At 35.3% G+C, this 288,358-nt stretch overlaps 22 protein-coding genes and 3 long non-coding RNA genes across 69 annotated transcripts in view; 12 read left to right on the top strand and 13 right to left on the bottom strand.

Annotated features, from left to right (window-relative positions):
• Window positions 1-43,806: 43,806 nt before the first annotated feature.
• LOC127070691 (uncharacterized) lies at window positions 43,807-45,058 on the bottom strand. Its single transcript, XR_007784606.1, has 3 exons — window positions 44,988-45,058; window positions 43,980-44,021; window positions 43,807-43,884 (listed from the first exon to the last, which is right to left on the bottom strand). It is a non-coding gene; the product is annotated as an uncharacterized LOC127070691 (long non-coding RNA).
• An 11,673-nt stretch (window positions 45,059-56,731) lies between these two features.
• LOC127070595 (uncharacterized) lies at window positions 56,732-62,439 on the top strand. Of its 3 annotated transcripts, XM_051008745.1 has the most exons (6): window positions 56,732-57,046; window positions 57,209-57,434; window positions 57,579-61,681; window positions 61,790-61,922; window positions 61,990-62,160; window positions 62,274-62,438. In XM_051008745.1, exons 2-3 carry the CDS (start codon window positions 57,357-57,359, stop codon window positions 59,577-59,579), a joined length of 2,079 nt encoding a protein of 692 aa, XP_050864702.1. In that variant the 5' UTR covers window positions 56,732-57,046; window positions 57,209-57,356; the 3' UTR covers window positions 59,580-61,681; window positions 61,790-61,922; window positions 61,990-62,160; window positions 62,274-62,438. The 3 variants fall into 3 exon arrangements, with proteins under 3 accessions (XP_050864702.1, XP_050864700.1, XP_050864699.1); XM_051008743.1 differs by having other exon boundaries at window positions 56,732-56,873; window positions 61,990-62,439; XM_051008742.1 differs by having other exon boundaries at window positions 61,990-62,439.
• Window positions 62,440-62,452: 13 nt separating this feature from the next.
• Window positions 62,453-64,067, bottom strand: LOC127070596 (uncharacterized). The gene is made up of 3 exons (XR_007784588.1): window positions 63,995-64,067; window positions 63,295-63,442; window positions 62,453-63,028 (listed from the first exon to the last, which is right to left on the bottom strand). It is a non-coding gene; the product is annotated as an uncharacterized LOC127070596 (long non-coding RNA).
• Window positions 64,068-71,052: 6,985 nt separating this feature from the next.
• Window positions 71,053-79,122, top strand: LOC127070931 (major facilitator superfamily domain-containing protein 6). Of its 2 annotated transcripts, none has more exons than XM_051009535.1 (11): window positions 71,053-71,671; window positions 71,803-72,364; window positions 72,449-72,841; window positions 73,038-73,159; window positions 73,224-73,449; window positions 73,542-73,676; window positions 73,758-74,027; window positions 74,104-74,362; window positions 74,437-74,730; window positions 74,978-75,043; window positions 75,352-79,122. In XM_051009535.1, exons 1-11 carry the CDS (start codon window positions 71,250-71,252, stop codon window positions 75,357-75,359), a joined length of 2,757 nt encoding a protein of 918 aa, XP_050865492.1. In that variant the 5' UTR covers window positions 71,053-71,249; the 3' UTR covers window positions 75,360-79,122. The 2 variants fall into 2 exon arrangements, with proteins under 2 accessions (XP_050865492.1, XP_050865491.1); XM_051009534.1 differs by having other exon boundaries at window positions 71,054-71,671; window positions 74,978-75,090.
• Window positions 79,123-80,160: 1,038 nt separating this feature from the next.
• Window positions 80,161-88,389, bottom strand: LOC127070932 (double-stranded RNA-specific editase Adar). 9 transcript variants are annotated; one of them, XM_051009541.1, is made up of 8 exons: window positions 87,829-88,389; window positions 87,667-87,740; window positions 87,488-87,580; window positions 86,540-87,332; window positions 86,084-86,469; window positions 85,696-85,990; window positions 85,413-85,603; window positions 80,161-85,291 (listed from the first exon to the last, which is right to left on the bottom strand). In XM_051009541.1, exons 1-8 carry the CDS (start codon window positions 87,878-87,880, stop codon window positions 85,193-85,195), a joined length of 1,983 nt encoding a protein of 660 aa, XP_050865498.1. In that variant the 5' UTR covers window positions 87,881-88,389; the 3' UTR covers window positions 80,161-85,192. The 9 variants fall into 9 exon arrangements, with proteins under 9 accessions (XP_050865498.1, XP_050865497.1, XP_050865501.1 ...); XM_051009540.1 differs by having other exon boundaries at window positions 86,540-87,370; window positions 87,520-87,580; window positions 87,829-88,388; XM_051009544.1 differs by having other exon boundaries at window positions 86,540-87,370; window positions 87,483-87,580; window positions 87,829-88,386.
• A 3,015-nt stretch (window positions 88,390-91,404) lies between these two features.
• On the top strand, window positions 91,405-93,647 carry LOC127070928 (general odorant-binding protein 56d-like). Its single transcript, XM_051009532.1, has 5 exons — window positions 91,405-91,531; window positions 92,583-92,640; window positions 92,853-93,050; window positions 93,174-93,238; window positions 93,310-93,647. The coding sequence occupies exons 1-5, from the start codon at window positions 91,478-91,480 to the stop codon at window positions 93,334-93,336; spliced, it is 402 nt and encodes a 133-aa protein (XP_050865489.1). The 5' UTR covers window positions 91,405-91,477; the 3' UTR covers window positions 93,337-93,647.
• A 1,487-nt stretch (window positions 93,648-95,134) lies between these two features.
• On the bottom strand, window positions 95,135-96,779 carry LOC127070927 (uncharacterized). 2 transcript variants are annotated; one of them, XM_051009530.1, is made up of 4 exons: window positions 96,605-96,779; window positions 96,473-96,541; window positions 96,030-96,250; window positions 95,135-95,870 (listed from the first exon to the last, which is right to left on the bottom strand). In XM_051009530.1, the coding sequence occupies exons 1-4, from the start codon at window positions 96,619-96,621 to the stop codon at window positions 95,722-95,724; spliced, it is 456 nt and encodes a 151-aa protein (XP_050865487.1). In that variant the 5' UTR covers window positions 96,622-96,779; the 3' UTR covers window positions 95,135-95,721. The 2 variants fall into 2 exon arrangements, with proteins under 2 accessions (XP_050865487.1, XP_050865488.1); XM_051009531.1 differs by lacking the exon at window positions 96,473-96,541.
• A 122-nt stretch (window positions 96,780-96,901) lies between these two features.
• Window positions 96,902-98,334, bottom strand: LOC127070930 (uncharacterized). The gene is made up of 4 exons (XM_051009533.1): window positions 98,127-98,334; window positions 97,984-98,037; window positions 97,832-97,882; window positions 96,902-97,095 (listed from the first exon to the last, which is right to left on the bottom strand). Exons 1-4 carry the CDS (start codon window positions 98,141-98,143, stop codon window positions 96,981-96,983), a joined length of 237 nt encoding a protein of 78 aa, XP_050865490.1. The 5' UTR covers window positions 98,144-98,334; the 3' UTR covers window positions 96,902-96,980.
• A 371-nt stretch (window positions 98,335-98,705) lies between these two features.
• LOC127070924 (dopamine receptor 2-like) lies at window positions 98,706-147,389 on the top strand. Of its 18 annotated transcripts, none has more exons than XM_051009523.1 (5): window positions 98,706-98,815; window positions 100,103-100,885; window positions 113,560-115,308; window positions 138,385-138,469; window positions 144,334-147,389. In XM_051009523.1, the coding sequence occupies exons 3-5, from the start codon at window positions 114,029-114,031 to the stop codon at window positions 144,454-144,456; spliced, it is 1,488 nt and encodes a 495-aa protein (XP_050865480.1). In that variant the 5' UTR covers window positions 98,706-98,815; window positions 100,103-100,885; window positions 113,560-114,028; the 3' UTR covers window positions 144,457-147,389. The 18 variants fall into 18 exon arrangements, 8 of the variants coding, with proteins under 8 accessions (XP_050865480.1, XP_050865483.1, XP_050865481.1 ...); XM_051009526.1 differs by having other exon boundaries at window positions 98,717-98,847; XM_051009524.1 differs by having other exon boundaries at window positions 98,734-98,815; window positions 100,001-100,885.
• Window positions 111,476-113,562, bottom strand: LOC127070926 (hemolymph lipopolysaccharide-binding protein-like). The gene is made up of 2 exons (XM_051009529.1): window positions 112,141-113,562; window positions 111,476-112,008 (listed from the first exon to the last, which is right to left on the bottom strand). The coding sequence occupies exons 1-2, from the start codon at window positions 112,510-112,512 to the stop codon at window positions 111,724-111,726; spliced, it is 657 nt and encodes a 218-aa protein (XP_050865486.1). The 5' UTR covers window positions 112,513-113,562; the 3' UTR covers window positions 111,476-111,723.
• Window positions 135,158-137,661, bottom strand: LOC127070923 (uncharacterized). Its single transcript, XM_051009519.1, has one exon. The coding sequence runs from the start codon at window positions 137,517-137,519 to the stop codon at window positions 135,627-135,629; it is 1,893 nt and encodes a 630-aa protein (XP_050865476.1). The 5' UTR covers window positions 137,520-137,661; the 3' UTR covers window positions 135,158-135,626.
• An 18,239-nt stretch (window positions 147,390-165,628) lies between the features above and the next one.
• Window positions 165,629-206,067, bottom strand: LOC127070946 (visual system homeobox 2-like). Of its 6 annotated transcripts, XM_051009585.1 has the most exons (8): window positions 205,605-206,067; window positions 204,297-205,545; window positions 196,407-196,448; window positions 182,618-182,707; window positions 181,381-181,511; window positions 167,814-167,988; window positions 167,306-167,557; window positions 165,629-166,753 (listed from the first exon to the last, which is right to left on the bottom strand). In XM_051009585.1, exons 2-8 carry the CDS (start codon window positions 204,760-204,762, stop codon window positions 166,590-166,592), a joined length of 1,320 nt encoding a protein of 439 aa, XP_050865542.1. In that variant the 5' UTR covers window positions 204,763-205,545; window positions 205,605-206,067; the 3' UTR covers window positions 165,629-166,589. The 6 variants fall into 6 exon arrangements, with proteins under 6 accessions (XP_050865542.1, XP_050865543.1, XP_050865547.1 ...); XM_051009586.1 differs by having other exon boundaries at window positions 181,381-181,504; window positions 182,617-182,707; window positions 204,297-206,065; XM_051009590.1 differs by having other exon boundaries at window positions 167,306-167,482; window positions 204,297-206,061.
• Window positions 206,068-239,296: 33,229 nt separating this feature from the next.
• LOC127070912 (golgin subfamily A member 4) lies at window positions 239,297-252,715 on the top strand. 3 transcript variants are annotated; one of them, XM_051009497.1, is made up of 11 exons: window positions 239,297-239,616; window positions 241,115-241,360; window positions 243,074-243,802; window positions 243,954-244,786; window positions 244,978-245,397; window positions 246,381-246,691; window positions 247,084-247,544; window positions 248,655-248,821; window positions 248,899-249,130; window positions 249,202-249,396; window positions 249,487-252,715. In XM_051009497.1, exons 1-11 carry the CDS (start codon window positions 239,535-239,537, stop codon window positions 249,738-249,740), a joined length of 3,930 nt encoding a protein of 1,309 aa, XP_050865454.1. In that variant the 5' UTR covers window positions 239,297-239,534; the 3' UTR covers window positions 249,741-252,715. The 3 variants fall into 3 exon arrangements, with proteins under 3 accessions (XP_050865454.1, XP_050865456.1, XP_050865453.1); XM_051009496.1 differs by having other exon boundaries at window positions 239,298-239,616; window positions 248,649-248,821; XM_051009499.1 differs by lacking the exon at window positions 241,115-241,360 and having other exon boundaries at window positions 248,649-248,821.
• A 123-nt stretch (window positions 252,716-252,838) lies between these two features.
• LOC127070915 (uncharacterized) lies at window positions 252,839-253,819 on the bottom strand. Its single transcript, XM_051009503.1, has 4 exons — window positions 253,732-253,819; window positions 253,397-253,656; window positions 253,222-253,335; window positions 252,839-253,153 (listed from the first exon to the last, which is right to left on the bottom strand). Exons 1-4 carry the CDS (start codon window positions 253,808-253,810, stop codon window positions 252,887-252,889), a joined length of 720 nt encoding a protein of 239 aa, XP_050865460.1. The 5' UTR covers window positions 253,811-253,819; the 3' UTR covers window positions 252,839-252,886.
• A 196-nt stretch (window positions 253,820-254,015) lies between these two features.
• Window positions 254,016-255,066, top strand: LOC127070916 (uncharacterized). The gene is made up of 3 exons (XM_051009504.1): window positions 254,016-254,172; window positions 254,532-254,812; window positions 254,910-255,066. The coding sequence occupies exons 1-3, from the start codon at window positions 254,016-254,018 to the stop codon at window positions 255,048-255,050; spliced, it is 579 nt and encodes a 192-aa protein (XP_050865461.1). The 3' UTR covers window positions 255,051-255,066.
• A 207-nt stretch (window positions 255,067-255,273) lies between these two features.
• Window positions 255,274-259,179, top strand: LOC127070914 (H2.0-like homeobox protein). 5 transcript variants are annotated; one of them, XR_007784735.1, is made up of 5 exons: window positions 255,274-255,414; window positions 256,478-256,723; window positions 257,462-257,652; window positions 257,726-258,724; window positions 258,854-259,179. XR_007784735.1 is itself a non-coding variant. In XM_051009502.1 (5 exons), exons 1-4 carry the CDS (start codon window positions 256,080-256,082, stop codon window positions 257,924-257,926), a joined length of 744 nt encoding a protein of 247 aa, XP_050865459.1. In that variant the 5' UTR covers window positions 256,049-256,079; the 3' UTR covers window positions 257,927-257,936; window positions 258,765-259,179. The 5 variants fall into 5 exon arrangements, 2 of the variants coding, with proteins under 2 accessions (XP_050865459.1, XP_050865458.1); XR_007784734.1 differs by lacking the exon at window positions 255,274-255,414 and adding an exon at window positions 256,043-256,185 and having other exon boundaries at window positions 256,481-256,723; XR_007784733.1 differs by lacking the exon at window positions 255,274-255,414 and adding an exon at window positions 256,049-256,185.
• Window positions 258,120-260,222, bottom strand: LOC127070913 (2-oxoglutarate and iron-dependent oxygenase JMJD4). The gene is made up of 5 exons (XM_051009500.1): window positions 259,997-260,222; window positions 259,585-259,916; window positions 259,198-259,495; window positions 258,844-259,114; window positions 258,120-258,777 (listed from the first exon to the last, which is right to left on the bottom strand). The coding sequence occupies exons 2-5, from the start codon at window positions 259,829-259,831 to the stop codon at window positions 258,340-258,342; spliced, it is 1,254 nt and encodes a 417-aa protein (XP_050865457.1). The 5' UTR covers window positions 259,832-259,916; window positions 259,997-260,222; the 3' UTR covers window positions 258,120-258,339.
• On the top strand, window positions 260,222-262,644 carry LOC127070879 (odorant receptor 30a-like). The gene is made up of 5 exons (XM_051009422.1): window positions 260,222-261,176; window positions 261,258-261,661; window positions 261,747-261,846; window positions 261,943-262,044; window positions 262,128-262,644. The coding sequence occupies exons 1-5, from the start codon at window positions 260,874-260,876 to the stop codon at window positions 262,338-262,340; spliced, it is 1,122 nt and encodes a 373-aa protein (XP_050865379.1). The 5' UTR covers window positions 260,222-260,873; the 3' UTR covers window positions 262,341-262,644.
• Window positions 262,645-263,319: 675 nt separating this feature from the next.
• LOC127070846 (uncharacterized) lies at window positions 263,320-265,745 on the top strand. Its single transcript, XM_051009358.1, has 5 exons — window positions 263,320-264,039; window positions 264,342-264,748; window positions 264,808-264,907; window positions 265,246-265,404; window positions 265,516-265,745. Exons 1-5 carry the CDS (start codon window positions 263,749-263,751, stop codon window positions 265,573-265,575), a joined length of 1,017 nt encoding a protein of 338 aa, XP_050865315.1. The 5' UTR covers window positions 263,320-263,748; the 3' UTR covers window positions 265,576-265,745.
• Window positions 265,746-268,858: 3,113 nt separating this feature from the next.
• Window positions 268,859-272,025, top strand: LOC127070843 (uncharacterized). 2 transcript variants are annotated; one of them, XM_051009355.1, is made up of 9 exons: window positions 268,859-269,194; window positions 269,432-269,602; window positions 269,698-269,854; window positions 269,949-270,415; window positions 270,542-270,735; window positions 270,819-270,995; window positions 271,062-271,211; window positions 271,295-271,432; window positions 271,532-272,025. In XM_051009355.1, exons 1-9 carry the CDS (start codon window positions 269,125-269,127, stop codon window positions 271,757-271,759), a joined length of 1,752 nt encoding a protein of 583 aa, XP_050865312.1. In that variant the 5' UTR covers window positions 268,859-269,124; the 3' UTR covers window positions 271,760-272,025. The 2 variants fall into 2 exon arrangements, with proteins under 2 accessions (XP_050865312.1, XP_050865311.1); XM_051009354.1 differs by having other exon boundaries at window positions 269,949-270,735.
• On the bottom strand, window positions 271,954-273,622 carry LOC127070845 (divergent protein kinase domain 2A-like). The gene is made up of 4 exons (XM_051009357.1): window positions 272,932-273,622; window positions 272,578-272,878; window positions 272,358-272,488; window positions 271,954-272,237 (listed from the first exon to the last, which is right to left on the bottom strand). Exons 1-4 carry the CDS (start codon window positions 273,532-273,534, stop codon window positions 272,013-272,015), a joined length of 1,260 nt encoding a protein of 419 aa, XP_050865314.1. The 5' UTR covers window positions 273,535-273,622; the 3' UTR covers window positions 271,954-272,012.
• Window positions 273,623-273,657: 35 nt separating this feature from the next.
• Window positions 273,658-277,171, top strand: LOC127070838 (transport and Golgi organization protein 6 homolog). The gene is made up of 7 exons (XM_051009342.1): window positions 273,658-273,862; window positions 273,951-274,074; window positions 274,155-274,923; window positions 275,005-276,207; window positions 276,287-276,491; window positions 276,556-276,707; window positions 276,804-277,171. The coding sequence occupies exons 1-7, from the start codon at window positions 273,799-273,801 to the stop codon at window positions 277,092-277,094; spliced, it is 2,808 nt and encodes a 935-aa protein (XP_050865299.1). The 5' UTR covers window positions 273,658-273,798; the 3' UTR covers window positions 277,095-277,171.
• Window positions 276,198-288,358, bottom strand: part of LOC127070839 (rab3 GTPase-activating protein catalytic subunit) — a 23,676-nt gene continuing 11,515 nt past the window's right edge. For 2 of the 3 annotated variants that reach the window (XM_051009343.1, XM_051009345.1), the window contains 8 exons: window positions 279,691-279,748; window positions 279,536-279,623; window positions 279,263-279,398; window positions 278,995-279,175; window positions 278,684-278,783; window positions 278,165-278,484; window positions 277,883-278,086; window positions 277,314-277,792 (listed from right to left, as the gene is read on the bottom strand). In XM_051009343.1, the coding sequence (XP_050865300.1) occupies window positions 277,565-277,792; window positions 277,883-278,086; window positions 278,165-278,484; window positions 278,684-278,783; window positions 278,995-279,175; window positions 279,263-279,398; window positions 279,536-279,623; window positions 279,691-279,748 (1,315 nt within the window). In that variant the 3' untranslated portion in view covers window positions 277,314-277,564. Of the gene's footprint in view, window positions 277,075-277,313; window positions 277,793-277,882; window positions 278,087-278,164; window positions 278,485-278,683; window positions 278,784-278,994; window positions 279,176-279,262; window positions 279,399-279,535; window positions 279,624-279,690; window positions 279,749-288,358 lie in introns of those variants that run through there. The other variant, XM_051009344.1, reaches the window with a different exon arrangement.
• The window catches only part of LOC127070840 (uncharacterized), a 14,951-nt gene continuing 7,401 nt past the window's right edge, over window positions 280,809-288,358 (top strand). For both annotated transcript variants that reach the window (XM_051009347.1, XM_051009346.1), the window contains exon 1: window positions 280,809-281,308. In XM_051009347.1, the coding sequence (XP_050865304.1) occupies window positions 281,305-281,308 (4 nt within the window). In that variant the 5' untranslated portion in view covers window positions 280,809-281,304. The remainder of the gene's footprint in view (window positions 281,309-288,358) is intronic.
• LOC127070850 (uncharacterized) overlaps window positions 282,175-288,358 on the bottom strand; it is a 10,893-nt gene continuing 4,709 nt past the window's right edge. The window contains exon 2 of the long non-coding RNA XR_007784713.1: window positions 282,175-288,358. This exon is cut by the window's right edge and continues 4,396 nt beyond it. This is a non-coding gene — a long non-coding RNA (uncharacterized LOC127070850).

Raw genomic sequence — 288,358 nt, 5'->3', positions numbered from 1 at the left:
GACAATTTCGTTATCTTTGCTCTCTGAAAGTTCACTTCAAAGTTACTTCAAAATCCTACCAAGATTATCACTCACCAGCTCCAATTTCATATCCATATTCTCTTAATAACAAATAATCAAACATTGTCTATGAGAATTGATACGTAAAGCGCAGATAATTAAGAGCATGAAAAAAAGTAACGATTTGCGTAGGATCGATATCATGGTTGTGGTTTTAGTGTAACGTCGGCCGTTTAAGCTACGACTGACCTAGCCCAGTGCCAGACAGTCTCGGTTGAAGGGCCGTCCTCCTTATCTTTCGCAGACACCCGGTAGACTCTCGAAAGCTTATGTAGCATATGTGCTGTGTCGCGTACTGAAGGACGTTAAGCGTTTCCGCCCGGAGTTCCTTCGCGATCGATCGAAACGAACGTGTCGAGTGTCGTATGAACGCACTCTCGTGAGAAAGTAAGCGAGAAAGATGGATGGATGAAGAGAGAGGAAAAGAGAGAGAAGCAGACGAAGAGAGACCGATGGAGAGAGGAAGAGAGAGAGAGAGATGGAAAAGACCACCCAGACGCGAGAACGAAGCCAAGACTCTTACCCCAAATACGACTTTCAACCGGAAAGTTCGCCGAACCGATGACGCCGAGCGTGAAAAGAGACTCGTGAAATGATCGATAATATCGAACGACGGGTATATACACTGAAAATGAGTGCAGTCTATATGTGAGAGAAAACAAAGGTCAAATATTAGAATTAAGAAATGATATTGAATAATATTGGATAACTTTAGATTGGATCAAACAGACTTAATCGTAGAAGCTATTACAAAAAAATTAAAAGAGAAAAGTGGAAAGAGAGGCTCTTGAAATGATCGATAATATCGAGTAGATATAAGTAAGAACAAATCTTGGGGTTTGAAAGCGATACTAAATCCTATTAGATTTAATTAAAAAAATCAACCCAGACAGAACCATGTTTAAGTTCCCATAAAAAAGAAAAATGTCTCGAGTCCATCGAGGTAGGCCATCAACGACGCCATCTTCTCTCCCTCTTTCTCTCTCTCTCTCTCTTTCTCTCTTCTTCTTCTTCTTCTTCTTCTTCTTCGAAGGTGCTCCGTTTTCAGTCTGGTGTACTTCTTTCTTTCTTTCTTTCTTCTTCGAGATCTGGCCGCAGCGAACGCGTTACTTTAGGTCAGTGCCATCGTCCCCTCCTCGTTCAACCGACTACATCTCCCCTCTCTCCACTGTCCTCCTCGTCGCACCTGTGCGTACAGCGTTCAGGTGGAAAGAAGACGAGTCTCACAGCTAAAGGGCTCTCTTCTGTTGGAAAGAAGAAAAAGGGGGAGAGGTAACGAGTGGTTTAGGGAGGGGCAAGGAAACCAACGACGGTCCTTGGCCGGTCCTGGACTCTTCTTCTTCTTCTTCTTCTTCTTCTTCTTTCTCTTCTTTTTCTCGACTCTTGCACGACTTTTTGGGCCAAGCTGTCCCTCCTTCCTCCTCTTTCTCTTCTTCTTCTTCTTCTTTTTCATCTCTCCAAAGAGAAAACTGCGTATCAGCTTCTCTCGCTGTATCCTTACAAACGTTATCCATCTGGCGCCCTCTTGTGCTACCTTTAGGACCAAAAGAAAAATCTTCTTCGCATGGCTGAACATGATTTGTCAGGAATTACCTATGGTTATTTGTGATTTCTTTTAGCTTTCTTCTTTGAAATTCTTTACAATTCGTTACTAAGTGCTATGGTACTCTTCGAGCTAGAATGAATAAATTATAATTCCGACTTATAACGTTAAGATTAATTCATAAATTTATATTTATATATAAACCAACGTAAAATCCATTGAAAATATTTCTAATATTTTGCTCATATCAAAGTGACAAACTAAAACAAAGATTAGAGTATAACTGAAAAATTTACTTAGAACGAATTAAGAGACATATCGACCACGTCGATTACCGATACCAAACTAATACCTGTATACTTAAACTACACTGAACATGTGTGCGAATAAAACCTTCACAAAGGAACTACCGACGATCGAAACTTTTTCGTTAACGAAAGCAACGACGTTATTATTGTTAGTAAAGCGATAAATGTTATTAGCGGTAGTAGTGGTAACGGTTGCAGTCGTAGAAGACGGTGGTGCATGGCGGTAGCAGCTGTCGTTACCCAGAAGCGAGCTTACTCGTGACTAATCCTGCATGCCGATTCACCGTAACCTGGCCTACGAAGCTGCCCCTATATAGGTGCGATTAACGCGTGTTGGGTTACCCTACCTTGTCATCCAGCTGCAAGGAAACCAAATCGATAGCACGCGTGCCGAGCAAAGCCGACCCACTAACGATCGCGATTTTATAAATTTTACGAGTATGTACAAGTAGTCGGAGATACTTATGATGATTGAAATTGAAAAGATCCTAATATTTATCTATTATACTGATCAAATTCTCAAACGTCTTTAATATAACACGTGTTACGTTCATTGAACGATTTTGCGAAACGTAAGCGCCTTGGAGCTGTCAAATCTTCAAATGTTTGTTATTGCCATCCGTTTCCTTGCCATTCGATCGAAAGATCTTGTAAACTTTGAAATCTAAACTGTCTCTAATCTTACTTGATCACAAAGTCGATCTAAACATTGTATTTCAAGGGGAATAGTTAATGTTTGAAACGAAACATTGAAACCTTGGCGATGGTTTATGAGTCTTTAGACTTTCACATGATATTATTATTTAGCAGGTGACAACGACAGCTGCTCTTCGTATGAAAATTCTTCTGCCTAGTGTACAATTCGATGCACGGATAAATTGCACGAGTCTCTTTAATTCCAATTATATCTAACTATTTCTAAGCCTTTTATCAGTCTTATTACAATTAACTATTACATACAATAAAATTAATTGGATATGATAGATAATAAATATAATAAATAAATGTACGTATATACATAAATTCGTATAAAAATGAACTCTTAGATCGTAAAAAATAGGTTCAAGATGAAAGAAAAAAAAGAAGGAAAAAAGAAACGAAAAAGAAAAAAGAACAACCTACTCGAATAATAATGAATGAATTCTTTGGTGGTAGATTATTAGTCGAGTAGGAGTAAATTCAACGAGGCACGAAGAGAACCGGAGTAGTAGTCGAGCGAAATTAAATAAGTCTTTCTTCTCCGTTACGAGCACGCGTCGGCTTTGCGTGATCCAGAAATTAGCGTACCGTACAATACACTACGACTTCATAAGCGTTTAGCGTATCCCGCACACGTTTCTGGAACCCACGCATTTTCCTCATTTTCCACCTTCCGTCCAGCGATGCGCAAATATTTTCTCCATTTCCTGACTTCTTTTGCTATCTTTTCAAATGATCTATGGATCCTCGATTCGTAATACGAGAATCTTTTCAACTTTTACTCCCTTCCAAGCGTTTTCTTTTATATTTTTCTTTCCAACCCCTAAATAAAATTGTCAATCCCAAGTCACTCATATTCTCTCTCTTTTTTTTTTTATCTTTTCTCTACTTATATATAACTTTAATATCGTCATATACATAGATACTAACGTAACGAAATACTTTCATTGTATTCTTTTGGTACCCACGGGTACTCAGCAACGAGCATCGCGTCTCGATATTAAAGTCATATCAGCAGGGAAACGTCAGGCTAATATATCCATCCCCCGATGGAGCCGTTATACGACCAAGAGTTCAAGTGAGAGAAAGAAAGAGAAAGAGATAGAAAAGATATCTACAGAAAAAAAAGGAGAAAAAAGTAACCTTTTTCGAAGCGATTCGAAGCTGAGGGAAGAAATTAAACGCGACGAAAAGGCGAAACTCTGCGCCAACTTTTTTTTACTCCCTCTTTTCTCTCCCAACTCTCTCTCTCTCTCTCTCTCTCTCTCTTCCTCTCTTACTCTTTCGCTACTTTTTATCCCTTGAAAGGGCACCAACCGTGCTGCGGGCGGGCGCTCGTAATTGTGTACTTTGTGCTCTTCGATCAACGTTCCGCAACGAGTTATCATACGCTGGAAAAACGTGGATCGATAACGGCCGCGTTTTATGTGTGAGAGAAACCTCTCTCCTACGCCTCTCTCTCTCTCTCTTTCTCGCTCGCTTTTTCTCTCTCTTTCTCTCTTATGTTAAACGTGTCCAGTTGCGTCTCACGCGTTGTCGATGATCGGTAAACGAGAGAATGTCTTGCGATTTTTTCTAACCTACTCAACGCATGCTTCCAACGATTAATCGATGTTGTTATAATATATCGCGTGCAACGACGACGTTAGCAACAACGAAGTGAAAAAAGAATATCTACGTCGATACAAAAAAATGAGGACTTTCCAGTCAGTTTCGTCGTTAAAATGTGGACGACCTATATATAAGATATATATAATATGAATATATATGTATATAAAATGGATATGTGGAGAGGATGGAAAAACGAATAAATATGTCAATGCACGAATTTATACTAATTTTGTTTAAATATTCTTTCTTTTTCGTGTTTCAAAAGAACGATTTTATTTGAAGTTAATATTATAATTATATTATACTATACGTCACTTTTATCGTTCGAACGAGTCAAAGATATACATATCTTAATATGACTACCATAACTAAAGAATATTTCAATGAAGCTAAGGAAATAGAAAAATGAAATGTAATTCACAAAAGAAATTAGTATCATACATATTTAACTAATAGATATTAATAATTTACGAAGAAAAAGAAAAAGAAACACAGTATAAGTACAAACAAGTGAAAAAGGAGATGTAAAACATAGCAATGGCGAGTTCGATTAGGATACTACTCGAAAATGTCACGAGTAAAAATTCCGTTAGATTTCTGAAGAGTGTTTGAGTTTCCCTCTCTGAAGATTATATAGTATATACTCTTTTTTCCCTATGTTTTATCGATCCACGTTAAAAAAGACTTTTCCTTCCGCATACGTCGTTTCGTCCCAATGGCAGACAAAACCGCCGTGGCATTGTTCGATTCTCTCTCTTTCTCTCTCTCTCTCTCTCTCTCTCTTTCTCTCTTTCTCTTTACTGCAAGAGAGCCCCTCTCTTTAATTTTCATGTCGGATTTCGAGGGCGAATGACCGAGTCGGCCATGCGGCCATTCACGCACGCACCCTCGCGAGTTCTGTGTATCGCTACTTGAAAAAATCTCCCACTCTCTCTCTCTTTTTTTAACTCCCCTCGATCGTTTTTTCAATCGAAAGGAAACAACCGTTGTAAACGATGCACGAGCTCGATCGATCTCGATCGGCCGAAATACCGAATATCACTGCTTCGAAAATACCACTCATTCTACATATCGTTTTGGAAAGTCCTCGATGAAAAAATAGCTTATGTTCTGTTTAGAGGAAATTTTGAAAGACTTTCTTCAAAGTGTTGACCAATGTTGCAATTTTCTTGAGAAAAAATGAGATGAAGGGATTCAAAAATTATTGTATCGATTCATAAATGTCCTTTTATATCTTTTATCTTTTTAATATATTCTAATCAAAAAAATTTCTTTTTTGACCATTTTGTATAATTATTGGATTAATTTATAAATAGGTATCGTTAGATTTTCATTTTTTGTAAAAATTTCTAACCAGAATTTCCATAGTTTTACCATTTTGTATAATTATTAATGAAACGACATTTATGTATGACAAACCATTAAGAATATAAATACCTAAATAAAAATTCCCGCATAATTTGACCAATTTACATAGTCATTAAATAAAGCAAGACTTATTTCTAAACGAAGTAAATATTTTGTAATTTTTCTAAAGTCGAGACAGAGACTTCTCCCTTTCTCGAACCTTTCTCGAAGGGCTGTGCGTTTCGACGAGCCGAGAGTTTCCAGGACCTACCCCAAAAAACTCCGTTAGGCCTCTCGACAGAGGCGGACAAAGTCGCGTCGCATGGACAAAATATTTTCAGGCGCATGCTCGATCCTAACCTTCCTCACTAAGCACGCGGTTGCGTTCGGATTGCGTGCCACCACGGCGAAGCTATTGTCCCAAAGCTCCATGTACAGTCCGCGACAAAATTACACGCTTCTCTGCCCTCAACCCTTTTCCTACGAAACCTTCCACTTATTTTTTCTTTTTTCTTCTTTTTTTTAAGGGTGTAAGCTTTCCTGCTATTCCAATTTTACTTAGGCGACTCGTCCACATCTATACGTGTTTCTCTCTAAGTAATTCATTATTTGTAGGTTCGTTCTTATTTATTTTTCTTGCTTCCCATTGATTAAACAAGCGACCATCTTTTTGAACAACAATAATAAGATTGTCTTCATTCAAAAATTTATTTACACTTCCAAAATTATTATCAATTAATAACCGATGATAGATACGATAATTGTGCAAGCAGACAAATTTTATATTTCTTTAATGATTCACTAATTAATTAAAATTGTCTTAAAAATCACTTTTACTTATTATTTTACTTGTTAACTTCCAATGAAAACTAAAAATACTTTTCAAATAAAATAACTACACAAGGAACAATTTTATGCTTCATTATTCATGATACGTTTATAAATCGATAATCGTTTGAAAAGTTACTTTTAATGTACTTATCTTTCAACGATTTGTATATTCCGTTCGAAGCGAATTAAAAGATACATAAAAGTACCCACATGAGTGACTCTCGAAATCCATGAGAGTACTTTTTTCATACACGAAACACCAAACATAAAAGAAGATCCCTATTTCAATATGCAATGATTTCAAATTTTAAATGAAAACAAAAAATGAGAGAATATATAAAATCTATCTTATTACGATGAGCATGCTATAATAAAAACAAAAGAAAATAAAAAAAGAGAAAAAATGGAATGGCAAGAATGCAAGCTCTTCATTTTCAATGAAAAATCGAGTGTTGGTTCATGGAATACATATAATTAATATTAAATGAGACATCTTTTTGCAACGACCAAAGGAACCATCGCTAGCTATGTGTTTCGCATTTGACTTTTTTCTTCCGCAAAGTTTCGTCACTAAGCCTCGCCGAATCCGATTAACTTTGCTCGCCATGGAAGAAGCCAAGAGCTTATTAACACCCGAGACGAGGTCGAGCCTGAAACGCCGATTTAAAAGTAACGAGTAAGACGACTGAATTCATTTCGAAGTAGCCAAAGGTTTGCGATATTTAAAGTTCATGTAGTATTTTTTATTTTATATTTCATTAGATTTACCAAAAAGTTCTATTCACTCTCAATGCATCTTCAATTCTGTAACATATAGAACTTTCATTTACGAAAATAAATCTAATTAAATATAATTAAATCATATAATAAAATGATATCTCTAAAAAACTGAAAGCATGTAATAATCTTCGGACATGATTGACGAGGAGATATTAAAATTATTTCTGAGAAATATCAAATACAAAGATTTCATATACATTTACGTGAAATTTTTTATGAATTTAAATGTAATTTTAAAATTAAACTATTTCCTATCGATATGTATTTTATTAACTGAAAATGAAATGTTATATGTTAGAGATGCAAAGAATTCAATAAATAAAATCTTTTAAATAAAACATATAAAACTTTACAATGAACTTAATTAAATTCTAATTTCATTATTAATCATAAATAAATCCATGGGTTTAAAACAGACCATAAAATAAATTCACACATATTCCGTAAATATAAGAAGCTCGTTCCTTTAGTACTTTTCTTTAACCCAAACAATTTCCATGGCCATTGTAAAATTGAATGCTTTTGATATAGTCGAGGGCATTTTATTCGCCGCCTGCACTTTTAGCCCGTACGCATGTACGCAAGGTCATTGACGCGGTACACTTTTATCGTTAAGTATGGTCGGCGATGAGTGGTTTGCACGCGGTTGAATCTCATTCCTTCTTTAGTTTTTTTTTATTTTTTGTTATTTTTTTATTTTTTTCATTCCTCCAATTCACCGTATAACTCGTGTCGGAATTGAAATGCTTCGTACGCGAGAATGCTATAATAACATTAGAAAAAAAGAAAAAAAATGGTCTTCCTATACTACTGAATTTTTTTTTCGATGGAAATTCTCATTGATAATAACGAAACTTCCTCTCCTAATGTCTCATTTAAAATATTGCAAACATAGAATATATGTATTCATATATACATATATAAAATATATATACGTATATATGGAAAGTGAATAAAAATACTTTTTACATAGATACTTTGAGGAAAATTTGAAAAAAAAAAAACAACGAAAATCAGGTCGCTATTTAGACATTTGTGTTTAAAGAACGGACGTGTTCTAGATTCGCTAGAGTACCTATCCGTTCGTGCCGTTACACTGACTTTTACATTACGAAAATACGATTAAAGCCAGAACGTACATTTTAATAATTTAACGGAAGCGGCATCGACCTCTTACTTTTCGAGCGAGTCGAATAAACCTTGATATATAACACGAACGCATCCGTGTGTAACTGCCAAATAGAGCAAGTGTGTATATACATACATACATACATACATACATATATATATACACACATACATACACATATATATATATAGTAATACGAATCATTAATGGCAACGCCACCGACTTTACACTGCTTTATCTCGAAAGTAATATTACGTGCCTTGAACTACTTGTATTTTCAGTACATCCATTCAGACATTTTAACCCACTTTCCGCTTATTCAAGCAACGTCTCCGATCTTCCACGTGTGCGTTGTGTCATCGTACTCGTCTGTGTTCGTTCGATCGAAGGAAAAGATTCTTCTTCTTCTCCTTTTCCTTCTTCTTCTTCTTCTTCTTCTTCATTCGATAAAGAAAAAAAAATTTGCAATGAAATAAAGTAAATAAACATTAATTTCCTCTGGGAACTTCGTTAATGTCGAGATAAATAAGAAATTATTACGTTGATTTTTAGTGATATTTCAAGTATACATAATTTCTAATACGTCTAATCTCTTCTTTTTTTATCTCTCTATCTTTCAATGAGACAAAATTTTATTAGACTATTAGAATAAAATGAGAAAAGTATAAATTGTTTTCTTTCGTAGTTTGAAAGAACAGACTATACCAAATGAAAAGCGAGTGACTCTGACCAATCGGGAAGCCAACTGAGTTCGGAAGAAGACGAGGTTGGTGGTTCACTCATATTCGGTGAGTGACCTGTAACCACGTTTCAACGACTAGCAACGCCAAACATTTATATGCCTACTGCACGACCTGAAAATATCGTTTGCGATGTGGGCGCGGGCCCTGACCCTCCTCAACGACCGCATTCATCCTCCTTTTAGCATTCGTCGTCGTACTTGTCATCTTCACAATATTTCGTATCATACAAATATTTTTTGTCGCTATTCTAATACTTCCTTTCTGTGCTATTTCAATATCGTCTATTACATTATGTATGTACCTAACTATTTGGTCGCTCGATAAATAAATGACTTTTTATTAAAAATGTCTTTTTCATTTTCCCAAAACAATACTATACTATATTGTTATCTTATTTAAGTATAAAATATTAATAAATTTAAACTTAATTATTGTTCATTTCAAAAATTCATTTCAAAATATTCGTAGATATTCACTTATCGTTGATCTTTTATTTTTCTTTATTCTGACCGTAACAATCGTCAACGAAATTAACTTTTGGTATCTTAGAGAAAATGATGTAGTAGGAGGAGAAACAATATGATGACAGTGGTAAAGAAAAGAGAGAGAGAGAGAGAGGGAAACGAAGGAGGAACAGATGACCTCGATCAGTAAAGTCAGTGATTTGACAAGATCACTGTAATGTCGTTCACGTTAAAATAAGATATTTGCCTTATTTCAAAGACGGCTGTACATACACATGCACATGTGTATACATATGTATATATGTATGTATATGACTAAGAAGAAAGAGAAAGAAAATGTACTGGCGTATACTCTTGAATATATATTCGTACACATGTGCTCGCCTACGTCGAGTTATGCAGCCTACAAATTTTCCGGTCTGTTTGATGAATCTCAAAGATTTAACCGGTGGCAGCACTTGCTGCAAAAAGTTCGCTGCGCAATACGTGAAATTTGTTTGATCTTACCGTGCTATCTACAATTTTCGTAAAGAAAAAAAAAATAATTTGATAAATTCGAACGAGTCATTTAGCTTAAAAGAAGAATTCTCTTATCGATTATTTTATTACAATTTATTTTAGCTTAATATATACCCTGAATGCTGTGAAGATTGCCTAACTTTTTCTAAACATTCTTAAAAGTTTCTTTTGTAACATTTAAAAGACCAAAAATATCTTCATATTAATTATACATATAAAATCTAATATAAATTCTTATAAATCGATATATCTGTTCACGATCATAAATGTTCATGTTTTTTATCTAATTGTATAATTTACCTTAATTTATTATCTCTCTTTTATCTCTAATTTATTTTTATGTGAATTTTGTATCTACAAAAAGTTGTGAAAAGATTAGATCTTAGTAAAATGATCTTAGATTAGTTAAAACTTATGGTTAGATCAGGTATTAAATGTTAGAAAGATATAAAAGGATATGAATAGATCGATTTATGAAAAATCAGTCCAATACTGAACGAGAAAAAGAGAGAAAAAGAGACATACCTCAGTGCTATTTTCCACGTATTTTAATCGTCTACCGAAACGTGTAGACTTCTGGTTGCCGACAAGTTGTTGCCTGTTACACTGATTGAGAGATACTATTGAGATAAAGGTCCATCGTGTATCGATTGAGTAGTGAGCATTGTTTTGGTTTCTCGTATGACTTTGTCCTTTTACATTGTTCCTTAGTCACGTATTAAGGTCATAGTAGATTGAAGGTTAAATCAGATCGAAATTTAACAATATGTTTTGACCTTGTTGTTGTGTTTTTTCTCTTTTCTTTTTCTCGATATCCTCTTTCAATAGAATATTTCAAGAGTAGCTTTTTCTACACGAAGATTCGATCTTCGGAAGTTTTTGAATAAAGATTGTTTACGTAATTTGCACGAGCATGACTCACATTGCGTCTTATTAATGAATATAAGTAATATATATATACATACATATATATATGTATGTATGTATGTATACGTATGTAAAAAAATAAGGAACAGAATATAGACTGCATGAGATCTATTGTCAATTTCGGTCCGATAAATCTTATAGAGGTTTAGTTTTAATTTCTTTTATGTTTCTATATATTGATTATCTTATTTTAATTTTATAGAGAACACGTTGAGAATTAAAGTAATTTTGCATAAATCGATATGTTCACGTAACTTTTTGTAGATAAAAAAATACAAGATAATTCACTGTCATACTTTTAACATTAAATCCTTATTCTTATTTAACGTATTAATTATATTTATTATAAATATATATGAATATAAATTCTACAGAAATATAATAAAAATCAATCTCAAAGTTACTACGTTTCACTTACTACATTTTAACAGTATAACGAAATCCTTTTAAATCTAATTCGTAATCGCACAAGTCAATCGAAACGCTTACCAAAATTCGCTTACTCTCAAACTATACTCTCTCTCACCCCCATCTATCTCCCTCCCTCTCTCTCTCTTTCTATCCCCGAATTTAATCCAATTAGAACACATGAATTGCAGTAGTACTTGGGGAAACAGAGATGACAATTCTCGATGATACCCGGTATTAACTGTCGAGAGAACGTCAAATTTACAATCCGCCCGAGCAGTTCGTTACGCGACGATTAGAATCATGAAATCCGCTTAGAAGATCTCTACCGATCGAGAACGTAACTAATGGTTCCATTTACATAGCTCATTCAAATAGTCCAAATATCTAGTATGAAAAAGTATACCAAATTTAATCATCTAAAATGTCATATAACTTTTAAATTAAACACACACATGTTCGAGCCATTTTTTTAAATAGTATTATTTAAACGATATTTTATGAGTCCATCTTTCTTTACTTCGAGATATTTAATCTTGTTGCATCGAGCATATTTAAAAAACATTTATAATCGTTAATAAGTCTATTCATTATTTTCTTTATTGTTATTTGTTGAGTTTAGTATTTCGCGTTTATTGTTAATGTTTTTCACGTACTTTTCTTGTAGATAAAAATACAAAAAGGAAATTAGATTACGGAGGATTAATCTTAGAAAGGAAAGAAGGAAGAAAAGAGAAGGAGAGGGTGGAAAAGAAACGAAATTTCACACTTTTGGCAAGCGATATAAAAAACGATGAAGAATGTGAAATGTAGTTGGAATGGAATACGTTTAGTAGCCACGTCTCTTGAAAATGAGGATCCTGGAGGATTTAAGAGGGGCTGAGAACGTTCCTCAAAGGATCTCTTTTCTACGATGGCGTCGATCCAATCGGAGTAGGTACTTCTCTCGAAGACGCAAAAACCGCATCGTTGGAAGCAGCAATTAGCTGCTCGCCTGGGCAATATACGACGTGCTTACCTTTCAGAAGAGCAATAATGAAAACGTCGTCGACTGCCGGCGGTGCTCGACGAGTGGTACAGCCTCGATTTCGTCGACCATTTTCGAACAATACAAGATATCGCAGGAAGGTGTCGAAGTATGTACGATTCCGTTAACGTTCCTACTTGTCGTCGTCCTCGCCTCGTCGACGTAGTTTAAAAACTGAAAGACAAGAAGAGAGAGAGAGAGGAGAGAGGAGAGAGTATACGTAGGCGGAATAAATACGTTGATCAGAAGGATCGAACGACCTCCCTCCGAGAACCGTTTTGTTTTGCGACTCGAGTAACCGCGTTTCGCATTTCCTGAGTTTCCGGGGAGTCCTTCTGGATCTGCTTCCTCTCCAGGGTGCTGCTCCCCTATTTACCGTTTTCTCTTATAAGGCTAGAAAAACTCGATTGTCGGACTCGACGAACAGCAACCGATAAAAGGATATATCGTATTATCGATTCCACGAACTAGGTATCGAAATAGTCCTCTTCGAAAAGGTCACTGAGAAATTCGATACTATTTTATAATTCCAAATGTCCAAATACTAAGTCCGTGGAAAAGTTCCATTCATTTTTTAAATGCATCTTTATTAAAGTAACATTGTTGAGATATTTTATTGACAATATCATCTCGTTTTGATTGAAAATATATGTTTGATAAAATGGCTCGTCCTTGAAAATTACAAACTCATTCAGTAAAGAGAACTTATCGATAAAGCTAATATTTCTAATTCCTCGCTTTTACTCGACATTTTTAGAAATTCAGGTTACGCTAAATTATCGCTCGTCAACGTGCGGTTCCGTGTTTCGGTCTGATTCGACGGTTAGTCGCGTGTACCACGCACGAGATCCTAGAACACGCACCGTAGAAAAAACTCTTCTATGATCGCGATACAGGATACTACGCTGTTTAATTTTAGACCGTTAAAACGTATTTCACGCGATCGATACGTCATCCGCAAAAGAGGTAGCTACTAACAGAACGCACGCGTATCGTTCATTGTCTGTTATTAACATGTTCAGCGCCATGGTGGGGAGTTCACCGATGACCAGTATTCAATTTTACAGAATTCTTTACAAATATTTTTTTAGTATATTCAGAAACAGAGAGTATCTTATGCAATCGTTATAGTCAGAAAACACTGCAACTCGCCGCAACTTTTAACGAAATAGCAGGATCTAGTTTCTATTAAAATTTCCCAAAACAGTTTTACCAAACGAAACGTTTCTGACAAGGATAAAGTCTAATTAAAATAAAAGTATTAATTTAAAAGTAATAAAGAATAAGTTCTCCTATGAATAAAATTATCTCAGGAGTCAACGTGTGTTTAAACTCGCCAGGATCGACCAATGTAAAAAGTATCCATTAGAAATTTTTCAGTCCGAATGAAAAAGAATTGTCCACTAGCAAGGAAAACTCTTTCTTGCTTTCCCCTCGCCTCTCAACCTAACGACGATGTCTTCGAAAAAGGGGCGCGATCGATCGCCCGTTTAAATTTTCATTTTCACCCCCTCCAACAAGCAAACAGCCCTTCTTTCCTATTTTACCCTCATCCCCGACGGACACGAGTATCGACCCCTACCGTAATTAGTATATTTACAGCAGGGCGAGGCGCCGCGGTTCGAATACGACTGTGTACGTGAGGTTTCCTCTTTATATGCTCCTTTTCTTCGTGTCTTTCGATTGTCTTTCAATATCCTAGACATACCGTAGACGTTCAATTATTAGCTATAAACTCGATAAAGTGGCTAAAGACCTCCCTTTTTCGCTAATTTTTCCCTACTTACTATCTTCTAACTATTTCTATAAATATAATTTGTTTCTTTAAGAATCCCATTTGAATTTCATTGACATAAGCATACCTTTCGATCTTAGCCTTCGAAGGACATTTCCTAATGCTAATCTAACTAGTATGGCAGAAACGAAAGATCGACAATGTCATCGCATCGAAGTTTCCTTCGAAGTGGATTCGCGTTATAAATTGCGGAAACGCGTGTGTCCGCGAGAAAGAGAGCGGCCTCGCGAAAGGAGAATTTCGCACGTTCGAAGCATCAGAATTTAATTACGGAAATGGAAGCAGCTTGTAACTGTCGCTTATATCGTGCTAGCTCTGTCAGAAAAGAGAGCCTCGCATTCTCTCCCTCTTCTTTTTTTTTATCTTCCAAACACGACACGCTTATATTCTCTCTGTCTTTTTCCATTTTAAACTAATCATCGAGGTTTCGATATCGCTGTCAAATTCAATGAGTTATTCCATGGAGAGTGGTTTGATGAAGTCTATAAAAAAGAAAAGATTAAAATGAAGAAAGTAAACATTTGTGTAAAAAACAAATTTTTTATCTCTCTCTAGCGCCCTAACCGAAAAGCTCCAAGAAGCATATTCTAATCATCACTAATTGTTCTAATTCTTAAATTTTTATTAATAATTGATACAATTTCCTTGAAATAAAATTCAAACTTAATCGATCATATGGTCGATATATTATAAATCTTCATCAAAATAATACTAAATAATCGACTCTTTTTTAAATAAAAATATATACATCCAGCATACAAGTATAACACGAAACATCGATCAATAAGATCAAATTACTTTAGTCGATCTCGATCTCGATTTCAGGATAGCCACCAAATATGAAACACGAGGACGTAAACTCTATGTTCTTTCGGCCTCACGCATAGCACAAGCTCATAATCGGATTTAAAGTTGGCGCGACACGTGCGTTCATAAAACAATAGAGGACGAGAGGGAAGAGAGAAAGAGAGGATATAGTAAATCAACAAACCCGTTGCATCGAACGGTTTCACTCAATTTGCTTTGCTATCGCTTAGAAACGATGACGTAGATTTCAATTAGAATTATTTAATCTCCGAAAGCTATGTGTAAATCTAATAAGATCGAAAAAAACAATGTTACAAAACTTCAACAATTCGAAAAAAAATCATAGGAATAATTGGTCGAATTAATAAGAACGTACTTTTCAAGTACTACTCAAATCCAATCTATACTTACGAGATAATAACATTATGATAGACAATACTTTTCCTGTCAAGGGTAGAAAACACTTTGGGAACAAAAAACGAAAAGAAAAGTAGGTTCGTTCTCTAAGAGAAAAGTACAAAAAGTAACCGATCGAAAATCCGTAACACTTGTACCGATCAGAACTCGAGAGTCTTATTGCATGGGCAGAAAAGCATAAAGTTCGTAGAGCGATCGTAACGAAACCGAATTGGAATTTTCCGATGAGTTATGCCGCGCTTTTTCATCGAGTTGGGGTTACCATGAATGCACCCTCTTCTCATGCTCCGATGTATTCATAGGATCATAGAGGTATGGACGTGATTCTCTCTCTCTCTCTCTCTCTCTCTCTCTCTCTCTCTCTCTCTCTCTCTCTCTCTCTCTCTCTCTCTCTCTCTCTCTCTCTCTCTCTCTCTCTCTCTCTCAACGTTTAACCATCGCACTCGCGGGTCCTTCGCTCTCACGCTGTATTCGTCTCTGTAACAGAGACAAGCAGAGAGAACGTACGCGAGCGATCAAATAAAAGCCCGTGTTTTTTCCCCGATATTGAACCCTAAGCTAAGCCTAACCTGCCCCAACCTCCACCTACCGCAACGTGGCCTGCCGTACGACTAAGGGGAGTGATGGAAGAGGGTGTAGGGGTGGCAGGTAGGGGGAAGCCACCCCAACTGCGGTCGTTGACCCCACGCATCCCCCCCTACCAGTTCTACCCACCAGTCCAGCCCGAACCCACCCCTGAGGGCCGACGACACTGGTGCCGTCTCACGGAAAAGTATTGCACTCGCATCGCAACCCCTTTTCAGAACTCTCTCTCTCTCTCTCTCTCCCTGCCTGCCTGCCTCCCTCCCTCCCTCCCTCCCTCCCCCCCCCCTCTCTCTCTCTCTCTCTCTCTCTCTCTCTTGAGCTTACTCGCTCACACATATACATATATATACATGCATATACTTGTGTCGAGGCCGTTCGTCTTTTTGCCGAGGTACCGAGGGGTACCTTCGCGATAACGACTGCTGCTCCGAAAGCATTGGGGGTGGAGAAAGAATTTCAGGTGCTCCCGAATACCGTTGCGATTTGTCGTTCGTCGATCAACCGAGTCCGATTACTCCTACCTCCTCCTTTTTCCTTTTGAATCCCGAACGCTTTTCGAACGTAACGTACCACCATCTAGTAAGGTATTTCTTTGATACATCGAGAAAAGCAAAGAGATCGATATTCTCTACGATTTTTACGTGCTTGACAATTTTTTGCAAAAAATCGGCCAGTGCTCTAGGAATAACGATCTTTCCAAGGAAACAACAATGTCGTTTCATAAGTGCGCTGGTCTCAGTTCGATGCAAGTTTTTAAAAGAACTCCAAATGTCTGCCCTTTTCAAAGCTCTATACGCAAATCCTTACAACTCGCACACCGGTAGACGAGCGTCGGAGTCTCTCACGGAAAAGTATTGCACACTCCTGGCAACCCTTTTCAGGGTTCCCTTTAGCATTCTCTCTCCCCACCGTCCAGGCCCTCTCTGCCTTTCTCTTTTCCCTCTCATTGTCTTTCTCTTATGTTTGTCTCTCTCTCTTCCCTCTCTCTCTCTCCCTCTTTTCCTTTCTCTTTTTAACTCAGTGCAGCTATTTTTGAAGACAATTTTAGGTATTATAAATGAACGATTAAAATTTAATGCAGATCTATAGATCGATCTTAGTATTATCTTAAGCGAATGCAGGTATTTTTTCTAGTTACGATAAAAATGTGATACTGCAGATCCAAAGATAAATCTCTCTTCCTTTTAAATGAGTACCTCTCTCTCTCGTCTTACCTCAAACCCAATGCAAAAGATTAATTCTTTCTAACCCATTTTAGATTCTCTGCAGAAATGATAAAAATTTCTTATTATAGTTTCTATCTTTGCCTGAATTTGTGTAAGATCTCTTTAAACGAGTGATAAAAAAAAATAATACTAGAAATCGAATATAAATATTTTATCCATATAGAAAGGTCACGCTAGGAGGTCATAGCGTAATCCCATTTTCTCAAGTCGAGCGAGAATAAAAGAGTGTCTTTGACGATACACAAGGGATCGGCAATATCGCGCGAGAAAAAATCTTAGAAAAGGTTTTATTACCTAGAGCAATGGTCGATTTGTTATCCAGCCGCGCGGATGCGTGTGTGCACCTTTACTTCCGGGTTAGGGTTCTACAGGGTGTTGCTCAACGACCTGTATCGGCACACCTTTTTTTCTCTTCGGCATTGAGCGACGGAACACGCTCGTTCTTTTTCTTCTTCGACAATCAAGAACTCGTTGCTAGTGTCCACGTTGGGACCGCACAGTTCTATATAACAACAAACTTATACGTTTCAAGAGAAACTATGAAAAAATAAAAATAAGAAAAGATCCAAGCATTTATTTCAGTGATATCGTAAATAATAATGAGTAAAATAAGTTTAAATATATAATAGGGCTATAAGTATTTATTTAAAATATTAAGTATTATTAAAAAATATATATTATTATAGTATTATATATTACTAGCATTATTATAATAAGTATTGAATATTATTTACTAGTATTGATAAATCAAACTTAACTTCTATATCAAGCAGTACTTTTTAAAAATATCAATAACATCTTTTCTAATTTCATTCTCATTGTAGAAACATTATATAGTTAATTCGTAAACAAATGTGGTATAATTACTATGAAATTGTGGTTATCATCGAACACGAATGTCGCGAAAATTTCTCTAGGATTCGCGTTAAGTTAATTGGTGTTAAACTCGTAGCACCATTTGTAACTGGAACCACATTTCGCTATAGTTTCGACGCCAACATCAGCAGTTGTCTCTCGCACATACTCCTGACTTTAACGGTATACACACTGTAAATGTTACCAAAGTACACGTTGCGTATCGGGTAGACGTCGTTATAATTTCGAGACAAGGGTATTTTGCTAATGCTTATTCGCATATCGAAGTATTTTCACATGCATACATACGTAGCAATCAAATATATATATAAATATATATATAATACACACACACTTCTTTTAAACTTAATTAGTATCTTTGTAATATCTTTCTTTTTCTCTTTTAGAAATCACTTGTGCATTCTTACTATACTTATTACATATGTATTTATATGTATATACAAAATGAACGCGAGAGAACGATCGTTTCCATGATATATTTTATCTCTCTGTTTCCTGACGCTTTTCAAACCATGAACAAAATAACGTTTTGTGCTTCACATAAAATCGTATAACCGAGTGGATACTGCTTTTTCCCGTTACGTAATATCGCAATTCGCGTTACGTTGAATTCCGCACAAAGCGGCCAAATTAATTATCGAAACTTTTATTATGGACTACGCGTCTGGTCTCGTAAATAAATTCCACGCGGTACGACTAAATTCGTTTCATTGAAACTTTTATCATACGATAATGCGAGCATCGATCATTTCAGGGGATAATAAAATGTTCAATTCGAAAGATCGAAGAAAACGAATGTAATTTTTTTTCGTAATTAAATCATTTTTTTATTTCTTTTATCTGCTTTTAATTTCTTTTAAAATCGTGCAAATTCACGTGCAAGTTCGTGTAACAATTAGATATCACGAAAGGAAAAGAAACAATGTAAGCGTCATTTTTAAAATATTAAAGTAACCTTTTTTTTACTTTTCTATCTCTTTTCATTTCGTGTCGTCGAACACGTGCAAGTTCGTGTAAAAGTTAGGTAGTATGATGGAAAGAGTAAGAGGAAACGAGAGAGAACGAGAAAGAGAGAGAGGGAAAGAGAGAGACGACCCACCCTAAATTTGCGTGTCTCGACCGGTGCATGCCGCTCCCCTGAAAGTTTTAACCCTCCGAGGATAGCCCGTACTGACCTACCCCTACTACGTGATTTATGTACGAACGCCACGTAGACGTAGGGGCGACGAGACCCCTCTTCTCTTCTTAGCCCTTTCGAGACACCGAGCACACGAACACTTATCCCGAAGAGAGGGCTTCAAAATTTCTCCCACGATTATACGTCGTCGCCATCGTCGTCGTCGTCGTCGTTCTCCTCCTCCTCCTCCTCCTCCTCCTCCTCCTCCTCCTCCTTCCTTCACCTCCTCTTCGTCATCGCGTGCTAACCCGAAAATTCTTATTTTCAAAAATATTACTTTCCCTTGGATATATCATTTACTTAGGAAATATTTATTAACGTCCTAGTATGACAACCTTAATTACTTCCATCTGCTGTTCGTCTTTTGAAAAATTCATTAGAATTTCTAAACTTTTTCTTTGTTATTGGCTACCTTCAACCCCTACTATTTCCTATCTAAATTTAATTGTTGGTTATATATATATATATATATATATATATATATATATATATATCGCATTCGATTTAGTGTAATACAATAAATTTTTAAATTATCGATTTCAAGAGAAAAACAGAGAAGGAAAGGGAAAGAACATGAAATAGTTTACCATCAGAGTAAAATTCGGAATATTTTGGATCAGAGAATTGCAAAAACTACAGAAGGAAAAAAAGGGATAAAGTTGAATCGAAAATTGTCGACGAGCTCATTACTCGCGAACCGTTTAAGATCGCATCTTTGAAGTCGTGCGCGCTCTCATAACGAAACTCGGCCGGTGAGGCAGAAAGGGCAGGACGCATTTTCCAAGCGTTTTACGTTAGGCCGCAATTAAATTTTCATCTGCTGAGTACCACGAGTACCTGTTTATCGTGCTATAAGAAAGACAAAAAAATGTTAAAAAATCTGAAAAATCTGCCAAGTGTATTAACTTATCAATTAAATATCAATGATTAGTCTATTGGGTTATTAAAATATCTTTGAATTATTAAATAATTATAAATTAAGGACGATTTTGCATCTGAACTCTTCCTTCATGAATTAACCTAATAATAGAAGGCAAAATAAAGTGATAGATGCGTGTGTGTATAGGTGAGATTATAGAAAAACCCAAGAAGAAAATGTAGTTTCCACGAAGTTCGGTCGTTGGTAGGACTAATTTATATCCAATTTCTTTTCGTGGAAGGCACATTTGTGGTGGATGAACGATAACACTAAGGCAGTAGTAGTACCGCACACTAGTTTAAAAGGAATCTGTGAAAACACGATAACTTTCTTGGAAGAGGATCGATGCAACTTCTTTGTGTCATTTCAGGATACAAGAAGAGATTGTCATTGTCGAACAGTATATATTCTTTTTTCTTTTTCTTAACAGAAAAAAGAAACGTATTTTTCGATTATTACAAGAAACGTTTGAAAAATCTCAAGATAAACATATCGATCTTTTGTATTCGATTTCCAAGTAAAATCCAGACTCGCATAGTAGCTTAAGAAGGACTTGTTGCTTTCTAAACACGAGGAATCGTTGCAGAGTTCAATGGACGTACTTGCAACTATCGAAGTCTACTATCTTATAACTCGATTGTATCTTTTCTTTATCGATCATAAATTTTGTGAAATGAAAAAAAAAATAACAAAATGTCGATATAAAATCATCATACTTTTCCAAAGAATTCCACTGGTTTCTTTTAGAATATATACTTAGAAGAAGAGATCTATAGGACTTTATAGAATAAGACGCAAAGATAAATGAAGCAGAAACTGACCGTACACCCTCTGCCCTCTCACCCTCCCTCCCACCGTTGCTAGGACCACGAACTCGCTAAGTATAATAGCGAGTAAGTATATTGATGTAAGTGTGCGGTTATAATAGTATTGGTATCGGCCTCTCCTCGAGAAGAATTCATCCCTTAAGAAAATACAAGCAATAACCTCCGGATCCTCATTGGAAGCAGGAAGGTGTAAGAGAGAGAGAGAAAGAGGAGATGAAGAAGGGGAGGGGGTGAGAGAAAGAGTAAGAGAGAGAGAGAGAGAGAGAAAGAGAGAAAGAGAGAGGAAGGAGAGGGATGGCTCGAAAGACGTTGCGTAGAGAAGGAGGCGTCCGAGGGGCGGCGTAGGAGAACTACGCCGTTAGAGGTGGAGGAAAAGGTGAAGGTGGAGAACTCGGAGGGGGTAGTGTGGGTTAAAGGTAGCGGGCCAGAGCCTCACTTTATTTTTATGCAGTTATTGATCTCCGTAGAAGCCGACACCCGGCGTACCCACTCACCTCTCCCTCCCCCTTGGCCACCCCCTTACCTCCTTCTCATCGCTGCTTACTCTCCCTCTCTCTCTCTCTCTCTTATTCCTCCTTCGTCTCACCTCCCACGCAGCCTTGCGCCTCCGAACACCCCCTCGTGCGGTGGTGCGGCGACGGCGGCGACGGGTAACTAGCTTATCAAAAAATGGGCGTTGCCGCGTCTCACTGTCTCCTTCTCTCTCTCTCTCTACCTCCCTCCCTCTCTCTCTCTCTCTCCCCCTCTATTTTCCTCTCTCTTCAACCTATATCCCTTTCTCTTTCTTTCTCCCTCCCTCTCCCTCCCTCTCCCTCTCCCTCTCTCTCTCTCTCTCTCTCTCTCTCTCTCTCTCTCTCTTGCGCACATATACACACAGAGAGCCAGTGCGCTACATCTCTCCGTCTGATGCATCTGTCTCTCTACACAGCGTCTTCCATTGTGGCCCGCACACCTGCCTCGTCGCGGGGTGGCCCTCATTGGCGAATCGACGCCGGTGGATAGACGAGGCTCGTCGAAGGGGCTGCTGGGCCGAGGCTGCGCTCCCGTCGTGTTACCTACGCGAGAGATGCTTCGGGGGTAGCTCGTCCGATGGTAGAGAGAAAGAGGGTGAGACAACGAAATAAGATATCGGAGAGTGAGAGAGTGAGAGAGAGATAAAGGTGGGGACGAGACGATGGTACTATCCCATCCTGCCCAGCCGAACCACCACCATCACCATCACCACCACCCCGCATCCCCATTTTCTTCCAGGGTGTGTCCCATGCTTCTTCGATTTAGGGTAGGTTCGGGGCCAACCGAACGTCCATATTTCTCCCTCTTCCTCTTTCCTTCTTTTTCCTTCATATATTTACTTTCTTTCTTTCGCTTTCTCTCTCTCTCTCTCCCTCTCTCTCCCTTACTTTCGGAAAGCTCTTAAGCCTTCTTTCCTTTTCTTTCTTTCTCGACTATATATCTCCATCTCTTTTCTTCCTTCTTCGTCTCCCTTGGCACGAACAACCTCGACAACCAACCCCTCACTCTCTTCACCCCTTTACCACCCTTATATTCCTCACCCTCTCCTGGCCACGCGGGACTACGCAACTGTATGCGTGCGTAGCTGCGTATACATGTGTGTATATCTATATGTGAGAGAACCGATCGATGCTATATACCCTTCTCCTCTCTCTCATCCTTCTCTACCTCTATCTCCAATCCACCCCCTCTTGGTCCTTAATTACGCGCGATAGGGACGCTATGTTCTTTTCTTTTCTTTCTTATCGTTTCAACGCGACGCCCTCTACTAAATAACAATAAAAAATAACTTTTCAAATATCCAAATTTAAAACTTTTCTCTTAACCCTTCCATGATCCATAAATCAGATCGAAATTTAAATTCCCGAATGGGTTATTATAAAATTGTAACAAGAATCAGCAATAGCCCGATCAAAAAGTTTCCGATTAAATTAATTGCATTTGCTTTTTCCAATAATTTTCAATAATCGCGAGGTATTATTATATATTTTTTTCCCTGTTTTCTTTTTTTCTCTCTCATTCCACGTCGCAATAGATTTCGGAATTTGTATGATGAGAAATATGGATAATCCATTTCGCTAATTATAACAATTAAACGCATTATTACAGATAATAAAGCCGATATTGTTATATTCGATCGATAGCACACGTATTATCCCATTCGATAGTTTAGATTTTCTTTTGATCATTTTTTGCAAGAAAAATAGAATTTAACATTAGATTCCAGATTTATAGATCTTTTTTCGCACTCGTAATTATATTGTATATTTTGGGTATATCGATTAAACGTTAATAATGAAATTTGATTCTATGAGAAGATAGAAGAAGTTGCTCGCTGTCTCGAGAGAAAAAGAGGGTTGAGAGGGAGCGGGAGGAATCGTAGATGGTCGAAAATGGGTCGGTGTCGTACTGGCTGCATAGCAACAGGCATCTGTTGCAATAGAAGACGCGATAGATGCGGTAACATCGACGACTTATATATCCAGGCTCACCACTACATAAACTTCGTATATGTGTGTACTTACATTTACTTACGTCTATTTACGTATATGTATAAATATATGTGTGTGTGTGTGTATATGTTATGTTTCTAGCAGACATTCACTAGCTGGACAATGAAGTAAAAAGACCAAACTTAAACCTTTCTATTATTTCTTTGCTTATAAACTTTTTTTCAAAATCATTTATAAATTAATTATTTAAATATATTTATAACATTATATATATATTAGTTATAATAAATAAAAATGGAAAAATGTAGATATTTAGTTCCATCATAAAGTTGATAGTTTTCACTAAAATTTTAGTACTATATATTTACCTTTATATATTGTTACAATGAGAGACATTTTTTGTAATATATAAAGAGATTATATATAAAGGAAATTAGGATGATAAATTCTATAGATAGATAAAGAATTAATATTTGATAAAAAAAAATTAATGTATTGCTTGACAGAACATATGTACATTAGCATTATGCACACGTACACACGCGTATGTATGTACTAGCGCGATATACCGCAGCGTTATCATAACCTAGTGACGCCAAATATTGATTTTGACACGTGCACGTGACGAGAGACTGAACGCTCGTTTATATATACATATGCGTGCGTGTGTGTATGTGTGTATATATGTATATATTACACACACACACACACACACACACCAATAATATATAGTTGGCGAATTCCTCCGATGTATATTGGATTCACTCACACGCGCAAAAGCTTATTGCTCAGCCCGTCGAATTTGAATTAGGAAATACGAATCGAAAGTTCAAACTTTTTCGAATTAAATTTCGCGCCAGGCAGAGTGTCACGTGTGTAGACAATTTAAAAAAACGCGCTAATGTTAATGGCTTATCTGTATAAACTGAAATAAAATGATTTTACTTATTACGAAAAAAAAATTGATAAAAATAATTGTTATGAATTTATATTTGATATGAATTAAATAAATTCATAATGATACTAATCTCGTGATAATAAATCAAACGAATATGTCGATTTTATGAGATATTAAAAATTAATATATAGATTTATTTAGGTATAGATATATAGATTTATATATAGATTTATATATATAGAAAATTTGATTAGAAAATGATTAAGATTTACTTATCGACGTATTTTCACGATCGGTTTAGTACGAGTGCATGAAGCATTGTGTAAAAGGAGGTCATGGTACAACCAAATAATAATAATAATATCGAACCTATAAGACCATCGTCCCCATCGCAAGAAACAGCTTGAAATTCCGCCATGACATGTTATTACATACTAGAGACATCTCATGTGAGATACATGTACTACCATGTTTATATCATCCTGCATTCAATACAATCAATATTACATATTGTTTAGATAGATTTAATCTGCATTATTTATATTAGAGATTATGTTACCTAACTATTTCTTAATAAAATATAGATGAAAGATGTTCTTAATAATTTCTTTACGAAATAATTTGAATTTATCACATGGTAAAACATGGAATCTAAAAATTAAATATATTATTAGCAAGAATTTTAGACGACAAAATGCATTTTGACAAAAAGTAATTTGGCAAACTGCAGTTTTACAATATAATGCAGATTTGAAATATAATTGTTACAAATAAAATTTTATTATATTACTACATTAATTTGAATAAATTATGATAAAAACTCACATAAGTAAGAAAATATTTCTAAACGATCATATAACTTATACTAACTTATGCTTTTAAAATTCAAACAAATCGTTCCAAAGATTTCGATAATATTTCACAGATGTCCGATTTTGCACAGATGGCATTGCAGTATACTATGTCCAATCGTAGTCATATTAAGGTTATTCACCAACCTTGCCATAATAATGGTTTACGCCAACAATAAGAATAGGCATAATTCTTAACCGATTTTGATGAACAAGGTCTCATTTTAAAGATAAAGGTATAATGTAGGACATCGCTTTTTTGAATTTTCGAAAAATAAATACTTTCTTTGAAAAAAATCGTGTTAAAATATCATAATATTTCGAAAACAGTTTATGCATAATAATAAAGCTTCTTCAAAAATACCAGAAAGCTATATCCTCGCTCAAACCATCACCTTTAAAACTAAATGCTGTTCATTAAAATCGGTCAACAATTATGCTCATACTCGCTGTTGGCACAAAAACAGTTTTTGCCGTTATTCGTGAAAAAAGTTTCCTATAGTAGCGCCTCTTCAACTTCGCGGCAAAACGGAAGAAGCTTATACTACATCTACTGACTTTTATCTAAAAGTTAGAATGACGTGTCTTTCGTTTTCGAGAAGTAAACGATGGTTTCCTTGCATGCATGAACAAACCAATGATTAGATTGTCTAATCCATTAAAAATGCAAAGAAACGCATTTCGCAATGTTCACAAAGAGAACAAAAAGTAACTCATTCAGACATTTTAATAAGCTCTTCTACGATGACTTCATGATACTAATGACCGTCGATCACGCAAAGTGGACCAAAATATTAAATATTTGACTGATTTTCAAATTACTGCAATAATCTTCCTTTGTACTTAGACGAGTAAACAACCAAACTTCCTGGGGCTTCCTTTAAGTATCAAGGAAGAATTAAAGCAAGTACAATTCAATGTAATATAATTTTATACAATTTCTACAACTTACTTTATTCTAGGCATAAAGTTGCAAATAACGATCGTCCACCACAAATGACGAATAAAACAAAAACACTTCATTGACAATAAAAATTACTGCATTAGTCTTTCTTTGTACTCTGTCGACAGAAGCTCTTACAGGACACACTCTGTACCAATAACGACGACATCATGCAAGTACTATATTCTATCAAACTTTATTTCAATACTCGAAACAATTTATTTTAATTTAAACACAAATTAAGAAGAGGGAATACTCTTCCACTCGTGACGACAATAAAATCAGACTTTGACAGTTACTGGTTCAGTCTTGCTTTGAATTCCTACAACTACACATCGCAGTCCCCGCAGTACGCGTTCTCCGCAAGTAATAACAAAGAATCAATGCAAGTACATAATTACATCACTCATTCTATCAATATTTTAAACTTTTTATTTTATTTTAGAATGAAATGGTATGGTAGAGATACTTTTCCATTCGTGACGACAATAAAATCGGACTATAACAGTTACTGGTTCCGTCTTGTTTTGAATTATTACGAGTGCATCATAGTTCTTGTAGTACACATTTTACACAAGTAATACAGAAGAGTTAATGTAAGAACATAATTATATCACTCATTCTTTCAATATTCCATGCGAATTATTTTATTTTAGAAGTACATCGAAAAGTGGGGATGCTTTCGCAGTCGTGACGACAACAAAGGGGGGGTCATTGACTGACTTTGACAGTTACTGGTCCACTCTTGCTTTGAATTTCGACGAGTGGACATCGCAGTTCCCGTAGTACGCATTCTCCGCAAGTAATAATGAAGAGGTAATGGAAAAACATAATTATTTCACTCATTCTTTCAATATTCTATGCGAAGTGTTTTGTTCTAGAATTCCATCGAGAAGTGGGGATACTTCCCCACCCGCGGCGGCAATAAAGTGGGGTTATTGACTGACTTTGACAGTTACTGCTGCACTCTTGCTTTGAATTTCGATGGGTGCACATCGCAGTTCCCGTAGTACGCATTCTCCGCAAGTAATAATGAAGAGTTAATGGAACAACATAATTATTTCACTCATTCTTTCAATATTCTATGCGAAGTGTTTTGTTCTAGAATTCCATCGAGAAGTGGGGATACTTCCCCACCCGCGGCGGCAATAAAGTGGGGTTATTGACTGACTTTGACAGTTACTGCTGCACTCTTGCTTTGAATTTCGATGCGTGCACATCATAGTTCTCGTAGTAAGCATTCTACAAAACTAATAAAGAAAAGCTAATGTAAGAACTTAATTATATCACTCATTCTTTCAATATTCTATGCGCATTATTTTATTTTAGAAGTACATCGAAAAGTGGGGATACTTTCGCAGTCGTGGCGACAACAACTTTCCCACCCGTGGCGGAAACAAAGTGGGGTCAATGACTGACTTTGACAGTTACTGGTTCAGTCTTGCTTTGAATCTCGACAAGTGGACATCGCAGTTCCCGTAGTACGCATTCTCCGCAAGTAATAATGAAGAGTTAATGGAAAAACATAATTATTTCACTCATTCTTTCAATATTCTATGCGAAGTATTTTGTTCTAGAATTCCATCGAGAAGTGGGGATACTTTCCCACCCGTAGCGGCAACAAAGTGGGGTTATTGACTGACTTTGACAGTTACTGGTCCACTCTTGCTTTGAATTTCGACGCGTGCACATCATAGTTCTCGTAGTACGCATTCTACACAACTAATAAAGAAGAGTTAATGTAAGAACATAATCATATCACTCATTCTTTCAATATTCTATGCGAAGTATTTTGTTCTAGAATTCCATCGAGAAGTGGGGATACTTTCCCACCCGTGACGGCAACAAAGTGGGGTTATTGACTGACTTTGACAGTTACTGGTCCACTCTTGCTTTGAATTACGGCGAGTGCACATCATAGTTCTTGTACTACACATTCTACCCAAGTAATAAAGAAGAGTAAATGTAAGAACATAATTATATCACTCATTCTTTCAATATTCCATGCGAATTATTTTGTTCTAGAATTCCATCGAGAAGTGGGGATACTTTCCCACCCGTGGCGGCAACAAAGTGGGGTTATTGACTGACTTTGACAGTTACTGGTCCACTCTTGCTTTGAATTTCGACGCGTGCACATCATAGTTCTCGTAGTACGCATTCTACACAACTAATAAAGAAGAGTTAATGTAAGAACATAATCATATCACTCATTCTTTCAATATTCTATGCGAAGTATTTTGTTCTAGAATTCCATCGAGAAGTGGGGATACTTTCCCACCCGTGACGGCAACAAAGTGGGGTTATTGACTGACTTTGACAGTTACTGGTCCACTCTTGCTTTGAATTTCGGCGAGTGCACATCATAGTTCTTGTAGTACACATTCTACCCAAGTAATAAAGAAGAGTAAATGTAAGAACATAATTATATCACTCATTCTTTCAATATTCCATGCCAATTATTTTATTTTAGAAGTACATCGAAAAGTGGGGATGCTTTCGCAGTCGTGACGACAACAAAGTCTGATATTTGACCGACTTTGACAGTTACTCGTTCAGTCTTGCTTTGAATCTCGACGAGTGCACCTTCGCGGGATCTTGACGATCTATCTCCACCAGTGGACTTAGAAATTTTACATCTTCGAGGGACTTTGAAGTATCTCCATTAGGGGACTTAGAAATTTCCGCAGGATGCCAAATTCGAGGAAATAGTAACGAAAACATAACGTAAGTATATTTTTCTACCACATATTTGTTGAATGATTTACACAGTATTCATTATAACAATAATACTAATTATATCCTTGTATTTTTGTTTCAGATTCTCGTTGCAATCGCGTGCGTTACAATGATGTAACTGAGCTAGTATAAATTTATCGCGAAGTAGAAGCAGTGTTTGTTCGCTCGCGTATCGCGATTTAAACCATAAGTGTTTTTGCATAGACTGCGTGCAATGCAGTCCTTAGAGTCAGTGTTTGTTCGCGTAGTTTTTTGATTTTTTAACAGTCGCACAGACTGTACTTGTAAAATATAGTAGAGTTGCGTTAAGTAAATTCAGTGACCGTTCGTTAATAAGTAACTACCGCGAATTAGAGTCAGTGCATCACTGAAGAGGATCTCAACCAACTTCGATGTCGACCTACCTCATGTTCAACCAACTACAAATCGTCCACCCTCAATTTCGACCTAAATCGCGGTCCAGTGTTTTGGAGCCATCGCAGAACTTCTTAAGTGGTGAGTTAATTTTTAAGTTCCTCCGATCACTCAATCATGTCGAGGACGAAAGGTCCGAATCGACACGGGTGATTGGTTGTAATTTATTAGTAGATGAGCATTGAGTGACCACGAGTAAATTTCTTCGGAAATTTACTCGTGAATGGTTCGTTATTTTTTGAATTATTTATTAGATCAGGATAGAGTCTTCTTGTTGAAACGCATTATTATAATTATTTGAAATTTAACCTATTTGAATGCATTTTTAAATAATTTTGTCCCGCGAAGATAGTACAAAAATCGCGATATTCGCGAATTTTAATAATAAATAAGCAAGAAGACATTCGCGATGGATAGTTTCTGGATTACAAGCGAGACTGTATAATTTATTTTCTAATAATTAGAATAATCGCTTGTAAGACGGAGCGTCCAATGATTTTTCATTGCATTTTTAAATAAAGATTAATCTATTTTATTAATAAAAAGAAGTCTCAATAGAGTCATTGCTTTTGATAGAATAAAGTAGAGTCATTGTTTTTGAAAGAATAATGTAAAGTAGAGTCGTTGATAAAAGACAAAGAGACTCGTAGAATCATAACGCGTAGAACATAGAATAACTTAATCAACTTTTAGCTTAGGATTTTCAGCAATTAATATATTACTTCTCGTTTCTCTTCCGATGCTTTCTCGATTTTTCGTTTCAGATTTGGTTTAGACTTGCGTTAGATTTGTTAGTTTTCTTCGACGTTTTACAAGAAGAGATAGTTCTAGTTTCTTGGCGATAGTTGACGATAGTTCAAATGTTCTATAATAGTTGTTAGGGCACGAAGCAAAGAAGAGGCTATGTGCCGAAGAGGCCCCCACAATCTGTGGCTCAAGAGGGCAACTATTAGACTATTGAGTTATTTTCGAAAGTTCAATAGAACTCTTCCAAAATGGCTCTTAGTCATATTATAATTATACCATGTTGTCACTCAAAATGCTCTTATATAATAATAATATAATTTTCAGAAACTAAGATCTATTCACTCCGTGTCCCATCTCACACTGCCACGTGTTCGCGAATAGAATTTTTACGTATTTTATACATTATTTGTTTCCTACCGGGGACTTCGTTTTATAGAACGCCGATTACTTGATCACGCCGGTCACGCGAATTTTAGAGTAGAGTTCCCGCTAGCCCGTGGGTCCCCAGATGCAGTTACCTCCACGCGGTGGGACCTGGGTCGGTAATACTTGCGAAATATTGAAATCTATGTCTTAATTATATTTAAAATCTGTAACTAAATTATGCATATAATTATAAAACGCAAGTATTACCGAGCGAATGGCTGCATATTTCAATACCTTTACAATATCTCTCGTCTGTCTAAGCTCAATTAAACCTTGAATTGATTACATTTTATATTGTTAATTATATTTCCACAGATAAATAAACTTGAGTATAACATAATTTTAAATTAATTTTCTAAGAGAACGTAAAGAAAACTTTTACGTCGCACTTATGTTAGCTATCATTCGTATTTATTCTTATTTACTTTTATCACTTATAAAATTTTATTAGTTGTATAATTTTTATAATTACACTAATTATATACTTTTATTTACTATATGAATCACTTTTATTAACTTTTATTAATTGTTAGCCTCGGGTGGGACCCTTGGGAGGGGCCCTCGGGTGTGGGCCTTAGGCGGGTTTCGTTCTTCCATCAAAGAAAAATCGAATTCAACTATGGTATTCTGATAATCGTCGATTGAACCGATCTTCGAGATCCACACACATCATTCGGAATTCGATATTTCTCACGCAACTTACGCAAATTTTCTCATCTTTTTTCATTTTTCTGTTTTTCTTCTCTTTTCCTATTTTCTTTATATCTGTTTCTCATTCTGTTTCATACTTTTTCTATTTCAGGTTAGATCATCGAGGGACCGATCATCGAGGGACCGATCATCGTAAAATTAAAGTTTTACAGGGAAGCTATCGCATATAATTTTACTTATAATTTTTGTTCTTATATTTAATTTGTATTATACTTTTAATTTTTGCTTTTGTATTTAACTTTTATTAACTTTTTAATTTTTGTTTTTATATTTAAGTTTTATTAACTTGTTAATTTTTGCTCTTACATTTAATTTTTATGTTTTAATTTTCGATCTTATATTTAGCACTACTATTATTTTTTTTCTGTTTCAGATTAGGTGACGGATCATCGTGGGACCTTTACACGGAAGTTAATGGAACCTCTCTGCATATAATTCTTATTATATGCATTGAGGGTATGTCTCCTTGCTTCCGTACGCGAACGATAGGGAAAACACTCACGCGCGTGACGGCCGGCACGCGCGTGGGTGTTCGCGAACGCGAGATAAAGTCCTACCGAGGACTACGCTTTGATTTTTGAAATCGAAATATAGACACGACCGGTCGTGTCTCGAGATGTCTGAAGCCGACGGTGTGGACGGTGGAGCGATCTGTAAGCGGGGTTTTATACATCTCCAGTTTGCTGAGAAGCCCGAAGCTCCCGAAGCGGAAAGGCATCTCGGATCGTGGATTTTAGAGTAGAGTCCCGTTAGCTCGTGGGTCTCTACATGCAGCAACCTCCACGCGGTGGGACCTGGGTCGGTAATACTTCCGTTTTGTCGAAATCTTATGAGATACAAGTATTACCGAGCGAATGGCTGCACGCTTCAAAGACTTTTCCAAATCTGTTCTATGTAATTCCTAATTGTATTTCACATTGTTTCTTATATCTTTCGTATATTCAGCATTAAGTTCACAGTCATTTTTATTCATTGATTCGTATGGCTATGTAATAAGTGAAGTAATCATTCGAGACTAATTATTATAGATTCTCTCGGGTGGGTCCCATGAGTGGGGCTCATGGGCGTGGGCTTCTGTGCGGGTCTCCTTCTTCTAGTACCGAAAAATCCAGCACGATTTTCGTATTCTGACTTTGGTCAAATTCATTTTCTCTTTTCTTTTTTCTTCCAAGTCCATCTTTTCTCTTCAATCTCATCTCTTTCATATCTGCACGTGTTTCATTGCACCTTCCGGATATTCTTTCTGTCTTTTCTTTTAAGTCCTATGGTTTTCACGTGCGCGCATGTTCCGGCTTTCTTTTCCTCTGTCTCTTCTTCTTCTCCGCTTCTCCACGGATTTCGATATATCAGCGCAGGTCCGATTTATCGCCAAATGGTTCGGTTCATGATTGATCGTTAGACGCGAATACGGGTAGAATAGAAAGAACACTATCGCGTGTGTCGGTGGGCACAGGCGTGGTGTTCTCGGGCGCGAATAAAAGTCCTACGGTAATGGACTTCGTTTGATTGCTAAACCGAATAATGACCGGTCGTGTGTCGGTTCGTGTGCTGCCGAGTGGTATGGATGTGCTATCCGTAAGCGTGGACTGACCCTCCTCCTGTTAGCCGTCTGAATTCTCGGTTGGTGCATGGACGCCGCGAACGCGAATTTAGAGTAGAGTCACCGTTACTATAACACTCCCGGGAGTGTTCGGGCGCGATTAAAAGTCCTACCGGGGACTTCGTTTTATAGAACGCCGATTACTTGATCACGCCGGTCACGCGAATTTTAGAGTAGAGTCCCCGTTAGCTCGTGGGTCCCCAGATGCAGCTACCTCCACGCGGTGGGACCTGGGTCGGTAGTACTTGCGAAATATTGAAATCTATGTCTTAATTATATTTAAAATCTGTAACTAAATTATGCATATAATTATAAAACGCAAGTATTACCGAGCGAATGGCTGCATATTTCAATACCTTTACAATATCTCTCGTCTGTCTAAGTTCAATTAAACCTTGAATTGATTACATTTTATATTCTTAATTATATTTCCAGAGATAAATAAACTTGAGTATAACATAATTTTAAATTAATTTTCTAAGAGAACGTACAGAAAACTTTTCCGTCGCACTTATGTTAGCTATCATTCGTATTTATCCTTATTTACTTTTATCACTTATAAAATTTTATTAGTTGTATAATTTTTGTAATTACACTAATTATATACTTTTATTTACTATATGAATCACTTTTATTAACTTTTATTAATTGTTAGCCTCGGGTGGGACCCTTGGGAGGGGCCCTCGGGTGTGGGCCTTAGGCGGGTTTCGTTTTTCCATCAAAGAAAAATCGAATTCAACTATGGTATTCCACACACATCATTCGGAATTCGATATTTCTCATGCGACTTACGCAAATTTTCTCTTCTTTTTTCATTTTTCTGTTTTTCTTCTCTTTTCCTATTTTCTTTATATCTGTTTCTCATTCTGTTTCATACTTTTTCTGTTTCAGGTTAGATCATCGAGGGACCGATCATCGAGGGACCGATCATCGTAAAATTAAAATTTTACAGGAAAGCTATTGCATATAATTTTACTTATAATTTTTGTTTTTATATTTAATTTCTATTATACTTTTAATTTTTGCTTTTATATTTAATTTTGCTTTTGTATTTAACTGTTATTAACTTTTTAATTTTCGCTTTTATATTTAAGTTTTATTAACTTTTTAATTTTTGTTCTTATATTTAATTTTTATTAACTTTTTAGTTTTTGCTGCTATATTTAATTTTTACTGTCTTTTTAATTTGTACTCTTACATTTATCTCTTCTTTTATTCTTTTTCTGTTTCAGGCTAGGTGATCGCGGGAAGGATCATCGTGGGATTCTTACACGGGAGTTAAAGGAACCTCTCTGCATATAATCTTTATTATATGCAGGGAGGGTATGTCTCCTTGCTTCCGTACGCGAATGATAGGGAAAACACTCACGCGCGTGACGGCCGGCACGCGCGTGGGTGTTCGCGAACGCGAGATAAAGTCCTACCGAGGACTACGCTTTGATTTTTGAAATCGAAATATAGACACGACCGGTCGTGTCTCGAGATGTCTGAAGCCGACGGTGTGGACGGTGGAGCGATCTGTAAGCGGGGTTTTATACATCTCCAGTTTGCTGAGAAGCCCGAAGCTCCCGAAGCGGAAAGGCATCTCGGATCGTGGATTTTAGAGTAGAATCCCCGCTAGCCCGTGTACTTCCGCCAGCCTCATCCGTTTCATCGCCCAAGGACCATGGAGGGACTTAGATTTTCACGCGGGTGTTTAAAGGATCTTTCTACCTCAGGCGTAGAAAGATTTCTTTGCTCCCGTTCGGGCAAGATAGAAGGACACTCGCTTATGTCGGCTGGCATAGGCGTTGGTGTTCTCGGGCGCGATTAAGTCCAAAATTGGCTCTAACGCATTCAACATATTCACGTGAGTGTTTCCGGAATGCTACCGTTAGTCCGTGGGTCTCCACATGCAGCAACCTCCACGCGGTGGGACCTGGATCGGCAGTACATGTTATGTATCGAAATCATGGAAGCTGCAAGTATTTCCGAGCGAATGGCTGCACATTTCAACATTTTTCCAAGATCTTTTCCATCGAATTCAAACTAAATTTCAGAGTACGATCAAATTTACATTCTTTCTTACATCTTCCGTATATTCAGCAATAAATTCACAGTCATTTCCATTTATTGAGATGCATAGCTATGTAATAATTATTCGAAATTAATTCTAATAATTTCTCTCGGGTGGGACCCATGGGTGGGGCTCATGGGGGTGGGCTTCTGTGCGGGTCTCCTTCTTTCTGTACAGAAAAATCGAGCTGGATTTTGGTACTCTGGTTTCCGTCGGGTGTACCGATCTTCTATGTTCATCTTTTCACTTCAATTTCTCGTTTTCACACATGCATGTGTTTCATTGCATCTTACGGATATTCTTTTCTTTCTTTTCTTTTCTACTCCATCCTTTTCACGTGTGCGCACGTTTTGGCCTTCTTCTCTTCTCATTTTCTTCTCCTTTTCTTTTCTTTCTCTTCTTCTTTTCCTCTTCCTCGCGAATCTCGATATATCCGCGCGGGATACGGGTAGGATAGGAAGAATACTTGCGCGTGTGTCGGCGGGCACAGGCGTGGTTTTCTCGGGCGCGATTAAAAGTCCTACGATAACGGACTTCGTTTGATTGCTAAAATGAAATGACCGGTTGTGTGTCGGTTTATGTGCTGCCGAGTAGAATGGTTTGCTATCCGTAAGCGTGGACTGACTCTCCTCCAGTTAGCGGCCTTAATTCTTGGTTAGTGCATTGAACGTCGCGAACGCGATTTGGAATCATCGTTATGCTAACACTCACGGGAGTGTTCGGGCGCGATTAATAGTCCTACCGGGGACTTCGTTTTATTGAACGTCGATCGTTTGATCACACCGGTCACGCGAAATTTAGAGTAGAGACCCCGTCAGTCCGTGGGTCTCCAACTGCAGCAACCTTCACGCGGTGGGACCTGGGTCGGCAGTACTTGTCGTGTATCGAAAGCTTAGAAGCTGCAAGTATTTCCGAGCGAATGGCTGCACATTTCAACATTTTTCCAAGATCTTCTCCATCGAATTCAAACTAAATTTCGGAGTACGTTGAAATTTACGTTCTTTCTTACGTTTTCCGTATATTCAGCAATAAATTCACAGTCATTTCCATTTATTGAGATGCATAGCTATGTAATAATTATTCGAGATTAATTGTAATAGTTTCTCTCGGGTGGGACCCATGGGTGGGGCTCATGGGGGGCTTCTGTGCGGGTCTTCTTCTTTCAGTACCGAAAAACCCAGCTCGATTTTTGTACTCTGATTTTGATCGAATTCGTCTTTTCTCTTCTTTTCTTTTTTACGTCCATCTTTTCTCTTCAATCTCATCTTTTTCACATACGCAAGGTGTTTCCTTGCATCTTCACGATATCCTTCCTTTCTTTTCTTTTGAGTTCTTTCGTTTTCACATGCGCGCACGTTCCGGCTTTCTTTTTACTTCTCTTTCTCTTCTTCTTCTCCTCTTCTTCGCGGTTTTCGATACATCGGCGCAGGTCCGATGTGTCGTCCAATGGTTTGGTTCATATTCGATTGTTAGACGCGAATACGGTTAGGATAGAAAGAACATTCGTGCGTGTGTCGGCGGGCACAAGCGTGGTGTTCTCGGGCGCGATAAAAAGTCCTACGGTAATGGACTTCGTTTGATTGCTAAAAACGAACAAATGACCGGTCGTGATACGGTCATCGGATGACTGTAGAGTGAGACGGTCTATGTGCTACTGAGGAGGATGGTATATGGCTATTTGTAAGGATGTTCAGTCCGTTGACTGACCCACCTTATATCTATAGTCACCTGAGTCCATGGTGAGGTGTATGCAACCCCGCGGGATCGCGAATTAGAGTAGAGTCATCGTTATTCTAACACTCGCGTGAGTGTTCGGGCGCGATTAAAAGTCCTACCGTGGACTTCGTTTTATTGTTCGAAACACGAAAGGCACGAACGGTCGTGCTGAAAGGTGGGATATGGACATCCGAGGCTGACGGCCTCAACGTTATCCCTAGTAGGATACCGTTGCGGACTCGATGTCCCTGTTCGTTCATGTTACCTCGCGAACGCCGAGAACGCGGATTTTAGAGTAGAGATACCGTTATTTTAACACCACGTGAGTGTTCGGGCGCGATTAAATGTGTCCTACCGTGGACTTGGTTTTATGTGCTTAAATAATAGATTATATTACGCCGGTAATGCGTATTTTTGAGTAGAGTCATTCGGACACTCACGTGAGTGTCCGAGCGCGATTAAAAGTCCTGCCGGGGACTTCGTTTTATTTGTTCGGCGATTATTTGTTCACGCCGGTCTCGCGAATCTTAGAGAGTAGAGTCCCCGATAGCTCGTGGGTCCCCAGATGCAGCTACCTCCACGCGGTGGGACCTGGGTCGGTAGTACTTGCGAAATATCGAAATCTATGTCTAAATTATATCTAAAATCTGCAACTAAATTACAGATATAATTATAAAACGCAAGTATTACCGGGCGAATGGCTGCATATTTCTATAGTTTTACAATATCTTTCGTCAGTCTAAGTTGAATTAAATGTTAAATTGATTGCATTATTAATTGTTAGTTATATTTCCACAGATAAATAAGTTTGAATATAACAAAATTTTAAATTAACTTTCTAGGAGAACGCACAGAAAACTTTCCTGTCTCACTTAAGTTCTCAGTTATTCCTATTTATCCTTTTTTAAAAAGTATACTATTCATTTTAAAAAAAAATACTATTCAAAAGATGCAAAACTAGAAAGCTGTATTAAAATAAATAAATATGTAAAAACAAACGATCAAAATCGCGTTTTATCTATCGTTTAAAAATAGATATAATCACGATAGGGATATGTTCATAGAAGTATATTAATTGCGTGGATACCAATAAATCAGAATAAATATAGCATTAAAGTAAAACTAGACAAGGAGCAGTAAAATTGAAATTATAATATTTATAATATTAATTAAACGATTAACGCATCTTGAAATTTTATTCTATTTTAATTTAACTTTTATTATACTTTAATTACATTTTCATTATTCTCGGTGCTTCTTAATATTCTTTAAATTCAATGTAAAATACGTTTCAACAAATTTTTAATAAATTAATATTTAATCAAAATTATTTCCTAATGCACCGAACGTCAGCCTTTGGCCCGGTAGTGCGTACGTTGTATAATATAAAATATACGAACGTTCGCAATACCGATTTCCGGATCCCACCACAAGGAGGTAGCTGCGTATGGGGATCCATATATAAATTTCTTTAAAAAAATATAAAATATTATATAATAAAAAATAAAATTAAAAATTATATTATAAAATAAAAATAATATCTGGATATAATAGAGCATAGAAACTTACGATAAGACTACGATAGAACACATGAAGTCGTATAACGCGATAGATAGTTCGTAAGAATTAAGATCTAATTTTTTATAGTAATTGAAATTAAATAAAAATTTCTTCACGATGAACTTATTTGTATATACCTATATACGAAGAGCAGCAGGAAGTATATGATAACTGCTATCAAATGTGCAGGCGTCCAAACGAATTGATGAATATTATGTTGGCCAATATGACGAATAATAACCTGAAAATATTCAAACTTTGTATAATTCATATTTTATAAATCAAAATTTATATAAAATACGCACATGTATAAGATTACACACGTGTAAATGTGATTTGCGTACTCAACATATAAATGCTATATCGTATATCGAAATCTGATATGATATAAAATAGGATTAATAAGTTATAAATGATTAAATCAAGTTTGTAAAATATTATATGTAATACAAATGAAAAATTAGACTTACTGAAATTGAAGAAGCAGGAACAGGTTCGAACACGTCTGGAAGGTTGCTTATACGAACGAAAACTGTAGAGATGAGTCAGGAAGATCGTCCTCTAGATCGTCCCTTGATTGTTTACATATTGTTGATACGTCCTAGAGAGTACAGTATAGTGTATACATAGCGTACACAAATACACACATATATAGATATATCTATAATAGAATATTATTACATATGATTGCTTTTTCTTTTGTTGCTTGCCGGAGACTCATTTCCAAGAATTATATAGCAACTGGTGGGGAAACTTTAAAACTATTATTTATATCCTAATGTTATCTTTCCGTCTTTATTAAAAGACTTATTATATGTATTTAAAAACAGATCTTTAATTTTTCAGTGAACGTAAATAAAATAGAAAATATAATATTTAACGTGAAATGCGTAAATAAAAATAAATAAAAATAAATGGAAATAAATAAGCACAAATAAAAATAATAAAGAAATTAGAATTTTTCGATGCGTTTCTTTAAGAAACTATTTTAGAATTCTATCATATATAATCTACTTATCTACCAAAATACAATGTGAAATTTAAGATACTTCAATGTATAGTTACAATTAGATAGAAAAGATTTTGGAAACGCACTGAAATGCAGCCATTCGCCCGGTAGTACTTACATAGTATTAGTAAAAATAATACTATCAGAATAATGGTAATTGCATAATTCACAATTACATTTTGATATATCGCAAGTAATACCGACCCAGATCCCACCGCGTGGAGGTTGCTGCATATGGAGATCCACGGGCTAAAATAACATACTAATTAATCGCGTTTAATGAAAATCTATCGACCCGATCGTAGTCGATCGAAGATTCGTCAACCGCGATTTTGCCCTATCCTACCCGGGAGGAAAAGCTTGGATTCTTTACTAATAATCTTAAAAATATCTTTACATAATCTTGATATAATTAATTCACGTAATATGATATACATATAATTTGTATATCCCAGAAATATAAGTATCCCAGAAATATAGTAATAAAGTACATGTATTTTATAATCACTACTATGTTACATTTATAATTAATATATTATGTTATTGATAAATTTAAAGTTGGAGATTTAAAAGTTAAATAAGATTATTGAGAAAATTATGAAACAAAAATATGTTAATTCATAAATAATTGCCATTTTGTAAATAATGGCATTCATTCATGAATCAACTGTATATATATCCAAGCTTTTTTAAACTGTCTTAATTACTAAGTGGCAGATAATTAACTGATCTTTTTTTTCAGATTTTAACTGATTTTTGTCTTAAATTAGCCTTAAAAATAAGTTAACTTTAAAACTTTAATAGTACTATTAAGAAAGTGCTAAAGCGTAAAAAATCAAGCATGCAAGCCCAACATACACCATTTACCATGCCTTATGAATTAACATGCAATAGAATTATATTTTGAAAAAATAATTTCTTACTAATATATCTTACCAGTTCGTAAAATAATGCATAATATAAATTATTCTGAGTTAATTATATATAATTTTAGTATTTAGCATACATTATATTATTCTTTTGCTATACCAACTTATTCATTATCAAATACCTGAAAAATTAAAAATAGTATATATATAATAAGTAAAAATGAACAAAATAAAACTGCGAAAGTATGCAATTTTATTCTACATGCTGTTGATATTATTAATATAAAAAAAGAAAACAAACCACACGTAAGATCTATGCAACGAGACCCGAAACACATATTCCATTAATTAAACATTTCATTAATAAACATCTTCAAAATCTTTGGAAGATCCTATAAATATTTGAATATAATTCCTGCAATTATATTGATTATGATTAATATTGAAATTATATAAAGAACTTTTAAAGAAGATATCTTTTATATAGCAGCCAGTTTAGGCGCTCTAATACCCGAAAATCGAAAAAAACTAATGTCAACAAATCCAACGATGTTCACCTGTAACAAAAAGAAAATATATTAATCATACAATCAATATGCAAAAGCATAAAATATAACAGTATGTCCATTCGACGTGCCAATATGTAGAAGCACTTTTTTTTCCTATATATTTTTATGAATCCCTATATCACGTTGTAAAAAAATTAAACACGTGAATCTACTTAAGCAACATTAAATGAAATGATCCATCATCTCCATCTGTAAAAATTAGTACTGACGAGCAAAATGACAACGTGGTAAAAAAATGTGATAAGACTACGAGCCATTATCAGAGGAATATTATGATCATCTGAAAAAATGACTCGTCGTCGATAGTTGTCCTCTTGAGCCACAATATTGTGGGGACCTCTTCGGCATATAGCCTCTTCTTTGCTTCATGCCCTAATCACTGCTTTTTAAGGGCATTCCCTACTCGCGACGCAAGAAAAGTTTATGCACCAAAAAGCATCCGTCGTTCTAACTGTGTAAGTAAAGAAATCAATATAGTACTCCGGGCTATGACATAGAATAAAAACGTCCCTGTTCTTGAAAACCTAACACCGAGGCCCTAATCTTATTTACGTAATTAATTCTTCCTCTTTGTCAACGACAGAAAGTAGAAATTTTTACGTAAATCTTCGTTTCTAATCCAATGACATAGCCGTAGTAATATATCAAAATCAGTAAGTACAACAGTTCGAACGATGATTCGATGTTATTTGACACATATCCTTGACTACGTGTTATTTCATATTTTATAAATATTTAAAAAATAAAAAAATTAAAAATAAAAGTATTATATATCCCGCGAGATATCCTAGCCTGTGGACAATCAATGGACTCAAAGAATCCATTAACCGTGCACATTAACACAGGCACATTTACTCGAATGCCCCAGCAGATATTTATTCTAATCGATGAACCTAAAATATTAACTCTTCGCATTTCGGTGTATAAAAAAATAATAAAAATTATAAAACTATGAAATCTATGATATATCTTTATAGATATATATATCTGTATAATAAATTAAATATTATAGAAATAATTATGGGAAATCACGAAAGTGCGAAGAGTTAATATACTTAATACTAATTATCGAACAAATTCAAAAGCCTTTAGCAATCCGAAAGAAATGAATTTCCAAAAAAATGCAAAGACTTTCAAATTGTTTGATAATAATATATCATGCAATACAAAGTGTCAGCAAAATATGGAAGAAAACTAAAATTGAAAAATATTAAAAATATTAAAATTGGCTGAAACTTTGCATTATATTCGAAGACGGTACTTTCCACTTCTGAGTGGAAATATACCATCCGGTCCTACCTGCTTAAAATTAAAAATACAATCACACAGAAAATGGTATGCTACCTGCCTGCCTATGACCTATATTTAAAAAATAGCAAAACATTCACACCAACACACACACTCCACGATTCTCTCACATACCGCCAGGGTGCAAAAGCCTAAACTAGAGAGTATGCCCCGGGGCACCTCCGACACCCTAGCTCAAACGCGTATGATTTATAAATTAGGGAGTACGTACCAATTGCTGTAATCGACTGTCATGGCTAATGATTATTGCGTAAATGACTAAAACAAAAAATATTAGTACATACCAGTATACCAACATACTAGTAATATACGAATATTTCCATATTTCCACAAAACATGTACTCTACTATGCAAAACGATATTAATGATAATATATTAGATATGTAAGATATATAATTATTTAAAAATTATCGCGAAACGATGTACTATTTCACTACCTAACACGAACACACAAGCGAAAAGTACATCGTGCGCAATCACTAACCAATGACAGCCGCCAATAAGGGGAATTTAAAACTAAACCCACACTAACTGTTTCTCACCCATACGTGTAACACCTAGGCACACGCATAGATGAAAACGCAGAAAGCATGGGGGGGAGAAACGGGAATTAGTTTGTTAAAAGCTGAAAATCCTGATCTAAAAATTGATTAACTTATTCTAGGTCCTACGGGCTATGACTCTACAAGTCTCTTTGCTTCTTTGGCAAATTACTCTACTCGACTTTTTTTTTTTTTTTTTTCAAAAACAATGACTATTGAGACTTTTCTTTTATCAAAAAAATTAATTGAATATTTATTTAATTTTGTATGAAAGAATAATCAAAAAACCTCGGACGATTCCTTTTAACAAGTGGCTGTTCTAATTAAAAAGTTAAATCATGATCTACCACTCGTTTTCCAGAATCTATCCGTCGCGCTTGTCTTCTTGTTTGTTTTTTAATACATCTACATCGATACATCGAGGTAAATCGCGATTAAATAGACTAAATACGAAACAATGCATATAACGTAGATCGTATTACATGCTTTTTTGACGAAATCGGATAAATTAATATCCGATTTCATTACTAATATCGCGGGCAAACACGCATAAAAAAAGTGCTTATTAATTGCACTATTAATTAATCCAATCTATGAAACAAGAAGACCCTATCCTAAACTAATAAAATAGATATAAACAATGAAAACACATAGGCGATTCAAAATATACCACTCGCGAGTAAATCCAAAAGAGGAGTTACTCACGGTCATGCTCGTCAATAATTTATTTAAAAAATTACAACCAGTAACCCGTGCCGATTCGGACCTTTCGTCCTCGACATGATTGAGCACTGGAGGGACTTCAAATTTGTTCACTTACTACTTAAGAAGTTCTACGGTGGCTCCAAAACACTCGTCCGCGATTTAGGTCGACATTGAGGTTGGATGGTATGTAGCTGGTTGAAAATGAGGTAGGTAGACACCGAAGTTGGTCGAGATCCTCTTCAGTGATGCACTGACTCTAATTCGCGATAGATAATTATTAACGAACGGTCACTGAATTTACTTCGCGAAACTCTACTATCTTTTATAAGTACAGTCTACACGACTGTTAAAATCATTTTGTACGAGCAAACACTGACTCTATAACTGACTGCATTGCGCGCAGTCGACACAAAAACACTTGAAATTAATTTAAATCGCGAAACGCGGCATAATTTAAACAAACGAGCAAGCACTGCTTCTATTTCGCGATTTTTTGGTTTTTAGTTTAACGATGCAACACTCGATTTATTCATTGCTTCGCACATAGTTGCAATGATGTTCTGAAAATAACAAAAACAAAATTATTAGTATCATTGTTAAATAAAAAATCATTCAAATTATTGAAGAAATGTTTAATAAAAAACTTTACTTACTTAAAATCTTCGTTGATGCTTGCAGGATGGGCATCCTGCCCCAGGATGACAAAGAGGATGATTCTTTTTTCATTTGAACTGAAAAAGAAACAAAAATCAAATTATTAGTATCATTGTCACAATAAAAACTTATTATATTTATTGAGGAAATATGTAAAGTAACATTTACTTACCGGAACGTTTGCTGGTTCTTTGCATGATGAGCAACATCCTGCCTATAATGATGAAAAGGATGATTATTCTTTTATTTGAACTTAAAAAGAAACAAAAACCCAATTTATTAGTATCATTGTCATATTAAAAATTTATTAAATTTGAGGAAATTTATTAATATGGTTATATTAAAAAATTTGGAAATTTATAGAGAAAACATTGAACATTCTGCTCGAGGAAAATAAAGAATGATGCAAGTATAACTCTAATTCACAAATTTCTATTTAATCTAATTATCTTTAATTAGCTTATTTAGCTATAAAAAGTAAATTAGAATAGTACAAGCAAACACTGATTCTAAGATCGCTTTGCACACGGTCACAAATAATTTCTAAAATCTGTAAAGTTGAAATATACTGTGATAGATTTTTCTTTTTTCATATATAAAAAAGTACATTTATAAAACACATGTCCTGTGAATAATTGATGGAAAGATGGCATATTAAAAAATATATTATTGAAAAATATTAATAAGTAATTAATGTTTGAAATTTAATTCAATGTTAATTTAATTAATATTAAATAAAGCTTTTAGAGATAATTTTACTCACGTGAGAATTACTACGTATGACGACAGTCACGAAAATGTTATAAATTTTCTAAATAAAACAATAACTATACCAATCGACTGAATTATAAACTATACAAATTTGTATACTTTCTTGTGCAATGAACTTTCTTTCTATGATATCAAATAAATGCAAACAAAATTAGAATTAAAATATTCTAAAATAAAATAAATGCAAGGAAGAAATTAATCCACGTTTCCTTGGTTGCGTACATGCCGAAAGATTCTGTAAGACTGGAGCGTACTATATCACATTGGACGAGCTCGAACGTTCCATTGTTTTCGTCACGCACTCAATTAAAAGATTTCTTCGAAATACGCCGATCTCTGATTGTTTACCGAGTGCTACCTATCTCTCTCTAATAAACTCGCTTTGTATCTTTAAAGGAGAAAGACTTACCTTATACACAGGACGAAGACAAAGACATGTAGAAAAGAAAGCCGGAATGTTGTCGGTACGTAGAATTCTTGGAAACCTGAAAAACGAAAGATGAATTAGTAGAGAAAATATTTATTGTGTGTATTTTATATATATATATATATATATATATATAAAATACACATATATACATATATATATATGTATGTATGTATATATGAGTACGGGAAGATCCCAAGCGTCGTGTGTGTGTGTGTATGTGTGAAAATCAAATATAATAGGAAATACGATTAATGATGACCAATTAATGATAAATTATTATTAAAAGCATCATTGAAAAGTAAGAGAAATATCAATATCGTGGAAAGAAAGCCAGAAAATTAAAAAATAAAAGTATGACGCAATAGCTTCCAAGACAGATTTTATTTTCGCGAATATCTCTTAAACGCGAAAATACCCCGACTTGCGAACATTCACGCGTGGAAATCACGTTTTTGGCAATTGTTTGATACATAGAAAGACAGTGTACAGTAGAAAATATATTAATTACCTGAAATTAACGAGGACGATACGGCTTCCGTGTGTAGCTGTCAACCACCGAACACAAAATGGCGTTATACCCACCGACAAGACGATTGCGCAAACGCGCCGCGCATGCGCAGATACGTCACTAGTCAATTAATGAACAATTTCTCGATATAATAAACGAAAATATAAAATTTTTATAAATATGATATAAAATTATACGAACCATCGAAGTACATCACAAATATTCTATAATCACATAATTAGGAGAGAAAAGTAAAATCTATAGAGAAATAATGCCAAAAAATACGAAAAAAAGAAGACGTAATATGCAGTCACCATTATTATTTTCATTAATATTTCTTTTTCGATACTATTGTCACGATTTATGAACAATACACCATAAAAAACACATTTTTAGGAATCGAGTGATATACTGGAAGATAATGTATCTTAAAAAATAAATACTAATTACTCGTAATTAAGAGAAGAATGACGCAGCTTCTATCACGACTTGACAACATCGATTTCGACGGTAAAATGATTCTCATCCTGCACGTACTTAACGCCACCTTGATTAATGTCGTCTGAAATAAACGCAATTTCTCGAACTAATAATCGAAAATATTACATTTTTATAAATACGATATTCCAGTACAGAAATCATCGAAATGCGTCGCAAATATTCTATAATCACATAATTAGGACAGAAAAGGGAGATCTGTAGAGAAATAATGCCAAAAAATCACTTTTGTTTTCACTAATATTTCTTTTTCAGTATCGTTTCAGTTTATCAAATCTACATTACTACTATGTAAGAGCATTTTGAGTAACAACATGGTAAAATTAAAAAATGACTAAGAGCCATTTTCGAATAACTCAATGGTCCAATAGTTGCCTTCTTGAGCAACAATTTTTGATACCTCGCGTCTTCAGCATATATAGCCTCTTCTTTGCTTCGTGTCCTAACCACAACTACGAAACACATTCGATAATTATGGTCACTATCAAAGAACTAAAACCGTTTCTCATTTTAAAGCATGAAAGAAAATCGATAAAACAACTCTAAAACCATCCTAGAACAAAAAATTGAGAAAACACAGGAAGAAAAACGAGAATTAATATATTAATTGTTGAAAATCCTAATCTAAAAATTGAGTAACTTATTCTATGTTCTACTCTTGTAATGCTACAATTCTTTTTGTCCTTTTTCAAAGACTTTATTTTATTTTTTTCAAAAGCAGTAACTCTACTTTATTCTTTCAAAAACAATGACAGGATTGTAATGATGATCTGAAATAAGGGAAAAAAAAACAATGTTATTAGTACCATTAATATAATAAAAGATTTTTAGCGTTATTAATGAAATGTTTAAAAAAGAAATTTACTAACTAGAGTTTTCGTTGATTTTTTGCATGATAAGCATCCTGTCCTAAGATGATGAAGAATATCTACCAACACTGACTCTAATACTTGATAAGAACTAAAAAGCTAAAACATACAATAAATTATACAATAAAAAAGAATAAAAAATTTGCTGTAAATCATTTCTGAAGGTAACACATTAGAAAATATATTATCTAAAAATCATAACGAATATTTTATAAATAGAATGTAATATATTATGAAAATTTAAATTATTAAAAGCTAAGTATTTTTGAAATGTAACAAAGTATTTACTAGATATTGTTAGATACTAGTATTTACTAGATACAGCCATTTACTAGATATTGCTTGTTTTGTATAATTTAAAATAAAATAATAGCTGCAGGAGTAAATTCAATGATGAATAATCTAAAAAGTATACGAATTCCTATACCATCCTATGAAATAATAAAATTTCTGTAATATTAAAATAATCGTCATAAAGTTAGAATAAAAAAGTTGTGTAATAAAATGCATTATTAAAATGAAATTAATCAGTACTATTGTCTGTACTCGTCCAAATTTTATATATAGTAATAAAGATCTCTCTTCTGGTCTTGAGAAAGTTCGATGCTCGATTGTTTTTGTTTCAATATCGGTTGAAAAATTTTGTGAAAATATACAATCTAATATCTATGTTACCTATCTCCATTAAGCCTCACTATACGAATTAAAATAATGTAAACTTACTTGTATGCATCAAAGAGATATACAAACTGGTATATACTGGTAAATACTGGACGTTCTATATTATAGCTTGTGAAATTCTTAGGAATCTGAGAAATGTAAGATCATATTAGCATAGCACAAGATTAAAAGTATATATATAATACGTGTAGGGAATATCCAGAGATGATGTGTGTGTGTATACTTATATATATAGTGTACCTATATATGTATATATATAATATACATAATGATTGTATACTATATGTGTATATATTTATATAATCTTATTCTATTTGTACATATGACTGTCAAGTATATGTGTGTGTGTGTGTGTATATATATATATACCTGTGTTGTGTGAGTATATACGATCGTACATGAAAATAAAACTTAATACAAAATATGAATCGATCAAAACTATTAATGTAAAATTATTAATCAGGGAATCGTTAAAAAGCGAGAGAAGTATCAATATTGTGAAAATAAAACAGATAAATTGAAGAAAATGTGCGATGTAAAAGCTCCTTGGGGGATCTACGAGAGGCTGAATTTATTTTCACGAATATCTTTCAAACGCGATGATGTCCAGACTTGCGAACGCGGCCTCATGAAAATCGTGTGTTTGGCTAACGATTGATATATAAGAAGAAGATATACGTTAGAAAAAATTTATCAATTACCTGTAATTATACGGAGCAACGAAACACCGTGTGCACTTGTCACTGCGTCTAAGGTGGCGACGAGACTTCTGGAAAAGAAAGTAGACCTTATGACGTCATCACAGATACAATGTAGGTTAAATCAAATATTAGATGTTTCAATTCAAAATAATAAAAAATATAATATTAGTCGTAAATAATACGATATGGATGACAAATGTAATTAATTCGAATTTTAAACATGAACAATAATTTTCTAATGAAATAATCATATTTTTTAACGATATAGAAACATTAAATAGATACGCACTTGTATCATAAATACCTATATTATCTCTATGTTTGTATATTACGCGCGAAATAATGGACAGTTAAATCGAAATAATTCGATGATTTTATGTATTTATGCTTATATATATCTAATATATGCGAGTGATATGTACTTGTAGGTATATGAAAAAGATAATACCTCTTCGAATTTTTATTTATATATATCGAATAAATACGATCGAAGTAGTGTATCATGTATCGATAATAATCGTATATAATCGAGAAAGCGCGACTATCGTGAAAAATGACAAAGAAATGATACATAAGTAAATAAATACATAGAGAACTCATCATTGAAATGCCTAACTCATTTTTTAGAAAGTAATTGTATTCGAAGCAAAAGTAGAGGACAAAGAATAGAGAGAAAAAACACAGATATTTTTACACAGGCAGTCCAATCCATACATGTAACGAACGATGAGCTCAGCGTAACGTACCGACCCATTCGTAAAAATCTCACACATGACATATATACGTATATTATATACGCCTACATTCTTCAAAAAGACGAGCATTCGATCGCATTATATACAATCACGGACTATGTTTCTCTCATCCTTTACAACTCAGGAAATACATAAAGAAAGAAGCGACTTACCGATAGTACTCATTGTTTCTTCAAACGCCGAATATCCTCTTTATTCCGGACCACAAAGAATTACTATTTCGTTAGTTTCCTTTTGTAGGCCGACGAATGCACATCACATATCTCGCAGTACGCTCCACAAGTAAAACAGAAGAGTTAATATAAGTACATTAGTCGATCATTCATTCATTCATTGAGAGTGTGTCCAGTCATGCCACGAATTTCCACCACTCTCATCTCAATGCTCGCGGTACACATGCTCCGCAAGTAAACGCAAGAGTTAATATAAGTACAATAGTCTACCATTCATTCATTCAATAATATATACGATTTCTATCATTTTAGAATGAAACGGTGTGGTGGGGATGCTCTGCACTCGTGAAGGGATATAAGGCGGCCGCCTTTGACAGTGTGTCCAGTCATGTCACGAATTTCCACCACTCTCATCTCAATGCTCGCGGTACGCATGCTCTGCAAGTAAACGCAAGAGTTAATATAAGTACAATAGTCGATCATTCATTCATTCAATAATATATACGATTTCTATCATTTTAGAATGAAACGGTGTGGTGGGGATGCTCTGCACTCGTGAAGGGATATAAGGCGGCCGCCTTTGACAGTGTGTCTAGTCATGTCACGAATTTCCACCACTCTCATCTCAATGCTCGTGGTACGCATGCTCCGCAAGTAAACGCAAGAGTTAATATAAGTACAATAGTCGATCATTCATTCATTCAATAATATATACGATTTCTATCATTTTAGAATGAAACGGTGTGGTGGGGATGCTCTGCACTCGTGAAGGGATATAAGGCGGCCGCCTTTGACAGTGTGTCCAGTCATGTCACGAATTTCCACCACTCTCATCTCAATGCTCGTGGTACGCATGCTCCGCAAGTAAACGCAAGAGTTAATATAAGTACAATAGTCGATCATTCATTCATTCAATAATATATACGATTTCTATCATTTTAGAATGAAACGGTGTGGTGGGGATGCTCTGCACTCGTGAAGGGATATAAGGCGGCCGCCTTTGACAGTGTGTCCAGTCATGTCACGAATTTCCACCACTCTCATCTCAATGCTCGCGGTACGCATGCTCTGCAAGTAAACGCAAGAGTTAATATAAGTACAATAGTCGATCATTCATTCATTCAATAATATATACGATTTCTATCATTTTAGAATGAAACGGTGTGGTGGGGATGCTCTGCACTCGTGAAGGGATATAAGGCGGCCGCCTTTGACGGTGTGTCCAGTCATGTCACGAATTTCCACCACTCTCATCTCAATGCTCGTGGTACGCATGCTCCGCAAGTAAACGCAAGAGTTAATATAAGTACAATAGTCGATCATTCATTCATTCAATAATATATACGATTTCTATCATTTTAGAATAAAACGGTATGGTGGGGATGCTCTGCCACGCGTGAAGTGATATAAGGAGAGGGTCTTGGACAGTGGGTCCAGTCTTGCCACAAAATTCAATAAGTTCACATCTCAAAACTCACGTTACGGATGCCCCGCAAGTGATAAATAATTTAAGTACAGAATACGATCACGCATTCATTTAATATTCTGTACGATTTGTTTTGTTTTAGAATTACATCTTGAAATATTAACGTCAGAATACCAGCATAATACAACGTTGTATCTTACGTTTCGGGTGGGACCCTTGGGAGGGGCCCAAGGGTGTGGGCCTTCGGGCGGGTTTCTGTCTCCATAACATTTTCCTTTTCGTTTCCCCTCCTATTCCTTTTATGCTTCAGGTTTTATCATTCTGGAGTCTATCGCCAAGAGAGGGCATGGAAACTCCCACTGGATGCCACTGGAGCGAGTAATAACGAAGATTTCACGCAAGTACAATCTGGTATAACTAATATTTTCGAAATTCTATACTTTTTCTTTTGTTACAGATCTCCACTTTGCACCTTCGGGGACTTTGGCAATCAATCTGGGCGCGTGGACTTAGAAATTTTTGCACCTTTGTGGGACTTGGAAAATCTATCTCCACGAGTGGACTTAGAAATTTTCGCATCTTTGGGGGACTTTGAAAATCTATCTCCAGGAGTGGACTTAGAAATTTTCGCAGGAAGCCATTCGAGGAAGTAGTAACGATTACTTAAAGTAAGTATATTTTTCTACCATACATTTGTTGAATGATTTATACAGTTTTCATTATAACAATGACACTAATTATTTCGTTTGTATTTTTGTTTCAGAACATCGTTGCAATCGCGCGCGTTGCAATGGTACCATCGAGTGTTAGTAAATAAAATTGTCGCTAAAATAAATTTGTCGCGAAGTAGAAGCAGTGTTTGTTCGTTCGCGTATCGCAATTTAAACCATAAGTGTTTTTGCATAGACTGCGTGCAATGCAGTCCTTAGAGTCAGTGTTTGTTCGCGTAGTTTTTTGATTTTTTAACAGTCGCACAGACTGTACTTGTAAAATATAGTAGAGTTGCGTTAAGTAAATTCAGTGACCGTTCGTTAATAAGTAACTACCGCGAATTAGAGTCAGTGCATCACTGAAGAGGATCTCAACCAACTTCGATGTCGACCTACCTCATGTTCAACCAACTACAAATCGTCCACCCTCAATTTCGACCTAAATCGCGGTCCAGTGTTTTGGAGCCATCGCAGAACTTCTTAAGTGGTGAGTTAATTTTTAAGTTCCTCCGATCACTCAATCATGTCGAGGACGAAAGGTCCGAATCGACACGGGTGATTGGTTGTAATTTATTAGTAGATGAGCATTGAGTGACCACGAGTAAATTTCTTCGGAAATTTACTCGTGAATGGTTCGTTATTTTTTGAATTATTTATTAGATCAGGATAGAGTCTTCTTGTTGAAACGCATTATTATAATTATTTGAAATTTAACCTATTTGAATGCATTTTTAAATAATTTTGTCCCGCGAAGATAGTACAAAAATCGCGATATTCGCGAATTTTAATAATAAATAAGCAAGAAGACATTCGCGATGGATAGTTTCTGGATTACAAGCGAGACTGTATAATTTATTTTCTAATAATTAGAATAATCGCTTGTAAGACGGAGCGTCCAATGATTTTTCATTGCATTTTTAAATAAAGATTAATCTATTTTATTAATAAAAAGAAGTCTCAATAGAGTCATTGCTTTTGATAGAATAAAGTAGAGTCATTGTTTTTGAAAGAATAATGTAAAGTAGAGTCGTTGATAAAAGACAAAGAGACTCGTAGAATCATAACGCGTAGAACATAGAATAACTTAATCAACTTTTAGCTTAGGATTTTCAGCAATTAATATATTACTTCTCGTTTCTCTTCCGATGCTTTCTCGATTTTTCGTTTCAGATTTGATTTAGACTTGCGTTAGATTTGTTAGTTTTCTTCGACGTTTTACAAGAAGAGATAGTTCTAGTTTCTTGGCGATAGTTGACGATAGTTCAAATGTTCTATAATAGTTGTTAGGGCACGAAGCAAAGAAGAGGCTATGTGCCGAAGAGGCCCCCACAATCTGTGGCTCAAGAGGGCAACTATTAGACTATTGAGTTATTTTCGAAAGTTCAATAGAACTCTTCCAAAATGGCTCTTAGTCATATTATAATTATACCATGTTGTCACTCAAAATGCTCTTATATAATAATAATATAATTTTCAGAAACTAAGATCTATTCACTCCGTGTCCCATCTCACACTGCCACGTGTTCGCGAATAGAATTTTTACGTATTTTATACATTATTTGTTTCCTACCGGGGACTTCGTTTTATAGAACGCCGATTACTTGATCACGCCGGTCACGCGAATTTTAGAGTAGAGTTCCCGCTAGCCCGTGGGTCCCCAGATGCAGTTACCTCCACGCGGTGGGACCTGGGTCGGTAATACTTGCGAAATATTGAAATCTATGTCTTAATTATATTTAAAATCTGTAACTAAATTATGCATATAATTATAAAACGCAAGTATTACCGAGCGAATGGCTGCATATTTCAATACCTTTACAATATCTCTCGTCTGTCTAAGCTCAATTAAACCTTGAATTGATTACATTTTATATTGTTAATTATATTTCCACAGATAAATAAACTTGAGTATAACATAATTTTAAATTAATTTTCTAAGAGAACGTAAAGAAAACTTTTACGTCGCACTTATGTTAGCTATCATTCGTATTTATCCTTATTTACTTTTATCACTTATAAAATTTTATTAGTTGTATAATTTTTATAATTACACTAATTATATACTTTTATTTACTATATGAATCACTTTTATTAACTTTTATTAATTGTTAGCCTCGGGTGGGACCCTTGGGAGGGGCCCTCGGGTGTGGGCCTTAGGCGGGTTTCGTTCTTCCATCAAAGAAAAATCGAATTCAACTATGGTATTCTGATAATCGTCGATTGAACCGATCTTCGAGATCCACACACATCATTCGGAATTCGATATTTCTCACGCAACTTACGCAAATTTTCTCATCTTTTTTCATTTTTCTGTTTTTCTTCTCTTTTCCTATTTTCTTTATATCTGTTTCTCATTCTGTTTAATACTTTTTCTGTTTCAGGTTAGATCATCGAGGGACCGATCATCGAGGGACCGATCATCGAGAGACCGATCATCGTAAAATTAAAGTTTTACAGGGAAGCTATCGCATATAATTTTACTTATAATTTTTGTTCTTATATTTAATTTGTATTATACTTTTAATTTTTGCTTTTGTATTTAACTTTTATTAACTTTTTAATTTTTGTTTTTATATTTAAGTTTTATTAACTTGTTAATTTTTGCTCTTACATTTAATTTTTATGTTTTAATTTTCGATCTTATATTTAGCACTACTATTATTTTTTTTCTGTTTCAGATTAGGTGACGGATCATCGTGGGACCTTTACACGGAAGTTAATGGAACCTCTCTGCATATAATTCTTATTATATGCATTGAGGGTATGTCTCCTTGCTTCCGTACGCGAACGATAGGGAAAACACTCACGCGCGTGACGGCCGGCACGCGCGTGGGTGTTCGCGAACGCGAGATAAAGTCCTACCGAGGACTACGCTTTGATTTTTGAAATCGAAATATAGACACGACCGGTCGTGTCTCGAGATGTCTGAAGCCGACGGTGTGGACGGTGGAGCGATCTGTAAGCGGGGTTTTATACATCTCCAGTTTGCTGAGAAGCCCGAAGCTCCCGAAGCGGAAAGGCATCTCGGATCGTGGATTTTAGAGTAGAGTCCCGTTAGCTCGTGGGTCTCTACATGCAGCAACCTCCACGCGGTGGGACCTGGGTCGGTAATACTTCCGTTTTGTCGAAATCTTATGAGATACAAGTATTACCGAGCGAATGGCTGCACGCTTCAAAGACTTTTCCAAATCTGTTCTATGTAATTCCTAATTGTATTTCACATTGTTTCTTATATCTTTCGTATATTCAGCATTAAGTTCACAGTCATTTTTATTCATTGATTCGTATGGCTATGTAATAAGTGAAGTAATCATTCGAGACTAATTATTATAGATTCTCTCGGGTGGGTCCCATGAGTGGGGCTCATGGGCGTGGGCTTCTGTGCGGGTCTCCTTCTTCTAGTACCGAAAAATCCAGCACGATTTTCGTATTCTGACTTTGGTCAAATTCATTTTCTCTTTTCTTTTTTCTTCCAAGTCCATCTTTTCTCTTCAATCTCATCTCTTTCATATCTGCACGTGTTTCATTGCACCTTCCGGATATTCTTTCTGTCTTTTCTTTTAAGTCCTATGGTTTTCACGTGCGCGCATGTTCCGGCTTTCTTTTCCTCTGTCTCTTCTTCTTCTCCGCTTCTCCACGGATTTCGATATATCAGCGCAGGTCCGATTTATCGCCAAATGGTTCGGTTCATGATTGATCGTTAGACGCGAATACGGGTAGAATAGAAAGAACACTATCGCGTGTGTCGGTGGGCACAGGCGTGGTGTTCTCGGGCGCGAATAAAAGTCCTACGGTAATGGACTTCGTTTGATTGCTAAACCGAATAATGACCGGTCGTGTGTCGGTTCGTGTGCTGCCGAGTGGTATGGATGTGCTATCCGTAAGCGTGGACTGACCCTCCTCCTGTTAGCCGTCTGAATTCTCGGTTGGTGCATGGACGCCGCGAACGCGAATTTAGAGTAGAGTCACCGTTACTATAACACTCCCGGGAGTGTTCGGGCGCGATTAAAAGTCCTACCGGGGACTTCGTTTTATAGAACGCCGATTACTTGATCACGCCGGTCACGCGAATTTTAGAGTAGAGTCCCCGTTAGCTCGTGGGTCCCCAGATGCAGCTACCTCCACGCGGTGGGACCTGGGTCGGTAGTACTTGCGAAATATCAAAATCTATGTCTAAATTATATTTAAAATCTGTAACTAAATATATATATATATATATATATATATATAAAATTATATAACGCAAGTACTACCGGGCGAATGGCTGCGTATTTCAATCTTTTTCCAAAATCTCTTTTCTGTCTAATTCGAATTAGACATTAAATTAATTATATTTTACATTGTTTATCATACTATAACAGATAAATAGATTGAATATAGCATAATTCTAAAATTTTTTTTTACAGAAACGCACAAAAAGCTTTTCTGTCGCATTTATGTTCGTTGTCATTCGTATTCGTTATATTCTTATTTACTTTTATTAACTTTTATTAATTATTATTCTCGGTTAAGACCCTTGGGAGAGGCCCTCGGTTGTAGGCCTTTAGGCGGGCTGCCGCCTCGGCATCTTCTAGTACTCTTTTTCTCTTTTTCTTTTCTTCTCCTCTCTTCTTATTTCTTTTTCTTCTTTTTTTCTTCTTTAACTCTTTTTCTGTTTCAGATTAAATGATCGAAAGATGAATCATCGAGTGACCTGTCATCGAGGGACTGATCATCGTAAAATTTATTTATTGAATTATTATATTATATATTTCTATTAATTATATACATTTAGATTTACTATAAATTTTTATTAATCCTATATATTTCTGTTAATTATGTGCATTCTTATTTATTCTATGTATTTCTATTAATTATATATATTTGTATTTATTCTGTTATTCTTTTCTCCTTTATCTGTTTCTGCAGTACTTATAATATATTGAAATTCTGTATGATACAAGTACTATCGAGCGAATGATTGCTTATTTCGGTTAAATTCAAGAATGTCTTCGTTCTAATTATAACTAAATATTAAAGTATTTCCATTTTTCATATCTGGTAATACTACAATCATCTTTTTTCATTTATATCGTAGAATAAATGCGGTGCTATGTCATCATGAATTACTGCAATAGATACACCACCATTAAAGAAGGATATAAATGTGGGTGAAAACGTGAAAATGAAAAGTTTGAATTTGAATCTCACTAACACTTTCCGTTCTAACTCAGACTAATCCGATCGTTATGTTATGTGCAAGTGGGCTATAATCTAACGAACTTATAGACTGATACGATAGATTCATGGCAACGACAGTGTTTCCCGCTTGCGCTTGTAGTTCATATTTTATCCATATCTGTCGCTAAAGTCACATATGCTTCAAGCAAGAGGTGATGAACAACCTTAACAGCTACTTTCAGTTATGTCGTGAACTGTCACATTGATGATCGTGTGTAAATATGAAAACTTCGTTAATAAAATGGCTATTGGGAATTTACGATTACCGGCAATTACGGTGAAGTGTAGATATACAGTACGATTATTCATTACATTTTTTGTAAGGTATAATGATTTGTCTTATTTAATCAATGTGTACAGAAAATATACAAATTATGATTCTTGAAAAAATGCTAAACAAAAAAAAGACAAATCGATCAGAATATGTTTGGGAGTTTAAAAATTGTATACTTATTTTTGTTATAAATTATTATACATTGATTTTACATTGATCACAGGTAATAGAAAGTAAATCTAACGTTTGTAAATGCAATGTTTATTAAATATCTTTTTCCAATTTTTGATTATGTTAATTTGTATATCCAATAAGGAAGATTGTAATCAACTAACCTATCTTTCCTAAAAGAATAAAATATTTTTAATTCCTATCTATTTTTCAGAAAGAACTCAAGAAACAACAGTCCGAATTATTGCTTTAATATTTGTTAAAATTGTTCTTCTGATATCATTTATAAAGTATCACAATAGATACTTTAAACATTTAACAACAATTGCAAAAATATAAATCTGTGTTAATTTGTATTTAAAATGGCTTATACTTCACTGCCAAAACTTGTCAACTTAAATAAATTACAGTCGAATAGTGTTGAGAAGACTTTAACGGAAGTAAGTGTAAAATTAAATATATAAAAATAATAATATATCGCATAAGAATAACAATTTACTAATTGATGAATAAATTAACTGCAATTTATATATGATCTATTTCATCTGCTCAAATATTTTTATAATAATATTTATAATTTACAGATATTACAGTCAGATCCAGTAAAACGTCTTCTGAATCAGCCTAATATCATTATTAAGACTATTCCATTAAATACTCAACCAAAATCAAATTTGACATCAAATATTACAAACACAAATATTGTAAATATTTCCACAAGTACTTTTGGAAATAAAAATAATGGTATCAATACAGATTTAAATAGAATAAAACAGCCAGATGTTACTGTATTTTCTACTAAATCAAGTAAAGAAGAAAATGTGGATGATGAAAATCTTTTACCTTCAAAAACTGAAGGGAAGTCTGAAATTGCATTGCTTCCTATTCAAAGAAAAAAGAAGAATTGTGGACATTATGGACCTTGCGAAAACATTACTTGTGATGTCACTGTTGAACAATGCATAGACCATGATGGAATATCTCTTATGTTAGCTGTTAATATAGAAGAACATGAAATAAATGCACCTGTATGGAAACATTGTAAAAACAGTTCCTGTGATGCATTGAGTATCGATCATGATCGTTGCCGTAGAGCAATTATAAAGCTAAACAGATTCGATAAGTCTAAAATTTGTGACATTTGCGGTATCACACTCAAAACACGAAAATCTCGAATACACCATAAAAACTGCAAAAGGCAGAATGAATATAGACATAATAAGGCAGACAGTTCGCAACTTTTAAAAGAGCGAATGCGTGAAAGAGAATTACAAATGTTAGAAGATGCAAAAACAAAAAAGCAAGATTACATGGATCCAATAACAGGATATAATCGTGCTATGGATGTTTTAAGAAAAAACGAAGAATTAATTATCATTCCAAAAGCACAATCTTCTCATCAATCTGGCATTACCATAACTTCCTCATTTAATCAAATTAATCAGCAAACAAATACCATTAGTAACATCTCTACAAAATATATGCCAAATATACCTCTTGTATTTCCACAACAAAGTGTAGTACTAAGTAAAAATTCGAGTTCTAGTGAAAATAATATTACACAAACTAAGTTAACTACTACACTGAACAGCAAACTTGTAACTACTACTTCAACTACTACAATCCCAAGCCAGTTTATCAAATTTACTAATTCATCTCAAACCAATTTACAGTCTATATCATTGAATGATTGGTTATTATCACAATCTCATGTTGTTACAACTTCATCGTTTCATTCTAAACCATTTTTAACACCCATTCGTGTCGTACCAATAACTAACTTAATAACACAGCCTTCATTATTACATCAAACACAAGGCATTCCAAAATTTTGTATTATGGCAGATAATTCAGTGCCAGCTTTAACTGTACCAGATATAAAGCCACTTATATCTCCAAAAACTATAGATAAGTCAAATATCAATCCTGAAGAAAGCCCTAAACAAGAATCACACAAGCGTAAAAAATCAGGAATAAAGAAAAACTTACGAAAAAAAAGTAGAAAAAAAGACTTGAAATGTAATTATTGCAACAAACACTTTAGTACAGATTGGTATTTTAAAATTCATGTTGCTATGCATAGTGGTGAAAAACCTTTTATGTGTAGATTATGCCAAGAGTCTTTTGGTAATAGGTATGATTTAAAAAAGCATTTAACAAATGATCATAAAAATGAGAACATTAGTTGCAATGATTGTGATTTCATCTGTTCTTCATATTCGTCATTTGATAAACATATGAAAACCCATTCTACAATGGTACAATCACATAAATGTCCTGATTGTAATAGCATGTTTACAACCATTGATGATTTTAATTCTCATAAACAGAAATGTGATGGCCAAATAAATACAGATATTAAAACTACAGAAACAGAATCAGAGAGTAAAGAAATTAAAAAAGTAGAAAAAAAAGATCATGATAATTCGAATGATGTTTATAGCAAAACTGAAGAAAAAGGTGTTAATAATACAGGAAAAAAAATTCTTGACTCTGATAAAGGAAGTATAAAACAAGAAAAACAAAACAAAGTTTCATTAGAAACTAATGGTATTAAAGTAAATGGTGTTTGTCTTCATTCATAATATGAAATTCATGATTTATAAATGAAAATTAAAACGAATTTGATGAGAGCTAAGTTCTTAATGTCATAATGTTTGAATATTGATCATTACATTGATAAATTTACACATGCACAGACATAATGAACAGATATAGTTAAATTTCCAAATCATTCCACACCAAAACTTTTATAAAGGCTACATTAAACTTTATGCTTTTTCTGCAATGATAGAGAAATAAATGACTAATATAAATGTATGTTATTACTATAGTTATTTATTTTAAGTAGGATTCTGCTGCAAAGAAAATAAAACATATTAAAAATTAGTATTTCTTCTAAATAAATCACATATTTTTTCAGCATGAAGCACATTTACTAATGGAAGAAATTCTAATTATCTTCATTATTGTTATAGTTAATCAGCTTTGCAGCAGTGGCTTGTGCGATATTTTTATTATGAAATTAGAAAAGTGCAAGTTTTTAAATTTCCCTAAAGAGACATATAATCGAAAACGTATTTTTTGTAACTTTAAGTAGCCTTTAATAAATTACAGATTAGCTGAGTATTATTTATGAAATAAGAACTATAATTAGATATAGATCGTATAAATTGTGTGAACTGTGATAGATTGCCGCCTTTGCTGACATTATTTACCATATCTTTCATTTGTATAAATCGTAATTTAAAGATAGTATATTAATTATTATTTTGATTTATAAATTTATTACTACGCAAGTTTGTCTTATTTCAAAATGTTATGAGAACAGTATAAGATAACATTTTATGACAAATTTGAGCACATCTCATTGACCAATGTATAAATATTACTGTCATCATATGTCTGAGCATAAGACGTAATTAGATATACATATCACTTAACGCACAGATAAATAGATTAATTTGAAAGATGTTTTTTTAGTTTCTTTTTTGTTATTCTCTTTTGCAATATTGTACGTGATGTTTAAATAGCTCTAGTAATGTTAACATGATTTAAAAAATGTAAATATTTTGGTGCTACAATTTTACTATTATAAATTATAATTTTAATTTAATATTAAATTCAATATCTTACAAGTGTTAAGTGTTTCAAATAAGTATATATTGTTATACAGATCTCTCTCTATGCAATTTACGTTACTTCTTGCCAATCTCTGTAGATGTATTTTGTTGTATTATAAGAATAATATATGTATACCTACTATGTGAACAAAGCGTAAATACATACATACATACATACATACATACATACATACATATATATATATATATATATATATATATATATATATATATAAATTGTAAAAGATGGCACATATAATATTTTTTTATGGCAAATGTGTAATATATATACATGGATACAGAAGTGTGCTCATCTTTCATATATGCACTTAATAATGACTTATTCTTGAAAAAATCTAAACATGACAAAAGTAGTACATCATAACAAATATAAGCATGTTAACTTATGATGTAAAAAAAAAATGTACAGTAAGAATGAATCTATAATTTATGATATATAGAAGAATATACATGCAATTTTGGCTTATATCATTTCTATACATAATATAATTTTTTAATATCTCGATACATATAAACATATGATGTAACAAAAGACTAGAAAATTGTGTTAGTAAATATCTTAAAAATATGTTATTGTCAAACCTAGCAAAGATTTATGAACAAAATTCTTATTCTATTGTAATCACTAAAATAATCACTAAAAATGCATAGAATTTTATGCATTTAATATGTTTTATCAGACTTGAAACACAAAATATTTTTAAATTTAAAGATCTGATAAACTATTATGTGCCTTTTAAATCATAAATGTTCCTAACAAATATAATCCGTTTTAAATGAATACAAGAAGTACATAATATTTTCTATATAATTATGACTACAATATGCCCATTATTTTTACTTCTTTGAAAAAGTATTATCCTAATTATATTATAATAAAATTATTTGCATTCTTAATAATTTATTCTAAATGGACGAATCAATATAATTGAGTATCGCATACAAATGAATTTCATTTCATGTAATAGATTGTCTACAATAATATAAAAAAATTTTTCTACAATAATATATTGTTGGGGCATCTGTCAAAATCCCTTTTAAAGGTAAAGAAATTTAAATCCATGGATAAAAGTATTACATCTTACTATCTATACTCTGATATTTTTTAAACGTCGAATCTTGTTCTTCTAAATAATATTTTTATTTCGTAGGTCTTCTGTATTATCTCAAAGATGAGAAAAAATTAAAAAAATATTCTTATCGTAGACAGAGTCTTCTTTTATTGTGCATTCAAAATAGATTGTACAAAGTCTTACATATTACTTGGATACATTATAAAAACAGGTACTGTATAACCAATATTTTATTATTATGTATTGATTCCCATTAAAGAACACACTTCATTTTACAGTCAAAAATGTTCTTATAACATGAAGCAATATCAGAAAATATAAGAATAAATTCAGAAAGCACCACAAAAATTAATAGAAGATTGAACTGCCTACCATAAAAGTTAACTACATGTTTGTCTGTTGTTTTGAACTTTTAACAAAATACTAATAGAAATTGCATTATATTCAGGGTACGTTAATACTTATTACGATAAAACAAATACAATATTGTTTAAATAGTATATACCAGTACTATAGATTTTTAAAATGAAAGTAAAATAATCGACGAGAGAAATGATTCTAGCGAACGAGTATGTAAGGAGAAAGGTGCGACGTTCACTCACCGAAATACAACAAAAGACTGATCACAAGGCCACTCAAAGTTACTTACGGATTGCGCATTTGTTTTTGTTTTTTTCAGTGTCCTTCGACCGCGAGTTTAAAGTTTCCTTCTAACGAAATTTTCTATTAATATTACTTTACACTCAAGGTACATTAATCGTGATATAATGTTTAAATAAATCCAAAATTGTATTTAAATATTAGAAAATCAAATATATACTATAGATTATTTAATACTTGTGCAACAAGAATATTTAATATAACAAATTTTATTATTATTGTTTCATTGTTATTATACAATAACTGTACAATGTTATATAAATATTACTGCACAATGTTATTTTTTGCAATGTAATTGTAGACAATGTCATTCTATATTAATTTAATTTCAAAACTGATATAAAAGCAGGTACTATATATTTAATAATGTTATTGTAAATTCACATTGAAGAACATATAGTTAATTTTATTAGATGTAATAGATCGTCAAAAAGCATCCATAAAAAGGCAATCTTCAAATTTTTAAAATTGAAATGCCTACGAAATGGTATTACACTTTACTATCAATACTTCAAATTGTTATGAATTATAGATCTTGTTCTTGTGTATAATATTTTGATATTGTAGATCTCCTGTGTGACTTTATAGACGAGACAATTCAAATATAGTGTTACTACTAAGTGTAAATTGTTGACCAGTTCTTATAATTTATTATATCTGAAAAAAATCAGTATTATGCAAAATTAAAGTTGTATCTGCTGTAATGGAGATGGTAATTGATATTTTTCATTATAAATATCTATAATTAGAAATCACAAGACAGTAAAAATGAATAATTGTGCATGCAAATTCTATTATTGATATGTAATACATTTTTTATGTTTATTATTAAAATTTCAATTATTGTAATTTTTAGAGAAAATGTTAATTTTTGTAAATTATTATATCAAGTAATAATAATATTTAATGTTTCAGGTACTTACGCTATGTTCTTTGCAGTTTCTTTTTTAAATGTTGTGTAAATATTCTATCGCAAAATTAAAACAGTTGTTTGACATAGAAGGGATTTGACATCTCATCTTTAGTAATTTTCTCATCATCGCATCAAGTATAAGGAGCTGTTATTAAATGCTTTAAATAGTAGATTTAATTATTTCAATTGAAATGCTTCACAAAATTTTTTGATTTTGTAATTAATAATTGTGAAACCTTCTTGTAAATTAGAAGCACTTATTAAGAGTACTATTTATTTAATTTTTACAAGCAAATTGTTAACATTTTAAATGTTCGTGGGAAGCTGTTTATAATTGAAAATTTTATAATTATTGTCAAAGTCTCATTAACATTAATAAGTTTTAACGATTAATAATAATTATTTATGAAAATTTCAGAAAAAAATCGTATAAATAATAGTATGTAGAACATTCTGAGGACTCTCTTTATTGATACCATGTCATAAAAATTCATGAAATAATCTTAATAATTAATTATTTTATAAATAATACCCATACGTATTAACCTAAATATATTTCATTAATAATAAATGTAATTTATTTAATATCTAGGAATAAATTATAAACATTTAGATGTTCAAAATGTTCTACAGACTTTTAAGAATAATATAAGACCCCAAAAGTTAATAAAGATTATTTAATAACTGAAAAATGAATTATTAAAATTTACCAAATATAGCGATGTATTCAGTATATCTATATATATATATATATATGAGTGGCTGTAATTGACTACCAAGTTGTCGCAAAAATGCTCGATTTGTAACAGGAGCACATAATAGAAGAGGAGGTTGTTCCATAAAAGGCGCGAAAATATAGTTCAGAGTGCGACGCTAGATGGTACTAGGGGTATTAAAAAAATCTATTATGAAGGTTTTCACTACTGATTCCCACGCTAGATGGCGGCAGGGGTATTGAAAATTCCATTATGAAGACTTTAGTACTTCTTCCCCATGCTAGATGGCGGTAGGTGTATCTAAAACTCCGTTATTAATACATTCAGTACTTGTTCCCACGCTAGATGGCGGCAGGAGTATTAAAAATCTATTATTAAGACTTTTAGTACTCCTTCCAACGCTAGATGGCATAAAAAATAATGAAGAATCTATCTCTTACTGGTAGTATAATGATTTCATTAAAAAATATATTAAAATTAAAAGAAATTGTTAATTATGTTACTAAATATTTATAATTATAATTATCTTTCATGTATTTCTATGTATTTTATATTATATTATATTATATTAAAGCTCAATTTATATGATAAAGCGAGTTTCTGTACAATTATCTTATACAATGTATTTTCTATGTATTAATGAATGAAAATGAAAATAAAAAAGTTTAATGTAAATAGAAATCCTCTCATTCTTTAATTATTAAAATTTTTAATAGGTGTTTAATATCTTTGGCGTCATCTATCGTAGGAATAAGCACTAAAGATCATAATGTGGTTTTAAATACCCCTGCTGCCATCTAGCGTGGGAACAAGTATTAAAGTCTTAATAATGGAATTTTAAATACCCCTGCTGCCATCTAGCGTGGGAACAAGTATTAAAGTCTTAATAATGGAATTTTAAATACCCCTGCCGCCATCTAGCGTGACTAAAGGTCTTAATAATAGATTTTTAAATACCCCTGCTGCCATCTAGCGTGGAAACAAGTACTAAAGTCTTAATAATGGAATTTTCAATACCCCTGTCGCCATCTAGCGTGGGAATCAGTAGTGAAAACCTTCATAATAGATTTTTTTAATACCCCTAGTACCATCTAGCGTCGCACTCTGAACTATATTTTCGCGCCTTTTATGGAACAACCTCCTTTTCTATTATGTGCTCCTGTTACAAATCGAGCATTTTTGCGACAACATGATAGTCAATTACAGCCACTTATATATATAGATATACTAAAACATCTCAATATATACGATAAACTTTAATGATTTATTTCTCAATTATTGAGTATTTGTTATTAACTTTTATGGTTTTTTATTATTGCTTGGAGTCTATAAAATATTTTAAATATTTAAATGTTTATAATTTATTTTTGCAAGTTATATAAATTATATTTTTAATCAGACATACGTATTTCAGTTAATACACCATATTATTGGCAAAAATAAATTAGTATTATGAATATTTTCCTGAATTTTCATTATTTCGATCAAGAAAACTTTTAAAGTGTTCTACAATTGTAAACATTTATTCTTGAAAGCCTGAAAGATAATTATTATCAATCGTTAAAACTTATCAAGGTTAATGAGACTTAGACAACAATTATAAAATCTTGCATTGTAAAAAACTTTTCATGAATTTTTAATTTTGAATATCTAAATGTTAGCAATTTGTTTTTATCAATAATGGAATAATATTCTCAATAAATGCTTCTTATCCGTAAAGAAGAAACAAATATAAAATACAAGGTATCTGTTTTTACAATAAATACAATCAATATATGAAAAAATGGATGATGACTAAAAGTTTTTATTTTTAGATATAAGTATATCTTTTCAATATCTTATCATTTATCTTGTCTTGAATACGATATGGTCGTGTAAATGATAAAAGAAGAAAAATAGAGAAAGAAATGATGAAGCCGAATGGAAAGTGGATAAAGTACTTTATGATAAGAAAGAAGCGTGCTCTTTAAAGATAACGAAACGAGTTGTTACCGCTCCAGACTCATTGGCACCGGTAATCGTTTCATTTATGCAAGTAAATTGTTTCACCATATCGTATGAATTTTTTATTTTATAGCTCTCGATGATTGTTCAACAATTTCATAATTGAAAAACTATATATAAAAAAAAATGTAAAAATTTCGCTATGTCATCTTGCTTACTCGACACACTCCGCAAACTCATCTTACGCTTATTCATGAATGCTTTAGCGAAATTGTTACGCTTATATATATGTATTACTTTAATTGTCGTGCGACCCGAGTGAACCTCTTGTAATCGTCATAAACTTTCCATCGATGCGTAAACGGAACTTTCTCAAGCATTATCTCTGAAGGTGGACTACGTTTTTTATCGACGGGCACAAGATACTCACGAGATAGAAGAGGGTAGAAAAGAAAGATGGATAGATAATGTATTTATAATAAGTACTTACTTTCTACAAACTCGATAGGAAAGAGAGAGGGGGGGGAGGAAGAGGAATAGGGAGAGAGAGAGAGAGATAATTGTTTTACGTGCGATGTAACAGAACAAATAGACATCACAATCGAAAATAAATAAACGCAAAATATAAAAGTCACTATAATTGTAGGTCGTATAAAAATAAATAAAATTTCTCGAAAAATGACGATGGTTTCGAGTTTGATCCGGCTTTTGTTCGAGAGAATTTCTAATGATTTATCTATATCTTTCTCGTGACGAAGGATGACGAGACGCGAGGGAATGAAGAAAAAAAATTAAAACGTCTTTATCCCAGCACCAATCGCTGAGAGATTTTCCAAGTAGTACGAACGAATCGTACGCCGTGAATGACGCTATCTCGATGACGCGTGACACTCGATTTATCGTATAAATTATCCGGAGTGAGCGCTCTTTCATCAGTCTACCACACTCCAAAGCGAAGAATCACGAATGAGGTAAAGAGACAAGGAAACAAAAGATCGAAGCCTTGTTCTGGCATTTCGAAACTTGGAAATATAACTGGAAGCACAGTTATATTCGTACTATCTAGTCATTGAAACCAGTATAAGCCAAATACTATAAAGGTACGTTTCTTCTTTGCTTCTTTTCTAAATATGTATATTTAATCGTTTAGATTTGGAATTATTGTTACAGTACTGAGTAACACGCTATTTACTATTTGCATATGTGCGAATTTTAAGATATATTTCTCCAGAATTACCTGCAGATTTAAAAAAAAAAAAGAAGACTAACAAAACGTTACGTTTTTCGTTATAGATGCTGATTGGTGGTGCAGTTAGTTATGTAGCCGGAAAGCAGGCAGTCCGTACAGTTTATTGGCGAACCGCAAATAACGGCCGTCTTTTAAAAACAGCCAAAACCTGTATGTTCCAAGGACCACCGAAGCCAGCACCATCATCGACTTCTGCGACTACTCCTGACCGTTCTCGTATGGATTTGATCCCACGAGTTATCTTAAACTCGCAAAACTAAATTAATCGACTCGCATCAAGCATGCACGTTTATTCAAGCATCATCGACGCGATGCAACTTGTACATAATTTATACTTAATTAAATCTAAATGTTATTAAATCTACATATTTTATGAATATTGTAGCATGACAATCGAATAAACACATTATTTATTTATATTAACGATTCAAGTTTTGATTTATTTATAGCAAATCTTTTAAAGATCCATTTTTCTTCGTTACTCCGATGTTTCATCGTTCTTAAAATTACGAAAGATGATTGAAATAAATTTACAGAAGAAGCGTCATACGAATAGGGCCATTTCTTTAATGCAGTCCATTTAATCGTCATGTCAAGGACGAACATGGAACGTTTTGTTTCTCTCTGACGCATCGAGACGTCATGCACACGCTGTTCATACGTCGTTCATGCATCGTTCATGCATAGACCAGGCGATAATCAACAGACTTTAGATTAGATTACTTTACGAAATTTTTCAAAAGTCCTATGATTGTTATTATTATTTCGTCATATCACTTTGAAATTAATTTTTATTTAATATACAAAAGTAATGTATATGAATAACTTTTAAATGAAAAAATTTCACACGGCAATATTATTCCTTTTTTATAAGTACTCTACAAAAATGGTAACGAATGATCTAGCTTTAGATATTAGAAATAATTTGATCATTTCAAGATCTCTATGTTTTGAGATCGATCGATCGAAAGATGAACGAAAGGTTCATTGAACAACAGAAGCTCTTTTCAACGAGTCATTATCGCGGTGATTAGAGAAAGAGATTCGCACGCGACTGACGCGTGCTAAACTCGAGTAGCGATAGATATAGTATATGCGTCTTTGGATTCCGTTCTTTCTAGACACGTGCCGTTATCGCATACGGTTCGTCAGTCGTCTCATCGATCGATCCTTCTCGTCACTTTTTTAATCAGAGCGAAGGGCTCACGGCTCGATTCCTTCTTATAAATTCGAATTATTCCAGTGAACCTGATACAAAAGGTCGCTCGAAAGGCCACTCGAAAAAAAGTCGATAGGTATTATTGGAAACCTTATGAATTATGACAGAGATGCAGAGAAAAGTTGCCAATTACGATGAGATATTCTAATTTAGGGACACATTTCCTATTGGTTTAGTAATACTTTATATCATGAGAACTTAATTTTGTGTCGATCGCAACAACCTTGCCACATATGAAATATCTCTGATTTACCCATTAATTTCATGCCATTTAATTGTTCATAAGTTTCCTGTGCATTAAGACTGTGTTATAAAACAAAATCAAAACCAATCGGTATAATTCATAAAGTATTTATATTTTCTACTATCCAAGTTTTCTATGTTTATTTTATATTATATGTGATAAAATTATTTATCTCTCTTCCTCTTGCTTCCTTTTTCTTTATTGCATCTATGTTGCAACTCTACATTGCACTTCCATCGACATCAATTCACATTCGTACGTACGTACTTGCGTAGCTCGATCCCTTTATCGACGAAGGGGCGGAAAAGGAAATATAAAGACGAATTATGTCATCGTTGAAAAAGGAGGTCAGAGACGTCCAAGCTTCCGCGCGTTGTAAAGGAGAATGTGACGTCTCGCGTTGCGAGTTCCCTTCGGCGCATGTCTCTTCGCAATTATTAAAGATTATCATGGGTGAAATTTTGACCCCAAAATGATTAATGAAAATGAAACGTAAAATGAAATATGTGTAATAAATTCGTATGCGTGTGTGTGTGCATATATGTGTACACTTTCAATACGTATAATAGTTTTGTCGCGAAAGAAAATGAGCAACGTCAATCCCGAGCAATATTTTGTTATTGCAAAAGATAAATTAATTGCTGAACTTGCAGTTCTAATGCAACCTTTATGAGTCGTTTTACGATTATCATATTATCATTTTTTAGATACATAATACGTACATACGAATACAAACGTATGATTCAGTTTATCTCGTCGAGACATGAACTTTGATATACAAATGAGTACGATTTTTGTATTTTTTTTTGCTACTCTTACGTAGATCGACGTCAAATCAAAAGAAACAAAACAAATTTATGTTTACAATGTTTTAAATTAAAATTAAAAATGAGAATTCCCTTCTACAATTTAAAAACAAATAATTAAATCTTTCTCCCCCTCTTTCCTTGATTAACTAATCCGTTAAAATTATTAAATGTACTCGAAAATATGAATTGTTGTCGTTGCTTGCTATATATTCTCTGATTAACTAAGTCCGACGCATAAATTTATATTTATGAATTAATGCAATTTTATAAATTAGTTGCAATCTGAATTTTTTTTATTAATAATATAAGATAGTCCTAGTTCGTAAGAATTTGTTTATGAAAATTGTTTATAACAAATTATTAATTATTAATAATAGTTGAAAAAATAGAAAAAATTCCACACGTGAAAATAGAATTTGTTTCATGTCTTTGTGACTTTTAGTTCAAGAGTTATACCTATATATTATAAATATTATAATATAAAAAAAAATTGTTTCTCCGAGAAAAAAAATAATTTGTTTATTAATTATTTGTTAATTATTGTAAGTTTATAAATCAGTCGCAATCAGAATTCTGTTTTTGGCAAAATAAGGTGAATTTAGTTTGTAAAAATTTGTTTCCAATAAATTGTTTATAACAAATTGTTAATTAATTATTAACAGTAAGCTGAAAAATAGAAAAAATTCTGTCCTTTAAAATGATACTTGTTTCAAGTCTCTACGACTTTTAATTCCGTAGATATTCCCATGTGAATGGAAAACGTTTACGTTGATTCACTAACCTATATAATTTCATTCAAATTGGCTCGGTGACACACTAACCTATATAAATTCCGAGAATTTACGCCGCCCAGCTGGACATTACTACTACTACTACTACTATTACTACGAACAGCTGTACTATAAGAATTATGAATGGAAATCTTTCAAAGGCAATATCTTGGGAACGAAAAGTCGTAGAGACTTGAAAAAAATGCCATTTTCAAGTGTAATTTATTCTTTATTTATTTAAATAATATAGGTATAATAATATAGGTATAATAAAATTGATTTCGTTAATAATTTTTTAAATTGAATTTTTGTTTCGTAATAAGAACGTAACTGTCATGAAATCGTTTAAATTTGTATTATAATTATGCAAATTATATAATTATTAAAATTTCTTTATCTTTATTTAAAATAAAGGATAAATTTATAAATAATCATCAATGTAGGAAACTGAAAGATCGAAAATTCGAAAGAAAACTTTCGTAATAAGAATTCTGCACTTATCTTACACTATACATTTTCGCCGTATTGTTAATAATTACTTAACAATTTGTTATAAACAATCTATAAACAAATTCTTGCGAATCTTACGCTCTCTTATTACTACCTTTTACTACATTTTATTCGCACATATAAAAAAACTGGCATGTATCGTATTTAGAGATATCGTATCTAGAGAGTCGAGACGAGACAAGACGTAGAGCTTTTGGCGGGTGAGATTTCGCGGCTGTCTAAAGGAAGTCGAAGGGGTGAGTCGCGCTGGCGCACTAACTGAACTATCGATTTCGCGAATGGAGTAGGTGGCGCACGCTCGGGACATCGATTCGACTGGGTACTCTAAAGGGATTGGGACGTGGTTATACGAGAGGAAAGAGGCACCGAGGATACGAGAGAATAAACTCCGAAAAACTTTCGAACGAGAGCAAAGAGATTATCAGCTCTCTTCTAAAAGAGAAGAGAACGAGAAAAAGAGAGAGAGAGAGAGGGGGAGAGAAAGTTAGCCGGTGAATTAAAGCCATGCAGAACTATGGCCACGAGGATTACGACTATGGCGTACAGGAAGGAACAATTGGACAGGATGAGCAACATACGGCATCCGGAAGGAATCTTCCTCAGGTTCCAGGAGTTAGGCCCATGGTAGATCCTCAAGCCCAGGGTGAGGTCGACCCTACTCTATATCCCGAACCTAAGGAAGCCACGCACAAGATTAGGGGTAAGAGTGACTTCTTAGAATACCTCTTTGGTTCCGTCGATCAAGAACTTCTCACGGTCAAGACCTTTTATTTCTTCTTCTACTCGGCCTTCGGCTCTCTCTTTCCTCTTATGGGAGTTTATTTCAAGCAAATGGGTATGAATGCAGCTCAGTGTGGTTTACTTATTGGGATCAGACCTCTCATTGAATTTCTTAGTGCACCTTTCTGGGGTTCTTTGGCTGACAGGTGAGTCTTCTTCGGATATTCTGTTGTATGATATTTTTTTCTTACTTTCTGCAAAATCTTTAAAATCGCATTTCGTTAAAATAAAGCTTTTCATATACTTCAGATAGTTTATATCGATTCGAAATTCATAGGTGGCAAAAAGGTAAGCTGATTCTGCTAGGTTCTCTTTCTTGTTGGATCATCTTTACGCTACCCTTGGGCTTCATTCAACCTCCTGCCACGAGTTGTATGGTCAACGAGAATTATACTAGTTTCTTGAAGGCATCTAGCCCGGGACAGAGGATCGTTAAGAGATCGATCGATCTGGACGAATGTTATAATGCTGCAACCGAAGACGAATATTTGGAGGTCGCAGCAAACGTCGTCTTCGAAAGATTGAGACGAAATACCGACGACAACGAGATCTTCGATCGTACGAAATCATTCGATGGCCAAGTTAAGGCCGATGAAGTTAAGAAGATCGATGATTATAACAACGGGAAAGCTCGTAGAATTTATGATATTGAAAATAATCGAGTAAGAAAACGACGAGCTGCTTCGAACGAAGAGAATACTTCTTCCGGAGATCTGAGGTATGAGCAATTGGTTTTCGAGGACGATACTAGCGATCCTAATGCGAAGATCATCGATTTCGAGGCTCTACAACGAAAAAATCGTCCTGCTGATGTGCTCGAATATAAACGTTTTCTCAAAGTAAGTAATGTCGCATCCTTCATGAATTCCCTGATTAATTTGAATAAATTTAATGGTAGGTATTTTTTTATTTCGATTTTCTAGAACGAGCCCCTCGAAGAAGGCAGAGTACCTAAAAAGGCGTATCAAGGTAGAACGAAGGAAAAAATGAAGCCAGCAAAAGAGAAGACGATGGTTCGTCGTGAAATTCGTCAGGATCAGAAAATATTTCGTGCCAATTTTGGTAACAACGAAGCTACATGGTCGAGTATGAAGAGTCTACGGAAACTCTTGTCTTTGGAGGAAGAAGAGCTCGAAGAGAGAGAAGAGGGGAAAGACGAGGCGTTCCCGGACAAAATGTTAGTCAGAAACAAACGAAATGTGCGAAGTTCAGCCGGACAAAGTCCTCTGGCCGTTACCTATGCCGCTAATTATAACGAAAAGGAGAACAAGGGTTGGGTCAAGCCGCTTTTCAGTTCCATCGTATACAGATTACCAGTATGTTTTTTATTTCATTGGCATACGAAAAAATAGAATGGTTTAACAAACTTGGCTATTTAAGTCCTCATATTTTTATTACTTTTTAATAATACTCTAACTCTTCTTTCCACCCATCCATTTCAGATTTTTATCTCTTTCTCTTTTTTTCAATTTTTGCTTTCATTCTATCGAACAATGGATCTTTCTTTTGCAGGATATACACAAAACGTTCTTCCTCTTATTACTGTTAGTCGTAGTCGGCGAGTTTTTCTCAGCTCCTGCTATAACACTCGCGGACTCTGCTGTGATTACTCTACTCGGTGAAGATGCCGATAGGTAAAACGATTGATATAATAAAAACATAATAAATCATTATTCTTCGTGTTTTAACTTTTTGTAGATATGGACATCAACGAATGTTCGGAAGTTTGGGATGGGGATTGGCCATGTTTTTTGTTGGTATTGCTCTCGATCATAGTACGGCTTTCCCAGATCATCCTTGCGATCCGGATGCTAGAGAAAAGAATTACACGATTTGCTTCGCCATCTTTTGCGTTCTTATGGGTGCTGCGCTTATAACGGCGTTGCAGATAAATTTCAAGTACGACGTTGTAGCTTCCGAACCGGTGAGCTTTGGTTTCGTGAACAGATAAGAAAAATCTAAATGAACAAATAAATAAAGAGCATCAAATGTAAGAAGAGAACATTCTTGTAATAGGAAGTGGCAAAAGTACCAGCTGAACCAACCAGGGAAGAACAGCTTCAGAGTCAGCTATCGCAACAGTTGAATCTTCCTGGTCTGCAGGATTCCTCGGCTGCGGTCAATCCAAAGCCGTTGCCTCCGGAAGGCCAAGTTTGTACTCTTTTTATTTAATTAGATAAAAGTAGAAAGACTGGGGAAAAAAGTCATTTCTTTTTGTTTTTTTCTTCTCAGACAAAAATGTTTGCTCAAACGATGCGAGAGATTCCAGAATGGGTGACAGTTCTGAAGCAATTTAAAGATCTCAAATGCAGTTCCTTTCTTTTCGTCGCCTGGTGGATGGGCTTCGGTATCGGACTCATCTTCACTTTTCTCTTCTGGCATCTTCAAGATTACGGTGGTTCACCTACTCTCTTCGGCGTTGCCTCCGTAATAAATCACATTTCCGAGATCTTTGCCTATTTCTTCAGTTTCAAATTGATTACACAGATTGGTCACGTTAAGGTAGATATATCGAGCGAAAAGATATAAACGATATTATTGCGATATGATTCGCAATAAAAAATTATACTTTTTGCAGGTTCTGTGCCTTGGTTTAGCCGGAAACGTAATACGTTTCCTTTATATATCTTGGCTCGTTAAGCCGTGGTGGGTTCTACCTTTCGAATTTATTCAAGGGATCACTCATGCCGCGGTCTGGGCAGCTTGTTGCAGTTACATCGCTCATAACACGCCGCAACATTTGCGTTCAAGTGCCCAAGGAGTTCTTCAAGGATTACATCATGGTCTCGGAAGAGGATGTGGTGCGGTGATTGGTGGCATGTTTGTCACTGCTTATGGCAAGTGAAAATAATATATAACTCGAAATATACAATTCGATAAGAAAAAATTTATTATGACTTTTATCCTCCAGGTACCACGACGACCTTCCGAGTTTACGGCCTCACCTGCCTTGTTGTTTTAGCGGCCTTCATTTTCATCAACTTTTACAGGAAAGATACAGGCTTTGTTTCCGATTTACCGCAAACTGAGGATCCTCATCAAGTGGCCGAGGTTACGCATCTAGCGCCTCATGGTGTACCAAGCAACGCTATCCCGAGAGCACTCAGTTCCACTCGGCTTCACGAACTGGCTAATCAAGAATCTGGATATGGTGCGACCTACCAAACCACTGGCGGTAACTTGGACGTGCCTGGAGCTAACGGAGGTAAAAGTCTACGAAACAATGGAATTCACTAAATATAATTCCAAAAATGGGATAGATACGTTTGCACCCTTACTTTCTATTTATATCGTTAAGAACTCTGCCTGATGATTACGTATTTCCTATTGTTTTAGATAGGAAATATTTGCGTTTGTTAATACATCGGCTAGAATTACTATATAATAATAATTTGCATAGAATAGTTTGCTGTATTATAATAAATCTGTGACCTATAATATCTATCTTGTAGGTGCGGTCAACCCAACGAATCCGTTCCTGAATGGCGGTGGCGGCGGTGGCGGCGGATATAATTACGGTATGACCGGCAAAGGAGAGGACGAGTATATCCGTAGGAGCTTCAAGGTTTAGTAAAATCATACCAATTAAAAAGAAAAGAAAAAGACGAAACGAAACCAAACTTTGGAATGGTAATTCCAAAGAAAAGAAATAGAACTAATAAGACGTTTTTATGACGCTCGGAAAACGAAAAAAAGAGCGACTTCTACAGAAGGCTATACTCTCTGAACGCTATAAAATAGTCCCGATCTCGTATCCCTTAATCGATCTTCCACGATGCGTCGGCCTTGATCACAAAAAACTAACGATAATCTATCTTTGTTTTAGGTTTATAATGAGGTGGTCGGTAAAGAGTTTGACTTGGCGAAGCCACCTCCGATAGAGACCCACTTGCACGCCCAACAACCATGCACCAATCCGTTTCATCAGCACGATTACGACTGGTAACGAGCTAAGTGCAATCGATCCTCGAACAACGTCTCATTGGAATCCACCAGCTGGATTCATTCAAGGTCTCGCGCATCTTTTACACGAACCGATTAGCATCGTTGCGGATAGCTGAATATCGAAGAAGAGTTGCTCTTATCGCAAGAACGGACAAGTTTCTTCTCCGAGAGACCAAAAAAAAAATCCGAAAGAGGTACGTGCGAGGGATCTACGCGCCTTTAACGACGAAAATCTTTCTTCGACGATTCACAATCTGGAGAAAGTCGACGATTTCTAAGGATTTGACGCTCCTTTCTTCTTCTTACTTGATAATTTTGAATTTAAACACGATTATTCTCCAAGTGTCGTCGAACGCGTTCGATCTTACATTAAACGCTTCCACGAGATATCGTCGAGAGATTCGTTTAAAACGAATTGTCTTCTTTTCGAGATAAATATTTAAACGTCCATTTTCGTTCAACGAAAAACTAAATACATATGCTAAAAAGCAACGACTTCCTTTTCGATTATTAGAAAAGAACTAGAAAGGAACGTTGGAGGAGAGACGATGCTCTGTTATACCTTGTAAATATTGTTCTCTTAATGCCGAGCTATTTCTCTCTTTCTCTCTCTCTCTCTCTCTTTCTCTCTCTCTCTCTCATTTGACAGTCCTCTTCTGTTCCTATTGCCGAATGCAGTTCGTTGATTTGCCGAAAGGATACACTCGCAAAAATAATCCTTACATTATATCGAGTAGTTCCGGTGGTACGATATCATTATTACATAATACCAATATATTTCGTCGTTATACGTGTATAACACTGTTGAAAAAAGAGAACGTGATTAAAGCGAACGTCGAATACATGTTATTGCAAGTACAGCTATGCAGAAGAATATGTTACTCGCCGATCCTTCGAGGCACAAGAAAAAAAAGAAAAAGGAAAAGAAAGAAAAAAAAGAAGCTAGAGTTAACGTTGTACCTATTCGACTTGTCGAAATTAATCTTAAAATTAAGATAGCAGTATACATATAGATATATCCATGCAAGTTATATATATATATATACATACACACACATATAAGGTATGAGAAAGGAAAGAACGAGAGCAGTTGCCGTGTTCGAAAGAACGAACGCGTTACGACAATGATGCATCTATTTCTCGATCAAATATTTAATTAAGAGTAAAACTGGTGGAATTTTGAATAAAATCCCAACGACTGGTAAACTCTATCTCTTTCGATATAAAAGCTATTTTTGTAGAAAGTATGAAACCGATGGCTTCTCTAATCGAATCGACTCGTATTGCGTCCGTTCTTTAAATCGATCGTCCTTCGATAGGAAGTATCAACGAGTTCGCATCGCGGTCATTGCCTTATCGATATCACTTCTCATTGGAATCTTACGTTTTAATCATTTGAAAATCATTGCAATCAAGATCTTCGTTGTGATTAAATTTTACGTGGGAATAATTTTAAATATATTTTTCATCATCCTGAATTTTAGAATATCAAAATTTCATTCTACTGATTCTTCAGTATCAGCTATCGAATTGATTAATAAATAAATGCTATTTTATTGTAATAAACTCCTTAGTTATGTAATAGCACTTATATATTTATGAATCAACCTGATATTTTGCATCTTAAGTTTTAATCGCAACGAGATACGTAAAGCAATACTTAAAATACATAATGCAATCTTCTTTTTGCGTATAGGTATGTCATGTATATACATCTGCGGCGGCTAAAAATCACATCTGTATAATGATGGATGCATCTCCATTTGGCCAAATTTCTCTTACTATATGTTATATGTTATCCCTCTAAATATATTAAAGATACGATCAATCGATAATGTCAGTTTTTTTATCGCTATAATTAAATATTTATAAATAATGAAAACTGAAGATAATCTGTTGTAATAATACAGAGTGATTATTTTAGATGAAGATTAAATATATCTATTGGGTTGAATTATTATAGTGTAATAAACAATTAATTTTCTGTGTGTAAATCTTGGATAATTTACAGACTTCGATATTTATAAATAATTATATCGACAAGAAAACTGATGTCATGGATCTCTAGTTTGTTTCTAGATAATTAAGTAAAGTTTGTATATAGGAAAGATGAAAGTTCTTCCAACAAAATCAAGCGAGAAACATATGCAGATATTAATGACAGAAGTATCAACTGATACTTCAGATTACCCAGAATAGTACGATTCTCTGAGATTTATAGTTCGTTTATTACTTTATAATAATTATATATAATGAATATATTTATCAAAAGTGAGAATCGTTTTTTTATTTTAAGTAATTTTGTCAACTACTCGTATGAAAATGTAATCAATCAAATCATAAAAAAATAGTAGTCGAACGAAATAGACTTTGAATATTTCATTGTTTCTTATCTGCACTATATACAACTTCTACTGTTAGATAATGACACGTTTCACTATAAAATAACCATTGAGGGATAATATATGATATATAGAAAGAAAATCTCTTAGGATACCATGTCCCACTTATATGAAATTATCGTAGAATTGATTTGTAACAATATTAATAACGCATTAAATCGGCAATGTTCACGTATCATATACACAACATCTCGGCACAACATATCGACTATCGGATGATCCATAGCGATCTACTCTCGATCAGCTTATAGGTATTATATTATAATTTTTGCGTAAAAATTAGCGAACGTATGAACTTTACTTATTCGACTACATATTTTATATTGACATATTTTTTTTTTCGTCACCTAGTTCGTATAAGATTCTTCTAGGTAAGATGATAAAAAAGAAAATCATCATCGTCGTCCCTCGATTTCGATCATTATGGATCCTCTTCGAAGAAACGAATTTTATTATATCTCATAGCGTCATATAGATAGAGATTAATAGAACATATCGATCGTTGTAAAACTCGTTTGGTTCAATGATATATAGTTTATGTTAATCATTTTCTTACCAACAAAGATTATGTAGATTTCGCATTGTTTCGATTGAACAAGAAACCAATAATTTACCAGACTCGACAAAATTTTAAATGTGATACTGTGTTAACGATAAAGTATACGTTCGGTCCGCGAAGAAATATCAGAATGCGATCTATGACAATTATGTTTAAAGCGCTTAAGAAAGCTAACGACGATTCATGTTGCGTAGTATAATTCTAGTTTGAAACGTTATTGTAAGCTTTCATAGGCTTACGAAAAAATGGACTCTGGCTGGGCCGGAATTTGAAACCTGAGTCTCTTGGGTGCATTTCGTGCGTACGGATAGTCTCACTATTAAACTATCCAAGAATCCAGAGTTTTCATTATTTCATACTCTGTTTAAGACGAACATAACTGACACTTTTAGTTTTATTATTCGAGATTGAAAATGTGTTGTACATGATCATTCTAAAATTTAAAATGTTAAGTAAAAAACGCTATCATATCATAGGCTACGTAAAAAATTTCAATTTCAAAAGCTTCTCGATCGTGCCTCGATTATTATCGCTGCTTACGCAATCATCCATTTCCTAATCGAACGACATCTACTTCGAAAGAAAAATGATGTCTTTCTTGAATGAAATATCGTGACGACGTAACGAATTCGAGTGTTCTGCCTCTTGGTGAAAGGTGTGTTTGAAAATAAAATTGTCTTTGAAAAGTTTACTCAACAGTTATTATCGTTTTATTCTCGTTAAACCCGAATCGTGTTGAGGAATATACGAAGAGAAATATGCCAACTTGATAAACGATTTCTAATCTTGAAACTTAGGGTTGTCCATCACTGATCTTTGCGAGTTTAAAGGTAGGTTTATATTTTATATCGCGCTGAAAAACACAATATAACAAAAGTGTCTGTTAATTTAAAGATTTTGGATTAACAAAGAAAAAATAAGAGACAAATTCACTCACTGAAACGTCTTTTTGCTAATTTTAGAAGAACGATCATAAATGTCATTTTATATTGATTGTTTAAAATTCTACGACCGTTTAATTGTCCGTCTTTATATATACTTGACCTCTTTTGCGCAATATGGAAATTCGAAGATACGAGAAAAACTATATATATATACATATACATATATATATATATATATATATATATATATATATATATATACATATTCAATAATTAGAAGAAAGAAAAGGGATACATATCACGTAAATATTAAGCTGTAATATGTATAAGATAATAACGCGTTGAAGATCGATCGTACTTCGTACCTGATCATTCACATTAATCGAGATTTTTTCTTACAAATTTCTTTTTCTTTTTAACTTGTTATTTTTTTTACAAATATAAATTCTGAGCAACAGTTACTATTGTCTTATTTAAATATAGCAACGATATACTAATTGTCATAGATCGTTATCGGAAGATGGTTAATGTCCATGTACACGCGATGCAAATGTAATATCTATAAAGTTTGAAAAAAAACTGCATCTGTTATATATTCTTTTCTACTCCAAAACTATTAAAACTGTTTTAAAATTGTTAATTTAAAGAAAAAAAAATCGTATAAAAATAATCCTATAAATATATAAAATCATATAAACATAATCCTATAAAGTCAAAAAAAAGACTGCTCTTACATATCTTTTTTCTCTACTCTAAAATATTTTTCAACTAGATTTTTTGTTTTCTTTTGTTTTATAACAAGATCTTGTTAAGTATCGGTGTGAGGTAAATAATCGCTAACATCATTTTCTGCTTGCAATATATTTTCTTTTTATTTAAAAAACTTGAATTCCCGCTCATTACCTTACTCATTTTCTTTCGAAAAAAAACGAAGTAAATTACAAAACACAATAACAATATATATTGTTGAGCGTGTAAAAAGCTAGCGGCTGCAATTTCTCGCGCACGCTTATGATATGCAAAAACAAATATTTTTCTTCCATTTCCTTGTCTAAAACTACGATTAAACAGATCGTAGAGTCCGTGAGTAGAGATTTAATCTTTCTTATTTTTTTTTTAAACCACGCACGAGTTTACAAATTTCTTTTTCAAAGCGCACAAAAAAGTATCAAATCATTAGTACATTAATAAAGAGTTATGTGAAATAAAAAGAAGACAAAGAAAAATGTCGGTCGCGTTTCGTTCGCTCATTCATTGATTCGCATTCTTTCTCTTTCTCTCTTTCTCTTTCCCTGCTTTGTCTTTGTTCGCTAATTTTTCTTATTTTTTCGTTTTTTAGTTGTTGATAAATAAAGATATTCGTTTGTAATTTCAACTAGATCGATTTTCTTACTTATCGGAGAAATTACATCTAGAGGCACTAGTCAAGCTTAAAGTCTAGCCGACTACAAGAAAGTTCTTCCTGCTTGACACTCGATGTTCTTTCGATAACTCGAAAACGAGCTCGAGATATATGTATGTGTGTGTGCCTATACATACATATATACACATATATATATATATATGTATGTATTGGGAGAGTCATTTAAAAGGATGAAGTATGAATATCTTTATTATTTGTGATGCGAATAAAAGATTTTTGAAGAAGATTTTTTATTCGAAGAAACTCGCATAGTGGAGATCCAAAAATTAATCTATTGTGGTCTCTAAACAAAAATACTACAAATTTATTTACGATATTCAATAGTTCTTCATTTTATGAACTAACAACAATATTAATTAGTATTTAATGTGTACTACAGCTTTAATAGACTTTTAACAAAAACTATACAATAATATTGTCTTAAGAAAATTTGAGTATACGTTATCCTATTTCAACTTTCATAAAACATTTTATAAGATTAAAAAATATGAAGATTTTAAGAAAAATATTTCGGTTTACAGGTATTACAACAAAAGTTTCGAATATACCTTGAATTGATCTGTTTTACATCTTGTTCATAATCAAAAAATTGAATTCCATTTATATCCTTACATTGTAAAAAATATAATCTTCAAATAAAAGTTTTCACTCCTATATCAACTCTTTCGAATTAAACATATTCTTCTTCAGAAATTTTATTTTTATCATCAAGAATAACCGAGGTATATTTATATTTTTAATGTTAGGTGACTCACCCGCGGTACTGTTTTTACTTGTAAATAGATAATGACTTCGTATAACGGGAGAGAAATTGGAAATCGAAGTTCTTTTTAAATTCTACTAAAACTACTGAGTAATAATTAATAACTAAATTCTCACTCTTGAAATTTATATTGATCACTTTTCGACCACTAAGTAATATATGATCTTTTTCTAAAAATGTATTATATTTATAAATACATATGTATACGTACTACATGTATGCGTATGTTCTTTACGCGACTCTTTTTTACGAATAATATGTGCATATATATATATATATAAATATATACACACATATGCATACGGACACTCTCGTACTGCTACTACTGCATAACTACAATGATGAAAGAGAGAAGAAGGAGAATAGAGGCATATATGTCCTTGAGCTTTCGTGTTACGGATGAACTCGTTGTTCTTGTCGTATTTAACATCGTAGCCTCCTTTTCTTTCCTTTTCACTTAGCCGGAGGGCAATAGAACTAACAAACGGGTCTCGACTACGAGAAGAAGCGTCAACTAACAATAAGAAAAAAGCTCCTACGTCTTCTTTACTCTTTCATCGTGCTTTTTAATCCTCTATAACACAATTTTTTATGACACAATTTTCTTATAATTCAATAATATTCAAATAACCCAAATATATCAGCGGTTAAAAATAAATTATATATTTTACAATTTATATTATATCACATCAAGTATAATTTATATTTAATAAACAACTTTTGGTTATGAATTTTTTTTTTACACGAGAATATGAAGTAAGATGCATATATAAGAATACTATTTGTAAGTTATAGAGGACTAATGTTTATATTAATGTACGATGCAACGTAACGATTGCGTTTCTTGGCACGATCGTTGCTACGTACGTCTGTATACGCGTTACAATAGAAGAAATGCATCGTTCTTTTTTGCGAAGAAAAATATAAATAGAATTAGAAATAGAAAGAGAGAGAGAGAGAGAGGAGAGGAAGAAGGGAAGAAAGGGAAAAAACATCGGAGACTAGATTGGAGAAAAAAAATAATGAAATAAATACAAAAAGATGTCGTTGAAAATGTTTAACCTGTTGGAATCTATTGGATTTTATAGTTTTTTCACAAACAAAAAAGAATAATATAAAGATAAAAAAACCTTATCATAATAATTAAAACAAAATGAAAGAAGTAAAAAACTTAATAAATTTCTAGCTACTGCTACCTAAAATCTGTGCTTTCTTTTGTAACGCAAAAGAAGATAGATAATATTTATTATGCATAATAAAATAAAAAAAAAAAAAAAAGAAAGCTGTACTAAATTTGATTTTAGGATTGTCGTTATTAGCGATGATATGAAAAAATATTATGATGAGTTAAAAATAAATTAAAAAAGCAAATATAAAAAACAATTGTGCAGCAAGCAAAAAATTACGTAGAGCTAATATTTGACCTGGTACGTAAATGACTTTAGCTTGATCGATATAAATATGTGTATATATATATATATATATATATAGCTCTATTTTATTCCGGTATCCTTTCTCTCTCTCTCTCTCTTTTTCTCTCTTCTTCTCTTTCTTCTGGAATATCTTATCGATAAACTAAATGCAACTGTAAACGCAGATTCGAACTTAACGTACGAACGTAGATACGAACACAAATATTATATTTTGGTTCTGATAATCGAGGAGGATAAATCGAAAGAAGCAACACGGCCGGAGTCCTCGAGTTCTTTGACGCAAAACTAGATCGACTTCGGGCAGTGTGTCACTACGGCAGAATTGCATTATAATTGTAATACTGGCACAGTGAGGCAACGATCTTAGGACTTTCTAAATAATCATCCACTAAGTACTTATTAATATTTATAACTTACTCTTCTACTAATACTTTACTTGTTAATTAGCATTGCTCTCACATTTCTCTCACGTTTCATTTTCTCTTTGGCAAACGCAAACATTCGCGCTAATATATCTAATTTTTCCCATACATACATACACGCATACGCATTCTCACATATGTGCTATCAAAAGTAATGGTAACGACATCGAACTGTTGAAGGACGCTCTTCTCTCATCGAAGGATTGGCGAAGACGATAAACGAAACATCGAAGAAAAGAAACGTTCTATTTTTTCACAAAATTTTTTTTTGATTTTTTTTTTTTCGATCGAGTTTTTGTCATCGAAAACGTCTTTTATTTCTTCTTCTTTACTTGTCTTTTTCGTTTATCAAATTCCATGATACAATGAATGATTAGATGTCTTTAAAAAATCCTTCGTGAAAATCTGGATCTGGTCACAGCCTTTCACAGGGATGCAATAAACAGCAGATCAAGATCAAGCCGCTATGGTAAATACTAGAGCCCTATGAAAACAATACCGCAGCTACGTGGGTAAATCCCTCGCTACACGGTACTGGACATTGATTTTTCCCGCGAGGGACCTTAGGAAAACAACCGTGGAGTCTGAGTTCGTTCTAACAACGGCTTGGATTTCTAGACGTAGGGAGGAAGCGAGGGAGAGGGAAAGGCAAAGAGAGGGAGAGGGGGAGGACGAGGCGCCCGTTTTGCCAGTGACGTAGCTGTTGCGAATACCCGAGATATTTCTTTTGTTTAAATCAAAAAACTTATTTCACGTTAAATAACTTACGTACAAGTTCTATTTGAGGAAAACGATGACATTACTAAAAGTCATATTTAAAATCGTTTGATTATTATCCAGGAGCAGGATTTAAAGTCTCAAATAAATGTAACAGAGAAAAAGAGAACGCTTTCAAGAGGGTCTTTCTTTTTCTCTTTGTCTATAGGTATATAGAATATATATGAACGCAGATACAACGGCTCCTAGAAACAAGTGACCCGGATACACACTGTCGACACAATAGGCTCGTTGAATTAGCGTTTGCGGTATCACGTACATTACTCGAGCTATTGAAATTAAAAATTACACGTTGATTCGTTCAGAATAATCGTGCTGGCACGATAACTTTCATCTTAAGCAAAACGTTCAAATAACAAATGAAAGTTGAATAAAATCTATGTGAAAAGTTTTTGATCGAAGCTTAATGAAGAAGCATTGATTCTTCGAGAAAAATTGGTAGGTAGCAAAGTCGATTAAAAGGGAGAAAGAGAAGGAGGATGTAAAGGGTCTTTCGTCGAATTTCTCTTTCGTCCAATAAAACTTAAGTAGCTGTACGAGATCAATGACAGTTTAACAATAAGACTCCGAAGAATGGATATGTGCTGACTCGTTTCATTCTGAAATATCCACAGATTTCTCGACACACCGACAGAACATAAAATCTAAAACATTCTAATACTCTTGCACCCTTCCGTTGATTAATTATTAATGTTTACGAAAGGAAACTTTTTGCCTTATCTATCTACCAGTCTATAGAAACTGTCAAAAATTGACGTGTGACTAGCATTTAAGATCAAAAAATTCGAAGAGTACCGACTTGATTTTGCTCTTGGTTAAAACCGAAAGCAATCGATTCATTGTACACTTTGAACGTGACATGTTTACTAGTCGTTGGATCGTGCGGTGACAAAGTCAAAGTATTTGCTCTTAACATCCTACGATTTATGCTTTACTGATGCCAAATTCTGCCATAGCATGACACGCCGAACGAGCGATCTATTTTACACTAGGAACTACATACTCCGCTAACTCAGAGTTTATCCTATTCGTTGGGTTCGCATCGATACTCTGATTTAGTCAGATATCCACTTCAAACATGTCTTGCTCAATCGGTTTTTTTACCCAACTACCGAGCTGAGCGCGTACAAACGCATCCTTCAATTGACGTTTGGCAAGCTGTCATAAAAGAAAACAGAATAAAGCAACAATTCTTTTTCTTCTGCGCGCGCGTATGTATATCAATATCTTGTATGTATATGAATATTGTTCTAAGGAGCGTTATACATCGATAACTTACAGAGTAATCTTGAACCGATGATTTAGCATCGAGGTAATGACGGCATTGATTTCGATCGGCATCGTCGATCGTTTCCAATTTACCTAACAGACTGAAGAACTTCCTGAAGAGTCTCTGCTTCGAAATTCTGGAGGGTTTACCCAATTCGTCCTTTCCGGTTGTACAATTTATAACTTCTGCTTCGGTTTGACCTGCGTACATTATTAAAAAGAAACGCACTCGTTAGAATTGGAAAAAGATTCATTGTACACACATTGACATACAGAGAGGTAAGCATACGCACCAATAGTCCAATTTACGCTATAATTCGGTGCCTTGCCTGGTTGCCTGACTTCAGACGAAGTTATGAGGCTCATCAATGGTTTATTGAGCCTATACGGCGGTGGTAGACCTTGAATAGTATTTTCGATACGGCCGCAAACGGCTCGATACATGTGACTAGGGTTCAACAGACTGCCGAGAACGATGCTGTGGAAGTAAATTGGCTCGATGAAGTGGCTTAGAAGTGCACCTTGCACACCAAGTACGTTCCATCGAGCTATTTTGTCTGAACACGACATCGTCAGCAGTCTTTGTCCCTGCGAATTCAAATAAATGAATAAATGTTAAATAAAATTATAAAGGGGATAAAATAAATCATTCGCGTTAGTTAACCGTAGAACCCTACATACCATAAGAACACCATCCCAAGTCTGAATTCCTTCGCTGCTCTTCACAGGTATCGTACCTTCTCCTGATTCTATCTTGGTTCTTAATTGACCTCTGGCCCGTCTGTTAGGATGTTTATCCACGGATTCGTTTTCTTCGTGAGGAGAAAATATTCTGGCATCCCCACAGGGAGCTGTATTTATGTATAAATGAAACTGAATTCCCTGCTTCAATCTGAAGCCCTTCTTTAAATGTTCCAAGACAGACTCGGCAGAACGATTTTCGGTATGCAACTCCAATTGCTTGTACAAATATTCGCAGAGACATCGTCGTGCTACAACTTCCGCATGGCAGTCGTTTAGAGCTCTACCGCTTACGCTTAAATAATCCCCGGATACGCATTTCGTACCTTAAACGAATAAAAAATGATCAAAATCCTATTACGTCCAAGACAGTCTTTACAGAGATCTACGGTTTACCAGTAGTGACGCATATTAATTCGGCGTCCGACCCATTCGTTTGCACTATGCCGGCTAATACTTTACGTCGAGCATGATGTGGCTTGCTCTGTATAAGTTCAGTGAATTTTTGATTTACCATTTTTCCTATTTTGTCTGCCAAAATTTGTGGCAAGGTCATCTGTTCCTGCCAATGACCGGAATTCGAGAAGTTAGGTAATACACGAACAGGGAGCTGAATGCAAAAAGAGGAGCTGTGGACGTTCCTTAATTTTGCCAAAGCTGCTTTACTGGCCGCAGCTTTAGCCAGTTTTTTACTCGGACCAGTTCCCTCGAAAGTTTCTCCATCGATTGTTACAGATATTGTAAACTTGGCATAGCTTTCTCCACTATCAGATATACATTTGTATACAACTCCAGGATATAATTCATTGATGAGAGCAACGGGGCCTTTGTCCAAAAATTTGTTAGTATTTTTTGGTTCATGAGTCAACGTTTTGAATGCATTTACAAGATGATTATCTCCCTCGGTGACATCACTGGTGAAATCAGGTTCCAGGGGAATGACAGGCTGGCACGTGTTGATGGCTTGATGTACTTCCGGTGTATTACGGAACTGCACTATATTTCTTAAAGCAAGTTCCGCAGCCGCATGTTTGGCCATCTTTTTGGTACGTCCTCTGCCCTCGTAAGTCTGTCCATCTATCTGCACGGCGATGGTAAATATAGGAGCATGAGTAGGTCCAGTTTGGCCAACTACCTTGTAGACTGCTCCAGTCTTCAATTCGTTTAAAGCACATACTGCATTCTTTGGCTGTGGATGTTTGTGACGCTTTTTTGGTATTGTTATACCTGATAAAGGTATGAAACAGAAACTAATTCGTTCAAAAATATTGTATAATATCATATAGCAGATAAAAGAAAAATTTTATAGGACTAAAGAAAATAAGAAAAAGAATCATACTCTACATTATTAAGTGCAGGAACAACCTGTAACTGACCTTCCAGATCAGATTCAGCGGTTCTCTTCAATATAGGCCTGGTAACGTTCTGCTGGTCCATCTGCAAAGGAGATAATGAGAGAGGAATACGTGCTGAGGTAGAGAAAAAGTTCTCTCTAAAAATAACTCTAATTAGCTGGAACTCACCCCAGTAGATTGTTCTCCCTGCAACCCTTCCATGGATGCAGCGGCATCAACGGCGACCGTCGGGGTGGTGCTAGCTGCGTAGGATCGCATCATGAGAAAAGAGGGACAGAAATATCGTAGACGGATACGATAGACGAGGAACGTTATTCTGTGTGTCCTTACTCGTCTGGCACATATCGTGATTGTCATTCGGCAGCATCAATCCGTTCGACATCTCTCTCTCTCTCTATGTCGGTCGTACAAATGTAGTGCTCTTTAAAAAACCGACGCACGCAGAACGTGACTTGAAGAACACCGCACCACCGTCGTTACATTGATTTTAATTATTCTTGTGCGCGAAGCTCCGCAGCGCCACAGACGACCTTTTCCTTTCTCTTCTTCTTCTTCTTCTCTCTCTCTCTCTCTCTCCCTCTCTCACTCACTCACTCGCTCGCTCGCTCGCTCGCATACACTCTTTCGTTCTCCCTATCTCTACCTCGTACAACGATAATCTAGCACTAACCACCTAACCTCAATGATTCAAACACGACTTGCTAGTTAGACACGTAAAAGGAGAAACAAAATGAGACAAATCGCGACTTTTTACTCGTCGTAAAAAGTAATCAATTACAGTATTCGCGAGGTAATCGAACGGGCGACGAGGTACTCCTCGTAGGAACGATCGAATCGTTTCGCGATGCGAGCGTCGCGCACATCAAGTTTATCCACTCTTACCCGCGCTCTCTACAATTTATTCGAGCAAGGCGCATGCGCGCTCCTCACATAGCGCAATGCGCATCCCGCACAAGGGAAACGAGTCGAGTCGATTTGAACGTAATCCCCCTCCCTCCACGATCGCGCTAGACTGCCTCCTAGTCGCAACCCTATCTATGTAGACTCACGTCTACATAATCCTCCTTCCTTCCTACTTATCTATCTACTGACCTACCTACATATCTTTTTTTTCTTACGTAGGATCGAGGACGTATATGTATTATTAACTCTACCGAATAGTTTTCTTCGTTTTATTTAAACAATTTTTCATTATCTAAAAATAATCGTGCTCTAGATGGATAGGATTCTTCGATAAATTTTTAAAATAAACTTTTCTATCTAAAATTTATTAATAGACCGACTTTTTTATACCTACATCTAAAGATTTTTAATTGATTCTTTTTATTAAACTCACTTGACATATTACGTAAAATTATTGGAATGTCAAAGTGCTACATCCTTCGTCTGATTTAAATCTTATTTAAAATTTATAAGATTCAAAGAACGGCTACAGAAAATGAAACGGCACAAACTGCAAATATTTCAACAGCATGGTTTATAATATGCTTAAATACTTTAGCAGTTTAATTATACGAACAAGGATAATCTTATAAAATTTACATGAAAGGCTTACATATAATATATGTTATATGATAAATTTTCTTTTTTCTAAGATATCCAGGAATATTTATTTAATACGAAAAATAAATATTTCTTATTATCTAAAATGTAGTAAGACGAATTAATGTAACAAGTGATTGATTTATTGTTATTATCTAAATATCGTCATTCTCTAAAAACGATGATCGTTAGATCGCAATGAAATAATTTATTTGTAAATTCATTTTACAACTGTTCAAAGTATAAGATCGTAATGTCGAAAATAAACTTCTATCCCCGAATATTTAAATTATTGACATAAGTGACATAATTGATGTAATATTTTTAAGACATTCGTGTCTAATAAATTAATAAGTGCCTATCGCAAATCGTATTTTTGTATAAATTTATGCTTCAATCTCGTTGCTCTTTTATGCGCTATTTTGTCGAGTAAATCTCAATAAAATGCCGATAAATTGACAAATTCATCGAGATTGATGAGTCTATTCGTTTGAAACGTTTGATCGGTGATTGCCAGCTTCGTTTTCGAGGATCTTTTTAAAGTTAATAATACGTGAAAGAGAATTTTAGAAAATCACCGTTTAACTGCGTCAATAATTCACTGGCGACTGCAATCGTTTTCACTCAATCGATCCTGAGAGCAATTACTGCTCGCACGTTATTTTGTTGCTCGTTAATTGAAATTGATTAAAATTCAGTTTAATCTTTGTAATAGCCCTACTAGTTTACTAAAATATACCTATAGCTAACGTTTCCAAAGATTTGATGAGATACAAAATATTGATAACTTACATGAATGATCTTATTGCACGTAGTATCAAAGATGCTCTTTAAAAATTTAATTATACATTTAAAATACTGAAGATCTATAACACGCTTTTCTAAAGTTCCAGACAACTGTCTAACAATATTTTATTGACAAATAATTCTATTCTAAGTGGACCAAATATTTTACTAGATCTAATAATATCATTAGATTATCAGTTGCCAGCACCATTTACGGAACAGACCCTTAATATTTCTTTGATATTTTCACATCCGATTACCAACCAGCCTTTTCTTCTTTTATCGAACGGTCGACCACCTGCGCTTCCGGCTATTTACAAGGGTAAACGGACTTTGAAAGGAAATTAATCTTTTTCTTCGTTTTCCCAAAAGAAGAGACCGGATTTATTCTTTTTCGTTTCTATATTTGCCAGCTCGGAGAAATACGAATCGAATTTATGATGGCAATCTACAGTTCGTTCGAACTCGGAAAAGGAAATTGTGACACATCGATTGGTTCTGTCTCTCATCGAATGATTTATATTCAAATAACGATAAACATATCTATTCATTAAGAATTCGTCAAAATGCGTCTTAATTTTATTCGTTCAAATGATCGTCTTCAACGTTTCTCTTATCTTTTATGTATATTTTACGACATCGTTTAATCATTTTTAGATAATACATGTAAATCCATGAAATGACATATTCGGAAAAAATTCAATTCTGACATATATTCTATTACATTATTCATGACTACATTATTTTATAATCGATTAAATCGATGATGAAAAAAAACGAGTGTTTAGAAGCACTCCAATTTAAGACGAATCTCAGAAAATCTTTCTAACCGCGATTCGGTCAGATTAAACATCTCAACAACTCGATTATCGTTGATATACGTACGTTGGTTCGTGACAGCTACGCGATTAATGTCACGCTCGAGCAATTTGCCGAACGAATCGTACGATTCCGATCGATCGTCACATGATTAGATCGTCACAGAAATCACTGCTTGTATGCTGTATTGCTCATGTTAATTTCTCTCTCTTTCTCTCTTATACGCTCTTTGGGTTTTAGAGAATGACGGAAGCAATGATCTTTATAGATCATTGAGAGAAAAATGTGCTCAGAAATTTAGATAAAGAACTAAAGCATGACAGAAAGGCCTCGAAAAGTACATCATGCACCTAATCTTGTGAAAAAAGAAAGAAAGAAAAAAAAGCACTGCGCAGAATATAAAAATTATTAATTGAAATAAAAGGAAATAAATTTGCAATATATGTTTGTGTACCATGATTATTCTTAAATGAAAATAAATCATTTTAACCGATTGACCCGACTGACATACTTCTCTGTCAATCGATTAACATTTACGAGTATATACCTACGCCGAGCGATAATATGTATGTAAAGTTTTATAAACTTTCTGTATGCATGCATTTTTTATGAGCTATATACTTACGGACGGTGCAATTAAAGCGTTGCAATAAATTTCGAAGTATTCGATTGAATTGTTTCGTACAAGTTCGAAGGAAAATATACCAGTTGGTAAAACGAGAAGAAAAGAAAGAAAAAAGAGAAAGAGGAATACGGTTTGTGTGGGATAAGGGATAATTCTGGGATAAATTCGAAGGATAATTCGAAGAAAGGTCGGTTCTCTGGTTCAAAAATGAAGATAAATGGTCGATTGCTCGTCGTTTGCACGATTCTCTTGGCTCTTCTGGTACGTCTTTGATCGATAATCGATGGTCTAGTAAATTTTCTACCAATCCAATTTTTTCAATGTGATTGCGAGTCGTTGATCGTAAAAGCACACGTTTGAGTGAAAGTTGTAAACGTACGATACAATAAACACAAAAACAATAAAAACGATAACGTCAAATTTAATGGCGATGATTATAATTCGGAAATATCCTTATTTTAATTCTTCGATAAATCTATATCTTTTTCGAACACTAATTTGCGTTTTGATCCAATCGAATTTGTGTCAAACCCGTGCATTTCATTCCAGACTTTTTTATCGATACTTTTTGCAATAAATAAAAGACAATTACTCTTTCTAATTTTTTCTATCGGACGATACTCGTGACGTCAGTTGTTTTTCTATTCTTTTTTCTATATCTATGTTTTTAAAGGTCTCTCGAGATTCGACGCATCGTTGACCTCCAATGTTCATTCTCCGTGTCGATGCTCTGAAAAAACGATTGATACTTGTACCACTACACGCCAGCTCGCTTGTAATTGATTTATACTCCAAATTTTTCTTATAGCCGTTAAAATCTTATAATTAATGGAAAGCGAATTTACACGTCATACGCACACACACACACAAAATTAGTCAAGAAAAGCTATTCCAAAAGTTACTTATTGTATATGTGTACAAGAGATTTAATTTCATCGATACGTTCTCTTTCTCGAAATTCGTTACGTCCGACGAATGTTACGACCGTCACGTTGCACCGCGTACACGCACAATACCTTGCATCGCTCTCGTTTTGGAGTACACGATAGTTCTATTGTCCTAGAGAACCATGAGTTTGTTCGTTCGCCGTATCATGTCCTCCGAAAATAGAAAGTCCTGTAAATGAGATTTTACGTGATACTCTGTGTACGTTTATGTATCTACCTATGTACTCGATATACATAGTGTAGGTGATCTCGTGATCGAAACAACACGTTTTCTCGCTTTCGTGGCTTCTCATCGTGACTCGTATAGGGACGAGCCTATGCAACGTAGAGATAAAGGAGTTTACCAATCGTAATACATTTTGCAGGTTCCGATGAAAGCGGATATCAAGAGAGAATGCCGCAAGCAGTCAATGGTTTCATGGGGTAAGGGTACTTAAAAGACAAATGGAATAATGATTGATGCAACGTCAAATTGATCGATTACCCTTTAAAGGGGAACTCGGTGTTAGTTTGAAAATCATCTTGGACAACCTTTTTATCATTGTCGTGCAGTAACATCATAAATTTAAATGATACGATATTAAATGACGATTATGACAAATAAATGAAATCAACTCGATATCTATCTTTTGTAGAATCATTGAAAAAATTAAAAACCGGCGATTTCGAGCAAGATGATCCACGAGTGAAGTGTTATGTAAGATGCTTTATGATAAAAAATGGTATCCTCAATGACAAGGGTCAGTGGACGGATTTGGAAAAGGCGCTTCAACATTTACCGAAATTTATGCAGGAATCCTCGTGGGAGATATTCCAGCGATGCAAGTCTGTTTGTAAGTATTTTCTTTCTTGATTCCATTCGATTCTACTTTTCGATTTTTGCCTTCGCAAACTGCTTCTTTAAGATCAATAAAAATCCTTCGAATCACAAAGGTAACGAGAAGTTTTTCTTTCAGCCGGAGATGATCCCTGCGACAAAGCTTTTCAAGTAGCCAAATGTTACGTCAAATTGCAACCGCTGGTAATTATTATCTTCGCATAGATTTCTATTTAAATCTTCCTCCAAATAATACTCCTTCTTCTTATTTACAGATTTTGGATTTCGTTTCCTTCGTCTAATGGTTCTATTAAACTCGCATATGCGCGGGGATAACTCTGGCATAACTCTTTTCACGTATTACATCTTTTATTATATCTGAAACGTACGTTGAAATTGTTCATGATACTTGAAAATATTTTTAGACTTGTAGCATTTTGTAAAAAAAAAAAGAAAAAAAATAAAAGAAAATAAAAAAAATAAAAGAAAAACAACATTTCAAAAAAATCGATACGTGCAATTGAAACAACGCTTATACATATATAATAGTTTAGGATGACATAGGAATTTTTGATTTAACAGATTCCGCGTTCGACTGGAATTTAGCTGTCCGAGCAGAGATTGATGGCAGAACTTACTACAGCTCGCTAAAGCAATATTTTTTTATGATATTTCTTTTCAATATGTTTAATACATCGACTTTGAAATATCATTCTAATTTGTTCAAACAAAAATTGGCCAAAGTAGACGTATTTTTTCCCGTAAATATAGCAGTGCTAGTACTATATACGGCCAACTATTTATCTTTTCTTTACTTCTAAATATTATTCCAGAAATCAGCTACGATCATATGTATATATACCGATATTCCGACAACTAGCCATGTTTCATGTCTCGTTCTATCGATATTTTGTCTATGATATCGAATCGACCTATAAACAAGTAGCGAATAAATTACATTCGCAAGCGCTGCAACGAATACGATTTATTGCGTATTCCGTTTCCTTATGGAAAACGATTCTTAAACTTTGGAATGAGAACGAATCGATTTGTACGATTCGATGATAATATGTGAGACACAGAAAACTTATAATTGCTCTTGATCGACGGATCAATTTATTTTTTATTTCTATTTAATGAACTATATAATTTCAATTAATATTAAAACTACTTAGCATTTCTATGAAAGATTTATAATTTTTCTTCGATATAATCTATCTTCTTAGAAAACTCAAAACACATCCAGTCCTAAAAAAAACTTCTTTATTACAACGTATATTATACTTACGAGTCAAGTGTATATATTCGACTTATTATTATTTGTAAAATACTTCATTTAATGGATAAATGTGATTGCAAGCCCGACGTTACAAACGACGAACTACTGTGACTTTATTTTTTGCAATAGCTTCGCGAACAAAAAAGCTTTGCCCCGTGAATATTTGAATATTCGATAAAGAACCGTTCCGCATAAATCTCTATCGCGAATCGTACGTTGGAGCGCGATTCAATTACTGATCGATTTGCATTCGACGAAACATCCGAACGATTCGACATACCCAACCCAACGTACTCGAAACTAATTGCGATTTTCATCGGCACGCGACCAAAGCCGTGTCTTTTCCAATTCCCTCTGATTCTTTATCGCTACTGTTAACGATTATCTTTGTAAAAGGAGATAAAAACGATAGCAAAGGAGACGATAAGAGATAGCAAAGAGAAAGGATACGATATTTATCAAAGAATCGATGTTAATTTCTCGATCAAGATGCATTTTTCTTTCTTCCTTCTTGTTTTTGTAAGTATCTTTTTCTCGGGTTAATGAATATTGCATTCGCTGAACTTTAAGTTCTTCTTAATACTCCATGTATATAGATAAAATGTAGAAACTATTGGCAATGTTGGTCTCGTTCCGTTTCGTATCGCACAGAGTGATTCTCCAATTTCCGGGTGAATATAGCTGTCGATAGTGATTGCTTTAGCCTTTTGTAATCCAGTCGATTCCATTAATTTTCATGAAAACAGATACGAGACAATCATGCGAATAGGAAACCAAGCAATCTTTGTCGTTATAAACGTGAAATAGAATAACAGGTATCAAACGTTATTAGATCAAAATTTATTATTATTGTGGCGAAAATATTACGATTGGTTTTTCGTTTCTTGGATGAAAAATTTATCGAATATCTTTCGACCCATGTGAGATCGTAAAATACAAGCATTAATTCACATCGTATTTGTAACGTTGAATCGTGTCGAAAAGTTCAATTGAATATTTTCTGGAGAGAAAGAGAAACTTATCCTTGCCCTTTTCTTTCGATAATCCTAGTTAATAATAGATAGAAGAGAAAGGGATTACTCGGAGCGCTCCAGATTTCCAACTCTAATTTCGTAGAGAACGTTAAGGTTCAAGGTTTGTATCTTTTACCTAGGATTCTTGGAATAAAAGGATAACGTGGCTAAAGATTCTATTATTCGACATGGATCGGGAAATAATAGTCCCGTTCTGTTTAAACAAAAGATTTTAAGTCAAAAAGATTTTCTTCTCAAATTTCTGTCTTTTATCGAAGATCAAACGATCAGTTCGATACTTTAAACACACGGGCGCGCACGTTGCATTACTTTTGTATTTTTCTATAGGAATTATCACTATATGTACATATGTATACCAAATAAGTTTCTTATTTTTATCGATCGGAGTCTCGTATAGTGGTAAGATTCGAATCGGTTTCTGTTTCCTCCGTGTTCCTTGTACTTCTATTTTGGCTCGGAGTTTTACCACATTCTCCGCCGTAGCATGTCGTTGTTCTCGGCAGATTCGAACACAACACTTCCTCTGTTGATCAAAGATTTTTCTGCGATATATTTCGATATTATTCGTGATTACGTATCATCCGCCTTTTTCGATCTTTCGTCTCTCGTACGATAATATCGATTCGAAAAAAGCTTCAAAGAAAAGATCATCAAAATTATTCGATATTGGATGAAATATTACCCGTTTCATTATTCCCCAGGATCGATGTTAGAGTCGTTCCATTCATCATTTCCCAAGGACTGTAAGCAGGTGCAACCATTGCTTTTTGGAGAGGCCTAGCGCTTTTTTGCTCGCTATTACAGCAGTTCGGCAAAATCGGTTCGCAACAACCGCCGCCGCAGCAAGTTTGCTTCCAGGAGCAACATCCCATTTGAGGAGGACCCTCACAGCTGTTGATTTCCCTGTAAAAATCAATTCTCTAAGATATGGAAAAGATTATCGTGATTACGAGACCACTTTCTCTCTTCTATATTGTTTATATTTCTAGCCTATAATAATACTCTTTATCGTTCTTTAATCAGAGATCATTCGCGAGTTTTCATCAATTTTCTTTTTTACTTGAATGTGCAATTTCGCTACATTAGGATCAAACTGGCGAAACGTATGTGTTCATTATTTTTTACCTCGCATCACCGATTCGTCTTGACGAGAAACTTTCTAGAGACAATTTTTTCGTACATTCGTTGGAATTTCTAGATATAAGAAGACAAATTGAATAAGTAACGAAAAGATCGCGTACTGCTTTCGAAACTTACTTGTAATTATTAAACATTATGCCAAACAGAAAATTTTCCAATTAATTTTGGCCGAAATAAAAATTTATAAAACTCAACGCTAAAAGGTTATGCTTGTCCTCTCTAATACATATCGATTCGATACTTCGAAAGGATGATGAAATAAAAGTAGATAGAAAAAAGAGAAGATCGCGTTCTTAGCTACTCGATTGACGAATTTCATAACAGTTGTTATCAGTTTGATTCATTCACGTTCCTAACTGATAGATGATAAAATACACATATAACTTTTCCGGATAAACAATGAACAGATGAAAATTTACCGAAGCATCGCTTATATTTATTTCGAAAACAGCATTACAGAATTATCGCATATGGTTTAAGATTGACATAGTCTTCATGATTTATTATTATTTTTCCCGCAGCAACCTTCTTTTCGAACTTCTTTGGCCTTATTGTTTTTGTCCTTGCAACAGCCTGACATACAGCAACCACCGGCAACTTCTCTCGCTCTAAAGAAGATAAATCAACGATGCCAAAAATGTATGATTTTCAATTTAACAAGTATGTACTTAACAAACTTGAAACGTAAAGTAGTTCACCTCTAGTTAATTAACATATATAATAATAATAACAGAATAGACGAAGTACGTATGTACACAGAGAACAAATTCCAAGAAGAAAAGAATATATAAAAAGAAAAATAAACCCATATGGCCGCACACCCATGCATTACCGTTGTACTCTCGATGCTTCTCTTCGTACAGTCCTCGAAAATCGGAAGAATTATATTGGAATTTCTGGCCCTTCCGAACAAGAAATGTCAGCAGCAACCACTACGTTCCTTCGTGGGATTGGTGCAACATTTGGCACCACAGCATCCACTTTCCACCTTTCGTTCTCTGCGCATACATTCGATCGATTTACCCATTGCATTTCCTCTCGTTGAATCGTCGCGTTCAAAACACAAAAGTCATCTTCGAATCAAATATCAAGAATCAAAGCGTATTACGAGTCGACATGTTGAAAATGGCGGCGGCCATATTAGGATAACGAAAATTAGCCAAAAAAAAATAAAAAGAAAAAAGAAAGAAAGAAAAGTATTAAAAAGCTGAGAAAGAAGAATGTTTCTAATGGTCATCATTCGTTGAATTTAGTACGAAGAGCAAACTTTCTTTCTCTCTCTTTCTCGATTTATCTTCCTAAGTCGCTTCTCGAACCGTAAAAGGAAATTGATGGAGTTCGTACTTTCTGCTGCAGCAGCCACCTTCTTCCTTCTTCTCTTCCTTCTTCTCGCCACTGCGAAACAAATTTTGTGCTTGTTTAGCTCAAATTTTTCGCGATAGATTTGCAATTTTACATTTAAGTTAACCGCGAGGAAAAGCAAATTGTATACTTACTGCTCGCACTTGCACGTTACTTGGCCAGCATATCCTTTTTGGCTGGTGACTTTTCTATACGATGTAAAGGAAAAATGTGATTAAATACATCCGTTCGTAAGCGAAGGTTTATGACCTACATCAAGAATCCAAATCATACTCACGCGCAATGGTCGCACATATTAACGAAATATCTTCACTGTTAAACGGACGTATTATTTGTGATCTGAGAATGTTAAGAAAAGTTTGTTCGTTATCGAGAAATGTTTCGATGCTTCGGTGTTAAAAATTGACGAATAATTTGGATGAGTCAGCCGAAAGAAATGTGACGAGCAAACCTTTCTCGACGAAGTCGTCGTTAAAAACAAAGGAATCATGTTGTTTCTCAACTTTTTGTGACTTCAGCGACAGGTATGGACGAAATATGAACTGCGAGCGTACCGCAAAGAACTACGAGATTCTGAAGGGCGAAACAATCGACGGAAACGGATATGTATCTCGCGAGTATTTTTTTATTTATGCATAACTTAGAAAATTCATTGAGAAATGGATGAAGATTTTGATAAAAAAAACGTTGTCGTTTCCCTCTTCAAAATCCTTTTCGAGTAGTATCGATATGAGAGTAAGAAAGAAAGAATAAGAAGGACGGAAGGGAAGAAGCTTGCAAGAGGACAAAGGGATCGCGCTGGCGCGTGGGTGCGCGCGGGCGCGTTTACAGAGATAGGAAGGTGGAAAGAGGACGCAAGCGCAAATCGGAGGCAAACACGAAGCTTTGGAGTCACGCGGCGGCCGCAGTCGGTCCTCTCAAACCGCGAAATACATTCCGGCTCCCTCGAGGAAGAACATCCTGGGGGTGGGTTAACTCGCGTTTTCGCGTTGTCTCGTGTATGTGTCTCGTGCTCGGTTCTCTTTCATTTTTTCACAAATTTCTAAACCAATCCTTGTTTTTTCCCCTCCTGCTGATCGCATACCATGGCGTCTTTGATAAAAATTTGACGAATGAAACACGTACGAAAGTACGAATAGAACACGAAAGAGAAGAGTTACTGATAAGAAGATCTTTTCAAGTGTTTCTTGATTTAAACGGATTGGAAAGACCGTGTTTACGCGCGACGTTACGTTCAACGTGTCTCGCTCGAAACATTCCTGTCAAAAAAAAAAAAAAAAATACTTGTCACGGTTTTTCATAAAATTTAATACGATGCATCTTGCAGTTAAAGTTGACGTTTAATATGATTCGTACGACGTTGAGAGTTAGGTATAGTTATAAGTTGAAACACGTGAAATAGTCAATCAGTGGAATAGTAGCAAGTAATCAAAAGTGGTTTTGAGAAAGAAGAGCAATTTGTCTAATAATAAAAGTGCAAAGTCTCTTTGAAGATTTCGTATCTTTGATAATGCGCGCGCGCGTGCACGTCCGCGATCTTCAGTAATAATTTGATCGTCGAGAAAAAAAGAAGAAATTAGATCTAGTGGTGACAATTCGTGGAGAAAGTTGCTTGATATTTTCGCGGAAGGCTAAACGTCCGGACGTCCTCTTTACAAGTTGGAAAGGGGGCTTGTCAGTTCTCGTAAAGAGCAGTTAAGAAATCTTTTTATAACGTGTTCATAACGTGAACGTGCATCCGATGATCTAAGCTACGATGTGAACTTTGAATTTTTTATTTTTATTCCTTGACGATACAACTACCATCCGTTTCCTCGAATGGTTTTCGTTTCCGTCGCTCTTTCATTAATTCCAGCAAAATGGCCGAAAGGCACCGCGATTCAAATCTCGAATTCACTCGTATATTCTCCTCGTTCTTTGCTTGCGTATGGTTTTCTGTTCGTATTTAGCAAATATATATATATATGGGTGTATATATATATATATGCATGCATGTATGTATGCGTGTGCGTGCGTGTGTGCGTGTGCGTGCGTATTATATTTACATAATATCGATCGAAAGAATATTTTAATAATTCAATATAAAAATGTTAATCCATTTAACTTGAAAAGAAACTGAACTCATTTAAATTTCCAAGTATTCCTTTAAAGATCCAGCATTTGCAAATTTCTTGAAGAAATTATAGAACGAAACGACGAAAGTATTTTTTGTGTCCGATTTGACGGTGTACCGTGCTTCTCTGTGTTGTTCAGGGAGAGGATGCGACTTTAGATCGGGCAAGTGTGAGAAGAAAGAAAAACGGCGAAAAGAAACGAGAAAGGAAAGGAAGAAGAAAAAGTGGAAGAGGAGGAGGAGGAGGAAGAAATTAGAAAACGCGAACGAGCTAGGAATTCGATCGATTATCGTTCGGTTCGCTTCGCGATTTTTGAAGAAAAAATTTTTAAAGTGCTCGAGACTCGACTCGCGTATTTTTATGAGTCACGAGTATATATGTATACGTATATATACGGATATATTATGTTCGCCGTCTGTCTATATATATATATGTATATATACATATATATTATATATATACCTATATAGAAGTTATATAGTTTTTATCGAGATTTCTCGCATACAGGGAGAATCAAAGATTTAATTTTACATTTTCCTTTTCTTTTGCCTTAAGTACGGACATATTCTTTTGAATATTATCGTTACCATGGGGGAAAATACGCTCACATAGATGTAGATCTACGTGTTAATTAAGATAATCAAAAATAAGAAAATGCACTCGCGTCCATTCCTACGGAGAAAAAATCTTCGCTTCTTAGTCCGACATTTATTCGGCGCGGAGCAATTAAATTGGACGGTATTATCTTCTCGTTTAATCGTGCATCTCTAATTAAGCCTTTGGGCGCACGCGCATATATGTACACTCGTTGATAAAGAGACCCTCTCTACTAGAAATTACGAAAACCCAACGAAAAATTTTCTAACATCGTCATCGTCGACAACACTTTCGGCCTTCGACGCAACGATTCCGACAAATTTCGGTGAGTTTCTACTACTAATTTTTTTTTCCTTTTTTTTTTCTCAATACTTTTTCATACTACATTTTTTTTTTACTCGCGATCTCTCCTTTCTTTTAGCTACTTACGATTACGATTCGTGTTAATTGAAGCAAATTAATGTCAACAATAATGAGCTGATACTTATCGAGAGATATCGAAAAGATGTATTATATAAATAATTATTATATCTACACGCGGTAACAATAAATATGCGAAGGATTTGCGTGAGACACGATCGGATCGCACTTCGCTCCCCTTGGTATTCAGAAATGAAAAAATACTTCGCATTCGATTCGTTCTAACGTCAAAGTGGAAGCCGTTCGACTAGGTTCTTATGTGCAAATAATTTTTTAATAAAATCTTTACTTTAAAATCGCTCCCATCCCGTTACACGTCTCTCTCGATATAGCGTTCGCAATATATACATATATAGGTATATATTACATACAGAGATAGATAGATAGATAGATAGATAGGAAGGTGTATAAGCTACTTCATCGATGACTTTGACCCAGTAACGCTGCGACTTCCGATTCGTTTGAAATTTATTTATAAAATTCGAAATATTGTCTATCGATTCTCAAGGAAAAAGAATTCTTTTCGACATTCTTCGAAGTCGATCGAAACCCTTGAAATCATTTAATTCATTTGCAAAAAAAAAAGAAAATGGAAAAAAAAGAAAACAAAATAGAAAAAAAAACACGTTTCCCAGAGCTGTACGTAATGTTATAAGTAGTATCGAAATTTTTTATCGAATTTTTGAACATTTTTCATGATTAAAATGCTGCAAATTCCGATATTACTTATCGGCTTAGTTTGAAAGCCAATGGTTTGAAAGTAATTTTTCGATAATTGATTACTTTGATTAGCCAAATAAAGTGTCACGTCAGAGATGAGTCAGAATTATAAGGGAAAGATAGTATTGTCATGCCAGCGATGACTTCATAGTGCAAAGGTTTAAAATATTCTAAAAAGATAGATATTTTTCGAGTATCCTTGAAAAGCAGAATGTTCTAGATTTCTCGCTGCAGGATCGTTCGAGCAAGTAGAAATAATGGAGGATAGAACCAAGTATATTTTCGTGGCTCCATTAGAGAGAAGATCAGTAAGATATCGTGGGACTCGCGCCAATCAGGATAAAAGAGCTTTAAGCGTAGTAGGTGTACGTTTCTCTTCCTTTTTCCTTCCTCTTCTTATCTTTTCCCTTCTTTTCGGATTTCGACCGAATGTCTCTGCTAACGTAGATACTCGCTCTGCTATTCTCACCGGATAACTTTACTTAGTAGTTTTCCCAGAAGAGATTCCCAATGATTTAGTAATTTGCATTCGACTTTGATTCTTCCAATTTTCGTCCACCTCGGTACATACCTATTACATAGATATACGTATATATGTATGTCGGAGCTAGAAAGTCTGTTTATGACGATGAAAAGGGAAGGTAGAATCGATGAGCCTGGGTAAGCGAGACCACCGGTGACCGGGGATTATCGAGACTCGGATTATATGGATGATCGAAAGGACTCCAACGAACAAGGGGCGGGCGGGCTGCTTTCGTCCAACGGTACGATAAGCTCTCTCGGTCATATTCTATTGAATCGAAGCAAGTTAATTCGTCTTTTCTCAAGTAACTCTCGTTTTCTCTAAGATCTAACGAAGGAAGAGAATCGACGAGATCGATCCGATAATGCCGCGACGGAATTAAAAAAAGAAAAGAAAAAGCTGTCAAATTCTATTCTTTAGCAAAAAGTTCGACCTTATGAATATTTTATTGCGATTTAACTTTCATTTCTTCCGATCTTTTACTCTCCGCGAGATCATTATAATATCTATCTCATTATCAATTAACATTTTGCAAAAGGGTCGAAGAAAGCACGAAAAATAAAGCACGTTTCAGATTTACGAGTACATTTTTAGAGAGAGAGAGAGAGAGAGAGAGAGAGAGAGAGAGAGAGAGAGAGAGAGAGAGAGAGAGAGAGAGAGAGAAAGGGGGGAGGGAGGGAGAGTCTTTGCCATTTAAAAATCAATAAAATCTCCGTAGTAGACCCGGCGAGTCAGAGCGTTATTAAAACTCACGAACTCTTTACGTTCGTTCGAATCGATTTCTTCACAAGGTAAATTTTTATACGAAGCAAGAGGATATTTCCGTATCCGATTTCAAAAGTTTCAAATAGAAACGATGGAAGTTTTAAATATTTCATAGTCGAGAAAGAGAGGGTTAGAAATACGGAGAGAATTGCTAAAATTATACCAATGAAAATATTTTATATCACATTTCATATTTGATATTCTCACTTTTATGCGAGTTCATTTTGTAAATTGCTACTTAAGACGTCTATATTTACTGTTACATGCTTTGTATTTTGATGCTGATTAATTATGCCAATCGCATAAATATCTTAACAATTTTTTATTCCGTCAGGAATGATTTCTTTGTTTTTTGTAAAGCATTCAAATTTGCGAAAGAGAGAAATTTTTGTTTATCTTCGATTATCCGGGAAAAACAGAACGTGAATCATAGAATGTATTTGGGCTGAACAATCATTCGGCTAAATCGTATCTTTCCGCTCAAAGTAGTAAATAAGTGAAAGTGAATCAATGAAGATAAAATAAAACACCGAATAACGTGTTTTACACTCTCGTTATCAATTGTACGGGACTATTTACCCTGTAAGGGATTATTCATAGAAAAGGATTTTAATTCTATAATAATACCTTGCGTATAAACAGAAACAGCGTACATCGAATAGGAATCTTTTTGTTACTAAATATTTCTGTAAAGGATCGTAATTATACCAGACCTATATGCCAGACCTATAACACGCCATGCATTCCTTATTACATATTCATACATCAAGAAAAAAAATTTACGTTCGATTCTGCAGACACGTTTGGCAACTCTCCTCTAAATTCTTCGCGCCTTAAAAATGTATCAGCAAATCGAAACGAAGAGCGTTCATGACGATCTACCGAAATATCAATCTAAATGAACGAAGAAAGCGATTTCCCGCTTTGCGAACAGAATTTGAACGCAATGAAGATCGATTTTCGAGGGAGTCGTGGAAGGAACGGGAAACGAAGGGCTGGAACGAAGAAGGAAAAAGTCGAGTGTCAGGGACGATTTACATCCTTATTCGTGGCACAAGGAACGTCTCTTCGAGATTACCGCCCAATCCCATTTACCTTGCTTGATTTGTTCGGATATCGACGTTTCCTCGTATTTGAAATGTCGCGTCATTCCGCGCTTACTTACGCTCGAACTGCATCGATCTTTGAATTTTTTTCTTTTTCTTTTTATTAACATTTTTACGACCGCTCGTTGTGCTCGTATAGGAATACGCACGATACATATGAATTTTTAAGAAATTCCTATCGAAGGATCCATCAGTGATCGACCATCAGTACTTCGTGTCTTGTTGCTTGTACCTGAATCTTGATCTACGATTCATCCGAAGTCGGAACAATGATCGTTTGACGATCCCTTCTTCTATGGACGAAGTTTTACTATTTTGAACTTTTTTTTTTTTTTCGTTTCTATTGTAAATCGTAAGTTATCGCTTTCCTTTCTAGCTCATTGGTCGTAAAAAGAGAAGGAGTGGAACGACACAAGGGTAACTTTCTTATTGGAGGTTCGTAGAAGGGAAGGGCAATTATACGCTTACGTTTTTCTCCTTCTACACTTCTTCAAGTTTCATCTTCCGAAATAAATACTCGGACGTGCATGGTGAGGGTGATTTTTACCACAAAAATTTGTAAACCTCTGCGTAACGTTTAGAGAGTAACTCGCAGCATTAAAATTTAATAAACGTACGGTCGTGGTGTAAAAGCGATAAATCAGCTATACCTAGAAGAATGGCCAAGTCGATGAAGAGTAAACCAGTGCGAATCCCATCGTTTAGGCCACTCGACGTCCCACTGTGGTTCGAGGAAGTTGAAAGAGAATTTCTTTCGAAGGGTATCGCGAGCGACTCCAATAAATTTGGTTACGTCGTTACTTATCTTTATCCGATATGCCTTCCGCTTTTTCAAAATATCATGATAAATCCACCGATCATTGGGAAATACGAAAAAGTGAAAAACAATTTAATCATGTATTACCGCTTGTTGAACGACGAATATGTGCTGAGACAAATCTATAGGCGATATCATAAAACTATACGTGAGAACGAAGATTATATTTCACAGAACGTTCTTGGCCATAAGTCTGGAAGATTCAGATCCTGTTTCCTCAATGACGAATAACAAGAAATTCTATGAGATTGGATTATGCAGAATGTTGAGCCAGATGACAGCATCATCGAGCCAATCGTATCAAAGATGTATACAGCGTCGTTCGTGGAAAACACTTTATCGTAAAAATCTCTTTGTTATTACTCGTTGCTTATCATTATTATTACTTTGCTATTCATCAACAATGGCAAGTATCTCGATAATAAATAATTTATATAACATGTCTCTGGTTACGAAGATAATTAGCAACTTATCCTGTACTTTCTTCCTTCCTTCCTTTATTTTTTTTTGTCTCCTCTTACGAGTCACGCGTTGAAGTTATGGGGAATTGGCATCACGTCCACCGTAAAGCTTCTTTACAACACGCCCGATCGTTCTAATATAGCGGAAACGATAAAGTTTCGATGAAGACAAATAACATGCGGCATGGTGCACCGACAGTTATTAAAAATGCAGGCAACTGATAGCGAGTAGAACAAAGAAAAGAGACTTTTCTCCTGTCGATTGAAAGTACGTCACTAAAAATATTGCAAATAATTCTTTCAGTATATGACACCGTAATTGACGCTCCCTCCGGTACGTCGATCGACGCGCAATGATAGTTTAAAGAAAAAAGTTGAAAATGTGTCGAACCAAAACGGTATAAATGGATTATGGAAAAGGAATAACGTGTCTCAAGCTAGTATTTTTTTCTGTTCAAAAATTGAACGTCGATTTTTGACGTTTCTCGGAGTCGTAGTCGTAGCAAAAAAATTTGGGAACGGATCGTATCGACTTCTTCCCTGTTATCTATGAAATAATTGTATCGATAAAATCCAACGGCTCGGAAAATCCCTTTGACTGTCAAATCGACTCGACTCTCTCTCTCTCTCTCTCTGTCTTTCCCCTTTGGCATGATTCCTCCGTACCTCTCTCCACTCGATACTTTATTTCAGAGCCAAGTACCGGGCTACTTCAAGTAAAAATTCAAGTTTGATCAAATTACTCGAGTGTACCGATGGTTATAAAAAAAGCAATTTCGCAAGAAATGTATCTGAAATCGGCTCGAGCTACGGAAGGTCAACGTTCGAACAATTAGTTTGCGTGTGCGGGAGTTGAAAGCAATCTCTTATAGATTCGTGAATATAGAGTGCCAGTTGGTTGAGCGGTAACCCCGTTTAATATCCATCACGCCTAATCAGTTCGCAGTCGTTACCTACTATTTTATTTTTCTTGCGCTTCTACTTCTTCGTAGATAAAATCATAGTTGGAGGCACGAACAGAGTTTCGTTCGAAGAATACAAACGACGGTTTTATAACTTTGCCAATTCTTTCATGTACGGTATATACCTAGCTATATGCGTTATATAGATACGTATATTAAATATATATGTATATATATAAAAGGTGTTCCCTCTTTCGTTTCTTTCACGCGTCAAAACGACTCGTCGATCGATATAATCAACGATGAGAAGAAAAGACGAGCGAGAAGCGTTCGTAAGAGAAAAGCCATTTTTACGGGAGTCTCGAACGACTACAAAACGGGTGGACGTTAACGCGAGACGACTTCCGCCGTTTGCGCGATACCCGACACCAATCAGGCTCAATCTTTCAATTTGTCCATTCGGTAATCGACCTCCTCGATACGTCGGTCAACCGTCGCTTCGGGCTACGAACAGTTTCGCGATCGATACATGACGGATATGTTCTCGTGTAATTGACTATTTTTTGTTTGCTTGCTTGTTTGTTTGTTTTTTTCTTTTTCTTTTAATATTCATATACATAGCAGACGGGAAGAGAATAGTGAAATCAAGTTCGACGATTCAATGAAATCATCGATGACTTGTTCCTTCGGTAGATTCGATTAGATGTGCCATTCGTCGAGATTCGACCAAAATAAGTGAATCAATCGACTCGTTTGTCGTCTCGAAAGAAAATTAATTGCTCGACCTTGAACAAGAACGATCGGGTTGGACAATCAGGTATCGAATATTACTCTACGTATCGATCTATATTCTCATCTAAGGGGATAGGGTGAATACAATCAAAATATATTGCTTCGGATCACGCCTTTCGGTTGTAAAATAATTCGAAATAATTGTCTTTTGAGCAATTACACGAGATTTGAAGGTGGTTGGAAAATATTAAAACGTTTCTTCTCTACGAAATCTTCGAGACACGTACCTATTCGTTTCTGATCTTTCGTGCATCCGAACGGAAAGCGTATCGAGCGAAATTCGTTTCGTTGAAAAGAAGAAACGAAAGCTCGGAAAGCGACATTCCGTAGCATCCGTCAGAAAAGTCATTATACGCTCCAGCGAATAAGAACTTTGACCCCTCGGTTTGTTTCACTTTTCCATGGTTTCAGGCTCTTTTGGTAATGCTTTTCTACCATTCCTTTCTCGTCCTAGTTAGTTCCGTCCCTCAGTCTCGGCATAATCCAAACGTTGCGATCCACTGTCACATCCGAAAAGGGTGGCCGCCGAGGGACGCGATAAGCGGATTACGCGATCTTCAAGGGGATTTGTCCTTCACGGGAATACTTTTCTACGAACCGATAACGCATCCCTCTCGCATTTGTTTATTCCTCAAAAAGTCATGAGAAGGGGGAGAGAGAGAGAGAGAGAGAGAAGAGGAAGCTCTAGATCGGTATTATATCGCGTTTTATTCGCAAAGTACATTGCCTCTTTGCATGGAAATCTTTTTCTTTCTATTATAAGCAAGTGTACTTGGATGTACGTCGTCGAACTTGTAGCTGGATAAGTTTGACGGAACTAACAAACAAGAAATAAACGATAAGAATTAGTAACGAATGTAGGGAAAACTAGTTTATTGTGGGTTACACGTTCCGTGCTATACGAATAATATAGATCATAAAGGTATAGATATATGCACTTAATTAGTATATATGTACCTATTATTGCATCTATGCTAGATCATATGCATTTGGAAAGACGTAAAGGTTCGTTATAAAAAATATCAAATAAATATTGATTACGAGGCTGTAAAATATTGATATAATTTTTTATTCGTATTACACAGAGACGCATATCAAACACTTTACCATTTTATTCATTAAAGTATCTTTTATAAACCGTAGCTTTTAATTCAGTTTCATTTATTTTCATTTTGTCCAATTTTTGCTTCGTTAAAATTTACATCCTTGTTATACGAACGAGTATTACACGAACATCGCCACAATTTTTATGTATTCAGGTTACACTGGAAAGTTTATCGTATTCTTAATTACTTCATATGCTGTGAAAATCAAAATTATGTGCACTGTATGTCGAGAAAGTGACTTCAAAAACGTAACATTCATCCAAATTGGGTTACCAGAAAGATCATTCGTTCGGGATCAAGATTCATTGAATTTCTTATTCCGAGCAAATCATGCAATTGATGTATTAAACTTAACACAAATTCCAACAAATCGTTTCTTTTAGTTTTATATTTAAAGAAGAACGTACGAACGTATGATGTGTCCACGAGATTGGCAAATATCGACGGTGTTTTATAGAGTGACTCGCGGAAAACTTTTATAGCATGAATTCGTTGCTGATCGTAGACAGCACTATTTTTATATGTAAATAGGCGTATCCTCAAACTGAAATACTTGCCCATAATTGGCAACTTTCCTCTAGGTATTCCTTTGGGTGGCTGTTGCCTCCTTTTTACGTTCATGGCTTTCGCGAGAGGATCTTTCTTTTATTTTTAGTGAGACGGCGATCGAGCGAAAACAAAAGCACCGTCGTCCGCTGGAAACGTAAAAATTATTCTAGAAAGAGAAAATATCCGATAACGTGTAGTCGTCTCTCGGTCCGATGCAGGACGCTGCTATCCAAAAAGTAGAAGACGATAGTTTGCACGAACAATTTCACAAAAGCTTTTCCATTTTTGTTCGAAAGAAAGAGGAAGAGAATGGGAGAGATAGAGGACGAATATATATCGGTGCTAACGTCAAAACGACACGAGTGGATGGAACGATTCCAAGTACGAAATTCGAAAGCTAGAATGCTCGTAAATAGAAATAATAATTTATGCGAATACTGCAGGATTAAGGCTACATACGTACGTGTCACGCGAATTTCACGGAGATCGAAATATGAGTTGTTCATGAAAACGCTTTGAATTTATCATCGAGTATTCGCGATAGTGCTGTACATTTTTGTCCGATTCGTTCGTGTCACGTATGCATGACTGAAATGAAAGAAAAAGAAAAAGAGAAAGAAGAAAATAAATCGACAGGCCTCCTTGCGTGCCCTTGACGTGTCCGAAACTCTTTGAAATCTCAAGGGTTCGATTTCTGATTCGGAGGATATTTTGCGGGGTTGGCTCCTTCTCTTCAAAGTTTCAAGGATAGTCTCCAGAGAAATGGGGACGAAAGTTCAAAGACTGGATTCGTCGTTTTATTCCCACTTATTTATTGGCATTTTTTTGTCCTGTTGGCTTTTGAAATCTAGTCGAGTTAATACGAATACAGGCAGTTTAAAAAAAAAAAAAAAATTGAACGAACGCGGCCATTTTGAGAATTCGAAAATTATCGAGAATCGAGTCGAAAAATTACTGGCATGGATGAAAGGAAACGAAAAGAAAAAGAGAAAAGAAGAAAACGAAACGAAAGGAAAAAGAGAATTCTACCACTCGTCCTTCCCAATTAACAAATCGAAAGATCAACTTAGGTCTTTTCTCTTCATCTTCGCTATCGATCGCGAGTCGCAGGGATGCAAGTTCAATGATGAGCATATTGGTCAAACGGATGTGCGCGCGAAGAAGGAGATAACAAGAGGGGTCGAAGGGTCGCCGACGATGACGATTATGACGATGCCGTTAATGAAGATCGGTCTCGCAAATAACTGTTGTCGTCCTTGCTTCCAAAGCCACGCTAACGACTATAAATAAAACTCGGTGTTCGCGCGTTCGAGGTCATCCTTTTGCAGTCAAAGGGTTAAACGGTGTTCGCGTTTTCACGCGATATTCCTAACAAAACACGAAACGGGATAAAATCGTGTCGTCGAGAATAAAATAGAGAAGTTGCCATTATAACGAAATTACAGCTCGAGTAATAACTTTTGAAATAGAGCGTGATGCAATACCGTTTCTCTATTTCCCTCTCTATTTTAAGGTAGTCGCTCGATTACCATTGCTTCTACACGTCCAACAATTATTCTCGTTTTTCTTTTCCGACCAAATTTACACCTGTTATTTCGCCTAACCCAGCGAATTTTCTTTCGCATTCGACCAAGTGCCTAACGACTAGAACGAGAAAAGTGGCACACAAAGTAGATATCGATTACAGCGTTAACTCGACAACTATTTTTATCCCGAGTGTTTTTCGCCATAGCTATACGATAAAACTCGACGTTGTTCTTTCTGTCGTTTCGTTGCGAGCTCGATTCGAGATCATTGGCCATTTACAATGCACACTTGTTTAACAATCGAGAGTACAACGAGGCTCGGATGTTCCATCTTCCAATTCTAAGATATAGCCAATATACAGAGGTTACGAAAGGTGCCGAGGGTGGATGAAGGGAAGTTGCGGAAGGTGGTAAGGAAAAGTCCAATGAAATATAAGAGAAAAATTACGAATGAAAGAGTACGAAAGAAGAATAATTCAGGAAACGGTGTAGAAGTACGACGGCCAAGTCGTCCTTCCGCGAATTCCACAGAAACGGTGTGAAATAATTGCTAGAGAGGAGAATTGGCTGACTTCCAAACGATTTCCGACCGGCTACTATCTCCTTCAACCGCAATTCGTAAAGGTTTTGGAACTCGTTTGTATTCGCCGGTAGTTATTATAAATTATTCTTTAACCCTCGTGAGAAAAATAAAAAAAAAAAAAACGGGGAAACCATTTTGGAAAATCTATCGACGACAAAAAAGAAGATTTAAGGAAAAACAGATTTAAGGACTACGTGTAGGATTATATGATCGTGTTATATCGATACGCGAAACAAAAAGTTTCGTAATATTCCTTAGCTACATGTAACAGTTCGTTCTTTTGTAACAATATTACCGATATAACTCGTTTCAATCGCTTTTCCCTATAAGGAAGATAAGAAATCCTCCTTTTCAAATACAGTGTTTAAGGTGCACTATTCCTTACAACGTGCTACAATCCAAGAAACGTTTCGACAATGGAATCGAATAATCGGAGAGTCGAGGGAAATTGATACGAATTTCAATACGTTTCGTGATCGAAGCTCGCGAAAGCTCGCGATACTATAGACAAAGCTTTTCAAATGCTTTTCAAATTCATGCGAAATTCAAAGGAGATAAAGAAATATATAGCTATTTCTCGAATAATTTTCTAAAGTACCAACCGTCCCCGGATTCAGGAAATAAAATTTGTAGGTATTGCCAAAGTATCCTGGTAGTTGACAGAGAAATTCAATCGATATCGCATCGCAAGTTGAAATTTTTTCTTCAATTCGACGTACGGAATTAAGTCGCCTTTCGGGTAGAAATAGAAATGAAATTCTCATTCATCAGATGATCAGATATATATATGTATATATATTAACTTTTCACAAATGTAAACATAATATTCAAGGAGAGAACAAGATCAGCGGGCGGATTAATTTATCTAATTCTTGATTAATACAAGATATCGATCATACGTCAGGAATTTCGCAGAAAAAAGCAACGGGAATGTCGCAGGCCACGTCATCGAGTGTACCATCCTCTAACATGGTTCCGCAATTTTGTATGGAACCTGCATTGTCAGGTTGACCTCCCCATTTGTCGGTCCAGGCACTGTAGCCACTTTTTATCAAGGATTCATCGTGTATGGTCACCCAGTCACCTTCGACGAAGATATCGTGAATTCCCAAATACATTTGATTGCTATAAGTTGCATCCGTGAGAGAACCGCTTTGGTTAAATAAATTCGAAAGTACCTGCAATCGAGACACGAATGAACGAAGGAAGGATAACCAAAGATCTTTCTTCCCTCACATTTTCCAATTTTACACGACCTTCGACTCGTGTAAAAACGATAATAAAAAAGTTAATTAATCTTGCATACTAACATTAGCTTCAGCAATGGAATTGATAACAGCCAAGTGACCGCCCTCCTCGATGCAGATTTTTCTCGCCTCGTTCCAAGTCTTCCCTCTCGTGTGTAATTTGTGCGAGCCAATTCCAGGAGAATGATGATAATCGTCTCGCCTATGTTTATTCCCAACAAAATTACATTTCCAAGTCGTACCGTGAGATAGCGGAAAATAGATCGGGTTGTCCTTCATTTCTGTCGAGGATGTTTTGTTTCTCAAGAATGGACAACACAATTCGTTTAACGACGATAAAGCCGCGCTTTCCGAAACGTCCCTTTTCAATGGACTCGACCGTACTACGAAAATGATAAAGAAACTGATGTACGTGAAAAGTAATAATCCCGACATTGTCCTTGAACGCTTTTCTAGATCTAGTGCTAATTTCTAAATTTTCGAGAATGCAACTTTCTTCGATCGTCTCCGTTTTAAATCCAAAGTAGCATGCTCATCGGTCCGAGGCAACGGAGCAACTAAAGTTCTCTATATTTTTCTCGACCTTATGAGAAGAGGCCAAATGATTTTGTGTTGGTTTAACGAGTTCTTCGATAAGACTTTAACGAGCCTTCTTTGACCTTGTGAAAGGAATCCAACACATTGATGGGAATGGCCTACCGATGTTGAAAAGATGCGGATCGACCGATACGTTTCCCACAGCTGTCTCTCTCTCTCCCCCCCTCCCCTATTTCTTTCTTTAATTAATTTCGATTTTATTATAAATATAAAAGAGTGTAAAATAACGAAAAATTAAGTAAATAAAAAATATATTTATCGAAAACGACGATAACTGTTTTTCTATTTTTTTTTTCGGATGTGAAGTAGTTTTGTCAGTGGTGCTCAAAATGATTTTCTAGACTCGTTGCGTTTATAATCGTTTAGGAAAAGGGTGTTTGTAGGGACATGTGAGGGAATATAGATAACACTCGATGCTTGGGAAGCACCTAACCATCGGCATCGTCAGGTTGCGCGAGGATACATGGCTTCGGGGTCGAATCTGCTTTGATCAAGTACCGGTAAACATTCGCCTGGGTCACGGATGAGAGCCCGTTCGGTCAGCCCAGTGTTCGATCCTCGAGGCTGGACTCGGAATGGATCGGCTTGTTTCGTCTCTTCTCTTCATGAAATCCCTTACGCCCTCGGAACTTTGTCGAAACGCCTTCTACTATCGAATATATGCAAGCTGTCCCTATCCTTGACCAATTGATATATTTTACCCAAATGTGTGTGTGTGTGTGCGTGTCTGTATACACGTATATATCACGATTTGGTCGAACAATTTATTTAAATATTCGAATTAAGTAATATAATTTTCAAATATAAGGAGAGTTCGTCGAGACATAAATGTAGTCGATTGTTGTCGGATATCAAGACTAACAGCGGTGTTATCGCTTGTTGCAGACCGAGAGAGAGAGAGAGAGAGAAATAGAGAGAGAAATAGAGAGAGAGAAATAGAGAGAGAGAGAGAGAGAGAGAGAGAAAGAGAGAGAGAGAGGGAGACGGAAAGAGAGAGAGAGAGAGAGAGAGAGAGAGAGAGAGAGGGAAAAAGGGAAAGAGAGAGAAAGAGAGAGAGGCATCGATGGAACACACTCTCGTAGAGCAAATAACGATTGCTTTGATCCTTAGTCCAAAAGTTAATCGGCAGGTTATCGTCGAGCGTTCGTTCTCGATCTTACTAGGAAGATAAAGGAAGTGGAAAGGATTCTAAGCATATCTCGTCAAAGATGAGAAAGCGGACGACGAGATCGACAAGAAGAGGGAAGAAAGTAAGGACGGCGATCCCGACGACCTGACGCTCGTAGCCGAGACGCTCGACGAAGGCTGACGGATCTGGAGGAGAATCAGGAGGAAGCCGTGGAGGAACCGAAAGATGAACGAGAGCGAGATTTATCTGCTCGAGTGGGAAGAAGAGGCAGAAGCTAGGGAACCTAGCGGCGAACTCAATAGAAGTTTTTACAACGCTAGTCGTGGCAATCGCAGCTACGAAGATTTCTGGGAATTAGCAAGCGATCGTGCTGGACTCGCGGTGGTTCTCTTTCTCTTCTCCGTGGCGACAGTTTTCGGTAACAGCCTCGTAATCCTTGCTGTCATCAGAGAAAGATACCTTCACACGGCGACCAATTATTTCGTTACGTCGTTGGCCTTTGCCGATTGCCTCGTAGGCCTGGTCGTCATGCCGTTCAGCGCGATTTACGAAGTTCTCGAGAATCGATGGCTTTTCACGACCGACTGGTGCGACGTTTGGCGTTCTCTCGACGTACTCTTCTCGACGGCCTCGATCTTGAACCTCTGCGTGATCAGTTTGGATCGTTACTGGGCCATCACCGATCCGTTTACCTATCCAATGAGGATGAGTAGAAAACGCGCGGCGATATTGATCGCGATCGTTTGGATTTGTTCAAGCGCGATATCTTTCCCAGCTATAGCTTGGTGGAGAGCAGTCAGAACGGAGGAAGTACCGGAGGACAAGTGTCCCTTCACCGAACATCTCGGTTACTTGATATTCTCCTCGACGATTAGCTTTTATTTACCGCTCTTCGTTATGGTCTTCACCTATTATAGGATCTATCGAGCCGCGGTGATACAAACGAGGAGTCTCAAGTTGGGGACGAAACAAGTGATGATGGCCTCCGGCGAGCTGGAACTTACTCTTAGGATACATCGTGGTGGTGGTGGTGGTGGTGGTGGTGGTAGTGGTGGCGGCGGTGGCAGCGGCGGCGGCGGTGGTGGTGTTAGCACTGGCGGAGCAAGTACGAACGTGGATCCGAGGCATCTCTTTCGTACGGCTTCGAGCACGCCGGAAGATCTACAAGATCTCGAGGAACCTCTTACGGCTCTTCACAATAATGGATTAACCAGAGTACCTTCCACGAGGATCAACAACAAGCAACATCTCGGCAAAAACTTTTCCTTGTCACGCAAACTCGCTAAATTTGCGAAGGAAAAGAAAGCCGCGAAGACTCTTGGCATCGTCATGGGAGTCTTTATCGTTTGCTGGTTACCCTTCTTCGTGGTGAATCTATGGTCGGGTTTCTGCGCCAGGTGTATCTGGCAAGAGGAGATTGTTTCTGCTGCCGTCACGTGGCTCGGTTGGATCAACAGCGGCATGAACCCAGTTATATACGCTTGCTGGAGCAGGGATTTTCGGAGGTAAGTCGTTCGATGCTCGCGGCGAATCCCTTCCCTTTCTTCGAATCATCGTTCTTTCTAAACTCGCCTTGCCAAGACCTTATTACGCTCCCGGCGTTGTCCTTTTCAAGATTATTTCTTTGAAAGCTGCGCGACCCTCGCATAATCGTTTTTTCCTTCTCCTTATTCGCATAGACTTCGGGAGCCCCGTAGCAGCGAGTTACGTTTTACGACTTAATTTTATCTTTTAAGAGATTACCCTTGAATGATTCAGATACGACTTTGGAAACTCTATCAATTATACGTGTTATCCCTACGACTCCTTTTGTCACTAACTTTGATACCTGCCGTTATTCCGACACCTCGAACAATAACAAACTTCTTGACTATTCGTTGCAATTCCATGCGTACAATTTCGAGGACCAGGCGAGTTAATGAAGCTGAAAATTGTCCAAAAGAAAATTATCTACCTAAAGATTCATAGACCTGAAATACTTCTTGATAAACTTCCTCTCGAATTTTCGCGAAAGAACCGAACTAACTTTCGACGAACATTTCGACGACACACGTTTCCTTCCAAATTCGTCTTTGCATTCCAACTTAATTTTCAGTTTCTCATTATTAATGTTATATGTATAATGTAACACGCGACAATGCTTTCAAGTGGATAAAGTGTACGCGATTAGAATGTAGATACTTATTAATTACGAGGGTGTCGTGATACGCAAGTCCCTCAAGGGTTCTATTAAACCTTCACTCTCTAAGAGAAACGTTGTAATTTTAGCCTGTGCTTGTACGTACAATCTGCCGATTAATTTTCTTCCAGTAAATAAAGCGACAAGCTTTGAACTACAGCTACTGAAATCGATAGCACTTTCCTTTCCACGAATTTTAAAAATTTGAAATTTACCATCATAATGGTTAAAGCGTTGGTTTAATTAATTATTAATTAATCATTCGCGACGATAAAATCGTTAAAAGACAGAAGCTAACGACGTTTCGTTAAAATTTTCTGATTTATTTGTCGAGCATGAGAGAGAAAGAGAAAGGAAAAATGGAGCAACAATCTCGTCTCGTCGAACGCCGACAGCTTTTCTCGCGACAAGAGAAGAAAAGAAATGTCGACTATCTAATACGGCTTTGTGAAAAATGACGGTGTGTCCAACGATAAATAATAGCGATCCTGGTCCTGTTAACGATAAAAAGTAAAAAAGGCCTGTGAAGAAGAGTGACGAGGCGGCCACTGTAGCGGACGCTATTCAACTGCAGACGTATAAATCTACGATTAAAAGAGAATTTTTGTTATTCATCGAGTACTATTTTTAATAGCAAACGAATTAAAGAAGACACATTATTTCCTTTTTCTCGTTTCTCGCATAGATTCTTTTTCATTCCGAACAAACTTCTTTTTTTTCAAACTTTGACTTATGCGTATTGGTCGATCGATATATCTCAAGATATAAGGCGAAACCTTGTAAAAAATGTAAATTTTCCCTCTGCATTGACTTAAAGTACACGTCAGTTGGAAAAGCGAGGAACGCATTTGCCACGATAAAGAAAGAAAATCGATTTTAAGGCGAAACCCATGCATCGTAAGCGAGACCCGTGAAAGGGCTCCTTGCTCGGCCACCTTGGTAGGTAGCACTTTATTTTTAGAAGCTCGTGAAAGCAACGGGAAAAGTTTTTATTTGTCGACTTTAGATACTCCGCTACTTTGCAAGACTTCCGTCTCGAGATTTGAGTATCAGTCACGAAAAAAAAGGGAATAGGATAAAACGCTCACGATCAAAAGAAAATTCAATATTATCAGATCGACGTCTATTTCAAGCTACTCGAATATATTCGAAAGGGAAAATAACGTGAGACGAATATAGAAGGTGATTGCCACCCTCGCATCCCCTCTATTTACATCGAGGAAGGAACATGTATATATAGAGAAAAAGTCATTTGAGATAAGCCACACTGTAGCTTTTTACAAGCTTAACAAAAATTCTCTTATAATGAAGGATGTGTGTTTGTTTGTCTATATACGTTTATGTAGATACACACACACGCGCGTTATCTACAGCAGTTTGGATTATCCTTAGAGTACATGTACGTACTTACATGACTATTTTTCAAACAAGCAAAACAACGTCCTTATGTTAAAATTATATCTCATTTATTTTTTATGATATACTCACATTCTCGCGAAATAAAGGTCCAAACTTTTTCTCTTTCTCGATTTATAAAACTGAGTCTCTTTCGAGCGTTTACGTGGGAAAAAATAAACAGCCGAGGGTGAATTTTTTTTATTTAATCCTGCGGGGAAAGTTCTGTCGGAACAGGTACCATTAAGATGATAGAGAACGAAATAAGATGACTGGCATTGAATAATACCATATATACTAACGGCTTGACTTTATGCAGTGAGGCGAATATGTCAGATGGCTCGTGTATATTCTATAAATTTTATCTAAAGCAAGACTCTTCCGGAAAAGGAAAAAGAAGATTAAGCAGCGGAAGACGACGAAGAAAATAAAAAGATAAGATAAGATAAGAAGGAGAAAAACGTTTAACGTTTACGTTTCCACGTCGGTGGAAAATATAATACCTGGGTTAATCGATCTTTCAAGCCGTAAGAACTCCCGTAGGTTTAACTTAAGCAACAAATTTTTAAAAACTCGATTCTTCCCGACTATTGCATCTATCAACAAATTCGTGAAAATATATTTTTTTTAATTATTCGTAAACAGGCTTTTGAAATACAAAATGGACGGAGATAATTTGATATCTTTTTAAATCGGAATGACGGAAAGCGAAAACTTTTGTCAAATTACACCGTACAAGCAGCACGGTCATATAATTCACTTTATATGAAAGAGACGGTAAAGAGATTCACGCTTCTCTTTGAATACGCACGTCGAGAAACATCCAAGTTTCCTGCGTCATATTTGCAAAAGGCAGGCAACCGCTGAAAACGCGAGTATACTATATACAACCGAATATGGCTTAATGATCCCTTTTGACGCGGTACATATACGAGCCATAAAAGAGAGAATAACATTTTAGTCTAGCTTTCTACATATTTTCTGTTAACATACTGTAGCCTATGTAAAACTACAATATTTGCGTGTCGTACGTTCCTCCCAAATAACACACACTCAACGTTTCTATAATAATTAAAAATTATTCTATATAATATATAATAATTCTCCCTCCATATATTATATATAATAATACTATTCTCCCTCTCTCTCCCTCCCACTTTTTCTCTCTCTTGGATCAAGTAACTCCAATTATGAGATACTAACAATGTGTAATAATGTGTAATAGAATCCATTTTCTCTATGATTTATATAAAAGTTTTCTTTGAGATGAAAGAGTGTAAGATCCTATCGTATTTATGTACTCACGGTTGCTACAAACACTCCTCGCACTTCGACCGACAGAAATATATCAAACGCAGGCAACCGAGTGAAATTTTTAAACACGATTTTCTCGAAAATAAGGCCTGCAAACGAAACAATGTTACTATTTGTTTTTTAGCTTATTGTTATATGTAGAATCTAACATCTCGCCCGGCTGTACCAATCCATACGGATATATACGTATATACATTGAAGCATTTTATTCGATTCTAGTGTGAACTCCAGGTTTCAAGGATTTAGCTAAGCTTAAGAGTTTATACATTTTTGGGATATATATCTAACCTACATATGTATCTAAAATATTCGAGCCAATGAAATGTGTATTTTCAATTTTGAGGACAGAATCGTATGAAGCATGGAATATCTTTAAGCACGACCGCACTAAGTCCTTTGACAAGGACTAAGCTCTTGACACAAGGAACCAGATCTATCTCTTTCAACATTTGACCAGAGGACTAAGCAGTTTGCTTGCAATTCGATACAAAACAATTTCATATTTCGCAAAAGTATTCTCCTAAATTTCAGTAGGATTGGTTTAGCCATTTTTGGCCAAATTTTGTAACATTTTATTATCTGAGAGATAAGAGGATTACCTCTTATCTATTAAAAATACATCATTGCGATTCGAGCATTGTATACTAATTCTTTAAAAGCCACGCCCTTTAAGATGCAATAACCAAGCTTTAATATTATATCGTAATAAAATTTAAAGGAAACTTGTCCTAACTTTCGGAAATCCGTATACCTGTTCTTAACATTCACCTCGAAGAGGATTTTACTTCACGAACAGCGAATTCTACAATCCATCATCGTAAACATCTCGATGTCATTCTTCCCTACGCAAACCAAATATAATGCAAGTAGCTCAAAGCATATACACGTATACGTAACGTTGCTGTGCATGTATCTGCATCGAATCTCTAAAGCTTAACCCTTTGCACTTTAGATTTACCTCTGACGTGTGACTATACTTATAATCAATAAAACAAGCAAAAGGAAATAGGTCTGTTAAAAATTACATTCAAATATATATCAATACATACACAGATACGCATCACGTTTACAGATGATAGATATACATAAATATAATTAGAAACTTTTATATTCGTCGGAAACTTTATTTTACTTCTTTATGCAGTCTCTTGTTACCGTTTCAATTTATTGGCACGTATAAACTTCGATACGCATTATTTATATATTAAAGTTACTCGAATAAAGAGTTCCAAGCACTTTTAATTAATTAAATATGGAGAAATTAGTGTGCCGTACGAAGCAAAATTGTTTTTTCTTGTAGATAAAGAATCCTTCGGAATAATAAATAATCCTCTTTCAAATTTTGAATCGAAAAAACTATTGTGAAGAACGAATATATATATACTTTGTAGATCCGCTTCTTTTTTATTTATTATGACAACATTAAAATTGATCGATCCTATATATAGATCGAGTTATATTTGTTTAAAAGTTTATAAAATTTCTATAACATCAGTATCTTTTTGCATTGTTCGAGGTTACTATTCTTGGAAAGCTAATCGATTTTTCTCTTTCTAAAAAAAAACAAAATAACAGGATCGTACTTAAGAAGTTAACAGAACACGTAATCGATAATCGAGTTTTATGCTTTAAGCGTCTAACTTTATCTAATGTATTTTCTCTTACCGTAGTTAGAAAAGAGCTAGGAAACTTGTGTGTGCCGCTCTAAATAAAGAAAAGATTTCTCAAAAGTAAAAGACATCGTGAGTTTGTACACGTTGACGCGTAAGGAAATATAGAAATAATTCAGGAAATCGTTGGAAATACCGTCGAAACATCATTTCCATAACATCTGCCATGAGAGTGTAATAAAGGTCCGGCGTTGTTTATCGGGTTTAGTGGTTATTGTGAAGCAACCAAGTTGGAAATGTTTGCATAGAGGCCAACAATGGTGGCCATCCACACTGCTTTGTTCGATACGACGATGATATTTTGTCAAACAAATTTGGTACCGTCAAAAAGATTACATTCGATGTAAAATGCATGTATTCATATTGTATATTATTCCCTCGATAGATAAATATTAAGAAAGGCCAAATATTAAGATAGGTTGAAAAATGAAAGATGTAGAAAAGCTAGAAACGGCACGTTTTGAGGTAACGTTTCGTATAGATACATACTTCGTACAACACATTAATTTTTTTATTGCTACTTAAAATTTCAGAGCTCTCGCTCTCTCTCTTTCTCTCTTCACTTCCAAGGGACTAAAATGGCTAAAATGAAAAAGAAAGTATGGTGTCGAAGTGCGATCATTTAAAATGCGAAAGGATCCATTTCTCACAAAAGGTTTCCTCCCTACGATGACTTTCGAAGATGGAGTTAGCCGGCCGTTTTATTTCGCTTTAGCTACACGCACCGTGGAACTTTGAAAATTGATGGTTCGATGGCTTGGGCGATCGTAAAGTCGGTTAACAAGTTGAAAAGAGAGTAATGGACTAGCTGACTCGGCCGACTCCATTTTCAAGTCTCCGTTAAGTATGTGCGTGTCCAATAAATCGTCTGCGGACTATCCATCACTGTTCAAATTCATAATACTCGTGTCCTTTAACGCTGCACGAACAATTATTATCTCCGTACTCCGTTCTTGACACAATTTTTTAATTTTTGGATTACTTCAGGAGAGTAGGTGAGCGAGGCGACAAGTAGGTACTATAGTTGGGCCGAGTAATTCATACGAGTTAGCGGCGTCGATATCAACGCTCAAGGGATTCTAAGTGTACGTACTCGGTGGTATCGGATATTCCTGCAAATTGAATCGAGAATAGTTTCGAACTAATTTCGTTGCAGGCCCGACCGAGGTTGCTCGCTGAAGAAGCTACGAAACGAACCAACCTGTACATCATTCGAAACAACCACAATCGCTGTTATAATATTTTACTTCGGACAGCTCGATCCATTGACTTAAATGCAAAATATTTAACTCCCTATGAAAATCTCTATTTTATATCTAAATAAAAAACACTAGTATTTTCCACTTGCTTGCCTTTTGAGGCGAGCTTATATCGAATCGGAGATTTGAAATTTTATGAGACTTCGATAGGTAAAGAATACCTACTTACAAGTTTTTCTTGTTAAAAGGAATGTGTGTAAAGTGTTTTGTACGAATAATGTTGGCAAGAAAATAACAAACAATAACAGTAGGAAAATACATAAATTGAATACGACCAAACAATAGTTTGAAAATTTCCGTATAAAGACGACAATTTGTATTCTCCAAGATGTAAGCTATTTCGTTCTCCTTCCGGCATTCAATCTCGACAGCACAAAATACGTCGAAACTTCGAGGAAGCGTTTAATCGTTGCGTAAATATCGCCATCTCCTCCGACTTCTCCTAATTTGATTTGTCTTGGTACTCGACACAAGGAAAGCTTTAGCTAAGTGAAGAGACCAAAAGAAATAGAAAGCTGTGATGAACATCGGAAAACGAGTGCAGTGTTGTTAGACTTTAAATGCGGCAACACGAATAAATTTCTAATTAAAACTCCCTCAAAGTACCTTCCTTAGTTGTCCTTGTCGTTCGCGAGTCTACCGCCGAACGAAATTAAAACGTGCTAGTGTATAGACGGCGGCATTTTAAAACTCGGTCAGTCGCTTGGCTGTACTTCGTCGAATCGTTAATTCGAACCGAAACGAAAAAAAAAATAATCGGGTAATCGTCCAGAAATTATGCGATTAAGTAAATTTGATTGATGATTAAGCGAAAATTCCAATTATAATCGCGATCGAGTCGAGTCCTTTCGCGAGCCATCTCGTTAATGAATAATGAAAAACGCGAATAAAGATAAAACGAATTTACAGGTACAATTAATTTGGGAATATGCTTACAGAGCACGTTCCAAGCTTATCTCAGGTCAATTTTAACATTCAATATAATATACTTATACTAAAGAGACAAAGAGGGAGATAGAGAGAGAGAGAGAGTAAAAGAGAACTATGCCACTTTTTTTAATTATGGAGAAATTAATATATTATATTAACATGCTGCGTGAGGAATAAAATCGGCTTGCAAGAAATTTAATAAAAATAGAATATACGCCTCGTTGTTCGTCCGACTGTCATTTTGCAAACATGATGAAAATCGATCAGAGGAAATTATGTCCTGCGACGATTAGCCAGTTGACGAAAAGGAGAGGTCTATTAAAGGGATTTTAGAGGGCTACGAAAGTAAACGCTGTTGCATCGCTTATCGAGCGATAGGCTATCATCCGTTCTAACGACGAAACACACGCGTATAAAGGGAAAGTCTCTATGCGCGACACGGCCGAACCACCCGCATGTACGCGCTGCTTTTTATTTTCCAACGACAACCTCTTCGTCCGACATCGTGTGCAATTTGTAATGGAATTACTTCGGAGCTCCAAGAAAGTATATCAAATATAGATATTATTACGCATTAAATATAATATACAAAATCATAAATAATCGTATGGATGAAGAATGGTAGAAAGAAGCACAAAAATTCTTAAAATCTATCCGTAATTACCATCTCTGTAGAATCGAATTGAACCGAAATGAATTCATTAAATTGATTATATTAAACCCTACCGACCAAGAAGACGTAACCCATCCGTCCTAGTTTTCACAATATAGTCCGATAAATGAGGAAAAAAGAACCGATATAAATAACGATAGCTACATAAAGGCCATAGATGTAAAGAAGGCGATAGCTCCCTCGGACAGGAATGCCTGCCTTTCAGCCTTTCAATTCGCCAATGGAATTGCTTTCTCTTTGCGGACGAATAGGATGCCGTTATTTTTGGTCTCTTAGAATTGCTCCATTTCGTTCTAATACCTTGATATTACCATAGAATAGAACAATTAACCTAATTACTTTCACTCACAAATAAAATCCCTATTAATTTCTCGTTTAATTTCAACTTATCAATTCGAAGCAGCGTTTATTGGTCGCATTTTTATTACCTACTCATACATGTAAATTATAAGGCATCTACACTTAATATGAAAATCAGCAATATCCACGCAACGAAATATTCAATCAGATTGCTGATTGGAAATGTGCGGTATATTTTGTTTATGTTTATGTGCGAAGAAACCTAGCCTCAATGCAGCTTTCCGTTCATTTCCAATGACCGAAATTAACCAATCGTTTCTCGTTTCCTATCGATCGATCGGAAGAAAGCGTCGTTAATTTGCAAGTCCGAAAATCGGTATTGCTCATTGTTCGCGTTTCATGCTGCCACGATAATCGTGTTTGTTGCCGAATTTCAGAATGTGTCCGCATAAAACGAGGCTTATCGATGCTTATTTCAATGCTTGTCGCGTCAATGTAACAATGAATTTAAAAACGAAATAAACAGTTATATTTCGGTGAATAGCGGAAAGCGATAATTTTAACGAATATCAAATTTGGATACACACGTGCGCACGCAAGCACGAAACGGATTTTATTACGTTTCGATATTTATTATTAATCATTGTCGATGGAACGACAATATCGACAATTCCTTTTCGCGGCATAGTTTCGAAATCATGTTCGCGCAAATGGAACGAAGAAACGTATGAATAGATAAAAGTAGGAAAAAACGTTGTCGTGTTGCTAATGGATTCGTAAAGATGTATTTTCATCGAGGTAAAGCGAGGGAAAACGGTATACCGCGTTCGATGAAATCGATTGAAATGCGAGAAATATTATGAAATTTATCGGCGTTGCGTCGTGCCTTCTTGATTCTCTATCAGCCTCGTCTCTTCATCCATTTTAATCGAATCTCGTCGCGATCGCGTTGAAGTTAAGCGTTATTTATGGTTAACTAAGTTTTGCGTTATTTATGATTAACTATCACAAGGCTGATGATTACCGACGCGAACAAGTTAATTTTTTAATAGTTCTTTCTACACAGGTACATGCAATATATTATCTCCAGCGTTGCGAATTGCGATACATATTATACAACTTGTTTCTTTCTTCTTCAAAGATACCAGCGATTATAGTTCCGAACCGATAAAGTCGAGGTCTGCCTTTGAAACATTTCCATGTTGGTTACACTCTCGTCAAATGATTGAAATGAGTAGATAAGCTTGTATACGGTCACGGTAACGTGCAACATTGATAAGAGAAAGATCTGAAAGATTAGTGTGACGTTTATGGATCGAAAGAAACATTCGAGTTAGCTAACAGATTATTCTAATGCAATTTTTTCCTTTGTATGAAAAATTTAGTTAGTCGAGGTACAAGAATTTATTAAAATCTCCACATTTTTCGATAATTTCGTAGCTTCTTTCGCTTGTTCGAATAATCTTTTTCATGCAAAAATGGAGCGCGCATACATGTAGAACTTTTGTTAATAACATATTCCCTTTCTACATGGAATATAGAAATATTTCTATAACTTGCTATATCGATTCATTCTAACTAGTAAAATGTTTAGCTTGTTACAACGAATGCCTCCTTTAACAAGTATGTGAGATCAAAGTTATAGATATCACTTTGATGTGACTCCGCCCGCTTGACATGAAATTTCTACTTGTAAAACTTAGGAACAAAATACCTGTTTCCGTAAGCGTGAGTATAGGCAAGGAAAAACCATGTCCTTGATAGATATGCCAAAGGAAACAAAAAAGGAAGAGACAGAATCGTAACACTTCGTGTTGGCAGGGTTCACGAGATATATACAGTAGGTACATACCTATTTTTTGCTTAGCTTCCATAATTTCTCATACATAATGCATCGTTATGCAAGTGCAACACCAAAGTGGATTTCAATGTATTTTGCATACAAACCCTTGCGAATCGAATTTTTTTACAAAAAATCTTACTTCCTTACCAGTAGACGAGCAAAACATGCGATGATGTCGTTCGTCAACGACTATTTATAATTTTACATTAATCGACGTATATGACTTATGTTTCTTAAATTTAGGATGATAGTGTCAATCTTCTTATGGTATTCTAGCCAAGTCTGTCCTCGTCTCTTTTTTCTTCTCTCTTAAAAAATGCTATGTTTCATGAAGACCATTAAATATGTAACGTCTATGTATATTTAAACTTGTCATCTAGGAACACTATCCTGTTTTCTAAGATCCAGGCTCTTCAGTTTGCATTAACACGTAGGAATACGTCTCGAATCAATAATCTAACGATACATATCTACGTCTAGTGGCATTCCATCCTCGTGTTTGAGATCAAGTTTGCAAATCCCCTACTATTTCGATTATAAGACGATCGGTATTCTGATACGAATTAAAAATTATATCGTACGCGTTTCTATTCCGCTCTGTTATACTTATTGCTTAAAATTTTTCTACTTCGTCGTGGCTCGTAGCTATTATTTCCGTTATTAGTATCGTTAATTTATTATTATTATGACTAATGTTATAATTTATCATTCCTTTCTATTTTGCACTTATGAAGGTTAGTCCGTTTCTCTCTCTCTCTCTCTCTCTGGTCTTACGTTTATAAGCACGTACGTAAATACACGTAATGCATGGGTATGCACGTGTACGTGTACATATGTACGTGGGAAGGAACGCGTGTCACGCAAAGTACTTTGGAAGCAAGCTCTGCGAGACATTCAACACGTTCGTAACATATGCTTTTGCGATCTCACGTACTTGAGAGGAAAATGTTGAACATCGCCCCGAGAAAATATTCCTACTGCAAGAGATAAGGGTATGGGATAGGTCGCCGAACTTGAGATGAGAAAGAGCAACGATACGTTTCTTTTTTCATATATAAGGAAGAGTTTTCAAATCCGTATCCCATCCGCATCCCATTTTATTTCTCGATACAAACGACATCTAATCATTTATAGATTGTATCTTATTTTATGCATCTATGTTAGAAACACTTTAAAGGGTCGGGTACGATTGATGAAATTTTTTGATCTAATCGCTCGTAAAACTAACGCTTTCATACGCCGATCATCGTGAAAAAAAGTTACAAAAAATAAATAAATAAATAAATAAATAAAAAAATAAAGAACGACGCAAGACTGAAGAGTAAGAGAAAGAGAGAGATGCAACCAATGATCGTTTTGCTAGTAATACGTGTAAGAGAATGAAGGGAAAAGAGAGAGAGTCACTGTGCTGCAATCCTACGTGTAACTATCACGCTTCACGGATATTTACCCGGGGTAAATGCAAAATCGATATACCCAGGGTCGTTCGATGATGTGCAGAAGGTGAGAAGAGTGAGAAAGAGAGGGATACCTCTCGATCCTCGAGGTCGAAAACTGAGTGGCCTCTCACGGTAAATAGTTATTAATAAAGATTTAATCGTCCATCTTTTCGTTTAGCAAACCAAATTTTTGGATAAGATTTTTTTTTAATATTCCTATAAAAGGAATCTCCTTTAAAAATCTTCGCTGAAGTTTCGCAAAAGGACGATAGATCAAACGTAAGTACGATCCTCTAAGTAAAAGCTTTTTTTACAGGCTACATTGTTATTTCTTTGTTTGTTTCTTTCTTTCTCTTTTTTCGTTCTTTACTCGATGACATTACGCGTTAAAGCTTTCACGAGAGAGAGCACGTCATTTTCCGTTAGTAAATTAATAGGTGTATAGATACCAATAAATCGTTTAGCGATGCTTCGTTCGACCGATCACAGCGATATTTTTAATCCGATACGAAGTATTTGTTTTCGATAACCCACAGGTATTGAGTATTAACACAGTAGCTGTCATAGATGGAACCCTTTTTGTTCCCTTTTTGTTCGACGAAAATTTATCCTGCCATTCTTCTTCCACTTTATCTGACAATGAGAAATCATTTTATTACCGAACTCGAGATAAGAAACAATACCTATATCAAAAATGGACCAGTCGGTTCATCTCTCGATTGGCCATCTCGAACTTCGAATATTTGAGGCTCCCTATCGAGAGTTAAGAAGAAGGTCTTTTAAAAGTTTATTAACGAGCTTGAATGAAAAAAAGATCAGCTGTTGTTCTTTTTATCGAGCATTTGAAAAGAAAAGTAAATAAAAAATGAGAAGGAAAAAGGTTTTCTTCCTTCGACAGTCTTATCGAAAAGGAGACGCTCCAAGGATCGACTACTCTTGGAGGATCCTTCAGGAAAGTTGAAGATCGAAGTTGTAATCGAGGGAATCTCGCTTGGGAGCAAACTCTAGGAAGCTAAGAAGATGAGAAGAAGAAGAAGAAGAAGAAGAAGAAGAAGAAGAAGAAGAAGCAGGAAGAGGAGGAGGAGGATGAGGAAGGGAAAGAAAAGTTGCAAACCTCGCTCGTGATATGAGAAGTAAGAAGAGAAGCCACAAAGACGATAAATCCTTGTCGTCCTGACTCTCAAAGGTGATCGCGAGGATAACGTTACTCTGACACGCCTCGATAACCTTAATTGCCGCCACAAGAGAATGTAGGCGCGTCCATTGTTGGATATATATATATACACACGACTAATGCGCCCAACTAACACCGAGTTGCCATTAAAGCGTCGCATCTTTTTGGCTTTTCTCACGTTTACTTTTCTTGCAAATTAAACTTTACCATACCGGATATCACAACGTCGAATGATATTTAATTCTATCCCATGTTTTTTCTACCGTGAACAATCAAATGGACGCTGATTAATTTTCTCGTAGAAATAAATTTTACTTTCCATTTTCCAACTCAAACATTTAAAATATTTTCTATCGAGACTTGGATTATGAAAAAAAAAGAATATATAGAGATATCGAGGAAAAGATTTGATCGATCGTTCAACGGAAAGATTTCGTCGAAAATTACAAAGCGTCTTCGAGCGTGATCCAATTAAAAGTTTGTACGAATCGTCGCTACGTATTCCCAAGGAAGAATATAAGTGCTTCCTCTTCGGACGGCCACTCCTCGCTTGGTTTCCTCGTCATCGGTTGTTCCTTCGATCTTCTTCGAGAAAACTCAACTCTTTGTATCGTTCGATCGACTACAAGTACATCAGCCACGCTCGAATAGTCATTAAATCTTCTTAACTACGCTTTCGAAGGATGAACGGTGAGAAAACTTGAACGATTCGAAGTGCAGATTCGACGAACTTTTCATTACTTGCTGCTTGCTATAGTCTTTACGCCATATAAAATGAAAAGAGTAAGAAGGAAAAAGAAAGAAGAAGAAAGGGAAAGAGATAATGTAGAAAAGAGAGCAGTGAACGGGATATATTAAAAAAAAAAGAAAGAAAAAGAAAAAAATCAACACCAAGGATAGAAATCTCAAGGTAGGATTTTCCCGATCGAAGTGGTAGGCGAGCTGAAAGGAAGCGTAATTTTCAAGATAACAAGCTATATTTCGTGTCTGGACCGTAGAACTGGAGTCTGGAGCTGTACTGGGCTCTAGACTGGATGTCTGGGAAGGAGTCTTTTTATCGGGGAAGACGGTAGACGAGAAAACGGGCTTCCTTTACCGTACGTAGATACCAGATAAAAACCTACACCGTGTATCCTTGGTAACCGTAAATACGATCTCGAGAAAATCTTGAAACGACTAAATATTACGACGGTCGATCGGCTTTAAGTCGTGATAATGTCAAATTCGTCGGGACGATTTAAATCGATATATTAGCCATCGATCGATGTAGAAACTAAAGCTCGATACACGTTCGATCGTTAGAATATTAAATAAATCAGCGACTTTTCGATTCTAGTTAATTCATTCGCGATGCTATCACGAACGTGAAAGTTTGACAAAAAAGAAGACAAAGCGACGAGTACGAAAGAAAAGTATAAAGAGAAAGAGAAAAACATTCATGGTGGAGCATTATTAAAAAGCAAGGTGTACGAGAAGAGTAGAAAAATAAAAGGAAAGAAAAATGGATAGGTCCAAAGGAATCCAATAAAATTTGATTAGCTGGTCGAGAGCGCAAGAAAATCCGGGTCACAGCCGTTCGGCAAGAAACTAAGTCGGCAACACTTTTCCTTTCTTTATCAGTGATTTCGATTTTCGATTTGTCTCCATGTTTCTTTTGCAACGATAGAGTGCCTCTTACTTTCCCGTTGGCATCATATTTCTTCTATTATTTTCGTTTAATCGTTTTCAACTATTCTTCCGCATCATATTCCTTATCAAATTAATTTTGCTAATTTCTTTTTATCTGCTGTCAGAGACGATGCTAAACATTGAATTTCTGCTCGTTGACTTCTAGCAATGATGACAGTCGAACTCTTGTAGAATTTGTCTTTTGAAGTCAACTTGATAGTACGTAAGTTTCATCGTACGACCTCATCATTAGGATCGTACCACTTATATCTTCCAAAATTCTATTTCAGGATATCCAACGGCGAATCGAATTAAACTTGTTCCACGGTCGATGGGGGGTAGTAGTACGTCTATTAGAGCTTCCTTAAACCTAACGGGTAGTCGTAAATCGTCAGTACCGCGTTAACGTTGATCTTCTTCTCCATTCTATTTCAAGTGGATTATGCGATTTGCATGTAGATACATACGCATTAAAGTGTCGATGAAAATCTTTTCTATTTTACTCGACTCAAGACCATCGTTCTTTCCACGTTAGAAAAACTTTAACTCTTGTTTCGAAAATCGATAAGAATCGCAGCATAAATTTAAACGACAAAATGTCTCATAATTTTTAACATTCTAACGTATTAATATCCTAGCTCGAGAGGAAAATGGGAAAATTCAGGGATTGTTCTCTTGATTTTTCTTTAATAGAACCAATCGAAGTTTTCAAATGCAGATATAGAAGAACCTAACGATTAGAGAAACTTTGGCGAAACGAAAGAAATATCGTTCGCATTTAAAAGTCTCCTGGAACAAGGTACAGGTGTAATTGCACCTAGTCGAAAGTATCATCCATGCAATCAGCCATGACGAGGCCATTTTCATTTCGCTAGGAAGGGTCATTTTAATCCGAGGACGCAAAAACGTGAATTCGTAACTTCAGCGGAATGAAACGAGATGAAAAAAGTGCTTTAGGTACGATCGCTAAATATCGCAGTAATACGTAGGTACGACGGAAGTCGAAAACTCGTGAAAATTTCATCTTTCAATTTATGATCTATGTTAGCGTAGAAGGAAGTCTTCCGAAGTCATATTATTTTGTATAGACCAATAAGCAGTTTTCTTTCGCAGTGCAGATAAGATCGCGAACTATCGAGTCGAAATTCCAAAGAAACGAAGTACGAACGTATGAAAACTTTTTTTTTTCGATAAATCCGAGGTTATTTCTTGAAAATAAGAATGAAAGAGAAGGAGAGGGAGAGAGAGAGAGAGAGAGAGAGAGAGGGATGGCAAGAAGCTATGAAAGGAAGGGAGTAAGAGTGCCGACGCAGGAATGACGCAGTCAATAGTCGTCGAGGTCTTTGTAGAGTCGACGTCATCGACGAGACGTCGGCATTGGGCGCCGAAACGTCTGAGGATTCCGGCGTTATACCTTATAGAACCCTACCGAGGCCGACTCTCGCTTACTTCTTCCTATTTGCTTGGCACCCATCTCTCTCCCTCTCTCCTTCCTCCCACAATTTTCCTTTCTTCTTTTATTCTTCTACGTTCTCCCCTCTTTCTCTTACTTACTTACATCTCGCTCCTTGTCATAGTCGTCGATATTCTTAGAAACATCGTATCCTGACATCGTAGGCCGAAACCATAAATCGAACGACTTAGTCCCTACCATTCTCTTTTCCTTCCCAGCCATTTATTCGCCGTCCCTCGAAACTACACCGACTTTTGTGCTTTCCTTACCCTCTTACTCGACGCTTTTTCGTTTACGTTATTTTTGATTAAAGAAGAAGTCTGTCACGAGGAATATCGAACTCTTATTCTCGCGCATTTTCATCTTCGAATTCTTATTCTCTCGATCGAACACTCGATGACTATTTAAGCTCTCTAAGCGGAATAATGGACGAGGAGAGAGAAAGGAAGAAAAACAATTACAAGAATTAAAAGATTCGATAGATCAAGAAGCGAGTACGACGAGGATGTAACGCACCTGAAAGATAACTAACTCAATTTAGAATAATTTCGCTGGTAAGTCTCTCACATCCGATTAGTTCCGCCTTTGCTTGAATTAATCGCGCGGATAGAGCGAGCTCGATCAAGAAAGCATACTCTTAAGTCGAGATTAATCCTACTTCGATCGAGTAACAAACTATATAGAAAATGTTTGCTTTATAAATATAAACTTCGTTGGATGCCATGTTGACGCAGGAAGGCTACGAAACAATGAGTATTATACGATTTTGGATAATTTATAAATGAAACGTTTCAATTTTTATCTTTCCATTTATAGATTTTCTTTTAGAAAAGTTTTTAAAAAGCCGTACGTCAACAAAACGCTCTTGTTTTCGACTTATTTCGTTATCCTGTATCGCGTGGTCTTTAATTAATAAAGAGTCCCAGCGATCGTGTCTTCGATTTTGCCGCTTTGTGAAAGCTTTCTCGAAAATTCCCTCCGGCATGGCATGCCCTCTCTTCTCTCTCTCTCTCTCTCTCTTTCTCCCTCTCTCTTTCGACAAAAGAGCTTTATCAAGCAAGCGCTTTCGTGGTAGTCAGGATCGATGACATTCTAGAGCGAAACGAGCTAAAAGGAGAGAGAGAGAGGGAGAGCGGTACCAAGGTTGAAAATAAAAGCCACCCTTTCTCGATCTCTATCGATCTCCTGTAACACCGTTAAAGAATAATATTGTCGATGAATATACCCTGTTGTAACGGCACACAATGACGCTGAATTACGATGCAACGTTTACGACACAATGTAAATACACATGACGGCCTTGCTCGAACGGAAGTTCGGATCACATTGATATTTAGCTCTTGAAATTCTTCACCGAGTTATTTCATGACATTATCCCAACCCTTTTTTCTTCATTTTAGAATTAGATGGCTCGTGAAATATATATATAAGTATATAAAAAACATATACACATAATTTTCTATCGATTATGCAATACTAGACACGATAACCTTTCAAAGCTTACCTCTGCGAAATTCTATGATGCTTCTATTGCTCGTCTCTTTTTGGTTTATTTGTATTTATTTTATATCTATCTACCTTTATAAAAGCTTATGAAAATAGAATCTGCGATATTGTACGTGCGTATGTATTTTACAACAAACATAAATAAAAAAAAAATCCAATAAATTGAATTTAACGTAATTTCATTCGGAAAATTTAATTTAATTAATCGAAATCTTTTATGTTTTGATTCAATTACATTTTCTTGCTTTGGATAAATTTCATATTTTCTCTACACGACTTTAAAAAAGACTATACGAACGAACAAGATCGCATGAATACGTACGAACGTGCTTTGAAATTGAAAATCGTTCGAATTTTCAGGTCATTCCTGTCGCTTTCCTTCTCTCTCTTCTTTCAACCTGAAACAACGCTATATTAGACTTTCAAAGCAAAAATAAATGGGAAAATATTTGAGAGAGTTCGAACAGGTGTTTCTCGTTCGTTTCAATTCGAAATTCTTAAGGACCTACAACGAAATTCCTACAATTTCGAGTTTGTTGAGAGAAATTCGTGGAGTAGAAGGGCCTTCATCGGCATTGATTTAGCGTTCGGTATGTCGCAAATTTCGACGCGCTTCGACGATTGCCCCTCTGGTTAATGCGTTCGATGCACGTTTCCCTCTCATTAGAACGTAAACTCTGAACAAGATAGGATAGCTCGTTTAGCGAGGTACGCATACATCGATATACCTAGCAATCTACCTACCCGTAATAATATATCTATGTACATCTGCAGCCATTAATTTATCGCGGTATAAATTCCCCCTCCATGCTGCTGATTTGCACTTTTCTGTATTTCTATGCATCGATAACATTTCTTTTCGTGGTAAAACTATGAAAGACGAGAATAATAAAATTCTGTGGAAATTCGAGCTTAATTTAATGTCACAGGAAATTATAAAGATCGACGAAGAAATATTTCAAGCGCCTTTCAAACGAGCCATCGACGTAAGAAAAATATGCATGTGTTTTTTCATGACTTAGGTAAACGTATATGTATATAGAATATTATGGGCGAGTGCAATGAATGCGTGCAATTAAAAAATAAGGCACTCGAGAACGTAACCATTACCATTACTGACAGCTAAGCTAACAGAATTCATTTAGGTTCCCCGCTTTTAACGACTCCTTTCAATATTATTTTCGATTATTTTTATAAGTTGGATAAGTATCCACAAGAGGTATAGTCGAATAATTTCCGTATTGCTTATTGCAAAAACGCTTTGCTCCTCGACCACTTCGTCTTAGTTTCGTTCAACCCCTCTCCTCCTGTCTCTCATCCCCCATACCTTCCGAAACTCTCCTGCTCCTCGAAGCTCAGTCTTTTAGTACGTACGCATACAGTGTTACGCTTTTCCAAGTTCTTGTAACTTCGTTAACCTTAATAAAACTCGTTAGTTCGTTGTAATATTAACCTTATCCACGTAGACTATTTCTATTTCTTTTTCTTATTGCATTCAACCGCACGATATATTGTATTAACGAGAATATCCTTCGTAACTTTTCTATTTTTATTCAAATGTTTCCACTAAGAGAAAAAAAAACTCATTCAAATTGACTTCAACGAGAAAGATAGAGAACGCCGTCGCGATTCCAAGTAAACTTTGACTCTTGGATTACTCAATTTCATAACGATCAAAGGGGAATATATTAAACGACCTCGGGAGTGTAGAGTTCCAAATCTTTTGTCGACGTTCATGAATGTGATTTTATAGGAAATAGAGAATATGAAATTAAACTGAAATATCTTACGTACTCGAGAGAAATAAAACGAAATAAAAATTGCTTTAAATATAATATTTCGTAGATATTATTAAAACATCTTACCGAGCGTTTATAATATCCCGCGATCCCTTTTTCTCTCGGTCTCAAGATTCGATAAAATCGATAGATCAAACGATAAGAAAATTCATCTATAATGGCTATCTAATGGCTAGGTATGTATATCCGCGTAATCCGTAAATGGCATCTCGTCCGAGTCCATCCACGTACTCGTTATGCGATCAAGAATTAAGACAGTGACTGATGATGGCAGGATCGTTAATTAATCTCACGGCTTTACCAAGGTAGAAGCAGGATGCCGTTAATTTCGACGATATTGTACGTGATAATGGTGAGATGTGCTCAAAGCGAATTCAACAATGGACATAACTATTTCCATGTTATAGTAAAATGTTATTATAGTAATACGTACGTACATATACATGGTGCTTCCTTGAACGAAAGATCATTAAAAGAAAAGAAAAAACTAAGACTAAAGGAGATTATTAATGTAAATGCAAAAATACACGTTTGGATGTTAATCAGAATAGGTAACAGTAAAGGTATAACGCGTCAAAATATTCCAATATTATTTTTAGTGATCAGACACCACTTTCGAAAGAAAAAAATTGAAAGCACAAAAGGATTATGAATGAAAATGACATATATAATAATGTATATTTAATACACTTTTAATGAATAATTAGTAGACGTTGCATATTCTTTCAACGATCCACCGTAAGTATGCGAATCTTAAGTATACGTAATAATAATTCTCTCTATCTTTCTTTTCAAAGAAGAGTTTTAATGGAATTACATGAAAGTTTTCTAATAAACTCTTCAAAAAGGCATCCTGCTTTCGCGATCGTGATATTTAAAAAGCCTAGATGACTTTATTATAACCTCAGTAAAATTACACTCATAACGATCCCAGAGAGAAGTCCTTTTCTTCTTTCGATATTCTTTTGAGAAGATCTTTTGTCTTTAGTTCTGAACAAAAAAAAAAAAAAATATATAATAATTGTTAAAGTTATTACAAAACCGTTGAAAGAGCACTATTTTTTCACAAAATTATATTCACGAAAGCTTACATTTATACGTATGTTATACTAACGATAAGTTATCGTAATATTGAAGCGTTGCTTGTTACACGACTACCATAGAAAATATTCTTTACATATAATAATATATTCCAAATGTGTAATGAATACCCGTTTCACATTATTCTAAAAATTTGCTTGGAAAAGCTATTAGCTCGATAATAAAAACGCAAATTCCAATGAGATAACCGATAATTAATAATAAAAAACTAGGAGCTACGCTTTCGAGGTCGATAACGTTATCGGATTCAGTCTCGTCGTCCAAATGAAAATAATTCCCATTCATTGTGATTAACTGAGCCCAATGTTTTGTAATGCCATTCTCTATTAGCTCTTGCATCTTTATATTGATCCTTTTCAAGCATGGAAATCCTTTCCAGGTAGCGATGGCTAACGGATGAGTGCCCATATTCTCTTTCAATACGCTGACGTGTTGTTTTGGTAAATTTAATAATTGATGATCGGAAACATTCAGTTTAACGACGAGTGCTATACTTGTATTTTTCCCTTTGAAAAGATCCGAAAGCTGGCGGACATAATCATCGTAGGAAAATATCAGAAATTTTTCACGAATATCCCGAATAAGAACTTTCTCTTCGTAATCGTCGTCTTCATCTTCGTCTTTATTATCAAACAAATTCGCGTATCTCGAGGTTCCACCCAATTCCAATCCAGACGACAGCAATTCCTTCATCGTCTCTATTTGAAGATTCGACGCGTTAATGAGTTGTTCCGACAACGACGCGAGATAGTATTGAGTTATGAAGAAACTAAAGAGGGCCCAAGAAATGAACAATAGGCGACTTGAGGTTTCTACTGGTTGACGAAACACCGAAACACCAAGGACTAAGGCTGAAATGTCTAGGAAAGATATGTTTTTGATCAAGAACAATTTCACGATGATTCCTAATAAGAGAACACCTAAAATGCCTAGCCACACGGTTTTTCCGAATGGTGCGACCAAACCACGTAGCGATACGTTAGATTTAGTCGGCAATATCCAGACCAATGGTACCATGTCGTAAGCGATCGTAAAGTCTGTATCTTTATCAGGGTTCCATAGACGACCACCTATCAGCAAGTCGATTTTTAGAGCGTCTTGATACGTTATCATCTTAAAATCGTTGTCAATGCTTTCGTTGCCCGTCAATGTTATCAATTCTCTTATCGCTCGGCCCTTCATACCGGACAATATCTCCTCGATCATGAATCCTTCCAATCCTAATATTTTCCCACCGCCTGTCTCGTTACTCACGAAAGAGTAAGGCGGATAATCGTGGTAACCAACAACAAGTTTACAACCGTTCAATCGAAGGTTTTCGATCTCACTTTCGCCTTCCCAAACGTTTCCCTCACATTTGCTTAAAAGAATCGGTTCAGACGGAGTACACAATTCGTCGGGCTTAAAGGATCGACTACTTGCTAATAAGACGGTACCTCCAATATTTCCCAAAATGATGATTTTACTAATCCGTTCCAACCACATCCACTGTTGTATGTTATTGGCTTCTTGGAGAAAATTATCTTCGTCCTCGAAAATTCTTGATCCTATTATTACAACAAATTTGCATGACTCGTAAGTGCACAATTTGAGATAGTGGGTACAGTTTCTTCTTTTTAGATCCTCCAAGTTTTCGATGACGATAATTATGGACGATATCTTCTCGTATCCGTTAAGATCTTCGGCGTTGTTCAACGTATACGTTGCGATATCGGCTTGAAAAATACGTACGAGTAAATCTAAATCGGCTAATCTATCTTCGGAAGAGTTTGCCATAAGAACGGTCATAGAAGATTTCGAATGATCTCGCAGGAAACTCATGACGCAAGGTGTCCAATCTGAATCTAGATTACTCTTGTTATATCGTTCCATCGTATCGGCAATGATTAAGGAACGATCACCTTCCTGTATTCCTTGAGATTTCTCCAACTCCTGTAATTCGTACCAAAACTCTGGCACCATAATGGCAGAAACTATTTGAAACAGTATTTCTATGATCGCAATTGAAAGCATCGTCGTACTCAATAGCGAACTACAGCGAGACTGAACTAGTTCGTTTCTGTTTTTTTTTTTCCTCAGAATGCAGAATATATCCAAAGTTCTAATCGAGCCTGCACGTAATAATCATTGATATCACGCTCATTTCCTAACTAAATAAATATTATTTTAACAGCCATACTCGAATGTGAGAGGAAGATCACGCGACTTGAATGTATCGAGAATCATAATTATAATTATACAGGTATATCATAAAATTGAATCTCTTATTTAGATCATTGCGTACAACAGTTTTGTCTCATTTAACGATATAGTATTTGTATCAAATTCCGTCGAAAAAAGAAACAGATTTTTCTATTTTTTCCCTTTTTTTCTACGAAGAATCCAACTTCTAATTAGACTTTTTAAAAATAATTAAACAAAAAAGATAAAAAAAAGAGAGTTGTTAATGTCTATTAAAACGATGAAATAAGTGATATCTATCGCGTGTCACTTTTACGCTAACCGTAATGGTCTCTATGCAAATATCGTACAAACGAGCGTGGCACTTGAAAAAAGTATGCGCTTTGGTCATGCGATCTTAGCATTAAAATAACAGCATGCAGCAAAGTGCTGAAGAATTCGTGCAACGCGTCTTTGCGAAAGTAGTACGACCAAGTTTGCATTTATTCGGAAACAAAAAAAATAAAGTTAACTTCGATCGACCCGATCGTGACGACTCAGAAAACTAGAAACGTTTCATTTTCTTTAAAGTTATCCGATTAATGTTCGTACAATTGTTTCTTACAGACGATATATTAAATACGGTAAAAACCATTCACACACGCTCATAATTTTCTAATTTATTGCGATCGAGAAACATGATTTTTTTTTGTTTCAGAGCTTTCGTACGGATATTGTGCGTATGTTGTCCAAGACGAATGAGGAGGAGATATCAGCCAGCGTTCCGGTGTAAACCTAGTCAGGTGAGTTTAAGATTTCTACAAAAAAATATTCAAATACGACAAGTTTTTTCTTATATTATTTTTCTTCTTTCCAGCATTTAAAAACTGATCTCTATGTTCCTCTTTTTTTTTTTCATCGACAATTGCAACGTTAAAACAAAAATGAGTACCTATTTATCGTTGAATGTTATCCGCTTGTAAATGGTAAATTATACAGGTAGACAAAATCGATAGTTGGATGAAAGTTTTCTCATTCAGAGAATATCATCGAGCTCTGCTTACGAGTTCGTCAGTTCGCTTTCAAAGTTATTCGAGTTGTTCGCCCGAGTTATTTATCGTGTTCTTCTTCTATTAGCTTAATTAATTTACATCAACAGGTGAAGTTGATATTTACGGCAAAAGCACCGTCTACGTTACCGCTCATAATCTTCTATCGAATACGCGAAGAGGCTTACGAGATCCTCTGAAAAATTGAATTTCTCGTTTCGATCGTTTTTTCTTTTTTATACGAGTCGTACAATATTTTCCAACTTTTTCATATTTTTTATTTAGAATAAAAGAAAAATTCTTGTCGAAGAATACAGATTTGATGAAAAGAAACTCTTGAAACGTAAACCATCAATGAAAAGGATATCGAAAAAATTCAAAAAGCTTTATAGTCGTATTGTATAGTTAATAGTGAATGTCCTCACTCTCATCTACCTCAGTCTCGTAGAGGCTTTTGTCGAAGTAAAGTGGGTTGTCGTTTTTGTCGGCTGTTCTAATCCGATGAATTTTGTTACTATAAATTTAAAAAGATGACACTAGATTTTGTAATCATTCCTCTAACAATCTGCTTTTGGCTGTATGTAACTATAACGAATTATAATTTAAATTACTACAATTAAATATAACAAATATAATCGCTATAAGAAATATTGTTCCAAGAAAATCGATTTCAAAAGTTCATAGAATACGTGGATACTTAAACATATATCCCTACGAAATATCAACGAAATTGTTTTTATTATATCGATAATATTAAAGTAATTTGATAAAAAGAGGACAATTTTCTGATTAAAATGGTATTTGTTTCATGTCTCTACGACTTTCCGTTCCGAAGATATCGTCGTTGAAATATTGCCATTCATAAAGCTTAATCATATGTTTGTAGTAATAGTAAAAATACTACGACGCGTCATCGTAGTAAGTGCGTAAATTCTTGGAATTTATATAGGTCAGTGTGTCAATACTTTATGAATGAAATAATACAGGTCAATGACCCTCGTAAACGTTCAATATTTAAATGGGAATATCTCTGGAACTATACATCATAGAGACCTCAAAGAAAGGCCATTTTAAAGGGCAGATTTTTCTTTACTTTTTTGCAATATTTATAACAATTATTTAACAATTGTTTATAAATAATTTGTTATAAACAATTTTCAGGAGCATATATAAAGATCAATTTTAAAGAGAAAATGTTTCTCTACCCTTTCGCGGTATCTTTAAACACAATTATTTAACAATTTGTTATAAACAATTTGTTATAAACAATTTGTTATAAACAATTTTTAAGAGAACATGTAAAGAGCAATTTTAAAGAGAAAATGTTTCTCTACCTTTTCGCGATATCTTTGAACGCAATTATTCAACAATTTGTTATGAACAATTTGTTATAAACAATTTGTTATAAACAATTTGTTATAAACAATTTTTAAGAGAACATGTAAAGAGCAATTTTAAAGAGCAAATATTTCTCTACTTTTTCGCGATATCTTTAAACGCAATTATTTAACAATTGATTATGAAAAATTTGTTATAAACAATTTGTTATAAACAATTTGTTATAAACCATTTTCAAGAACATATGCAAAGGGCAATTTTAAAGATAAAATGTTTCTCTACTTTTTCGCGATATTTTTAAACGCAATTATTTAACAATTTGTTATAAACAATTTGTTATAAAGCATTTTCAAGAACATATGTAAAGGGCATCTGGAATGGACTCGCAAATTTATCGAATAAAGTGTGACGTTCGAAAGAAAATATTAAAAGTTTTATCGAGACGACGTAACTCTGAGCTTGGATATCCGTAGAAAACCTGATCACTGGAGAAGAAAGGAAGAAACTATCCAACAAAGTGTCTAGAACACCTAGAAGAAACACCTAGCAAGTGTAGCTTCCCTTTTTTTCAGAGATTCTCATCCGGAAGGTACTATTCTGCTTACTCGCTCCACCACATGCGAAGAAGCCGAGAGAATTCGGGTGAACAAACCTACATTTAACGACGGGATATCGACGCGACACGATCGTCGAAAGTCGTCGAATTCCTCGAGTACCTACGCCTGCATTATATCAAGCCCTCTCCGTTCCAACCAATACGGAATAGTACGGCGTCGTCGGTACGCGAACGTTTAAATAATAATTCGAATAAGAAACGTCTCGTCGAACATGAAAGACGGAATCGGGCGCTTTTCGTATTCATATCTACGAAAAATCGAATTCATTTAGAAACAATAAAGATGCGCGCGGTAATATCATTTCACAGTAGTGTCTCACTTCTCTTGGTGTTACGTTTTTTTCACCGATCGGTGAAAAAATCTTGTATCGTTGCAAACGCTCTTTTGGACGCTTAAGTGGTCGGAACGTCAACGTGTGTGTCTTTAAAGTTTTGCTATCGATTAGATCGAAGATTATTTAGTAAAAGTAAGAAGAAGAAAGCACACTAAAACGTATGTGTATATATGTATGTATTGTCGCGAATGTCAGAGTATTTCGAGAACGTTTGCTTTTAATTAATCGATAATATTAATGGCACTACGATCACAAAACGATGCGTTTTCCACATATCCGATGAAAATCCTGCCCAAGTAAATCGTTTCTTAACTGACCCCTGACCCCTACTACCCACGCCTTTTGACCAGTTAACCGAATCGCTCAATGGAGGAGACTTGTCGCCAACCCCGTAGAAACAAAAAACCTCGGTACGTTGATTTGTGAATGTATAACAACCGTCCACACACGCACATGCACACGTACACGCATACACGCGTGGTAATGCGCGCGAGCGCGTATATATGTATATATATATATATATATGTAGGTATACGTATACATATTTTCTCTCCTTCTTTCTCTCACTTTCCCAACTTTCTTTCTGCCCGAGTTAAATGAAACACCCCGTATATATTTTTTGTTGCACTCGCACATCGATAAAACGAACTTGGAAAAAAAAAACGTGCACACGCAAATTAATCTAACATCGTACACGAGCCTGCGTAGGTAGTTTCAAATCTTTCCGAACACTCGCTAAGCTAGCACGAAAGCATATCCCATTTTTTCCTTCCTTCGTTCGATAAATCCGATCGTTTGCATGACGTCGTCAGAGATAATTTAACGGTATATCTATGTATTTCAAGCAGATTGGAGAAATGATTAAAAATCAAAGAAAAATCCTTATATTTGGAAAATCAACCGCAGCCCTTTTACCAGATGCTTCCAATGTTTTCGTAACGCTGACAATAAAGGCAAATATACGCCGGGAATCGAGTGTCAAAATCATGCAGGATTTCGTAGCTTCCAATAGGAATAATACGTGCTTATATACAACAGATATCGGTGATTCGAATGTAATGGGATATTGTAGCCTTTTACCGGGCACGAGCTTCGCTAATTCATCGACATCGTTTATTCCGATGAACGATTTGCATTTACCAAAAAGGGAAAGAAAGAAGAGATTCGTTTTAAATTCTGTTGAATTTTTGACGAAATTTTAACAGTAAAAGTGCCGATTCTTTGGTTAATATAGTTAACTACAGTCGAAGGTGAAAATTTTATGTTCCTTTTTCCTGCTGTTCCTATGTTCTTCCTGGCGAAATTCAAAACGAGAGGACGACTGAATGTATCGAAATGATATTTCCTAAATGAGAACCTTGGTTAATTCTACTGATGGTTTTAGCGTAATTTTATCTCCTTTTTCAAGTTATTCGTCCGTCTCGAAACATCTCGCATCATGATTCATCAACGATGTACACCGATTCTAGTTAATCTTCGGATTACCGAAAATGAGTCTCGAATGCGTTGAGCTCATTAACGAATGAAAGAAATATTAGCGGAATATCGCGAGACTACTATACGGAAGGATTGAATTCAATCGCATCAAATGATATTCAGTGAATTAAAGAATACGCAAACGAGCGAGATAGAGATAGATAGACAGAGAGAGAGAGAGAGAGAGAAAGAGAGCGAGAGAGAGACATTTATCGTCTAACATTTATCAATGATTCCGACAGATGTTCGAAGTTTCAATATTCAACTACAATTTTTTCTTTCCTATTGCATTTGGATTCATTAATGATTAGATATTGCAATTTTGGCAACGATTTTTCTTTCTATAAATAACTGAATTTTGAAACGAGCTAATTTAATTAACTTTTTAGAAATAAATAATTCGTTTAATAGACAAAAAATTTGTCGAATAAAAAGGATCTCTCTCTCTCTCTCTCTCTCTCTCTCTACACTCTACTCTCTGCGATGCCATTGAAAATATTTTTTTATTAGCTCGATTCCGATGTTCTTTCTCCGTTGCTAGTCGGCTCTTTCTCACTTTCTTTCATCAATCGGTGCAAAAGAAGTCAGTGCCACGAAGTACGAGCTATAAAGTGTAAAGCTCATGCCAATGATCCGTAGTGACCTTTAAAGGGAACACCGAGGACCGAAAGTGGTTAAGTTAACCAGTAGCATGGGTCGATCGATCGTCTCTGCCTTGTAGGAGGTGTAATAAAACAAACGACCCTAATGCGCACGCGTGCGCTCCCTTAGTTGCGCGCAACTCAAACTATTGCGCGTAGGTATATTTGCGTACTTACTCTCTCTTTCTCTCTCTTTGATATCTTGATATAAGTCTTTCAAAGACAATGAAAGCGAGAGAGAGAGAGAGAGAGAGAGAGGGAGATTTAGTTGAGGAAGTTTAGTTAGAAAGCCGTTAATGCGATTTTCTCTTTCTACTGAAAACCCTAGCTATGTAAATATATAGATATAAATTTATAATTAGATTTTCTATATACTAATCAAAAGTAATTATAATTCAGTAACACAAACGGCAATAGTTAAAAGTTCTTTCGTATTATTTCGCTACGAACGCGTCATTATATCTTTCTTCAATTTTAATTGCTTTCTCATCTTTCCAAAAATCTCTCTCTCTCTCCCTCTCCCTCCCTCTGTCTCATTCTCTTCGCACCAAACGTCGTATCGTCGTATTTTTTATTACAGCAAATAAAAGAAATGAAAGAAGCTCAACTAGAATGTCGAAGGCACGTTTCTAACTATGTATATACGCATGAAAAGGCGTACACGAATACGAAGCACACTCACCCACTACAGAATCGACACTCGTTATTCAAATAAACGGACATATAACTGTTGTAGATCATTAAAATGATGGGAGAGAATTGCTCGGCATTGTCCATAACATTAATTCGGTCTTCGATGAAGCGAGAAACAATTTTTAATGGCCCACCGCGTAAACCGAATTCACCCAATATTCTGGTTTATTCGAATCAGGAAATTATTTCTGAAAATTGTTATACTTCCATCTAATTTTCAACAAATCCATGTTAATATAATAACGATATTTTCACTCCTACGTTTCTTTTTCTATCGACGATGATAAGCACGATCGTTCATCGATCCGATGAAAAAATTCCTGCAATGTTTTATCACACATATACACACGTTTATTCCTTTACATCACGATCGGTGCACTCTAATATGTACGTAATTATCGATAAATTTGTCAAAAAAAAAAAAAAAAGAAAAGAAAAAAAAAAGAAAAAAAAACGAAAAAAAAAGCGAAAAGGAAAGAAAGAAAGTATACTGACGAACGATATTCATTCTGATTTCAGTGCGTTTCCGGAATGGGAACGAGCGGACAGACAAGTAGCGTTAGTTATAGCAGCGTTAGTCAAAGCAGCGATGGTGGTGTCTGCATGTCTGGAAGTGGTCTACCTAATACTGGCGGAATGTGACGTCACCCAGGGGCCCGTTCGGGGCCACGACGAGAAAGAGCGATACGTTTCCGTGATGCGTGATACTTCTGGTCACTCGTATAGACAGATCTAAACATATACATATGTATAACGTGCGTTAAGGATCTTACAAAAAACAAAAAAAAAATGATCAGCTAGGTGGGACGTACGACGAGGAAAGGGAACAAGATCTCACTATGCTGCGTCCGAAAGATGTACAGCAAATTGCGTTCATATATAACTATAGGTATACACATACATAAATTAGTATATTAACGATTTATGCAAAGTTCACATTATCTTTTTGATTAATACTTTTTCTCCATTTCACTTTCTCTCGCCTGCTTTAGTTTCTACATTTTCTTGCATCTACTCAACGTAATAAGTTCATGCAAAGCTGACAACAGACCCGTTTTAAATGTCGCGATATAAAAAGCAATGAAAATAAAAGAACGTGAGTTAAGGAGACACTCCAAAGGAAAGAACTTTTCGTTTGCTTCTTGCTTTCTTACGTATTTCTCACTTTTCTCTCTCTATCTCTCTTTATCTCCCTTTTTCCTCAAGTATCGTTAAATATTTACGCAGTAGATAATTGTTACGCTACGTTTAAAAATCTTAAGATCAGTATTAAAAGCCCAAAGTCGGTAGCATCAGGAAGAATCATTCATTTACAAATTACGATCTCTTCGCCGTTCACGAGCGGTTGAAAAATTCACGATTAAGTATATATTATACATTTCTCTAAATCTATAATGAACATAATAATCATCATTGCATACGCATTGACACGCATCTGTATATACAAGCAGATATATTCGGAGCGAATCTAATACATATAATCAATATAATATGTATTATCATGTGCTACGTAATGCACAATTAGAAAGCAATTTTTGATATCCAAAAAAAATGAACGGTTCTCTAGAGCTTTGGATACTTTTTACGTAAAAAATTTTTGAGACACGCGATACAAAAGGAAAAAAAAATAAAAAAGAAACAAATATCTCGACTATTTTAGTCCAAAGACTCGTAAATTTTTGTCTCTTTCATATCCCTTACAATTAAACATGTAAAAAATGAAATTTCACGTCAGCGATTTCCGAGACGAGAAATAAAAGAAATATAGAAAATAAAGTGAGACTTCTTAATCGATGAAATGCAAGACCTACAAAAATAATTAGTTTAGAAATTTATAAATAACCATTTGCTCTACTTGCATATCTGAAGTAGAATAGAAATATTCGGATGCAAAGGTATGTGTGAAAGTGAGGATGAATTCAGGTGATACCTTAGTATCCGAATATTTTTCTCCGAGTCACTGTAAACGTGTCAGGTCTTTGGAGTGTGTCCTTCGTCGAATCATTCCTCTCTAACTCCTGATTTTACGACTAATCTTCGTACATGGTACAACGTCCGGCAAAATCTATGAACGAAAATCAAAGACGTCAGACGAAATTAACCGTTTAACTGTTACGAGATATAAAGGTATAAAACAGGAGAAATAATTACTTTGAATGACGTTATTTATCTATTCTAATTAAAAAAGAAAGATATTATGTATATCATCAAATGAAGTCCACGAGATTAAGTTTTGTCGTAAATTGATTTCAGGATTGCGACAAGAAGCAGCTCATAGATTTCTCATAACGTGTTAGGGGAAAAAAAAAAAAAAAATATTCGATCAAGAAAAAACTCTAAGAGATTCACGTATCTCGGATAATATTACACGAAATATTTCTAGTCACATGAAAAAAGAATAAATTATAAAAGACTGCAACGTGTACCTTTATAAATTATACAATCATAATGCTATTACAATTAGTTTTCTTGAATGTTACAATCTATAATCTCCATGCAAGTCTGTAAATACTCCACTATTTATTTAAGGTAAATTGTAATAGATCATTTGGAATGTATGTAATAAATTATACATAAATTAACGCGAAAATGATAAGTGGAAGAACTTAACGTGACTGAAAATTAATAAATGAAATAAAAAGCCAAAAACCACCAAAAAGCACAACCTTCCATTACACTTGCTTTAAAACAGACGATAAAAACAATTACGAGACAAAACCCATTCAAAGTCTTCCTCGATTTGGCAAACTACGGGCGATTATATGTACGTAATTATATAATTTTATTGCAGATTGTTCCATCGGTATTATCTCAAAGTTCCTTTTTGTTTTAATCAATTAGAAACAAAATTTAATTTAATTTTTTCATTTAAAATAGAATTAATATATATATAGATATAGATATATAAAATCACCCGTATGAATGTAATTGCCGATGTCGTAATCTTGGATCAGTATTGTCGTGCATTTCAGTTATTTCGTGTTCATCGTTAAACAAAAACAACTATAAACAGTGTTTATCTATTTTTCATATATCACCAAAAATGTGATCTGATAACCGGTATCCAAGTTATGAAATCTGACAAAAGCACAATTATTATAATTACGACTCTTTTACTACTAAATTAAGAGAAAAAAAAAAATCTGTATTGCCATCGACACAAGTAATAACGTGTCATTATTTTCAACTTAAAAATGTTAACAATAAAAAACTAAACTAAACTAAACGTTATACTGTCGTGGTCAACAGAACTGGAATAAAAGATCAATTGCTGACAGTTCTGACAATGTAAAATTGTAAACAGTCATAAATTATGTACAATAGAATACTTTTTACCTTGGAAACCACGGCGTTTCCTTGGCTGTAAATATCCTATAGATAGTGGGAGGAACGAAAAATATTATAACTTAAATTTCTAAGCGACTGGCACATAATCGAAAAAAAAAAAAAAAATAGAATCGCTATGACTCACGAGCAAGAACCGTGTTGGTAAGACCACTTAAGTACCTCTAAAAGAAAATGTCTCTAATATGCTGTCCTTTATAATAAATACATATATGCAGTTATTAACCAAACGTTTTTCATTTCTACATTTTAGTCTCTAGTATCTATATCTCTAAAACATTCACTTTGTTACCTATATCTACGATTATATATAATTTGCAATAACATAAAGTTGTCATTATATTAAATTATTATTTAAAACAACCAAAAAATATAATTTTCAAAAAATATTTAAAACCATAGATACGAATAGAAAGAATACTAGATTTCAATGTATTATATCTCATTGTAGTTATTAATAATTAAAATTTAAAATTATCTTTATCTCGACTAGACAAATCTTAATTATATATAAATAATATTCAAAATATTTTGTTTAATAAAATTAGTGTTTAATAAAAATTAGAGATGGTAATGCAGTTCTCAACACACCTATGTGAAATATACTCTTCAAATCAGTTTTATCGACAACATAAAAAAAGTATGCATATACTGTAATATCAACGTAAGAATGGTAAATGCATTTGCATTGAAAGTCGGTAATGCAGTGATTACAGTTTCTCTGATCATACGGTACAGTTTCCCAGGAAGAATATTGACATGGTTCTATTTATCCTTATATTGTAGACTTCAATTAAAAAATACTAGGTTTAATACTAGGTATATAATACTAGATAAAAAATACTAAAAACAGTGATGCCAACGTAAAGAAGATAAATGCATTTGCATCGAAAGTCGGTAAGGTAGTAATTGCGGTTTTTTATCATTTGATACAATTTCAGAGGACAAAGATTGATGTGGCTAAAAATAAAAAATCTTATCTAAAAATAAAAAATTTCACATTAAAATTACTATATATTGAAAATATGTTAATTTATGTATATGTAATCTTTAATCACTTTATATTTTTTACATGTAGTAGATAAAAGTATTACTTATTCAATGACATAATATTGTTATTGCGTCTAGTCATTATTTAGAACAATCAAAAATTAAAATTTTAGAAAGTTATTTAAAAGCACAATTATAAATAGATAAAAAAACATAATCTACTACATATCAATGTGATTTCACATTACAATTATTAATAATTTATACCATTTAATTATTCCCTTTATCTCAGCTATAATTTTTATTTAACATATTACAGCAGTTGATTGTCGTTGATATTAAGAAGCATAAGAATCGACTAGCTACTTCTGCATTTGCTGATAGAAAGAAAAAAATTTAATACTGTCTCATCAATAAAATCATGCAGAAGAACTACACCATAAAATAATCACATTTTTTTAATCTATCTGCATAAACTGTGAATCTATCTATCTATCGCAAAGGTTATCCTCTTGTTCATTTTCTTCAATCGTTATATCAAAGTAGATCATGATTAAATAGACTAAATATGAAGCAATGCTTTATATGCATGTTACATAAACAATATTATATACTTTTTTCTATTGCCGAAACCAAGCAAACGAATCCATGATTTCAATACTATTGTCTTGTACAAAAATGAAGAGAAAAAGATACTAATTAATTGTACTATAAATGAAATAACTTAACCAGATAAAACAAGAAGACCCTAGCCTTTATAATAATAAAAAATATACAACAATTCACATTAAAAAAAAAAAAAACTACAAATATAAGAAATAACTAGTAAGTAATGTTCTATTTACGGTCACTTATGCTTCTTTCGGATAAAAGACATCAACATATACAACCAGTAACCATGCCGATATGAACTTTTCATCTTCGGCATGATGGATACTAAAGGAATTTTAGATTTGTTCACTTACTACTTAAGAAGTTCTGCGATGGCTCCGAAACACTCGTCCCCCTCAACGGTACAAATGAAGAAGATGCACTTTTGAATTCACACTATCGACCATTACAATATTTTTCGAAATTCCTCTTCCACCGAATTGGCCAATAATGTGTTATGATTCTAACAACGCGACGAACAAATAGTTTTAACAAGAATATAACACAAATTCTTGTTTTCTGATCTATTAACGCGACCGAGAAATTCTAATCGGCGAACAACACTGACTCGAATTCGCGATTTTAATTAAGTTTTTTTTTAAAGCAACCCATTCGGTTGCAAAAATCAAAATTTTTCGCACAAACACTGATTCTAAGATCACATTGCGCGCGATCAACTAAAACCTTATTAAATAAAAAAAAGAAAAAGAACATAAAAAATGTGGCATTCAAAATTTGTCTAAAGAGAGAGAAACGAGAGTACCTCTTGTTTTATTTAGATCTCTTTTCTATCCAAAATTATCAATTTGCTACAAGGAATAAACTAAAAATCAAATTAGATTTCCTCAATTATTAAAATGTCTAATAAAATATGTTATAACTATGTAATAATTTTGTCTTTCGTGCTACGCGAACAGGTTCTAACTTGTTCGTCGTCCTATTATTCCCTTCCCTTCGCTCGGTCAAACGATTTTTGTTTATGAACTTATTGAAGGACAAATTTCTTGGAAATACATTGTGTTCGTTTCATTCTTCACGGAGTGTTATTTATCTCTCTTTCTCTCTCTTTCTCTTTCTCCTTCTATATCAAATAACGCATGAAAGAATAAACTTACTTGTAATGAAGCGACGATAAACAGCTACATGTATTAGAAGCATTCTGCCGGCTATGACACGTACATGTAGAAAAACTGAAAAATATACAATTGTATTAGTACAGTATAATGTTTACATGATACGTGTGTTTGTATGTGTGTGTATATTTAATATAAAATAAAATAAAAATGCGTATATATAATGTATTATTAATTGGTTGTTATAGTATACAAATAATTATGTATACACATAATTATATTATTAATACACACACACATGCGCGCACCTCATTATATATATATATATAACGTGCGTGTGTGGGTGTTTATGAAAACCGAATACAAAATAAGGTAGTTCAAAGCCAATTAACAAACAATTATTAATTATAACATCGTTAATAAGCACGACAAGCAGATGTATCGCGAGAATAATACTGAAAAACCTTAAAAAGTTATTGCGTAATGTCGTAACAGGGGACGCCGATTAGGCGATTTTTTTTTCGCAAATATTTCTTGAACGCGTCGAGATTTCGATTTGAAAATAACACATGTAAGAAAACTTGTTTTAAGGAATCGATTGATATATTGGAGAAGGGTGTACATTAAAAAAAATATATGCTACTTACTTTTAATGAAGAGGAGAACGAGACGCCGTGCTGCTACCGAAACAGTCGAACACAAAATGAAGTTCCCACCAATGAGAGTCCTACTTGAACCCCTCCCCTTCCTATTTTACGCGCCAAAAATTAATTCACTTCTTTTAACTATTATATAAAATAAAATATAGAAATATATATCAGAGCACATTTCTTATGATAAAAGCTATTAATTGGGATCGTAAAAATTAATAACTACCTTCCAATTAAATAACTCATTAAAATAATTTCCCGCTAAGCATATATAGCATCCTTTTTATAGCTATGACGTAATCAAAAAAAATTATTGATACATCGAATAATAAAAAAAAGAATCATTATATACTTTAATTTTGTAAACGTTTCGCAAATTTAATAGAGCGCAAGATTTTTTATCTATAGACGATTAATAATAATAATAATAATTAATATATCAATAATAAATAATTTATCATTGGCACAATATATTCACCATTTACACTCACGGTCAAGCACAAAATCGTTTCTTCATCTTTCTAGACGTTTTATTTTTTTAAAGTTTCTATTATGGTATTTCTTCGAAATAAGAATAAAATTTCATTTTATTATGTTTCTCAACTTTTAATTGAATATAATACGATCTTAAATCAATTGCGTGGCTTCTGATTGGACGCTATATTAATTGGATTTAATCAAGCTTTCTGATTGGTTCACATTTTTTTAATGCATTTATTTTTCTATTATAATTGTTTTATATATTGTTATTATTATTTTCTATCATAAGAAATCATTAAAAAATGATCTAATATATCTTTTTATATTTTGTTTTATATAATAATAGCAAAAAGAAGTGAATTAATTTTTGGCGCGCAAATCGGAAGGGAGGGGGAAGTAGGACCCTTGCCGCTAGTGAGGACTCCATTTTGTGTTTGACTGCTCTCGGTGGCTGCACGGCGTTTCGTCCTCCTCTTAATTACAAGTAAGTAATATATATTTTTTAATGTACACTCTTCTCCAATATATCAATCGATTCCTTAAAACACGTTTTCTTACATGTATCGTTTTCAGATCAAGGCATCATCGCGTTTAAGAAATATCTGCGAAAAAGGAAATCGAGGATTTGGCGTCTCCTGTAACGACTACTACACAACAGCTTTTTTTGATTGTCCAGCTTTATTTTCACGATACAGGTAATTATTTTCTTTATTGACGATATTCTAATTAATAATTGTTCGTTGATTTGTCTTGAACTATCGAATTTTGCGTTATATTCGATTTTCGTATGAATACATATCACATACATACACATACACAACACACACAACATATACGAATGTATATGATGTGTGGTGTGTATATATGATACGAATATGACACGCGTATATGAGAATCGAATATAATAAAAAATTGGATACTTCAAGGTTAATTAGCAAACAAATAATTTATCGTATATAAGATCTCATTTCACATTATATATAAATAACTAATTTTTATATGTATCTATATACATATACTCTACTACTACATATGTATATACGTTATACATAATTCTCATTTATATATATGTACATACATATCATTAGTACGTCTTTTAAATATCCATAGCATATATATATTCATCTGAAACATTATACGCGTATATATATTCACTTCGTACGCTTGATGTACACTTTTTTTTTAAGAATACAACGCATGACGTAATACAGAGAGATAGGTAACACTCGGAAAAGAATACAACACATAGCATATGAAGTTGCAGGAATTTTCACGGATGAGTAATCCCAAAGTAAACAATCACTATTATATTGATCTTACATTTGGCTGCCGGAATTCTAGGAAATTGGTCCTTTGTTATATGTAAACAAATATACAGCGTTGTAAGATCGTGTGTGAAGTGGGGATATACTCAGAGGTGAAAAGGACGCTTACAGATTAGTACGATTTGTGTTCTGGACGAGTGAAGACTTCTCAGCGAAACAAGTAAGGACAGGTTTCTTAAAGATTTATCTAAAATATAAAATATTTTATCACGCATTTTAATTATAAAATCTATGTAATTTGATTTCAGATGTATTCGCTATAGCAGATCGACAACTTGGAATAGAAAAGAAGATTTCTAACTGGAACATCGAGGCATATCATCAGTCGTTACGTGATTTGAAGAAAACGATAGCCACCATCCCATTAAAGAATATACTATGCGGTAATACATGCAGCTCTTTGGTAATGTAGTAACATATACAACATTTATTCGTTTTTTTCATTAATTATTCAGATTTTTTTCAATTTAAATGTGGATCTCCATACGCAGCTACCTCCTTGCGGTGAGATCCGGTAACCGATATTGCTTATGGTGTCCATATACTTTTATGGTACAACGTAAGCACTGTCGGGCGAAAGGCTGACGTTCGGTGTATTAGAAAAATTTTGTCTTTCAATATTATTCACAATTTTGCATAAGTTTGAATAAGAATATAGTACGCGCTGTGATTTATATTAAAGTAATAGATATAATTCAAGATACGTTTAATCGTTAAATATTATATATACATATACTTCATTATTAATACAATATTGCTTCTTGTATTATTGTATTATATAATGCTATATCTATTTAATTATAGGTATCAACATAATAAATATATTTCTGCAAGCATAACCCTATTGCGATCAAATCTATTTTTAAGAAATAGATACATCGCGATATTTATACGTTTGTTTAACCTAATTTATTTAGGTATAGTTTCCAAGTTTTGTAGTTACATCTTGTGAATGATATTCTTTTTAGATTACATTTATTAAATATATATTTTATTAAAGTACAAGTTCACAATAATGAATCAATTAATAATAGTATTAAATATCATAAATTAAATTAAATATTATAATATTCATATAGTATTAATATTATAAAATGTAAAATTCATTTTTTTTAAGTATATTACATTTTGCTTTAACAGACATGGCACATTTCCTATGTGCCTCTTTTTTTTTTTTAGTTCATAAGGCATCAGTTGTTGATCGCGCGCAATGCGATCATAGAGTCAGTGCTTGTGCGAAAAAGTTTCTGATTTTTGCAACCGAATGGGTTGCTTTAATAATAATTAAAATCGCGAATTAGAGTCAGTGTTGTTCGCCGATTAGAATTTCTCGGTCGCGTTAATAGATCAGAAAACAAGAATTTATGTTATATTCTTGTTAAAACTATTTGTTCGCCGCGTTGTTAGAATCATAACACTATCGGCCAATTCGGTGGAAGAGGATTGCGTTGCGACAAATATTGTACTGGTCGATAGTGTAGAATTTAAAAATGCATCCTCTTCATCTTTACCGACGAATGTAAGGCTTCATCTGGATACAATCACATGTAAGTATATTTCTTTATTGTAATCATTACTTCTCATTCATTGTACAAATCATATTTTTTAATCATTTTTCATTCATTGAAATATTCCTTTGATATAGAACATATAATTAATATTTTTTTGTACTTTTTTGTATTACAGATTCATCGATTCATCGATTCAACGAGTCATCGAGTCATCCATTCAACGATTCAACGATGCAATAATAATTTCAACCAACTTCACGACATCATTCAACCTCCTACGAGGGGGACGAGTGTTTTGGAGCCATCGCAGAACTTCTTAAGTAGTAAGTGAAAAAATTTAAAGTTCCTCTGGTGCCCATCATGCCGAGGATGAAAGGTCCTTATCGGCACGGGTTACTGGTTGTATTCGTAGACGTCCCATGTCCGAAACGAGCAAAAGTGTCCGTGATTAAAATCTTTGATTTTATTCACGAGTGGTCCCTATACATTTAGTTAGATATTTTCTTGTGCATATTTTATTATTATTATATATATATATATAGCTCAGGCCAGGGTCTTCTTGTTTCAAAGTCGTTTCATTTACAGTGCTGTTTATTAGCACTTTTTTCTCTTCGTTTTTGCTCGCGATATTAGTAATGAAATCGGGCATTAATTTACCCGATTTCGTATAAAGCATATAACGTGGTTTACGTTACATGCATTGCTTCGTACTTAGTCCATTTAATCGCGATTTACTTCGATATTTTAAAATATCGATTTACCCATAAATGAGCAAGAAGACAAACCCCTTCCGCGACGGATAGATTCTGGTAGTTAAGTGGTGGATTATAATCCCGTTCTTTCACTAGAACAGCCATTTAATGAAAGGAGTCGTCCGAGGTTTTTTTATTAAAATTATATATTTCTTAATAATGAAATTTCATAACTGCATAATGCGTATGCATATATATGAGCTATGTGCATACTTCATCCCTCCATGTCAACGACTGCCTACCGCGGGTCGCTCAAAGGCCCTTAAGCGGTGCATACAGGTGGGGTTGCAAAACTATTTTTGCCACTTATTATTTTTTTACCACTTTTAGTGGTAAAACCCATATGTGGTGGTCACACTCATATGTGGTGACCGCCTACCATCATCCATCCTTGTTTGAGCTCTTGCTAATAAGACGTGCAAAGAGACTCTAGAGTCACAGTCCGCTTAAATTTTATATATATATATTTTTATATATTTTTTATATATTTTTTTATATATATTATAAATTAATCATTTTTTAGCTCAGGATTTTCAGCACTAATATACTAATACCCCTTTCTCCCCCATGCTTTCTGCGTTCTCATCCATGCGTTTAACCCAGGTGTTACTCGTGTGGGTGAGAAACAGTCAGTGTGGATTTAGTTTTAAGTTTCCTTTTCAGCGACTGTCATTGTGCTGGTGATTGCACGGTGTACTTTGTACTTGTATGTGCGTTTTAGGAAGTGCATTGTACATCGTTTCGCGATAACTTTTAAATAGATATCTGATATATCTAATATATAACTATATTAGTATCGGTTTGCATAATAGTTACCACATTTTTGTGGAAAATTCTAAATACTCGTATATATTACTAGTATCTATATATATACTAGTATGTACTAGTATTTTTGCTTTAGTCATATATGCAATAATCATTAGCCTTGGCAGTCGATTTCAGCAACTGGTACGTACTCCCAAAATATATTAGAAAAACTACGCGGTTGAACTAGGGTGTCGGAGGTGCCCCGGGGCATGCTCTCTAGTGTAGGCTTTTGCACCCTGGTGGAGTGTGAGAGAACCGTGGAGTGTATGTGTTGGTGTGAATGTTTGCACTTTTTAAATATAGGTCATAGGCAGGCAGGTAGCATACTTTTCTGAGTGAATGTGTCAATTAATTTTAAGTAGGTAGGGACCGGGTAAGGATGCGATTCCCACTCAGAAGTGGGAAGTCCTTTCTCCGGGGATTTGTGAAGTTTCAGCAAATTTTACGATCTTTCAGCAAGGCTGAATTTTTTTGTCTTTTTATCTTTTTTTTATTTTTTTTTTCTTACATTTTTTGCTGACACTTTGCATCGCGCGATATATCAGTATCAAACAGTTCGAAAAACTTTGCACCCAATGAGAACATCAGATACATCCCATATCTTTTGAACTTAGCAAAGGATTTTGAATTTGTTCGGTACTTAGTTTTAAATTAACTCTTGCACTTCGCGATTCTTAAAATATTTACTATCTATATATTTCTTATTTAGAAGTAGAATATACCTGCATAAGTAAAGTGGAAGTATTACATTTCTTGTGATCTTGACATTTTACCGCAACTATATCCATCTTCTAAGTGCAACGAGTTAATGTTAGTACGTAATAGGTTCATCGAATAGAATGAATATTATGTCTGCTGGAGCATTCGATTAAATGTGCCTGTGTTATTGCGTACGGTTGGTGGATTCTTTGAGTCCATTGATTGTCCACAGGCTAGGATAGCTTTACGGTTTAGTTGAAATATTTTTATACGAATCTTTTATTTTTATTTTTTTTTAATTAAATGAATAGATAAATAATTAAATAAAGATCATTAGAAAATCGAGACGCACCTAGGCAGAGTAGAAAACGCAGTTGAGAATACGCGTTGGGACTCGTCAGTGCCGTTTGGGGTGATTCATTCGCGAATTTTGCCATACTGCAGTGGTTATACTATTTAGAAGAAATCGATACTTTACGTCGCAAGCGCTTACCGCTCGTTAGGTTAAGGAAAAAAAAAAAAAGAAAAAACCAGAACAAACCTGCGTGCGAAAATGTGTTTTCACTTCCCAACCCCTTAGCTTGCGATCATTGCGTCTCGTTCGATGCGTGCGTTTACACGAGTGGTTTGAGTCTTGTTGCATAAAGTGAGATCAGGTCGGGATCAGGTCGGTTTAGCTTAGGGACGATTTCATTCTTGTAGTAGCAATCACTGCAGTATGTCAATCTTTGTGGGTGCGTTGCTTCGAACGGTAGGGCGTTTTTTGATGCGTAAACTTATCTTGCGTCGCACGTAAGGAATGCTCCAATGCAGTGGTTAGGGCACGAAGCAAGAAGTGGCTGTATGCTGAAGAGGCCCCCACATTATGTGGCTCAAGAGGGCAACTATCGACTACAAGTCATTTTTCAAAGGTGGTCGGTATGTCGAACCCTTCGTTAATGGCTTGTGGTCATATCAAAATCCCTTTTACCCTTTACCACGTTGACACTTATGCTCGTAGTAGTTTGTTCCTGGATGGAGATGATGGACCATTCCATCTCCTTGCTATGGCGTTCCGCACCATTCCGCGTTCGTGAAAAATTAAGATTTTTGCGATTAGAGTCAAGCAAGTTAGTTATTAATTATTAGAGTCATTGCAATTTTTTCTTAAAGTAAAGTAGAATCATTGTAATTTTTAAAAGTAGAGTCAGTTTTTCATTTAAGCGTAGAATCAAGCCCTTTGCATTTTCTACTTTTATTTTTATTTTTTTTTCTGATTAAAGTCAAGCCCTCCCTCTTTTCATTTTAAATTAAAGTCGAGTCATTACATTTGCTTCTTTAAATTAAAGTCGAGTCCTTGTATTTTTTCCTTTTAAATTAAAGTCGAGTCCTTGTATTTTTTCCTTTTAAATTAAAGTCGAGTCCTTGCATTTTAAAGTTTTAAAGTAGAGTCTTTTCTTGAAGTAGATTTTTAGTTACAAAGATAGAGTCACGCTCGTTAAATATTGTGTGGACGTCCGTGGCCTGCAGCAGCATTGCACTCAGGAGTGCATTTGGATACCCAAGCATGTTGATTTTTAATTCAGAATAATCATATTTTAATCATATTTTTCATGTTCATAATTTCATAATGTGTATGTATATATACGAGATATATGCATATTTCAATGTCAACACAGCTTTACCACGAGTTGTAAAATGACTCTTATGTGGTAATCATTATCGTTATCATTCATATCTTCACCCTCATTACCTTTTTGCAATCTGATTCTGATTATTCTGATTAATCTGATTAATCTGATTATTCTGATTATTCTGTTTACTTTGGTTATTCTGATTAAAAATCTACAAGACTTGATGATGAATTAGAATGCCTGCATTCAGGAATGCAGATGAATATATAAAATGGCAGCCAGCACTCAGGAGTGCATATTAAAATATGTCAAGGGTATACATTTTTATTCCAAAATTATCAACAAGTGAGGACGAAATGACAGAATTAATAAGTATATATATATATATATATATATATATATATATATATATATATATGAGAGAGAGAGAGAAAGAGAGAGAGAGAGGGATAGAGAGAATAGTAAGAAGATATAATAAATGATACAAAGATTATTAATAAATGTTTATACATATTTGAGAGAAATATGATTATATTTTGGAATAAAAATGCATTAGTCTTGGTATATAAGTGAAATGATTGAAATGGCTTGCCTGCACTCAGGAGTGCATATGAAAGGTTCAAAGTAAGTACATGATTGCATTCAGGAATGCAAATGAATAAATTATAGTAAGGATGTACATTTCACATTCGCAATGATCAAAGATGAATGAATAAATGCACTAATAAGATAACTAAATGAAGAAATATATAAGTACGTCGATCTCCGGTGATATTTTTTTTAATATATTAAACTTGTCTAATAATAAATGAAATTCACTTTATTCGATATATAATAATTAAATGATATTTAAATGGTGCAAATGAATTAGAAGAAAATTTGAATCATGCGGATAAGAAATGTATAAGTCTTACTAGATGAATGAAGTGACATAATGGCAGCCAGCACTCAGGAGTGCATATTAAAATATGTCAAGGGTATACATTTTTATTCCAAAATTATATACAAATGAATATGAAATGAGAGAGAGAGAGAGAGAGAAAGAGAGAGGTGTGAAAGAGAAGAGGGAGTATTTTTATCATCTATACAAAAATTTCATAAGAAATATTGAAAAGATATGTTTATATGTTTCTGAAAGAAATATAATTATTTTTTGGAATAAAAATGCATTAGTCTTGGTATATAAATGAAACGATAGAAATGGCTTGCCTGCACTCAGGAGTGCATATGAAAGAGTCACAGTAAGTACACGATTGCATTCAGAAATGCAAATGAACAAATTATAGTAAGGATATACATTTCACATTCGGAATGATCAAAGATGAATGAATGAATGCACTAATAAGATTACTTAATGAAGAAATATATAAATACATTGATCTCTGGTGATATTTTTTTTTTAATATATTAAACTTGTTTAATAATAAATGAAATTCATTTTATTCCATGTATAATAATTAAATGATGTTTAAATGGTGCAAATGAATTAAAAGAAAATTTGAATCATGCGGATAAGAAATGTATAAGTCTTACTAGATGAATGAAGCGACATAATGGCAGCCAGCACTCAGGAGTGCATATTAAAATATGTCAAGGGTATACATTTTTATTCCAAAATTATGTAGAAATGAATATGAAATGAGAGAATTAATAAGGATATACATATATGAGAGAGTGAGAGAGGAGTACGAAAGAAGAGGGAGTATTTTTATTATATATACGAAAGTTTCATAAGAAATATTAAAAAGATATGTTCATTTATCTCTGAGAGAAATATGATTATTTTTTGGAATAAAAATGTATTAGTCTTGGTATATAAATGAAGCGATTGAAATGGCTTGCCTGCACTCAGGAGTGCATATAGAATAAGTTCGCAGTAAGTACATACCTGCATTCAGGAATGCAGATGAACATATTATAGTAAGGATATGTATTTCTCAATCAGAATGATCAAAAATACATGAATGAAAATGCACATATAATAGTATTATATAATAAGTATTTAAAGTATTCCTACCTCAAAGTATTTCTTTAAAGTTCCTTAATAATAAATTAAGAATATTTTATACTCCTCCTAATATAATCATTTATTTATATTTAAGTAGTGTGCAAATGAACGAAAATAAATTTTGAATCATTCTGATTAGAAATGTATAAATCTTGCTAAGCGAGCGTTATGATACAAAAGTAACAGCCTAGCACTCAGGAGTGCATAAAATATGGCAAGGGTATACATTCTTATTCCAAAATTATCAACAAGTGAATATGAAATGACAGAATTAATAAATATGAGAGAGATAATTATATTTATAAATATGAGTGAGATAGAGAGAGAGAGAGAGAAAGAGGGAGTAATATATATATATATATATGAGAGTTTCATAAGAAATATTAAGAGATAATGAATTATATAAAGATTATTAACAAATGTTTATATATCTGTGAGAGAAATATAATAATTTTTTGGAATAAAAATGCATAAGTCTTGGTATATGAATGAAACGAATGAAAAGGCTGTCCTACACTCAGGAGTGTGGATGAAAACAGAATAGTTACAGGTTTGCATTCAGGAATGCACCTGCACACTGAAGTATATAGATTTTTATTTCAGGATAATTATATATTTTTTATATATTATATATTTATATATTATATATAGCTAATTCTTTTTGACACCACGAGTCGTTAAATGACTCATATATGATGTGATGATAAACCATCATCATAATCATATTATATAGATTCTAATTATTCTGATTAAAAAAATCTATAAGGCTTGGTGAGATTAGGGCGCATCTGTTAAAGCAATCAGTAATAAGAGTAGTAATAAAATAGATTTGTAAGAATAAGATATAAGAATATATTTAAATTATTTTATATCTTATATATTTAATATTTCTATATTTAATCTTATTTCTCTTTAATATTTCATATCGTATTATTTTTTCATGTGGATATTCCAAATACTTGATTCTGAAATTGTGAAAATGTACAACTATTCTTTTTATAATTTAATAAATAAGAAAGTGTAATGATAAATGATGTAAAATATACATCAGAGACTCTTGATGTAACTACATACTTCGTGTTAGTATAAACGAAATGATATAAGATATATGTAATCTATTGATTAAATATAAATCTGATCTCATTATGGATATGGTTATAGGGATATATAAAATTGTGTATGCATTTTGTAATACGATACAAGGTGCAGTATATTTCTGTTTCCCTTTTAAACGCGATTTAAAATAATTCTTAAATACAGTGAAATATTCACTATTCTTCTTTTTCCATAACGTGTCTTGAATAATTTGCAATATTTATATTTTTAATTGTTGTTCAAATGCAATATTCACTTTGATTTAATAGCAATATTTAACTTCTAATTGTTTTATAAAAAAATTGTCAATTTAATAAACAGTTTTTCTTCTTTCTATACATTTGTACATAAAAGTCACCTATTATAAATTCCGTATTTTTGTTTAAAAGTAGAATACATTTTCTAATGCATCGAGAATTCAATGTGTTGAGTACTTTTGCTATTTAATATTTCATATTAATTTCTTTTGCTATTTTAATATTTCATATTTTTATATTTTTCATGTTTTTAATATTTTTCATTGTAATATTTTTTTCTTATATTTCAGCATTACAATCTGTGGCTACAAATGTATACTATATTTATTTAATACTTATATAATATTAATCATAATTAAAATTTTTTTTTAATAATAATTAAGATTATATAATAATTAAGATATTTGGCCATGGATTGTACATACAGTATCATTTTTCCACACATGCCCTTTTATATAGTTTTTTGTTACAGACAGTTCTATTTCAAAGTTTCAAGGTTGAATATAAGGAAAAATATCCCTTTTTCACTGGACATTCAGTCAGTCTCAAAAATAATATTTCAAGGTTTGTAGTACTATCATATATGACCTAAAAATAAATTAATAAAGAGTATAAATTCATTATATAAAATTGATTTTTGTTCCAGGTTTTCCAGATGATCTAGTCAAAGCATATATAAAATATAATACAAATATAAAGAAAATATGATGCAATGTTAAGATAACGAAGAAATTATTAATTAATCCATACACAGTGCTTTCTGTTTCAGGAAATTATCATCTAAGTTGGCAAGATTCTACTTCAGTCTTCATTTTTCGTTGATTATTATTTTCTTCATTAGTTATTATTTTCTTCATTGATTATTATTTTCTTCATTGGTTATTATTTTCTTCATTGGTTATTATTTTCCTCGCTGATTATTGTTTTCCTTCATTGGTTATTATTTTCTTCATTGGTTATTATTTTCTTCATTAGTTATTATTTTCTTCATTGGTTATTATTTTCCTCGCTGATTATTGTTTTCCTTCATTGGTTATTTTTTGAGTGAGTGTGTGAGTGCGAATTTAAATTAATAATTACTTTTAATATATGTATACTCTTTTCAGAAAGTATCAACATTATAAATTTCTTATATCTACAGGTTGTTACTTTATTATATAAAATGTCTATATTAATTTTGATTGATTTAATTATAAAATGGTTTTTTGTTTACAGATGACTAAAGATATATTATATAGAAGTTGTCATATTACTTTAATTATTGCATATTTTGTATTTACAGGTGACTGATGATGCATTATATAGAAGACGTCATATTATTTTCATTGCTTATTGTTTAATTATAAAATGGCTTAGATTTTTTATGTTTACAGGTGACTGATGATGTGCTATATAGAAGACATCATATTATTTTCATTCCTTATTGTTTAATTATAAAACGATTTGGATGTTTTATATTCACAGGGGACTGATGATGCATTATATAGAAGACATCATATTATTTTCATTCCTTATTGTTTAATTATAAAACGATTTGGATGTTTTATGTTCACAGGGGACTGATGATGCATTATATAGAAGACATCATATTATTTTCATTCCTTATTGTTTAATTATAAAACGATTTGGATGTTTTATGTTCACAGGGGACTGATGATGCATTATATAGAAGACATCATATTATTTTCATTGCTTATTGTTTAATTATAAAATAATTTGGATGTTTTATGTTCACAGGGGACTGCTGATTTAATGTTCATCATAATTTGGGAATGGAGTTACATATAAGAACTCTATTCCTTCGCGTGTCGGGTAGGTAGGTCGATATTAAACGAATTCATAAAATCTTAGTCTAATCTTGATTGATTAGAAAAAAATTTTTGATTCGTTTCGCGATTGATTTTGCATTTTTTTCCAAATTATTATCATTATTGTTGCATATGCAATAATTATGTGATTTTATATAATTGGCTTTAAAGTATTAGAAGTAGAGTCATAGCTCGTGGGTCTCCGTAGCAGCAACCTCCAAGTGGTGAGACCCGGGCAATCGATATTATTTGCGATCGAATAATTATTCTAAAACAATGTAACGCAAATACTGTCGAGCTAATGGCTGCCTAAATTCAATCAAAATTTTCATGTTCAATTGTTGATTTCTTTTAGTGCTTTTGGCTTTACTTTCTAATGATTAAATAATGAATTAAATTTATTCAAGTATCCAATATTTTTTTAAAATGATATTTTCAAATATGGAATTCATAAAAATCATTTACAACATACGTCGATGTTATCATTACTTCTAAGTTATTTCAAGTTCTCAAGACATCAATGTCTTTCGAAAAAAACTGCATCTAATAACAATAGTTACCGACATGTCTTACCAACTTTCGATGTAAAGGCATTTACCATCTTCACATTGACACCACAGTTTTTACCTTGTATTTTTTAATTGAAGTCGACGGTATGACGATAGATGGAACCACTTCATTGTCTTTCTGGGAAATTGCATCGAATGATCGGAAAAACTGTAATACCTCCTTACCGACTTTCAATGCAAGTTCATTTACCATCTGCACGTTGGTATTACAGTTTTTTCGAATTGAAAGTAGTACATTTATTCCTGTAGATGTCGCCACCATGTCATAAAAAGCTTTGGAACCATTAACAACCACTTTCCATTGAAGCAAGTGGTGCCATCTGGAAAGAAAACCATATAAAAAAACATATCAAATAATCAGAAAAGTGGTTCCTTTAATTTTGTTTTGAGATATCAGAAAGTTATTTTTATAATTAAGCTCGTTATTGAACTTCCTTAGGAGTAGTGAAACAACGTCAATTCATTATTTTCCACTTAAATAATATAACAATAGTCTAAACAATAGAGAAATGAAAATAATGGTAAATTAACTCTGTATTCATATTGTGTTATTTTATTCATTTCTAAGATTTTGAATATTTTAAAAATATCTCGGCAATAAAATATTATTAATTAAAATAAAATTTCTTAATTTATCGTACGATATAATAATCATTATAAAAAGTTTATTTACTCACATTATTATGAAATTTGGCTTGTGAAGTTTAGAAAAATCATAGAAATGAAATAATAATAGAAGCAAACTTTTACTTATGTTTAAAGAAAAAACAAAAAAACATTAGAAAAATTTTTTACATGCAGCTTAAATCAGATTATTTTTAGAACATATTTTATTCTCAAAAATCTCATAAAAATGAAACATTATCAATCAATTAGATTTCAAATGAAACTATCGAAGAAGAAAACAAGAACGAGATAAAAAGATTGACATTGTCACTGTCGTAATGACGAAAAAAAAAAAAATGAAGGGATTTGGAAGAAATTTATTTAAGGTCCCGTAAGAAGGATTGGTAAACCATATAAAATTTCCTTTTTTTTTTCTTTTTTTGTTCAGAAACTTTATTTATTACGTACACTAGCCGACTACTATGCATGCGTTGGGGCATTCGGATACAGTGTAAGATCTCGCTTTAGATCCGACCTGCGTTTTGTCTCGGAGTTTCCTTTTACGATTTGAACATTTGCTGTCGTATTTTATTTTATTTTATTTTATTTCATTTTATTTTATTTTATTTTATTTGTTTCGTTCGTTTGTGTTTTCGTTAACAAGTTCATCGACGTACTTATCGTAATCGATTCTCAGCCATTTCGTTCCATTTTTAAAATCGAATACGCGACAAAGCGTATTACAGAATGCGTCTATATAAGTTGGGAGATGTTAAATAATCGATCCTTTGGCTCTTCGAAGACGGACGAAATGATGGATCCAATGAAATTAAGGATCATCATCTCAATATTTCATGATTAATCTTATATAGATCTCAAGGAACTTATGGCATCGAGAATGAAAAGTTATTATCAAGCGAGAGCATCGAAAATCGAAAAAAAAGCTTCGTCCGACTTGCCTTGCCTCTCAACCACATATATTTATTTTTGTGTATTTATATTTATATATATACTTTTATATAATATGTATATATATATATACTTTTTGTATTTATATATTTATATACAGTAGTGGATACAGGAGAAAGGTAATGACGTTCAGTAATGATGCTTTTCTTTCTTTCTTCTTTTATAAGAGATCCGATTAGAAAGAAAATTTAGATCATTGAAAATGATCTCTCTCTCTCTCTTTATATATATATGTGTATATATATATACATATATATATATATATACATATACATATATATATAGCACATATACATATTGTTAATCGTCGTTACTCCCATGACCACCACGCGCGTAGGTGTATCCATTAATAAAGTATAATACCTTATAGAACTAAAACTTATATCGATATATTGCACATTTGACAACAGTTATGTCTTCTTTAAGTACTTGGGTATAGGAAGTGTTCGCTAATAAACGTTTTTCTTACGTGCATCTCTCTCTCTCTCTCTCTCTCTCTATTTCTCCCCCTCTCTCTCTTTCTCTCTCTCTCTCTCTCTCACTCTCTCACTCTCTCTCACTCTCTCACTCTCTCTCACTCACTCATTCTTTCTCTTACTCTCACTCTCACATATATGTCATGCATTCACTCGTTTCGATGTACCTAATGTCGTTCCTATTTAACATTCGTTGCGAATCATTTTGTGTCTTTTTCTTTTTCTATTTTTTTCTTTTTCTTTTTTCTTTTTTTTGTTAAAAGGCGAAAAGTCTTTGTTTCTCGTTTATTGGTTTATTCATTTATTTATTTGTTCTTTTCTTTTCGTTTTTTTTCTTATCCCGATTAACTTCTTTCTCTCTCTTTTTCTTCTTTCCCTTTCTCTCTCTCTCTCTCTCTTTCGTTTTATTTCACTCACACTATTTAAAAGCGACTATTATTTCTTAATTAGGTATTTTTTCTTCGTATCGATGTCGTTTTGTAAGTATTGATTTAAGACGGCCATTGATAGGCCACTGATTTTCGTTGATGAGGTTCTGTTATCTCTTCTCTTCTTCGTTGCATATATATAGAGACCATCGATTTTTTTTTCTTTTTTTTTTTTTTCTTTCTTTATTAAATTTCGTTGATCGGTTTACATACAAAGCTCATATTTCATCGTGTTGGATATCGAAATATGCATTTGTTCGATTTATTCGTTGCTCTTGTAAGTCATTTTTTCTTGTACGTATTAACCTGTTTCTTGTATTTTTGATTCTTTTTATGTCAGTTCGTTTACCCTGATCGTCCCTGCGAGTCAGCAGCTAAAAATTTCAATTCATTGTGTTCACCGTTGCATTTATTCGTCTCATTAATATCCCCTTCATTGAGAAGATACTTTAAGGGATGATCTATAACGATCTCGATCTTCATCCTCGAACGTAATGTATTTTTTGTGTTGGTTTTGTTTCGTTTACGTTCTTATAAAATATGAGGAGCTCTCTTAGATTTTTTTCTGGCCCTCCTCGATCGAGATTAGGTGAATCGTCCAGACGAAATCATTGTCGAAATGTTGTTCGCTTCGAGATCGAGATGAAAAGTCGACGAGAAGGATTAAACCGAGGCATGAAGCGTGCTCGATTGCGGTCCCGTCTGATAAGAGCTGCCTGTTGGAGCTGCCGTTGGTTGCAAGCTCAGTTGCAACTGATGTTGCTGAGCTTTCGCCCTCAAGCAGGCGATGCTCTCGTTCCTCAGTTGCTCTGTGTCCTGTACGACTCCTAAAGAAAACGACAGAATAACGACATTTTATGGCTTTTTCTCTTATCGTTTTTCTAGATTTTGTAATAATCGAGACAATGGCCACGGAATTTACTACGACATCATCGTGTTTGCGCGTGTTCATTATCTATAATATATAAATAAATGAGTTAAAGTGCAAGTCGAACTATGCATAAGAATAACAAGATTATCCGTACTTTGTTTGTTTTGTTGATTTTGTAAACTTTGAGACAATGGATGGAATATTTACTATACGGTATCATTGTAATTGGCGAGTTACGTCTCTTTCATTACTCGTAACAAAGAGATAAATGGACGAGTGCAAGTTATAAGAATCAGTATTAATTTGATCGAATCATTTGCAGAGATTTTGCGACAGTAGTCGGAGACAATGAACGAAATCGCAGTAATCAACTAATGGTCAGTTCTGTCCTTTTTATTACTTCCGATTAACACGTAATTAATCATGCAGGTTGTCGTGTAAGACAATTGTTAGTAAAATTTCCAAAGGAACGATCGATCGTTGTTAAAAGAAGGACAGAAAAACTTGCCTGTCGACGAAGACGGTCCCATACCGTCTTGGCTCTCTTGTCCGCTCTCGGAACTGGTAGGTCCACCCTGGTGATGATTATGATGAGGGCTACTTCCGCTCCCGTTATGGTCGTTTCCACTGTCCTCGCCACCAGACTTGAGATGTTCCGCCGCTTCGATCGACTTTCGGTGCATCCCTACGGGCCCACAGTCAATCAGTTCTTGATTATTTTCGAAATCTTGACTAAAGCCGCTTGTCTTAGACGATTGCGCTGATAGAGACGGACAGAAAAAAAGATTGGACATTTTTCGAGATTGCTTCAATTGCTTATAAGCGTTCTGCCTTCTCGCCGTTCGAGCCATCAAAATTATTTTTATTTCTTTTCTATTCGTTTGTTCTTATCGCTGTCATCGTCGTCGTCGTTGTTGTTGTTGTTGCAAGTCAAGCGATTTAATATTTATAACGACTTTACTCCTTTTGTTATTCTTATATTTGTTTGAGAAAATCAAAATCGCATCGGTACTTACCAAGCAACCATGGAGCTACTGATTCGTTCTCCTTAGCACTCTTCAAAATAGTCTCTGGTAGTGGCAAAGAATGTCGAACCATCGCACCGTATAGACCATACTCCGCCATTATGGTACTTCTACCCCAGCATTTTTCGGTTTTGCGCCATTTAGCTCTCCGATTTTGAAACCACACCTGAAAAACACGGATTGAAACATTTCGAACATTAATACGACCATTTCGGAAATCTTTCAAAGTATCGTAATTGATCATTATCGGTAGAACTCAATCGCAACGGAAGTATCTAATCGTACAGGGGCGCACACGTACTAACAACTTTTATCCGATTAATAACTATTGAATCGAAACTCCGATGCCTTTCCGCAGTTTTAATTATTATATTTGAAAGGCCTCTAGCCACGATCCTATTTTTCATGCTTTTGATCCAGTTAAGCTACTTGCTAACGATCCGGATGATCCGACCACCTACCGCGAAGACACGTGGCATATTCTGCTGGTCGATTTTAACGAGCTCGATTTCCACGCGTTGACACGTATGTGCGGATGTACGTATTATCTATCTATGCGAGTCTAATCATAAAAGAAAAATTGTAATATGTCTTAACGAGATCATCCTTCGTCTTTTTAAAGTTGTCGTCTGGCGAGCTCGATTAAATACGACTGATCGTTAAAAGCTCTCTTTCTCTCTCTTCATCTTCATTTCTCCAATTTTTAAGAGTTATTTGCTTAATTGCGCGTAAATATTCCACGTAGATAATAATCGTGAAACGAGACTAGAGAGAAAGATAGAGATAGTGACTCGTTTTCATGAGAGAAACGCAAGACTGTTTTCCTCCGAATTCTCACTCGTTAAATCCACATAAAGTGCGATTATCGTACGAGTCGTCGGCTTCTCGAGGATCTACGAGTATCTCGGAGTAAAACTCTCTTTCTTTCGATGTCACGAATCTTTTCTTCTTTTAGGATGCTTTTCCGTGCCATTTTTTCCGAGTAACGAAGCAGATCGTCTTATTACGAACGATGCCAAGTTTATTACGAGAGAATAATTTTTGTAATTGTCGTTGGCAAAAAATAATCTATCGATTTAATCGTGATCGAAGAAAGGTAGCCAGCTGGATAGACGAATAGATAGATAGATAGATAGATAGATAGATAGATAGATAGATAGATAGATAGATAGATAGATAGATAGATAGATATATTGGAATCGATTAAAAGTGAGATTAGAAAAGGAACGTTTACGTCAGTCGCATTCGTCTCACGGTATAGTATGTATCGAGGATGTTATTTAAAAAGCTCGAGGTATACGAATCGTGCGTGTAGAGGGATAGAGAAAAAAGAGGGAGAGAGAGAGAGAGAGAGAAAGTAGTGGGAAGCCATTGCCAGGGGGGGGTCAGGGCGTGTACCAATTTGTAGCAACAATGCTAAAGTCACCGCCAGAATCGGAACGTAATTCGAATGAATGGAAACGCGTTGCCCTGTCAATTTGCCCTGCCACCCCGAAATTATCTTCCGCTTAGATTCGAACAAGCCGTCGCTTTTTTGCCGATTTATCAACGTTAACGTTAACGTCATCGAACGTTTGCTTTCACATCCCCTCTTTTCACAATTTTAACATTTATATAACTAAACGATAATGAAAATAATTCGTGCGTCGGGAGAGATAGAAAATACTATCTACTAAAAGAAATTGACGCTGGATTTATAAATTAATAACTTTGTATAAATCGAGCGAGACTTTGTCTTATAAATCGATCGATCGATTCTCAAGTTAATTAGTTAGGAATCCTTTTTGATCGGAGACTGTGTATCTTCCTGACATCCTGGAATATTTTAGACGAGTTAAGGGATGAGAACGAGAGAGAGAGAGAGAGATGGAGAGAAGGCAACGATAGTTGCAACGTCAACGAGTAAGAGCTTCCTTTATGACGGCAAGTTCGTCGACTCGAAGGAGAACGAGAGAGGGCTTTACCTTTTCCGCACCTTCTCCTTCGTTTCCTAGACCTCCCTTCTCTCTCCCCCTCCCTCTCCCTCACTCTCACCCTCTCTCTCTCTCTCTCTCTCTCTCTCTCTTTCACCACCCCCTTTATTGGCACACCCTGTGTATAATAAGGAGCGAGTTTGTATTTAGTCGGCCATGCGCAGTACTGCCTGTTGGCGTATCATCGATCAGACCGAGGACTGACTATTGGACCAAAACAAGAAGATGAGAATGGAAATGGGAATAAAGAGAGAGAGCGAGAGAGAGTAAAAGGGGAAAGCAGACGCGAGACGGCCTGCCGTCGGCTTGCGAGGGGTGATAGAGAGAGAGAGAGAGAGAGAGGCTTTTGCATAGAGGGGGCAAACGGTGCTAACAGGAAATCCTAGTGTGAGTTCCTATGGATCACCGATACGTCGATGAACACCAAGATGACTCCCACCTGCCTCAAGTACTCTACGATATATTACCCAACCCAACGCCAACTTTGTGTATGTGCTGTATTACGCACCAACGATGATGCCTTCGAGTGAATCGCATACTCAGGTATATCAACTGGACTCCTAAGGACCCTTGAAAATTCACCTAACCGAACCAATGAGTTTTTCTTCAACCACAGAGGTATCTATATACCTTTCCCTTCTCTCACACTTTATCATTGTTTTTCGTTATTTGAGCGTTTTCTTCAAAACTCGCGTCCGACTTCTTCATTCTTCTCTCTCTCTCTCTCTCTCTCTCGTTTTCTCTCTCTTTTCCTTTTTTTATAATGTTTCTAAATAAGTACGATCGAGACACTGTCCCTGAAGATAATTGGAGATCTCGTTACTCTCGAACGGTGAGTTTAGTTTGCGATCGCTCGATAATGAGATATCGAGTCTCTCTTCTTTTTCTTCTCTTTTTTTTACTCTTTGTAGGTCTCTTCTTCTTCTTACTGTTGACTTGTATAAGGAAAAGGGACGTCTTTCGAATCGTTCCGGGGAAAAGGTAAAGATCGTCAGACGTAACCTATGGAAAATCATATTTTCGGGTTTTCATCAACGACGGAAATAACGATGGATGCCCTGTGAAATCCGATTATCGTCGGTAATCCGATATTACACGTCGAAACGTTCTCGCTCAAACGTATTTGATTTATAAATACATGGATTATAGATATACACATCGAACGTGTACATTATTGTGTTTTATTGCGTTATCATTCATTCCGGAAGCAATCGGCCGTGAATTTATGTTGAACTTTTGCGTCTCAAATAAAATAGCGAATATCGAAAATTCTCCTTACAACTGCACATGGTCGAATGATTAGCATAAATTGTAATTTTTATTTATTTGTTTTTAATGAACATCAAGAAATCGTCATCAAATTATCCCTGAGAGTCTCTAGATTCTCTGGAATCTCCAAATTCATGCGAAGGGAAACGATTCCCTTCTCAGTTTTCCTCAATCCCATGATAGGGATGATGCCTAGCCAATTAATTTCGTGGTAGAGGGTAGAAGCAAACGGTAGACTTATTTGACGCATAATAAGTGCACGAGGCGTTTCCCTTCTTCGTCTCCTTCGTGTTCCTTCGGTCATCGAGTGGTAAATGGTCGAGTTGGACGGACAAGACTTTGGGGTCTAACCATGGGCTATATGTACCCCATGCTGAGGCTGTGGCACGCGTCGGGCACATCATTACGAGGGACACTTGCTTACCGAATGGCAAAAAGGGTCTCTTCTACCCTTGGAAAGTAGTTGCTTCTAACTCGTCGAATTATTAGTAAGCTTGTTGGAGAATCGTTCGCACGAATGAGTAACTAGTAAAATTGGTCGCTCATTAATGAGTAACTGCTAAAATTGGTCACTTTGTATCGAAGTGAATCGTATCATTTGTGTCGTTTGATTGTAAATTATTGACGTATTTGTCCTTTGATGTTTGATTTATTTTGGTTGAAAGTGGTAGAAAAATTACGATAGTATTAGCGTTAATTTTCTCTACAAAATTTGTATGATTCCTTATTGTAGAAATTAAAAAGAAAAATAGGAAATCTTTTTCCATATGCAAGTTCTCGATACGAAGTGAGATCATTGCAAATATGTTGCATAGGATTTAACAGTAAAAAGTATATTGCAACAATTAGATGAACGGCAATGTCATTAGATGGTAGATTTTATGTATCCACATTTGTGAATTATCTGTAACAAGAGCGATCATTTGTTCGTCGAGTTTCCATGCTAGTCTTTTTGCTAAATTCATGGCTGGCATTGCATGGTCTATGAATCTCGAGCTTTTCACAACACGCAGACTCGGTGGTTTCGATAGCGTTTCATCGGCGGCAAAGGGCGTGGCGAAAGTTCGGTCCATACTTCCAACTTAATTCGGTTAGAGTCGAGATTTATATCCCCTTTCTCAGGTTTCTCGGTAGTTCGGCTAAACACAACCAGGCCACCCTCTTGCGATGAGCTTTAGGAGAATTTATAAGCGGTACCGTTGACAATCGCGTAACGCCCAAATTGCTCGGATATACTCGTACTTCTCCGATTTTCGTCGACGCCCTTATTTATTTGCCAGTCCTCGCTGCTAAGTCGATTCGTTTCCCAGACCGAGTAGACTTCGTTCTGATGTGCATTATCGGTCAATTTCTAGGGGTGCCATTCGTCCATCCGGAATTCATCGCTTTGTTTGTCAGCGGCAGGCTCAACGCGCGCGGGACTCGTTGGAGAAAAAAAGAACAGGGGAGGACAAACTTCTGATGATTACTCCCGTGAAATTTTCTCGCCAAAAGTAGGATATTCTTTATGTCTATCTTTTGTGAGAGAAGATCTCAAGTAGTCGGTTAGAATTTAAAGTCAAGAGAGGATGATAATGAGAGAGAGAGAGAGAGAGAGAGGTTAGAATGATTAGCTCGCTCGATTAGGTAATAAACGAAGGCTTTTAACCCTTATGCCATTAATATTCAAGGACGTAAGCACTTGCTCGCATCATCTTCTCCCACCACTGATTCTCAACTCCGCTGGTGCCTATTAATATAAATAATAGATGATCACACTAGGGGAGAATTTCGAATGGCACTTGGCAGTGTCACGTTAGACACGTAAAAGGGCGAGTCTATACTACTCTACCCCTCGTTTCAACGAAGATCATTTAATCATTTCGACGAGCGATAGAAAATTCATGAGCACGACGACACTACCAGCAACAGCAGCCAGTAGCAGATAGCTAGCCAGTCAGCCAGCCGCAACCCCGTAACATTCTACGGACTAGGACAGTTCGTAAGAACAGTTCATAGAGGGTGAGACGACGATGTACGATCGACATTCAGCCCTTATGACCGGACGTGGGAATAGTTGTACGCTGAATCACACGTAAAAATTCTTCTAATTCGATTTTAATTCGATTTTCATCTGGGGGTAGGATCATCGATTCGTGGACGAACAAAAGCTACTTGGCCTGTGTAGTAGGCACATATAGTAGACTATTAATCGTAGTAGTAGTAGGAGTAGTATTAGTAGTAGTAGTAATATCTTCGGCTCGCGTCAAACGAGTTCGCTTGCCAAAGGAAAGAGAGTCGACGACGATGAGTAGGGTGATACGTTTGAGGAAAAAAAAGAGGGGATGATAAAAAAGAAAGAGAGAACCGAAAAGCTCTCACAGTCTCTCACATATTTTCCCAGCACGGAAGATTCATCGACGACGTCGATGGTGACGTCGTAAGAGAGAGGATGCGAAAAGGCGAGAAAGCTCGTTAGGTTTTAGACGCAATCAATTTAGGCTCCGTCCTTTGTCCCAGAGCCGCTGTTTCAAGCTGCAACGCTCGATATACATGTACGTACGTACGTATGTACATATATATATATATATATAATATGTATGTATATATACATAGATATTTATATGTATATGTATTACAATATGTATACAACCACGAGGAGGACTCGTCCGAGGACATCGCACATCTCGAGTATTTAATGCGTTTCTCGTAGCTTTGTAACCCCTCGTAATCGTCGTCGTAGTCGTCATCGTCGTCGTCGTCGTCGTCGACGTCGTCGTCGTCGTCGTCGTCGTCGTCGTCGTCGTCGTCGTCGTCGTCGTAGTAGTCGTCGTCGTAATGTCGTTGCTCGCCCAGCTCACTCTCTTCTCTCTCTCTCACACACACACACATACACATCTCACGCGCATCTCTCTGACTCCTATCTCTGTCTCTTTCGCTCGAACGAGCGTTCCTGCCTGCCTGCCTGCGTGCCGCGGCCATCCGAAAGACAAAATCAATAATCGGCCAGTGACTAACGCCAAAATATCCCTAGTGCTTCTTCTCGTTTATGCGAAATTTTAATGGAAATATTTGTTTGTCCCCTTTTTTCTTTTTCCTTTTTTTCTTTTTTTTTTTATTAATTTTTTATTGCGCTAATCAGATCTTTCGGTACATTTGGAATATCTCTTAGTTCTGCAGAATATCTCTTCTCGTTTATGCAATTTCTTTCTCCTCTTTGTTTTTTTTTTCAATAGAAATATTGTCTCTCTTTTCGTTGTTAATTTTATATTTTATAGATTAGGTGTTTTGGTAAATACAAAAAATCTTATATGCCTGGAGTGCCTCTTCTCGTTTATGTGAAATTTTAACGGAAATATTTGTTATATCTTGTTATTAATTTTTTATTTCTCATAAATTAGACGTTCTACTAAATTTGGAAAATGTTCAATTTCATCGAAAATTTCCATAATCTCTTTTAACGATCATCTATAGTGAAAATATTTATTTTACTCCTTCGAGAATGGCTAATTTTCCTTCTCCGGCGTGTTTACACAGCGTTAGTCCGGTCTTACGGACGTGTTAACGTCTTCCCTAGAGACCTTCTTGGATACTCATTCAGGATACATCCACCTGTCAGCCTTTGCTTCGAAGAGAATTTAATTTTCTTTTTATCTTCCTTTTTTTTTTCGAAAATGCCGATCATTTCCTTGTAGAAATAACCCCTAAGCTGTTTTCTCGTTGAAATAACACAAACGAATTTATCGAGCTAAATACGATAAATAGTGTTTCGTTTTTCTTAGAAAAATATAATTTATTTTTTTCGTAAATACATTTTAAAAGCTTCATAATAGTAATTAAAAATGAGAATAAAAAATATTAGAATTATAGTAAATAACGGTACACGCAGTATTTAAGAGAAACAAATGTAGTATTAAAATAAGTTCGAAGAACAGAAATCAACATGAGAATTAAATTGTATTCATGGTTTTTAAAAAACCATCATAAAAGTAATTAGCAATAATATTAAAACATTAGAGAAGCGTATTAAATAGTAATACTGTCAAAGATAACGGATATAATATTACTTTGAATATAAGAGAGATCAACAGGAAATCAGAGTTTACGAGGGAGAATGATAGCGGGACGTTGGATTCTTGTCTTCGAATGATAGAGAGACGAAGTGAGGAATATCACAAATTACCATAAATTCAGCGTGCAAATGGTAATATCCTGGTATAATTCTTGAGGACTTACGACTTACGGCTGCCTACTAAACATAAACACGAAGAGGAAGTCTCGTCTGCAGGCTGAAAATTCGCGGGTCATTTGAGCCGTTTCCGCGCCATTACCTTTTCTTAGCTCGATTCCTTCGCAAAGAAGGAGAAGGAGGGTTAGGAGGGAGAGGGTGATGGGGACGAGGTGGATGTTGAAGATCGAAGGGAAAAGGGGGTTGGGTGAGATCGTAGAAAAGGAAAAGACGAGAGGAAGCAAAGGATAGAACGAACGTGACTCGATTCCTCGTTATCTTCTTCTTCTTCTTCTTCTGCTTCTTCTTCTTTTACTTCTTCTTTCAAGATTATATCCTTGAGAACGATTTCTTTCTCTTTTTTCCTCTCGATCTAGTCGAACGATCACACGAGCATAGAATCTTCTATTGGTATATTTCCTATTGGTAGTACGTTAAAATATATCAACGCATACAATGTTCTCATGTTCGTCTTCTTCACGTTTCGAATCTATCGATTCGTTTAACCGAATGGAATCGAATCGAATCGTCTTGGGTGTGTAAAATAAAAGCTAGAGACGAACGAGCAAACGTGACTGGAGTTCTCTTTCTTTTTTCTTTTCTTTTTTCTCTTCTTCTTCTTCTTCTTCATTCTTTCTTCTCTGCATTCTAACTTCGTCATACATACTTTATTATAATACTATTTCGAATTCCTATGAAACGTCGTAACACGTAAGCCTTTAACGATTCTTTTCCTTGAAAATAAGAAAACGTAAGAGAAAGAGAGAGAATCGTCTTACTTTCTTCCTAACTTATATCCTGGCACGATAAACGTTTTCCACTTTCTTACACTCCATCGATTTCGAAACTGGGAACTTGGAAACTCACTCGACTCGATAGCTTTAACTTCATTTCGATTGGATGACAAAATAATCTTGAGAGAGAAGACTACCTCGTTTCTTTCTGCCTTTCCTTTTTTATTTCTCATCCACACATTTTCGATTTAAAATAATTTCTAAAAGAGCTTGAAACAAGAAATGGAAGATCGAGAGATCGACTCTTCTCGATTTTATCAAACAGCAGATACGTCGGTGATGTCGCGGAAAAGAAAATCGAACTATCTCGTCGTTGGTATTCGTAAATAATGCAGCGAGAGCTCGGTGTTACTATCTAAAAGACTAGAAAAGTAAGAGATAGAAAAAGGTAGAAAGAAAATTGTAAAAAGACTGTGGGATCGGTGATCTCTATCCGTCGGCATCGAATCCCGCACTCGTATCTCGCATGATTTTACGAGCGATGCTTTTGTGGGAAGTGGTAGTGCGCTGCTTCGAAAGCGTGGCCCGACCACAAGCGCCATTTTGTACGATACGACGAGTCGGTACTCAACAACGCTTCCATCTTTCTCCTTCTCTCTTTCTCTTTTATATACACACACGTATGTATACATATATATTTCCAAGCCTCGACATAAAAAAGTTTCAATAATCGTCATAAAAGATTTCTTTTCCTTTTTTTCTTTTCTTCCTTCTTCTTTCTTTTTCTTTTTTTCCTTTTATTTTTATAGAAAATGATCAGAATGAATAGAAAGTTTAGTCTGTATCTTCTCCGATCATCTCGTAATCCTTTAAATCGATGTTTCGAAATATACGATGTGGGAGAGGGAAATAGAAATTGGAAGCTTATCCTCATTATCCCTCTCGAACGTTAATAGCGCTACGTAACTAAACTAACCTATCGATATCTAAAAAGAAAACGAAAAAAAGGAAAAAGAATCGAATGGTTTGAGGTATAATCAATGGGAGAAGTCAGTTATTAAAAAAGGGGCATCCGTTTAGAAACGTGTTTAGGCTCGTTAGAATCGTCGTGTATGTATGCGTGTGTCGAGGAAAAGGGGGGAAGCGATACTCGAGGACGATTTCGAACGAACGAAAAGAAAATGTCGAAGGCCTCTCTCCTCCTACTCGAGGTAGGTTGCGTTTCTCTACCTGGCAGACCGTTCTAACGAATCCTGAATGGCGCCTGAAGTTAAACGGGCTTTAGGAGGGGGCCAACAATGGGTCCCTGTTGTCAGGAAGGGACCTTCCTTCTGGAGGAACCTTTGTCATGGAACTCTTGCGTGGAACCTGAGAAGAACTCCTCTCTCTTTCTCTCCTTTTCTCTCTTTTTCTCTCTTCAGATTTTAGAAAGAGAGAGAGAGAGAGCTTTGTCGATGACTTGCTCCTCGTAAGGCATTCGCCGCTACTTCAACTCAATTTTTTCCCCTACCCAAAGCGAAAGGGCTTTCCATCTTCTTACCACACGTACCACAAACCTAAGCGCCACGTCAAAATTCTTCGCTAATGGGCGGCTCTCGTTCATGGTAGCGCCACAAGTAGGTATCCTTTGTATTTTCTTTTTCCCTCTACCTTCTTTTTAATTTTCTTTTTTTATTTTATTTTTTTTCGACTTTAAGGCGATTAAAAGGTTATGCTTGTTTAACGTTTTATTAATGATATTTATCATCGGTTTTTATAGATCTTCGTTTTTCAATTTAAAAAATTATACCTATGGGATAAACTAATTCTCTCTCTCTCTCTCTCTCTCTTCCTCTCTCTTTTTCTTTTTTTAGCGGAAAGAATTGATAATTAGAGGAAATATCAGCTTCCTCGATGCAATTAGAATTTCAAAGTAGTATTTAGTTTTACCTCGATTCGATCCGAAAGAACTCGAATGATTTTATGCATCCGTAAATTAGAACGATTCGCACGTGGGTGCCTTCGAATGCGTTTAGAGATCAAAGACTCCTAGTTAGATTCTGTTTGGCAAAACTGCTTTAAGTTGAGTGCAATTTTATGTCTTTGTGCTTGTTAGGTAGGCTCTAAGCAAAACTCTACTCGATCAAGCTTCTATTGATTTAAAGAACCTGGCCTTTCAATTTCTCTCTCCTCTCTCTCTCTCTCTCTCTCTCTCTACGCGTTAAACTCGACAAACTTTACGTATGTATGTATGTATGTTCGCGGATATTACCCTCATCCCTTCGAAATCGATAACTCTAACGACGCAGCCGTGACATTTTAACAAGCCCAAGCGGCGGCGCATTATCTAATGACCGCTAAAACCATCGATTCGAGCGAGGCGCAAGCTCTCATTAATATCACTTTCGTTGCACCACAGCTCGCACGTGACTCTGTGACAAAGTACTACGTTTATAATGTTGTATAAAAAAAATTATAAAAAGTATATATATACCTATTCTAAGGAAGAGTTAAACCATGATCACTTGTGTTACGTGAATAGAAATAATAGAAAACTTATTGGCTATTATATATTTTATCGATAACAACAAGAAATTATTTGTAAATATACCTATATGCATTTAAATACATATGAAAGCAAATATAGAAAAATTAATCAAGAAATTGCATAGATGGTATCTAATTGATTGTCAATGTTTTATAATATTTTAGTAACTCTCCTCTATTATCAAGAATCATTTAAAATTAGAAAAAATGGATTCACTCGAGTATCTTATTATCTATTATAATAATAATATATCGCGCAAGTTGCTTCCACATAGGTGTAATTCTTTTTGGATATCAATATAAAGAGATAAAAGTTGAATAGTAGTATGAAGTAGAAACCCCACCTGCACATATCGATCCTCCGAAAAGGACGCGTGGCAAGCAAGTCAGGGTGTAATTTTCGCACCCCCATAAGAAGTAGCAGAGCCCTTCGAAGCACCGAAATTACGTCCGTTTGTGCTCGATTCCCGTAGCAATCTGAATTGTACGATGCTGGTACTACAAGGGCCAGTCAAAACGATCCAAACGATTTATTAAAGTCGAATTAGAGTGTGTCCGTTGATCGAGGCACTTTTAACGAAAAGTACATTATATCAAAAAAAAAAAAAAAAAAAAAAGAGAGAAAGAAAAAATCTTTATGCTTTCTAATTCGATTGTAATGAATCAATTCACGCAGAGGAGGAAAGTCTGTCGAAGACATTTCGATTAATTTCACAGCAGGAGACTCCGCGATTGTATTTCTTTGTTGAAAATAATAGTAGAGAATTCTAACAGGGGAAAGCCACATAGGACTGTTAATAAATTCATCAGGAAGCGAATGTACTCCGTTTATTTTCTCTTTCTCTCTCTCTCGCTCTCTCGCTCTTTTTTCCTTCCTTCAGTTTCGCTCTCTCTAAAAAGAGAGTACCAATCTCTTCGAACGAACGTCCTCCCGGAATACGTCGGTCCTTTTATAATAATTATCTCCCTCCGAGACGGAGCACCGCTACTCAGACTGATAGAACTTGGCTTGGATCGGAAGCAGAGATGAGAAAAGGAAGAAGAAGGAGAAGAAGAAGAAGAAAAGAGAAGGAGATTCTAGGAGATTAGGAAAAACACGAGAGATGCAAAGTAATCGTAGAGAAAGAGAAGGAAAAGAGTGGGAGGAAGGGAAAACAACAAGAAATAAAAAAGAAAGAAGGAGGAATTTATCCTCTCGCGAAAGGAAGAGCATGCTGGACGTGTGGGTGGATAGAAGGAGCGAAGGGTGGTTGAAGGGGGGAGAGCTCGCGCAGAAAAATATCTCCGTTAACGATTACCAGGCAAACCCTCTTCCCCTCTCTCGTCCTCGTTATGTCGCGCGCGCGAATTTAGAAACAAAAGACGGGTAGAAGGCGCGGCCTGATTGGCCGAACGGTCCGCGGCTCGCGTCTCTGATTGGCCCGCGGGACCGCACCCATCCTGCAATGGCCGCTTTGTCGTTCCTGCACCGTGCTGCTACTCACTCTCTCTCTCTCTCTCTTTCTCTGCTTCTCCTATCTCTCTCTCTCTCTCTCTCTCTCTTGCTTGCTTGCTCACTCACTCACTCTCTCACTCGCGTACGCGAGTCTACACGAACACCGAGTTTCGACGAACCCCACCCTTGGAACCCTCCCCTCCTCCTTTACCTACTCTCCTTTCTCTCTCTCTCTCTCTCTTTTTCTCTCTTTTACCCTCCGCGTTTGACGGCCACCCTCCTCAAGTTATATCAAAATATAATAACCATGCGTTGTGTCTCTATTCGTATTCTATCTGTCTCTCTTCCCTCTCTATATTTTATTCTCTTCTTTTATCTAAAAGTTCGTTTGAATCTAATCGAAAAATCGATATACCCCGTTAGAGATCGACGCGATAAGAGAATAGAAAAAAAGAAAAAGGAAGATGAAGAGAACTTTTTCCTCCCTTTAGCTTTGCCTTCTCCCAATTTGCCCGAGGCATAAGAGAGAAAAAGAAAGACAGAGAAGGACTATTCTCGTACGCATCGTTGAAAAGGGAAACGGACGAGTCCGAGGAAGGACGACGAAAGGGTCGTTGAGGGTGGCAACGACGACGATGACGACGTCGAAGAAGAAGAGGTAGTGGAGGTGGAGGAGGTGAAGGAGGAGGAGGAGGAGGTTCGCCGAGGGCGGCGAAGGAGAGGACCTTGTTCGTAAGCCGCCATGCGGAAAGCGATCTCAGCCTACTGTTTCTCGTGGATCCGCGGTAACTAACCGTCAAACTCACACACGACTGTTCTCCCTTTTTTCCTCTCTCTCTCTCTTCTTTCTTTCATTTTCTCTCTCTCTCTCTCTCTCTTTTCTTTCTCTTCCTTTTTTTTCTTCTATGCTCTCTTCTCCCGCGCCTTTTGCTCGTGCCTTTTCGTCCTCCAACCACGGCCGTCGAATCAAGCTTCCTCCCTATTGCATGACAACGGACGGCCCTTCTTTACACTGACGCCCATCTAACTTTCTCCACCCAGCAACCCTTTATATCTTAAACGATAAACTCGATCGAGATCGACACGAAATTCTTAAGAAAAGATATTCGAGATCTTCGATTTATGGTACTCGATGATTTTATTACATAATACTACTATTAGCTCGAAACTATATCTAATAACGTAAAAGAATGAGTTAGAAATTTATGATATTGATAATGTCATGGATAAAAGGTGATGGTATTACATCGTTACAAATTAGTTTAGAGAAAAGACCCGTGGAAATTTGATAAGACTGTAAGATCGAGGAAGGAAATTCGCAGTCAGTTCCTTCTCAAATTTCATGGATCTTCTCTCGCTCTCCTCTCTCTCTTTCTCTCTCTCTCTCTCTCTCTATTTTCGAATTTCTCCTCACCTGTATCCTGTCTTCGGGCAGATCCGTCCTCAGGCTGAGCATCTCGCGAGCATAGACGTCGGGATAATGGGCTTCTTTGAACGCTGCCTCCAGCTCCTCCAGCTGCTGGGACGTGAAGATCGTCCTGGAGCAACAACCACATGAACCTAGTTATATGCCATTACAGCTTTTTCTCTTACAACTATCCTACGTTTGTGTTGAAATGATTCTTGATTACTTGGGAAAATAGGAAATCACGTCTGTTTTAAATAGATTGTTACGTAGGGAATCCATTTGTCAATTCGATTTCTTATTCTGTATTTTTTTCCATTTAATTTTTTGATTAGTTTCAATGTTTATAATCTCCATTTATCGAGAGTATCGATCTCAAAAATATCGACGTGAGAGTAACGAAACGAGTTTAACGACAAGACAGTCCAATTAGTCTCGCGATTCGACAAATTGTAGGTTGTATACATGGAACGAGCTGGCATCTGCCATCGTTGCTGTTGCTCGAACGAAAGCCTCGAAATTGAAAGTCATTTCCCGGACGATCATCGGTTCTCGTTAAGGTGGACGCGCGAAAATCGTTCGAACGTTTGCTCTCTCTCTCTCTCTCTCTCTCTCTCTCTCTCTCTCTCTCTCTCTCTCTCTCTCGCTGTCGCTCTCGTTCTCGCTCTCGCATGCTCTTGGTTTAAACGAGGGATCAAACATCACGTATCTTTTTTGAAATAAAACTTTGGAATTTACGAAAAACCATAAAAAAAGAGGAAGAAGAAAAAAGAGGAGAATTTCCAAGTGAATCAATTTTTTTTTTGATTTATCAAATCATTAACAATTGCAAAGTCTAACGAGCAATTTTGTCCTTGATTCGTAATATATAACACGAAGCAATAATTATCAATAGTCGTTGATTACGTTTCCGAATCGAGCATGCTTTCCAAAACGATCGTAGGACTTTAAAATGGATTTACCTGCGGCGCGAACAGAGATGAAATTTTATAAAAGCCCTCGTTTCAGTTTGCACCCCTTAACGATTTTACACGAAAAGGGGTAGACAGGCTGGAATATTCGAATTGTTACGACGGAAAAAAAAGGAGAAAAAAATCGTTTGAAAAAATCGATATAACGATAATAAAAGTAGTAATCTCTTTTTTAATTTCTGTTATTTTTTATTTTTTTATTTTTTTATTTTTTTTTTTTTTTTGAGATATTCGATGATGATTACCTTCGAGGAAGTTTATGCAAGAGACTCACCTATGACGACGTTTCTTCTTCTTCTTTTTACTAAAACCAGAGAGACCATCGACTGTGAAGTCCTTGCCCGACTCGATGTTATGTCCAACACCTGTAAGAAGATAATTAAAGATATAAAAAGAAAGATCGATCGATCGAAGTTGATGAACGGTTATTAACGATTAACGTTATAATAATTTACATGGACAAGCTCGTGTATCGATTCTCTCATCTTATTACTGGTTACTCATCGTCAGACACTTTTTTCTAAAGTACACTCGAGATTGAAATCCTGTTGAAATTACCAGGGTCGTGATATATTCTGGTACTATGAAAGATCCACAGAATGAGTTGGCAGTAATATTTCATTGAATTCAGAGCTCATTATTCCCTGTGGCACCGGCTGTAATTGATAATTACATGGGCTCTTGTATGTTAGAGCGAACCGCTCACCTACGTCGCGTATCAAATTACCCATTATATCTGACTTGCCAATGAATCAGAGAATATGGGTACCTACCTATCTCTTCTACGAAAACTTATACGTGCACGAGTTAACAAGCTCTGCGATGTTACAGGCCTAGACTATTTGGAAAGTAATTTAACGCTATCGTCTTTAGCCGATATAGATAGATGTATCAGCTATTCGTTCTCCACTTTCAAATATACCTCGTTCGTTAATAAAACTTTTCACAACAAATCCCGGCGCAATTTTAATCGGATTAACAGTGGGATATTCTGCTAACACGTATCGTATTACACCTTGGCGAATAGAATAAAATTCAAGAGAGAGAATTCGATCGAGTAGTTGGAAGAAGGAATATATCCAACGTGAGGGTTTATCTTTTAGATATTTCTGTGTTTTTTCAACCATGAAGGCATGAAATTTGGAATTCGCCAATTAAGAGAGATCGCACTGGTAGAGATAGATGAGAAACACGTATGTGTCTTGCAAACGCGATAATTTTTCTATGTACAAAGAAGTTTGCGGTAGGCGTACAGCAGCAGCAGAGCAAACGACGGCCTGGATCCGCGAGCCGAAAATAATTATCAATTATACATTAATTTCGAATTAACGAGCGAAAAGCGGCTCACCGTGTACAATGAACTGCGAGCCCTTTTCCCCGAGGCTAACTCTCGTTACCTACCACCAGCAGCTAACTCGGCTATTGCTTGCTTGTTTGCTGCTACTGCTGCTACTGCTACTGCTGTTAGTGCCACGGCGGCTGTTGCGCTTCTCTTGCTACAGCCTGTGATGAAGCGTTGTTGCTGCCGTTCCTACTGCCCGCCCACGCTACTCTAGGCTAATTAACTATTAATTACGGCCTTGATACAGGTTATACGTGTTCCTCGACTAATTGGACTCCGAAAGCGTAGACTGGCGTCGCTGACGTCAGTCTAACATGTCGACAAGCATAAGTATGATGCTCGTATAGGATTGAGACCTTCCAGTGATCAGTAATTTTCTACTTTCTTTTATTAATTTCACTCGTAAGGAAGATAGTCGTTCGCGATCAGGACTTAGGATAAAAAATATACATATATAAAAAAGGAACAGTCTGAAGAGTGACAAAAAGAAGAGGAGAGAAGAAAAAAGTAAATATGTATGTACTTGGAATACACTGAATTCCGTCGAGCTCCAACTTGGTGCGATCTATTGTTTTCACGGGCTCTAAAGAGGCCTCTCTACGCCCTCCCATCCCACCCCCGCTTTTCTCCACGTAAACCTTTTTTTTCTTTTTTTGTTTCTCGTACCTCCAAAGTACGCTTATTTGTGGCGGGCAATCGAATCAATCGTTTTACTAGTCAATCCGACGTTGTTGTCTCGAAAGTTTATAAGTTTTTTTAAGTTTATCCTCAAATAAATCATCTATTATCGATTCACTTAATATTCATTCATAAATCCAGGTCCATCGAAAATATGTTCAGTTAATAAGTTATAAATGACTACTAAACGTAAGCTGCGTTCTTTCTTTCTCTTTCTGATAAGAAAGATGAAAAATAAGTGTCAACTCGACGAGCATCGTCGAAGAAGAGGGGTTTCGAAAATAAAGAGAAAGGAGTAAAAGGTGGCGAGTCGACCAGTTGGAAAAGAGTCGACGAGAAAAGGAAGGATTTACTGAATTTTAGCGAAACGTCGGTCTCTCGACGAGGAGCAGACTTTATAGAACTCGGGGAGAGAGCAAGGCTCTCGAAAGACCCTATCTCTCTCTCTCTCTCTCTCTCTCGCTCCAACAGGAAAACACTGGTAGTTTCACCACTAAATATATTCTCGCGACGTGTACGAATACGCGTAGGTTATACGTCGTTGTGTGAAAAAAGACAGAACAAGAAAAGAGAGAGAGAAAGAGAGGGTAGGAGAGAGAGAGAGCGAGAGAGCACATTGGTACATCCCGTAGTGGTGGAGAAGGGTGGAAAGATGGGTGGTGCGGAGGGGGTTGCAGTGCTTAAGCGAGGGTGTGCGTCGTGCTGTCACGCTACACACGGGGTAGTTGCCATCGGTGCGCCGGTGGCGGGCCGGTTACCAAGCAACCGACTATGAAGGAGCCTGGATAGCCAATGGCGGCCCTCAAAATACCCCCTTCGTCTAACACGGCTTGTTTTCCGTGCTTAAGAGCGAGACAGAAGGAGCTTTTGCTTTAGTAGCTGTTAAGGCCTTAAGTCCGTGCCTTTGCGACGGACTGCGACCGAGAAGCAAAACTCTTGCTGTGTGTACGTGTGTCTATGTGTACGCGCGTATGCGTGCATGCGTATATGCGTGTATGTGTTGTAGGAGATCTATCTTCATTCCTATTTTCCTTATTTCTATTCGATAATTCGTAATTATTCTATTATCCTATTTCGTTGGATTATTCACGTTTGGAGAAATTAAACGGAGAAGCTTTGTTCTATTTTCGGAAATTGTCATTTAAAAGGGGAAGAAAGGATAAAGTTTGTACGAAGCAAATGAAAGGAGATGAAAAGTGTTAGTCATGTTAAGAGGGTAGTTCTGGGAATGGTTGTAACAGTAGTAGTAGTAATAGTAGTGGCAGTGGTGGTGGTGGTGGTGCTGCTGGTCTTGGTGGTGGTGGTCGCAACATCGTTGCGTTTCATATCCCATGGGGTGGACCAAAGGTAGCACGTAGCACACCCCTGGGACATCTTCCGCCGTCACTTGTCCGTATTAAGGCCGGGTACTAATCTCGAAATTTAATTTGAAAATCTTTTCACGACACAGTCCGATTCCGTCTGTGTTACCTCCACCATCACTACCACCCTCTCGCTATTTCAACGCTTAGAAAAAGAAGGAGAGAATTAAAGAGAAGTGTACGCGAACAAGACGTTTTAAATCGGGAATTAACCCCCGAACAGCCCCTTTGTATCGTGGTAATTGAAAATTCGTATTGGATTAGACTCTTGCCGTTCTTATTTTACTTTCTATCATTCGTCGTTATTTTTCTATGTTTGCGATTTATCTTTCTTTCTCGATTAATCATGTTTTCTTTCCTATAATAATACAGATTTATTTGTTGTTAATATTTTGTTCATTTCTCTCTCGTTCTCTCTCTCTCTTTCTCTCCCTCTATTTTTCATTTCATCTCGTATTTCATATTCTTGTTATTTTCTCATTGTACTCTTTCATTGTCTTTTTTTTCATACAGCTTTTTTCTTTACTTTTCTCTTACTTTTATTTTATTTTTCTCTCTCCCTCTCTACTTTTCAAATCCTTCAAATTTATTTGTTTGGAAAAATATTCGAAAAGACCCTCGAAATTCATTTGGTATCGTTACTACTTCGTCGATCTACCCTTCTTTCTCTCTCTCTCTCTCTCTCTCTCTCTCTCTCTCCTTTTCTCTCTCATTCGAATTTACGCGATTTCGCGAATTTTCCAGCATCGCGACAATTTTACGTACGATTTCGCTCGTTATTCGCTTGGCAGCTTACTCTCGTCCGTAGATCGCGTTCGAAAATAAGCCACTTTGAGTGAATCGATTCGATGTACCAATGAGAATCGCATAATAATTCGAACCGAATGATATAATCGGTTTTCCATTTTTTCGGTGATGCTTTTTGATATAAAGGGTTAAGAAAGAGAGAAAAAGAGAGAATGAAAAAGAACCCTTGCTTCGAACGAAATAACATTATTCGTTGATTCGACGCGCTAGTCTCGAATTTAGTCACGCCTCCCTGTCACCCCTTTCATCGATCGTACACAAGCTTTTCCTTCCTAAATGGAAATTATACTCAGTTTTAACCCCCTAAAGTGTACGATATAATTTTTGAAAAATAATTTACTGTTAAATATAACTATTTTACTTGGTAATAAGTAAATATTAAAGCAGAAATATAATTAAAATATTTCGTGTATCTATATATAAAATAGTATTAATTATTAACGTTATAATTCTGCAAACGTATAGACACACATTTTTTGTAAAAAAAAAGAAAAAAAAGAGGAAAAGAAAATTATCCATCGATAATGGTATTCATTTTTTCAACTCGATCGATTTCAGAGAAGCAAAAAAACATGCTGAAGAGGTAATCATTTATCGAGCATGAGTAGATGAGAGTAACACGAACGTTTACATAGTCGGTAGGGGCGAATGAAGCGTGTCCGAGCGAAGTGGAGGCCTCGAACGTGTCCCTTGGGATGTTTCGCTAGATTAAAGACCCCTCCGTTTTCGATAGTTTCGCTTGAGCATGCAACATCGTGTAAAACACTTGTAACATGGACCAACCAACCGACCGACAGACCGACAGACCGACAGACCGACCGACCGATCGACCGACCGACCGTTAGAGGCTTAGGGTGCTAAGCTGCCAATGCTTTCACGGTGTTTTTGGGATCGAATTAATTTCACCGATCGGATCTTCGATTCTCTCGAGAATTCGACTTACGTGCGAACTCGAACGAGCCCCGGAGTATACGCATCGATTCTAATTCCGACGCGTTCGAGACTTGGAGAGCTTTGAAATGGTGAGACGATCGATGATGAAAATACATATGTATGTATGTATATACATATGTACGTACGTACGTAGTTACGTATGTATGATGTATGTATATATGTATATATGTATGTATGTGGAAGAAGAAGAAGGATAATAGAGAAGAGAGAGAGAGAGAGAGAGATGTCGTTGGTAGTTTCGCTTCTTGGAAGCTCGTAAGCCCTTTTCTCTTCTCGTTTCTATTTTTTGCTTTCGTTTCTTTCTCTCTCTCTCCACCTTCACCTCCTTCTCCTCCTCTTCTTCTTTTTCTTTTGCAAACTTCACACCTCGCGAGCTCGTGAACGTGTTTTCACGCGCGAGCCTTGGTCCATTCTCCATACTAGAAATCTGAGACCCAAGAACGGTGTGAATATTATGATGGTCAGGCATTGAGGTGCCACTGAAGAACAAAGACGAAAGTGTTGATTGCCCGAAAACAAGACTCTTCTCTTCTTTCTATTTAAGACTTTGTTCCATCGAGTCTTCCTCAAGTAGAATATTCAAGGACGACGTTTAGGTTTTGGCCATCCATCGTCAGGGTTCCGAGGGCTTGATACTATTTATCGACAAGCTATAATTTGATCGATCGATGCTTGTAAAAGCGTTTAGAGCCGAGCAAAATGCTATTATCGCTTGTGAAGATAGATGAGAGATAGGAAAGTTTAATCTCTCTCTCTCTCTCTATCTATCTCTTTTGCTTTGTCCTCGTTTGTCGATACTTATTTCGTAAATTCGAACGAAACAATCCGTTGTAAATTCCGATGAATTTAATGAGAATCGAAACTGTAATTCTTTTTTCTTGTAATTTTTTACCGAACTTTCTCGTTAACAAGATACTGATATCGTTGCTAAAAAAAATCATTAAAAAAGCGTTGAAAGGATATAGAATTAAAAAATTCGATATATATATACATACATACATATATATATATATATATATATATATATATATATATATATATAAAATTATTTTCGTGATAATGGAACAATCGAAAACATTTTTAGAAAAGATTGAGAAGAATAAATTTCGTCCACACATTGTGATAATTATGAGCTTAACCGAGAAAATTCGAGGGTAGAAAGGTAGTCGGTTTTTAGCGAATCGTCTGTCGGAAAACGAGAGAGATGAGTTTCGTTCTACTCTTTCTCTCTCTCTCTCTCTCTCTCTCTCTCTTTCATCTCTGTCTGCCGCCTTACGGGAGCCTCCGACATACATAAATTCGTTTCCAGTGTGCCAGAGCCACGATGCGTACTCCAGCGGCAACCCTTATGTAATATGCTGCCGTTGGAAATACAGGCAGTAGGAGTAGGAGGAGATGGTGGAAAGGGGGAGGGGATGTTGGAAAGAGGGACGACTGAGAGAAGAGAAGAGAAGAGAAGAGAAGAGAAGAGAAGAGAAGAGAAGAGAGTACGCAACTACCCCTTTCGACTGGGCAGTACCGGCATAAGTCAGGAATTCCTGGCACGCGGTATATTGCGCGGGGGTGGAAGCGTGGCGGTTATAAGCTATAGTCCCTGGCATGGCATGGCATGCACAGCCATTTACTTCATTATGTCATTAAGCTTAATGGCCTGGCCCTAACACGACTCTAGGCTATAGCCACTTCTAGAGTCCGTCCCCATTAACCGCTGTCTCTCTCTCTCTCTCACTCACTCACTCACTCACTCACTCACTCACTCACGTATTCACACACGTGTATATGATCGTTCCTTTTACTGGCCACCTCCAAAGTAGGAGGTGAATGTGATGTAGTAAACTCGAAGATATAAGATTTAGAACATGATTGATATATCTTGATAATTCTTTTAGAATCAATCCTTTTCACGTAGATATATCTATATACGACAAACGTGGAGATAAGATTTAGATAATGTTGGGTGTATCTTGAAAGAAATTCGATCTATTTAAATTCAATCTTTGTATCAATGAAAAAAGCGAGATAGATAGATGGATAGATAGAGAAATAAGTAAAAAATCGGTGGTGGAGTGTATATCCACTCGTAATTATTGGCAAATATTGGAGAACTAACTGTAAGAGAGTAATATACGTTGGGAATATCGGCTTCCCTTAGCGACGATCGACGTAATTTTCGATAATTCTACGGGCGGCTTTTCCGGGTAGAAAGGCAAGCCGATAGCACTTTTAATGAAGTTACCGTCGCGTTGGTAAGCGTAGTTACCGCTACATTCCGTTCCTATTAATTCCTCTCTCGCACCTTTTATCTCTTCCTACCACCCTCGCTTCTCCTCGGAGGTTGTTGGAGGATGAGAGAGATGGAAGGGAGCAATAGAGAGAGGGATAGAGAGAAAGAGAGAGAGATGTACGTTGCGACCTATCCTTAACGCCGAGTTACAACGAGCATCGACTTTACGCCGATGGTCGCTAAAATTGCTCGCACTGTCGTCGAAAATTTACGATGTTCATAAAGGCCGCTGTACGATCGCTTACACCACCACTGGCTAAAGCTTTTACACCCCCTCTAAACCCCCTTCATCCCCCATCCCTACCCCATATCCACCCTTTTCTATCCTCTCTTTTTCTCTTCCTCTCTAGCTATCTTCATCTCCTCTTCGCAAATCTCCGCTTGATGGAGACGCAAGGGCTGCAAGCTCTCTCTCTCTCTCTGTCTCTCTCTCTCTCGCTCTTTCCACTGGCCGAGGATGTAATAATTGAATTGGACGAAGCTATTGTGTTCTACGACTTCTGGAAAAGCGCGAAAATTTGCGGCGTCTGCGGTTGTGCCGCAGTAATAAGCCGAGCACGCTGGATCGCACGCGCTAATTGCTGTTAAAATATGAAACGTGCCAAGCGACTAATTAGCGTCACTCTGAGGATAGAACGTGTCGCTCTTTCTACACTGAGTGGACTCTCTCTCTCTCTCATTCTCATTTTTCTTTTTTCCGATCGATGTGCTACATGATTTCCGATCCTCTTTATACGGATTCACGTTTACGTGAAAAACTTGACGTCTACGTATTAACGATCGGGTCGATAATGTTAGGTATATACTTATAATTTAGTGAGAGAGAGAGAGAGAGAAAGAGACAAATGACGAAGTAGAGATATAAATTAGTCTTTGGCCGTTTGAAATAGACCAGTTAAATATCGAGAATTAAATGAAAATCGAATTGCGATTGTCCACGAATGGTTGCTCTCGTAATTCGTCGTCGTTGGCAAATGTGTGTTAGTTCGGACGATTCGATTTAATTCGATTATATACATATATACATACGTATACATGTACACATAGTCAATGGAATTTATTCGATGATAATCGTATAACATCGGACGTCATTTTGATACGATTTATGAAAGAGAGTGTGCGTGTATGAGAGACGGAGAAAGAGAGAGAGAGAGAGAGAAGGACGCGGCGTGTGGATCGAAAATTTCGATGTCTCTTTCATTCGGAAGAAAACGGATGTCGAAGAAGCACGTGGAACGTTTCAGGAAGGTGCTGACTGTCGACTGTTTTCGAAGTAACTTTATATTTCTAGTATGCCGAGACGTATGTACTTTGCTCTTTGGCGCCAGACAAAGTTACGTTCACACGTGTCGTTCTAAATATAAACGTCGACTCCACCCGCGTATTTTCTCTCTTTCTCTTTCTCTCTTTTTTTTATCGACATACTTTTCGAGAAAAAAATCTAGAACGAGTCTCGCGAATTTCTCTTCTCAAAGAACATTCGATCTCCAGTAGGATTAACTCGTCCTTATTTCGGGCCTTCCTGACATTCTCTCTCTCTCTCTCTCTCTCTCTTTCTCTTTCTCTTTCTCTTTAACCGACTAGAAGTCCCTTTTTCCTCCCGCTCGGCTTCTTCCGCTCAATGGAACGCGCCCATCGTGGAAAATCGCAGCGTTGAAAAGGTGTGAATCTCCGGCACTCAAGAAAGGTTGACAATGGGCATGGTAGCGTGTCTCACAATGAGCCTCGAACCCACAATGTAAGCACTGTATCCGTACGAAGGGCACACTGATCTCTCTTTCTCTCTTTCTCTTTCTCTTTTTCATTCTGGCTCGTCTTTTTCACTCCTTCTTCGATCTTCTCGCGACGAAGTGAAGTCGAGAATGGTTGGATCCGTTGGTTGGAGCATTCTCAGCCGCTGTAACGTTTATCCTTGTATCGCTTTAAAGCTTGGAGACCGGTGAAATCTAAAACTACTGCTAGAATAAGAAGGCCCTCTTGAAAGAAATCATCATCGTTGTCGTTGTCGTCGTCGCACCTTCGCCGACATTCACCATCACCACTACTACACTAACACACCACGCCCATCCGTGTCAAAATATTTCCACGAGAATACGTGTATAGGCCGGCCCCCTTTTTTTTATACTTCTCCTCTCGTTTCGTCGAGAGCCCATCTTCCCTCTTACTCGTACGTTACTCGCGCAAACTACCGGACTATTGCTTATGAAAGGGGTTAAAGTTGTGAGTGAGTACGCTCGCGCACAACTCTCTCTCTCTCTCTCTCTCTCTCGCTCGTTTATGCAAACGTCAGAGTATGCGTAGGACTCCGTAAGCGAATCATTGTCCATTGTATTAACGACCGTCGCAGGATATGGCGTCCTACCATTCGAGTCTTTTGTCAAGACCAGCTGAGCCAAAATGGCCTCCAGTTCGTGACGTCATGATTTCACGTGCTCCACGCAAGCCAACGCTACGTATGTATGTACTTAAGTACCACATAGGTACAGTGTACATACGTATACGTATAGGTATAGTACATTGATCCTGTTTCCTGCGAAACGTTGAAATGTTGAGGAATCAATACGAGAGAATATGTATACGCGTGACTATCGATTAGTTTTCTCTTTTATCTCCCTCTTCAAACTTGGTTACTATCGATTCGAGTTGCTAAGTACTTACTACTTAGGAATTCGAAGATTATGAGAATTCACTCGGGAAGTATGGAAGTCTAAGCATGCACGAAAACAAAGCTTCCTAGGCTTCCGTAAAGCTCTCTTGACATCTTAAGACGAAAGGAAACTTTCTTTCTTTCTTTCTTCGTTTCTTCGTGTAAGGCAAACGAAAAGAAATATTTTTTCTCCGGTCGTATCTTAAAAAGCAGTATTTTTTCTTTTTATTTTTTCTTTCTTCCTCCTTCTCCCTCTCTTTCTTTTTCTTTTTCTTTTTCTTTTTCTTTTTCTTTTTCTTTTTAAGCCTAAACGAAGCACGAATACGGTCGCAACGAAACGCGTCGTTCGTTACCAGCCAACGAAGTACGCGGTCGACCCTTTTTAAATATTATAACCATTATTTAATTCTTAATATTCTTCTTAGCCTCCAGGGCAAACGTCTTAAGAATAAAATCTGCGCTCGGTGAGAAACGCTCGGCCTATTATTTCTTCGGCATTACGCTAAAGGAATTCGCGTAGGTGGTGCCGGGACTAAAGAATTGAAATAATGTAATAATCCTTGATAATTAGAAATAATTTCTATGTAGGTAACGTGAAAGAAACGAGAAACAATTTTCGAGATATGAAATTAAATAAGAGAGAGAAAAAGGGACAGAGAGAGAGAGAAAGAAAGAAAGAAAGTAGCACAACGAGTTTAACGATCGACACGGTATACGTATATCGATTGTTCTTTAAATTTCTTCAAAAATATTATTAGACAAGTGTTTATCGCGTAGGATTGTCCAGAATTTAACTATGCTCAGTCTCAGTGGGGTAAACGCGTCTGAGTGAAATCGATTAAAAAATTTTACTTCTCTTCAATTTTCTTTTTCCATCGAGTAACACGTAGTCGTATTTATTTTTTCATTTTCTATGTATCAATCGATAGGAATAATAATTAATCGAAGTACTCGCGTGATTCTCAATTAGAGATAATTGACCTAATAATGTATTTCTTCTTATAATAACGAGCATTAGAAAATAATTGAATGACGTTAAGCGTAAAAAGAACCTACGTGACTACTGATAATAAAATTAGTAATAAAGAGTCGAGTCTCCTTAATGGCGTTAATTAAGATAAAAATCGAATAGAGCCTAGGCAAGATCGAGATTCGCATAGATAAAAAAATAAGGAGGAGAGAAGAAGAAGAAAAAATAACGGTCTCATAGAAATGACTTGGGTGTCCCGCGGTATGTTTTTTGATCGCGACTCGTTCCCCGCGTTTACCCTCCATCTCGAGTGAATCGCCCTGGCGACAGCCAGTAGTACAGGTCCGTGCAAACAAACTGCTGCTCCAGGCGCTGACTGTTACTAATTAAGGGTGGTTTCAGTACGCGTGTTAATTCTTAATTAATATCTTTGTCGCCTCCTCCGGCGTAGCAGCTCTTGGCTCCCCTTGCCCACCCCCTTTAACCTTCTCTTTCTCTCTCTCTCTCTCTCTATCTATCTATCTCTCTCTCGTACGAGCGAACTCGCTCGCACGCTCTCTCTATTTATATCTCTCCTTTCACCTCTCGAACGACACCCTCGTCTCGTCCATCCACTTCTCCTCTTCTGGAGTCTCTCGAATGAAAGGAGCTGTATGGGAACACACGCGCATCTCGAGTCACCGCCGGTTACAATCGCTCGCTAGAGAAGGAAGGAAGGAAGGCAAGAGAAGTGGGAAGGAAGGAGATCGAAGAATATAAGAAGAGGAGAGTAGCGAGGAGCAGAGGACAGAAGAGGAGAGGAGAGGAAAAGAGAGGAGGATGAGAGAGAAAGAGAAGAGGCATTTACGAGAATCGCCTTTCCCAAATCCCTCGTAAATCGGCAACACCTCTTTCAATTTTCTTTCACTTCCTTAAAAGAAAGTTTCAATCCTTTCGTGAACTAAAAAAAAAAGGAGATAGAGAGATTCCCGTACGTACATATTCATACTTATATTTTTAGGTATAGTTCGAGTTTGATTAGGAGTGCGCATGGTCTCTTTGATTTTGAGCCCTTACGATCAAATTTTCTCCAATGGTACAACCATCAAACGAATCTAGCAATCAAGCTATGGGGTCTTCTTCATTTTTTATCGCAAAGTAATGCTTTCTCTCTCTCTCTCTCTTTTCTTCGAGACCATGATTTTAGTCAGCCTGGACTACGATTTTAAACCTTTTATAGAAAGCGGCTTTTCTACTCTTTTCTTCGTTCTTTCCTTCGTAACTCTCCCCTCTTCTTTCTTCTCAGGCTACCGTCTTACGCGTTTCTTTTCAACCAAGAGAGCAAGTTTCCAACGAGCGAGGAAATCGATACCGAAAGCAACGAAGATGATTGGATCGGACGTCGCACTTTTTCTTTTTCTTCTTCTTCTTTATTCGAGACTTCTCCTTCCTTGGACGCGTGGCGAACGTAATATCTGTCGATTCTCGATATTACCAAAGTAGGTAGCTTGATAGATAGAAAAAGATCCGAAGAGGGAGAGCTTGCAAGTTTTCTTCTTAGCGATGTTTCCCTCGTTTCCAATTTTCCCAGACGTCTTTACAGAGTACCGCTATCGTCCTAGCCTCAGGCAAAAGGGGTAGGTTGGCTGCTAGGTTGAAGAAGAAGAAGACGAAGAAGAAGAAGAAGGAGAAGGAGTAGAAGAAGGAGCTTTTCCTTTACTCTGAAAATCCTTCGGTATTTTTCTTTGCCAACAAATTGGACTATTACGTTCGCAAAGGCGCTGTTACCTTGCGAAAACCGTCAGCCGTATTTTCTCTCTTTCTGTCTCTCTCTCCTAACCCCCCCTCTTTCTCTCTCTTTCTCTCTCTCTCTTACCCGTCGCTACATTTCGTGCAGTTCGTACCTGAGCTCTCAAAGTACCGCACAGTTGTTAAAACAAGCAATTCTGACGGAAAGCTCGTTACCGTTCCATCGCTTTCCCTTCACCCTACCTCCCTCCATTCCAAGTCCTTCGATCCTACCAGAGGAAGAGCTTTGTGTTCGTCGATAGAAATATATCTGCTACTTTTCTCTCTCTCTCTCTCTCCCCCCCTCTATTTTCCCTCGAACTTGATTAAGGTTCGTTACTTCGAGAAAGCAGTCAAGACAAAAGTAAAGAAACTAAAAAGGAATTATTTTCATTTTGGTCTTATGCAACAACAACAACAACAACAACAGTAAAAAGAAAAAATACAACAATCTTAGTTATAGCTAAAAAATGTCTTCTTACTTTCTTTCTCCTTTCTCTCTTTTTTTCTTCCTTTCTTTCTTTCTTTCTTTCTAATCCTAGAACGATTTCCTAGTCCGGACTCGAATTTCTTAAGAGGAAAGTCTCTCCTTACCGATTAGCGTTTCAATGTGTTTGGGCGTATCTGGGTAGTAGAAAATTTTCTAAATGTTTTGACAGGACACTCGATACGACTTTAGGAAGCAGTGAATTTTCCCTGTTATTGGAACTCTCCTATCTTTTCTTTTCTTTTTTTACGTCTTCCTTTTCTCTTTTTACTACGTTTTTCATCAAGTTTCCGCAAATTTTCTTGCTTCGTTCTCGTGCATAGAGAAAATGATGATGAAAAGAGAGGAGAAGATATTCATATTTTTTTTCCTTCGCAAAGAACTTTATAAATACGAATTGAAAAATCGATCCATATTATCGAGCTTTTATACTTGGAAGGAAGGTCATCATGGTGGTGATCATTTTCAACCTGTCGTTTCTCGTTACGAGTAGCATCGCTTTGCGGAGCAAGCAAGCTCCTGTTTAATGGCTTGGAAAAATCGGAATCATCGTGCACCCGAATACGAAATGAGAGAGTATCTTTTTCCTGACTCGTCTTTCGTGAGCATGACGTCATCCTTGGAATAAACGGAGCCATCTGTATGACAATAACGAGCAAGAGAGAATATTCGTTTTCTTTCCTTTTTACTCTTTTTTTTTTGAACTAAAAATGAATGAAAGAAAGAAAAGAAGTATAGTCTTTTTCTCACGACGATGATGATCTCACCTGGACTTGCATTCGAGAAGGTGCCTTTCGTCTGAGAGAATCCTGTAACAAAGAGAAAAAAAAAGGAAATTTTTTATCTTCTTCATTATCTTCTTCTTCTTCGTCTTCTTGCTTATTGTGTCGTATTACTCGAAAATAGAAAATATGTGTTAAAGCATTTGGGGGTTAGACTTGATTACTTCGTTACACCTCGTTAATATATTTTTAATTCGAGTAATCTCCGTGGATTTTCGCGGAGGTCGGTCTCTCTCGCTCTCTCTCTCTCTTAACGACATGGGTAGGAGGAGTTAGTCGGCTGCGATTCGATTAATTAAAACTCCGTGAAACTCCACGACACGAGGTCGCATTTCTTCGTCGAATAGTCCCCGCGAAAAGCCAAGAGTCCTGACCTTTTTTGCTTCGTCTAAATTCAATTAAAATAGGTACCGATAATGTAATGAGAGAACAGAACGTAATTTCGAGATACGTAAGGAAAAAAACGTAGGTAAACGAAAGGTAATTCCGATGAGGTTTCAAAACGTTCGTTAATTTTTTTCTCTCTTATTTCCGTGTCGTTAATTACCTAGTCCGAGAAAAGAAAAAGTTAGCCTTTTAACATCGCATCATGTTTTCGAGAAAGATTGAAAGAGAGAGGTGACCATTACGAAGTAGCACGAGCTTTCAATTCCAAAAGACGACAGAGAGAGAGAGAGAGAGAGAGAGAGAGAGAGAAGAGCTAGATACATCTACCTGTCCTTTCATTCATCTCGTCAGAGCAAAAAGAAAAAGAAAAATGACGACGAAGAAAGAGAAGAAAAGGAAGCATTCCTGCTTGAGTTAGCGAGGAGGTTAAGTCTTGCTAGTGGTATTAAGACGTTTCAGTACGGCCATTTTCTAATAAAGTCGTCTTCTTCGCGAAGTAACATCGAGGCGTGGGCTTGAAAAACAGGGGTTGAAAAAGATTCCCCCGTTTCTAAGAAAGTTAGGCCTCGTAGTCTCGGGGCAATGTTGGTGTCGGTGGTGAAACTCGTGTCGTTTCAAAACGGGGGTTTGCTGTGGTCGTATATAAGTTCGCGGGGGTGAGGAGAGAAATGGGTAGACTGCCTTGGAGAGTCGAGCTCCACCCTAAAACGACTTTAACGAGCCGTCGTCTTAAAATAGGGATGCTGAGCTTGAACCGAGTTTGCGCCGTTTGTTTGATAAATTAACCTAAAAAAGAGTATCATTATATCGGATCTGAAAAAAAAAAACAGGTCTGATGCGATACTAAACATTAATGTTTTCTTCCTTGCGTCACCAACCCTCTTCTTATCGCCCTTAACCTACGGCAAGTATCGATTACTTGAAAATTGTCGAATAGTATATCTCTCAAAACGCGTGCGTGTCGCAAAATTCTCTATAGCATTCTTTTTCCTAATATTTTTTCTTCTTCCTTTTTCTTCTCCCTCCCCTCGTGACGATCGTCGGAACCGCTCAAAATCGAGACGAAGAGAAATTTAAACCTCGATCATCGTGTCAGCTTTACTACCGGCTGGGTTGCAAGGCCCATGAGGTTTCAAATTTTTTGAAAACCACATAATACCAACGACGCTAGAAAGAGAGAGAGAGGACAGGGGCAAGTCCATTGAGAAAAATCCACTTCCTAAGTCTCGTGTTACAGGCGTGTATTTTGACAGGATCTTATTGTCGTCGCACGGCTAAGCCCTATTGACCCTATTATGGCCCTATTAGTATTATACTAGGATTTGCGGTTACTCCTTGAAAAGCTTATTCTCTCTCTTTCTCTTTTTACTTTTCTTCTTCATTCCTATTCAATACAAGAAACATACGCGTGTGCCTGATTTCCACATATATGTATATGTGTATGTATATACACACACACACACATATAATCCGAACCTTATTTTTCGTTTATTTATATAAGAAAATTGGATAGGAAAAGGAAGAAGAAAGAAGTAAAAAGTAGAGAGTAATCGTGTAGTCGTTTGTCGCGATTCGACGGAAAATTGCGAGTTCTCTTTCACCCTACAAATTAGCGACAAGGGGATGGATAGAGAAAGAAGAGCAAACGCGAACGCGGAGAAGGGAGAAGAAAATCGTTTGAGCGCGCGCGCGCGCGCGCACACATGTTGGCCCTTCCAAGAGGCTACTACCTACCTACCTTCGCTTTCCAACTTGCAAGCAGGCAAGCTCGGAATGAGCTGCTACTTAGAGAACGGCTGGAAACGTATTCAGAGGCACGCAATCAAGGTTCCTCATCGTTTTCCGTGCTTCACGCACACGCAAGAACGCGTTAGCTTCTCGCGCCTGCGTCTGAATTACATACACACATATACGCATACATATACCTATGTATGTACGTACATATATCCGTGCGTGTGTTTGTGAGGTAAGCTCGCGCACAGATGAGGTCGGCGCGTGTGTGTTCGAGGCGTGAATTCATGTATGCTCGCGAAGTACTCTTCACTGGGGACAATCGAGGTGTTGGACTGGAAATCCATACCAATTTGAGCGACTTACGCTCGTTCGCTTGAAAGCCCGCAACGACAGCATACACGGCACGTTGCATTCGCGACACGCACTCACATACTCTAGCAAAAACTCGCGCGAGGACACGAAGAATTGCCTGCGGATCCGACTATACTTGTTTGACGACCGAGATTGGATGACGAAGAAATTTTATTCCATGAGAATCATCGATCTAAGATCGGCGAGAGATTACGTTCGGATTCGTCAGGTCGTTGCTCTTGATTTATTAAGTGGTTTTAATCAATTTCGTGGGATCAACGATTATGGGAAAATAGTTGGATTTTGATCGCAACGCGTGAGAACGTTCAAATTCGATCAATGTGGTATAATTAGGTTCTAGTATCAAGCTTCGTTACGATTCAGGAGGATCTACGGTCACGCCTTGAAACGACTGACACGAACTTTTTCCAATCGACGCGATGTTAATCCATATCTCTTGGTAATTTTGAATGATCGCACGTCATTAATTCCATCGGACGCGAGATAACATTGAAATGGATAAAAATTTTGGTACGAAAGTTAGGAAATCGTCCCTGTGGAAATCGTCGGAGTTCTCGAAGTACCAGGGGATCGAGCGAAAGGGCTGCTCGAGGGATCAAGGGAGAGGTAGAGGGTGAAACTCGGCGAGTTCGCCGAGGCACGCTAATGGACATAGTTTGCTGCTAATGTCCGAGACTAATTCCCGTGTTATTTCATTAACGTCCCGCAGCTCCCCGAGGGGTTTAGCTCTCTGGCACCTACTACGTCGCTTTAACACCATCGCCATAACGCGTTCCCACTAGCACTACTACCCACGGTAGAACACTATGGCCTACCTCGTGGCCCGGACTCGACCTCGACGAACGACCTCGACGAACCTCCTCTAGGCCCTACGTCAACCCCCTTTGGACTTTGTCCTTTTACTTCACCGATGTCAAAGGGTCAAAATTTACGAGACGATTCATGAGAGTTCTTATCTATTATTTTCCTACCTATGTGAGATATGTACGTGCGCGTTCCATAAATTTTATCACGATACGCAGTTCACGTAACGTATTATTATATCCACATCTAACCCTTTATTAATTATACGTAGCAACGTCATATAAAAAATAGAGTGTATCTAAGAGACAATCGAACTGATTATTCTCCTGCGAATTCGTGTAAGTTAATTATCGACGACTTTGACATTTTTACGTCACTCGGGCGTTTCGAAAGTAGTTGATTAATGAAATATTTGATATATGAAAGTAATCCATCAATTTTTCAAAATCAGAGACAAGTTTGAGAGATAAACTTGGAGTTATCCGCAGGCAGGGTATATAATTACCAGAGAAGCTTCGATTGGAGCTTTCGCTCGTATACTCTCGGATTGATTTGTTGGAGCGCGTTACGCGATTAGGCGATTAGGCGAGAGGCTGCTTCGAACGAGGGTCAAATGATTGACACCGCGACGATAGAGCGTAATGAGAGAAAATCATTTCTGACCGAGCAGGGAAAATTTGTGGCGAATCAATCGGTGGGAAAATGGCTCTTTCCGCGTTTCGCAGTTCGATGATAAACAAGACGATATATGGATTTGATATTAGGGGAGAAACATAATTCCAGGATTTAACGGATTCAGGGATCGCTCGTTTCCTCTGTTTATCTACGATCTTTATGAAATTGTTCACTCTTCCCTTCGCAAATGTGTCTTTGATTAGAATGAATTTAATGTTGAAAGGCTTTTTCGGAAAAACGTGTTCGCGTTGCTGAAAACTGAATTTTCTCTCGTTTCTCTGTCACCTAAAAAGCCAAAGCACGCATACGAGAAAAAGAGAGAGATGGAGAGAGAGAGAGAGAGAGAAGCGCCCTCGGTAGTGTTATCCAATTATTCTAAGTTGTTAAGGCGAGTTAGGACGCTTAAGGGACTAAATTAAGACATTCCGCGCGACAAATCTCCCAAGAATCTCAATTAACTTCTCCGAGGGCGGCGGTGCTTTAATTAACTGTTTAATTTCGTTTAATTTGCATTCGCGATTGCATAAGCCTCCTACCGGAATATCGATTCCGATAGTTATCTCTTTCTTTCTCTTATCGTAATCGATATATCTCTACTTTGATTTCATCAGTTGTTAGGAGATACATTTAAAAGATTACGTTCTCCTTCGTGCAAAAAGAAATAAAATTTTTAATTATCGATTAGTAATATAGAGATAAAGAGAGTATACGTACATCTCTCTCCCTCTTTTATCTCAAAATCGATATGTCTTCTGTCTGGTTCAACGTAAGATAAGGAAATAAAAAGTTTCAATTTTAATTAAAAATTAATACCAGCGAGTGGGAGAAAGAGAGAGGATATAATCAGAGAGAAGAGAGGATAATAATCATCACTCGGTCTCTCTTATCAAAATCTTCGATTGCAAGTGCTACTCCAGATGAAAAAATTGAATTAGCTCGGAAAACGAAATAAGATTTCTCCGGTTTAACTATAAATTAGCAATAAAGAACGAGAGTGTAAAAGTAAGAGAGAAAGAGAGAGGGTATCGAAGAAAAGAAGGAGCGAACGATGGTCTCGCGACGGGGGTGACGCGAGCGATATCGGATTTAAGCGTAGAAGGCTAATTTGAATTGCAAGGCACTTACGCACACGCGTGATCGCGCAATATCGTGTGCGGGCACGTAGAGTAATACCGGCGTGGAGGCGTGTGTTCCTAGAGTGCGCGTAGTTCGCACGTAACAGAGAGAAAAAGAGAGAGAGAGAGAGAGAGAGAGTGAGAGAGAATTGTGAACGTAGAAACGGGGAGAGTGAGAGCGAGAGAGAGAGAGGATTGTATTACGAGTCTCTTACCACCGACTCCAGGCACTTTCCAGAAAACAAAGCCCGAGCGAATTCATAATTCGCTAATTTGTTCAAGATTTTTTGCTCGAGTGCCGACGCTCGGTATGCTTTGTCGCAAATGTCGGCGTCGAACACGAGCTCGGGGATGGTTACGCGTTTCGAGTCGCTTTGAAGTACTAATCAGTATCGACCTGCGCCTATAGGCCGCACCCTCCGTCTCCACCCTCCTCTTCCTCCTCTTCCTTCTCCTCCATCACCACCACCACTACCACCACCTCCACCACTACCACTATCATCATCAGCTAGCTAACCACCCCCAGTGCGCAGAATTTAATCCCCTCTCCACGAAATCCCTCTTTCCTTCTCTCTTTCTCTTTTATTTCCTTCTTTTCTCTTCCTTCTTTATTTCCTTCTTTATTTCCTTCATTCCGTTTTCTTCCACTATGAGCTTTCCCATTGTAAAAATTGTATTCCGTACTTGCAACGGTTACGTTACTAGTTAAGACCCATTACGTAGTCACAGAGAATTTTGGGGATTGAATAAATCGAAGTAAAAGTGATCAGGAGAATCTCGTATCTTGGAACAAAACGATGAAGTAGGCGTAAATTTACCACTCGAAGTTCGGATACTTTTTCTTTTTGTTTTTCTTCTTTTTTTCTTCTTCTTCTTCTTTTTCTTGCAAAACAGAGGACGGTGGTGGCAAGGGTTGCGCGATTATACGACGATGTGTTGAATGGTTCGTCGAGAAGCGTTGGCAGAAACAAGTCTGCGGAGAGAAAAGAGATGTGTAAGATCGTTTGAGAGAGGCAGAGGGGGAGGGAGGGAGGGAGTAGGCGAGAAAGGAAAGAGAGACAGAGAGAGAGGGAGAGGGAGAACAGTAGATAGGGAATGAGTATGTGTCCTCCTCTGCTAAGCGTTGATAGGCAATCTAGTTGATTGCCAACTTCAAACGAACCGAAAAGCAGTGTGCGAAAGTCGATATGGCGAAGCAAAGAAAGTGGAGAATCAAGTGCGAGAACGAATCTCAGAATTTGGAACAATACCTCTCCGGCCTCACCTTTTTCCCTCCTCGATCACAGGCAAATACGATTTTCTCTCTACGTCTCTGGACGAAGTTTTATCGATTTCATCAACCCTCATCAAACTCTTTTTTTCTTTTTTTCTTGTTGCCTTTCTTCATTTTCTAATTTGAATCTATAATCATCGTAGCGTTTAAGTGATCAATTCGATTCAAACGATCTCAATGATTTTTCTTTATCGGTTTTTTCTTTTTCTTTTTTTTCGAGTATTATTATTATTATCGATCGTAAAAAGGAGAAAGAGAAAAATCCTTGTTCAAGTCCTGCCCTGTACTTTCTTCTTTAAGTCTGCCCAAGATTTAAGACAAAAAATAAAGGTACGAGAAGCGCGCGCGCGCGCGCGGCAAATAAATGCTCTACTGTAAGACGAGGTGCCAGAGTGACGTTTGAATGGAAGGTCTGATCCTTTGTCCTGACCCCCGAACGGGAACCCGATACTCGAAAAACGTTCTCAAAATTCACTCCGAAACGAACTAGTCGCTCTCCTCCGCGCTCGTGCGTTCGTTTCCTTCAAAGATTAGCGCCCCACTGTAATCGAGTCATCGTTCTTATAAGTGACTTTCTAATAGACCCTGACTCAGAGCCTTTCGTCGATCGAGAAAATTCGTCGGATCGATCGATCGCTCCAACCGAGGGGTAACGCGTTTCGATTTTTCAAATTTCATTTCGTTTAATCTTTCTTCTTTCTTTTGCTCTTCGGTTTTGTTTCGAATCGACTCCTTCCATATTCGAAGAAGAAATTAATCTCGTTTTGGTAACAGAACGAAACCAATCGATGACGATGTGGAACAGAGGTTGGTTGTTCCGATTAGATTTGTATTCGTTCTCAAGATCGATGGAAATCCGAACGACTCTATTCGGTATGAGTTGAGAACAGTTTGCGCGCACGCAGCCATTTTTACGATTCATCGAGGTTCTTTGTGTTTTGGTGAGACATTGCAGGTCTACCCAACACTCAACTCATTATACCACTAATTATTCATAACGTTGGGGATTATTCCAACGAAAATATTCGATTCCCACAATGTGCAAGGCACGTAGCTACCGTTACATGATATTCTAACGCGTTCGTGACGTTATGAACGTTGTTAAAAAAGAAAAAGAAGAAGTAGATATTCGCACTAGGGTATATAGCAATTAGTTTGAATTTTGTTAGTCGGAAAGTAGTCCGAGAGAAAATCGTCAGCTGTGTTTGGAAGCAAGAATTTTCCGAAAAATCCCTCGATTCTTGTAGGAAGAAATCGTAGACACAATGGGGCACGTTCTGAACGAGCAACAAAGGTGCGATTTTCGGTAATACGATCTCGAGTAGGCTCAGGGTGTTAAACGATAGCCATAAGTGGCACGTTAAGTGCTCGTTTCACGGGAGAACGATGATACCGTGCTATCGATTGAAGTCGTGTTACCCGACGGAAGATGAACGAGCTTCGAAGTAGCCGAGTTCGAATACGTCGGTTCTGCAAAGACCAAGAAAGATAATCGACGTTGTTTCTATAACTTACCATGAGGCGGTGTATGCTGAGTCGGACTATGTTGATGATGATTAGCAGTAACGGCAGTCCCAGGAAGTACATGTTGCGCGTGTGCGGCTGGATGAACGTTGACACCAGCAGGTGAGGCAGGAAGTTGACCTGGTTGATGTACCTGATGATGAGGTACATGATGAGCGGGATGTGGATGAGGCGGCGGTAGAAAAGCAGCCGCGACGGCAGCCTGAGCATTCAGGTAGGCCATACGCGAGGCCGTCAAATTTCCAAGATTCCCAAGATTCCCAAGATTACCGAGATGATTCGTCAAGCTAGGCATGTAATCCCAGAGTTTGTGATGAGGTGCAGTTGGCGCATAAGAAACCGCCGAGACGCCGGCGGGTGGCGATCCCTGAGGCGAGCCTCGATCGGTACCACTCGCATTTCCGGTACCATTGAGACCCAATAACTCCTGAATCGCGAACGGCGAGCGTTGCGGCATCTTGCTGTCCTTCGCCCAAATTTCTTTTCTTTTTAGAATTTTCAAAATGTCATCTTGCGAGATGACTATCTTCTTCTTCTTCTTCCTCTTTCTCCTCTTTTTCTTCTTCCTCTTCCTCTTCCTCTTCCTCTTCCTCTTCCTCTTTCTTTACGACTTAGGAACTTTCTGTTTATACGTATCGTATATCGATTTGTCTCGTTCTATCCCTCTCGATTTTTAGATAAACTTGATTTTTAACACGATCGTTTCACGATAGGCCCCTAGCTCACGTCCATCCGGCGTCCGACGCTCCGTTACGGCCACGTTCAAGTAAATTTCTTCTTTCTTAACTTCCCCTAAACGACGATTATTCGATTCTAGATTAAGTCTCTAGGCTAACTTTCGTTGCTTCTTCGTTGAGATTCACAGTGTTGTACTTAGATTGCTGTCTAAGTGTTCTCATAGATCTCCATAATTGAATAACTCCCTAGGTAGACTATCCCTAGGGAAAATCTAGCCTCTTTCGAAGCTAGATAAATACGATTATATCTTCGACTAATCTTCGTTGTATCTTGCCACGGAGATGGATAAATAGATAAATACGGATAGACGGAGAAAGAAAGAAAGAAAGTAGTCTGCCGGCGGGCAAACTTTCAGTAAGCGACGGCAACGCGACAGGGAGAAGGTCTACTCCTCTCTAAAAGAAAACTTCACCTCTTTTACCTCGGTGTTTCTTTCTCACGTTTCGATCTCACACTTTATAAACCATTTCTCGTCGAAGATGTTATACAAGTAAAAGAGTCACTAAAAAGACGAGAGACAGGTAGAATAATAGACGATCCTTTCCACGAAGATCAACTTACTTTTTCCAACCGATCTTTCATCCAATGAAGAATGTAACAAAGTCGACGATTTTCAAACTGAGAGAAACTGGGGGAGAAAGAGAGAGAGACAGACTGATCTGATACCGTCCAGAAACAAAGATTTTTCTGAGGATTCGCACTGCTTAATGTCCTCGTTCTCGATATATAAGAAATAAAAAAGAGCCAAATGATATATATATATATGTATGTGTCTATGTATATATATATACGTGTGTGTACGTGTGTGCGTGCGTGCGTGTGTGTGTGTCTCTCTTTCTCAGTGAGAAACGTGAGCGTCGTTGAATGTTGAAGAAGCTCACTCGCGAGATCTTTGTCGGAGCGCAACCGTGTCGTCGTCGCGGCGATGGGCAACTGAGCTCGCTCGCTGCCGGCTGCACGGGGTTGGGAGCCCCCGGGGGCGGCCACCACCGTCTCGTTTCTCTCTTCTCTCTTCTCTTCTCTCCTCTTCTCTCCTCTCCTCTCCTCTCCTCTCCTCTCCTCTCGTCTCCTCTCCTCTTCTCTTCTCTCCTCTCCTCTTCACTTCTCTCCTCGCCCCTACAGCCAAGCTTCGTTTCGTTTCGTTTCGTTTCGTGTGTGCGATACGCGCGGGCGCGCAATTCTACCCTAAGAGAGGGGTGGTCGTCGCTGTCGACAGTGGCCCTCTCGCTTCGCCGATTGGTCCGTTTTTTCACACTCCCAACCGGGCAGACATAGCCCTAGTTACCGAACAGAAGGTGGGCTTTGCCAACGTTGACGCCTCAACATCGAGGCCTAGGATACGCCTACGAACGACCGCTTCGCCAAGCCGAAAACTTCTCTACCATCCCTTTTACTTTTATTTTCTTTTTATTCTCCACCTCATCCTCCTCCTCCCCCTCCTTCTCCTGCTCCTGCTTCCTCTCCTTCTTCTTATTCCTCTTCTTCTTCCTTCACGATTCATAGATACTGTTCTTTTAGTTACTTCTTTTCTTCTATCTTTCTCATTTCTTTTTCCTACAGGTACGCGATACTCGAATCTTTGAAAAATTTCTTTTTCGTACATTATCATATAACTTACTAATTTTTCATTCTGAATTTGTCTTAAATTTAAATTACTTATAGTTAGGGATATTCAAGCAATGTGTAATCGTATAAACGTCGTTTGAATCATTTTGATTATCTCTCCTGTCAAAATCAGCTGTTCCTGTTTTTTTTTTCTTTTTATTGGTTTTTTCACATATCTCTTTTTTTCATCGCCACAAGAATTTGAATAAAAATATCGTCATAGGTCGTTAGTACGAAGTGTTAAGAGAATTTAGAAAGATTTATGATTTCGAATCCGTTCCAAAAGCAAAGTTTGAAAACCAAGGAAGAGAATCGCGGCGTTGTGAAACGGCCTTCTCACTCGGATGTTCTATTAACGATGTGGGAGTGGTCTGGGCAGCAGCCAATCAGAAAGCGCCACTTTCAACCCTCATTGGCCGTGACGTAAATCGATTTATAACTCACCCTCTTGGCGGTCGTGAGTCGAAACACGCCCTTACGGCGGATAGCCTTAAGGTCGTGTCTCCTGATCCTTTTGGAACTTACTTGGAGTGAGGAAGAGAGAAAGAAGACAAGGGAAAGGAAGAAAAGGTGAAAGTTTCGAAAAAAAAGATGTAGAGTTTTTCAAAACTTTACTTTCACTTATATTTCGATTTTTTTTTTTTTTTTTTTTCATTTTTTTTTAAATATTATTTTTAGTTGTACTCTATTGTTTTTTTGCTTACTATCTTGTGTTGCTTATTCATACAAATTTTTAATAATTTATGAATGAAAAGTTTCATTGAAATAAGTAACTTATGTGTGATATATCTATATATGTCTCTATCTCCCTTACTCTCTCTCTCTCTCTTTCTCTGTCTCACGCATACAAATTAGTAGTGATTTATGAATGAAAAATTTCATTGAAACAATTGACTTTCGTACTTAAGCGTAAACTATCTACCTATATATTTATCTCTTTCTTATATAAATTCGTAGTAATTTATGAATAAAAAGTTTCAATGAAATAGTAACATATGTGTAACATTTGTGTATGTCTATTTCTTACTCCTACAAATTTTTAGCGATTTATGAATGAAAAGTTTCATTGAACAGCAACGTATGTGTAAAATATCTATGTGTCCATCTCTGTCTTGTACAAATTTATAGTATCTAATTTATGAATGAAAAATTTCATTGAAACTTTTAGTAATCTATGAATAAAAAATTTCATTCAAATAAATGCCTTAGGTATAAAATCTCTCTCTCTCTCTCTCTGTTACTCGTACAAATTTTTTATAATTCCTCAATGAAAAATTTTGTTTAAGCGAAAGTTGAAACTTTTGTCTCTAAATATCATGGGATATTTTGATTAAATTATATTTTTCTCATGGAGATATCACGAAAAGCACAGTAATTATCGATAAAGAAAGGCTCCGGGATCGAATGTCCTCGTGATAATTACGAGAGCCGTTTGGGAAGGAAGTAAGGACCGAGTGAAAAGGATAACGCTCGAGTTATTTCAATGGGAAGAAAAGAGAAAGGGAGAGAGACAGAGATATGTCTTATGGGTCTTCTTTGTGAGAAAAGGCTTCGAGCTCACCGAAGGTATTGTTTCGTCGAAAAATCTCGCGAGCTTCTTCGTTCGTTCAACGTCGTGGCTAAAGAAAAGCGTAGAAACAGCCCCCGTTCTTTCTTTTCCTTCAAACCCACCCCTTTCTCGTTTGCTACTTGTGTCGAGAGATTATTATACTCCTTGCGAAAATCTACGGTGTTGTTTGAAAGAAGTTTTTCTAATGATCATAGCTAGATTTTACGTAATTAATTTTTTTATTCCCAAGATAAATTTTTATGCTTGGAAATTATCATGAAAACTAATTCGTCATTATTTAAAATTTCATCGAAATTATGTAAGTTAATAATCGGAATATCAGTATTTCGAACAAAGCGTAAAAATTTTTTAATGTAGAATGAGAAGATAAAAGAGAGAGAGAAAGAGAGAAGAAAGATCGTGTGTCTAATAGCGTGCATGTAAATAACCTTGAATAAACGTAAACAATGTTTACATGAACACGTGCAAATTTGGATCGAGCAACAGAGAAATAGAGAGAACGAAAGAAAAGAAAGAAGAACCTTGGACGACCTTTCGATAGTAACCTTGAATAACGTAAACCATATTTACACGGGTATATGTGTAAGCTTCGTACGTGACTCATGCCGATGATAACAAAAAAAAAACGTTTCAAACATTTGGTAGGACACGTAGGCCCTGGCAGTCCTTCAACGGCGGTCAAAGACTTAACATCGAGAACAAAGAAGGTCGAGCTTAGCTTTCTTATTCCTACGTGTTCTTTCACGCTCAACGATACTTGGGAAGATTTTAATAGGATTTTAACAAGATTTTAACAGGTTTGTTAATTCATATTTGTAATACCTTTTATCGTATATCGTATATACGGTTTTATATTTCTACGTTTAGTTTTAATACACGATTAGGGTTAGATTAAGCGTGAAGATTGAAGTAACTAATGATCGATCTTCGACAGGGGAATATTTTAGAAAAATGTTTATTTTCCTTAGCAACGAAATATTAGATGCGAACTTCTAACGATATATTATATCCTATAATATATATATCGCGTATGGTTTTTTATTTTTATATCTACTTTTAACACGTAATCAGACGGAGAGTGAAAAATTAAATGCGAATTTCTAACAATTTTATTGTTCACATATAGCGCACGATTTTTTAGTTTTTATGTTTAGTTTTAAGACAGGATTAGAATAAAAACAAAGGCGAAGAACGAGGGAACGAGTGATCTATCTTCGACAGAAGCATATTTTCGTCAAAAATTCTCAACTTTGTTAGCAACGATATATTAGATACTTATTTCTAACGATACGTTTTATCGCATCGTTATCGTACGTATTTTAAGACAAATAATTAGATTACGAATTAACGTATATAGACAGCAAACGAATCGTTTATTGATAACAAAATGTTTTCGTCAAATTTTGAACTTCGTTAGCGAGAAAACGTCGAACAGTTAATTTCTAACGATTCGTATCGTAGTTTGAAGAAATAATTAGGCTTTAGAATGAACTTTAGCGAAGATCGAAATGACAAACGATTAATTTTCGATAGAAAAATATTCTCGTTAAACTTTTGGTTAACTTCTGATTCTCGAATAAACGTTTGTTAGATAGTTAGAAAAGCTTCAATGGAAATCGAGAAAACGTCTAACTCGATCGAAGCGATCTGTGGGCGACAGTAGTGCTAGTTAGACGGAGTTGAAGCACTACCGTTTCCGGAAACGCCTAGGAGATGAGGCTCGGTGCGAACACGATGCCCCGACTCACGGTCTGTTAATTTATCTAATTACGATAGCAGTCGGGATAATTTAGCCCCACACCGCCGGAAATTCGAGACTAACGGTGTGCCGGGAAACACCGAATTAGTCGGGATGCTTTGGAAACGTTGAAATTTCACGTTCAGCCCGAGAATCCGTAACACAGGCACTTAACGATCATTACTTAATCCCTTATTTTTTGCGAATTAATCGATCGTTTGGAATTATTTTAAAAATTATTTTGATACAGATACTTATCGTTTCTTTAATAACGATTTTATTCGTCCGAGAATTAATCAAATAATTTTTTCTTTAGAAAAGCTTAACGATTTTTAATTATAATAACAATATCTCGAAGGCGAATTACTTTCTATACAAAGTCAAGTTTGGTATCTTATACGCATATATACTCGATCTTGTAGCTTTCCTCGCGAAATCGATAGTTGCTTCATTATATCATTTTTACCTACTGTAAAGTCAGGACAAGTTTATCGTCAGAAAATTAATTATTAATTCATTGCGTAATTTTTTGTCGAGATACGATATCGCTTTATATAGAAGGGTAATAAAAAATCACAAGTAGGTAGAGCAATGATATCTCATGAGAGTAAATCGCGCAAAGTAAGTCGACGATATAATCTCAAATCGAATTTAGAGAGTAGAATTCGATCGATGAAAGGAGCCGTACTAGCTTTGACGTGGGTAGATGTATAAACGAAATTCTTCAATCAGATTTGACGAAGGGTCGAGATAACTCTCTCGTCCTTCGTATTTTCTATATCCTGTTACTTACTCCTTATTCCTTACTTGCGTGTAACTTAGCAAAAAGGACATACCCTCTCTTTCTCTCCCACTCATTCATAAAGAACGTTTTCGCGTAGTCTCGCAGAATCGTTAATCCGCAAGTTTTCCAATTAAGCTACGCAAGAGCCAGAAGCCCTTCTCGTTCCTCTTCGTTCGACGGCCTTGGACGAGTTCGTTCTCGACTGGCCCTTTTCGCCTTTACGACGAGACGAGCCTTCTCTCTCGCCCTCTCTTTTCGCTCTTTGTAAGCGAAAATACTCAATTCGGACGTTAAATTCGATTACAGTATTCCTGATTAATCCCAAGTATCCTTTGCCAAAGGAAGAACCGACATCGTCTCTCTTTCTCTCTTTCTCTCTCTTTCTCTATCTATCTATCTATATCTCTTTTTAACTCGCTCAAAGCTTATCCATCCCTCCTCTAGACCAACTAGATAAAAAGAAAGATATTAAAATCTGCTGAGACGAGTGATCGACGTTTGTATCGCATCTTACGTTATATAAAGAAGTGCCCTCGTTATTCTCGACACTCACTTTTGTCCTAGGATTAAGAATTAATCCTTGCACGCTAACGAGGGTAAAATCGCATATTGAGGAAAGCTTCTTCCTCCCGTCTAGTCGCTCGGAATCGTGTAATTTAACTAAAAAATAGGTTGGTCTTATTTCCCTCTCCCCTACCTCTCACTCACTCTTTCACGTTATGAAATAGAAATTTGTAGTAGGGTTGAGATATGAATTTCACAAGTATAAAAGGTAAGCCTTGTGGATGTGGAGAGAGAGAGAGAAAGCCTGAGAGTAGGTAGCGTTGATAACTCTGCATCCTACTCGTACGTTTTAAAGGAAGTTCGTTAACTTTGTTCTTATTTCGATGATTCCTCCTTCGGAGGATGAGGTTGAAGCAAGAGAGAAGAGAATCACGGAGACCACCCAAGGCTCGTCGAAAAGACGACAAGATAATTCCCGGCTCTCAAAAAAGTCAGCCAGTCATCGCCTTTAACTAGTAGTCTTTCTCTTAATCTTCGCTCCATGAAACCTTAAGTATCTGCAGCCACTCGAAATTTTCACAATGCTTCTCTTCCTCTTCTCCTCCTCCTCCTCCTCCTCCTCCTCCTCCTCCTCCTCCTCCTCCTCCTCCTCCTTCTCCTTCTTCCTCTTCTTCTTTTTCTTATTCGAACGTATCCATTCTATTTTTCTTTTCCTTTACACACTCTAAACGCATCCCGGTGATCGTGAGAATCTTGTGAAAAAGCTCTATCATCATCTTTCTCGTCTGAAATTATCTAGAAATTTATTTATTTTGTTTTCATTTTATTTGAAAAATTACCCATCTAATTTTTTTCTTCAATTATATAAGATCTTTTTTCGTAGGAAGAAGGCATCTCGGATTAGAGTATATTGCGATTAGAAAATATAGCGATAAAAAGTATCTTTGTTTTTCAATTTTGTTTAGGAAAGATCTGTTATAAAATTTCTTGCAGATTTTATTTACTTCTTTCATTGTTTACATACATTATTATTTTAGGAAAAAGATACTTTTGAGATTAGGTATTTTGTTTTAAAAATGACCATATCCATTATACGATAAAAGTGTTTCGCATTTTTTGATTTACTGTAATAGCATCATCGAATACACTTATAAAATGAATATCAATGCACATTTTTATCTAATATAAATTAAAACAGATATATAAAATACAATATATTTATATACACATACACAACGAATTAAACAATTTTCTTGCAGGCTTTTCACCACGTTTACGTCATTAATTTCAAGTTGAATGATCTAACAATAGATGGCAGCAGAAGTATCGTCGGTAATACTGGACGTGCTGCCTCCTACGTAGGAAGAATCGAACCAACCCTTCGGTCGATTTTTTCCACCCTTTTCAACCCTCGTCACATGGAACTTCAACGGGAGAGACCACAGTCAATATCTCGAAGAAGGTTGAGATGGGAGCCAAACGATATCAAAGTTCCCCTAAAAAAAAAATTACCTACTTTACATAACATTTTCAATCTTAACGAAATAACAGCTCTACAACTAATATTTTACATTTACATTATTTTACATTTCTAAAAGTATCTTCGAGAGAAGAATCGAATGGATTCTGTACTGAGATCTAATAATCCAAAGCCAAGAAAAAGAAAAAGAAACCATATCAATTCTAAGGTCAAGAAAAGAGAAGCAAATAAATCTTGAATAAGACATGAAGATAAAAAGATGAAAGAAAAAAAGGAAAGAAAGAAGTTAGTTTGTCGAGAGAGAAGTCATCTCGTTAACTCCTAGCTCTCTACCGTTTATAAAGCGATTATCGGCTTGATCTCCTTTCAAGACACTCGACGTCTTCTTCTTCCTCCTCCTCCTCCTCCTCCTCTTCTTCTTCTTCTTCTTCTTCTTCTTCTTCATCCTCCTCTTCGAAGCGCAAGAAGTAAGAAGATCCATCCGAGGCGGTTCGAATAATTTGAAATTTATCGGGGCTTCTCAATGAGCGACACGGTGGCTAGCGTTAATGGTATACTGGATACGTCTTCAAAAGGAATCAAGTAATGCGACTTCTTCGTATCGGCCGATCGAACGAAGACGAGGAGGGAACGAGAGAAGGAAACGATGATAGAGTTGAGTAGGTGAGAAAGAGGAGAGTGACGAGAGGGGATGTTTCGGGTGGGAGAAGCTCGTTAAATATTAAACTTTGAGGCTCCTTTCTACAAAGGTCTTGTCTTCCGTGGTCTCTTCGTATTCCTCAACTTGCTATGGCGCATCTTCTTTCTCTCCCTACTTATTAGAAAACGACGTGTAACGATCGACGAAGAACGAATTTCACGAAACGAGACATCCTAGAGATTATGCCAATATTCTCTAGGCAAGATCATCGCGAGTCCCTGAATAAAATCTTTTCAAGTTCTTACGCAAAACGCGATACATTTCTTTTCTTTTCTTTGTTACTTTTTTCTTGTCTTTCCTCTTATCTTTTCGATTTGAACTCTGAACTTTCGCCTTTTCTTTCTTGGGTCTTAGTATTGAGAATGATCGCAGTTATTTAAATTGATTTAAATGGTTATTAATAAAGAAACTATTAAATTAATAGTTCGTTAGCGAGTATAGACGTAGCCATGTGTATGACCATGGTGTTTATATGGACGCATGTAAATGTATATATCTGTAGCAAAAAAAAATTCATTAATTATTCTCTACAAACTTAATGATTGGTCAACGAATATACATATAAGTCGGTGTATTTTAGATACTTTAATGTGTTTCGAATTTAGATACTTTAATAGAAATGGTAGTGTAGCGTTGAATGCTTTTGGAAAGTTTCGAACGGATGCGTTCGATGGGGAGTAAAATTAGGCTGATTTGTCGTTCGCGTCAAATCTCGGTCTAAGCACGTCCGGTATTGGCCAAGGGTCGTCGTGTCATTCGCTCATTATACGATCCAATCAAGGCACGAGACTACGATACGGCAACAGTCAGAGTCCCATGATTAGCCCTATTCGGAGACAACGCGTACCTACGAACGCCTCCGGCGAGATAGCTTCGTCCAGAAAGAGATAGATATATAGATAGATAGATAGATTATATATATATATATATATATATATATATATAGAGAGAGAGAGAGAGAGAGAGAGAGAGAGAGGAAGAAAAGGAGCAAGGTTCGTCAACGAAGCTCGATTTCGCGACGGTCACGTCCCTTTGACCCTACAAACGATCGTCCAAGTTTCCTGCTTGCAAGCAACGAAAAGAAATAAAAGGTATATGGGTATCTATTTTATCGTTAAAATATTATAAACATTGAAAAAATATTTCTAATTGACCATTTGATACGTTCTACTTAGAGTACTAGCGCTTTTTTCTTTCCATTTTCCTCGTATTATAATTGATTAGAGAATCTTTTTTATAATTGATAGATAGAATCTTTCTACTAAGCAATGAATAATGTTAGAATTTATCTTATCGTTGGAATACTAGAAATATCGTGGGAATTCTAAAATTGATCGTTTCATTCGTTCCATTCAGCATATCGGCGTTTACTTGTATCTATTTTTCTTTCAAATCATTTTAGTCGATAGACAGATTCTTACCATAAAATAAGAGAATAATTTTAAAATCTGTTTTATTTTGATGACATTAGAAACAGAAGATATTCTGTTTCTGGAATGAAGATATTCGTCTCTTTTATTTCTCTCGAAACATTTTCTCGTCACATTTTTTATTGTTGTAATTTAAATCATTGTTATTGTTAGCTAGATTCTTTCTATGAAATATGGAAAGAAATAAAGAATGTCTTCGAACCTATTTTATTGTTAGAATATTAGGAACATTGACGGTATCCTAAATTTGATTCAATTGTCACGTGAAACATTTGTATTTTGTCGTTTCTATATTTCTTCCAGATAATAAAGAATTCTTTTTTTAAGATTTCTAAGATACATCGATCATCTCGTTAACTCTTTCTTATTTTGTTTCTAATACATCGTTTTTTCATATCATCAAAAAAAAAAAAGACATGCCAATGTTTACAAATCGATTTCATTCTTTCATCTGTAAAACTTCTATCAAATGATTTCAAGCAAGTAAAAAAAAAAAAGAAACAGAAAAGGAGATATAAAAATAAATCTCTTCAATATCATGTCCCAAATTTAGTATATACAACCTCTATAAAAAAAGAAGCAGAAGAAAGGGTAAAAACGTTTAGAAGATACTTATAAAAGACACAGAGCGTAAAGCAAGTTAGAGGGTACGTTTAAAGATGCAGTAGAAGAGAAGGGAAGAAGAAGAAGAAGAAGAAGAAGAAGGGGCTGAACGAGTCACCACGCGAAAGGACAAACGGCAAGGAGGCGGTAGAATATAATTCGGCTGCGAAATAAGTCAGGCGAGGATTCACCACGCGACGATATCTAATGAGACGGTGTACCCTGAGGCGTTCGTCCCAGTCACCACCACCACCACCACCACCACCATCACCACCACCACCACCACCACCATCACCAGCAGCACCATCACCACCCCCGTTCATCCCCACCTCCAACCCCACTTCTCTCTTCTCATTATCGCATCCAACGTCTCTTTCTTCGAGCTTTTTAATTGCTCGCGTCGCGAGCCCGCTAAGAAATAATTATGTCCGCTCTCGCGGCGAGACTCTCTCTCTCTTTTCCTCCTCTTTCTCTCTCTCTCTCTCTCTCTCTCTCTCTGTCTCTATCTATCTTTCTCTTTCTTTCTTTCTCTTTTGCGCGAGCTAGCAAAAACCTAACCGACGCAAGGGCTCACCGTGAACTCGCTTACCGCCAAAGACCCCCTTCGTCGCCCTTCTGGACACGCGTGCCACGCCCCCTCAAATGCCACAAATTACTGCGGCCATATTTGATCAAGATCGGAGTCCAGGTGTTAACTACATACTCTGTTTAGAGAGCTCTCTCTCTCTCTCTTTCTCTCTCTTTCTCGCTCTCTCGTTATTCTCTTCTAGGATTTGATGAACTATTTGTGTGTTGATTTTTTGGTTTTTGAACGGATTTGTAATTATGTGAAAGACGTCGTTTTTCAGCGTTATCATTATTGTAATTTTTTCTATAATTTTTTGCACAATTAATATGTGATATTTTTGGATTTAGGAGATAGGTTTCTATATATGTGAAAATGTAGTTTTCAAGTGCTAGAAATTCTAGAATTTTCTTTTAATTTTCGCTAGGATTTTTTTAACAATTGATAACTAGATATCGTGATAAATTTTTGTACCCTTTTTCGTTACAAATTCGAAATCATTAACTTCGTAGTATCTTTCAAAAGTAATCTTTTTCTTCTCAACATCCTGTTCCTTATCGTACTTTTATCATAGATCCTGAAGCTGCTTTTTAAACGTTCGACTTTCTTTCTCTTTTTTTATCCGACGAGCAGTAGATAATCGATTTCCTGTTGGTATTAAGAAACGATCGCAGCTGTTCGAATGACAAAGCAAAAATCTTAGTATACTTCACCAAAGAATACTTAGTATAACCATTTCGTAAACTTGGGAATATGGCTGTTTAGGGAATTCCTGGAGTACGAAAATTCATATTTCCTCAAGATTTTCTTTCCCTCGTTCGGTGAATTCGTCTCACCTTTCGAAGGATTTTTCAACGTGGCCCGAGGCTAGCGAAGATGCAACAGGCCTCTACTAACAAACCCGAAGAGAAGAATCTTCTGGCACTTCTAGTCTAGTGGACTCGACACGTGTAGTGTCATACATGAAAGAATGCTAGTTAGGCTGGCGACGCTGTTTTCGCCCTTGCTATGCTCGCCGTGTTAGAAGTGTCTGACGACGACAACGACGACGACAATAACGAAGAAATGGACGAGAACTCTTACTAAGAACGATTATAATATCTCTTTACAAGAAAAGACTTTTTTGAACCATCAAATTCGTACCTAGATACGTTCTGCGTAAATCATTTCCGATCATTCCACGTCGTTTCTTATCAATATTTGCGTGCATAGATCTTTGATCAGATACGAATTCAAATCGTTGATTAAATTTATCTTCGTCTTAAAATAATAATGGAATTAAAATTTAAGGTCTTTGTCTGTGAAAAGTTTAGATCAATTTTTGGATGTGATTTCCTCCTTTTATTGCAATATTCATCTAATTCAAACGATCCTCGATTGCGAAGTTTAAATTAATTTATAAATAAATTCAAGTATTTTGATGACGCGATAAAATCGAAATGGTTACAACAATAAACGTTGAAAATTTGTGATCGAGGATGTACGTACGTACACATATCGACGAAGAGATGAGAAATATTATAATGACATCGTTATGATTGAAACTATCCATACTTGGATATATCCCTGAATAAAGAAAATCGTCTTTTATCGAAGAAAAGAGAAGAAATCCTGACAAGTTTAAGGACTCGGTAGACGACGTTAACCCTCTCAACGTCCATTCCGATCGTTTTCTTCTTGCTCGGATCGAGGATCGAAGATCCCTCGGTGGAGGGATCCACTTCTTCGAGAAGGTTTATCGAGGACGAGGATGCTAGGTAGAAGATACGAACCTCGGTTCTCTCGGTTCGTTCCTCGAAGTTCGATCTTGCGAATCTTCGAAAGGTCCTCGAAGCATTATATCCGCTTGTTCCTCTCCCCCTTTTGACAGGCCAGCAATTTTACGAGCTAGGCCTTGTAGAAAAGCAGAAGAAGAAGAAGAAGAAGAGTGTGTTTGTATACGATGCTCGAGAAAATTTCGAAAATGCAGTTTCTTGATCATAGTTTACGATGATGTGAGGGAAGAGAAGGAGAAGGACAAGTTGGAAGGAGGAGGAGGAGGAGGAGAAGGTGGAGGAGGAGGAGGACGACGACGTGGAGGAGAAGTTAGGAGAATGTTGGGAGGAAGACATTGGGAGGACGAACGAGCCGGCTCAGGCCCTTATGAATATTAATCCTGCTGAGCCTGCTAAAAACACGAGAACTGAGAGAACCCTTCTTCAATGCCTGCTATCTATTAATCCTCGATCTGCATCCTGAAAGAATGCTTTCCACGATCCCTTCATAACTAACAAAAAAAAGAAAAGAAAGAAATAAAAAATTGACATAATCGATAATCAATATTAATAATAATAATAATAATAATAATAATAATAATAATAATAATAAACAGTAATCATTTCAAATATACATTATCATCGAGTTAGAACGTTCCATAGATAGGAATTTGCGTAGATAGAGAGTTCCTTAGGGAAATGCCGAGAGCGACTCGTCGTTCGAAGATAGCAAGCAAAGAAAGAAAGAAAGAAAGAGAGAGTGGAGAAGAGAAGAAAAGAGAAGAGGAGAGGAGAGAAGAGAAGAAAAGAGAAGAGAAGAGAAGAGAAGAGAAGAGAAGAGAAGAGAAGAGAACAGAAGAGGGTGAGAAGAGCTTGTCTATCGAGAGACGGGTGGAAAAATATTTTTCCGTTGGCAGCAAGTTAGTGTTGGTAGTATAGGTAGATAGGTAGATAAGTATACGTATACGAGCTATGGAAGATGTGGAACGCGGAAGAGACTCCGTCGACTTGGCTCCCCCTAGCCTAAGCCCCTTTCACCCCCGTTCGCTCCCTCTCGGTGCTCTATTATGCGCTTTACTCGTGGCTGCAGTAGAGGGAGAAAGAGAGAGAGAGAGAGAAGGCGACTCGCACTTAGGTGTATTTTATGCATTCGAACGAATGCAAGCTGGTACATCGAAGGGTGAGTCGTCGTCGTCGTCGTCGACGTCGTCGTCGTCGTCGTCGTCGTCGTCGTCGTCATCGTCGTCGTCGTCGTCGTCGTCGTCGTCGTCGTCGTCGTCGTCGTCGTCGAAAGGTAGGGTGGTAGGGTGGACTGCTATCAAGAGGCTACATATAAAATCATAAAGCACGGCCGACACCACGGACCACGCCTACCACCCTAGTGCTCCGCCAATCAGAGACGAGTGCATGTCAAACGCACCCTCCCTCCTTCTCTACTCTACCTTACCCACCCCTCGAACCTTACCTCACCTCTCTGCCCCTCCTATACCACCCCGAACAACCCGCTGCATTGTCGACTTTTTTCTTCTTCTTTTTTCCCCTGTTTTTTTTTTTATTTTCTTATTTTTTTTATTTTTTCATTTTTTATTTTTTCTTTTATTTGCAGGCGGGGTAACTCGTCCCCAAATTTCTATGGAATATTCATATTCCTCGACGCGTCCAACCTTATCTATCTATCTATCTATCTATCTATCTTTCTCATTGCTTTATGTCTTCTCTTTGGTTTTTTTTCTTTTGTACGCACTTATCCACCTGTCTATCCGTCATGTACGTTATGTCGATCGAATCTTTCTATTCTTAGGGTATTCTAGTAACTTGATTCTCGTATTTGTGGGTTGCGAAAAGGATAGGAGGGTTACCCTCGGTTTCTTGCAGCTTTTGTTGGTTGTTTGAAGATGTTCCGTCTGGTATTATCACCATGAAAATTTTGAAGAATTTTTCTTTTCTTTCTAGACAATTTTGATATAATTTTTATCTTAATTATCCATTATACTGATTCTTAATTAATTTATTTAGAATATAAAGATTTATTTTTGCAAGTATTAATAATTTCTAAGTGAATTTAAATTAGGACTTAGCAATACTCGTGTTACAACTGATAGGTACTAAACTAATTAATTTAGATTAGGATATTTCTAGACAAACTGTTGTCAGTAACATCATTAATTTGTACTTGTTTTGTTTCTAAACGAATTAGACGAAACACGCGTAAAGTTTCTAATGCATTCTATTGATGAGTGTGCAAAGTATCTTATAATTTATTTAAAATAGAAGTTGGAATCTACAAAGCAAATATTAATTCATAGAAATATTAATATCTCATAATTATTTTTTTCCTAAATAAAATTAAACTAGAATTCAGTTGATAGTTAATTTTTAAGATTAGCAATTCGAATCGAAACGAATATTAATTGATAAAAATATTAATAACTTCTAATTATTAGATTTCAAAGCGAATACCTACCAAGAGAAATAAAATTCAAGGTCATTTTAATATCCGATAAATAATCGTAATATTAGAAGGCAAAGGGAGAAAAGACTCTTTGTGCCTTGGAGCACATTTTCGAAAGGTTAGCGATCCGTGAGAGAAGGATAGAGAAAGAAAAAGAACATGAAGAAGAAGGAAGGAAGGGAGGAAAAAGAAAGATAGAAAAAGAGAGGTGTCCTATCGAAAATCGTCGGAAGGGAGTCGGGAAATCGCCGAAGGGTGCCCTTATCCCTTCCTTCACGGAAGAGCCTATCTTTCGAAGCATCACCCTCGCCCTTTACAGATTTCATCCTTCCTTCATTTGACTTCTTCTTCTTCTTCTTCTTACGGAAATGGCTGAGCAGCCATTCGCACGAGACTTCCGGCGGACTGGAAATAGAAATGGAGTTCCCCGTTGAAAAAGGGTGGGCCTCCTTCTCTCTTTCTTTCTCTCTTTCTCTCTCATCTCTCATCTCTCATCTCTGATCTCTTCCCTGAGTTACGGTGGCTGCCAAGGGGAAATTGCCGTTCACCGAAAATTGATAATAAATTCGATAACGTCGCGTACCAGGGCGTGCCGATAATCGCATAAGATAAAATACCTTGATATCTTATATCGATATAAGTACGTTCCTTTTTTTTCTATTTCTTTTTAGTTCTCTCTCTCTCTCTCTCTCTCTTTCTCTTGTATCCTTTCTTATATACGATTTTTTTATCTTCATCTATATTTTTATTTATAATGTTTCATCTCGTGGGAATGGACAGAAATTTTTTTTAATATTAAATCAACAATAAGTTTTTTCCTCTTAACAATTCCGAACATGAAATTCATATTCATGCGACGGTGAGCGATCAGAAATCAAGATTCTTTGATCCTTTTACCAGAAAGATTTAAGAAAATAAAATAAAATAAAATAAAGTAAAAGAGAAAGAGAAAGAAAAGAAGATAGTGAAATTAATCGAGACAAGTATCGCGATATCGAATTTTCTTAACGCGATAAACATCGACCTTCAGGCAGGAGTATCGAATAAATGCGATTTATACGATATTATAGTTAATATCAAAAAGGTATATAGGTAAATATGTATAGATATACATATATATATATATATATATATCGATATTCGTGGGAAATGAGGATGACGTAATTCCGTCGATGAGAATTAATGGGAGAGGGATTATCGAGAAGAGGAGAACGTAATTACAGAGATCGGAACGGTGTACCCGATATTTCGGTTCTCTCCCCGTCTCCTCACCCCCCCTTCGACCTCTCGTTCAAATCCCCCTTTCTCTTTCTCTCCCTCTCTCTCTCTCTCTCTCTCTTTCCCTCGAGCCCTTCTCTCGAAAGGCATTTTCGTGCGGCCGCCATTTTGCCAGTCTTAATTTCTCGATCCAATCGAAATGACTCACGCGACTTTGCGAGCCCAGCCAGCTCGATCCCCCCTCAGGGCACAGCAGTTACGAGTGATGCAATTACGTTAAAACGCTAACGAGCTAACTCTCCATAGAAAATGGCTGTATGCTCCGTTGACTGCAAACAGTAAAGCCATTACGTTTTCTTTCCCTCTTTCTTCTATTTCACAACTCTCTCTCTTTCTCTAGTTCTCTCTCCCACTCTCTGTATCAATCTCTATCTTTCTCCTTCAAATTATCCCGTGAAGAATTTAGCAATATTTCATTCAAACGAAAAAGTTTGAATCCTAACTACAACACAGCGTCCATTCGATCGAATCCAGTGGATAATAAATATCCATTCGAATATCCTGCGAATCGTCTTCTTAACGAGGTCCTTAATAAAAGTAGCATTCTCGCTATATTTTCTAACTTACTTTTATTTAATTCCTTTTCTTTCTTTTTTTCTTTCCTCTTTTGATAGAACGAATTGCGTATCGAAGCTTTCTCCACGTTGTATCTTATAATCGATGCGGCTCGATTTCTTGATAAGAAAGGATCCATTTAGGAAATTGCTCGAATTTCTATCGGTGAATTTAGGAAAGAAAAGGGATCGAGATTCTAACGTTAGACGAGAGTTCGGATGTCCTGTCAAAGGTCCAACTTGGAAAAGTCGTTTCGTTCCTCCTATTGTCGCAAGCCTGAGAAAGCTAAGAGCGTGTGTATGTGAGAAAGAGAAAGAAAGTAAGAGAGAAAGAGAGAGAAAGTCTCGTGCCCTGTACGTAGTCCTTCTTATACCATCAGCAAGGAACTACATTCTTCCCGCAGGAGGGTTTTCGTTGAATGCTTGTCAGCGGCAGAAGACGTCTTTTGTAGCGGGTTAGTGGTCCGAGGAAAATTGTGTGTTGTACTCTTCGATATCCGACGGACGAGAAGAAGACCCGGACACCTCCCCCATCCTCCCGATTCCTCCCTCTCTCCTCCTCCTCCTTCTTCTCCTAAGGAAGACGTTTTTCCGATTTAACGCCGATGTGATTCTATCCTCTTTTCCTCCTCGTTTCCTCTGTAAAAATGTGTTGTATCTACCATGGATAAAATTTTGGAGTCTCGTCGTATCGAAAAAAAGAAAAAAGAAACAAGAAAAAGAGAAAAGAAAAATAATATAAAAGGGTGAAAGTTTTGTCTCTCTGTCTATGAATCTCCCGAGAGAGCAATGGCGGATTCTAGTCTTTCCTTCTTTTGTCGCTTGGAATGTTTTGCATTAACGTTAGACTTCGAAGAGGAGGAAGAGAGAGAGAGAGAATAGAGAATGTCAGAAAAAAAGAAAAGGGATATAAAGAGAAAGAGAGAGAGAGAAAGGGGGTTGCAAAATATAACCGTCGTCCTGAGAGTGACGATAATAGCTGTGATTAGAACTTCGATGGCATATGGATGGCACGATTTTAATGCGCTCCTTCCTCCACGGATTCCTCGGAGGCTCCATATGCACGGAAGAGGCCGAATAGGGTCCGAGATAAAAATGTCGACCGATTCTATCGTTGACAAAGAACGCGTATTTTAATAATGGATTTATGCGCATATGTTAAGAGAGAGAAAGAGAGAGAGAGACCACGGCATTATTATTTCCAGGCTCCTGCCTTCATACGGAAGTGACACCCTCCATGGATAATTCTATCTTTCGCGCGTTGATTTTTTACTCAGAGAGAGAGAGAGAGAGAGAGAGAGAGATAAATAAATAAAAAAGGAAGAGATGAAAGGTGTTTTTATCAAGAATATTTTTATAAATTTTCACAAAAAAAAATATTACGTCGATACTCTTTATCGAATAGCTTCGTCAAGTTGTTGATAAAAAGAAGAACGAAAATATATCGAAGATTGTTGTCGAAGAGAAGTCGCGTAGATGGCCATAACGCGGGAGATCGCTCTCGCGAGTCGCCATTTTGCGATTTTGCAGGAACGCGCTGCCACGTTCTTAACTCTTTGATATATTTTTCGAGAGATACGACGTACGTGGCACGCTGATTAAAATGATCATAACAAAGAGAAAGGTACAAATAGGATCTATTGTTTCCTTTTTTTTTCATGACGAACAAAATGGTATCTTTATGTTTTTTTTTTTTTTCATGTCGTGAGATCAAGGAACGTGAAATATCTTAGGTAGGAACTCTCGATCTTTGTTAATGATACGAATGAAATGATGATGAAAAAAGAGAGAGAGAGAGAGAGAGAGGAAGGGAGAAAGAAAAGATCGTGAAAAGAAAAGGAAACGACAGTTTTGCTTAGACGATGCAAAAATTCTTTTCGCGTTTAGAGAGAAGACATTCGTTAAGAAAGAGAGAGAGAAAGAGACACTCTTATCCTATATGAGTTTTACCTCGAGCGTCTTCCTGCCGTCGCCATTTTGTCATTAACGTTTCAATCGAGATTCCTAAGTCTTTTATGACTGCCGATGCGAGCTAGAGCCCTAAAGGGTTTATACCGGTAGCACTCGAAAAGGGCCCCTTGGAAAACATTTTTCTACTAATGGCTTCGGTCCACCAACCCTCGTTGATGTTCTTACTTGTAGATATGCGTGTCTTTTTCCTTTCCCCTCTTCTTGGTTCCTCTCTTTCTCTAAACCCTGTAAGTAATTGAACATAGTCGCGCGAAGCAACCCCTAGCAAAGGGAGTAAATGCAAAGACGAGGGTCGTAATTCGGGGAACACGTTCCTCTCCGGAAGGAAAGAAGATGGTGGATGATGGAACGCCTCCGATGGAGTCGCGATTTCATTTCGAATCAGTTCTTCTTCTTCTTCATCTTATTTTTTTTTTTGAAGATCTTTTATTTCTTTATCTTTTTATTTTTTTTTTTTTATGTTACGATCCAACGAGTCCAGCGATTTTTTTCAAGTTCAATCATGGCATATTTTTACACGCCTAGGTATGTCGTAAATAAGTCTTTCTCATTTTGGAGAAGCGATAAATTAGTTGGAATCATTTCGAGTTTAACAAATAATAAATCGACAGATTATGCATACTTGCTTATTGTTACGATATGAAATAATTTCTTCGCTTCGCTTTAAAATAAATATTTCAATTGCAAAGAAAGATAGAGATCACTTAGAGACACAAACATGATCGAAGCATTCTCTTGCTTAAACGTAACCACGTAAAACTCGAGGGGTAGAATCATCGGATTAGTGATGCAAACGAGAGATCCATTTAGGGGGTGAGTTCGTAGGAATAAAGAAATGCCTGAAGGTAGAAAAGAGGACGAGCAAGGAAACAGAGAATAACACGATGTTGAAGAATTCCCTCGCAATTTGACTCGTTAGCCGGTTATTTAGAACAAATTTACGAGTCACCAGCACACGAATTTGACATTTAAATCTCCGTAATCACGTTTATCCTGTGGCATTACGAACGGCCAAAGATGAAGAAGAGATCGAAGTTACAGAAAGAGACCTCGACGAACGACAAGAAAGAAATAAAAAGGGAATGAAAGAAAGAAAGATAACTAAAGAGAGAGAGAAAGAGAAAAAGAGAGAGAGAGAGAGAATGAAGCAAGCTGAGCCGCCATCTCTTTGCGCCCTCTCAGCCATGTTGATTTTCGCGGCCGGCGCCCGGCGCCCGGCTGACGGCCCGCCACAAGATCCTTTATAGTCGCTTCATACTAAGAGAATTTACTATAAAATTCGTTCCAAGAACCCGTCAAACTTCGCTAATCATTTCTCTATCGACCTCATCAAATTTCCTAATCGATCTAATCCTCCCCATTTCAAGATGGTGACCGACTAATGAAAAGAAACATTTCAGTCTCTAACGTTGCAGGGTCTCTATCGTAAACTTATCGCTCATGTACCCCTTCCCAACGGGCTCTACCGTTTCGTTTAGATATCCCCACCCCTATGCTTGCGAAGGGTGGAACGCACAAAGGACGCATCTACCCCATTGCGGGTACAGTCTTGTCGAGAAGTCGCGAGATCTCGCGAGTTTGTAGTTTAGCGATCGGTGGCCGATCGGTGGCTTTCATGAGAGAGAGAGAGAGAGAGGTAAAGAGAGAAATAAAAAGAAAGAGTGAAGAAGCGAAGAAAAAAGGAGTGGGTGGGTAGGGGATGAAGAGGACCACCTCGTCGATCCACGTTTATTCCCTCTCTCTCTTTCTCATATCTTGGTATCTTTTTCCCTTATATCTCGATATCTCTTTCTCTCCTTCTCTCTCTCTCTCTCTCTCTCTCTCTCTCTCTCTCTCTCTCTCGTTCACTCGCACGTACACCCCCACACCAAGTTTTTTGCATTAATTAAAAGCTCCTGCCTCCGGGCTGCCACTAGTACGGCCATCTTGGCTAGAGGCACGCCTCTTTCCTTTGTTTTCGAATTTTTTTAATGATTTCTCCTTTGCCAACGTCTCCCCTTCCTCTCTCTCTTTCTCTCTCGCTCTCTCAGTCTTTCCACACCCCCTCTCTCTATATTCGCGTTCTACCTCCAACTCCGGTACATTCAGCACGCATTAGCGACCGCCACTCGAGAGTATGCATGCTTGTGTTTCTTTCGTTTGTGTGTGTTTACGTATATTATATATATATATATATATATATATATATATATATATATACTCTCGCGAATGCGGCGTTATATTCCTCGAGCACCGAACACCATAATACCAATTCCTAAGAGGAGAGAAGGAAATAGATCGATAGCCGCAGGGTGTAAGAGAGATGGAGAGAGTGTTAGAAGAGGTGGAGGAAGCTTGAAACAACGGGCCGTGCTTTTCGAAATACTGGACGAACCTAGCGACATGAGCTCAGGCCCTTTTCTGCGTTTAGTTTTTTGCCACCGGTACGTGGCGTCAGATTACTCTACGCGTCTCTCTTACACCGATTTTTATCCACCTCCTCCTCCTCCTCTTTTTTTTTCTTCCTCTCTCTCTCTCTCTCTCTCTCTCTCTCTCTCTCTCTTTCTTTCTCTTCCTCCTGATTTTTTTTAATCCCATCTTCTCACACCTTTTCCTATGTTCTTAACATCATCGTTTCTAAGTTTTCTACCTGCTACGATCGATCATCGATTGTTTGGATCCTTCGATCGGTATGTTTTGTTTTTTTTATTGCGATTTGAATCATTATTATTACTATTTTATTTTTATTATCATCCTTGTAGATTTCTTTTTGAAAAGTATCGTTTTAGCTCTCTGTGACATAATGGAAATTTATACTTCGTATCTAAAGATTAATGTTTCTTGATAAGTACGATAGAATTTATTTGGTAGAAAATATAGAAGAAACAAGAACTCGGTTTATAGAGGGTCGAGAATCTCTCGTTACGATGTAACTCGAACTGATGAGGGAGAAAAAATGGTGTGTCGTTTAAAAAGCTAGTCCAAAACCATCAGAGAAAAGGTGAAATATTTTTCGTTCGGGTTTCATAAAGTTTTCGCATAACTCCGTAGCATTGTGAGACGGACAGTCTTCGTGTGTTAAAAGGGAGTCGGAAACATCTGCGCTCGACAATGTTTGGACATCTCCGAGGACGACGACACGAAACTTTTGTCCATCGGGATTTCAATGTGCTCTCGCGTGCTTTTCAATCGTTACAAACTTATAATAGAATACATCATGTTCACGTGTAAAAATGTCAAATTTTTGAATTCTTCCAAAAGGATATGATCATTCAACTTTGAAAATGATCGAAATATATCAAACTTTACGTTGTTATTTTTTCTTCGAGAGAAATATTTTATACGCAAAATATAATATCTTTTATGATTCGTATAAAAAATTTACAAAATTATTTTACCAAACATTAACTAATCGATTTTCAATTTGATAATCATTTTTTGTAGAGAAAGTTAACAAATCGAACGAACGTTTCTGATACGAATACAAGAGAGAGTATTTGATTTGAAATCTCCGATAAATTTAAAGATTCTTTTGTTAGAAAAATCATTGATAACATTGAATCAAATCGAACGAAGAAATGAGAAGATTCGTTCGGCTGGCGACGGATCTCGCACGACACGATCCGTCGGCACGTAAGCCTACTCTTGCAACGCTTTTATTTCTATGATAAATGTCGAGTATAAGGATATACGAAAATATATAAAAAAATAATCAATGACATCTTATCGCCAAAGTAACGAGTGTAGCGCGATTATGAGATCATAATCATTATTTTCTCTATATAATTTCATTAGACATTACGGGACAATATTTAAGATGTATCGGATCTTTACATTTTTACACCAACTTTTTATTCGGTTAGACGATTATACAAAAAGTTATTTAATTCGCGCATTTCTGAAAGAATTTTAACGATAAATTTTTATTGAATAAACTTTCTATATGAAATCAAAGAAAAATCTTTCAAAAATGATCCTAAATTTGTGTAAGAACGTCGATGAGATATCGGACAAAAAACCGCATGGTAATTTAGAAAAAAAAGGAAAAATAAAAAATAGAGATTAATTTAGATGACATGGAAAATTATAAATCAAAAATATATACCATAGCTTGATAGTTTTAGCGAAGTATTAATGAGGAGTTCGTTAGCAGCACTTGTATTTCTTTATCGCAATTACTGGTGTGCTCGTACATTTGTTAAGAATACGTCTGTAAGCTCAAGGGAAGAACTTCGCCGAGCGTCGTAATTAAATCGTTGTGCCTCGACGCTTTCATTATTTACGAAGTCGCGATTTGCTAAAGCACAGGGTTTCCTTCGAAAATTATTAATATTCAAAGAGAGACCGTATATTGTTTATAACTCAACATCACAAATCGTCGTACCGATTTCGAACATGATTCCTACGAACATAAAAATTTCCACACGAATCGTAGAAAATTGATTAAAATATTTTTAAGAGGAAGGAAGAATAACGAAAGGAAGGAAAAAGAGATATAGATTGAATTTTATTATATTTTTATTCGTATAGAGAATCATAAAAAAGAAAATAAAAGATGAAAACGTTTTCAGAATCGTCGTCTTCCGGTGTTTTACCTGAACACACACACACGCGCGCTCTTTTTCTTCCTCTTTCTTTTTTTCTTTCTTTTTCCATGACATCGAGATCGCAAAACCGAAGACGAAAATACTTGGCACGTCCCACGGGCAGGAATAATCGAGCGAAAACGGGTCCGTCCGGTGGTTTCGTCACCTCCCCCAATGTCCGAGCTAATTTGTCGAAGAATCGAGTTTTGAAATTTGAGATGAGAGTCTGCGGCCACGAGACAGCGGTCCTAGAACTTGTCAAGACGCCTTTTCATCTTAGCCCTCTCTCTCTCTCTCTCTTCCTTTTTCTTACCCTCTCCTTTCATCCTTTTATTTTGCCTTTCACGCAGACCCTGTCGTCTAGGGATATTTTCGAATCCGAAATCGACGGCACTTAAAATGTTTTTTCATTCTCTAGGTACGCGCATACATACGTGCATACGTAGAAAAATACATAGAGAGAACGTACCTACGCAACTGCTTTTCTGTTCCACGATTTATAAGATTTTTTCACTATTGAAACGTCCATCTTTTGTGTCGTCCTTTTGGCTATCGTTAGTTTACATCGTTTACCTCGAGTCTACATCACTTTGTGTGATAGATGAAAATCCGAAAGATCCGATTCGATCGAGCCCTTTCTTCTCTACAAAACGTTTCATTCCGTTTGAATATTTTGTTCGGTTAGTCCATTCGCTACGAGAGATCCTCAACATCCTCATATTTATCTAAAGATTAATGTCTGCGTTGATCGGTGATAATCTTAATTTAACGATCCTATTTTTCTTATCTGTTACATCTTTATTATCCAGGTAGTGTTGGAATTAAATTGGTGATTTCGAAGCTGCATTAGTTTATAAAAGAACTAATGAAAAATAAGGAAAAATTCGTCAATCTCTGTTGAATGATACACATCGAGATTTATTCTCGATATCGATATCAATTTTTTTCTTTTCTTGCCTTAGAAAAAAAATGTCGATTTAATGGCATTACTTTCTTACAAGTAGAGTAATTTTATTATTATCATCAAATAACGTGGTTAATAATAATCTTTTCTTATCTCGAAGAAAAAACTCAAAAGAGATACAACATCTCGAGGTTGATTCACTCTCATCTAGTAATTTATTACCGTCGAAGTAACCTGGAATAAAATACTCACGTTTCGTTCTGTCTCATCTTAAAAAAAGATTCATTATTCACTTTTGTTGAACGATACAATATTTAGAGATTTATTTCTCAATAAATATCGTCGTTAATTAATTCTTTCGACAAGAACGAAAATCATTTCAAGAGATGATCAATTGTAATCCTTTAACTTTTTCACCTCTAACGATTTATTATTATTACTGATGAAATATGACGATTTAAGAAATTATCGATTTTAGTTTGTTCTCGTGTTAAAAACGAAGAATGAAAAGAGTGTGGAAGACCCGTTTGTTAGTCGTCCGATGTTTCGAAAAAAAGAAAAAAGAAAAAAGAAGGAAAAAAGGAAAAGGGGAACGATGGCATTTGAGAATAGAATCGCGAGAAACCAAGAAAAAAAAGGCAGGAGCAGAAGCAAGCTGAGAGAATTTTCGCGGTAGGCTGAGCTCATTCGCGAGAGGAAGAAGCATGGTAGTGTATCATCCCCGAGTAAGATTACACAATGAGCTTGTACTTTGGTCGTTAGCGTCGACGAAAATGGCTATTATCACGGGCGGTAGGTATTGTCCACTTACCCTGCTCGTTTCTCGCTAAAGTTTCTTCTTCCTCTTCTATCTTTCTTTCTTTCTTCCTTTCTTTCTTTCTTTCTTTCTTTCTTTCTTTCTTCCTTTCTTTTTTTCCTCATGTCACTCGAGAGTCTACCTTTTAACTTGATTTTTCCTTGCGAACTCTTTTCTCTTTTTTTCTTTCTTTCTTTCTTTTTTTTTAACCCTCAAACTAAGAAGAACGTTTTACGACTCCGACGGCATGTGACTGACTTCAACCTAGTAGCAAGGAATCGACTACTTTGAAATAGACGTTTGATTGAAAAAAGGAAAGAAAGGGAGAGGGAAAGAGAGAAAGAAAGAAAGAAAGAAAGAAAGAAAGAAAGAAAAGCGAATACCGAAGGTCCATTCGAAGTGCCAACGAAATGGCAAAAATGGTGAATGTGAAAAGAAGCTCTCGTTGGCCAGAAGCTGCGGTGATTCGTATCGATATCGAGTGCGCGAGAAGTCTCGACGCCATTAGTCTCTTCCGGATCTTCGTCCTCCTCCCTCCTCCTCCTCCTCCTCCTCCTCCTATTCCTCTCTCTCTCTCTCTCTTCCTTCACCCTTGTCCTCCTCCTCCACCTCCAGTTTCTTCGTCAGTGATCGTTTTCCCTACGGCGTGCCTTACGCTTCTTCCAACTCGTTTCAACCTACCCATAATGTGTAGTCTCTTTTCTCTCGGCATCGACGATCGAGTCCCGTGGGAGATGGCGGGAGTGAAGAAGAAGAAGGAGGAAGAAGAAGAGGAGGAGAAGGTGGAGGTGAAGGAGGAGTACCGAGGATAGAAGAGAAAGAGAAAGAGAAAAGGAGAGAGAGAGATACGGAAAAATGTGTTCGCGTGTCTGTGCGGGGCCGTGTGTCGAGCTATTCGGCGAGCTGGGAGAGCTCGTTCGATTCTCAGTGTCTGGAAATAATTAGAGGCCGAGGTGGCCCGGGTGTTGCCACGGCAACCGCCAATCAGAGCCCAAAGAAAAGTTTTTCCTTTTATATCGTGCATTTTTCTACGCCGCTCGCCTCTCTTCCCTTCGTATATATGGGCGTCCCGCGAAAAAAGGGGCTTTGGCGGGGGTGGGGGCTCATTCTCGCCCACCCCTCCGACTTTACACCCTCTTTACTTCCCTCTCGTATCCTCCACCTCGCCAGCATCGTCTCTCTCTCTCTCTCTCTCTCTCTCTCTCTCTCTCTCTCTCTCTCTCTTTCTCTTCAACTCACAGTCGAGATAATATATGCAAAGTCACGAACATGTTATCGCCAGTATCCAACACTTTGATTTTATCGAAACGGGCCCATAGATCCATTCCATCCTCCTCAAATCCTTTTCTAATATCTTCTCTCTTATAAAAATATCAGTCTTTTCGATTTGAGATTTTGTTTAGGATCGATGAAATATTTTTTCTTTCTTCTTTTTCATCGGATCAACCAATAGAAATGTGTTTCAACTTGTATCCTTCCTTTTCCTTTCCTTTTGTTTTTGTTTTATTATTATTCGTTCTACATATTTTCGTTATTATAGCCTTGATTCTCTCTTTCTCTCTCTCTCTCTTTCTGTCTTTATTTCCTTCTTGCTTTCTTTCTTTCTTTCTTTCTCTTTCTGTAGTTGGTAACGAGGTTTCCGTAAAAAATATTTTTCACGCGTATTTTAGCTCGGTTCTCTCTCTCTCCCTCTCTGTCTTTCTCTCTTTCTCTCATTAACACGCTGCAACGTAAAGATTGTTGCTTCGACGATTCCTTCGGTCATTACATCTCACCTCGGTAAAGCTTATGGAAATTTTGCAACAGAGATTACTTTACAGTTGCACGATTCTAATCGTGGAACGCAACATTAATTCCCGTGTATGGAACATTCACTATCGGAAAAAAAATCGTAAAAGAGAAAAAATTGGATCGTCGAAAAAATTTTTTTTTATTTCAGGCAGATAAGAAATTTTCGTATCTTTCCTTTTTTTTCTTGGTCGTCATAAATTCGAAAAAAAAGATAAAAAAAAAACACAAATGAAAATAATCGTCATGGGACTTAAGGAGAAGGGGTACACTCGTTGCACTTTTAACCGTAAGAAAGAAACAAAAAAAAACAAGTAAGAGAAAAAAAATATGATAATACGATGAGTTCTCGAGGCATTGCTTAGCGACTTCCCCGAGGCGACCATCCATCCCATTAGGAAGCGTAGCGTTCTTTATTATTTCGTTTTCGCGATGACATCGTATGAGTCGAAAGGAATTCTCTTTGATGTCCCATCGCGCGTCTCGTCGCGCATCGGCTTTTTTAATTAATGCGAAAAGGAGTGTCTTCGTCGCATTCGAAAATGGCGTGCGTGCGCGTATGTAACCTATGTGTGTATATATGCAACAAGCTAGAAAGATAAAGATAAAGAGAGAGAGAGAGAGAAAGACAGAGAGAAGTTCTTTTCTTTCCTTCGGAGTGCACTCAAAGTTCTCACTCGCGATGGGGAACTGAACAGAAAGGGAAAAACTAGAATCGTCCGTCGCCTAATTTTCATACCATATCATCCATATCGTTCGTCTCCTTCTGCTTCTTCTTCTTCTCCTTCGATAAAGAAAAATTTGGGATATTCTTTCTACAGGCATCCAATGTCAGATTCGATGGGATCTATGCTATAAGAAAATAGTAATAATAATAGTAATAATAAAAAGGTTCCTCGCTCTCTCGCTCTCTCTTTTTGGTTTGTACGTAAAGAAGCGTGGGTGTCACGCAGAAGCAGGAGAAACTCTACAGGGTTGTTCTTCGCTTCTTCAATGCTTCTTATTTTCGTTAGGTTTGACAGTGAGAGCCCTTTGTTTCGAGACAAACTGAAAGCCCTACCTGTTCTAATTAACTTATTCAAACGATACCTGGCAGGATATGTAATGTCACGTGTATATAATGTCGACGTGATTTCTCCAGGAGATTTTAAAAAATCGATCCTTCTTCTTCGTATTCGGGATATCTTCCTCGATCATTGAAATGTAAATAAAATCTTAGAACTATCGAATTTTTTATGTTCGTGATCGTTCGTCATGTTCGATTATTTCGATATCGAATAAAAGGAGTAGAAAGAAATAGCGATAAAGGATCGAATGAGATCGATAGAGATCTATTCGATCTATAAATAGACAATAAAGTTGTCGACAGTTGACGAGAGAGAAACAAAGAGAGAGAGAAAAAGAGAGAGAAAATCGAGAATCGTTCGATTCATTCGTGTAGTTCCGATTCGTTTCAAGTTTCGTCCGGTCAAAATTTCTTCCGGTCGCGGTTCGCGATCCACAGAATGGCGGGTAACACGACACGTATATCCCTTCTTGGTGTAAGCACGTGGGAAGAAACCAGCTCGTAAATACGCTCATAGAAATCTTCGAAGGAGCAAAGATGATGAAAGGGGTGTGTGTTCAAAACATGTCACCTTCAATATCGGCGTTGGCCATCGATCCGAATCGCCAAGCTTCTGGTTCTCTTTTTTTTTCTTCCTTTTTTCATTCTCTTTCACTCTGTCTCTTTCTCTCTCTTTCTCTCTCTCTCTCTCTCTCTCTCTCTCTCTCTCTCTCTCTTTAGACACAACTCGCATGATCATAAACTAGAAAGAAATCGGAGAAGATCTTATGTTTTATTTTCCTTTTTCAAAGATACTCGATACTTCCTGTTTACTTTCGGATCCAAGCTTCTTGAAATAATCCAAAGTCGATTTCAAAGCCATAACTTGTTTTTATCCGATCTAACAAATGTTATACTAATCGCGACATCTGCCATGATCTATTAACTAATAAATCGGTCGATAAGAAATATCAAATTTTTTATTTTAATTCCTAATATCTACTTAAAACAAGAATTTACTCCAAGTATCCAACATTATTCACAAACAATAAGGACATGCTTTGTAATTTAAGGGAGAAAAAGAAAAAACGACTCGAAAAGTAGGAGCAAAAATAATAATAATAATAACAATAACAGAAAGAAAGAGAGAGAGAGAGAGAAAAGTCCATTTGGAAGGAACATCGAAGAAGGCAGTGCAAAAGTTGTGTGGTAGAGAGAAAGTGGAGGGTAGCCCTCGTGTTGGGTTGGTGGGACGCCCCTCCGTCGGCCGCTTTTAAACAGTAAATACATTTTAGCGGTGTTGCGGGTAATGTGTAATATTTTTAATTGGATCTCTCCGTCTCCGTCGCACCCAGGCGTTCTCGTAGCACCACCGTGGAGTCGAATCGGGAGGCTGCTGCTGCTGCTGCTGCTGTTGGCTTCTCTCGGTTCGAAGAATAGCGCTCGAACTTTCCCTCGCAGAGTCTATCTCACTCATACAGCGTGTATATACATATACGTATATATATAATATGTATATGTGTATGTGTATATATATATATATCTTTCTCTCTCCGTCTCTCTTACTCGTTGACGGAACCTGCAATTATTTTCCCGTTCCTTGTGGATTGTTGCACTGTAAAATTCCACCTCCCACCCCCATCGACTCGACGTCGACGTCGACGTCGGCCATACGTAGGCAACGTGTGCGCGTGCACTCTCTCTCTCTCCCTCTCTTTCTCTTTCTTTTTCTCTTTCGCTCTTTCTCTCTCTCTGTCTCTGTCTCTCTCATACACTCGCCCTCATCCTCTTCTTCTTCTTTCCTTTTTCCTCGCGGGCCTCGCGCTCGCGCATTTTTTTTCACTCCCGCGTATAATCTCCCGCTTTGCGCTCGTAGCATAGCCTCCAGGTGGCATTAGACGGAGCGAGCGCGGAGAAAAGAACATTGAGGAATTAGTGACAGTGTTCGGAGTGCTGAGAGAAAGAGAGAGAGAGAGAGTGAGAGAGAGGAGAGAGATTGATGGCTGAGTGGAAAGAGACGGCTAAAAAGAACACTACCATGCTCTATGCGTGTGTTCGTCTAATTCATTCGATCTATGCTCATATCTTTTTTAGACACTTCCTATCTTCCCGAAATCCGTGACTTTACATTGTCCAGGATCTTTCCTTTTTCGAATTTTGAGTCGAGATTCTTGACATTTGTGGAAATTCCATGCTTAATAAGATTTTTACACGTTTTGGAAATTCTTGAACATTTTTAGGAATCGTGAGATACGATGATGATATTATTAAATCATGTTTAGGATCTTTGAATATGATTGTTGTGCTTGAACAAGTTTAGAAATCATGGAACATGACGAGACGAATATTAGATCGTATTTAGAATCTTTAAACGTGATCGTAGAACTTGAACACATTTAGAAATCATATAACGCTATGATAAAAATATTAGATCGTGCTGAGGATCGTTGAACGTGATCTTATAATTTGAACTGGCTCAGGAATTATAGAACATGACGATGATAATATTAGAACGTGCTTAGGATCATTGTACGTGATCTTACAACTTGAACATGTTCAGAAATCACAAAAAATTATGTAAGATATCGTCAAAGCCCATGAAATTTGTTGTAGACGTTTATGAATCATAGAACGCTGTTATAAGAACATTAGATCATTCTTAAAATCATCGAAAATAATTATAGAATTTAGACGAGCTTAGAAATCGTGAAACATAATAACAATCATTGCTGATAGTAAAATAACGTAATTAAAAATCACAAAACATATTCGTTTGATAGGATTATACTTTATGATCATAGAATAAAATCATACTACGTGATCATAGAATAAAATAATATTTTTTTGAAGTAACGAACATGCTATTAACACGTCATTTGTAAACTTCGTTTCATTCGCAAGCCATCGTTATCCCGAAGGGAATCGACAAAACCGCGCTAGCTAAACGAGCAAAACGTAGATCGGAATCTCGATTGTCCTTTAACGTGAGAAACGGACATCTGTTAACCAAACGAGAAAGTCAGGACTATGTATGAAAGAACCCATAGTAATTCGAGGAGTCTCGAGTTCTTTTTCTGATAAGCATCTTTGACAAAGTTAAATCAAAATTGAATTGTCAAAAACTCGATAAAATCGACGCGTCACATTGGAAACTAAAATTCTCTTAATACTTTTACTTCTCATCTTTTACTACTAAATTTTTATATCTTCGATGTTCGTAACTTCGTTGTTAGAAAATTTAATCGACCCTTGATAACTTATTGTCACAGAGGAAGACGTGATAGGTATATAGCAAACAATTTGTTTAGTTTTCGTATCGTAGAAATGCACGAGTAATAGTATCTATATTCGAAGAGTTCACCGTGCGACGGCAAAGAATCGAAAAAGAGTGCAATCTCGAAACGATAAAAATTTACAAACACAATAAAAAATAAGATATGAAATTTTATATGAAACAAAAAATGGATCTATCGAAATCTATCGAAGATACTCTATCGTCTCTTGAATGGAGATTGAAATTCATCCTAAAACAATTGTTTCTTTCCACGTTTTTCTCTTTCTCTGTAGGATAAAAGGGAAAAAAAACATTAGAATTCCTCTTTTATTGTTCTCGATGTCGAATACGAAGGTTCGGAAGCCTCCATTTTGAACGGCTCGTACGTTCCGTTCGCTTTTTAGGGGGTTGGACCGATGTGGTTCGGCCCTTGTCGTAGCCGCACCCTGACATTTACTTAACAACCTAACGACGTTACGTTTGTTACGCTAGATTAGGGGATCCCCTGATGTGAATTCGAGAGGCTAACGACCAATAGAATCTACGATACGATGCTAAGCTCACCCATGTGACCTAACGGCTCTTTCATACTCTCTGAAACGTCTCATTTACTATACATACTTTTTTATATCTTTTGTTGTACTCCTTAAACTCGTTGAATGAATCGTTTCAAATATATAATAATGTATAGGACGTATGGAATTATTACAAAAATAAGTTTTATCGGATATTAATCTTTATTTTTATCAAAATACAAAAGGAAAAAATGGCCAACTTTTGGCGCGAATAATAATTTCAAATATTATGTATGTTATATATATTATAAAGCGATATTTAACACGTTCGAATTCTCTTAAAATAAATTCGACCGAATCAACCATGCATTTCATTTTTAATTTACTATATATATATATACATAGGTATGCGCGTGTATACATATATATAAATTAATTTTAATGATAGATAAATGAAAAGATAAATGAATTTGGGGCAGTTTTCAAAAACATTCAAAAGTAAAAACGATCGATATCTGTCTTTAGCATTTGGATAAAAATAACATTAATTTATAAAATCGGGGAATCAAAAAGGAAAGAAATAACATTACATCGCCATCGTCCATCTTCGAAAGGATACGTCTAACGATCGATTTGCAGGGGAAGTAAATCGCACACACCATTGCATATCGATCATTCTCACGTTAACGAGGAATACGATTTACTCGAGAAAGAAATTCGCAAGAGAGGTAAAAGAGAAAATATAGGATTTTACTCTCCCTCTCTCTCTCTCTCTCTCCCTCTCTCTTCCTCTCACTCACTCGTTGCGCCTATATCGTGTCACGTACATACTACCAACCTGACTCGGGATATCATTATCATTTAATTTTCACGTTCAGCGAAAAGGAATTTCTGATTCTATGCTCGTTAACGTTATAGTAAGAGATTCTCTCTCTTTCTCTCTCTCTCTCTCTCTTTCTTTCTCTTTATCTCGTTTTTCCTGTTGGTAGACCGTCGAATTTAAATATCCCAATCGATCACCGATCGCAGATCATTATTTTTATGGTCGCTTCGAGCCGAAAGTCTTCCTACAAATTGGTACCCTCTTATTTTTTATCATACGAACTTTCTCGCTTCGTGAATATTTCAAAAAGCTTCGACGATACGTTAGCAAGTAAGTACTACGGATGGATAGAATCGAGAGAGATATTGAAACTGAGGATTTTTTTTTTTTTAAATAGAAACTAAGCATAGAAAAAGAAATTGCAATAGTATTTTTTCTAAACTATTTATATCAGACATAGGATTAGTTATAGATTATGATTGTTTTTAAAAATATTCGTAGTATAAAGTTCGAAATGATAAGGTGAAAACTTTTTTCATATTCTTCGTTAAGATTAAAATTTCTTTTTGAAATCGGTAAAATATTTCCGCTCTATTTTCACTGATTCTCTTGTATGATTATATATATATATATATATATATATATATATATATATATATATATATATATATATATATATATATATATAATTATTGTGTGCAAGTTCGATCCAATCGACTTTATTTCTATCGGCGTCATCATTAATCTCTCTGTAAAATAAAAATTAATGTCGATCAATCTAATGTGCTCGAAAAAAAGAGATGGAAATATACGAGCATATTTAAATGCCATCGAATTCGTTTTAAAAAGCGATCGAACTGTATTATACACGTATTAAATTCTCTGCGATGATAATATATTTCGATATGCGTCGCACCATAAAAAAATGTTTTATCCAAGTTGAAAAATGAATAATTTTTTATAAGAAACTATCGTATAAAATTCAAATCAATTTTGTCTGTCCGAAGATTTTATCGAATTAAATAATTCCTTCGGAAACAACCATAAATCAAAATTCAAACGTTATTTTAATCGATATTCCTGCAATTTACTTCCGAGCAGGTAAAAATAATATATACGGTGACTCTACCTATCGCTAAAGCAACCAGTATCGTCCCTTATCCCCTTCCAACATCGATAACTCGAAACACCACGCATTTAAATATCTTTTATTCTCCATAAACATTTCTAATTATTATCGAGAACATTTAAAAATGATTTAAAAAAAGAAATAATCATCGAAAGTAATTTTATCAAAAGGACGAATCATTGATTAATATCGTATCTTCGTTCAAATCGATCTATTTTATCAGAGATTTTTGAATCAATGACATCGATCAGAAAGATCTCCCAATGTACCGATACATAAAGTTGCAATCTATCTCGACAGATGTCAATAGAACTTTCCGGGAACTCTACCTTATCGACTCGTCATATCAATAACTCTAAATCCAACCTGGAGAGAGCGCTTTTCGGCTCTGTCCTTGTCACTCCCACTCGATGTTAGAACCGACTGTTGTACGTGCTCCTCTTCTCTCGAGTTCTGGTCGCATTGACCGCGGTTCGTAGTCGCGCTCTCGCGATCTCCTTGCGGAAGGTGCATGCGTGCGCGCGCGCGCACGGTCCTCGTAATAGAAGGCCGATATGGAAAATGATCGGACGATACGAGAGATCGTGCTGCTACGGATTCATCTTAAACGACGTGAATTCTTCAACGAGTAATATACAAGATCGTCGAGGAGAAGGTGCTCAGGATGAGCGGCTCTCAGCAAGAAAATGCGGCGACCATCGTCTGCAGGGAGGTTTTCGACGAGACTTCTCACCCCTCCAACGAAGGTATCTTAAAAAATTACATTTTCTGTCGTATAATTCACAACATTTTTTTTTCTTTCCAAAAAAGTTTACGTGCCCGTATAGGTCTATCCGTTTTACTAACACCTGAGTTTACGTCTTCCTTTTTTTTTTGTTGATGACTCGTCATTATCTTATCTCCCGGGCAAACGGATGCACATCGTCGCCATTTGCCTCTCCACCCCACCCCCATCCCCTCTTTTATACACTTTCATTTCATATTTCCTCTATCATGTCCTTGACCACGAAGAACGAGTGACCTGACGTGGCTATGCTACTACTACACCCTATAGTTCTTTACCCTTTAGTGGAACTCTGAATCATCGACATTGACGTTATCTTTTTGATTGTTTTATCTCTCTCGTTTTCTCTCCCTCTCTCTCTCTCTCTCTCCCCCTCTCTTTCTCTCGTTTAATGTTTAAACTCTAACCTTACCGTTTTTTTTCTCCTTTTTTCTTTCACAAACGATCACATATGTAACTATCTCTACTCAACGATCAGTCTGGGAGAAGGCGTCAAAGAGAGTATGAATGAATAAGAGAAAGAGAGAGAGAGAGAGAGAGAGAGAGAGACGGGAGTGTCATGAAAAGGGCACGCTTTCCTTGTTTATTTACAACGAGAGAGACGAGCAGCCTCGCTGGGCGCAGGGTCGGCGCAGAGAGCCGGCTGCAACGAACCCGTTCCCCAACGCGAACCAGGAAAATCAATAGCTTCCGCAGTGCGGCGAAAGTTTTGTCGTAGCTCTCTCATTCGATCTCTTCATAAATATAAAACTAAGAAAATCTTATTTGTGCGCTCGTATAGATCCTTGATAATTGCATTGGCTTGATTTCTCAAAGTTAGACTACGTATATGAAATGTTCATCCAGTTTATTGTCGAACGATCAAATTATATTCAACGAGTACTAAGTGTATACGTAAGCTTGACAGTAGCCTAAACTTTGTCTGGTTTCGCTCATGTTGAACCCCCGACAAAGGCCGAGAACTGCCGATGCTCTGTCTGAACACACACACACATACGTACATATACGTATGTATGTATGTATGTACGTACGTACAGACAGATGGTACCTTGAAGGTACCCTCGAGGGTCACCTGTCAAAGACGCTCTCTGATGGAATTTTTAAGTTCTGTACTTTGTTTCCCCTCTTTCTCCCTTTCTTCATTCCTACTTACCTTTAATTCAGGATTAGATCTTAGGGTAGACTCTACATATAGTTATAGTAGACTTATCATCCTCTTCTCTCTCTCTCTCTCTCTCTCTCTGTCCTTATGTTCATGCAACAGGCTAATGGGCTTATTTTAAGAAGTAACATTTTAACATTAGCGATTATCGATATAGGTCTTTATGGATGACAACATCGTGGATATTTAATATTATTTTTAGATTAATCTTATATTATTAATAAATCTTGAACATATGTGTGTTCTTCTTTCCTGTGTAAATTTATTTTCTATAAAAGGTATAATATACCTTTTTCAGAGGTACTGGATTATGCCAAGAGACTCGGAATCGACCCAGATACCGAAGCACATTTACTCCCTCTGGCACGCGAAGGACTTATGGCTGCCCTTCCAAAGGGCTGGATACCATGTTACCACGAAACCAGTGGTGCTTGGTATTATTATCAAGCTTCTACCAGCACAACCACATGGGAACATCCCTTAGATTCAGTATATAGGGAACTCGTCGATCAAGTCAGAAGTGGTAATCGACAGATGAGCGTTGGTACGATCAAAGATCGTAAAATATGATTAGATTAGATTAGACTTTCTCTCTCTCTCTCTCTCTCTCTCTTTCTCTCTTTCTCGTTATTTTCTTGTCTATCTTTCTTTTTTTTTAACTTCACGTTATACGAACAAACTATGTAGCAGATTATCTTCTGTATTATTTTACAAGGATGTATTATTTTCTTGCTCTCAACAAATATTTCTCACATTTGGAACGGATAAGATGTCTATGCGATTAAAGATTAGAAACGAGAACTCTCTTGCTATGCCAAGATTTATCACACGTTATTAACGACTTTAATACTCGGCCAATTTTATCCAAGTCATCCTATCCACCTACCTCATTTATATATGTGTGTGAGTGTGTGTCTGTGTAGATTATGTTAACAGATTTATTTTAAAATTTATATTGACATTTATTTTATCATATATTTTATAGACGTAATTACTTTGAAAATTTATTATATAAAGGATATTGGAAAATTTTTTAAATTTATATATTAAGATTAGATGATATTTGAAAAAATAATAGAATAATTATTATCAGATTAATATTTGTTAAGACATGTTTGAGGATAAGTCGATCAATATTTGAAATAAATATCATAAAATATATATATATATATATATATATATATATATATATATATATATATGCTGCAGTGTATATATATTTGTTGAAAATATCTATCAAGTTATATTGACACAAACGTATAAAAACATAATAGAATAAATATTATCGACTAGTATCAAACAAGATGTTCGATAAGAGAAATTTTTTTAAGATAAATTGATAAATATTTGAAATAAATATCAGCACAAATAATTATATACTACTACATATATTTGTTTAACACCTGTATTTAGATAAAAAAAGAATTTCATAAACATTAGAAAAATATGTAAAAAGATCTCGACGATTGGCAAGTATTTAATAGAAGTAAAAGTCTGGCTACTGGTCAGAAATTTTTCTTTGAACTAGAAACGAGCAAGGGAGTCTCGGTTGTTAACCGAGAGTGAAAGAGAGAGAGAGAGAGAGAGTCGTCGATTTATCGTAATTCCGATAACCGTACCATATATACTCGTTTTTCTCCCTTTTGAACTTTCCTCGAGTCGCCGCAGTACATGAAGTAGTATGTATAGGAGTAGTCACATCTCTCGCCTTACTATGCGGTAGCTACGTGCTTACATAATATCGTGCAATGTTCTGTTGGCTCGTTCAGTTTCTTCTCTCTCCTCTCTCCCTCACTCGTCTTTACGTAATTCTCTTTTTTCTTTTCTTTATGAAGAAAAAAAGAACTACTCGACTATTATAGATGAAAATCAGAAGAAGATGTTGTCTCAAGGACACATTTCATGACAAAAAAAAAGAAAAGAAAGAAAAGAAGAATAACATTTTTGCATGTAAAAACTTTCCAAAAGCTTTCCCTCGAGAGTCTCTGTTTTAAGTTGCGATAGGATAAAAAGAGATATAGAGAGATGGGTAGATAGAGAGGGAAAGAGAAAGAGAGAAAAGCGTGAAAACTGTCGACGACATCCACTCGAGGGAACGTTGACTCTTACTCCTCTCTCTCTCTCTCTCTCTCTCTCTCTCTTTTGACAAGGATAAAAATATAAAAGAGTAGCAACGATCAAAGATAATTTCCGTGTCTCGTCGTTACTTGCTGATGATTCCTTTCTTTCTTTTCTTTCTTTTGCTCTTCTTTTTCAGAGGAAGACTCGAAGACAACCGCGAAAGATTTGGAGTCCCACGAGGAGGCAACTTTGCCTAAGGAAGGAAATATCTCGCGAGAAAATACAATCTTGAAAACGAAGATCCCGACAAAGTTGGCACCATTGAGAAAGATCGATAGAAGTCAGGATGGAAGGAAGAAAGAAGAGAGAATTCGTTCTCGACGAGAGAGCGATACCAAATCGGATATTATCTCTTCCTTGTCGACCGATCGAGCAGCCAGAGATTATACGAATCTTAAGTTCCAAGATCCTAACTTTTACGAATGTCCTAAATTGTTAGACAACGTTAGTATGGCTGGTAGCACGGAGACTACTCCGATCACTACGCCTAAGAAAGAATTGGATTTGAAGGAAGTACTGAAAAGATCCGAGTCACTTAGTCCAAGACACGAGAAAGATTGGGAACAACTTTCTAGTAAGTTTAGTTCGGAAGAGAACATCATTGATATCGATAAGCTCAGCGCCAGTGCTCTGGCCAGATCTGAAAGGACTGAGAAATTCGACAAGGAGAAACATCCGAGCCAGTTGGGCCAACAAAAGGAATTAACATTAAGCGGAGGTGGTTCGATGTTTCTAAAGAGTAATCGCAGCAGAGATACCACACCTAGTCAAGACAGTGCTAAATTAGAGGATTTCCGTGTCGGTGCTGAAGTCGTTGTCCCGGATGCACTCAAGTCCATTTTGAGAGAGAAACAATCGGAGGATGGTGAGCCACGATCGATGATCGATCATTCCTTTTCATTCAACTTTACGATTTAACGATGTTATACAAATTTTCAGTTTGACAATTATGAAATGAAAGATTATTACAGATTTATGAACTACTTAATAAATTTGCCATTCCTATTTGTCGGCAGACGAGAGGCCGTTGGACGAGGAACGGAAGAGTGTACGATTCGATCTTGAGAAAGAAGTCGACATTAAGTTCACTTATTCTGGATCGGAAGACGAATGGGATTCCGGATCGGAAGAACAAAATCCACCTATCTCGGCCACTACTACGGTTGATCGTCAGTCGACAGGCTCGGAAACGTCGGCTTGGAAAACGACTGCTCGTTCTTTCGACGAAGACAACAAAGTTGACGTCGAAGAGACTAACGTGAGAAAGAGTACGCTCTTTACCAAACTACAACCTTTACCAAAGAGTAGCAAAATCGTTGGGAAGAGATTCGTCGTTAGAAACGTTTCCGAAAGCGAGCATCGTACTCAAATGAATGCGAACGAGACGTCGTCTATCAAAGTTGAAGAAATCGAACAGAACGTTCAAAACAGTAGCAACAAGTTCGAGAATATTAAAAATATCGACGTGATATCAAAAAGCGAGACAGAGTCGAGTATAACAAGAAATACGGACTCGACTAGCGTACCAGAAAAAACGTGGAAGACTACTGTTAGGCTACGCAAAAATAGTGTAAATGGGAGTTTTGATCTCGCTAGGATCGAACGAGAACTTGAGAGTTCTCATCGTCCTGGGAAATCCAAACTTGAACATTCGAGAAGCTTCGAGGATACGAAAATGAATTTAACCAAGGAACATGAAAAAGAAATGGAAGCTTTGAAGAAAGAGTTTGAAGAAAAACTTGAACAAGCTAGAAAAGAATTCGAAGAGAACCTTCGGGTTAAGAAAGAATCCCTTAGGCGTAACTTTGAAGAGAAATTGATTGAATTTAAACGAGAAATGGCTGAGAAGGTGACAATAATTTGTTTTAATGTTATACACACAAGAAAATTAATATACATTGAAGGACTATTAACATGCGCAGCTTTTTCATACAAAACTGTACTCGTTAGATTAATTTTTGTATTGTTCAGATTTATACCCTTTACGTCTGTGCATATTGTATTAATATCATAAAAGATCAAATATTTCACTTTTTTCAGGAGGAACAAGAAATACAAAAATTGATAGCAGGAATGGACGAATCAAGAGCGGAAAATTTGAAGAAGGTTAGAGAAGAATTAGAAGTTTGTTACGAGAAAGAACGTTTAGAGATATTAACCAGCTTAAAAACCGAACTGAATGAAAGAAAACGCGAACTTCTCGAGTTAAGAAATCAAGAAATGGAGAAGCTCGAGAGCGAGCATGAACGTGATCTCGGTGAAGAAAAACTTGCGAAGTTGAACGAGTTTGAGTTGAATAAGCAACAGAGTGAAAGAATCGAGGCATTGAAAAAGGAACTGGATAAGGAGTTTGATGATGTCAGAACTGAACTAAGAATGCAGCAGAGGGAGAAAATAACAAAACTTACGGAGGAACACGACAAGTGTCTTGCCGAGATCCTGCGTGACTTTAGAATCGACGTGAGTACCTGACGATGCTGTCTATTGTTTTAAAACACTATTGAAAGCAAAACTAAAAAAAGAGCAAAAAACAAAAGCGCACTTCCTTTATTCCCTTCTACGTACGTAACGAAGAAGACTTTAATATTTAAATTAGAATAGAAAAAGAGGGAATGTTTTAAAATCCTAGGCCTTAATAAATTAGTACATACTAATTCGTTTTAAAAACTATATACATATATACGTGTGTACGTACATATATATATATATATATATATATATATATGCAGATACACACACACACACACACACACACACACGAAAATAAACAGAAAAAATTTTTATATTAGATTTTAAATATAGATCAATTAATGGATCAAAGAGAGGTATACATGTTTGTCAATTTTTTGGAAGAAAAACTTTTTATTAGCTCATGTAAACTATAGTAAAGGTCTAATATACGAATTGTTTTTAATATAATATATTATGAAACATTTAATAGTTTTAAGAAGAATATACAGTCGAATAGAGACGTCACAATTATGACAGTGTTAATGTGTTAAGAGTTTATATTTGAGAAAGAATAAAATATTACGATTCGTTCGTAAAACACAGCTACTGGATACTGTGTGACACGTTTCTACTTTCTCCCCAGGACAACCCGGGTCACATTATAATCACACAAAATTTTCTATTATTAAATTCATGAATCGTTTATTATAGCGAGAGAGAATCATGCATATCATTTAGAACGTACCTACATATAACACATTGCGATCGTATTCATAAAAATCAAATAATATAATACGACTAGGTTAAAAAAAAAAAAGATCGATATCGATCTGTTAAATCGATCAAGTGATCTCCAAGTTGAATCCAAGTTGATCCAAATTGATCAATTTGAAGCACAGGAGGACTACAGGAGTTTGACGATAGCACGTTTCTTGTTGTAAGGATACGTTCTTGATCGATCGAACCTGGATCATTGTGTCCTGCCATTTCAGGAGGGTCTTGCTCGTAAGATGTACAAACAACGGTTAGAGGAAATCCGTGCTGATTTTTCTCGAGACGTTGAAAAGGAAGCTAGAAAGCAGACCGAACTTGCCATTCAACAAGAGTGTATGGACTTCGAGAAGATGCGTTGCGAGAAACGTCTACTGCAGGACAAGTATATGGCCTTGAAAGAGAAATACATGAAGTTGAAGAACGATGTAAGGCTAACCGTTGAGAGAAGGAATAAGAGCAGAGGTGGATACACCACAGCATCGGAAACGGAGAGATCGAAAACTGAGAAGACTGATTCGTCCGATCAAAAGTGAGTAATTTGATCCTTGACATTTTTTCTTTAAATTCTTAACGTTTCAATCCGTTCCATAATATAATTTCCAAAAAGTATATATATATAATATTTACACCCGTTTGTAATCCATTTCGAAGAAAAAATTAATAAGGAAGTTTCTTTGTTGCGACATAATACTAAGTAAAACTAAACATTTCGATCGAGTTCTTTAATATAATCCAACGAAGAAAAAATGAACGTGATCCATATCATAATCCATATATCATTCAATATCATTATAATCATTACCTTAGCAATTCTCAATACCGTGATTTAATAAGTCGGTGTTGAGAATTGAAAGGGTATTTCCCTCATATTCATGCGATTCGCCCTAATATCTGGCTATAGGCCTTAAATCGTGCCCGTAGTACCCCGCTGAGGAGCACACATTCAACGAATTCCGTGGCAAACGCTAAACCGACAGAAGTAGTAGCTCGGACAGCAACAAACGAGAAGAGTCAGAGCTTAAACGAAAGCGAGGATTCGAAAAGCGCGGCCAAAAGCAGCCAGGGGTTTCGAGGTGTTGTTTCCACCAATAGCGTGCCTTCTTCGAAGAACGCCGCGAAATTTGAATCCGACGACACTACTACAGCGAGTGAAACGAATGCGAACACAATGAGAAGACGTAAAAGTCTTGGAAGAAAGACTATTTCTAATAGCAAACAACAAAACGCTACTCCTAATACCACAGGCAACAACAATAACAACAATAATCTCGATAATCCCGTAGAAAATATCAGAAAACAATTGGAGAAGCTTGAACATCTTGGCGATCAATTGCCAAGCAACGAAACGGCCTACACGCTTCGATATCCTTTCCAGGATAAAGGTGACGGTCCTTCTGAAGAATTCGTCAGTAAATCTTTCCCTTTTCTAAGCGCTTTTATTATTCACTATCTATGTAGTTGCAATACGAGTGATTTTCATTTTTATGGATACTTTTGTTCAGTTTGTCAAAACTTGCTTACAGAAGTATCGACAATTTGGTTAAATCGATCCAAGCGTATGTTTAAAATATAATAATCACGTATGAATCATTTTATATGGATCCTTAAAAAAAATATAATATTTATAAGATGCATATAAAAGAATCGCATTTACAAATTGTTTTTAAGAATGTACTAACAACAAATTTAAAAGATTCTGGTTATAACAAAAAATCTTTTTTTTTAATTCTTCACGTATCTCAAACAAAACATATTAATCGAATACTTGTAATAATTCTACGTATACGATCTGTCCAAATATTTTTATGACGTAATACAAATCGTAAACAATACTTATCGTAAGCCAGTTCGTTCCAAGCTCGTTAGTAAATAAACCGCGTCGATACAATCATTGTTACTCGAGCGTCCGTCGAAGCAAGATCAAAATATATCTCTGAGATAAAATCGATGAAGCTACTTCCAAAAAGGTATCCAAAAATGAAAATTACTTATTCTACTAACCTATTCCTCGCTATATCTTCCTATCATTCGATTATTTTTATTTTATTTTTTTATTTTTTTTTTTTGTATAAATTATACAAAGTACATACTATATAATTTTTCTCCTAGGAATCTATACACTTTACTTTGGTTAACCGCTTACGTCCCTTCGTCTCTCTTCTTTCGTAAGTCGACTTATGTATAAAAAAAGTTTGATATTTTTAATTATTTTTAGTTCCTTTCATTAAGTGTCGAGGTCGAACTTTGAACTTTCCATCGTGTTCGCACAATCTATTTTTGTTTCATTCTTCGATCGACGCTCTCTCTATCTCTCTCTCTCTCTCTCTCTCTCTCTCTCTCTCTCTCTCTCTCTCTCTCTCTCTCTCTCTCTCTCTCTCTCTCTCTTCTCTTCTCTCTCTTTCTCTATTTCTTTCTGTCTCAATCTGACCTAAGTTATTATAATGAAACTAAAAAGAGATATTATATTGTAATTATAATAATTTTAGCACCAGCGAATGCCTCCTCGGAGTTAGAATTCTTTCGGCATCGGATACACGTGGAAAGGGATTCAGTAAGAAGGGCTAGAGAAGCATTGAAACAACAGAGGAATGCTTTTCAGGGTAGACAGAGAGCTTTGAAACAACGAAGTGCTAGAGCTACGTTAGAACAGCTAGTCCAGGTAAAGAACATATCAAAGTAACAAATGGAATATAATTAAATCAATTGTAATTGACAAGTGTATCCTGTCATTTACAGGAAGAACGTGAACTCTCCGACATGGAAGTCAGCTTACATCGTACTAGAAGTCTTTTAGGCGAGAAAGTCATTCATTTGAGACACTTGGAACAGTCTTTAGAAAGAGTAGCAAATGCTAAAAGAAACGAAAATGATGCTACGTCGACAAAGAATGACGAGTTGACCTTAAGCGACATGTCCAGCGCCAGTAGCGGCTTCAGTTCGACAGATATTGGAACTGATACTTTTATAGGTAAAGTCGATTAGGTAAAAAGATTTTGCAATCGTGTTAGAACTCTCTCATAGTTCCTTTTGTTCGTTCAGATAAGCCAGATCATTATCAAGAGTCAACAGAGATAATCGCTAATTTAGAGAATCTCAACTCTGAGATACGTGAGATTTGGAGTGTCCTGAATAAACGTCAAGATAGCAATATTCCACCACCACCGACTTTGATGTATTCCTATTTAAGATGGTTACGTCTTCATCCTCTCACTGCTTCAACGACCAATATACAAGGTTTATATAAAAAATAATATAGTTTTACTGGAATTTGACAATAGATTTTTTTGCACAAACAAGGGACATGTATTTTATTAATTTTTATAGGAACCTTTGGCACTCCGAACATCCAATCAAATATCTTGTCTCAATTGACCGCAGCGCAACCACCAACAACAACAACTACTCAAAACATAATCGCTCAATATGGTCCTAATAGTGGGTTCACCACAAGCGTTGGAAACACCGTTGAAAAGAGTTCTTCAAATTTGGCTGATAGAACTCGAAATCTCAGGGATTGGTTAAGACAAGCTCGTGTCGAGACAACCGACATGATTGGCCCTGGACAAGCAACCCTCTAAAGAAGAAGAAATCTTATTTCACGAAAACAAACATACTTCTTCCTCGTATATCTCTTATCCGTAGCTGTGAAATTCTTACTTCGATATCGTTTTCGAAAAATGTTGTTGCTGATTAGTTCCTCGACTATTTCGCTAATCGAATCTCTTGAATTAGACGACGAATTAGACGATTTACTTGAATTAAGTTAGAGAAAGGGTGAACGATACTATTTTATGATTGAAATAGTTCTGACACAAACACACACATATGCAGACAGATATAAACAGACTAACTTATCCGATAAAATAGTATGATGTGAATCTTCGACAAAGCGTGATCGCGTCGATCGTTTCTTAAAGTCATCAATATGGAACATAGTTGAGAGCGTAATCACGTTTTTAATTCCGATTGAACGACGATTTGGAAAGGGAGATATACGCTGTTAAGTGCATTATATTTTATGATGATACTTCTCTATTATAATTCTAGTCGACATTTAAAAAAAAAAAAGAAAGAAAAGGAGGCTGTAAATACCAATATTTTCGATACTATTTCAATCCTGAAATAGAGCCTTAACCACCCATTAAATATGTCACTGTAATACACTGTATGAATGTAACGTTTGTATCATTTACTTATCAGTATACATATATATATGTATATATATATATATATATATATATATATATATATATATACATGTATATATATATATACATATGTATACATATATAACGAATTTAGCTCCTAGAGTTCACTGCTGCTACTACCTCAGTCGTGAATCTTAAGTCTTTTGACTATCGTACGAACGTGGGTGTGCCGATTATTATTATTATCCTATACAAAATAATTTTCACAATCTCTTTCATGTTATCGAATCAACGATTTAGAATCGCGACGTAAAAAGTGTGGAATTATTCTGATATACTTTGTGGCAGGAATTTTCGAATTATTCTTATGATTCCTTTCACCCTCAAAGATTTTTTATAGATAAAGATATTACTTTGAAAGACGACCTTTTTATAATTGGAAACATATATTACATATATATATATATATGTTTCTTCAGATATACGCCTCTTGCGTATAGCAATCTGCTCTATGTAATATTTTACAAGTCACATTTTTGGAGAATCCATTTTTCGTGTAACACGTACGATCTCTCGTAAGAATGTAGATATTACGATACATATGTACGAAGAGTCAAGGACAAAAGTCAATTACTTTTTAAATATGTTCTTTCTTTTTTTTTCGTTCGTTATCATTCATGCGATAATTTAATATAATTACGTGTAAGATCAGAAAAAAACAAGTGCCTGGTTTGTTTGATTTAACGAGAAAAATTTTTCAAATAATTAAAAATGAAAATCAATTCAAATTGACTTTAGTTCTTGGTTGCTCGTATTAATTGTTCTAACAAATTTCTATGCCCATTTACTTGTAAATAGAAATCTTCTCGAAATGATAAATGATCGATCAAAACTTTGTCACGATCTAACGAATCTTTTTCCAATAGTCTCGTTGTGTATATATATTTTTATGATCGAATCATTCTCAGTATATTGTTGTATGTATAATATACATATATACATATATATATGTATGTGTGTGTACGTAAGAGAGAGAGAGAGAGAGAGTGAGTCAGACGGTTTTGCAAGTTAAAAAAATCCTTTTATTTATTCGATCGTTCGATTTTTGGTATCGTTCGTATTTGAGAAATCTATTCGATGTTTTTTTAATTATAAATTATTAGTGAAAAAATAAAACGAAATGAGGGATATGTTATAAGTATGATCAAAAAGAATCAAACATATATATACTCGTAGATATCTTTTTTATACCCATAACTTGTTTGTATAAATATCGAAATGATTTCTTTTCGAACGTAAATATCAATCAAATCGCCTAATTGAACGCGAATCGATTATATCTCAGGTACGAAAAAATATCGTTTCGTTAAAAATCATAAAATTAATACGTAAATATATATATACTTTGATCAACGTCCCTCGCAATATATATATATATATATATATATATATATATATATATAAATATATCTTACTGATTGATCGTTCTATTAAAAAAGAACGTTACATTATATTCCGAACATAATAATTAATCAAAGCACGTCTCTCAATTGCCAAATCATAGCGACTAGAAAAACTAATAATAATATATCAGTTTAACGTTTTAATCGTTTAAAAAAAAAATAAAACAACCATAACACGAAATATAAAAGAGAAATTAATCCAAGTATTAATATTGCCAAATGTTTTTTCAATTTGATTGAGTCTTCGATTGAGATTATACGGTGACTAACTTTCGATATACTGATTAGATTTTGAGATTAGAAAGTTTCATAGTGCAAACCTAAGATGCGTAGATCCTAGGTCACAATAATCGAGATCTCATTAAAAATATGTAATGCGTAATGTAATTAGGAATCTTACACTTTGGAGCGATGATAATTATTAACGGTTAATAAGAAACTGATTAGATAAAGAAAAGAGAGAGCGAGAGAGAGAAAGAGAGAGAGAGAGAATAATAAGGAAGTATAAAAGAAAAAAAATTCTTTCTAGTCAAAATATCTAATGATTTCTATGTCGTTTGTATGTATGTTTATATTTCGTATAAATTAAACAACGACCGAATTAGAATGCTTTGTAACATATATATCATTTAGTATCTCAACTTCAAAGTATAGTTCTTCATATCAGTGCCGTCCTTAGTATTTCTTATGTTCATCTTATTTATATAAGTATAAGCAATTGGATTAGGATTATTAGAACTTTATTTTAAATATGCAAAGATTATTAAAACAAAACAAAAATTAAGATCTACGTATCGATATTATTTAAATTTCGACAGTAAAAGCACAGTTTTGATGTGACAAATCCTCTTGACATCTGAATCGATGAAAAATTCTGTACAAAGTGAATATGAAACATTAGCGTCCGTAAGAGAATGAAGTAAACAAAAAAATAATAATAGACACATTGTTGGAGATTTTATTTCAGGATCTTTGGATCTTCTGTCTTTCTCTTTCTCTGTTCCTCTCTCCTCTCTCTCTCTCTCTCTCTCTCTCTCTCTCTCTCTCTCTCTCTCTCTCTCTCTCTCTCTCTCTCTCTCTCTCTCTCTCTATCTCTCCTCGTCTTCCTTGAACTCATGATTCCGGAAATAATCTACAATCTGTGTATTTGTCCTCACACTCATCGGAGTTCCTCTCGAAGTCTTCTTTAGACGGAAGCCAAGCGGTAAACGAACGAATCCCGTTTGACTTCTTCTTCTTCAGAGACTCTTGAGCAGATCTGATCACTATAGATGCTTTACAAAGTAACAATCTGATGCAGGCTGAATCGAAACCATCTATTGTGTCCATCAATCGATCCGGAAGTGCCTCGTTTCGAGCCTCCTCGATCAATCTTGTCATCTAAACAGGAAAGATATTTTATTGATATTTGTTTTATTATCAATCTGGATTAATCAGGTTTGACTTACTTTATCATTTTTATTCTCTAGGATAAATTTCAGTGGATCCCAAGGTGACTCAGTTTCAATGGATCGATCAACTTTATTGTCTTTCACCGATGGTAATCCGAAAAGAGAACTGATCTAGTAAAATTAGAAAGAAGAATGTTAAAGAAAGGTCATTTCTCTCTTGATTTTAACTTGCCATTTGTGCGAGAAAAATGACACTGTTCACTGCAATAGCTGCGATCTTTTGTGAATCAAGACCGAGTAATCTGAAGAATGCTGAGATTACGTTGGTCGGACCAAAATCTTGATTTTTCTCATCTCCTTCGTGATCTCCGCGTTTAGAAGATTCTTCCTTTTCAGGATTCAAACTTTGAGATACAAGATTGGCTACGTCCTTGACGATTTCTAAGTAATCGTTCGCGTATCGAAAACCAGTTTTTATCTTATCGAACATCCCTGCGATTAAGATAAAAATAATTTGTTTTCTTTTTTAATATTCGTCGAGGATAGAAAATATGAAGAAATGTTTACCATCTGCTTTTCCGAAGACAAACGTGTCAAAAAATATTAAAATGAGGACGAATTGTAGGATCACTCTGACCGGGAACATTTTAACACGACAAAGAATATTTCAAGACTGACTAAAAGAATAAATTTTCTTCTGTAACGGGTGTCCACGTAATTACATTTTAATTGACGCACTTTTCGCTCTGTCAGTCAAGCATTTAAAAAAACTAACAGCACATAACAATTCGGACGACAATAGGGTGCTGAAGAGAAACTCGGTTACAGTTTTAGTTTGACGACCGAACGCGATGAATTCTCAAAGAATTCTTATTTTCTTCCTAGTTATTTCATGGGAATTCGAAACAGGAAATTTTGTGGATATTTATCAGGATGAAATTGAAAGTTTGAGCGAGTTACCTTTGGATAGGCTGATTAAAATCAAATCATCGATTGCACCAATATTGGGTCGGTATAAAAAAATAGAATTATATTTTATTTATTGTTTTTTAATAATTCGATTAAAAAAAAAGAAACTGTTTGTGTAGATTATCATTATATATATAATTACAATCTTTATTATATACATGATTACTTTGCGTTATATTAAATAAAATTCATTCTTATTGCAATACAAATTAATACTTCGATCAATACAAAAAATAAAATGAACAAGTATATATAACGAGATCACTAAAAATATTTTTCGTTTAAAACAAGCAACTATGTAAACTTACATCCAATACTATTCCACAAAATTCAATTAGGATAAACACAATAAAACATTTTTAAAAATACTCTCTGACGAAATAAATGAACTATTACAGAAACATCGATGATTGAGAAGTATGGGCAGCCCGAAGGACGAATAAAATCAACATTACCAATCGCCTTGCCATTAAAAAGAAACAATAAATTACCGATAAGACGTTATGGCAGCGATTATTATGAAGAAAAAGGCAAAGACACGAAGATTTCCAAAATCTTTCAATTAGCTGTCACTGCACTTTCGTTCCTAGCTTTCGGTGGTTATCTCTTAACTTTGATCATCACAGCGATTAGACGAAATTCAAACTCGACTGGCACTGGGAACGTCATCGTTTTTTCGGTAAATCCATGATCGTATTATTTTGTTGTTTATACATCTCTCTATCTCTCTTCTCCTCTAGACAGCATAAATTCAGATTCTCTCATCTTTTTCGTAGAATCTGCAGAATTTACAAAAGTATCAACGACCAAAAAGGAATCTTCTCGTTTTGGATCCAACGGAAAATAATTTTCAAACGGATAAACTTTATCAAGGAATGATTATGCTATCCCGTACTTATGCACGGTTCGAACATTAACAAATTTCGTGTTAAAAATCATATATTTCAATGAATATTTCAATATGAAGAAAAAGAGGTAGTATTAGACATAGATTAGACAGAATCAAAGGTAATAGTTAGATACATCAGCTCTTCACTATAAAAGCGTCGATTGGCTCGAATCGACTCAATCGAAGCTTTGATTATCACAAATCCGGTGGATCCTCGAAAATCCTAAAACCTAATAAAATCGAATAGAGGACCACGATGTGTACATATCCCGAAGAATATTCTTGGCGTGTGGGTAGAGGCTGCTTCAAACATGGCTCTTCAAATAAACACCTAAGTGACTGTATACTCTAAAGGCCCACGTAGAAAGATAACCATATGGCTACCACCGGAGGTATCATAGACGTCTCTCTAACATTTTCTTTCTTTCATGTTTTTCTCTTTTTTCTTTTTAATATATTAATGTTTTTCCATACCGTAGAAATCGGTAGCCGATCATTACAAAAAGCTTTTTTAAAATTTCAAAACAGAAAGTGAATTCTTTGCGAATTATATCAGATACATTCTATAAGTGTATTTAATTATTTTTAAACAATATCGATAATAAATATTTTACGATCGACTATATTGGAAGATAAAATTAGTTGTTAAGAAAAAAAATTGGATCAATTTGTAACAATCATTGGAGAGAGATCATCATCATCATCATCATCATCATCATCATCATCATCATCTTCGAAGGAGGAAGAAGGAGTCTTCAAACGAGCCACGCCTACATCACTTTCGTGAGCCAATCAGAAAGACGAAATTGTACCAAGCTGACTCGAATTTTTAACTCTCCTCTAAAATCTGGCTTCTCTGGGAAGACTAAGCTAAGCAAAGCAAAACGTTAGATTCCCTTATGCATTTTCTCAGTGATCATCTCGTCGTGCGTGATTAACATTTAGCATGTTCATGTTCACATAACTTCTGTCATTGTTAAATTGTGTATCAAACAGTGATGGAAAAGATAGATCGTCTATTGTCAACGTAGTAAGATCATAGTCTTATTCGAGAACGATGAACGGTGAAAATACAAATGTTTTGGAAAAAGTTAATCGTCCAAAAATTTTAAAATTTGGTGTCGAACGTATTTTGTCCAATGAATTCTCTTCGAAGAGGACAGGTGAGCCAAAAATCATAATCAATCATACATATGTGTGCGCGTATATATATATATATATATATATATATATATATATATATATATATATTATACTTTTAAATTAAATCAATAATTATAGATATGTATAATTGTAAAATTTGTAATTAGATGTCAATTGAATCTACATTTATAAAAATCTATAATCGTAAATTTGATTTAAAAGTATATCTGCATTATACTTTTAAAAGTATATTACATTAACATTATGTATATAAATAGTTTGTCAAATTACTCTTCTTCGTAATATCCAAAGTAGTACGTCCAAGTCCAACATCGATGGTTCCATCACAAGATGTATTGAGACCACTAGCGGTTCAATTTTCCACGGTAGCATGTCCTTGTCCCGGAAGCTGTACCAGTTGTGATCTTCGTACCTGTTCCGGTTTTCCCTTTAGACAAACTCCGATCGAAACTCAAGCGATGATTAATTATCAAAGAAATAATACAGATAATTTTGGAAATTTGTATCGACCAGCTGCTGTCCGAGCAATTTCAAGAGGTGAGAGAAATAAAATAATTATTATTTTTATTATTATTTTTTACTTTTGTTGTTATCTTTTCATTATCTTCTAAGAAATATAGAAGAGCACATCAGATCAGGATTACGTCATTAACAAATGTTACCATATGGGCAACCGTTTTGGCTTTCGAATAGCAAGGAGCAAGGAAGCAAGTAGGGCAAAATATTTATGCGCCAATGTATTCTCGTGTTTCCTGTCTGTGTTTAAACGACATCTTAAGTGGCACCGTGCGTTTACAAGCCGTATAAACAGCGGTTTCGCCGCGTGTCTTTCTACGCTTAGTTAAAGCTCTCGGTGGCATCGATGCTTTTCTGCAGCCACTTTTCTCTCTCTCTCTCTCTCTCTCTCTTTCTTCCTTTTGTTCGAATCACAGAGAGAATGAAAAGATCTTTTAAAACATCCTAAGTAGATTTAAATAAGAGATCTTTGCACTTTTCGAAGAAAAAAAAATATTTTTGGCGGGAAAAAATTTGATGTAAATTTTTCGAAGAATGCCACTACAAATCCAAGAATAGAGTTGCGATCTTAAAAATATCTATCAGCGTTGGATATTTCAAGAGCAATGTATAAATTTCTACAGATGTTGCATACTTTTCTCTCCTAAACCAGTAAATCAAATGAGATTTGTAAACTTTCTCGATGATTTTTCGAGAAAAAGTTATAAGAACGAAAATAGAATTTTAATAGAAATTCCTACTAAATTTGTATCGTTTTAGTGACAACGGCAGCATCTTCCAATCTTGGTAATACTATGGAAACTAATACGAGAAGGAAACGATCATGGTCCAGAGCTGTGTTTAGTTCTTTGCAAAGGAAGGGTCTTGAAAGGAGATTCTCTTTGCAAAAGTACATCACAAAACCTGATAGAAGACAATTGGCTGCTACTTTAGGACTCACCGACGCTCAAGTATTTTATTTTGATTATTATAAATAATTTTTGAAATATCAAAGTATGTGTCTTCCAATATGTGTACTCTCAGGTAAAAGTTTGGTTTCAAAATCGACGAATGAAATGGCGACATACTAAACAAGGAGAAAATAATAATTCGTCGATCGCTGATCCAGATTCGACTCAAAAAGAGATTCCTCAGAAAATATTAGAAGACTCGACGAAAAATGTCGAAGGAAAAACTATTCTTTCCGAAGATGAAGAAGATATTGAGATACAAGTGGACGTATAATAATTGACAGGTTTATTTTTAGAATGGAATTGAAATTTTCCTGAAAGTTTTTCTAATCGTTTTACTCTTAACTATTATCAAGGATGTATATTTTTATCATTAATTTAACACAATCAAAGATAGATAGTTTAAACTATTAAAAATTGGATTGAAACAAAAAAAAGAATTAGGTATAAATGAACGTTAGAAAAAGTATGAAAAAATAAAATTTTATTGCAGCCCTCTTTTTTTTATATCTAATTAAAAGTATTTACAAATCGGTGTGCTTTTTACACGAGTGAAAAGTGTTATCTATCCTCAGGGAGACATTTTCAAAGTTAATTCAAAAATCTCATCGCTAGATGTCGCAATAATCGATATCGAAAATATCGATCGGTAAAATCACAGTGAATCATTCTGTATATAAAGTGATATTACTTATCTTCGTCTTGAAGTACAAAATTGATTTTTTCTAATAAATTGATCGGTTGGTCATCTGCAGATATTAAACTATAAATTGATTTCTCCTTAGTTTCGATGATAAAATCTTCCAAAACAGTTTTTAACATGGTAAGATCAAAGGAACAATGATTTATTCCAAACTCGTATTTCCTGAAGGAGTTAACCCTACTTCCTTTCGTAATAAAATCTAAACGTTTCGTTGCGATGAAAGATATAAAAGAGTAGAATTGTATATAATTCATTCCATGAGAAACTTTCAACATTAATTGACAATGTTCAACCCAATTAACCATATCTTTACAATCTTCCACTTCTTTCATAACGGAAGATAATTGTTGTTTCAAACTCAACCATATGGTACGTATATTACATCCATTGATCCAATTATGATTCACAGAAATAGTATCTTCCTATTGAATGACACTTGGCTTGTTTTAAAGTAGTCATATTTGATTTGCATATCAAAAGATACTTACCAAATTCCAGACTTGATGATGCCATCCTGATGGAATGAACATAATCTCTCCAGCTTCTTGTATTACATCAAAACATTTTAAATTTTGACTATCATACTCTTTATATTTAGAATGATCCTTAAGATCTTCAGAAAGTACATCGTATACCAATTGACCGTATGAATCACGAAATTTATTTTCTTCTTTTGGTGGAAAAAGTAACCAACGTTTTCTACCAACGATATTGGCAGACCAGCTATATGAAAAAAATACATCGGCATGCAATGGCGTCCTGTAGGACAAAGTAAAAAAGATATATTGTTTGAATAATCTTATAAATGAGATATACAAAATGAAGTGTACAATTTTATTTACCATGTTCCTTTTGGTCCCATATAAACAAACATATAATCATCATCTAATTCAGGCTTAGCAATGTAATATTCATTCAACCAATCGGATGCAAAGTAATGCGGTACTTCATAATAAACTAAATCAGAGAAGATTTTTGTACAGTGCCAATCTTTCAGATACAAAAGTGGCATATCGGATGTATAATCACTGTTTCTATATTTAACCCAATAATCCAAATATTCTTGCATATTCATATCGTTCTTAAGTTGGGAATTGTAATATCTCCTTTTACAATCAGATATAGGTACTAGACATTGACCTGTAAAATGATAAAAAATAGTTTAAAAAAGACGAAGTAAGAAAAAAAATACATATAATTTCGATTCCGTTGTAACATCCAGCGCTCACCGAACAGTCTACCGAGAAATTCGAAATTTGGCGCGTCTTTTAATACCCACTGTTGCCTACATGGCCAACTTTCGGTGATCGCGGTATCGATAATACATGGTTCGTTGTTAATAAGAAACTTGTGAAAAAATTCATTATATGTCAAGTTATGATCCACTCGTCTCACCGATTCAATCGTTGGAAGATGTTTAGCATTGGACGGTACATCGTTCTTCGTTATTTCGATTATTTTTAACATAATGTACATTTCACTCGTCCACTTAATATTATTAATTGAATATTATAATACTCGCACAAACACTCGCGCGCACATACATGTGAAGGAGATACACCTAAAGAAAACAGATTGAAAAATGTATAAAATACTCGTAGAATAAAGAGATCTTTTATATGATTATAATGCGATGCATACGTTAAGAAACGATACCCAAACACAAGGACCACTTATTCTTGGACACAATAATTTTCAATACCCATACAGTCAACGACAAGGACGAGTAAAGAGACATTTTGGGCACACGACGTACAACGCGCCAAAAGTTCGATTTTTTAACAGATATATGTTTATATATATACATATATATATATGTATATGTATATATACGATAAGAAAATAACAAAATTTATACGAGTAAAGAAAACGTTCGATTAGACATGGTTCGTCGATAGACGGCGTGAGAGTCGCTAATATCACTGCCCTCTGTCAAAGAAATTTTTTTACGCGCTTATTTTAAAAATGCAACATAGCTTGCTTTGCACTACCTTTCGAAGATTGAATTAATGATGAGACATTTTTACGACGTCCGTTCTACCCTTTAATTAAGAAGATTATCAACCGATGGTATATACCGATCTATCTAATAATTATCTCTATACTGGAAATGGATTTCTTAGTAAATTTCTTGCAAAGCGTCAAATTATCGTCAAAAATTCATCATTAGATAATTAGTAGAACTATCAATTTTCAGACAATGTTTTTGAAGTCTACAATAGCGTATTAAATAATAACGATGGTATAGACACCACGCGCGAATAGAGTTAGAATTAATTTAAAGTAGCAGAGAAAGTCATGCGGGAGATTATACTTTATAATTAAATAGCCAGCTTTTGATCGTAGCAACACGTAGCGACAATTAAAGATAATTACCTTTAGGGGTCGGTAATGATTAATAACTTATCGATCTAAATGATTGCACTCATATATTATAGTTAATAACTTTGCAGCGTTCTTAGTGTAGTTTCGTTTCGATAGTATCACTCCTTTGATAGTTACTGAAAAATTTTCGATAATGGTACTACTTCGTATCAAACCGAATCAAATGCTTCGTTTATTAAATTTAACCGGAAATTTTACCAGTACTTGGCCGGGATCTCAGAAAGCAGGACGTTTTGAAATGGTCTTACGAGATGTTGGTTGGATTTTAGGAATGTTAAATGCATTTCTAATATTATTGGCTTTATTTTATGCCGATTATTATTATATAAATGGAAAAGACGTTGTTACTTTAATGAAACCTTTATGCGAAACAGCTACTCTCATAGATGTTATACTTGCTTTAATTTTATGCAGATTCAAAAGGACTAGTTTACAGGTAACGGAATCTTTGTTCGTCATATTTCGATATTACTTATGTTATTTTATTGAATGTATTATACTTGAAATTATTGGATAGAAACTCATGGAAGAAGTGGAAGAATTTATTAAAAATTGCAATACCGAGGAGGAAGCCATCATGCAAAAATATATAGATCATTCGACCATCTCAACAACAATGGCGGCATCAAACGTTGCAGCGGCCATTGCATTTTCTTTTACTCCATTCTTTACAGAGAATGACGTTCCTGGCGATGCTATGTTTCCATTTGACTTAAAATCATTGTTCGTTAAAATTCCGATATACATATTGGACACGATTCTTCTCTTTCAAACTGCATTATGCGTTTGTGTGGATTTTATGATAGCCATGTTGATGTGGTACTCTGCTACTAAATTAGAAATCTTAGGATTGAAACTTGAAAATGCTGCGGACAAATATAAACTAAAAGATTGTGCTAAGGAACATCAAAAAATATTGAAGCAAGTACAAATTATAATTTATTTATTTGCTGGCCATAATTTTTAATTCTAATCTCTCTTTTACTTTCTTTCGCTCTATGTTTAGTTTCATATCCGAAACACAAAAAGTTATTCAAACATTATTATTCAAAACGAACGTGACGATGGGCGCAACTGCAATCGGTGCGACATTTTCGCTCCTTCACGTGCGTTATATAAAACTTATAAAAATATCTTAATTTTATTTGTATTAATCGCCAAAATAATTAATTGGTCGGTATGAATAAACATTGCTCTTACAGCATGAACCCATAAACGTAGAACTACAGTTTATTTGCATGATGATTGCTAGCTATCAAAGATTATATGTTACAGCTTTACCTGCTGACGATTTAAAAGAAATGGTATGAATATTTTCTTATTTCTGTATATATTGTTGTAAATTTATCTCTTGTATACTACTAATAATTATAAATCATTTTTTTAGAGTATGAAACTCGCGACGTCGGCATATAGTTCAAAATGGTTCGAAGATTCCTCCAAAATGGCAATCGACGTACACATTATAATATTAAGAAGCCAAAAACCAATTTTGATTTCGATGGGTGGTCTGCTTCCCAATTTAACTCTCGAATATTATGCAAATGTAAGAAATAATAATCAACTAATATCTATTAGAAAAATTCATTTGATAATTTGAACTAAATATATCTATCTACTTTTTTTTTTACAGTTTTTTTACACGATTTCATCTTATTTCATGACAATGAGACAAATGATAGAAAAATAAAATTTGACTTAATCTCGTCTCATTGTTAATTATACTTACTTTTTTTTCATTTTTTCTCTTCGTCCATCTTATCAATTTGTTCTATCTTCCTTCACATAACTTCAGAACATTTTATTCCGAAGATATCTTGCACACCCCAGACTAGACTTGTAATACATACGTACATATAAACTGAAAGAAAGAAGCAAGTATGTACTTATATCGATACGTTGAATCAAACGATATTTTACTTCTACATAAAAGTACCCTCTTTTACGATGGGTAATTGTACAGAACTAACTACACGTTGATTACATAGTACTCTCAACAAGCATAGCTTTAACTTATTAATCGATATAAACCCTTTCCTAGTTTGTGCAGAAGGCCAACAGTAAGAAATGCTATTTATTGATAATGATAGCAACAACCATTAGTTAAGGTTCAATATGTTGCAAGTGATCAGTGCAAGTACTGAACTTCTTATTCGTACTTGGCCAGCAAATAAGCAAATATATATCAATAATTTGTTAAATATTATATAAGCATATATAGAGTTAATATAGAATGATTTTTAATATGTTTTATATATATATATATATATATATATATATATATATATATATATAATTTTAGTTCGTATCAATATCGTTTTCGCACTTCACTGTACTACAAGCTATGCTTAGTGATAGTGACACAGGAATTTCATAAAAGAAATTTTTTTTTAAGAAAGTTTTTCAATGTAGAAATATTATTTGATATTATATCAATTATACCAATATATACATAATAATTCATTCATAAAATATTATTCAATATAATAATTTAAAAGAATCGTATACTGATATCGTGAATAATAAAAAAAGCTTTTTTTTCTTTTATGTACTTTTAAATATGAGTACTTACTGTGTTTCTTTTTAATACAAGTCTTTCTTACATTTCATTCACTCTCTGATAATGAATTTTACTCATCGCAAAAGGAATCTCCATAAAGGTTCAACCCTTTCTTCTTCTCGTCCGTATAACGTGAAATAATATTTCATGATGGACGATAGTCTGTACTTAAAGTAAAAAATCGATACGAATGTACACCTAACATATGTACTTATTATCATTGAAAGATATAATTTCAAAGCAAATGATTGGATGTGGAACGTTAGAAGGAAATTTTCATTTATTAAAAGGAGGAGTTAACGTGTCGGTCAGTCAGTCTTTCAATCTACTCGTTCGAGGATTATTAATAAACCATTTCTCTTCAGAAGGAAGTATCATGAAAGAAATGAAGTAGTGTTAACATATACAAACGTTATAGTAGATACTTGAAGAAGAAGAGTTCAAAACGATGATTAAAATATCTGCAGAAAGAGCAATTCTCTTTTTAAAAGCTAGCGTTATCTTGACTGCCTGTTGGCCACCTTCACCAAAGGCAACGCGTTCTCATATCATTTTATTTGAACTCTCTTGGTATGTCCTTTTCGCCAACGCTCTGTTCCTTTTATTTCCATTGATAAATGCTATTTATGAAAATCGTACTGACTCCATTGTCATGACCAAATCGATCTGTCTGTTTTGTGCTGTTGCACAAATCACTTTTAAAATGATACTCTGTCGTCTTGAACGTTCTCGATTTCAAGTAAGTTATCATAATTATTTTTTGTCATATATTTTTTAAAGTTGGTGATTATAAAAGTGGTCTAAGTCATTCGAGATATTAAAAGACATATTTTATCACGTGCTATAAACATTTTTAACTCTTTTTTTTGTGTTTATGTTTCGTTAAAAAAATATTTGTTGAATACGTAATTCAGAATATATTTTTTTGAGATATTTCGGATTTATATCCAAAATATTTCAGAAAAAAATATGTATGACTTGTATCAATCACCAGCTCATTCAAAATTTTCTAGTTATCTAATATTCTTTTTCTTTTTTTAGTCTTTACTCTTCGACTTGGAGAAATCTTGCAAAATTGAAACTAGTCAAGAAAAAATTGTATTTGAAAGATACATAAATAAATGCAAATATATTCACCTACTTTACACGAGTTTATGCTATTTAACAGCAATCATAGTTATCTGTAGTCCACTATATACGTACCAGAGATTTCCAACTAATGCTAAATATCCTTTTTCTGTAGATCATTCTCCGATTCGTGAAATAATCTTTCTTCATCAGACCTTAGTAGGTTTACAGGTTTCGGCTGGTATGTGTATTGATTGTCAACTTGCTGCTCTTCTCTGGTACGTCGGTGCTAAATTCGAAGTACTATCAAAGAATATCAGAGGATTTAAAAAGGTGAAAGAATTGAATGCTTGCTTAAAAAAACATCAGGAAATTCTCAGGTAACGAACGCAAACGTGGCATTGCATCGTCTAAGGAAAAAGTCCTAATTACATTTCAGATATGCAGCTGAAACCAAAGATGTTATTTTGCATTTGATTTTAACTACCACACTAACGACTACGATGGGTATTATCTTTGCTGGTTTAAATATCGTCGATGTAAGCTAAAGAGCACAGTTATTAATAAAACAATATTTTTATTATATAATATATTATTATATAATATATATATGTAATTTTATTATAAAAAATTAATATTATAAATTATATTATGTAAAATTACTGTTATATCATAATTAATTTTTTTTTTCTTAACAATAGCAACAATCAACGGCAGTTAAGATACAATATGTCTTCATTGTATGTGTGGCCAGTACAGAACTCCTAATTTCTGCCTGGCCTGCAGATAATTTAATAAATACAGTAAAATTCTTTCCTTACAAATATTGTTTGTGTATAGTTATACTTATCCTAGATCTTTTTCTTATTTTGTTTAGAGTAGTAATATCTCCTGGGATGTATATAATTCGAACTGGTTGAAAACTAATCCTTGTGTAAGAAGAAATCTTGTACAATGTATCATGAGATCGCAAAAATTTGAAACAATTCATGTTGGAAAGCTGAAAATGCCATTTTGTCTTCAATATTATGCTTCAGTAAGTACACATTTCATAATTAAAATTTTATTTCCTTTAATTATTGTATGACAAGTTCGTATAGAAAAGTTAATAACAACAAAATATTAAATTTGTTGTTTGTATTTTCAGTTCTTGACTTCATCTTTCTCTTATTTCACTACGTTGAGAGCAGTACTTGGAAAAGAATAATATGGCATCATCATGTAAGATGAAAAAAGAAGATAAGAAGAAGAAAAAAGAAAATATACAAGTTTATACCGAAGATGGATATTAAGGCCATGAAAACATAACAATAGTGAAATTAGTTGAATAAAAAGCAGAAAATAATTAAAAAGTTCTTGAAACGTTTATACACTTACATATAGTACATAAAAAATAATATGTATCCAATAAAATATATTTTACATATAACATTAGATTACATTAAATTACGTTCCATTATATAATTGGAAAATATAATAAAAAATTGTATTATATATTATATTTCATTGTATTATATACTATTTATATTATAATGTACCTTATATTATATTTTACTATAATAAGTTTACATGATATAAGAAATATCTGTATAATTATCGAATAGAATTTATTTTCTATGTATTATATAAAGAAAACAAAAATAAAAAAGTAGAATGTAAACAGAAATTTGATGTATTTTCTATTAATTTCTATCATCCCTTTCATCAAAAAAAACCTTCCATAAAGAATTTTCCCGGAACTAATAGTTCATATTTTCCAACAAAGGCTTAAATCTTCCCTGTGATTCACACAATAGCACGTGCCACCTCTTCGCATATCATGTGTCCCGCGTACAAAGCCTGCTCTCCGCCGAGAACTCCTCGAAAACAATAGGTCGCTCGTGCCACCTCTTCGCATATCATGTGTCCCGCGTACAAAGCCTGCTCTCCGACGAGATTCCTGGAATTCAGTACTAACCACCTACCTGTGCCACCTCTTCGCATAACATGTGTCCCGCGTACAAAGCCTGCTCTCCGCCGAGAACTCCTCGAAAACAATAGGTCGCTCGTGCCACCTCTTCGCATATCATGTGTCCCGCGTACAAAGCCTGCTCTCCGACGAGATTCCTGGAATTCAGTACTAACCACCTACCTGTGCCACCTCTTCGCATAACATGTGTCCCGCGTACAAAGCCTGCTCTCCGCCGAGAACTCCTCGAAAACAATAGGTCGCTCGTGCCACCTCTTCGCATATCATGTGTCCCGCGTACAAAGCCTGCTCTCCGACGAGATTCCTGGAATTCAGTACTAACCACCTACCTGTGCCACCTCTTCGTATATCATGTGTTCCGCGTACAAAGCCTGCTCTCCGACGAGATTCCTGGAATTCAGTACTAACTACCTACCCGTGCCACCTCTTCGCATATCATGTGTCCCGCGTACAAAGCCTGCTCTCCGCCGAGAACTCCTCGAAAACAATAGGTCGCTCGTGCCACCTCTTCGCATATCATGTGTTCCGCGTACAAAGCCTGCTCTCCGACGAGATTCCTGGAATTCAGTACTAACCACCTACCTGTGCCACCTCTTCGCATATCATGTGTCCCGCGTACAAAGCCTGCTCTCCGCCGAGAACTCCTCGAAAACAATAGGTCGCTCGTGCCACCTCTTCGCATATCATATGTCCCGCGTACAAAGCCTGCTCTCCGACGAGATTCCTGGAATTCAGTACTAACTACCTACCCGTGCCACCTCTTCACATAACATGTGTCCCGCGTACAAAGCCTGCTCTCCGCCGAGAATTCCTCGAAAACAATAGGTCGCTCGTGCCACCTCTTCGCATATCATGTGTCCCGCGTACAAAGCCTGCTTTCCGACGAGATTCCTGGAATTCAGTACTAACTACCTACCCGTGCCACCTCTTCGCATATCATGTGTCCCGCGTACAAAGCCTGCTTTCCGACGAGATTCCTGGAATTCAGTACTAACTACCTACCCGTGCCACCTCTTCGCATATCATGTGTCCCGCGTACAAAGCCTGCTTTCCGACGAGATTCCTGGAATTCAGTACTAACTATCTACCCGTGCCACCTCTTCGCATATCATGTGTCCCGCGTACAAAGCCTGCTCTACGGCGAGAATTTTCTTGGAACCAATAGTTCATTCTGCCACCTCTTCTTTTGTTATGTGACCCGCCTACAAATCCTGATTTGCGGAAGGAATTTTCGCGGAACCAATAGTTGGCATTTTCTGACAAAGGACGTGTACCTTAGCGTTGATTGGCCGCATCCTACCTCTCGGCACATCACGTTACCCGTATATGAGGCTCGATTTGCTGGAAAGAATTGTTCATGAACCAATAGTTTATATTTTCTACCAAGGGCGTATATCTTTCGAGTGATTGGCACAAGTGCACCTTCTCACACATCAAATGATTCTGATACATATCTAGATTTTTGAGAAAATTTTCTGTACTATGCGGAGTTGTAATTTTTTAATAGGACAATATAAATTAACAAATCCCGTGTGCAGGAGTATTAGGTTCATATAAATCAGGAAGTAAATAAATAATACTGAATTTCACTTAAGTTGCTTTTATTAATACTATTTTTATAAAATTTACATGAAAATGTTCTTATAATATTTCTATAACTTAGTAATTTATATTATGTATGTTCTATACTATTAAACAAGCAACTCTTGCATATTTATATCTTGCTCTATTATATCTTAATAGTCCTAAAGATTTTAATGTACTTTTAATGAATCTATTGTTTCAGTTTGCGAGAAAGTAATTTCAATATAAAATTGCTACTTTTTAAAATAAAATTGCCAAATACAAAAATTGCTTGTTTACTACTATGGTATATAATGTAACTTACAGTAATATTATTTTATGTATAACTAAAATATAATATAATACAAATGTATATTATTAGAAAATGTTACAAGAAAATTTACAGGTAACATTAAATCTAAATTATTTCTTAAAGTATTATCCTTATAAATATATCTATTTTATAATTATATAAATTATTTCTGGTTATTGCAATCTTCTTGATTATATTTCAGGATTCTTTGTGTATTTAAAGATGACATAGTAATTATATACATAGATGATTTCTGAATACTGCTATCCTTGTAATTGTATTCCAGAAGATTGTATTCCACTCGATTGTATTCCAAATTTTGTTTCCAGAAGGTCTAAGGTAATGAATGCATTCCGTTATCTTCCAATGTAAGAATAAAGTTTGTCCAAATGTAACTAACACTTTCAAGTAATCCATCTTAAAAGAAGAAGATCTATAAATATACATATTTATATATTATTGTCATATAACACTTTATTCTAAACTAGCAGAAAAGGATAACATAAAGATAATATATGAGGATAATAATATCTAGAAAAGGAATCCCCCACTATAGGGAATTAATCGCTGCAATTGTGCTGCAATTGGATGATACTCAAATTTGATTGGAAATACGATAGAGAAACCAATATTTTTAATATTATTTACTTGGATAATTTTACTATTGTGTAATTATATTATTTATCAATATTTATTATATTGACAATTGGCAGTTGAACTTATTACAAATGTAATCGATAATCAAGATTTCACGCGTCTAACAAAAATGAATTTATAAGAAATCATTATTGGCGGGCCTACTCGTGAAAAGATTTACACAATGCATTGCAACTTTTGCTTTCAGAATGTAGTCGTTTAAAAAGATGTAAAATAAATATTTTATTGAAGAAATATTTATTGCCAATTAAAATATGGAACGTAAAGCAGTGCCAGATAATAATCCCTGGTCAAATTTAATGACTATAACAAAATTTGACAGAGGTAAGTGACTTAACCTCTATTAGCCCGCTCATTTTTAAATCCTTTGTAGTGATATTCTTCGAAAAAATATTTTTATTTTAATAATTTTAACTAATGAATTTCGAGATATTCTGTTGTCTTTATTTTAGTTTATGCTTGAAAAAAGGTTAATAACTTTTCTTTCAAATTTATCCAATGCGTATAATTTAATGTATAAATGGATTGAATAATGATAAAAGGATGAAAATTTTATGATAGGTAATAATACCAAGACGACAATTCGATGGGACAGCAGAACTGAAACTCAAAACAATGGACAAATTGTTCCTGCAACTATTTCTTCTATCAGTCTTCTAATTGAATCGTTAATTAAACAGATATGTACAATGTTTGAAGGCGATACTGTTCGGAGGAATAAACTTTATTTTAGTAATTTATAGAAATTTTCTATGAATTAAATTATATAAAAAGTATATTATAAAAACGTATTTTAGTTTACGATATAATTATATTTTAATTTTCAGAGATATGCGATAAGCTTCATGAAATAGGGTTAATTGATACATCTTATAATTCAATAGAATTTGAAGTTATGAGAGGCCAATATCAACATGCACTATACAGATTAGTTGCAGTTGCACGTGCTGCTACTGGTAGTGAAAATCCTTTGAATGTCCCTAAGTAAATTAATATACTTTTTTAATTTTTTTAAAGTTAAATGTGTAGATCAATGCAATAAAATTATTAATGTTAATTCTCAAACTTTATGTTGTAGTTGTCTGATGGCTGAATGGTCACGCTATCGTAGAGAATTTCAGGAAATTGGTTTTATTGCTAGTGGTGGATTTGGTACTGTATATAAAGCATTACATCGTCTTGATGGTATTGAGTATGCAGTGAAAAAAATAGTTGTACAATCTGGCCAAGTGAGTACTATAAAACAACATCTTGAAGAAGTCAAAAGTCTTGCCAAGTTAAATCATATGAATATAGTTTCTTATAAGACTGCTTGGATAGAGCCTACATTAGTAACAACCACTATTCCAAGTTTACCAAATGTAGAGAATGAACGAAGCAAGGGCCATTTTTCAAAACATAAAGCAAGAAAAAATATATCTTATCAATCATGTAAAAATAATAATTTTAATGATAATCAATTGATTTCCAATAGTAGCAACAGTAATGAAAATTGTGGACAAGATATATCATTAAGGTCCAATAAAGAAGTATTTTACAAAACTGGTATGTATATTCGTATGGAGAGCAATGCTCAAAAACATGAAGGTGGAAGTGCAGGTGGTTATGTAATAAGTCACGACATTATTAATGAAAGATTTCTTGAACTCAATTCATCGACTAATATTATAGGACAAAGAATAATCGAACGCAGTAGTTCAGTCAGTACAGAAGATACTTCAGACATTGTATCATTTAGAAATGATAGTAATGACAGCAAAAATAATGATGATCATTCAAGAAGTAATGCCAATCATATAATTAGTGACTCAAATGATGAATCTAGTAGTGATAACAATCAAATTTGTCAATATAAATCACAAGTGGTTGGTATTATTAACTCTAAACATATGTTTTTTATAATAATATCTTAAATTTTATAAGTTTTACTTGAATTATTTTTTTTCAGGACTCTTGTTATGCAACTTTATATATTCAAATGGCACTTTGTGATAAGACATTACAACAGTGGCTAACAGAAAGAGATGATCCTACTTCACAACTGACAATTACTGAAATATTTACACAAATTCTTCAAGGAGTAGATCATATACATTCTCTTGGAATGGTACACCATGATATAAAGGTAAGATAAATATACTAATGCATCAAATAAGAAGATATTAAAATATTACTTTTTTCTGAATTATAGCCAAGCAATATATTCATCACAGCACATTTTCAAATTCAATTAGGAGATTTTGGTTTAGCTTGCCCTTTGCAAAGAAAAAATCATAATTCTGTGTTTGGTACACATATGTATGCAGCACCTGAACAATTAAAAGGAAAATGCAATCCAAAGGTATAATAATCAAACGAAGAGAAATATATTTATGATAGATCTTATATACAACTAAATAAATATATGTATTTTTGCATTTTCAGAGTGACATGTATAGTATAGGAATTGTTCTGTTGGAGCTTCTAACTTATACAAAAACACAAATGGAGCATTATCGTATTATTGATGAATTGAAAAAAGGCCAATTACCAGCATCATTAACTAAAAATCATCAAAAATGGGTAAGTTCTAAATTTGAAATCCTTGAAATAAATAAAATATTATATGTATATATATATTCCTGTCTTTAAAAACAATAATTATATTTTACAATTGTATAGGCTCATATAATCTGTCAACTACTAGAAGAAGATCCCGATAAAAGGCCATCAACAGATGAGCTGTTACAAAATGTAACTGAAGATAAAGATATGATAATAGCTCAATTAAAAGATGATATTGTCAAAAAAGACAATGTAATAAAAGAATTAGAAGAACGAATCACTGTATTGCAGACACATATTACTGAACTTGAACATAGAGAAACCAATAAAAACTATTATAATTGATATATATATCATTAATAAAATTTGACATGAGAATAAGAAGCATCATAGTATTTCAGTAGAACAGAATGATCCATCATTCGTACTTCTATAGATAATTAATATATATATTTATTCTATATATTACATTTTTTTAATGTTTTTCTATTGATGTATTCTACAATTAAAAAAAGTACAATCATAAGAATAAAAATAAATAATGTAGAAATTATTATATTTAATGTATAAATATTTTTAAAAATATAAAACTTTTTACTTATATAAAACTATATATTCCTATTTTATTATTTTTTTCTATAATAGTATCTAATAAGATCTTAAGATGTTGTCCTTTATTAATTCGATTCTGTAGTTGATCATAAACAGCACATTGCTTTATTAAATGTTCCAAGTCTGGATATTGTTTTACAATATTATCAGGTATGTCATGTAAAAAGCCACCAGGAATTAAAGTATCACTGGTTTTTGGTGACAATAAAATCTATAAAAATTAATAAGCAGCAATATTTAAAAATCACTATACACATATATATTTTTATTCTTTTAATGTAATAAATTTGAATCAATAAAATTATCTAGAAGATATTATTTATAAACATACCTGACAAATGGCATAATAATTATGATCACTTAATCGATGATTACATATATCTATAGAAGAAAAAGGAAAACAATTTAAACAATTAAGATCAATTGTATTCTCTTGTATTTTATGCCATGTTGCAGGTTTATCTAAAACATATATGGAATTATGGATCTAACAATGACAATTATTTAGGAAGAATATTACTTTATAAAATAAAAAAATATATATATACTACCTTTATCCAATAGATTTTTATCAACAACAATGATATTTTCTAAATCAATAAATTTAGCAATGCCATCTGAATTAATTGCTATATTATCTATAGAAATATCAGTCAAATAAAATCCAAAATCTTTACTCTTAAATGTAAACATATATGCAGCATTTAAAAGACTTGAAACTATCTTTGCTCTATAAATCCAAGGTGCATCATAATAAGTTACAATTGGTAATCCTACATATTCTTCAACAATAATTCTTCCACAAGAGCCTAAATATTTTGGAACTGGCCATCCTTCGCTTTCAGGTAATATCTAAAAACTACAAACTACTATATGTTTTTAATTAAACATCTATTTAACATTACCTGAAGGAGAAGTGGTTCTGGGTTAATCATCACCAATGTCCATAAATTAATATAGAAAATATTTGAATCCAATTCTTTATTTTTAAGATATAAATTATGAAAAAGAATATCTATATTTCTAATATTTGGACAAAGCCTTAAAAGACTATTATCATCTTCCATAAAATTAAAGGCTAATTTTTTTTTAACAAGTTCATAAAAATCAAGTTGAAAATTGTGATTATTTATGTTCAAATTGTCTTTACAAAGAAATTGTAAATTCCTATTTTCACAAAGCATTTCATCAAATGCTTTCAATTCTGATGTATGTGCTAACTTTTTCAATACTACTTTGTTTTCAAAATATTTTCCCATAAAAACATTTTTTACTCCAAATAAATAATTAATCAAAGAAAATATATCGTCCAATGTAATATTTATATTTTTAATATAATTACATTCAGAAATACCATAACATGCAGGACATTTATGAAGTTCACATAACCTCTCTACGGGCAGATTTATATTTATATTTATATTTATGTATAGAATAAAAAGTCCAATCATTAAAATAAGACTGCATTTTTTAAATTTAATAATGTTATATAAATATGATAAAATCATCGAAGCATTATATGCGTAAAAAATGTTTAATTATATTCACAAGCAAGTGATCGAATGAACTACACAGTGAAAATGACAGATGACGCGATGCTAGTATACCTAGCGGCAATATAACGAAAGTAAGCGAATGTATTCTGCAATGCGCTTATTTACATTAACCTTTTTTTTGTAACATTATAATTTATAAAAGATTAATGTAGAATATAAAAATATTTATTTGTGGTGGAACGAAAACTATGATAAATTTGAATATTAAATTAAACAATGGAAGAATCAAAAGAAATTGATTACTCTCAAATATTGTACAAATTAACAACAGATAAAACTGGTAAATATATTGCATACTGATAAAAATTTTTTTCTATAGTGTATCATTGAAATTTATGTTTAAAATATATATATCATGCGTTATGTAGAAGCCAATGATTTTGAAAATAAATTGGAACAAATTTTGGACAAGACACTTCCTCTTTTATCAAAAGATGATAAATGTACAATATCTGGTAAGAACAATAGTGCAAATGATTATGCAGATATAAGGTATGTATATAAGTATTATAAATTTTATCACTTTATTATATGAGCTAAGAAAAATATATATGAATTTTTTTACACTATAGGTACAAATATATTCAAACTATTACTTATGTATTAAAAAAAATTCAGACAATAGATGAAATCAATCATGACAACTGTATTAGTGTTCAACAATATCATACGTTTAAAATTGCAATAGAGTTAATAGTATCAATAGGAATTATACCATGCTTGTTACCTGGAATTGGTATTGATATGAAAAAGCTATGTCCTAGAGCTTCGAAAGTAATGGAGGAAAAGACATCTATTTTACAGAAATATGAGAGATTATGTTTGTCAAGTCATTCTCTTATTGAATATTACAATGGAAGTCTTTTACGGCCAGCTGTTCTTTCTCAACTTGGTCCATTAATTGCAGCATTGCTACAATTATCATATGCACCTTTAACAAAACCTAATGAAGAACAATTACCTTTGAAACAACAAAATGAAATGAATGAAGAACAATTTATGATGACTGTTGATTTATACAAAAAATTACAGAATGACCAAAAACAATTTTTATCTAAATTACTAACTTTATTTGATAATTGTCCACAATATATGATTATGAAGGAATTGATGATTATTCTGGGAATTAAAAAAGCACCAATATGGATTCGCAGAATAACTAGAAAACATTTAATTGAAAAAATTCAACAATCTAATGGAATTGTATCATTAATTACTACCTTGTGCAACGATACATTAGATTTTGGAACTGATTGGAATAAGTTAGATACACTGGCTAGATTAATTGCTACATCACATGAAGTGGATAAAAATAAGTATTATGAAGCTATATGTCCACAGGTAAATAATTATATAATACTTCTGTAAATTGTTGATTCAGTAATATTATTGTTTGTCTAGTAATATATATATTTGTTTTAGCTTCTGGATCTTTTAACATTAAAACAGATTAATCATTATTCTATAATAGCTAATAGCTGTATAATAGCTCTTTATGAAAGTAACCCTGATATTTGTGAAAAAAATATAATTAATATTATAATGAAGCCTTTATTAATGAGAAGCTTGGATCATGAGAAAAAAACAGAAATAATAGTACCTGAATGTGAACTGAACACGTGTATTGAAAATCTTATGACTTGTTTTGCACCAACAGAGGCAAAATTTAAAACTTTGCCTCACAAACTTATATCAGTGATAGCTATTCCATTATTTTGTATTCATAACAAAATAAGATCTAGTACTTGCTTATTAAGAAACAAAGTGAGACAATTATTATTGAAGCTTCTACAAGAAGAAAATTTGCAACATGATCTTTTTTCTGCATTCCTTGGACATAATACAAAAGAAAATTTTGGACAATATATATCCATACAATTTGGATCTAATGGTGGACTTGAAATTATTGGAACCATAAAGAGTTTAGCATATGAAGAACTTGCAGATAGTTTGTTTGACTTAATATCTGTTAATGAAGCACTTATTACTAATTTATTCTCCTGTTTGTTGAAATCACTATCAAGTTCTACGAATTGGTCCTGCAATAATACATTGGAAACATCTCATGATATAATAGAACGTGTTGAAAAGCAATTAGCTGCTATTAAACTTCTGTCACATTTGGCAAATAAATCTGTTGTTCAAGAAGCACAATTGAAGAATCCAGAACCATTGTTAAATTTCATCAAATCTTTATTTAACGAGAAAGTAGTTGAAAATCAAAATAATATTGAAAACGATGATCATGAAGTTATATACATTAGTTTAATGTTAATCAAAATGATTCTAAGTTCTGAAGGCAAAGTATTAAATCGAACATACTTTGAATCATTTGCAAAATTTCTGAAAGAACAAATTAATAACTCTACAATGCCATCACAATTGGTAGTACTGATGAAGGAAGTAGTTCAATTCATTGAATGCAAACAGCAATCTAATCAAATACATTATGAAGATTTATCTATAGATTATAAAAAGTATAATAAATTTGAAGAAGCTATTCGAGATTTATCAGATCCACTACTTCCAGTACGTGCTCACGGGATCATAACTCTGACAAAACTAATTGAGACAAAGGATCCATTTGCTGTTGCAAGAAAAGGAATTCTTTTACGTCTATTTCAAGTGAGTTTATTATCTCTTGTCTTTTTTATGTTCTGTAATAACTATATATATATGTACTTAGATTCTCATTATGCTATAGGAAAATTTAAAACACGAAGATTCTTTTATTTATCTTGCTGCAATAAATGGTATGTGTTCTTTGGCTATAACATATCCTCAAATAGTAATAGAAACATTAGTTCAAGAGTATATTGATATGCCTCAAAGAATTACAAGTGGAGATATTTCTGTAGAAAATAGAATAAAACTTGGTGAAATACTAGTAAAAACAACAAGAGGATTAGGTAAGAATATCTATATATCTTTTTATATGACTTGAACGAAAATAGTAACTGTATTCTTTTGCAGATGAAATGACTTTGACACATAAAAATATACTTATTAATGGATTTTTATGTGCTACGCGTGATCCGGATCCATTAGTACGTGCATCAAGTCTTTCTTGTCTTGGAGAGCTTTGTAAAGTATTGGGTTTTCGTCTTGGAAATATTATCATAGAGGTAATATTTGTAAATAAAGTAAATTCTATTATTTTTGGAATATAAAAATATATGAATTATGTGAAATAATCGAAAATAATTTTTGCAAATTTTTAGGTACTCTACTGCATTAATTGTATCTTAGAAACTGACAAAGCACTTGAATGTCGTCGAGCAGCAGTCCTAGTCATCACTCTTTTACTTCGTGGTCTAGGAAAGCATGTTTTAACTGATCTTAGCAAAGATTTGCTTATTTTATATCGTAGTTTAAAACATTTAAGGGATACTGATAAAGATCCAGTTCTACGTCTACATGCTCAATTAGCTTTGGAAGAAATTGATGATGTTGTTCAAAGTTTCCTTTTTGCAAAACCAAAACTGGAAAAGACTATATTTTTATTAGAATAAATATAGTTATTATTTAATAATTATATATGTACTACAAAACACGTATATACAATATACTACGCATACGTTGTCTATATGTACTTAAACGAATATATTCAACGATATGTTATGTGTTAATATATATGTACATAGTATCTATTATACTAATTATTTTTTTTAAATAAAAAGAAAAACACATGATTCATTAGACAGCTGAAAGTTTGTATAAAAAGTAACAAATATAAACTTTGTAAAAAATATTGCAATAAACTCGTTGTATATAACAATATCGTATATTACAACTTTATCTTTCCTAAAACTATATATGAACATTAACTATATCGACGAACAAAAAATGTATCTAAAGTATGAACAAATAAGATTCATTGTTGTAAACAATATATAACGCGCATTAAGCATTAGAAAAATTTTATACTATCTATATTTAAATAATATATCAAATCCTATAATTAAATTACCTCAATTATGAACTATAAAAATACAGTATCTTCAGAAAATGAGCCAGCTAAACGAATGGAATCTCGATTAAGGCACGCATACATCCTTTGTGGCTGCGACGTTGAAGCCACTGAAGGTCTTGGCGTTATTGCCCGTAATATAAATTCCTTCCAAGATGGTTCTGGGAATGATTTGTATTTACTATCTCCATTTGTATCCGCTTCGTGACTCGTACCTACAGAGGTCATCATATGTACGGCCTATAAAATTATCCAATCATTTATTTTATTGATTAATTTTTGTTAAAGTCATTCGTAAACGATTATATAAAAATATGAAACGCGTCATACTTTCTGAGCATCTCGGAACATTGTCATTATACGAGCGCCAATGTTCCCTCTTGGCCCATCTGGTACAAACACTTCTTTTCCTCTCATTAATTCTATCAAAAATGATGTAAATTCTTTAGAATCGTCACTTCCACCTAATTTCAATTGCAAAGAGTTGACCTGTGCGACTAAAGCTTCTACACCTTCGATATCACGTGTTATCTCCTTGGGGGAAAAAAAAAAAAAGAAAAATTAGATTATCAATATAACAATAAAGAAATCTAATTAACCTTTGAGACTCACTTCGTAAAGCTGTAATTTCTGATGTAGTGGTTTTGTAACGTATTGCAATTTGTTTAATATACTCTGTGCAACATCTGGCAAATTTGGTAGAGCCTCTTGCTTTTGTAAATTTAAAGTATAAAGTGCAGCGTGCGTTAAGGATGGTAAAAGAAGTCGTGCGACTTGACCGAGTCTTCTTGAGCTTAGAAAATGAAGAACTTTTTCAGCTTCTCTCGTGTCATCGAATAATCGTTTTTGACGATGAGCTGGTACTGGTTGCGCCGATGCCCAAGTCGTTGACCATGCATTCTCAGGAATTAACATTCTTGGTGAGAGATGACCTACATATTTTTTTATCATATAATTCATCAGGAATAATACTAGTGCGAGTTCTTTTTTTAAATATATGTTTAGAAAACTTTTGTGTGTGTGTACGTTTACATATATATATATATATATATATATATATATATATATATATATATATATATATATATATATCAAATATGTCATATATATGTTTAAGACGTGTTAGCTGACCATTTGGTTGACCCCAATCATTGGTTCCTTTATCTTCTATCCAATCTCGAGGAGAATACCATCTAATAAAGTCTTCTAATATTGCACCTGGATTTGCTGCCTATTTACATAAAATATATTATCATATATTTTATTTATTATACGCTTTATTCGCTTTTGTTAATCTTTTAAATTAGAAACTGAATTGTGATTAGAAACTTAAAGTAAATAAACTCTTTACAATTTTAAATTTCTTTCAAATATTTTCTATTTTCCTCGTAGCTGTTATTTAAATATCACCTATTCCTTAAATATTTATTCAAGCAATATACCTTAAAAGATTCCATGTCGGAAAGCAACGAAGCGCTCATCATACGAGCTCGCATTTCCGACGCATATTTGTCGGTTCCCAGCTGCATCATTACTTCAGCGTCTTCTTCCAATTGGTCTTCCGTTTTTGGAACAGGTTCTTGCGTTACAGGTAAATAAAGAGGATCTCCCGTTTGTAATAATCTAAAAATTTAAGTATATTATCGCGTTATTGTCGAATAAAATATTAATTAACCAGAAGATTAATTAAAACATTTCACTTGTTTATACCTTAAAGAAGGATGTTTTGCTAATCTTCCAGCTGGTTTGTTCCATAACAAATGTTTCGCTTTTATTTGGGCATTTGTTCCTACATTTTCTGCTTGTACCTCACTTGTACATTCAAAAAATTCTTCTTCTTCTGATTCTACGAATATAAATATGTATACATATTAATAATAATATGATATTTTTTTAGAAATCTAAATACAATGATAATATATCTTTAAATATCTTTCTCCAGTCGTATGTTATTATTAATATATTAACATAGTATTATTATACCTGTTTCAAAATCTTCATATTCTACACTCTGAGATCTATTTATCGAATCTTCTCTAGATTTCTTTCTTTCAATACAACAATTCATCATCTGTAATCATAAAATTATTATTATAATACATTAACAAATTCTAAACAAAAAAGAAGTGACAGCGTACCTGTAATTTTTGATGTAACAAACAGGTTCTAACAGAGTCTGGGAAACCAGGAGCAATACTGAAACAATTTAAACGAATAAAAATGAAAAAGTGAGTATATATCAATTTTGTTTTTTGTTAAAATAAAATTTTGTGAACATTTTTTGGGAAACATTAATCCACTGAACCGTATATAAGACGAGTCTTCTTAATACTTTTTTTATCACGAGATGAACGAAGTATCGAAGTTGATTCGAGCAAGACAAAAGTTAACGGTGAAACTGGTTTTCTCGTCTCGTCGGACACTTCGTTTGTTAAAAAGAATCGATTTATAACTTTCTTTCTTTTCTTTAAATCATATTTACATTATCATATTACCGTATTACGAGTAATACAAATCACGTAATTGCTATCAGATCTAATGCTAATTTCTAATGTAAGCACATTGTAAGATAATCTTGATGAATTATTTCAACGGGAAAATTCTAATCTAACTTTCCTCTTCACTTTTTCTTTTATGAAACACAAAAGGAGAAAGATTAGAGTTCTCAGTATTATTTAAGAAAATTTATTCCATTTACATAACTTATTCTCACTTATTTTTATTATAAAATGGATTAACAAAAATTTCCCCAAATAAATTATTTCAAATATCAATAATTATATAAAATTTCTTTTCCTTCATCTCTAGCAAAAGTACGCAAATACTGTATCATTAATTGAATTAACAATTTTAACATTACATTTACCAAATAAATAAATGAAGTTACAACTATTTTTATAAAAACGTTTACTTACAAAATTTCATCATGTGTTTTGCTCAAGGCATTACATATGATTTATTTTTATTATATACATATTATCCATTTAATAAATTTCTGTTTTATCTGAGATACATGTAACATATATCTTAATATACAAAAAAAAAGATGCTTATACACTTTCGGCGGACTGCTTCCGCTTTCCTCGAGAACGATTACACGAGCAGGTTTACTCGAAGGAAATTCTCCGTTCGAAAGGTGTACTCTCCTACCATGCCTACCTTTAGACAACCCTACTCCAACAGTTCGTTCGTTCAGGCAGGAGACAGGATTCTAGGGGGGCTGGACAGAGTCTGAGGAAGACTTGTCGCAGTCGAGTACAAAACCTCGATGCCAATGTGAGTTCGAAAGGAGAAGTTAACGGTGAGGGACCGGTCAGTCTTCATTTTTTTTTATTCTTATATGATCTCAGTCTTTTCGATAAATACAACAAAGAAAAAACAAGGAAACTTTGTGTCGTGTCTATTTAACGTGCGTTAACAAAAAAGATTTTTTTTAAGATATACCTAGTGAAGGTGCAAAAAGTTGCAGGTGTAACAAACAATCAAAGATCGACATTTGTTTTAATATATCTTCACCAATATCAAGTTCAATTCTCTAATTTGTTATCATCGATGTGGATGCAATTCCTTGAAGGTCGAAGGTATCGCCGTGCTAGTTGCATGAGAGCGAACCTTAACCCATATTCGAGGATTCAATTTTTGATCTAGATCATCATGGATCGAGGAGGAAGTTCGTGAAGAAGAAAAAAAGAAGAAGACAAATGTGTATATAACAACTTTAACGAAGATACTTATTGGAAAACGAAGAGAAAATGAGTGAGTAATGTGAAAAATTCAAGATTATTAGAATCTCTTCTAATTCCTTTTGTTTGTTTTCTATTTTTATAAATATATCTATAATGTTTAATAGGATAAAAATAAAATCGATCGACTTGAGATCGAAAAATGATTTATTAAAGATAATCAAGATTGGTCGAAAGTTATTTAGTGTAAATTGTAAAGGAAACATTGGCATTCTATCTACTTTGCCATGAACTTCGAAGGGTTAATGCACCCACGCATGTATCTTGTGGCTATCGTCTTCGGTCTATACCGTCCGTCCTTGAACCATGCTACGGGACAGTACCAACGTTCTATAGTCTATGCGATGTTTCCTTTCGAACAATAAACGCCATATAGAATCGTTTCTTTAGTCTCTTTCGATTAAAACTTTGACAAATTAAAAAAATTGTCTTGTTCGAAAAAAATAAAAAATAAAAAAAGATCTGTATCCTGATCACACATTTGTTTGACTCCAAAAGATTACACTAATTATCGAATTATTAACATTCAAAGTCTTCAATGATAGAAACGAGATATATTCTCTATCGGTTTTTACAATGATAATATCTTTATACGACGTGTGTTTCATAGAATTCGATTTACACTCAAATAAAGAAATACGATTTACGATCAGCTGAGATTGTGCTTATAGCTATCATCGCAGAGAAATCTTTCAAGATTTGCACGTGAAACATTCAACGAGCATGGCGATAAGTGATCCGTTTGTCCGAGATATTCGTATGATCGTCAGACCGTGCCGCAGTTCTTCCGCTTCGATTCTTACATTAATATATATTATTTTCTGCATCTATATTTCTTAAAAAAAAAGAAAGAAAAAAAAAACTAGAACACTGTTAAAATTTATAAGATAAATGTGAGAAATTTATTTGCGATTTTATTTTTTGTCAGAATTTTAAGGATCTAATCGTTGCGATTAATAAACAAGTTGATATATAAAACATCTTAAAAAGAATCAAATCATGATCTAAATCTCAGCTTATGGTTTAAAGAATGAAAAAGTAACAACCGGTCGTGTTAGTGAAAGTTTCGCGTCATTGGATTGAAAACACCTGTGCACGTACATTCTTTTAATTTACATAATACAATAATGTAACAAATGATATAGATACTCTGTTGAGATATATTTAGATATAATTTAACATCATTTTTATAATTTCATCTCGATTGAATTTAGAGGAGAGAAAAATTGTTATATTAATTTCATCGTGATAACAATAAGGAAATAGAAAAATTCAATAATATGGAACTGCGGTCATATGTTTCGAGAGATCGATAATAATAATAATAATAATAATAATAGTAATAATAAAAAAGAAATAAATTTGTTTATACATCGATCAGTCATCGAACGTTTTCTTTGCGGTGTAATCGTAGCCTTTTAGTGGTTTGTTTCAACCATTTTTTTTCCTTTCTATGATTCTTCTAAGTTCTCATTCGAGAATAGAAAATTTATTAGATCTTGTTTAGAAAGGTGTTGTACTCGCCCCCTTCGTGTGGCCAGGGTTGCGTTTTGCGGTCGCGTTTCTCGCATAGTACGGCTGATCAGCCGCAAAAGTGAATGTTGAAAGTACAGGAATTCATTTTTCTAAGTTTATTGCAACCACGAGGAACGTTCGATATGCATTCTCTATATATTAAACAATATCTCTTTTGAATATTTAGAATAAACAAAAAACTTTATAAAATATAATTTTGCTTAAGAAAAAAAAGAGAGAGAGAGAGGAAGAGAAAAATTTTTATACAGATCTATATTTAAAAGAACTTATTTTTTTATAAATATATTATTAAATATAATTATAAAGAAATCTAAGGTGAGAGCCAAAAGTTCCTAGATACTTTATTTTTATTCAAGACATTATTATATTTCTAATATCTTCTAACATTCTTTCACTTTTTCTTTTATTGCGTATACGTTTTAAAAAAACATAGTCTGCAATATAACTTTCTTTTGTTCCGGCTCACAAAATAGTTATTACTTATAAAAAGAAAAATAATCAAAATCACATTCGCAATACGCGTTTTACTTTCAACGATATCGAAAGGAAATAACCGTATCTAAACGTATATTCTGCGTATCCTTAATAATAATCGATTGAGAATAAATTTCTAACATTTATTGCGTTCTATGAACTCGTCGAATTTCACGTTAAACAATAACGTGAAAGGGATGAAGAGTTTATCGAACGTTCAACCGGCAAAAGCTTACTCGATAAGAGAATAAAAAACTAAACACGAGCTAATAATTTTCGATGTTACGTTTTTCTACGATCGAAACTCGATTCAACGTCAAATAAGAAAAAAGAAAATTTGTTTTCTAATTCGAAAGCTTCCTGCAAATCCAGTGGTTCGCAAACTACAGTTACAACCAGTTATTCTTTTTACAATAAAATAAAAAATGTATTGCACTAATAAACTGGACTTAAAAATTTAGAAAAAATATTCCGTCGATCTCTAATAATTTTAAGTTTGAATATTACTATTTTAAACGGTGATATCGTGAAGAATCCTTTGAACTTTGCTATGACCCAATGCTAACCCACATCTCGGTAAGGCCGAAGGAAACAGAGTTAGTCGAGAACGTCGGAGCTCTCATTTCCGGAACCGCTTCTTAACTTCCGTCGTGAGACTACCAACGTAATTACGGATACCGATGGATGCATGGGCATAAGCTAAATAATTAGGTTGACAAATCGATCGATAGATCTTTTTAAATTTTTAAAAGATGAAAAAGAAATCGCTTTTCAACGATCTATAAAATGAATTAAGTGCAAAATTAGAAATATTTTTTTACGATTAAGATCGAACTTAATCTCTAAATTATAACGAAAATAATTTATCTATCAGATTTAGAAAAAAAAGTTCAGATAAAATCATAAGCCTTTCATTTTAATTTTATTTTACGAATAAAACGAAAATCAGAGATCTATTTCGATAGATCGATCGATCTTAATCTTAATCTCTCTAATGACTGTTCACTTGATTACATAATTATCATTATATAAGCAAAAGCAAAGAAGTCGATTTAATTGCAACGAATTCACGCATGATTTCCACACGTGATTATCTCAAACTACCGTCCAAATAATTCACGAGAACATTTATATAACCGGAAGAAGCGTTTCACCGGAATAAAACAATTGCATACATATACAATCTTATCTATGGTGTGAAGTTTAACAGTTCCGGTTCACTCAAAGAATACTAGTTACGTTGTTAACTTGACAACTTTTTCAACCTATAATTAACCCCTTCCCCTACTACATTACATCCTTCTTTCTTTCTCTTTCTTTTTATTTCAATCTCTTCATTTTTGTATTAACATCGTCTCTCCACATTTTTCCTATTGTTCAATGATCCTCCCATGAGTTACCATCAAAATAAAAGAACATAATAAAACATATAATTAGACTTTTTCGCGAGTGAAAGGATAGAACAAAAAAAAGGAAAAAAGATCATAATTATTTATACGTCGGGAGATATTTTGATTATTTAGAATATCGTTTATTTATTGATTTATTTATTTTCTTTTATTCTGAATATCCTATTAATTCACATGATTTTGTATGCCAACGAGCAAATATGAATACGAATACGAGAGCAATACTTATTAGAGTTAAGAAGTATCGACACAGATTTCTCACACGAATGACTAAAGAAAGAGAGATATGTGGAACAACAAAATGAATGGACTTAAGAGACGAATGATATTTCGTGTCCTGCCTCGCAATATCCTCTTTCGTTGTGTACCGTACTAGTTTCGAAGGAAATCATTTCTTTTTCTTTTTTTTTTTGTCGCATATATCACTAAATACATTTCTTATTAACATTCCTTTTTTTTAATCTAATTTTTATAATATCAGTTATGATAAACCGGTTTACGTTCCTTTCATTAACGTAAGATGAGGAACGTAAAAGGTATCTAATATGACTACTTTCGATACTAATGTTTAGCTCTACTGTTTTAGAATTTAATAAATGTATGTCTCTCTTTCTCTAATAAAACAGAGATATATTAACGATTTCAAAACGATGTTGTCTAAGGAAAAGTTATCTTTTTGATGGATAAATTTTCTCTTTTTATGATTAGAACGAGATTTAGCGCTATGAGAAGACACTTTTATTTTGTTTAAAAAGAAAAAAAAAAGACATTTTATTTAAGAATGTAATGATGAACTAATACTCAAGGTGTTAAAATGTAAACGTTGTCAATTTTTAAGGACTATTTTTATTGACGAACGATCAAAAAAATCGTTCACGTGTCATTTCTTTTATATTACGAACTCGCATGTGTGTTGCGATTTGGTATTGTGTAATTAATTTCTACAGGCTTGAGAAATACGAAACGAACGTCATCTTCTTCACAGTAATGCTTACGAAATGTTCTAAGAATGTATTGTAAAAAGCCGTATTAGGCCAATCGTGATTTTTATGCGAATGAAGTTATAATCTAATTTATAATGTCAAATCAAATATGTCTTTTTTCTTTTTTTTTCTACATCTATAATTTTTGAAGATAATAAAACATACACTCTGTTAAAATTATTGAACGTTTTCTATCCGTCAATTCGTTATAGCACTTTCCAATCCGTTTCGTTCGAGATAACGGGTGCAAGTGCATTAGTCTTAGATTCTACGAGTATGATGCAAGTTTATGAAAAAAGAGAAAAAAAAAGAATTGCAAATGGAGAAATAAAGAGAATTATATGTGCAAGAGTTTTATCTATACTTATGTAAGTCAACACACCTAGTGATAAATCTAAGCAATCTATTTTGTTCATAAATTAAATATCAAATATTGTTATCAGAAATTGTATATAAAAAAGGAATAGATTTATAAAATCATCTATGAACTTCAGGCCCATCTTGTATAATAATGCATAAATAAACGATATTTAAAATAAAATGTTTCACATAAATAATTAGATATTATTTTTTCTAACGAAGAAAAAATTTTGTCTCAGATATTTCTAATGCATCTAAATAAAAACTATTCTATCGAATCGATTTTCGATTCTTGATTCGATCTCGGTCTATTTAACATCAAAAAGAAAAAAAGAAGAAAAAAAAGAAGAAGAGTGACAATCGATTCTCCATCGATTCGGAAAACGTTCGTTGGCGCGAAAATAAATGTTTCGCATCGTTGAATTCGACGGCATCGGCATCGTGTCGTATAGTAGAAACAAGACACTCGAATTTGTCGGAGAACTTTGAAACCTGTTCGATATCTCGATTTACCAGACATTCTCGAGAGAAAAGCGAGTGTCGACGAAGCGAGACCGACTGGAACAACGATCGATATTGTTATCTCTATTTTAAAAATGATTTGCGACCTATCTCATTTCCCATTTTTTTTTTATTTCGATCTCGAATAATTTATTAGCTTAGGTAACTTTTATTAATTTTCTGACTCCAAAAAAATGAAATTGAAATTGTTATTTGTTTCTAAAAAATAATTCGATCGATATCAATTTCGTTATTTCGATCAAACAAATCGAATCAATACTGTTCCATTTTATATATTTATTAACAAGTAAATAAATAAGATAAGTAAATGTTTAAATAATTCTATTTTTTTTTCTTTTTTCGTGAATAAATCGCAAAACGGTAAAGAAAACGAGGACTTCGTTACTAATTTGCATGCATGGTGTACTCTGTTCATGAGCCACTTTGATGCACATCCGCGCTACATCTTACGATGACTTAAACATATACATACTACTTGAATATTTGAAACCTACTGAATAATACTACCAAGTTTAGAAACTATTCGCAAAACGATGATCAATTCTAATTATAATTGAAAGAGAGAGAGAGAGAGACTAAATTATCAACTATTAACAATATTAATAACAACAAGAGACGTCTAGTAATCAAATATGCACAGATTAATTACTACTATTACTACTACTACTACTACTACTATTAATAATAGTAATAATAATAACAACAACAACAACAACAACATTGAAATTATATACTAGTTTAGAAAAAAATTTATTAGATTAATGAAATTCTATTCTAATCGCTAAAAAAATTATTATCATACAGTCATAAGATACTGATTTCTCTCTTGCCATGAAATTTCTTCTTATAAATGTATTTGCTAAGATATCGACGTTGGTAGGATCGTCACATATGAAAAGAGTTCCTTGTTTGCCAACACGTTCCTCGCGTGTATGCGTTTTTCGAGATGGAGCAGGTAACAGTACTTAGATAGTCGGTTAGCATACTGTGCCGATTGGTAAGCTGGGACCGTTACGAACATATGGAAAGTTTGGTAGGTCGAGAGAGAAGACAGTCTATGGAATATTGTACATATTGCACGCTCAATTATATTATACTAAATAGTTTATATTAAATTTTCTTAAAAAAAGATAAAAATAAATCATTCATTAGGAATCTACTGAATACTCTGATAGAACACAAGCTAATTAAATTACTTATCGAAAGAAAAGGATCTAAGTAAACGATCGTGACACACAACTTGTATCTGATTTCTACATTTGAAAACATGTATAGGATTTAAATAAAAAAAGAGAAAAAAGAAAGAAAGAAAAAATGTCTTTCGTTCGGTCATGAAGATAATGCACGCGATTAGAAATCCACTCATTCTACAGGCAAGAAATTCCGTAGATTAATTTATTCCATTAGTTTACGCGGATTGCATGCGAGATGAAAAGAATGAGCGCACAGGATGTAAGTAGTATAATGCTGCTCACAATATTCTGATTTGTCTGTTTTTGAAAGAACTTATACACAGATACATATATATATATACAAATCTCTTCTTAACTTTTTTCTTTATTCTTTCATCATTAAATTTCTCTTTTAAAAATTACTATCATACAAGACGATGCCTCATTCGTTTTTTTTTTATTTACGTATACGGTGCAATTTCTCCATTGTTCGTTTCCAAGTATAGAAGTGATCATGAACGTGAACGAAAGAATGTACAAAAAAAAAAGAATGAATGCATTTACTTGGAAGGAGAACGAATTTATCTCAGAGATTAAAAAAATAATA

Source organism: Vespula vulgaris, chromosome 19 (genome assembly GCF_905475345.1).
Source record: "Vespula vulgaris chromosome 19, iyVesVulg1.1, whole genome shotgun sequence".
In the NCBI taxonomy this organism is placed as follows: domain Eukaryota; kingdom Metazoa; phylum Arthropoda; class Insecta; order Hymenoptera; family Vespidae; genus Vespula; species Vespula vulgaris.
The sequence above is the reverse complement of the archived record's forward strand: the minus strand, read 5'-3'. Positions and strand labels throughout refer to the sequence as shown.

What these genes read in the sequence shown, in the direction of transcription:
- LOC127070843 (XM_051009354.1), top strand. Translation starts at nt 269,125, where the DNA reads ATGGAACGTAAAGCAGTGCCAGATAATAATCCCTGGTCAAATTTAATG. An exon ending in TATAACAAAATTTGACAGAG is followed by an intron (nt 269,195 to 269,431) that starts GTAAGTGACTTA and finishes ATTTTATGATAG; the next exon opens with GTAATAATACCAAGACGACA. An exon ending in GAGGAATAAACTTTATTTTA is followed by an intron (nt 269,603 to 269,697) that starts GTAATTTATAGA and finishes TTTAATTTTCAG; the next exon opens with AGATATGCGATAAGCTTCAT.
- LOC127070928 (XM_051009532.1), top strand. Translation starts at nt 91,478, where the DNA reads ATGAAGATAAATGGTCGATTGCTCGTCGTTTGCACGATTCTCTTGGCT. An exon ending in CGATTCTCTTGGCTCTTCTG is followed by an intron (nt 91,532 to 92,582) that starts GTACGTCTTTGA and finishes TACATTTTGCAG; the next exon opens with GTTCCGATGAAAGCGGATAT. An exon ending in GCAGTCAATGGTTTCATGGG is followed by an intron (nt 92,641 to 92,852) that starts GTAAGGGTACTT and finishes TATCTTTTGTAG; the next exon opens with AATCATTGAAAAAATTAAAA.
- LOC127070912 (XM_051009496.1), top strand. Translation starts at nt 239,535, where the DNA reads ATGAGCGGCTCTCAGCAAGAAAATGCGGCGACCATCGTCTGCAGGGAG. An exon ending in CGTTAGAACAGCTAGTCCAG is followed by an intron (nt 248,822 to 248,898) that starts GTAAAGAACATA and finishes TGTCATTTACAG; the next exon opens with GAAGAACGTGAACTCTCCGA. An exon ending in TGGAACTGATACTTTTATAG is followed by an intron (nt 249,131 to 249,201) that starts GTAAAGTCGATT and finishes TTGTTCGTTCAG; the next exon opens with ATAAGCCAGATCATTATCAA.
- LOC127070923 (XM_051009519.1), bottom strand. Translation starts at nt 137,519, where the DNA reads ATGCTTTCAATTGCGATCATAGAAATACTGTTTCAAATAGTTTCTGCC.
- LOC127070595 (XM_051008743.1), top strand. Translation starts at nt 57,357, where the DNA reads ATGGCTTATACTTCACTGCCAAAACTTGTCAACTTAAATAAATTACAG. An exon ending in TTGAGAAGACTTTAACGGAA is followed by an intron (nt 57,435 to 57,578) that starts GTAAGTGTAAAA and finishes TATAATTTACAG; the next exon opens with ATATTACAGTCAGATCCAGT.
- LOC127070932 (XM_051009537.1), bottom strand. Translation starts at nt 87,855, where the DNA reads ATGACAATCACGATATGTGCCAGACGAGTAAGGACACACAGAATAACG. An exon ending in CGCTGAATCTGATCTGGAAG is followed by an intron (nt 87,371 to 87,519) that starts GTCAGTTACAGG and finishes TACCTTTATCAG; the next exon opens with GTATAACAATACCAAAAAAG. An exon ending in CATCGGTTCAAGATTACTCT is followed by an intron (nt 85,292 to 85,412) that starts GTAAGTTATCGA and finishes CTTTTATGACAG; the next exon opens with CTTGCCAAACGTCAATTGAA.
- LOC127070930 (XM_051009533.1), bottom strand. An exon ending in GTAACGTGCAAGTGCGAGCA is followed by an intron (nt 97,883 to 97,983) that starts GTAAGTATACAA and finishes TTTGTTTCGCAG; the next exon opens with TGGCGAGAAGAAGGAAGAGA. An exon ending in GGTGGCTGCTGCAGCAGAAA is followed by an intron (nt 97,096 to 97,831) that starts GTACGAACTCCA and finishes TATCTTCTTTAG; the next exon opens with AGCGAGAGAAGTTGCCGGTG.
- LOC127070879 (XM_051009422.1), top strand. Translation starts at nt 260,874, where the DNA reads ATGGTACTACTTCGTATCAAACCGAATCAAATGCTTCGTTTATTAAAT. An exon ending in TCAAAAGGACTAGTTTACAG is followed by an intron (nt 261,177 to 261,257) that starts GTAACGGAATCT and finishes ATTATTGGATAG; the next exon opens with AAACTCATGGAAGAAGTGGA. An exon ending in CTGACGATTTAAAAGAAATG is followed by an intron (nt 262,045 to 262,127) that starts GTATGAATATTT and finishes TCATTTTTTTAG; the next exon opens with AGTATGAAACTCGCGACGTC.
- LOC127070924 (XM_051009523.1), top strand. Translation starts at nt 114,029, where the DNA reads ATGAACGAGAGCGAGATTTATCTGCTCGAGTGGGAAGAAGAGGCAGAA. An exon ending in TGGAGCAGGGATTTTCGGAG is followed by an intron (nt 115,309 to 138,384) that starts GTAAGTCGTTCG and finishes TTTTTGTTTCAG; the next exon opens with AGCTTTCGTACGGATATTGT. An exon ending in TCCGGTGTAAACCTAGTCAG is followed by an intron (nt 138,470 to 144,333) that starts GTGAGTTTAAGA and finishes TTCTGATTTCAG; the next exon opens with TGCGTTTCCGGAATGGGAAC.
- LOC127070915 (XM_051009503.1), bottom strand. Translation starts at nt 253,810, where the DNA reads ATGTTCCCGGTCAGAGTGATCCTACAATTCGTCCTCATTTTAATATTT. An exon ending in TGTCTTCGGAAAAGCAGATG is followed by an intron (nt 253,657 to 253,731) that starts GTAAACATTTCT and finishes TCTTAATCGCAG; the next exon opens with GGATGTTCGATAAGATAAAA. An exon ending in TCATTTTTCTCGCACAAATG is followed by an intron (nt 253,336 to 253,396) that starts GCAAGTTAAAAT and finishes TAATTTTACTAG; the next exon opens with ATCAGTTCTCTTTTCGGATT.
- LOC127070846 (XM_051009358.1), top strand. Translation starts at nt 263,749, where the DNA reads ATGATTAAAATATCTGCAGAAAGAGCAATTCTCTTTTTAAAAGCTAGC. An exon ending in AAACATCAGGAAATTCTCAG is followed by an intron (nt 264,749 to 264,807) that starts GTAACGAACGCA and finishes ATTACATTTCAG; the next exon opens with ATATGCAGCTGAAACCAAAG. An exon ending in CTGGTTTAAATATCGTCGAT is followed by an intron (nt 264,908 to 265,245) that starts GTAAGCTAAAGA and finishes TATTTTGTTTAG; the next exon opens with AGTAGTAATATCTCCTGGGA.
- LOC127070914 (XM_051009502.1), top strand. Translation starts at nt 256,080, where the DNA reads ATGAACGGTGAAAATACAAATGTTTTGGAAAAAGTTAATCGTCCAAAA. An exon ending in TGTCCGAGCAATTTCAAGAG is followed by an intron (nt 256,724 to 257,461) that starts GTGAGAGAAATA and finishes GTATCGTTTTAG; the next exon opens with TGACAACGGCAGCATCTTCC. An exon ending in TAGGACTCACCGACGCTCAA is followed by an intron (nt 257,653 to 257,725) that starts GTATTTTATTTT and finishes GTGTACTCTCAG; the next exon opens with GTAAAAGTTTGGTTTCAAAA.
- LOC127070845 (XM_051009357.1), bottom strand. Translation starts at nt 273,534, where the DNA reads ATGATTTTATCATATTTATATAACATTATTAAATTTAAAAAATGCAGT. An exon ending in CAGAACCACTTCTCCTTCAG is followed by an intron (nt 272,879 to 272,931) that starts GTAATGTTAAAT and finishes TGTAGTTTTTAG; the next exon opens with ATATTACCTGAAAGCGAAGG. An exon ending in TAAAAATCTATTGGATAAAG is followed by an intron (nt 272,489 to 272,577) that starts GTAGTATATATA and finishes TATATGTTTTAG; the next exon opens with ATAAACCTGCAACATGGCAT.
- LOC127070946 (XM_051009585.1), bottom strand. Translation starts at nt 204,762, where the DNA reads ATGCCGCAACGCTCGCCGTTCGCGATTCAGGAGTTATTGGGTCTCAAT. An exon ending in CTTCTCGAATGCAAGTCCAG is followed by an intron (nt 182,708 to 196,406) that starts GTGAGATCATCA and finishes ATCTTCTTACAG; the next exon opens with GTGTTGGACATAACATCGAG. An exon ending in TGCCCGAAGACAGGATACAG is followed by an intron (nt 167,989 to 181,380) that starts GTGAGGAGAAAT and finishes CGTGTTTTTCAG; the next exon opens with GTGTGGTTTCAAAATCGGAG.
- LOC127070927 (XM_051009530.1), bottom strand. An exon ending in AGACGAATCGGTGATGCGAG is followed by an intron (nt 96,251 to 96,472) that starts GTAAAAAATAAT and finishes TGATTTTTACAG; the next exon opens with GGAAATCAACAGCTGTGAGG. An exon ending in CCTGGGGAATAATGAAACGG is followed by an intron (nt 95,871 to 96,029) that starts GTAATATTTCAT and finishes TTTGATCAACAG; the next exon opens with AGGAAGTGTTGTGTTCGAAT.
- LOC127070916 (XM_051009504.1), top strand. Translation starts at nt 254,016, where the DNA reads ATGAATTCTCAAAGAATTCTTATTTTCTTCCTAGTTATTTCATGGGAA. An exon ending in ATCGATTGCACCAATATTGG is followed by an intron (nt 254,173 to 254,531) that starts GTCGGTATAAAA and finishes GAACTATTACAG; the next exon opens with AAACATCGATGATTGAGAAG. An exon ending in GGAACGTCATCGTTTTTTCG is followed by an intron (nt 254,813 to 254,909) that starts GTAAATCCATGA and finishes TCTTTTTCGTAG; the next exon opens with AATCTGCAGAATTTACAAAA.
- LOC127070926 (XM_051009529.1), bottom strand. Translation starts at nt 112,512, where the DNA reads ATGTCGGGATTATTACTTTTCACGTACATCAGTTTCTTTATCATTTTC. An exon ending in ATTCCATTGCTGAAGCTAAT is followed by an intron (nt 112,009 to 112,140) that starts GTTAGTATGCAA and finishes TCTCGATTGCAG; the next exon opens with GTACTTTCGAATTTATTTAA.
- LOC127070931 (XM_051009534.1), top strand. Translation starts at nt 71,250, where the DNA reads ATGCAGAACTATGGCCACGAGGATTACGACTATGGCGTACAGGAAGGA. An exon ending in CACAGATTGGTCACGTTAAG is followed by an intron (nt 74,028 to 74,103) that starts GTAGATATATCG and finishes TACTTTTTGCAG; the next exon opens with GTTCTGTGCCTTGGTTTAGC. An exon ending in ATATCCGTAGGAGCTTCAAG is followed by an intron (nt 75,091 to 75,351) that starts GTTTAGTAAAAT and finishes TCTTTGTTTTAG; the next exon opens with GTTTATAATGAGGTGGTCGG.
- LOC127070838 (XM_051009342.1), top strand. Translation starts at nt 273,799, where the DNA reads ATGGAAGAATCAAAAGAAATTGATTACTCTCAAATATTGTACAAATTA. An exon ending in ATGAAGCTATATGTCCACAG is followed by an intron (nt 274,924 to 275,004) that starts GTAAATAATTAT and finishes TATTTGTTTTAG; the next exon opens with CTTCTGGATCTTTTAACATT. An exon ending in TTCTTTTACGTCTATTTCAA is followed by an intron (nt 276,208 to 276,286) that starts GTGAGTTTATTA and finishes ATTATGCTATAG; the next exon opens with GAAAATTTAAAACACGAAGA.
- LOC127070913 (XM_051009500.1), bottom strand. Translation starts at nt 259,831, where the DNA reads ATGTACATTATGTTAAAAATAATCGAAATAACGAAGAACGATGTACCG. An exon ending in ATTTCTCGGTAGACTGTTCG is followed by an intron (nt 259,496 to 259,584) that starts GTGAGCGCTGGA and finishes ATCATTTTACAG; the next exon opens with GTCAATGTCTAGTACCTATA. An exon ending in ATCATCAAGTCTGGAATTTG is followed by an intron (nt 258,778 to 258,843) that starts GTAAGTATCTTT and finishes GTCATTCAATAG; the next exon opens with GAAGATACTATTTCTGTGAA.